The sequence below is a fragment of the Lissotriton helveticus genome, chromosome 5_1 (genome assembly GCF_964261635.1).
Source record: "Lissotriton helveticus chromosome 5_1, aLisHel1.1, whole genome shotgun sequence".
In the NCBI taxonomy this organism is placed as follows: domain Eukaryota; kingdom Metazoa; phylum Chordata; class Amphibia; order Caudata; family Salamandridae; genus Lissotriton; species Lissotriton helveticus.
Window position 1 is genome coordinate 1,378,766,659 of NC_136065.1, and position 288,358 is coordinate 1,379,055,016.

The window sequence follows — 288,358 nt, forward strand, 5'->3', positions numbered from 1 at the left end:
AACAGCTGAGCGCCAGAGGAAAACCCGCTCTGCACTCTGTACCGAAAAGCATCCGTCCGCGCCCTATACCACCACCCTCAGCCTCCGCCCTATAGAGGAAGCGGGGTCACGTTTAGGTCTCTCTCCTCGCCGCTGCGCCCTATAGACAGCGACGCATCAAGCTTCTCCGTGTGGAGAATGAAGGGTTGCTGGCCTGCCCCCCCCCCCCCCCCCCCCACTGAAAGAAGTCACCCCTGGAGATCACTGTTAATGCCTCCAGTCCGACCGCCGAAAGCAGGGTTAGCTATAGGTTCCCGGCCATGCCTCGAGGCCTGCGACTCCCCCTCCCGCCTGCAGTCTCCATGCAAGAAATCAGGGTCACTTCTGGCCTCAGTGACCTGCTGAGGCATGGCTAGATATAGGGTGTCAAAGGAGTTCTGCAGTCAGGGAAGAACACGTTAAGTGTCAGGGGCAAATCTAAATTATGCACAAATTACTTGGTAAGGAAAGAAAAATATCTGACTAAAAGGCACATGATGCACACATTCTGTGTCATTACGAGGGAAGGAGACATTGGTATCAGGCATTTTTAACTGGCAAAAAACGTCCACCTTAGCCACTGGAGTATCAGTATCTCTGCACACACAGGCAGCCATCTTGAAAGCGTAGGTGATCAACTTGGAATGAGTTTTCACCTAAGTAAAAAGCGTTCCAAATGGACATGTGAAGCCATTTTTAAATATATTTGTGTTTCCTGCTTATTAATTTAAATAAATACATTGCCAGTATTTGAAGCACAAAAATTACCAGAGGGTGTCAAGGCGCTGGGGGCTTTCGGGAAGATTTAGCTAGCTATTGCCCAGAGGCACAAGGTGCTGGGCTAACCTGCAGCCAGCGTTCGAACCGTGAGCCCCAGTGTTCCAGAGTCAGCCTCCCTGGCCTCTGCGCCACACCTCTTCCCAATGCCAATTTACAATGCCAGCATGGGTACTAACCATTTTTGAGCAACAAATTATTAAATAAATTATGCAGGGTATGCTGTTTAAATTTATTGAAGCAAGTGGCCTGGTAGCAGTGTACAATAATCAATAAAGAACAAGAATTGGGGCCAGGGAACCATCAGATGAGCAGAATGGAAGGCAGGAAGAGAGACAGCAAAGGCAAGAAAGGCAGAGAGCGCATGGCAAGCTCTCTCAGGAAAGTCAGTAGACAAAGTAGTCCTTCGTACACTAGATTGCAAGAAGACTACACAAAGTATAAGTACGCAGAATCAATCAATCAATCAGTAGTTTGTTAAAGCGTGACTACTCACCCGTAAGGGTCTCAAGGCGCTAGGGGTAGGGGGGGTTGGGGGGTGCAGGTTCCATTCCATCAAGGAGGGGGTCTGTCGAAGAGCCAGGTTTTGAGGTTTCTTGCGAAGATGGGGAGCAATGTTGTCTGTCTGAGGTGGAGCGGAAGGGCGTTCCATGCTTTAGCCGCGAGGAAGGAGAAGGAGCGGCCTCCCGATCTGGTCTTTCTGGTGCGGGGGACCACAGCGTAGGAAAGCTGGGCTGATCGTAGGGTCCTTTGGGGTGCGTGGAATTTGAGTCGGCTGTTCAGGTATGCTGGTCCGGTGCCGTGGAGGGCCTTGTGTGCGTGGGTGAGCATCTTAAAGGTGATTCTCGCCTCGACGGGGAGCCAGTGGAGTGTGCGCAGGTGCTGGGAGATGTGGCAGTGTTTTGGCAGGTTGAGGACCAGTCTTGCGGCGGCGTTCTGGATGTTCTGTAGCTTGCGGATGAGGTTTTTGTTTATTCCGGCGTAGAGTGCGTTGCTGTAGTCGAGTCTGCTGGTGACCAGGGCGTGAGTGACTGTCTTTCGGTGTTCGAGGGGGATCCATTTGAAGGTCTTACGAAGGAGGCGGAGGGTGTGGAAGCAGGAAGATGAGACAGAGTTGATCTGGCGGTCCATTTTGAGCTCGGAGTCCAGGATGATTCCCAGGTTGCGTGCGTGGTCTGTGGGGGTTGGCGGGTTTCCGAGGGCGGTGGGCCACCAGGTGTCACTCCAGGCGTCGGGGTTTGGGCCCATGATGAGTACTTCTGTTTTGTTGGTGTTTAGTTGTAGGCAGCTGTTTTTCATCCATTTGGCGACGGCTTCCATGCCTTCTCGAAAGTTGCGTCTGGCGGTGTTGGGCTCGTTGGATAGGGAGAGGATGAGCTGGGTGTCGTCTGCATATGACACGATGTTGAGTCCATAGGTTCTGACGATGGGGGCAAGTGGAGCCATGTAGACGTTGAAGAGCGTCGGGCTGAGGGAGGAGCCCTGGGGGACTCCGCAGGTGATAGGTGTGGGGTCCGAGAGGAAAGGGGGGAGTCTGACCCGCTGCGTCCTGCTGGAGAGGAAGGAGCAGATCCAGTCGAGGGCCTTGACCTGGATTCCTGCATCGTAGAGTCTGCGTATTAGGGTGCGGTGGGAGACTGTGTCGAACGCCGCTGATAGGTCGAGGAGGATGAGGGCTACTGTTTCTCCTTTGTCCAGTAAGGTGCGGATGTCGTCTGTTGCGGCGAGGAGGGCGGTTTCCGTACTGTGTTTTTTTCTGAAGCCGGATTGGGAGGAGTCGAGGATGTTGTGTTCTTCAATGAATGTGGCGAGTTGGCTGTTGATGGCTTTCTCGATGACTTTCACTGGGAACGGGAGCAGGGAGATGGGTCTGTAGTTTTTGAGGTCGGTGGGGTCCGCTGAGGGTTTCTTTAGGAGGGGGTTGACCTCGGCGTGTTTCCAGTCGTCTGGGAATGAGGCGGTCGCCAGGGAGCGGTTGATGGTTTGGCGGAGCATGGGTGCGATGGTGTTGGCGGTTCTGTTGAAGATGTGGTGGGGGCAGGGGTCCGTGGGGGCCCCTGAGTGGATTGACTTCATAGTCTTCAGTGTGTCTTCGGTGGTGAGGGCTGTCCAGTCATCAATCGCTGGTTTCCGGGTGTCGGGGGTGGTTGGTGAGGGTTCAGTGTGTTGGTTGTCTTCGTCGAAGTTGTCGTAGATGCTTTTGATTTTGTGGTGGAAAAAGATGCTGAGTTTGTCGCAGAGGTCTTGTGAGGGAGGGATGTCGGTAGACTCGCTGGTGGGTTGGGCGAACTCCTTGATGATGCTGAGGAGTTCCTTGCTGTTGTGTGCGTGGGTGGAGATTCTGTCTTCAATCGCTTTTTTCCTCGTTTCTCTGATGAGTTGATGGTGGGTATTGGTGGCGGCTCTGAAGTTGTTGTGGGCTTCTGTGGATTTGGTGTTTCTCCAGGCCTTTTCGAGGCGGCGGCATGTGCGCCTGGACTCTCGAAGTTCGGTGGTAAACCATCTGGCTTTCTTGGCACGGGTATTGTTGTTTTTCTTGAGGGGGGCTATGGTGTTGGTGCTGTCCGAGATCCATCTATGCAGGGTTCGGGCTGCGGTGTTGGGGTCGTCGTTTTCCGCGATGGTTGGGGTGGAGTTGTTGAGTGAGGAGGTGAGCTGGTCATCGGTGATTTTGGTCCAGTTTCTTTGTGGAAGCAGGTGCTGGTGTCTGTGGATGGTGGGTGTTCTGAAGGTGAAGTGGACGCAACGATGGTCGGTCCATGGGAGTTCGGTGGTGTGGCTGAAGGTGATGGAGTTTCCTGTAGTGAAGAGGGGGTCGAGGGTGTGTCCTGCTGAGTGCGTGGGCTCGGTCACGATCTGGCGGAGTCCAATGTTGTGGAGGTTGTCCAGGAGGGATGTGGTGTTGGGGTCCAGTTGATTGTCGAGGTGGAAGTTGAGGTCTCCCAGCAGGGTGTAGTTGGTGGATGCAATGGCCTGCGGGGAGATAATGTCCGTGATGGAGTTGGCGAAGGGTCCGCGGAGTCCAGGGGGTCGGTAGATGAGGGTTCCTCGAAGGGCGGCGGTGGGGCTGGCCAGTATCTTGAAGTGAAGGTGTTCCATCAGTTCTGTGGACTCGTCAGGGAGTGTGCTCAGGCGGAGGCTGGATTTGTGGACGATGGCGATTCCTCCTCCTGGGTGGATGGGGCGGTCCTTCCTGGAGATCTTGTATCCTTGGGGGATGGCGATGGCGATGTCCGGTCCCGAGGTGGTGTTGGTCCAGGTTTCGGTGAAGAATGCTACGTCTGGGGTTGTGCTGTCGAGGAGGTCCCAGATTTCTGTGGCGTGTTTGTGGAGGGATCGGACGTTGAGGAGGATGCATTGCAGGGTCTTCAGTTCGGTTGTGTTCTTGTGGGCGGGCTGTGCTGGATCCGTGTTCTTTCTATAAATAGAGGGGTTTTGTCCTACGGGTCCTGGCTGGACAACATACGTTAATAAAGAAGAAAAAGTGCCAGGGCTCGAGTTTTACCCACCAGAGCTTATTTATTCAGCTGGTGTGTACCTTCCTTTCATTATTTCCAGAAGGTGTGCATTTGTCATTATTTCATCATTTCAAAACATATTTACATTTTTAAACAGAGGATGAGGCATTCCTTTTACTGTAGAAACAACATTTCATACATTAAAAATGCTTGCGGTATATTCAAACAAAAAACAAATCAGAAGGAATTCATGAATGGTTACACTACCATTTAGTTATATTTTGTTGAAATGGGTTGTTGTGGTAGATGAAGCGCTCCTCATACAGGGCCATGAAGAGCACCGCCATTTCCGGGGCATAAGGACACCCCATGGCGGTGCCCTTCACCTGCACGTAGAACGCGTCCAAGAACCGGAAGTAGTTCCTTTTGAGTGCTATTCTCGCTAAGTCAATAATGAAATCCGTGGGGACTCTGTGTGGTCGGGGTCGTGTATCAAGATAGTATTCCATTGCTTCAAGTCCCTCCTGTTGGGGGATTTGGGTGTATAGAGAGGTGACATCAAAGGATACCATCAGTTCTTGGGTTCCGTCAAATGGGGTCCCTTCAATCTTATTAATGAAGTCCCTTGTGTCTTTAAGGTATGATGTTACTTGAGGCAAAAAAGGTTTTAGAAATACATCCACATACTTTGCTAGTGGTTCTAATACTGAATCACACCCGGAGACTATAGGCCTTCCGGGTGGTTCAGTCAAGCTCTTATGAATCTTCGGTAGAAAATAAATCACTGGAATACGTGGACTTTTTTTGTCTAAATATTGGAACTCCTTCATTCCGAGTATCCCCTTTTACCGACCCTCTGTCAGTTTTATCTGAATCTCGGCTTTTATTTGTGAAGTTGGATCTTCTTTAACTTCTCGATACCAGTCGGTATTTTTGATTTGGCTGTTGGCCTCAGCAATGTATTTGTCTCTATCCCAAACCACCAGTGCACCCCCTTTGTCGGCGGGTTTTAGCACTATGGAATCATCATCGCGTAAATTGTTCAAAGCCATTTCTTGGTCTCTACTGATGTTCCTCTTGAGGAACACTTTTTGTTTACCCAATTGTGTGATAGAGGATAGAACGATCTGTTCAAAGGCTATTATTTCCTTTGGAATAGTGTACGTTGGGGGAACAAATGTGGATTTGTTGGATAGATTAGAGGGTTCAGTAACTCTAGTATCTTCTCTATTATGGAAAAATGCCTTTAATCTCAATTTACGACAAAATTCTAATGCTTCGATTTTTAGATGCGTCAGATCAGTGTTAGCTGTTGGCACAAATTTGAGTCCTAATTCCAAAACAGATTTTTCGTGTGTAGTTAAATCTTTATTTGAGATGTTCACAATGGAGGTCAGATTTATGTTTTGTATTGGGTTCTTCGTGTTCGCATTTCCCATGGTTGGGGCTGCGGTTTGAATCTGACTCTTCCTCTGCCTTCGCCTTTCTCTAAAAAAGGATTTCTTTTAGAGGATCCCTCCCTAGGGTCTGAATCGTTAGCCGATTCTGAGGATGAACTCTCTGAAAAAGTTAGAAATCTATTTTTCGACCTCCCTTGGTATTGTGATAACACTCGTCGGGATTCTGTTTGGGTATAATAATCCTCCTTGAGGTATGGGTAAACTGATTCTATTTTGAAAGCCTTGACGTCTTTGTCAAATTTGTTATACCTGAAGTTAATGGTGTTGTCCCTAAATGTGGCAATTTCCTTGTTGATCTTTTCGAGTAGAGCTTTAGCTTCATCAACAGTATGATTATCCTCGATAGCTTTAATCAATACCTCTATCTCTTCCTGTTCTTTCTCACAAATTCTCTTCGCTGTTTCAACAGTGTGGACCATGAGGTCTCTGCTGCACTTCGTCGCTATATAACTGAAACCCTTTTTGTATAGTGGGTCCTCTGTGAACACCACCGGTACGTTCTTTACTTGAAGTCCCCAAGGGATAGTACCTGCCTTGAGGTGTTCAAACAAAAAATGCCCGTGCAATTCTGTGCGTGTGTGTTTCTTATGTAGTCGTAATAATTTGTCACTTTCGTTTTGTTGTTGTGCATTTGTACTGAGTTTTATTGAGGAGAACGGAGAAGGTCCCGAAATCAAATTCTTTATGTGTGCCTCACAAAAGGAAAGGGTTTCGTCCTCTGACATGTTCCAACAGGTTATTTTCTATAACCCGTTGTAGTATTTACTTGACAGATATTAGGCTTTTGTGCCTGAAGACCCACGCAGGCTGGTGCCTGCTCTTATTACATCTATAAATAGAGGGGTTTTGTCCTACGGGTCCTGGCTGGACAACATACTTCTGGCGGTGCTGCAGGTGTGCCGGCAGCGGTTCCAGCTGAAGGGTCCATGGGTGTCGGCTGGTGATGCTAGCTTGCAGTTGTTGTTGCAGCCTGGGTTGAGTGCGTGGAGTGCTGCTGGGTCGTAGCGTTGGCGGGGCGGAGGTCCAGGGTTCCTGGTGCTGGTCGCAGACGGGCGCAGACGTGCTTGCCTTTGATGCACCTTCGGTGCACCAGCGGCGCGCCCGCAGCCCACGGCCGCTGCGCGGCCGCGTAGTGGCCGCCATTAAGTAGGGGTCGGGGAGGGCTGGACAGCTGGGAGGCGGGAGCGGGGAGGGGAGCTGGATTGGGCCGGTCGTGCTGGGGGGGGAGGGGCCGCGGGGGCAGCAGCGGCGGGGAAAGATAAAGGGAGGAAAGAAGGGATAAAGAAAAAAGGGAAAATAGGCAGAAATAAGGCACAAAAGAGCAGAGATGCAGAAAAGAGCAGAAAGATGGAAAGGGTAAAAAAACGAGTGAAAACGAGAGAAGGAGCAGAGGGAGAGAAAGGGAAAATGGGCAAAAATAAGGCACAAAAGAACAGAGGTGCAGAAAGGTGAAAGATATAAAGGGGAAAAAAACGAGTGAAGGAGCAGAGGGAGAGAAAGGGAAATGGGCAGAAATAAGGCGCAAAAGAACAGAGGTGCAGAAAGGTGAAAGATAGAAAGGGGAGAAAAACGAGTGAAGGAGCAGAAAGAAAGAAAGGAGACAGAGGTCCACTGGACCACCAGGGATGAGGCGCAGGGAAACCTGCGGGTGGAGGAGGGCCTCGATCACCAACACTCAAGAGTGCAGGGGCAGGGGCACCTCACTTAATGGTGGAGCTGCGAGGGTGGGAGAGCAATTTCACTGACAATGAGTCAGTGGTCTTGCTCGCCTGTCCCCGCAGTGGCCGCCATTAAGTAGGGGTCGGGGAGGGCTGGACAGCTGGGAGGCGGGAGCGGGGAGGGGAGCTGGATTGGGCCGGTCGTGCTGGGGGGGGAGGGGCCGCGGGGGCAGCAGCGGCGGGGAAAGGTAAAGGGAGGAAAGAAGGGATAAAGAAAAAAGGGAAAATAGGCAGAAATAAGGCACAAAAGAGCAGAGATGCAGAAAAGAGCAGAAAGATAGAAAGGGTAAAAAAACGAGTGAAAACGAGAGAAGGAGCAGAGGGAGAGAAAGGGAAAATGGGCAAAAATAAGGCACAAAAGAGCAGAGGTGCAGAAAGGTGAAAGATAGAAAGGGGAAAAAAACGAGTGAAAACGAGTGAAGGAGCAGAGGGAGAGAAAGGGAAATGGGCAGAAATAAGGCGCAAAAGAACAGAGGTGCAGAAAGGTGAAAGATAGAAAGGGGAGAAAAACGAGTGAAGGAGCAGAAAGAAAGAAAGGAGACAGAGGTCCACTGGACCACCAGGGATGAGGCGCAGGGAAACCTGCGGGTGGAGGAGGGCCTCGATCACCAACACTCAAGAGTGCAGGGGCAGGGGCACCTCACTTAATGGTGGAGCTGCGAGGGTGGGAGAGCAATTTCACTGACAATGAGTCAGTGGTCTTGCTCCCAATCAAATCAAATGAGATGAGAGCCAATTGCCTGTGGGTTGGTACAAAATGTGATTGACAATGTCTAAAGCCAAAAGCTGGAAGAAGAACAAACAAAGCCAATGGTATGAAGTGGGCTGGCCAAAATCCCACTCCCCTCTCTAAGTATATGTTAAAGTATTAGATACACTAGGTCTGTGGACCACAGACCAGCGGAAGCTGTCTGTAGGCGAGACCTACAAAAGATGAGTCTCTAGAGCCATACAAAGGTTTCATGATTTAGAATTGGTGAATTGCAAAGGGGAAGCTGATTTCAGTTTTGAAAATGGCTTGCTGCTGAGCACCCGTAAAGAAAAGAATAGCCAACTGCAAGAGCGCACCAAAGTGAGCAAGGCCAAAGGGTGACAGTAACAGAGATAAGGCTTAGCCCAAATACACTTTGATCTAAGCATGGGCGCAAAATCCGTTCCGCTCGCGGATTTTTCGGATTTTCGGCAAATCCGCAATCCGCGAACTCTCGCGGATGTGGCGAAAATACGCAAATCCGTGCGAAGCAGATTTTTTGCTTGTGTTCGCACTGCTCGCGGTCCTCGGCGCGGGCAGCAACAATCTCGCACTCGCGAAAGTACAAAAATTACAATTGGGGAGGGGTGAAGGAAGTGGCCCAGTCTCCAACTTCCTGTTCCTGTCCAGCAAGCTCCTCCCATAGGGGTGGGGTGAAGGAAGTGCCCCAGTCTCCAACTTCCTGTTCCTGTCCAGCAAGCTCCTCCCATTGCTTAGTCCATTTCCTGGCCACTTTGATTTCGATCTTGACTGGGAAGGATTACTTTTTGTGGATGCTGCTGGATATTTGGATTTGAGGCCTTTTGGATTACTTTTGGATTCGAAATTTTATTTCACAAGGAAGTAAGTTGATGTTGTTTGTTTGTGGTGATTTTTGTGTGTGTTGCTTGTTTTTCGACTTTTTGGGGGGGAAAATCTGCAAGTTCGCGAGCTGAGGATTTTTTTGCTTGTGTTCGCACTGCTCGCGTCCCGCGCAGCAACAATCTCGCACTCGCGAAATTGTAAAAATTACAATTCTGCACATGAATTGAAAACCACCAGGCTTAGTTATGGGTGCATGCATGATACAACTGTTTTGTTGAAATTTATTTTTAACATGATTCTGGCCAGGGCATGGATGGCATTGGATTGTGGTGATTTTTGTGTGTTTTTTTTACGACTTTTTGGGGTGGTGTTGGGGGCTTGTTATGTGGGTGGGGGCCATTTTATTGCCTGGTCCCGTGTGGGTGGGGGTCTATGGGCCATTTTTAAGCCAGTTTGTGTGCTTTGTGCCATAGGCCTGCACCCAGTGTGCTCTGATTTCATCCATTATGGCCAGGGGGCCCAGAATCGGTCTGTTCCTGGATTTTGCTGGTTTTTCGGCACGTTCGCGCCGTGAAGCAACAATCTCGCACTCGCGAAATTGTAAAAATTGCAATTTTGCACCAGAAAACCACCAGCAGGCAGCATAAGCCTTCTGAAACTTCATGGATGGCATTGGATTGTGGTGATTTGATTTGTGTTGTGTTTTTTGACTTTTTGGAGTAGGGGTTGGGGGCTGGCTATGTTGGTGGTGGCCATTTTGAGGCATGGTCCTGGCCATGTGGATGGGGGTCAAGCGGCCATTTTGAAGGCAGGCAGTGAGCTTTGTGCCATAGGCCTGCACCCATTTTGCCTTGCTTTCACCCATTGTGCCCAGGGGGAGTCAGTGGTACATGAAACTATAACCCTCTCTGTGTGTGCTCTCTTGGATCAATGTTAAATTCCTGTTTCCCCAAAATTTAGCAATTCTTAATTTTGAAATTTCCATATTGTGTGGTGTGCACGAGTGTATTCATAAATGCCTACTTGCAAACTATTTATTGAAGTGCTACATATGCAACATATATTTACTGATGTTCCTCTGTCTTCGTTTGCTTGTAGGTGCATAAAGTCAATAAATCCGCATCATCGTTGAGCATCAGTGCCAGGAAGAAGTCCTGCTGCGGCCTGTTGTTCTGACATCTGAAGAAGATGGCTCCAAAAAGAGGTGCCCGTAGGTCCTCTAGCAAGAAAGATGTCTCTACTAAGGAGAAGAAGAAGCAAGTGGCACCACTTACCAAGGAGACTGGTGGCACCACCACTAAATTTTTGTGGGGAAAACAAAGGCCCACCATGAGTGCTGGACAGGTAGCCTGTTTAGTGGTTACATCACCAACGACCAGTGATGTTGGCTCATCGCAAGAAAGTAGCAGCACACCATCAACACAGGTTGTAACTCATCTCACAAATACTATTCAACAACCAAAGCCGCAACAACAACTGTATGGGTTACTAGTACAAGCACAAGTACATGCGCAAGGAGCTGTCCGAGAAGGAGCTGTCCGAGAAGGAGCTGTCCCAGAAGGAGCTGTCCGAGAAGGAGCTGTCCGAGAAGGAGCTGGCCGAGAAGGAGCTGGCCGAGAAGGAGAAGGCCGAGAAGGAGAGGTCCATGGAGAGTTGCAAGTAGCGATCAGTGAAGAGGCCCATGTAGCGGCGCATGGAGCGGTGCAAGTGCCCACAATGGTTGTTCTTCCAGAAGTAGGGGCACAGGAGGAAATTGACTTTGGAGCCGGGGTATCATGTCAGGAAGACGAAGGCACTCCTCCTGATGATTCATTTTCTCCCAGCTCCCCACCAAAGAAAAGATCAAGGAGTGTGTGTAGAAGTTCCTCTTCAAGCCCCGCTCCATCAGATGATGATCTGGATCTAGATTGGCACCCATCTCCAACGTCTGAGAGGGAGGCACACCATGAGCTGCGAAAGGTATCAAATGTTAAAAGGAAGGGCCCCGGAAAGCTCATACTTATGGATCCGAACGTCGGACTTGATGAAGTGGTTCATTCTGATGTTGATGAACAGGATGACAGCAATGACCTAGTCATCACACACGTCATTCCAGCCACACCGGCCATGCAGCAGACAGACATTTATACCCTATCCCGACGTCAGGCTGAGCGTGACCCTGGCGACGTGCCACTGGTAGCACCACCAATGCAGTCAAGTAGTACAAGTTCAACAAAACCTACAGCTCCCATATTTTCTCCCCAGAGGGGGACTCCATCCAGCTCGACTCCCTCAAGTAGGGTTGCTGAAATAATTGCACAACCCAGTAGATGTCTGCAAGGCTCATCCACCACTGCTTCATCTGGCATTGGCAGTATCATCTCGTGCGCCAAAACCAGAGGTTTCAAGTCCCCAGTTTGGAACTTTTTTAGTGTCCATGCAAAGTATGATAACATAGCCGTTTGTTGCATTTGTAAGACTAGCGTTATCCGTGGTAAGACTGGTACCAACTATGGAACCGGAGGCCAGATAGGTCATCTTGAAAGAAGGCACGCTGTCGAATGGTTTGCGCACCTAGCAAACATCAAGGAAAAGCAATCCCAAAGGGCAAGTGGCCAAAATATACCCATACTAGGTGTTTCATCTGAAGATGACGGGGAGGTAGAAGAAGCGTCAGACATGTGTCCGGTTGCACCCAGTACCCCTGGCAGCACCACACCCTCCGGAACACATAGGAGGCACACTGAGAGTCTGGGAGACACACCAATGCGGAAAATGTCAACACTGATCAGAAGTGGGTCGAAGAAGGCATCAGCATCATCCCGTAAATTTGTCCAGCACACCATTTCAGCCATGTTCTCCTCAGATGTGCAATTTCAACGCAACCACCCAATTGTACGCCTGTATAACACTAAGCTGGCTAAAATGCTAGCGGTGGACCTTCTCCCTTTTTCGTTTGTCGAAGGTGTGGGTTTCCTTGAACTCGTGGCAACACTGGCCCCTAAATGGAAGGTTCCTAGCCGGTTCTATTTTGCCAGGGTTGCTGTTCCAGCACTATATAAAGAGGTGCTTGAGTTGGTTGGGGCTGCTTTGCAGAAGAGTGCTGTTCACACTATACACCTGACAACCGACATGTGGACCAGTTGCCAAGCCCTTGATTACATGTGCATCACTGCACACTGGGTCTCTTTTTCAGGGGTTACAAAACAGATAAATGCAGGTGGTGACTTGGTCGAGATTTTTAAGGGTGCTCGTAAACATGCAACATTAGCCATGTTTGGCATGGAGAAAAGTCATACTGCAGCCAACATTTTGGATGACTTTAACAAAAAGGTCTCGCAATGGCTGCCCCCAAGAAAATGCAAGGTTGGTTATGTTTCTACTGATAATGGCAGCAATGTAGTTAGGGCCATGGAGGACGGTTTCTATTTCAGAATGCCGTGTTTGGCGCACTGTATGAACCTTGTCGTGCAAAAGTTCTTGAAAAAAGAACTTGCAGTCGACAAAATACTGACCATCTGCAGAAGAATATGCACACATTTTAACCATTCGTTTAAGGCCCGGAAGGAGCTGAGGCGCAAGCAAAATGAACGTAGTATGCCAGTGAAAGCACTTATCCAGGAGGTGGCAACACGTTGGAACTCAACCTTCTACATGCTTGAGCGTCTGCATGAGCTGTTTCCAGTACTCAATGAGTATTTCTACAACCTGGGTGGTGATACGACAGAAATGATGCTAGCGGTGGAGCAATGGCAGCTAGTTAAAAGCCTGACAGACATGCTTCGTCCTTTTGAGGTCTTCACGTGTGACGTCAGCAGGGAGGACTGTTCTTTGAGCAAAGCTATCCCATTGTTGCTGAAGCTCGAGCACCAAGTCAAGGTGGTGTCTTCACAATTAAAAGATGCTGGAAAGAATGAAGCATATGAGTTGGCGCAGAGATTATTACAACGCCTAGTTAGCAATAAACGGCTTGTAAATATCAAGAAACAACGGCACTACATTTGTGCTACTATTCTGGATCCACGTTACAAAAAGCCATTGTTTGGCAAAGTAATAATTCCTTTTGAAACATCAGATGTTACAGAGTACAAAGGTTGGCTAGCTCAGTCAGACATTCGTTTTGAAAGAGAGCGGAAGGAAACTGTACGAGAAGACAGTACTACTAGTGAATCAGCAGGCCATCAGGCGTCCCAAAAAAGCACTTCTGCATCTGTGCCTCTGGCAGAAGTGAGTGACTTTTCCACTAAGCCGTTAACCACACCAGCAACCGTATCATCTGCACCAGGCCCAGGCGATATGTCTGAAGCGGATTGGCTAAGTGAGCTAGGGTTTCCTTGTCCCAGAAAGGACACAGAAGTGCAAAGTACAGGAATGCGGGAGGACATTCTTTCAATGGTGCAGGCCTATCTGGATGACTCCACAGCGGTCAATATTACTGAGGACCCATTGGCGTATTGGCATGGGAAAAGAAAAATATGGCGAGAGCTCACCAACCTGGCTATCAATTACTTGTCTTGCCCACTCGCAAGCGTGTCTTCAGAACGTGTTTTTAGTTCTGCTGGTGGCATTGTGACTTGCAAAAGGTCCCGCCTCTTGCCCGCAAATGTGGAGCGGCTCACCGTGATAAAGATGAACCAGCACTTCATACCACCAGATTACAAAGTACGAGAATGCACGCAGGAAGAAGAGGACACCGACCTACCTGAGGAAAGTTCTCCTCAGTTACCAGAAGTACAACCGAGTGATGAATTAGCAGAGTATGAGGACGAGTTCTGCTTCCCTGACAGCGAGTTCTGAAAATGAGTCAATGACTCAATAACTGTAAATTTAGTCCTCCTTATTCACTTTTATTCCTGTGTGTCTGTCTTTCTTTGTTTAGCAAGTGCTTCATCACATTCACAACAAAACTGTAATCACCCCATCACAAGCAACAACAAGCCCATCAGCAGAACTGTCTTGATTTTGATGCCGCAGCATTCCTCATGTTCACAACAGTTAGTTGACAAGAACTCAGTCCTGGTCGTCTATCCTCCTCCTCCACTCATCCTATCCATTTCCCGTAATGCTGATGCCTGGATTCTGCACAATGGAGAAACTTACATTGAGTCCCCTAAAGAGGGACTGGAAGTAGTGAGTCCTCATTTAAATACATTTTGCTAAGTGTGACTTTTTTTCCCCGATTTGCATTTTTGGCTGTTTGGGGGTGTCAACTGTCAAACTTGTTTGCGCTTGGGTTTACGGGTCTTGGCTGGGCCATTGCTGGCAAGGTCTATTAAGGGATGAAATTGGCCAGTTGTGGCCCTGCTGCAGAACGCTTTAGGACTCTGTGAATTCCAGGTGGAGCCAGCCCTTAAACACAAATTACAGGTAAGATAAGCGTTTGGATGGGAGGTAGTATAATGGAGTGTTCGGAGAGGCGAGAGAGTGACAGTGGTACTAGTAGTAAAGTCCTAGGGCTCTTGAATTAACAAACTCTGTGACAGGCATTTACTTTGGAAAACATTTGGCCTATTGCACGTGAACGTTTAGGCGTTATTATTGCTCGCTTGCCTGTCTTAGGGGTGCTGTCTGTGGGGCTTCTAGGTTTTTGTGGTGTGTGAGCACCGCTGCCACATTTCTAATGTTGATTGCTTTTGTTTTGCAGAAAATCCACGCCGGGAAACTCCAGTTGTGGCCCTGCTGCAGAACGCTTTAGGACTCTGTGAATTCCAGGTGGAGCCAGCCCTCAAACACAAATTACAGGTAAGATAAGCGTTTGGATGGGAGGTAGTATAATGGAGTGTTCGGAGAGGCGAGAGAGTGACAGTGGTAATAGTAGTAAAGTCCTAGGGCTCTTGAATTAACAAACTCTGTGACAGGCATTTACTTTGGAAAACATTTGGCCTATTGCACGTGAACCAACACGATGACAGTGTTCAGTTAAATGAACTTACTGCAAAACCACCACCCACCAAGCTCAAAAGTAGTAAAAAAAAGGTATGCTCAGATAAAGTTTGAAAAAGTATATTTATATCCCTAACAAAATAATCTCCCGCAAGACCCTCCCTAACCCCAACAAATAAATAGTCCTTCAAAAGTCCCCAAAAAACCCAACTCCCAATTCCCACCCCCCAAAAGTCTCTAAAAAAGGGGCAAGGGACACTCTAGGGATGCAAGGTGTTGAGTTTGGCCTCCAGGGCATCATGCCTTAGGGCCAGGGCATCATACTTCTCCTGGAGGGTGGCGTGATCTAAGCGGAGGCCCTCCACCACATTCTGATACTCGTTCCATTTCTGGACCTCCGCCTCTAGGTCGGACACTCTGCGGAGTGCACGGCGCAAGCGAGCCTTAACAGTACTGTGAGGTGCAGCCTTTGCTGCTCGGCGGTGGCGTCTTCCAGCACGGCTCCGGTTCGCTGGAGCACTGCGCTTACCGGCAGAACATGGGGTCACGGAGGAGGATGTAGATGTTAGATTTGATGCACTGGAGTGCGTGTCGTCCCCCTCCAGTTCCACCAGCCGCCGATATTCGGCAACAGTTGCTTCCAGCCTCCGTTGCCGGGCCAGTACAGCCAGCATACTCCTCGTCGGTTTTGAGGTTTTAGTATTGCCAACTATATGAAGAAAGAAAGACATAATATGTAACCAATGCTCTTTAAGAATATGATTAACACAAAATAATTCAGAAGGAAGTTGTGTCACAGTACAACTAGCAACTAGCCAGCGCAGTACAAAACTATTCAGGCCAGTATCATGGGCGTCCGCAGGGAGGGGCAAGGGGGGGCGCTTGAATCACCATTTCCCTTCCCACAACTCACTTGTATCCTTGGTTTGATGCTCTTTCATATGAAAGAGATCTGGCAGAAGCCCAGGCGATATGTCTGTTTCCCTCTCTCTCTCTCTCTCTGTCTCCCTCTTTATGTCTCCCTGTGTCTCCCTCTACCTCGCTGTCTCTCTCTCTCTGTCTCCCTCCCTCACCCTCCCTCTGGCTCCCTCCCTCTCTCTCTCTCCTTCTGTCTTCCTCTCTCTCTGTCTCTGCCTCTATCTGTCTGTCGGTCCCAGCCTGCTGTAATTACCATATTGTAATTTGTCACTGGGCCACCACTGGATACACATCATATCCTATCTAAGAGTCAGATAGTACCATGATCCAGCTTACCTGTACTCGCCACCGCCACTGTCTCCTTCCTCACAGTCTGTACTTCTTGGTCCGACTCCTCTAGCGCCGCCTCCTCCCCAGATTGATCCTCGGACTTAGAGTCAATGATCACCACCACATCCGAGCTGGCCCCGCCACCAGATGTTCCACCTACAAAGTAGATTTAAGAATGTTAGATTACACCACTCACTAGTATTTGGTCTATGAATGAAAAAATGTGAAAACAACAGAAAAATTAATTGACTGTCTACTCTAGTCTAAAGTAAAAATGTCCCTCCTTCCAGGGAAGGCTGTTGTCTTGCTTCACTTTTTTGTCACAATTGTTGAATGCTTGCTTAATTTTAACACACACCATTTTTCTCTGAACAGACAGAAACTGGACTTCTAAGGACAAGAGCAACATCAACTTCAAACCAGGTGAAAGCTCGGCTCGACCACAAGAAATGTGTTCCATTACTCATCAACTCAGCACCAAGCACTTTTCCATTTCCAACTAACTTTATTTTAATATATGTGTTTACTTAAACTTTTAATAAAGCTTTTAAACTTGAATAGACTCTGTGGTTTTTGGTCCTCCAGACTAGAATGACTGAGCGAAACGTTTTGCAATTTTTGCAAGGAGGAGTCCGTGCCGCTGACAAAACCAGGTTTATACAGTGTGCCAAACACGCCACTCTGAAATATTATTACTCTGGTCTTTGGTGTCCATAGTTCGGTTTGTGGAGAATTGTCCCTGCAACAGTAGGATTATTGATTTTGCTCCTATCTAAACACTATTTCGAAACAATTAAATTAGGAACGCTTGGACAACAATAGGTCCTCTATATTTAAATGAAAACTTACTGGGGCCAGCAAAGGAGCACTCGCCGCCCTGGCCTGCATCCTCCTCCTTTGGAGCCACTGCATCTGATTTTTCGGTCCGCTTGCCCCTGGGCGGACCTGACGTACAACATGAAAGAATGAACAGAAAACATTGATGATTGCTGCTTGCCGATGTCCTTGTCAACCAAATCAAACATTTAGAAAGAACAAGAACCAACTATTTCATCCAAAATGAGGGCTACAAAGGAAGGACTGCACCTGAGCCTCTACTCTAGGGGCAGATTTACAAGCCCCTTGCAGCTCTTTTGCTCCATTCTTGCGTCAATTTTGTGACGCAGCGCCAAAACAAGAGAGGCGCCATGGTGTGGCGTATATTAACAACGTTACGCATATGGGAGATGCATCCCATTCTAAAGCCCTGCGCCATTAGGGAGCGTTCCAGCGCAAGGGAGGGCGTTCCTGCGCAGGAACGCATGCTAAAAGTGGCTATGGGGAATATATAAAATTTCAATCAGTCATTTAGGACAATGATGCGTCACTGAAACCCTGCGCCTGCATGAAGCAGACTTACGGCTTGACGCAGCATTGCTGGAGCTGCGCCATCGTTGCAACGCAACTCCATCAATGAGCCGCCTTTACGGCACCGATGCGTAACGCTTCGGTGACGTTTTGGGACCATGGTGTGCCACATTGTAAATACGGCGCACCATGGGTGGTGCTGGCGTGCCTCACACTTTGCAGGGATGCGCAGGTAATTGCTAATCTGACACTTAGGGGCATACTTACGAGTTCTGAGCTGGACACCTCCAGATGTGCACCAGAACAAATGCGTAACGCAAAACTAACCTTGCGTCACGGCAGATGCGCCGCTATTACAATGCGGCAAACCCTGGCACAAGGGTAGGCAGATGCGTGACGCATCTCGTGACAAAAGAGGGGCGCATCTCTAAAGTCGCGTCGCGGGCGCGATGCAACTATAGCAATGCTCAGGGCTGCCCAATACTCAACATACCGCATCAGTCCTTACGCCTGCTTCAAGCAAGCAGGCATAAAGAATTGACATAGCAGCGTCGCGGAAGTGCCTGCGTTAAATCTTGTAGATTTCACGCAGGCACTTTTGCGAGGCGCACAGCTGCCTGACCGCCCCCCCCCCCCCTTGCGTGGGAACGCACCCATTGTGGCGCAGGCCCAGGCCTTAACGTGGCGCATCTCCTTAGATGGATCACGTTGTACATGACTCGCAGGGATGCGCCACGTTTACGTCGCTGTGCGTCAGGTAAGGCAGCGTAAACGTGGAACAAGGGGCTTGTAAATCTGCCCCTTTGTGTCTAGCATTATGCAGTTCTGTAAAATACACTCATACATTACTCAGCCCAATTAAATGAACACAAAATAGAAAACAAATAAGCAGTGGCACCGCCACAGAGAAGGAGAACAGTGCACCTGAAATGCACAGAAGATTTTGAAATATTAATTTACCTCTCTTATCAATGTAATCAGCAGCATTATTGCTCTTTGTAAAAAAATTAAAGCAAACATTTGCAATATAACACAGTCACACAGAGCAGGAGAAAAAACAGAGTAGTGAGTGATGAAAAAATTGCTACTACTACTCACCAAGCCCGGGGACCTCCACTCCCAGCACGTCTAGCAGGTCACGCTCTCGGTCCAGGAAATCGGTCCAGCGGTGGGTGACTTGATTGTAGGTGCGCTGGACCCCCGTGATCTTAAAAAGGGCCCTGCACACCTGCCCCCACCGCTTCCGTAGCTCCTGGCTGTTGGTATAACCAGCAGCGATCCTGCCGCCTGCCGCGATGGTCCTGGGGAGACGGCGCTGCACATAAAAAACAAGTGCGCCCACCTCCTCAGGGCTGAAGATCTCCCGGGGCACCACCATTTCCGCCCTCAAGCGACCACACGGGAGCCGGGCACGGGCTGCGGTGCCCGACTTGGGCAGCTTGACAGCTGTCTTGACCATGTTCTGGGCAGGTGTTAGCATGAAAGAAGAGACAAAATGAAAAAGAATAAGAGTAGGGAAGAAGGAAATAAAAGTTTTAAAAAGTAGTTGAAAAGTAAACAAAAGTAGCCTAAAACACAAAAATATAGATCTAGAAAAATAGAGGGATAGAAAAAAAGTTAAATAGATCAAAAAAATATTAAAACAAGCAAAGGATGGCAGAGATATACAGAGGATAGAAACACCATGCCCAGACACATGAATGAAAAACAAGATGGCGGCCCGAACACGTGCGTGTAAGTAAGTTCGCACGCGATTTCTCTCGCGAACTCGTGCGAACTTGCATTCGCAAGGCGCTCATTGCGCGAGATTACACATAGCGGGCGGAAACGGAAATACGTCACGCAAACAAAATGGCGGCGCCCATACTCAACCTTGGGGTAACTCGCACGAGTTCGCGGCTTCCACGGTCGAGTTCGCACGACGCCGCGCCTCGCGAATAGGGCGAAATTACCGAAAAACGAGTTTTGCAAAAGCAAAACCAACGAGCAGGTGCAAAAGTTCGAGCTCATCATTTGTAACCATTTACCTGTAGTGCTTCCTGAAGGGGCCCTCCAGAATCCGGTTGCCTACTTGCAACTATTGTGTGACCCTGCTCTGACAGTCACAGAATAGCTACAAGTATGCCATTGCATCCTGTTATTGCAACAAAAAGGAAAGGGAGCAGACAAGCAGGTGCCAGCCTTCATTAATGTCAGTTGGGGCAGGGCAGGTGTTGTTGTTTGCAAAACTTAGTGCAGGTGTGCTTGGCTTTGCCACAATAATGTACACTCACTAGTCAATCAGAGGGTGCTGTGATGACACCGAGGGTGGCATGGGTGTGCCAGCCAGAGGGTGGCATGGGTGAACCAGAGTGCCAGTGTTGACAGAGGATGGCAGTGCTTTGCTTTGCCCCAATAATGTACACTGGTGAACCAGAGGGTGCTGTGATGACACAGAGGGTGACATGGGTGAGCCAGAGGGTGGCATGGGTGACCAAAGAGAGTGCCAGTGGTGACAGAGGGTGGCAGTGATGAAGAAAGCCTTGCAAACAGGCTGGGCACGTAGAAACAAAAAGTTTGCAAAACTGGCGACCCGACAAGTAAGTCCGCAATTTGCAAAATTGTACAAAACCCTCGCGAACTAGCAGAAACCCGTGCGAACACACACCCCCCAAAAAAATACGCAAATCCGCGAGAATTCGCGGATTTTGCGGATTTTCGCAATCCGCAAATACGCAAATCCGCAAATTCGCGGATTGCGAATCCGCAAAATCCGCCCATGCTTACTTTGATCCTTCTATGGTCTCAGACTTGACAAAGCCCTTTGTGCAGGAACCCCTAAACGAAATCCACTGTGCCACATGGAAGCTGTGTAACCCACAGACAGCTTCAGAGACTCAACTATTTAGCTATTATAGCATTGTAAACTGAATATTTATTGAAATACAATGGATCTTCTAAATATGGAAAATATATAGCTTCTTAAGAAAGAAAACTATACAGATGCAGGAGCTTGCATCCAAACATCTGCACCTTCCTCCCCCTTAGGCACCCCCCACTTTTAGAATCACAGTCAAGTATCTGGACTCCCATATATGTATAAGAGTGACAGAAAACTCATAAAGATACCGTTCCAATAATATATATTTTTTGCTAAACAAATAAAGGTGTCTTGACCTCTCCGTGTGTGTGGGTGCATGCATGCGTGTGTGTCAAATAGCATCTAGAAGAAATCTATGAGTTATGACAACTATGAACAGGATATACCCATAGCATAATATATTGTTTTGTCAACTAGTAAAGATGGATTGATACGGAGTGTTTGTGCAGACAAACAGTGACATTAAACAAAGACCTTGATTTTCGTTCAGCCTGTTCCTTATTTTAACACCTCGGGACAATATGTAGTCTTTTTTATTACTCTGAATGATGCTTGTTGATCCCATGGTCAGGAAGTGCTAGTTTTAATGGAATTTACACAAATAATTGATATTCTCGTGAAAACACCTGATTTCCAGACTTAAGCAACAGTCGTATAACAGTCTAAGTGATCTCTGGGGTTCCATAGACTTCATGCTAAATAGGTGAACCTTACTCCAAGTGAAAAAGACTTGTATTGTTTACGAGTCTAGCCGAACGCGACTTGAGGGCTGCGTCACCTAATGAGACTAGAGGTGCCTGCCACACTCAAAAAACGCTGCCAAAGGAGTGTCTCATCCAATGATAGAGACTCAGTGTGCCTTGATGTGTGAGACTAAGGTGTCGGCATTGCCAGCGAGAATTGAGGTGCCTGATTTATCCAGTTAGACTTCTGGTACCTGTTCCACCCAGTGAAGGCTGAGGTGGCTGTGGGTAAATGAGATGGAATTCACAAGAGTTCTGCAACTATTCTTGGGATACCAGATTCCCTGAAGGAGTTGTGAAATCATTTGCTAATTTTATTGGAGTCAGGAATTTACTGCAAATCATAGGGGAAAACCTACCAGAGTAAATTGCTATTTTTTGTGAATATGGCCCCACTCACTAATTGTTTCCTAACTTATGCTGACATATTCAAAGCCCGAAATCCTTCTTTTCTTGCTACAGAATCTGTGATATGCACCAGTGATGAGCATGGGGACTGTGTTTCCAATTGCACCACCCACTGTGGTGACATGTTCTTTGATCTGCTCATGATGAAACAGCATGAAGAACGAATGCCATTACCTTCGCATCTGTCTTCCTCGTCCCAGTCCTTACTAGTGAGGCTCACGCCTCTAACATAAACTGTCCACAATAATAATAAACAAGCATTGACATAGCCAATAGGTCTCACCCTTTGGACCTTAAGAGTATTTAGCCATGCAGCACATAATCCTGGGTTCTACAACATCTACTGTTACTTCAGGTGCCACTGGCGAACGGCCACATACTGCAAGGGATGGGCTTTTAATGAAAATATGATAAAGCCTCTTCAAAATTTCAAAAACATGTATTTCTTTAACAAAGAAGCTTTGACACTAATAGGCATATTGTAGCACCGCATTGAGATGTACTTATTAACCCCTTCCGTGCTCCGGTCGGCCGTTGGCCGACGGAAGCACTCCCTCCCCATTGCTGCCGAAGCCCAGCCCACCCTTTAGAACGCCCGCACCGCGGCGGAAAAACCGCCCCGGTTAAGGCGTTAAAGTGGTTTTATATCTCAAAGATCTTTCATAAGTGATAATGAAGAAAAAAAGAGTTTGAGTGAAATAAGATATAAGAGAGTCAAGTTAAACAATGACATATTAAATACCCAAAACCTAAAGCATTAAAAACCAAACAATCACATTGATTAAGCTCTTTAAATTTAAAATGCACAAAAAGGAGTAAAGTCTATATAAACGGTTTGCCCATCAAATTTCAGAGCAGTGGTGGCTTCAAACCACAAAACAGGCCTGTAGTCACAACTTTCAAGTACTGTTGTGTACTGGGTGCTGAAGTACCCAAATGCTCATGGTTCCAGCTCTGCTGCTTGCAGCTGGCCTAAACAAACCGGACTTCTGGAAAGTGTGCACAGCAGCTGGGAACCCCAACCTTTGGTGATCAAAGGTCATTGGGCCACAAAGGGCTAGAATATGCTTTGCAGTTGCGCAAAATAACTAAGCCACTGCCTACGTTGAGGAAATGGTTAAATGGCAGTTCATAGTAATTCAAAAGGTTAAAAGGCTTTGGTCCTCTGGCTTGGAGGCAGAAACCAAACACCCACTCTAGGGATCCAGAGAGAGCACACATGCTGGAAAGCAGCTCTCCTCTCTGAGAATGGGGACATATGATAGTGTGAGGGCGGGCAGGTGCAGTGAGGGACAGAGGAACACAGGAAAATGCCAAGAGGGCAGAAAAATTCATATTAGAACAGCAAAGAAAGCTGGATATTAGAAGCAGGCGGGGCATGTGGGATGTTTCCCAAGATACTAGTGCTTCAAAAAGCCAGTAGGGATGGGAATGCATCAGTCACATAATCTGGCATTAGACTGCCATGTGACTGGCATTGCCGTAGGCCTATTGACTTTCTAAGATGAAAGCATGAAAGGTGACCTACTTTAACACAGCTCTAATAGCCTTTATGTGGTGGGAAGTGGGAATGTGGAATAACACTGGCCTTCCCTAGCCTTACAGGCTTTCCCAAAGTTTAACAACTGACATCTCTGCCCCGGCCCTCCCAGTCTTTTGGGGGTCTAAGCCTGACGTGATCCACGACCCCCTACTTTTTCATAGGCATTGTTCAACACATGACTCTCTCCCATTTCAACTAGTTTTCCAAAAGCACAAGCCTGATGTGAGTAACTCTACTACAGCCCCCCCGACATCTTAAAAAGGTGTTAACCTGCTTGACTGACTTCCCCAGGCTGTCGCACACACGCTTTAAAGCCCTGACGATTTCAATTAAAATCTCAGAATGATTTTATTCCAAAGACAGAGCTCCTATAATTGTCATTTTACCAAACAAAATAGATATTTCTCGACCTTAGGATTCACCTCTGGGATGAGTAGAAATTCAGTGAGAAATCCCGCCCGAGTTGTGAGTAATATCAGACTCATGTAGGTAAGAAAAACTGTTGAGAAAGAATTCTGTGAAATCATGACCGATGCATGGCACTGCGCTGACTGCCTAAGCAATACATCAATGATGGTGCGCTGTGCGCACCGCTGTGCTGAGCTCTTAACTGATTGTTGCACCCCCGCCGGGGCCCTGGCCTGACTCTGAGGCTAGTTATAATGGTGCGCGGGCCCGGCCAGGGCCCCGTGACGTGAGGCTCTTAAGAAATTGCAAGGCCCCGGCCGGGGCCCCTGAGGCTCTTGGATCTTGCAAATGGTGTGGGCGGGGCCCCGGCCGGGAGGCTAGTTAAACGGTGCATGCGCCCGGCAGGGGCCCAGTGAGGCTCTTGCAACTGGTAATGGTGCGGGGCCCCTTGCCTGAGGCTGAGAGCGAGGCTCTTTATTCATGGTGCAGTCAGGGCGAGGCTCAGTGAAGCAGGACTGCAGTGAAGTCACTTTATATTTAATAAATTACGGGATGGGTGCGCTGGTTGTTTCACTTTCCCCCTTCCGGCCCCGGGACAGTATGCGCTCGTTAGGTTGTGGGGGGGGGGGGGGGGGGGGGCAGGGCTGGTGACTAATGCCCGGCCCCTGATTATATTTGTCATGACTCATGACATGCGCAATGCGTGTGGACGAGTAAGGTGTGTCATCGAACAAGAGAAGACCAAGTCCACTGCGTCACCAACCGGGCATGCCCTGTAGCCATCATTTAAAGTATACCCTGGTCCCCTGCCTGGCTAGCTAGCCTTGCGCTGGTCACAGCCTCTCTGCTCGTCCCGCTTGCGCCCTTGAACACCAGCTAACAGAACTGTGGGCCAGGCCCCGCCGATAGAGCTCAGCTCAGGTGTCAGGTGAGTGATTTACTGCTGCCCTAACGCTGGGATAATAAACTAGGTTTTGTGTTAAGATTTAAAGTGGTCCAGGTCACACATTATCCCCAGCATTGAGATCGGAGGGCGGCGGGAGACTGGCTGGCAGAGTGAGACTTTAAAGAAATCCCTTCTTTCTGATGCCACGCACGCACAGTAATACCCTGTTTGAACTTTGAAGTAGGTAGTGTAAACACCCCGTGTGCTGTTGTACATATCCGGTAAAATGATCAGACTTCTTCCAACAGGGACGCTGACTGACGTTATGGAAAAGATGCCACTGGTAACAACAGCGCTACAAGTCCATACCAGTAGAAGAAATGCGCGGCGCTATACAAATGCCGATAACGTAATGTATGCAAACCATGTCTGACTTTGCATAGTGTTCAAGCTGCTTGCCTTTTGTGATAGGCAAATTGCAATTGTAAGTGGTACGGTCGTGTTATTACCAGGTGGGAAAGTTGCTTGTTGTTGGAATTTAAGAAGGCAAAATGCCTGGCGTTTATTTTTTATTAACCATTCCAGTCTGTTATATTCTCCTGGTAGTAGAACATCCAACTGATAACAGCAAAGGGTCCAGGGTAAGGCTGTTCTATTGTTTGGGCCCTGTCGCCTTTGCTGTGCCAGGCAGTACCAGCACCTATAAAGGGGGCAGATGCGAGGTGGAAAAAGTCTGTTCCAAAGAGCTTCAAAATCTGACCACAAGCTCTGAAATGGGGAGCACTTTTTCATTTGAAATGTTTAAAGGACATAAACTATACGTTTTATTGATATTGCCAGATCAAGTACAGTTTGAAGTAATTGCTCATGGAGCTGTGGTGCGGTGCTGCAAAGGTCACAGTCCGGTTCTAAGGTAGGGTGACCAACTGGCATTGGTGCAAATTCAGGTCGGTGAATGTAAAAATTCAGGACAAAGGGACAAAATTCAGGACTAAAATTCAGCACAAAGGGTCAAAATTCAGGACAAAACTTCGGGACAAAAGTTACGTTTTACAGACACGTCAGAGGTGGTCGCGCAAGAGTATATAAGTAAGTAAATAGACAACCACCTAAGTACCAGTCAAAATAAGTTTATATTAGGTTGAGACAATCATGCGCGTCACGTTTTTTCAGTATGGCCGCAGCTCGCTACCTTAGACGATTCAAAATTAGCATCTCGCTCCAGCAGGTACATTAGTCACCAGACAATGGTGAACCACACCTGAATATAAGTGTGGCCGCTTTTATTGTTGATTGAAAACTACTGGACATACAAGGAGCTTTGCAGTGCCAGCCCCCATTAACAAAACCGCTCTCCCCCCCTTTCCACCTCCCAGTGAAACACCCAATGCCCGGTCTGACCAGTCCGGCCTTGCTACCACCCTCCATTGGTGCCCCTCATCTTCACTTAGACCTTCTCTCATGTGTATTTAATTTCTTTTATAGTGTTACTCATCCCAAGTATGTAGGGCAGGGTGTCGGAGTATGTTACATCACGCACACATTATATAGAGACAATGACTCATATTAACGTGAAAGTCATTGTATAGGAAATGTTACTTAATATAATGGGTGCTACAAGGTGTAATCATTCTTTCATCCATCGTTCCATTCTGTCCTTCCATCTGTGTGCCCATCTATATCAACCATTTGCAAACCTATCCACCATATGTCCTTCCATCAATCATTTCACTCATCCATCCCTTCACCCACCCTTTCTCTCATCCATCATTCATCTACCCACCCTTTCACCCCATCCATCCGTACAGTCATCCATCCATTCTTCCGCCCATCCATCTATTCACTCACCCATCCAGCCATTTACCTTTTCACCCATCCATTCACTTACTCATCCATACACCCATTCACTTTCCTATCATCTACCCTTCCACCCACCCATCCATCTATTTACCTTTTCGCTCATCCATACTTCCACTCATTCACTCATCCATCGATCCTTTCCTTTATTATCTATCCATTCACACTTTCATTCATCCATACATCCTTTCCTTTCAGTAATCCATCCATCCATTCACACATTCCTTTACTTATTTACTTTCCCACCTTTTCACATTATGAGCTGAGCCTTTGTCTGCAGAGTCACAGACAGAAGAGGCCCATCAAGAACTTCACCCCTGCTGTAGTTCCTAAAGCAAGGGTTGGGAGAGGGTTCACTATGCCACTGTACATATGCAATCTGAAAACGTAGAAGTCATGAGTTACGCATGATGCACAGTGCCAGGATGCGAGGTGACTGTGACATGGTGTTGTTTCCAGGGCGTTAAGTGGTGTAAAAAAACTTGGGGGTCTCTTCAAAGGGCGTGGTTTAAAACACCTAGGCAAAAAATCTGCGCTTAGCATAGTCTTCCGCCAGACTGGTATTATGTTGTTTCTGTCATTGCATCCAGATGTATACACAAACAAGAAGCCAGGACTGTTGGCTTTGTCAATAGGTGTTAGTTGCTTAAAATGAAAAAGCAGTAACCAGGGCTTTGTTGAATATAATATTGAAAATAAAAAAACAACCGCAAAGGTGCACCACAACAAATAAGATAATAAGTGCAAAAAGTATTTAAGCACAATAAAGAAATATAACATGAAGAAATGTTGTTAGTCTTCTTTTAATCTTTAATTTTCAATTTGCAGTGAAATATAAACAGCCGACGCGTTTCGTTCCAAGCCGGGACTTCTTCAGGGCTTTGAGTCTATAATACGTCGCTTTTGAAGGCAGGATAATGTAAAGGGAACCGGAGTCCAAGGATTGCCTTCCCAGCAACTTTACTCCTGTAGGAACACAACGTCGCTGGGGGTGTTTCGCTGGAACGAGGGATGTGGATGGACGCCGGCCGTTTTATCAGGAACGACCTGCTGGAATACAGTGCCCATACCCCACTCCCATGGACTAATAGGACCTCCAGTCCTCTACTAGATCTATAGATCACTCAGTAGTTGACCAAAGACAGGTATACAATTAAGGTGGCAAGACCGTGCTCACCACTCAGGAACATTTGATAAACATTGCCATTTTCGCCTATTAGCATGTTTACAGTCCAAACCTCTTAAATTCGACATTGCTACGAAATAACACACATCAGGAGTAAAGTTGCTGGGAAGGCAATCCTTGGACTCCGGTTCCCTTTACATTATCCTGCCTTCAAAAGCGACGTATTATAGACTCAAAGCCCTGAAGAAGTCCCGGCTTGGGACGAAACGCGTCGGCTGTTTATATTTCACTGCAAATTGAAAATTAAAGATTAAAAGAAGACTAACAACATTTCTTCATGTTATATTTCTTTATTGTGCTTAAATACTTTTTGCACTTATTATCTTATTTGTTGTGGTGCACCTTTGCGGTTGTTTTTTTATTGTACTAAAATTCCTTGGGGAATCGGCACAGTGATGATGGGTGCCATTCAGTGTGCACACAATCCCCTTCATTAATTTAAGGGATATCGAATATTTTTGGGAGAAAGTTAGTCAGGTGCTGACTCTAGGAAGGGTCCATCATTTCAGTTTGTTGCATAATATTGAAAATACCTCACTCTAAAATGATGTGACAGTAAAAGAACGATAATGCCTTCTTTTTTACTTGTTTTTCAGGCTTCTTTAAATAAACAGTTTTTTTCACGTTGCAGCATGGGCGTTTTACCTTTTTTTTAACAGAATGCCCTGCTGTACACTAAGGTAGGAGGAGGCTGCCACATGCTTTAACACCCCCAGACTGCCACATTGTCATTCTGTATGTGGCAATCAGCTCCATACAGAATTTCAAAGGGCGGGTGAGGCTGCTCTTGTGCTCCAGGAGGAGCGCGATGCGCCAGCATCAAGGGGCTGAGGCTTCTCACAGGGGAGCAGTGCTGCTCCCCGTGATGGCCAAAATTTCGGACAAACGGCGTCCGTAAAAGGGATCCTCACGGACAACGGACGTGAGGTCCCAATTACGGATGGTCAGTGAAATTTATGGACGGTTGGTCACCCTATTCTAAGGAGCCTGTCCGGCTGTATGGAAGCCTGCCTGCCTGCTGAGGTTGAGGATGAGGTGGCCGGCTACCAGGTACACTCGGGACGCCTGGGATCACCCGGAAGCCATCTCGGAGGAGCAGAGTCAGAGAGGAGTGGAGCAAGGAGAGAGCAGAGAACGAAAGGCGAAAAGAACAGTGGCAAGGGGTGAGTGGAGCGCATGACTGAGTGTGGCAGCTGTAGCAGCTTGCCGCAGAGAGTGAGCCCAGGCCCTGCGGAAATGGCCTGGTTGCTGTTTGCGGGGGGCCTGGCGAGATCCGGCTCAGCGTACAGATCCTCACCACCGGCTTCCCTGCCTCACCAAATACCACCCTCGCTGCCTCTCCACAGACCTGTGCTTACCGATCCAGGGCTACTGTGAAGTTGCTGTGAAGTCACACCGGTGAGCAGTTGTGAGCAATGGTGATATGGCAAAACCCTGACACTTGGACACCAGCATTTCAGCTCTTCAGGCCAGCTCTGGCTGCCGAGTACATACTGTGACAAACAACAAACAGAGGAACCACCTGCCTGCGCGCTCGGTGCTGCGAGCCACTGGAACAGGAACATGCCACAACTTCAACAGATAATGGCCCCGCTGGGCTTTTACAGACTATAGCTCAGCGCAGACGTCATTATCAACAGTTTCCCCACTCGCCAAACCAACCTAAGTTCCTGTCCCAGGACAGGCTGAAGCGTCATTACAATTACCGTCTGAGGTGCTATCGTGCGTGCTGCCCGGAAATGGAAATCTTTCAAGGGGTAGGGCAGCGTGAGGGCGGGCGTATGACTTCAGGTTTATTAACTGTTGCACTGCAACGCACTCCTCCGTGCCCCTTACCTCCACAATCCTTTTTGTTGTCACCGTGTCACCCCATATGATGGTGTCACCCGGTGCGGTCCGCACCCCCGCACCCCTCTAGTGGCGCCACTGCCTCAGGGCTACTTGGGTCTGTCCGATGGAAAGGACCACCATCATTCACGCTGTGTAAAGGCGCCAACAGAGAGCACCAGAACGCGCTCCTTTTGATTAAGGATGTTCTCACACTGCCATGCCAACAAAATCCCTCTGTGTGCATACCAAATATGGAAAGCCGAATGCTACACTATGTTTCCATACCCTCCACAGGCTTCAGACACAAGGCTCACCACCAAACCTTGCTTCTGCGGTCTATTAAAAGGTCCCGAGAGTGTAGGTTCTTCAGTGACCAGAGAACAATGTAGATGGCAGTGTCTAGCGTGGAGGGTTAAATACTGTCATACATCCTTCCACAGAGGTCTCCATGAAGCGCCATTGTTCATTTATTGGGAAAGTTTGATATATTTAGTTTGGAGACGACTTCTAGGGGCCAGCAGATACAAAGGTGCTCTTTCACCGCCCCAATACTTTCCACCTGTTAGAGCGGTGACCGAACACTTCATATGCCATCCATTACTGAGGACGTGTTGGTTAGTAGCATGCCTGGGGTATCACTTCTGGAATGTGTCTGTCTATGCTGCCCGGGAAACATCCCCAGGCCTGCGGTCCATTGGGGAAATGCCCTTTTAGTAGTATGGTCAATCTGGACCTGGTGTCAGTTATCAGTAAATTTCCTTCAAAGTTCTGAAACACATTATTTCTAGCCATTATATTATACCCGCAGTACATTGGCAAGAAAAAAGAGCATGTGATTGGTATAAATCCACATTAAACACCGTGAGGTGTCCACTTAGTGAATGGTCCCCTTCGGGCTGGGGAGGGGTGGGGGCGAACATATTTCTTCTTCTGTGCCAATTCTACTGAAGAGCCATTCTCGCAGAAATGCCGCTTATCAACCAATAACCTCCTCAAAGGAGTCCAGAAAATAACTTGACTGCAGTCTTTCACCACAATGAAGCCAAATCTATCTTTCCTCAGAAGACGCTGTCCAGAGAGGGATTGTCCATTAATAGGGGAAGAGCCATCCATGAACAGGGTGGTGACGTAGTTATTCGTCTCAATAGGGGCACCACAGCCAGAAGAGAAATAAGGAAAAATCGTTGTTCAGAAGTTATAGAACCTGATAATTGTACTGAAATTAACTTTTTTTTAAAGTTTGCGCCTTCTTCGTCTTCTTTTACGGTGAAATAACATTTAACAAGAGACAAACACACAGCTACCCAATATAATGTGCCTGCTGTTAATGCTGCATGCTATTAAGCTACGTGCTGCTAACGGGACGGACGTTCACTTCCACACATTATTCTACAGGTGATATAATGCCCCGACTCTGAGACTGTTACCAATCCACACCCTTCTATCAAAACATCACTTGTATGTCTCTCCCCTTTCTGTTTCTTTTCATCAATAGTGTAATCATTAGTCTGATATTCTTACACTCTCGAAGATCGCTACATTGGAGAGAAAGTGTTCACTACAGCAATAACCAACAACCCTCAACTCTCAAAGTTCCTGACACTCCTGTTCTCCTGCCACTGGGAGCTCTCCGTCTTGTTGCTAGACACATGACACGTCTTTCCCTTATGCTTTTTGTCCATCTGGCATAGTAGCCCCTCCCCTCCTCTGCTCTCCTACCCTAATGGTGTAATACCTCCACCATTCCCATCTCCTCTCCTGTAGCAGTGAATTCTTTTTTTTACAGAGGATTCAATTTTTTTAACTTTATTGTGTACGTGCTATTTCCGACACCCCAAGAATGTGAAGCTGAGTTTGAAAATGTGGGCAAACAGAATAATTATCCATCTTTGCATGATAGTGTCATATCCATAGCACTTTGCAAGTTCATCTTGTATTCTTAGGGATGAAGAAAAAAATATCGGAACTCCACATGGACAGTGAGCTAATTTCACTTGTCTGTTGAAAGTAGAAATGCAAAGACAGTTGGGGCCAGATGTAGGAGCCTTTGGCCGTTTCCGACCGGTATTAGGGTTTTCAGATGTAGGGGGCTGAAAATTACAGAATCGGTATATTTACCGATTCGATAAAATTACCGATTCGGTAAATTACCGAATCGATAAATATACAGATTCTGTAATTCCAAATGTAGGTGGCACAGTTTACAGTGCCACAGGCCCTTAAGAGTCGGTATTTTACCACACAATCCTATTGTGTGGTAAAATACCGAATTCAGGTGTGCATGTACATCTGTGCATGCACACCTGTGCAATGTGACACACAGACATGCCCTTAGGGCATGTATGTGTGCCACATGTCACACAAGCCTGTACTTGTGGTGCTAGAGGGTGTCAAAGTGACACCCCCTGCACCCTTGCAGGATTCGGTATTTACCGATTCTGTAAATAGTAAATACCGAATTTTACAGATTCGGTAATTCAGATTTTAAAATTACCTAAATCTGCCCCCTTCCCATTTACAGACTCTTAAATACCAAATCGGTAAAATTCGGTATTTAAGAGTCTGTAAATGGGAATTACCTACATCTAGCCCTAGGCCTTCCTTTAATGTTCTTTTGCATGGAAGGATCTTTATGCATGCTTAAATTCTCATCAAACTCAAAAGATAATGGGACGAATGCTTACAATTTGTTTTACCACTGGCAATTGCTCAGAGTAGCATTTCACACCATCATTCTTCTGAACTACATTTCGCCTTAGTTTGGACTCAGCCATATGCAAATCAGTCTTGACTCTGCTCCAATAGGAACAATCCAGCCAGGACTACAAGGCGGGGTCCTCCCTGAACCAGAACACAAGCAACCCAAGACTGGTTTCATGCTGATTCTGGCTCCTCAGTCGGGTGTAGTATGGTTTGGTTCCAGTGGCACAGTGAGGGACCCGAGCCATGATGAGATCTGATTGGCTTCCACCACTACACCCTACAGAAATGATACATTAATACAAACATCTGCATCAGTGTTCTGAAGCATCCAAACAGTTTTTTTCCTCAGCCTTGTTTGCCTACCTGTTTTGCAGTGCTTACTAATGAAGACCTTATGATTGAAATTGCTTCCTCAGTTCACGTTATTATCATGCACAACCCTTGACCGTCGCTAGTCTGTAGAATGCAGATAATTCAACAGTCTATTTCTCTTGACTTTCGCAGGATACTGAGTTATAGCTTGTGTACTTCTCATGTATATTGTCAGACGAGTATTTATGGAATTGCAGGTTTGGGTTTCTCTTTCAAAGTTTCAAGGTATTGTCAATTCTATATCAGACCCTTCATAGTTGTTCTTTGTTCTTCAGCCATAGTCAGTTCCTGAGACAATAGGATCACTCCTTGGCATTGTTCTGATTGCTGCCTCAGTTAAATAATCTGCTTTTGACAGTATTGTTGCAAATGGCATAGCGTGTATGTTGAGAGTGTTTCCCACTTTCTCACTAGAACTTACAGAAACACAATATAAAGGCATTTCAATTAAATGTTGGAGGTTTCAAATTAAAATATGCTAGATTTCTGGGTGGTAGGGCAAAGTGGTACATGGTGGGCCGCGCCGGGGGGGGGGCCTCCATGTGCTTTGCAGGGGGGCCCCCTCAAGTTTCGTTACGCCACTGTGCAGGGAAAAGGTCCCCCTATTCTTAACAACCTTTTCAAACCTCATAAAGCAACCAGGAGTCTTCGATCGAATGACCTACATTTAGCCGAGGTCCCCAGAATCAGGAAGTCCCGCACCGGAGGGCGCCTTTTCTCCTACAAAGCATCCAGGCTTTGGAAATCTTTGCCTCTTCCTATTCGTCAGGAAACCAACCACCTCTCATTCCGCAGACAACTGAAGACATGGCTTTTCCCATAAAATTCCACCTGCTCCTTACCGCACCTCCGCAGCGCTGGGATGCCTCCGGGTAGCCATGCGCTATATAAGAGCATATTCTATTCTATTCTATTCTATTGTCGCCTGAAAAGGCAGTTTTTAAGTTGGTTGTTTCCTAAGATTCGTACAATTGGCTTTGGGTTCACCCCCCTGCAACTACTGGCTTTTTCAACCATCCTCTTTCAACCATTGGCTCAGATCTTCATCAGACACATCATGGTGCAGCCAAGAGGAATATTTCACTCTCATCTAAGGTGATAAGCTGATTGGGTGTAACCTTCTACCTCCCATGCAGTGTATGTGCATTGCTATGAATGAGGTAATATGAACTGGCGTACCCTGCCCATAGCAGAGGGATGCCATTAGTCGTGCCATGGGCACGAGCCTATCAGGGGGTCTGTTTCTCATCTTGCGACCGGTATGACGTGATTCGGGGCGCCGAAGCAAGAAGTAGGCCTTAAGAAGGAAGCGGCCCTAGAGTGCTTCCTCTTTGTCCCATGGCCACACGGCAGTCAACATCTCTGGAAGCTCTGGACCTGCCGCGGGAGCCACATCGTAAGCAAACATGCACCCACCCACACCAGGAGCATAAGGCAGAAATTTGAGCAGAAGAGAACAGGTCTACCCTAGACATTGGACTGATTGTCTGGCCTTTACCCCTTGATGGGGTAGTGATCTTGTTGGGCACGGGGCTAGCTGGAGGAGGGTCTAACCTGATGGTGGTCTGGTGGTCCTGGACCTTTAAGCCCTACCCTGGCTTGCCTGGAGCGGTTTATGAATGGGGGCTTCGTTTTTGAGGCGTGTCAGGCCCTAGGTACCCCAGCAGGGACAGTGCGTTATGTGGTGCTGTGGAGTTGTATGCTATGGCTATGTATGCGATGTAGCTCATTCTGTGTACGTTAATACTTCGCCTAGTCAGAGGCAAAAGCTTGTATAAAGGAATGTTGATGACATTATTTTACCAAGAACCATTGCTGAGGAATGAGAATTGTGGGCGCCTGATGCCTGCCCCTGCAGGGAAGGCATGTGAAAAGAAGCTGCTAGCTACAATATATGGGTGAACTGTTTATCACTGGACTGAGGAATCGTAGATAAAAGTATTTTAGTTTATTTATCTCAAGTCAATTTCTGTACCATCTGTATGCGGTCTTCCTGTTTTCCTTGTGTTTATATCTAACACTTTATGACTGCCACTTCTTTAGCCAATGTTGCTTTCCTTGATTATGCAGCTACGTCATAGCAATACCAGACAATTGGACTTTGTCTGTCATCCTCTTGGGATGGGATGGTTCTTTGGGCGGTGAAGCTGTGCGACTTGCACGTGGTGCGCGCACTATTACATCTTGCCGCCTCTGTCAACATATCGCTGCTAATGAATGCAAAAGCACAACCTCGTGCATACCTATTCTTTACTGGCGTTAGCACATTAAACCCAGACCTATTGGCTTTGCTAGTGCTTGCTTACCATATGTAGTGGCACTGCGTCAGGTCGATGACGCTAGCTGCTGGACTTTTGAGGCCAACAGTACTTCGGGTATACATTGTCCGAATTAAAAAGGGTTTGCCGGAAAAGTTACAGTTTTTTTCTTCTGGCCCTACAGATAGATGCCCATGTAAACCTGATGAAAACGATTTTCCATCCGGCTCTAGCGGAGGCATTGGGCGGTGTTTACCAGGTGAATTCCCACTGCCATTCTTGTTATGAGCTCTAAACGCTTCCCTTCCAGGAGGATGGAATGCTACAAATATCTGCACGGTTCTTAAATATGTAGTTAAATCTTTGTCCAGAATGTAAAAATATATTTGAAAATATCTACTTGAAACCCTTAAAGAGCGGAACTAACAATGATTTTGAGGCCCCGGTATTATGAAAAACTAAGCTGCACTGTTTGATGACTGGGCTACACATATGCTCTCACCATGCCTTGCATAGTAAGGGAAGTACAAGGGTCTTTTTCTCAAATATGTGTATTCTTTGCTGCGGTAATGGAAGCTATGCGAGCAAGGCTACACGTTAGCCGAAACGCGTCATCCTGCCCGACATCTCGCACCATTTATAATTAAACAAAGTCACTGCATCCAGCAGTGTATGCTGATTTTGGAGTCCGTGTCTTTCTCCGTTGGTGGTTACATGCGCCGGAGCGGTAATTGGTGATATATATATATATATATATATATATATATATATATATATATATATATATATATATATATATATATATATATATTCACTGAAAAAACCATAGGTTATAGACCATATATAGTTAGGAATTAGCATTTAAAAAACCTTATTTTACTCACACAAAACCATTGAAATTCCATATATAGTTAGTTGCACTAACTATATATCGCGCACCCGCAATCCACTGCTGATCATGTCACATATTACATCATTCATGACATGGTCAGTGACATCACTGATGACATCACTGATGACATCTCAAATGACATCACTGATGACATCACTGATGACAACATCCAGTGACTGTATGTTTCTGTAAAGTTAAAATATGTCTTACATATTGAAGAATGAGTGGATGTATAAGTGTCTGGATGAAGGATTTAGTAGGTGCGTGACTGACTGTATGAGTGAGTGATTAAATGTGTCTCACTGAATGCATGGGTTAGTGACTAAACTGTCTTAATTTGTGCATCATTATGTCTGTTGTTCTGTAAACTGCTGCATGTGTTGATCATTAGCTTTACGAGAGGCTATATGTGTTATTAATTGGTTGCCCAAGTATTTCTATGGGAGATTGAGTTTGTGTGGGGGTGGCTGGAAGGTGTGTGACTCTATGCATAGATGTGTGAGCAGTTTATTCACTAGGTGTATGAGGTCAAGAGTGCATGTGGAAACAGCTACATGGGCAGTTGACTGTGTGCATGAGTGTATTGATGAGTGAATGGATATCTCAATGCTACATGTCATAGTAAGTACATATGTAAAACACAGTACATGTGAGAGTTGGCATATATAAATAACTGTGCATGAGAGCCACTGAATGAGTGAGTGGTTGTATCGATCATTGTGAACTTGTATCAGGGATTGTATAAGAGAGTAAATATGTGTTAGTATATGTTTCAATAAGTAAGGTGTGTTTAACTGTATAGTTGAAGAAATGGAGGTGAGATTGTTTCTTTGCATGACTGACTGGGTGTGTGAGTAACTCCATGGATGAGTGGCAGTGTGTGAGTGTCTGTATACACTGAGTGTATCTAAGGTTATATTAGAGTCTGAAGAGGTTTATCGTATTAGCACAAGAATGATGTCAAATGAGATGTCATCAGTGATGTCATCAGTGATGTCATTTGAGATGGCATCAGTGATGTCATCAGTGATGTCACTGACCATGTCATGAATGATGTAATATGTGACATGATCAGCAGTGGATTGCGGGTGCGCGATATATAGTTAGTGTAACTAACTATATATGGAATTTCAATGGTTTTGTGTGAGTAAAATAAGGTTTTTTAAATGCTAATTCCTAACTATATATGGTCTATAACCTATGGTTTTTTCAGTGAATTTTCAAGGTTTTGTAAATGCTAATTCCTAACTATATATGGTCTATAACCTATGGTTTTTTCAGTGAATTTCAATGGTTTTTTAATAGCAAATATCATAAGCTGTCGAATGTCAAGTACGTGGTAAGTGAAAACATTTTCGTGTTTATGCACACTGATCTGCTTTGAATGGTGCCCCCCCCCCCCTCATTTCTATTAGGAGTACTCTCTCTTTGCAGATAGTGAAAGGTAGTTAACGCAGGCGTTTGCCCCCGTTGTAATCCGTCGTGCCTGCTTCTCTCTCCATTTGATTGATTGTTATCCAAGTATTTACTGTTTTAGAATTAGTTCTCTTTGGTTCATTCTCTATTTACAAACAAACACAGAGTCGCAATACTCTGTTTAGTCTTTGCAGATAACGAAAAATCGTGTAAAAAAAAAGAAAAGGAATCAAGCAAAATCAGTAGGCCACTAATGGGATCTCTTTTTGACCTCGCTAAAATAGAAACATTAGGAACAACCCCTCATGACAAATACAAAACTAGTGAGATGAACTGAACTCCACACAATGATGGCTGCAAAACAGCTCGGCTCCGCCACCCACCCCGCCCAAAATAACGATAAAGAACGGCTGCCATGATTGGTTGCGGAATGGCCACGACGGAGCTACGAAATGGTGCTGCTCTCATGCTAACCCCAGCTTCAGTCTGAAACATCCAGAAACACTGTAGACTACCAATTCGATCAGTTCCGGTAGCGCCCCAATGTAACCCGGTAGAGAAGAACTAGCCCTCCCCTCTTTGACTGATGGTTCTTGTTGCCTGTCCCTTCTGTTGCCATTTAACAGAACTATTTAGCCTGCTGAAAGGGGTTGTGTTCCGACCGCTGGTTGGTGGAGACATTTTGACTATATTCTGTACCTGCGTTGTCGCGTAATGCGCCATATGACGCGCCGCGTTAGCGCATCCGGAAGTCTTCCGGGGCGCGCAGCGCGTAACGTAAGCATAACAAGTCATGTGACTTGTTAATAAAACTTTTCATTGGTTCATTTTACTTTTCTTATTGTAATGATGAAAGGCTTGGTCATATGACCTAAAAATTACGCTTTTCATTACTTCCGAACATTATTTTTTCTTAAATATATGTTATAATGTTCCAGGCTAATGTACTTTCCCGGAAATTTTACAACTGTCCTGCAAGTAAAATATATTCTTTTTTCGAGAAAAAGAGCGTTTCTTCGTCCCATGACGGAGCCGTTGAGCAAAAGAGGGTCGACCTGCTGTCTTAGTCGCCGATACGCCTGAATATGAGATTCTTATCGATCACTTTATGTTGCAGGAATAGAAAACACAACAGCCCTTGACCATTTATCTTTACTGCGTTCCTTCGTATTATACCTTTTACCCTTCATGTAATTGGTCTGCTTTATTTCACTTGCCTTTTAATGATTCTAAAACAGTCACTATTATTAAAAACTTTACCAATGTATATACTACTACCATGTTTTCTTTTAAAAACCTTTATTGTGAAAATGTCATTATACAAATACGAGCCTATAACCACGTGGGCCTGCCACAGAGCAAACTGTAATCGTATATGATGAATAGACATTTACACTGTAGAGGAACGTAACGGGCGGGCCATTAGGTTGCAAGAACTAAGGTGTCTAACAGTTACGGAATCGGTGGACGTACATTTTATAATTAAAATACGACAGGGCCAGTTACAATAAAATTATCTAGATATACATTTGCGGGCAAGTACCATGGGTGACGTTAATTCGAACTTTCAACAGTACAGTAATCAATAACACATCAGAACTTAATATCAATAGGGATGTCGAAATAGTCAATCAATTCTCGTCCCCGCCCGCCATGTGCTTCAAAACTGCATACGTATCTCGTGATTTCAAGGTTCTGCAACCAGTACACAACAAGGAGTTACAAGTCCCATTTATTCCGGCGCCATTTTGGGCGAGGACGGGCAGGTCCAGGATATAGTCAAAATGTCTCTACCAACCATCGACTATGATGATGTTCATATGCTGTATTTATTAGAGTAACACTCATCTGTCCACATGAAATTAATTTGCCACAATCTAAACATGTCATTTTAATCTTTCCAAAGTTCTTCTAAATATTTGGGACCGTTTCCCTTGCCTCTGAAGCTCTCAGTGCCACTTCTTTGATGAATGTACTAGCAGGTCAGGGGTTCTCCTCCAAATCTCTCTTTTATGCAGCACTATAATTAATTGGTGCCACCTCTCCATATGACGATGCATGGTATAGTTACCACAACTATATTTTTTTTCGGTTCCTCTGGAGAGTTCATCGTGGCAGATGAAGCGTGTAACGTACCGGGCATTTACCTTTTTTTGCATGTACAGGAAAGGAAAAAAAATCGAGCGTCCGAGTTCTAAGGTGTCCCAGGGCCATTTTAGTGGACCAGGCCCAAATCCAAAGAACAGGCCGCCATTTTGAGAGTCCTCTTGCAGCCGCCTGTCGCTGTAGCATCAAGAGCAGCCGAAACTCAGCTGAATGGCAACTGAAACGGTAAAGGGGCGCCCCACTACAGCAGACGAGCCTCCACCTAGGAAGGCCCATTCACGCCGGCTCCCCCCCCCTTCGGGCACCCCACGCCGTTATTCGGAGCAGTATTGTAGGATGGCGACACCAGTGCCGCAACTTGCTAGACATCACCTCGGTGGTAACCGAATCTCAACGCCTTGTGGTGTCTTCTATTCAAAAAACATTGTTATGCTGCCTTCGACCTATTCGCCGCAAGTGCGCACACAACTCAACTGCATAGCTTGCTAGACACCACCTCGGTGCCATCCGGATCTTGGAATGTCAGCACCTTTTGGTGTCTTCTCTTCAGAAAATATTGTTGCGCTGCCTTTGGCCCCATTCGCACATCAGTCCGCTACTGACGCCATCTCACAGGCTAATGGGGCGCCCCACGCCGACTTTCAGCATTGTAGAATGACCACACCAGTACAGCAACTTGCTAGACATCACCTCGGTGCCATCCGGATCTCGGCGCCCCACTGCAGATGAAGTGCCTCTCAACTATGAAACCACCACAGTGACATCCGGATCTTGGCGCGTTGTGCTGCCTTCGGCCTATTCGCACATCGGTCCGCTACTGACGCCATCTCACAGGCTAATGGGGCGACCCACGCCGAGTTTCAGCATTGTAGGATGACCACACCAGTACAGCAACTTGCTAGACATCACCTCGGTGCCATCCGAATCTTGGCATCTCAACGCCTAGTGGTATCTTCCATACAAAAAATATTGTTACGCTGCCTTTGGCCCCATTCGCACATCAGTCCGCAACTTAGACATCACCTCGGTGCCATCCGGATCTTGGCATCTCAGCGCCTTGTGGTGTCAGTCAGAAAATATTGTTGCGCTGCCTTTGGCCCCATTCGCACATCGGTCCGCTACTGACGCCATCTCACAGGCCAACGGGGCGCCCCACGCCGACTTTCAACATTGTAGGATGGCCACAGAAGTGCGACAACTTACTAGACACCACCTCGGTGCCATCCGGATCTTGGCGCGTTGTGCTGCCTTCGGCCTATTCGCACATCGGTCCGCTACTGACGCCATCTCACAGGCCAACGGGGCGCCCCACGCCGACTTTCAGCATTGTTGGATGGCCACACCAGTGCGGCAACTTACTAGACACCACCTCGGTGCCATCCGGATCTTGGCGCGTTGTGCTGCCTTCGGCCTATTCGCACATCGGTCCGCTACTGACGCAAACTCACAGGCCAACGGGGCGCCCCACGCCGACTTTCAGCATTGTAGGATGGCCACACCAGTGCTGCAACTTGCTGGACACCACCTCGGTGCCATCCGGATCTTGGCGCGTTGTATTGCCTTCGGCCTATTCGCACATCGGTCCGCTACTGACGCCGCCTCACGTGCCAACGTATTTTCTACGCATTTTATACCCTATGTCATACCACAGGTCATGTGACTTGTTTATAAAACTTTTCATTGGTTCATTTTACTTTTGGTTTCCTAATGATGGAAGGCTTGATCATATGACCTAAAAACAACACTTTTCATTGGATGAAAACTTTTTTTTTTTTCCCAAACGATGAAAGCCCCACCTTGTTTCTGGATGTTTCAGACTAAACTGGCGTCAGCATGAGAGCACCACCATCTCGTAGCTCCGTCGTGGTCATTCCGCGAGCAATCATGGCAGCCGCTCCCCACCAGAAGCCTGCAGGAGTCGGGGCCCCCAAAACCTTTGATGAATTCTCAAGGCGGAGGGGACGCTTTCGAGAATGGGGTCCAAGACCTAGCAGACAAGCGTCCGATTTCCAAGGTGTCCCAGGGCCATTTCAGTGGACCAGGCCCAAAAAGGAAAGAGCCTGCCGCCATTTTGAGAGTCCTGTGACAGCCGCCTATCGCTGCACCGCAAGAGTGGGCGCAACTCAGCTGAATTGCGGCTTTTGACACAGTGGACCAAAAACGGACGGAATGGCAACTGAAACGGTAAAGGGGCGCCCCACTACAACAGATGACACTCCACCTGGAGAGGCCCGTTCACGCCGCCTCCCCCGGGGCGCCCCACGCCGTTATTCGGAGCTGCATTGTAGGATACCAAAACCAGTGCGGCAACTTACTGGACATCACCTTGGTGCCATCGTTCTGCTGCCTTGGAACTATTCGCACAACAGTTTGCTACTGATGACCCACCCCCCGCGACGCCCCACGCCGTTATTTGCTGGGTGGCAACTTACTAGACATCACTTTCGTGTCATCTAGATTTCGGCGCGTTCTGCTGCCTTGGAACTATTCGCACAACAGTTTGCTACTGATGACCCACCCCCCGCGACGCCCCACGCCGGAAATCTGGACGTTGTGCTGCGTTGGGACTATTCGCACAGCCGACCGCTACTTCGTTGTTTTTCCCTAAAAATGTTTATATGTTATTACTATTTTTGTTTTCTTGTATATATTTATAAATTATTAAAGTTTTATAATCTTACTACTTTGTCGGAGTGCTATATATTTTTAATGTGACACATAATTGTAAAAACTTTGATGTACAAAGAGTCATCCCTGGAATCTTCCGCTTCACGCTCGGTCCCCTCCCCAATCACAATACAGGATGGTTTTCAGATAATAGCAACGCTTCTGCTGTGACGGATCTCATCGAGTGTGGGCCTTGATCTACTATAACTCCTTTGAAGAGGGGTGATTCTTTACAGCTGTGGCCATAAACTACATCTGCAGGGCTAGCTGATAGCCTAGGACCGGCCTGGACAATCGGACACAGAGGAAAAGAAGTGTAAGAGGGTGCGGTAGTGAATAGGGCGAAAGGGAGGTGTCGGGCGGGCACAGGGTGTGATTCTCAGGGAAGAGCAGCGCAGATGGGGGGAGGTTTATTACCCATGCATAAGACAGAGAGCGGGGGTGACCACTGCCTGGGTGAGATGCTTGCGAGGGTGGGGAGCCATGCTAAGGATCGACAGCGTGCACAGAGTGGGTCTGGTCAAGGCATCTAAAATGGCTGCCGTGCACGACAAAAGTGTGGCATTTGAAAAAAGACAAGATGGCGCAGACAATGTTTTTCAACACTTCCTGATTTCCTTCGAATCGAACGTTAACAGACGTTGGGGCATATTACCAAAGTTAAGCGATATTTATCCCTAACGATGCATTGCAAAGATTTTTTTACCGTCAGAAATTATCGCAGATAAACCTTGCTATTATCAAGGTTTATCGCAAATACGATAAAAAACGACCGCAATGCATTAATATCGCTGAAAACTCAGCGATATTCATGCATTACCGAGCTAATGCTCTTAGCCATGTTATCCACCTCCCATTGGATAACATGGCTAAGAACTGCTCAGGGCAGCTGTTACTTTTTGGAGATATTCGCGCTTATCTCGAATATTTCCAAAAGTTGATAATAGGAGATAGCGATGTTAGCGACTGTTTCCAGTCGCTAACATCTTGGCATGCCCACTTTGCATGTCATTAGTGATAAATATCACTCACATGCAAAGTGGGGCCCAAGATGGTCGCTATCTCCTACTAGCCGTCGCTAACTGGTGTTAGCAACAGCTAGGTAATACAGATATAATTTTATCTCCGCGAAGCGGAGCGCTGTTACAGATATATATCTTGTTTTTGAACGTTAATTTCTCAAAATGCACTGAAGCACATATATTGAGACCTAGCAAAGGCACATCGGGCTACCAGTCCCTAATATTTTACCAAGTTTCATGCAAATCCATTCAGCCGTTCGATTATTATTATTATTTTTGTTTTTTGCCCCGCGGGGCCCTTTTAAAACCTCCACATCAAACCTAGGGGGTCAGCGAGGATCTACTATGCCCCCTTATGGTCATTTGCCCCTTCGCTTTGGCCTCCTCTTGTCTCTCGATCCTACCGAGAGACAAGATGGCGGCCGCTACGTACTGTTTGGAATGTTTACAGACACCGGAGAGCCAATCAGCTTCGCTTCGCAAAGCTCCGTAACGCGAAAAGTACGCGAAGCGGTGCGCTGTTACAGATATATATCTTTTTTTGAACGTTAATTTCTCAAAATCCACTGAAGCACATATATTGAGACCTAGCAAAGGCACATCGGGCTACCAGTCCCTACAATTTTGCCAAGTTTCGTGCAAATCCATTCAGCCGTTCGATTATTATTATTATTTATTTTTTTTGCCCCGCGGGGCCCTTTTAAAACCTCCACATCAAACCTAGGGTTCAGCGAGGATCTACTATTCCCCCTTATGGTCATTTGCCCCTTCGCTTTGGCCTCCTCTTGTCTCTCGATCCTACCGAGAGACAAGATGGCGGCCGCTACGGACTGTTTGGAATGTTGACAGACGCCGGAGAACCAATCAGCTTCGCTTCACAAAGCTCCGTTGCGCGAAAAGTACGCGTCCTGGAGCGCTGCCCGGTCCGCTGTTACAGATATATATCTTTTTTTAAACGTTAATTTCTCAAAATCCACTGTAGCACATATATTGAGACCTACAAAAGGCACATCGGGCTACCAGTCCCTACAATTTTGCCAAGTTTCGTGCAAATCCATTCAGCCGTTCGGGCTAAAAGTGAGGCCAACCGCCCTATGGAAAACTCAATGTTAAAAACACGTTTTGGGACCCCCCTTTTTTCTCGACCCCCCCTGGACGAACCCCCCCCCCCAATTTTCAGGGGCTGCTCAGAAACAAAATGTGCCATTTTCCTGAAAATTTCAGCCAATTCCGTCCACAAACGCCAAAGTTATTAGACATAGAATTTTCAAAAAACCCATAGAGAAAAAATCCTAACTATATATACCTACTGGCGACCGCCAGTAGGTAATATATATATATATATATATATATATATATATATATATATATATATATATATATATATATATATATATATATATATATATATATATATATATATATATATATATATATATATATAAATAATGTATGCATATATAAATAATGTATGCACATATATATGTGACATATGTGAGGCATTTGGGGCAAACCTGACTGTAAAGTAATATATAAGGCTTTCAATAAACACTTTCTGGAGTGAAACAAAAATCACTCTTTATGTATTTCCTTCTAAACCACGCAGTAGTGAAGATAAATTGAGTTCTTGTGATGCACTGCCAAAATGCTATCTTAGGCTTCGGGTGAAATTAACCGCTTGACATGTGGTTTGAAGTCACCGGATCCACTCCACAGCATCATTTGCTTTTAATTCACAAAAACATATCAACTAGTGACAGACTATGTGTATCTCTGGGTGAGTGTTGTGTCTGATATGTATGTTTGTGCGCATGTTTGTGTTGTAAGGGTGTGCCTGTGTGGTGTGTATGTGTTGTGTGTGGTATAAGTTTTGTGTGTGTGTATGTGATGCGTGTGGTGTTTGTGTCACATGTGTTGTGTGTTTATGTGAGCTTGTGTGTGTTATGTATGTGTGTATGTGGGTGTATGTGCGAGTGTGGGTGTGGGGAGTGTTTACTTGTGTGTGTTATATGTATGTTGTGTATGGGTGACGATATGTGTGTTGCGTGTGTGGTGTGTGTATTTCGAGTGTGAGTGCACATGTTTATATGTGAGTATGCATGAGCGTGTTTATGTTGTGGTGTGTGTATGTAATGTCTGTATGTGTGAGCTAGGGAGTTTGTGTGTTTGTGATTTGTATGTGACTCATGTGTGTTGTATGTGTGGTGTGTATAGTGCACTGTATTTCAACATTTATATAGAGCTTTCTACTCCTCTGTGAAGCCCTTTCTTCACTATGATGGGTGTGTGGATGGAAGTTTGCTGTCTTTGTATTGTTCATATATGGAAAGTGATTAAATGTTGTGAGTGATGATCACCGAGGTGTGGGTATCTTGCTAAGTGGCGTCTAAGTGGCGTAGCACTTACCAATATGGTGGATGAATAAGTGTGGGCGAGAGGTGCCCAGCCTATGGTTTTCAGTTGGTTCACAGCTTTGAACAGCACTGCAAGGTCCTTTTCCTATTTCTAATGATCATAGTCCACTTAGCTGGTTAAAGCACTGGATTGCACCTTCTGAGATATTTTGTTTAAAGGTTATGATCCTGAGCAGGCATAGGTTGGAGGGATACATGATAGAGAGATCTGCTGGTATGAACTTTGATAATATCATCCCTTTTCTGATTGTTTCAGCGAGACGTCAGGAAGTGGTCATATGGGCTTATTTACAAGCTCATTGCGCCACCTGTGCATCACTTTTTTGTCGCAGCGCCAAGGGTTTGTCCCTATTTACAGGGGCCACGTAAAGCCACCCTGCATGACTTTTCGTGGCCTTGTAAATAGGGCCGCTTTTTACGCATTACTCTGCGTTAAAGGGGAGTTTGATGGGTGTTGCTGTGGGTGTTCCCAAGCATCATTCATGGAACTTCATGCATTCCCAGATTTACACAATTTTGAGAAACTGGGAATGTGTCAGAATCCTACGCCTCCCCAGGGGAGTCGTAGGAATGGTGCAATAAGGAGAAATACTTGTAGTTGCCTTCGTTTTTTCCTCTTTTTATGCGTGATACATTCTGCATCGCTCATAAAAAGAGGAAAATGCCATTAAGGATTGTTTTTGTGCAGGAAGGTGTCCATTCCTGCACAAAAAGAATCCCCGCAGCGCAGGCACCCTTTCAAAATGACGCAAGGGTGCCTGCACTGGTGCATGGCAGCCTATTGTGAGCCAGTGGAGGACAAAGCACAATGATGCATCATATTGTTGTTAATACGACACATCCCTGTGCTTTGAAAATTGCGCAGCACAGCGCAGCTAAAGGGCTTGTGGCGCCGAGCTGTGCATTTTCTTGTAGATGAGGCCCTTAGTATTTAGCTTGTTTGGACTTTCAGTAGTGGACTAAATCAAAGACCTTCACTGGCCGCTGGCATGAGGTAGATCTCTTCAGTAATGCTATACCTCTTCAGTTGGTGATGACTGGTTTATTGCTGTGGACTGGTACAGTACTGGATGATGGACATAACCCATAGCAGTTTTGCCTGATGTTAGTGTGACAGTGTCAAGCAGTATAAGGGAATTATTAAGCAGGCTGTATGAACTACAATCGACTGCCTGATCACTGAATGTTATTGTATTAGTATGGGAGTGGGTCAGGATGGTTATACATTGTATTGCCTTGTAATTGCATTTACATAGCACTTACTACTCCTGATGAGGCATTGAAGAGCATTACCCCAGTCAGCATGCTGTACCGAACCCAAGGTTAGTGGCTTTTGTAGTGGTTATTGTTGTTTATTGGGATTAGTCTTGTGCTCTTAGGGAAGTGGCAAATTAAATTAATAGGAGTTAGGCATGTGGATGCATGGAAATGATTGGCGGTATTAAAATAATGAGCAATGGGAGATTAGATATTGTTAGGTTGTAGGGGCATGACTTTTAAAGGAGAGATTGTGGTCTTTGAAATGAGGTGTGGGCAATTACGAGCTTGTGTGTGTGGTTTATTATGTGGTGTATGGTGTGTATATGCTGAAGGTGTGTTTAGTGTATATGTGACAGGAAGGGGTGGGAGCACACTGCTTCACCTCCCAGCACAGTTCGCCCCTTAGCTTTATGGTAAATGCAGTTCATGGTACATGTTTACTTGAATATTTACTGGAGTGTTCCACCAAAGTGCAAAAAAGAATGTGTTGCTCTCTACTGAAGAAGGACAACTATCCTGAAACACGTGTCAAGAGATACACAGTACTGGCTGCACCAACAAGGGTGAAAAACAAAAGCCTGACACCGAATTAAGTGTTATCATGCACTGCATTTACTATGATGCTTCGGGGTGTGGTATATAAATAGGGCTCCCGGTTTTATGGTATTTATTTTTTTGCCATTTCCGTCTGTATTTATCCATATTTATTTTTCGGGCATTTTTTCTGTATTTATCCACATTTATTTTTGCCACAAGCAAAAGATGACGCTACAGCTAGTATTTTTCCACATTTATTTAAATTGACAATGCAACGCAAGGAGCTTGTAAATAAGCCCCAATCTGTGATCTCTGTTGAAGGCCTGAAGGCAGGCAGGACACAGGTCATGTTGGGTCATTAGATTCCTGCTTGGGGAGAAAGGAAGATTGCTGTTGGGTAGAACTTAACCCCCACTCTTTGTTCCTGTTTAAAAGATTTAAGCCTATTGGCTTGAATTCCCATGATACAAACGTGCAGAGCTGTGTTCAGTGAATAACCACAGCGTCCGTTGAGATTGATGCAGACCCAGCGCGCGTTCATTAGCCCTGGGTCTGTGTGTCACTGGACGGCCATGCTGCGCCTGGGACTACTCACTGGACTGGCCCAAGCCTAGAGGGATCCTATCACTGCTACGCCTTGACAAACCCCTGAATTATGGTAGCCTGCGGTGGCTCGCGGCTGAATTCATGAGCCTGCAGCCACTGCCTTGCAGACAGACGCTGCTTTAGTAATTAATGGAGCCGTCCTCGCCACACTCCAAGTTGGGACTCTGCTTCCGGCCCCGGCCCAAGTAAGTACCAGCTTCTGTAAGCTTCCCTTCCTCCCATTCCCTCACTTCCCTTCCCTCACTCCCCTTCTCTCCCTTCCCTCACTCCCCTTCCCTCACTCCCTCCGTCACTCCCCTTCTCTCACTCCCTCCCTCACCTTGCCTCACTCCTTCCCTTACTCCCTCCCTCACTCCCCTCCCTTCACTCCCCTTCCCTCACACCCTCCCTCACTCACTCCCCTTCTCTCCCTCCCCTCACTCCCCTTCCCTCACTCCCTCCCTCACTCCCCTTCTCCCCCTCACTCCCCTTCTCACTCCCTCCCTCACCTTGCCTCACTCCTTCCCTCATTCCCTCCCGCACGTCCCTTCACTCACTCCCCTCACTCCCTTTCCCTCTGTCTCCCTCCCTCTGCCTCCCTCTGCCTCCCTCTGCCTCCCTATGTCATCTCACCCTGCCTGTGTGTCAGCCCAGGCTGCTTCCCGGGCGCACACACAGCTGGCTCGAGCACTTCACAGGTCTTTAAAAGACCATTTGCATGTTAATGGGGCTTTTGTATTTCACCTCTTCTTAGGCCCCCACAAAGCAGCAGAGTCTCCCAGAGTTGCGCTCCGCTCTGGTTGCAGTCTTTAAAAAAAAATGTTCAGCTCCATCCTGGCATTGTTAGAATCCATTAAAAACCTTTGACAGGGCAAAATGTTCTGTGTGACACCCGATCTTATTTGTAAGGTGTTAGTGTGATTATTGGAGGCGTTTAGAGCTCAATGAGGTTGTGTTATCTTTGCTGCGTTGTGCAGCCAGCCAAGAATGTCACCTGGGTAAAATAACTAAAATGTGTAATATCGGTTCCAAACTCTGCAATACTCATCCCTTTGCCACGCTCTGATCCTGCATTGCTGAAAAGCAGGAAACTTCTCAAAACTAAAATGAAAAAGCAACAAAAAAAAAGTTTTTTGTTACGGCCTGTTCAGCTGCAGCGCCTTTAAGCTTCTGCACACGTGCGATTTATAAATAAAATGTACATCACATCATAATATTTTTAAACCAGAAAGGTAGACATAAGGTTGTCTTATGCACAGGATGATGGTGAATTATTTTAGCGGACAGTGTATGGTTGACTAAACGTTGCAATTCATGAACTGTTTTCACAGTTAGACAGTTCTTGTGGGCTCGTTATGAAACTGCGATGTCGATGTTGATCAATGGGTATGGGGACAGGTTAGAGGTCTCTGCAAAGCAATGTGGAAAATGTATTTGGAAACTTCTGTTCCAGAAATCAACGCATGGCTGTATATAGAACAATCCCTTTTAATCAACCCAAATGCAGTTAACTCCATCTTCATATGTCAGTCTTTACATTTTTTTTCTAAAACACAGGTGCAATCTGAAACCTTGGCAGCTATGAAGTCCGTCCTAATCTGACTCTGGCAGGGGCTCTAAAAGGGGTGAAATAACAAAGCAGCCTCATTAACAAATAAATGGTCTTTCAAAGACCTGTGAAGTACTTGGGTGCGGCTGGCAGCTCTGTGTGCACACGGGAAGCCGGGGAAGCTGTCACCTCTTAACCCTCTAAGGAAGGTGAGGCACCAGACGGCAGCACAGCAAAATATACTAGTATTTTCCCGTTTTTTATATATAAATACAGATAAAGGAAAACTTGTTTTCCGTCTGTATTTATATGTAAAAATCCGTAAAAACGGAAAACTGGGAGCCCTATATATAAATAAATAATACCGGATCTATTTTTTAATGAATAAATGAATAACAGGTAGCTCAATAAAATAAGAGTCAAGATTCGAGGTAGTAGGAGTTTTGCAGGTTTATTACAGCATAAAGGACAGGAGCGGGACAACCTGCATTGGAATAGGATGGCAGGGCCCAGCAGCTGCTGGGGCTGGATCTGGGATGAGCACGCTAGGAAGGAGTAACTTTTTAATAACAATACATGAGCATATATACATAACGCAAACACATAGCATTACATCGCAATAGGCGTAGCAGTGGGAGGAGCAATAGGCGTGACGCGTAGCAGTCGCGAAAGATAAGGGTGAAAAGAGGTGTAACAGGGGCGTATACATAGACATGTGATGCAGACGTAACAGAATATGTCATGAATGGGGCGGAAACATGGAGGGGGCTACCTAAGGAGCCGGGACCTCTGACCTGATGGTGCGCGCAAACTTGGCAATGACGTGTTACTAGGAGAAGCTGGGGGCTTCGAACTCTGTGCTAGGAGCAGAGACTGAAGTCTGGAGAGTCAGGGCGACATGTACCTAAGCAGTATCTAGTATCTGATGTTTAGAGAACATGTTGATATAAACTATAAGTCAGGAGGGGAAAGGCTAACTTGATTCTAAGACTGGAACATGCATTATTCTACATGTAGTGCGTGATGAAGAATATTAAATGATCATTAAATGCAGTATTTCTCTTACATGGAGACGTAAAGGCTAGACAATGACGGAAACTATTGATGCGATTCAGTAGCTTTAGGAATGCAGAGAAGGAGGGCTGGACTGATAGCTAGAATCATAACATACTCTTGGCAGACTCAGAGGCAGAGCCAGGCTGAACCGGGCACTGCGAGGCAGGAAGTAAGTGAAGGGTCGAGGATACAGGTGGGGGCTGTATCGCTCCTCAGCGAGGGCTCAGGAGACAGGAGCTGAATCTGGTGTCCAGGCCCTTTTGAGGCCTAGAAACGGGGACTTTACAATGGAATAACGTGCACACTGAGAAACGTGGCAACGTAGCTTTACATAGGCCTGATATTCGTAGTATTCACGAGAACTGGAAACTGACATACTAAAGGTGGACACAACTGTAATTGCGTCTTTAATTGAACATGGGGAATAACATATGCATATTAATCATGCACAGATAACATATGATGGAGGACTCGTAGGGACACAGAACATGGCAAAATTTACTTTTCCACATTCCCTCCTTGTCACTACGTTTCCATCAGGAAACATCAATATTCATGATATCATCTATCATTTCATACAGTATCATTTGTTCGTCTCGAATTTTCTGGGAACGGGATCTAGAACGGGGCTTGGGACTAGGAATACATGATGTAGCACAAATGCCGCAAATCGCAGGGCCACATTGTATACAGAGGCAGCAGCTGAATATGATCGCTACTGCAATACCTAGAAAAGACAAGACTTTCCATCCCCAGGCGGAAATTATATTCCAGAACCAACCGGACCATGTCTAGGTGCCTGGATCTTGGTGTAACAGATGGGCAATTTTATGGAGTCTGGTTATAGCTGAATAAACAGACGGCGCGTTATTTGGAATGAAAATGCAGCAACTAGATCCGATGACTCTACAGGCCCCGCCCCTATCGGCCAATATGACGTCAAGGACGAGACGATTCTGTAAAACGACAAATCTCATAGCAGATTGCTCTTCGGTTAAGTTACCTAGAGCAGAGGCAGTCTCATTGACTACTACTTCAAGGGTTCTTGTTAACCTACGGATTAACTTACTATTCTGGATAGGTCCTATAAAGAAGAAGAAACCTCTATTGAAATCTGTATACTGTTCTAGAGCAGTTTCAGTATAATCGACAATTGGGGACTCGATCTCCCTTCTATGTCTAATGTGTACTAGATGTGTGTTTCTATGATAATCAGGTGGGGCTAGGAAAACTGGTGGCAGTAGGAAGGCAATGTAACAGGTTCCCTCCCAATCGAGGGGCAGACGAACATATGCGGTCTGACCACAAATAAAATAAGAATGACGTGAAGCTTTGAAAATAGATTTCCCACTGTCACTATACTTGACAATAGTAGTACAATCACTATGTCCTACATGTACGGAACCATTATTTCGGACACATAATTCGCCTTTGACTGGTAGTACTGAAATTGTAGGTAAGTCTGGAGTGGAATCAGACTGAACATTCAGGACCATGAAATTCGAAGAATAATTACCTAAATTATACACTTCATTTTCTAGATCTAACCCGATTCTGTGGGGGAGACCTTGCTTGTCTGGAAAACATGTACTGTTAAGAAAAGACATATCTGTTGAGGATGACGTTAACGTGGACCATGCTCCACACGAACCATTATGTGAAAAAGGATAAGGAAAAAGTGGCAGAACTCCCTTCGGTGTCTGGAAAGGGGGGAGTCGACCACACACCCAACAATTTGTGGCATTGCTGGTCTGGTGTGAATAATGTAACATACGGATGAAAGAATTATTTCGCATAGCGAGGCGGTAAGAGAGTTCATGAGGAGGCAGATCACTAAACGTGTGTTCTACTGTAGCATTAGCAGACTTATTTACATGAGAAACTGAAAAATACAGATAAAATGCATAACTGGTGCAGGAAATCATAATACTGAGAAATAATATGAAACATAGAAAAACGATACATCGGATTGAGTTTTGACTAACTCTCTCACTATGGGGGTCTATTTTATACATGTCAGAAACAGTCTAACCGTTTCACCTAGGGGAGGACTTAGACAATCAAACTGGCTGACTTATTTTACTAGACCGGAGTTTGAGTTTATACTCCTGTTGCGGAGCTTTCTCTAACTGGGAAGGGTTCGTAGCAATGTCTTTTGCGGGACAGTCCTTAAAAATAATACTTTGGCAGTCCTTTGAATCCTGGGAAATGTTCTTTGAGACTGGTTTCAGTCCATAAAACTTCTTTATGTGCGAAAGGTGCACCCAGCCTTTGCGTCCCTCCAACTTCACGGCTGTACGGGTGGTGAGGAGGACCTATCGGGGTTCCTTCCAGCGAGGCTCCAGCGGACTTGAGCGGTCAAAATTGCGGACAAGAACCATGGATCCTGGAACGATTTCATGCGGTGCCACCTCGGTGTTGTCTGGAAATGCGGCGGCAACCTGTGAACGACAAGAGTTGAGGGCAGACATCAAGGAAGCTAGGTAATCTGTCAGCATATTACTTGAAACATCGGTAATACTTCGGGGTCTGGGTGTACCCCACATGTTAGGGGGGCGGCCGAAAACGACCTCATACGGGGACAGACCTGATCTGGAATGTGCGACCATGCGCATATAGAACAAAGCGACTGGCAGAGCTACTAGCCAGTCCACACCTTTCTCTTTACATACTTTGGCGATGCGGATTTTCAGGGTCTGGTTATGTCTCTCTACGAGACCTGCTGCTTCAGGGTGGCGTACACAATGGAACTTCCACTGGTACCCTAACAAAAGGGAAACATGTTTCATTAACTCTGAGGAGAATGGCTGGCCGTTGTCAGAATATACGACTCTAGGGAGTCCATAACGGGGGAAGAACTCACGAACCAACTGCTTGGCAGTGGTCGCGGCTGTGTAATCTGGGACTGGATATGCTTCTGTCCACCTGGACAAAGCGCATACAACTACGAGGACATACTTGAAACCTCGACATCGCTCCATCTGAATATAATCCATCTGGAGGACTTCAAAAGGGTGGTCAGGGGGCTGGAATCCACCTTGTTCCACCGGGACACTTTTACCTGGATTAAACTGACAACATATCATACAGGTACGGACTTTCTGCTTGGCTGCAGCTCGTAAATGCTTGTTGAACCAAAGGTTCTGGATACTGTCTAACATAGCTTTTTCTCCTAAATGTGCTGGACTATGTGCGGTATTAATAATGACTTGAACCATAGAGTCGGGGAGAAACCAAGTGGCTTTTCCTTTCGTTAACCATCCTTGATCTGTCTGGACCCCTCCTTGTTCGGACCATTTCTTGATTTCTTCGGGAGTAGCATGTAACTGGATATCTATGACATCTTGAGTAGGGTCCTTAACTGTCATACATGTAGTTGGATCTGGAGTGTGTGTCATGTTAACTGGAATGTCTGGAGTCTGTGCTGTAAGCTTGGCGGTGCGATCTGCTAGATCATTACCCTGGGAAATAATGTCAGTAACTTTCGTGTGTGCTTTGCATTTCATGATAGCAATGGATGTCGGTAAATGTATGGCATCTAACAGAGCTTGAATAAGGAGACCATGCTGAATCTTGGTTCCATGAGAAGTCATGAAACCTCTCTCCTGCCAGAGCACTCCAAAGTCGTGTACGACTCCAAATGCGTAGCGTGAATCTGTGTAAACATTAACTTTCCGGTTCTTAGCGTGTATGCAGGCTTGTGTCAGAGCAACTAGCTCTGCTGCTTGAGCGGACAGGGTGTCAATACGGTGTGTCTCAATAACTTCAGTGTCAGTAGTCACTGCATACGCGGCGACTAGTTCTCCTGTATTAGTTCTCATACATGAACCATCCACATAAAGTGTCAGGTCGGGATCTGGTAACGGAATATCTGTCAGATCTTGTCTTGGCTTTGTCGTAATATTAACTACTTCCACACAGTCGTGTGTGTCCGGACTTAAAGTAACTGATGGTAACAGTGTAGCAGGGTTCAGGATGTTGCAGCGTCTGATTTCTATGTGTGGCTGAAACAGTGTCAATTCATAACCTGTCAAACGTGCAATTGTCAAGTGCTGAGTTTGTGTTCGGTTTAAAAGAACTTCCACGGAGTGTGGAACTTGTACTGTCAGGGAGTGTCCTAACACTATGGAATCACTTTGCCTGATAGCTAGGGCTGTGGCTGCAACTGACTTGAGGCACGCAGGCAGAGCCTGGGCTACAGGATCTAATGTGCTCGAAAAATAAGCACAAGGCTTGTACTGTCCTGCTTGATCTTGTGTGAGAACAGATAATGCTGTACCTTCACGTTCTGTGACGAAAAGTGTAAAAGGCTTACTGTAGTTCGGTGTAGCTAGAACTGGAGCTTGACATAGGGCTTTCTTTAACTCATTGAAACTAAGTGTATGTTCAGATGACCAAGGGAGGACAGTCGATACGGCTGCCTCCTGTGTCGTTAACTGTATCAGCGGCTTGGCTAGAAATGCATACTGAGGAATCCATTGTCTGCAATAAGAAGTAAGGCCAATAAAAGCACGTACCTCCTTCTGGGTCTTGGGCTGAGGAAGACTCGCTATTAACTGGATACGGTCTGGTGTCAACTGCCTACCCCTCTTGGACAGTAAGTGTCCTAAGTAGACCACTTGCTGGACACAGAATTGAAGCTTAGAAGGGGACACCTTGTGCCCCATCTCGGCAAGGAAATACAAAACTGTAAGGGATGCTTGCTCGCAAGCACGTTCAGAACGGGCTGTGATCAGGAGGTCATCGACATACTGGAGCAGGGCAGTGTCAGTTGGCATGTGAATGTTGTCTAGTTGTCTCTTAAGTGCTTGACTGTAAATACTAGGACTTTCTGTGAAACCTTGAGGAGCTCGTGTGAACATATAGCTCCTTCCATTTAAACAAAATCCGAAAAGGAACTGGTTGTCTGGATGAATGGGGACACTGAAAAATGCGTTCTTGAGGTCTATGACAGTGAAAAATGAAGCTTCGGAATCAATGGCTGTCAATAGGGAAGAGATATCTGGGACAACTGGATACTGGGGAATGATACATTTATTAAGCTCTCGTAGGTCAATCACTAATCGATATACTGGGGGTGCATTTGGATCAGTACGTTTCATGACGGGAATGATCGGAGAATTGCATACATTGGAGTCAGTTTCTACAACTACTCCTTGAGCGATGAGCTCGTCAATAATTTTGGATAAGGCTGCTACAGCCTCAGGTGGCAATCTGTACTGTCTGATTCGTGGTAACACTACACCTGGCTTGAGAGTCACACGATGGGGTGTGATTTGCATATAACCAACATCAGTTGGACCTTGCGCCCATAGATGCTGCGGGACATTGGACAATCTGGGATCAAAATCTCGTAATACATAGTGACCCTTGAAGTCACGTAGGAACAATCGTATTCCCTCTGGGGAACAGCATATAACTGCACCTAATTCTTTCAGTGTTTTAATACCTAATAGATTTTCTGGACATGACTTAGTAAGTAACAGATCAGTAGTGCGGGACAATGGACCTACTTCTAGAGTAACTGGCTTTGATATTTCATTTACAATGGGTTTTCCTGAAAATCCAAGGGAAACATTTCTTGAGCCTGAGAGCGGAGCCCCTGGAACTTCGGCGTGGCTAATGGTGGTCCTACTTGCCCCTGTATCAATCAAAAACTTTCTATCTTTCCCTAGTACTTGACTGTGAACATAGGGACCTTCTTGATCTACAGGTATCTCGATGAGAGGCAAGCCTACCTCCCTCTCTAGGCTGTTTCATGAATATGGCTGATACTCTGGATACTCAGACTGTGCATACTGGTACATCTGCTGTGTAACGTGCTGTGTTGCAGCGATGGGCTGCGGTGCTGTAACTGTCTGTGGTGCATTCTGTGGCTGAGGAATCTGTGAAACTTGTTCTTGTCTAGGCGGACGTGGTCTTTCTTTAGTCTTACCGGTAGCTATGTTGTGTTTCAGAACTGCACACTCGTTTATAAAATGACCTGGCTGTTTACAATAATTGCAGTTCCCTTTAACGGGAGCTGCGGGATGACTGGCTTGATTTGGACCCCTCTTCTGACTGTCTTGAGGAACGGATTGTGCAACTAGTACTTTCATTTTCGTGTCTTTCATACGTTTTCTCTTGTGTTCTTGCTCTTCCCTGATTCTATTCTGGTGGTATTGGAGCATCTGTAACATCTGGGACGGGGTATTAGCTTGCCAGGTACTTTCGACTTTCAAAACTCGATTTTTAATTTGTGGGCTTGAATTCTCGACTAATTTAGTAACAAAAAGATGAGGGTATGACTCACTACTTGTCTTGAGGCCACTGTTGATGCTAAAACATTTCTCAAATCTAGAATAAAAATCACTAATGTCTTCGTCTTGTTTCTGTTTACAGGCTGAGATTGCATCCCAGTCTTCTTTTCTAGTTGTCAATAATCTGGGTAAAACTTGAATCAATAATTCAGGTAATTCTTTACATTTCGCTCCAAGACCGGTACCTGGTACTCGTGCCTTATCTTCAGCTTCTAGAACTGCCCAATCGATCTTTTTCTCTCCCACCTCCCATTCTTTTTCCTTGAGCTTTTCATACACCCCTGCGGGCAGCAGGACCTTTAACATTTTAATTATATCTGGATACGTGTATTCTCCCATACGGAGCATGTCTTTTAATTCTCGATGGAACCCTGCTGGATCTTTATCATGACAGGGGATTAATTTTTTCATCTCTAAGAGTTCCATCTTGGTAATCGGAGTGTAAACAAACACTCGTTCTAGTTCGCCACCCGTTCCTCTAACTGGGTGGACTTCTCGTAACGGATTCTGTCTGTCCATGTAAAATGGTTTACTTTCTGGGGGTGAGACATGAACAAAATGCGGGTTCAAAAACGTTCTATATTTGTGACGCTGTTCTAGAATGACACTAATTAAATCGGTACCTAAACCTTTCCATCTATACTGGAGTAACTCGTTCAGGATATCATGTAAAGGGCCTGGATCAGAGTGTTGACCCTCATACAATGTAATGAGGTGCTGAATCATATACATACCCGCCAGTCGTTGCTCGGCTGGGGGCATTTTCAGAAACATTTGTGCCACTATTTCGTCTGGAAAAGTGGTAGAATCAGTAGTCCATCGGACTGCTGATCGGACTAGTTCTTGTTCGTGCATGGTACTTAACTCACTATAACCGATTCGTGATTTCAGAATGTGATCGGTAGCTTGAAATATTTGTTCTAGAGAACCTTGTTCTGGTGCTGGATGATGGAAAGTTGACTTGTGTTCTAGGCGTAAATGGCGATCTGGAAATCTAGATTTTCCTACATACGCTATTCTGTCGGGATTCTCGTCGTCTACCTCTTCAGTATCAGAGTTACTTTCTTTCTCGCTTACTTGTGCTGCTTTACGTTGATCGTGTAACCTTATTATTTCTTTACGGATTTTCTTGTACATACTTTCCATAGCACTGATGGTCCTGTGCTTACCCTCGGCTATATTATCACTCCACTTTGTCAGGGTTCTCATTTCGGCTTGATCTTTGGACGGGTAATCTTGTTCTCGTATTAGACAATTAATCAAAAACTTTAGTATCATGAGCTGGATCTCGGCTTTTCTTTGAGACATGACTTCGCCAATGCTTTCTGGATCATCCCCTGTACGGATGAAACGATATATTCTGTCTAGATCTTCTTTCATATTCGGTAGGGTGACTAGATACTCGGTCACCTTTCTTACACGTAATGAATATAAAACCATATTATCCTCGCCTGGGACTGGATCATAGCCGCATTCATTAAGGGCTTTTCTTATTTCTGCTACAGACTGATGTCTGGGCGTACGCTGTGACGCTTGTGCATGTAATTCGGCTGTCGTTAAACGCTTGTGTGGCGGCGGGGTTTGAGGAGGACCTCCTCCTGCGGCCCCTAAACTAGAATCGTCGACTGATCCTCTTCGTACTAGTGTGGCAGGAAATTGAAATGCGGGCTGAACTGGTATGGCGGGCTGGACCAGGGGGACCGTAGCAGGTACTGCAAGGGGTACCCCGGTGTCTGGAGGAACGGGAAGTGCCTGATTTACAGGGGCTGGCGGAGCGCGAACAGGATTTGCATATTCTGGGACTGTGTCGTCCAAATAGGACGAGATGAAAATATCAGCTGCAGTCGGTTTGTGACGTAGCTTGGTCGGAACTAATGGTGGCGGGAAGTTACTGGATGCCTCCGGGGTCGCTTTTGGCAAGCCCTCGGCAAGAAGAGGATACATACCCTTGATAAGGGCATGCCTCTGTCTGTCTGACTGTTCGGTTTTAACTCGTTCACCAATCTCGATTAATTCCCTTTCTTGGGCTCGTTCTAAGGATTCTCTACTTAATTCTGACTTTCTGATTTCTTTTTCGGTTCTTTTATGAGATTCTTTGCGCCATAACTCGATGGCATCTTTCTGTGACTGTCTGGCTTTCTTTTTCCATAATGCTTCTTCTACTCGCATGATGCACTCGGCATCCCATGTGCCTGATACAGGCCATCTATACTTTTCCTCTAACTGTTTGGTATACTCGACCCATAAATCTAGATACAATATGGCGCTTATGCCATGCTTCTGATACATAAAATGACCTGGACTGTCCCTAGGCGGGACAGGAACTGCTGCTTCCAGCAGACCCTTTCTAGTTTTTAACTGACGTAACTTAGAAAACAAGGGCATGACTGAACTATAATCTGGACACAATACGATACACAATAAACACGATAACTACTTCACACTCATTCCACGACATCAAGATACATGAAGAACATTCAAAATAACAGTTCGAACAGAATACTACCTGGAATACGGAAAACAGAATACATGACTTTTCTCGAGAACAGAACTGACTAGAACAGAAACTAGATGCACTGGTGAAACAGTACGAAACTTACCGGTCTCATACAGAGACACGTCAGGACCCGTATCCACCGAAGTGGACACTTCGTTTGTGGGACTGTGTACCACCAACCCACGGACCAGAGTCAATTAAATTGACCCTGTCTAGATACTACCCCAGTAACGGTACTCACCGGGCAGCAAGAACGGAAGGCCTCGGACTGGACTGGACTGCTTCGACGCCGGACGACGAACTTCGGACTTCAGTTACGGGTGGACCTCCGGATACCTCGGACCTTGAACTCTCGGCTTGGGCTCTGGTCGGGACTCGCCGCGTTCCTCCACCGCCTCGTCTGGATGCTGGACCGCCTCCTCCGTCTCCTCCGTGGGCCTGAGGGATACTTGAAGCAGAAATATCTGCACGTGCACGGTATGGTTCCGTCACGGCTGCAGAGGGTCAGGGGGCCGGCGTGGCTTCACCGGCGCGTGGGGAAAGGGCAATTCCCTATTCGGGCGCCATTATGTGGTATATAAATAAATAATACCGGATCTATTTTTTAATGAATAAATGAATAACAGGTAGCTCAATAAAATAAGAGTCAAGATTCGAGGTAGTAGGAGTTTTGCAGGTTTATTACAGCATAAAGGACAGGAGCGGGACAACCTGCATTGGAATAGGATGGCAGGGCCCAGCAGCTGCTGGGGCTGGATCTGGGATGAGCACGCTAGGAAGGAGTAACTTTTTAATAACAATACATGAGCATATATACATAACGCAAACACATAGCATTACATCGCAATAGGCGTAGCAGTGGGAGGAGCAATAGGCGTGACGCGTAGCAGTCGCGAAAGATAAGGGTGAAAAGAGGTGTAACAGGGGCGTATACATAGACATGTGATGCAGACGTAACAGAATATGTCATGAATGGGGCGGAAACATGGAGGGGGCTACCTAAGGAGCCGGGACCTCTGACCTGATGGTGCGCGCAAACTTGGCAATGACGTGTTACTAGGAGAAGCTGGGGGCTTCGAACTCTGTGCTAGGAGCAGAGACTGAAGTCTGGAGAGTCAGGGCGACATGTACCTAAGCAGTATCTAGTATCTGATGTTTAGAGAACATGTTGATATAAACTATAAGTCAGGAGGGGAAAGGCTAACTTGATTCTAAGACTGGAACATGCATTATTCTACATGTAGTGCGTGATGAAGAATATTAAATGATCATTAAATGCAGTATTTCTCTTACATGGAGACGTAAAGGCTAGACAATGACGGAAACTATTGATGCGATTCAGTAGCTTTAGGAATGCAGAGAAGGAGGGCTGGACTGATAGCTAGAATCATAACATACTCTTGGCAGACTCAGAGGCAGAGCCAGGCTGAACCGGGCACTGCGAGGCAGGAAGTAAGTGAAGGGTCGAGGATACAGGTGGGGGCTGTATCGCTCCTCAGCGAGGGCTCAGGAGACAGGAGCTGAATCTGGTGTCCAGGCCCTTTTGAGGCCTAGAAACGGGGACTTTACAATGGAATAACGTGCACACTGAGAAACGTGGCAACGTAGCTTTACATAGGCCTGATATTCGTAGTATTCACGAGAACTGGAAACTGACATACTAAAGGTGGACACAACTGTAATTGCGTCTTTAATTGAACATGGGGAATAACATATGCATATTAATCATGCACAGATAACATATGATGGAGGACTCGTAGGGACACAGAACATGGCAAAATTTACTTTTCCACAGGGGCAAACTGAGTGCTGGGATATGAGGCAGTGTGCCCCCACCCTCCTCCTGTTTGAAAAGGCTCCCTTGAGCTAATGAGCTCTGGTGGATGCACCTGCGTCCACCGAGTGGTACAGAGACCTGAGAAGCTTTGGTCAGCATTTACAGCACCCAGAAAAAAGAATGTGTTGCTCTCTACTGAAGAAGGACAACTATCCTGAAACACGTATCTAGAGATACACAGCACTGGCTGCACCAACAAGGGTTAAAAACTAAAGCCTGACACCAGAATTAAGTGTTATCATGCACTGCATTTATATGATTCTTCGGAGCAAACTGAGTGAGGGATGTGAGGCAGTGTGCACCCACCCTCCTCCTGTTAGTGTATATGTGAATATAGGTGTGTCTGTGAGTGTGGGAGAGTGTGATTGTGTTTATATGTAGGTGCAAGTGTGAGTTGTGCACGTTGTGTGTATGTTATGTATGTCTGAGCATGTGTGAGAGTGTTTGTATATGTGTGGTGTGTGTTTGGTTTATGTGGCGTGTATATGTGATATGTGTGATGCATGTGTTATATTCGGTGTGAGCTGCGTGCCTGAACATATATGGTATGTGGGTGTATGTGTGAGCATGTGTGTTTATATGTGAGTGCATGTGTGTGTTGTGTGTATATGTTTTTGTATGCATGTGTGAGTGTGTGTGTGTTGTGTGTATGAGTCATGTCAGTTCTCCAGATCATGGGGACGCAGAGGCAATGGACAAGCGTGTGACAACTATTGCCTTTCGTCTCTGAACCTCAGGGACTGAGCGCCAATTCACAGCTTACTGAATGCCACAACAGGATGTGGGACAGCAAGATCAAGCAGTCAAGATGCTGTCTTAGTATTGCATCGAAAGTAACACACAAAGGACCCATTATAAATTGGAAGCTTCTCTCAGCACTCTTTCTCGTTTAACACAATAGAACAGATAAAATAGAATGTTAGAAATCAGATCACCACTAATATTGTTACAGTTCTATAAAATACGACGTTCTCAGAAGCAATTACTTAGCCTTACTTATAAATATCACCTCTAAACTTTGGTTTTTCCATCTCTTTCCTGGCCAGGAGGACTCTTATTGTACCCTTTGAGGGTGGGTATACTCTGGGTGCGCCCCTTTCTCTGGGAGAGTTTGGCATTTAATAGCTCCCCCTGAGCAGGAAAAGGTATTACAGCATAGCCAACATAAGGACACCAGGAGCTGGACATCACAGGGTTTCTGCACAAGAGGCATGTGATGCTACAGTGTGCCTATACGTGCTGGCATGCCTGCCTATTTCACTAGGAAGAAGGATTTAAAAAATCAATAATTCCCATAAAGTGGTTTGGAGGACCTGTGGAGAAAGCAGACGTTCAAGTGCAGAATGCGATAGAGATGAGCGAATGACCTTGGAGCATGAGACTCTGGTTTCACCTGTGAACAAAGGCAATATGAAGTTGTTTACATTGTGAAATCTCTGACACGTACAATAGGAAGAGGCTTTATAGTGCTTAACAGTGAGAACCCTTACACAGTTTTCTAATGTATTAGGGGTCAGACAGGCCTGGCCTTCATTGTGTGCATTTATAATTGTTTTCTCTTATTTAAATGTGAGTGACATTTTCAAAAGGAAACCCTGTGCCTATATATATTGACTTATTAAGTGCTATTCTGTGCTTAGCGGAGGTCCAGGTTTCTAAACCATGCTACCTCCCTGTGAATAAGCCTTGGACCGCTGCGCCATGCAACCATGAGGAAAAAGGGGTGTCTTTAGTGTTACTTTGGGTACAAAAGTAAGGGAGGGCCTGCTTTAGCTTAAACCCTTTGTTAATCTTCATTTGTACAGGCGTTTGATTGGGCAGCAGTTGTGGTAGCCTGCCTATGAAGTACTTCCATTGTTCATAACTGCTTGACGTTCTTTATGCAGACACCATGTTAAATCCAGTGACTTTTTAATTAAAAAATATAAAAATAAATAGGGTAAAATTGACAAGTGAGAAAATGTATATAATAAATAAATTAACAAGCATTTGCAATGCAATAGGTCTAGCCTTTGGGAGCGTTTGAGCTATTGGCATTGTAAATGGCAATGCCTTTTATTTATTTGTTTTGAAAACCTGCAATCGGTGCCTAAACACACATATTACTTATAGACAGTCCTTGCTTACGAGAAGCAAGGCTGAACATAAAAAAGGCGCAGTTACTGCCAGCTTGTTTTTCGTAAGCAAGGGCAATAAGTACAAAGTGCATGTTTACACCCCCCTTAGTTGCAGAGTCCATCTAGTTCTTGTGCACTGCTGACCTCCCAGACTGAAACATACTGCTTCTTCACTGGCATGCAGTTGGGCTGATACTTGGTTGGTCCTTCTCCTGTACTCAGAAAGGCCCAAAAATCTAAGGCAATGGTTTATCTGTAGTAAATGAGCAGCAAAATCTGTACACATTTACACCTGGAAGACAGAAACAGCAAGGATGCGTTCTTTGCAGCATTTGTAACTGGTGAAGTGGAAGGTTTACGATCGTACACTTTTTGGTAACCCCAACATAATTTGTGACAACTGAGGCTTTACCTCTTGCCCCGACTGGAGAAGCCGTGTAAAATCAGGGATTTGTATCCTATGAGGCTACCGTGCTTGAACAAAACACATTCTAGTCAGCACTTGGCACTGTAGCCTCCTCATGCCATGCAGGAGGGTGACAAAACAAACCAATAGTAAGCTCTGCCTGGCCAAAAAGTGGGTCAGGCCTCCATCTAACAATCACATACTACTCTTTACCATCAAAAATCTATTTTGTGCTTTAGGCTTACAAAGTTAATATGTACATATGACGACACAGGCATTTCACGTTCTTGGCATTTGCAGCTTGGGAAGAACGCAAGATGTTTAACAGTGGACACAAAGCTGCTCGTTTAGAGTTCTTCAGAACCAGTAATAGTAGAGTTGCTTTATTTTTGTCCCCTGACAGATTTGTTGGGACTGCTCTGATATGTTTAGGGCAGACAGACATGCCCTCTCGTTCCCGGTATTGAGCTACTTCGTGAACGTAAAAACCTGCTTAATGAATGCATACTGGTCCTGGTGTACTTGCTACAGAAGGAAGAGGCACTTTGCAGAGTGAGGTGTTTTCCCTACAAATCCCGAGCTGACACTTGCAAAGGGGTGGGTGTAGGGAGCAAGAGTCATTATACTTTGCTATTGTGGAGAGTTTGAAACAAAGCCTCGGTTAAGAAATGCATCTTAAAAAATAATTGTAAGCTTTCTTATTGCAGACTAGAGTTTGGAGCATCAAACATCTGTGGACTCACCTTCTTGTCCAAACTCAGATCTTGTACAATATTGTGGTTTCCCACCATTACCTGCACGATGCCACCTTCCTCCACCTCCTCCTGCGGCGCCCCGCCGCTAAACAGCCGGTAATGTTGCTCCAGCAAGCTCGGCTGTTCCTTGGTGCGCTGTTCTTGCTGCTCCTGGACCCGTTGCTCCCGAGTGCGCTGCTTCTCACGGGCCTGGGCGAGCTGCTCCCAGTGCTTGTGGGCCAGCTGCCGGGCCTGCTGCTCATGCTCCCATGCCAGCTGTGGCAGAGCTGCTGCAGCCTTCCACCCGCATCACCCTCTTGCTTGATGTGCATTCAGCCCCCAGGGGGGCTGTGGCGAGGCGTGGAACTGGGCTCCTTCTTCAGGGTCATCTCATAACAAAGTAGAGCGGATCCCCCCGGGAAGCAGCCAAAGCTGGTGAACGGGGGCAGGTGGCTGAACATAAGCATGCCTGGGGGAAGGCAGGCTCCATAGCCCACGCTACCTTGACCCCCCTCACCTTGCTCTGTCCCCTAGTGCTGAGAAGAGCAGACACAATGGGACACCTGGCGGGAACGAGCATCTGGGCCCTTACGCACCATCCTGCGAACAGGTAACAGTCTGCATGTGCACTTATTCCCCGCGGATGCTCCTTGCCTTCAGAATAAATGTGGGTGTAAAATGTGTTGCTTTCCTAACCAGCACTGTTGCAGAAGCGTGCTTCCGACTCTAGCTGTGTTTTTTCGGCTTTGTCCTTTCTCTGACAAGCCGTTTCCTGCGAGAGTTCAAGGTCTGTCAAAAAAGCCCTCTCGGCAGTGATTTTCAAGAAATCTATGCCTGGCCGTGTATGAATCAAAAACATTTAATAACAAAGACGGGGGCTGGGTAAGCTGCGGAGAACACAATAAAATTAGACTTTAAGCACTAAGAAATAAGTCGCCCGCACATATCACAGCACACTGGGCCTTAATTGAATATATATGAAAATGCCAGTTTTTGCTTTGCAATGCAACAGCACTATGCTTACAGGAGCTATTGAAAGTTCCAGAAAGCATTGTTGATAAAAAAACAAGGATGTTCTTTTGAACTCAGTGCATAAATCATGACACATGTTTCTACCGCATTGTGGTTTTTGGTGCGCCCGGTCAGACACGTCTACAGTAACGTAAACATTTTAATCTTTGTGTTACATTTTCTCAATGCATTCAAAGATTGACGGCTGCTCCATTTTCAAGATCAGCCAGCAGTGGCTACTGCTGTTATCAGTGAGGGGCTTGGATGCCGCTCAAGAACTTGCTGTGAGAAAGAAATACAGTGTTACATAATGGAGCTGTGGTGTCAGTCTGAAGAGGGGGCTATCTCTGTAATCTTTACTTAAACGCGATACTGTTCCCCCAGCAAACTGATAACAAGCACAGTCAGCTTTCACTTCCGTGCGTCGCAAAACTATTTCTTGCCTTTATGGGGCCATGTGTTTGAAACACATAGCCCCATAACGATAAGAAACCTTTTGCGACGCACGGAAGGCAGACGAGCCCGTCCAAGTGGGCCATCTCAAAAAAAGAAAAGTCCACGTCACCAAAAGCTCTTTCCCAATGACTGGCCACCGTTTAGCATAAACGGTGATGCGGGCCAATGGGAAAGAGGGGTGAGGCTTAAAGCCCTTTACTGAAAGCCCTCTAAATCATTAAATCTCGCCAGCGAGACTGCGCATGTGCGCAGCCCACGCCAGCCGAGACCTAAAAATGACAAGCCATCAAATACATACAATAAATAAGTTAAAAATATTAAGTAAGAAAGTACATCTAATAAATAGGTTTAAAATGTTTTGCAAGCAAGTACATACAATAAATACAATCTGAGTGCAAAACATATTGCAACAGCCCATTAGATCCTTAATGCCTCCAACTAGCAATCCACAACAACTTACTATCCCTCCTATATTTAAACCTTGTCGAGCTATTAAATATTTAACGTCGTTATGGCCACCACAGTGGATCCAAATCCCTCTCAAACCTATCCATGCAAGGTCACTTATTCACCTCCTCTAGATCCTCCGGAGATACCAGAGAGCTATTTGGCATATGTGTGTCAGTGCCTGGGGTCAACAAGCAGTCTCAAGGCCCGCACATTTAACCAGTTCTTTTTGCCATCTAGTCATCCGATGGCCACGCAGCGACTTCCAGCTTTGCCAGAATCAACGCAAAATCAGTAAATCTAATACTGACTTCTTCTTTTTGGGGCAAGGATATCCTCCAAGGAGGCAGGTCAAGTGTGTACAAGGGATCACCCATAATGCTATTTTATTTACACAGCCCATTACTGCTTCCCAGAACCCCACTAAGGAGGGCAGTGCCATATCATATGGAATAATTCTGCCCCCAAGTGGCAGGTGTAACATGAGCTCTATGCAGAATGAAAAATGTAATTAATTTGAACCTGACATTTCATGACACAGGGGGTATATGCGCTATAATCCTCTCCCAGTCAATATCTGTAATATGGAGTAGGAAGTGGCTTTGCCTGGTGTATCCTCATGCTATATACCGTAAGAATCAGTTTTACTTTTTGAACTCTCTGACAAATGCCATAGGACAGTTTTTACATTGTGAGCTCTCTGACAAATGCAACAGGGAGGGATTTTATATTGTGAACTATGCAACGTCATCCATATGAAGGAGATTTAATGTTTAACAATGAGAGATCTTCTTACACAGATATCAAATTTAGGAGGGTCTGGATAGGTCTGGTTTGCATTGTGTACATTTGTAACTATATGTTTAGCATCGAGTGTGTGGGACATCAGCCCTTTTTATAAGTTGAGGCACTGAAGGGACACTGAATAACTAAGTGTTATTGTGTGCTTTCATGTGTTCTGAGTTTCTAACCCATACCACTACACTGCGTAAACCTTGCAACCCTGTCTGTTAAGTGCTAGAGGGTGACTTGTGCATTATGTAGATAGCCCCAGGCAGTGGCAGTTGGTAATTTGGGAAGGGAGGTAGGCTGTGGGCCACACACATGCACATACACACTGACTCACTTTAATGCATTCTTACACACCCATTCACAACACTCACTCACAAATATTCATTGAAATACACACACAAGGACGCACCAAACATTACAAACTGCAACACTTACATGCTGCAGCTCTTAGGGAGGGAATCTTCAGAGGTCCAAGGCAGATTGGGACTGTTGCCTCATCTTACTGGCTGACCATAGATCCGCCAGTGAGAGGAGGCGGCAGTCCCTGCCTCGTCACAGAGTGGCATTGGGTCAGTGAGAGCTGCTGACCCCACACTACTCTGTGATAAGATGTCAGTGATAGACACTCAGCCTTGGGCACAGCAGGGCTTAAAACTGAAAGCGTTCAGGTCCGAGGCTATCAGTGACACTCTCCCCCGTCATGAGGGGGATGGACTCACTTTTGCCAGGCTGACTCAGTCACACCCACAGAGCTGCGAAATCTTCAGCCTGGCAAAGTTCATCTCAGGCAGCCAGGAGCCTGCACATCTAGCACAAGTACATCACCTGCCATGCACATTAAGGGCACTTTACTGCACATATGCACGGTGTGTGCATGCATGCACAGACACTGGAGTGGCTTAGAAGTTGGTAAACTAGGATGGCCAGGATGGGCTCAACCATATTCCAGGCAGCACCTTGAATAATTTCGTGCCGGGAACTTTGCAATAAAAATACCTCACAACACCTAAGTATCCCTTTATTTTAGGTGCTCCTGGTATAATTAGAAACCCTAAATGGGTGCTTATGGAGCTAATGGTCCTACACTCTACTTCAAACTTGACATGATTCAGCCCTCAAAAGGCCATAGGGTCCAGGGCTTTCATCAGGATTAAGAGAACTAAATGCCCTGGTGTACTTCTGTCGAGTAGTGTCAGTCAACGTAACGATTATTGGATTACGACAATATGGTACGTACAATATAAGATACATTGCGGAGGGCGAAATCACCCGATCCCACTATGATCTTGTCTTGGGTCTTGTAAAACAAAAACATGTATAGTGGACTTGAGTTTGGTTCAGGATTTCAGTGTGTAGTCACCTCAACCAATGAGCTAATAAGAATTAAAACTAAAGCTGTTTGTGATAGGAACCATGGAACGTCATCGTAAGTGTGACACAAACCAACCAGGGATACAGGCTTAGGTAGGCTTGTTATCTGCAAATGTTTATGGGTAAAAATATGATTTGACATATAGACATCAGTGCATATATACAGACAAAATATACAAACAAACACCAGATATGTTTCTTCTTCTTCCTTAATTTTTTAATAAACACATATGATATAATCAATAGTATTATTATTATTTATTATTTAGACGTTTTCTATAGCGCTAACAAGACCCGAAGGTATCAGAGCGCTTCACAGTAGTGGGCATGAAAAAGAGAACAACATGAAACAAACCCAATAAAAGCAATCGGCGAGAGACAATTTGGAAAGAAGAAAAGTTCGGACAGCAGGGCTTCTCAGTACTGGATTCAACAATACCGCATGGATTCTGAGATGTTTGCAGCTCCAAGTTATCCATAACCAAGGGAGCGGATCAGGCACAAGGATTTAAGTTGGCTCTTGAATTCTGCATAGGACGGTAGAGTTCTGATGTGCGGGGGGATGGCGTTCCATATTTTGGGGGCATTTCCTGAGAAAGAGCAGTCCGCAGTTCTCTTCCTTCTGGTTTTTGGTAGGATGAGCAGCAGGGAATTAGAGCTTCTCAAATTTCTGGCTTGGCCTGCTTTTTTGAGCTTGTTAGCCAGGTATTCCGATTTGCCGGTGTGGAGGGCCTTGTGGGTTAGGCAGGCCGTTCTGAAGGTACTTCGCATTTCCACAGGGAGCCATTCGAGTTCTTTGAGAGCCGGGGAGATGTGATTGCATGTAAATTCACCTACTCTGAACTTTCAGAATGTCATGCTACATTGGAGAAGATGGAGACATGCCCCTGTAATCACATACCTTTGAGTTGTGTGAGGATACCTGGAACTAGAAGGAACAATCAAGAGAAGAACAACATCAAATTACTTCAATTCCATACCTTTGGTCAGCCTATTAGATTGAGGCATGTCAATCTACTTACTTCGTCAAGGGAGTCATGTCACCTGTGGCACCTACTGACTTTGCCATCGTCTTCTGATCTTATTGCATCCAATAAAGATAGAGGCCTCCACGGCTAATACTTACTCCTACAGATTCATTCCTTCCTACAATCTGATAAAGAAGCGCGTGCGATTGTAAAAGCTTAGGTATTGTGAAATTGTCGCATATTGTTTTCATTTAGCCAAATCAAGACCTGGAGCTGTATTACAGAGAGGGGGCACTCTCCCACTCTGCTCTGCTGTGCAGCCCTAAGTATGTCCACTGAGCGAGGATCAGGCAGTGCTCCCATCACAGCAAATGCACTGTTCAGAGTATAGGCACACATTTGCGCAAATACTGAGAACCTGGCTCCTTCTTAGTTTTCTCCTAACAATAAAACAAGTCTATTAGACGAATCAGTGATTATTTTTAATTACCAAGGTATGTCCTCACATAAGGTGCCTTACACATGATATTCACTACACAATTGACGAGTGTTTTATTTCTCCTTCATGAAATGCCCTTTGTTCACGCTGTCTAGGGACATTCAGGAAGTAAGTGTTGAGTAAAAGAGTCTACAACTAACAAGGTATATTCTCACATGGGGTTATAGCATTCATTTTAAGTATAGCCGTCACCTTGATCCACACCGTTTAACAACCAGGCATTTGTTTCCCATGTTTGGGAACATCAAGTCCCTGTCCTGAGGAGACCCCATTAGTTAGAGAGGTTGAAACGCATCAACGCCACTTTCCAAGGTACAGGAACACACGGATCGGTTTCCCAAGCCCCCATTGCTCAGCTAAGAGAATTGTGAGGATTGTTTCACCCTACTCTTGGAAACTATTTGAAAATACAGGAACATCCCCAAGTGACTTTTGCAACAAGCATTACCCAGACTTGTGTTTATAATCTTTCAATGTATTATAAAATGACTATTAAGTCGAAACAACAGTAAAAAAACATTAAATATCAATTGAACAAATCTATGTGATGCGCACATGATGCACTGATAACAGTTTCTTTTATTTTCCAATCGATCTTATAAAGGAAATATAACTTGCTGAACTCAGAAGATTTTGTATGTGAACTGAGCTGTATAATTTAGCAAGAGAGGCAATCTTTTGTAGCATAACGAGTCCAGCCTCCCCTAGTTACAGTTCTGTGTGGTGCACAGCTAGTGCACCTCATAACCACCTTTTTACCGCGGTGCCCATGTCTATAATATGGCGCAGGTGCAAAAGCAAAGAATTCCCTCAGTTTTAAGGAGCTACAGCCCCTCACTAATGAGCCAGCACGCATTTAGCACAAGCCTGACCCATATTACACATCCATGTTCTGTAGTTCCAAAGTACCCTGGGGAAGCAAAAAAGGAGGCACACACTCCCATTGCACAGTGGGGCACTTTGTGCGATATCGTTCCTGGAGATTTTACATTGTTAGACTTGACTAGTTTTGAAACAAACCTTCCTTTAACCAATATATGACTAATGAAGATGTGATCAGATTAACCCAGCTTTGTAGCTACTCCCTTTCAGCAAAGTACAGAAACAAATGTAGTAATACTCCGCATTATGCACAAAGTATACTGGAAGAAAGGTCAAGCTATCTCCAGAAACTGTGAACTCAAGATATTCACGCCAGGAACATTGTCACACGTGTTCCATTGGAGTCAACTAGGGTCCATAAAAAGATTCAAGCAGAGCTTGGGAGCTAAAGGCCTGAGATAAAGGAACTAATTACCCGCTCCCTAATCAATTATCTTCAAATCAGTAATCTCTCGAAAACTGAACTAATCACATTATTTCTGGAAAGGTAGCTGCCTCATCAAGGGAGAGCAAGGGAAGAATGTCAGAACTAGGGCCAGTTCTCATCTAACTGGTCTTTAGCGCCCTCTCTCCTACATTAAGTCTGTATGTTTTCCTCTAGCACTTTGAAGTGGCAAAGGTGATGTATGGTACTATACAAAACAATAGAATACATTTAAGATACAATACATGTCCACAGCAAGGGGATCTCTGTAGAATCCATACGAAAAGTAGAGGGACAGATAGGTTGAGGAAGTTATTATTATTATTATTATAAACCATTTTATAGCGCGCTCCGCTACTGGGGAGTATCCTGGCGCGGGAAAGAGAAAGGCAGACAGCAGAACATAGGAAGGAATCTTAGGTTACACTTTTAAACAGATGTGTTTTCAAATGTTTTTTGAATGCAGCTACTGTAGGTGTGGAGCGCAGATGAAAAGGAAGAGCATTCCAGGCGCGAGCCACAACCACCGAGATCGACTGGCCGCCAAGTCTGGCACGTTTAAAGCGGGGAAGGGACAGTTTAAACAGAGTGGAGGATCTCAAGGTGCGTGCAGGGACATAGCTAGTAAATCTTTTTCTCAAATACTGGGGGCCTTGATTATGGGTAGCACGAAACGTCAAAACCAGAGATTTAAACAGGATGCGCTGTGCAACCGGGAGCCAGTGGAGTGTGCGCATCTCAGCGCGAACGCTCTTCCATCTAGGAATATTAAATAATAGACGGACAGCCGCGTTCTGGATAATTTGCAGGCGTTTTACCAGGTAAGAAGGGATTCCACTGAACAATGCATTTGCGTAGTCCAACCTGGCCAGTATGAGCGCTCGAGCAACAGACTCCCTGGCCTCTCTTGGGAGCAGGGGAAAAAATTTGCGGAGCATTTTTAAAGTCGCAAAACAGGTGCCAGTAAGTTTTTTAATGTGGTGTTCAAATCTTAAATCCTCTCCGAACCAGATGCCAAGATTTTTGGCAGGTCTCCCCATCTCTTTCGGGCCTGGAATGTCAGGAGGCCATAAAGTGCTCATGAACGAGGGGGGAAAGGAGCCATAAAAAAGAACTTCAGATTTGTCCTCATTGCATTTCAACTGGGCCTTCGTCAGCCAGCGAAATACAGAGGACAGACACAGATGGACTATAGATGTATCAAGGTTATCATCTGGCCAGGTGAACAGCAGTTGGGTATCATCTGCGTACCCTATGATCTTAGCCCCGAACTGTTCCGCTAGATAAACCAGGGGGGTAATGTAAACATTGAACAGTAAGGGGCTAAGAGTGGATCCTTGCGGGACACCTGTAAGCAGAGGTTTGGGCTCGGAGGCGTGGGGAGGCAGCCAGACCTGCTGAGTCCTGTCAGAAAGGAAGGAGGACAGCCAGTCTAACACAACCCCTCCAATGCCTATATCAGCCAGCCGGCCAAGAAGAAGCTCATGAGGGACGGTATCGAACGCGGCAGAGAGGTCCAATAGGATTAGGACCGCTCTGCCACCTCCGTCTAAACAGTCCCGAATGGCCTCGCTCATCTCCAACAGGGCTGTCTCGGTGCTATAAGCAGCCCTAAAGCCCGATTGGGCAGAGTGGAGGGCGTTGGAGGTTTCAACAAAGCTCTCTAATTGTCGAAATGCCACCTTCTCACAGATCTTCGTGAGTGCCGGTAGAAGGGAAATGGGTCGATAATTCCCAGGGGCCGTCCAGTCCAGTCCTGGTTTCTTTAGGAGCGGCAGAAGCTTAGCCTGTTTCCAAACAGGAGGAACCTCGCCCGTAGCCAGAGAGAGGTTCACTATCTGCGTGATCTCAGTGCAGACTATTTCTGCTACCTCCTAGAGCACCCGGGCTGGACACGGATCGGCTGGAGAGCCAGATTTCAGGGACTGGATTAGAGGGAGAGTAGTATCCTCCGCAATTTGCTCAAAGTTCATGAACTGCTGTTCAGAACTAGGGCATAGGGAGGGACACGGGCCCGCTGTTAGGCAGTCGGTGGAAAGAGCTGCTGCGAGGTCTTGCTGGATCCTCGTTATTTTGGTAATAAAAAAGGAGGACAGTTCCTCGCACCATTGCATCGAGGATGGGTGGGAGACGGCCTCAGCGACGGGTGCCACAAAGCTTTTAACAATGGCAAAGATCTCTCTGCTACTGTTGTCTGCCTTGGCGATGCGCCCAGCATAGTAGTTCCCTTTAGCACCCTTGATGGCTGTGTAGTAATTTTTTTGGGCGAGCCGTAAAGTAGATTTAGCCTCAGGGCTATAATCACGCCTCCACGCTCGTTCAAGCTTTTTACACCCCAGTTTTAGTTCCCTCAATTCTGGGGAAAACCAAGGTTGGGAAGGGGAACGTCTGGATCTGGTCAGCGTGGTCTGCTTAGTGGAGGCGGTAGCCGCCTGCTGTAACCACACATTAAATTCACAGACCGCATCGACCAGAGGCAATTTAGATTTTGGGCGAGTATTAGCCAGAGCCTGTCTAAACGCAGGTAGATTGATCTTTTGGGAGTGGCAAATAGATGGCGGGGGACAGAGCTACGCGATCTCCCATTTAAATCTGACCAAATCATGGTCGGACCAGGTCGTTTTTTCAACAGCCACAGACTGAATGGGGAAATTAGAGCATACCAGGTCAAGCAGATGGCCACCCGTGTGCGTCGGGGCAGTCATCCATTGCTTGAGCTGAGCGAGCTCCAGAATTTCACCAAGCCTGTGGGCATCGGGGGAGTCAGGAACATCCATATGAATATTTAGGTCCCCAACCAATAGGAACTTAGGAAAGCCTAGGGCCCGTGGGACCAAATATTCTTCTAGGGAGTCCAAAAAGCGAGTAGCCAGACCCGGGGGTCTGTAGATCAGAGAACCTCCTAAGGTATCGGGGAGAGGTTTTAATGGAGAAGTGGAGAACCTCACCCCCTGCATCCGCAATCGGAGGCTCAGAAGCAAAGCTCCACTCTTCCTTGAAAACAACCGCTAGTCCGCCCCCTCTACCCAGGGGTCGGTCCACCCTAGCGATCTTAAACCCCCTGGGGACAGCAAGTTCTACGCTAGGTGCGGAGGTGCTGGTCATCCATGTCTCCGTAAGGAACAGCACCTCCAGCTGGCCGTCCACCAATAATTCAAAGATCTCGGCGGCATGCCTAACTGCAGATCTGGCATTAATCAGTCCCACCCGAATGTTCATAACAGAGGCGTTATTAACTAAACGGGGGGGGAGGGTTGGGGGAAAAAACCACAGATGGGGCATTTAGACATATCACAGTTCAGATCCGCACGTGTGCAAGGCACACTATTGGCTAAGGGGGCAAGTCTCCAAAGGTCTTGATGAGAGTACCTACGAGTCTCAGATATGGCCATCCCCAAAGGTCGCCGCGCAAAGTGGCTGGCCCTGAGCCCGTCCGCGGCACGGACGGGCACAGACGGGCCCTCCTTTGGCGCTCCTTCGGCGCGCAGACGGCGCGCCCGCTGCGCGCGACCGCTGCGCGCCCTATGGGGGACCATTATTTAACACCCAAGCCCCTCCCGGAGCTGGACCGCTACCTCCCGAGCAGCCAGGGACCGGGCCTCACTCAAGATGGCGCCGCCCGACCTGGCCCTCCACAACAATCGGCACAGAGCAGCCGCGGTGGAACAGGGCACAGGGGAACTGGGAAAACAGTGTGCAATTTAATTAAAAATACATACAACACAATTCGTAAATTCAATTGAGTGTAAAAGAGCAAATTAAAATTTTTAAAATAGCGCTACAGCTATGGTGCAGAAAAGCGAGTGGGCAGAAGAGTCAATCTCGCAGTCTGCCCGTCTTTCTCCAGCAGCGTTTCAGAGTGCTGCCACCACAATGATCAGCCACGAGAGTCAGGAGAACAGAGGGTCTATTTAACACCCAAGCCCCTCCCCGAGCTGGACCGCTACCTCCCGAGCAGCCAGGGACCGGGCCTCACTCAAGATGGCGCCGCCCGACCTGGCCCTCCACAACAATCGGCACAGAGCAGCCGCGGTGGAACAGGGCACAGGGGAACTGGGAAAACAGTGTGCAATTTAATTAAAAATACATACAACACAATTCGTAAATTCAATTGAGTGTAAAAGAGCAAATTAAATTTTTTAAAATAGCGCTACAGCTATGGTGCAGAAAAGCGAGTGGGCAGAAGAGTCAATCTCGCAGTCTGCCCGTCTTTCTCCAGCAGCGTTTCAGAGTGCTGCCACCACAATGATCAGCCAGTGAAGGGGTTTTTGGCTCGTGTACATAGCAAAATGAATAGCTTCTATGTGCCTAGTTGTTTATAGTTTAAAAATGTGGGGCTGGTAAAGACGAATTGAGCCTGGAATTTCTATTACTGTGCATGCATCTCACGTTAAGCATCAGACCTTCTGAGATGGAATACTCTGTGCCCATTCAATCCATAGCCTCTGAGGAGCCATTATCAAAAGGATTGGGGCGAAACAGACTAAGATATGACTATGAAAGAAAAGGAAGAGAGTGGAGCATGGAACTAGGAGTGTAAGGGAAAACCTATTTTATTGTTCTTCTAAGGTGCAGTGCAGAGTGAAATGTTTAGGTATTCGTAACGTATATTCCAAGCCTGCTAAGAACCTTTCATAACATCACTTAAACGAGCTGTAGCAAAGCTAACAGGTCAAGCCTGTATAATAAAAGAGCTGTTGGCTCTGCCAATTACTGTTTGTAAATTATTGTTTAATAAAGCAAAAGACAAAACATTTCCAAATACTGGAAGAAAATCACACATATCTTATGGCATCTCAAAGCTGTACTTTTAATTCAATGTTTTCAATCTATATAAATGGCCTGGTATATTTTTCAAACACATTTCACTCAGGAAAGTCTGAACAGAATTTAAAAAGACTAAGGTAGTGTCAGAATGTAGCAGTAAATGCTAGCGACGGCCTACTTTACTTTCTCCAGGATTCAGCCATTTGGTCTTCTGCAGCAGCCTAGGAAGCAGATTTATGGGACCCCAGTAGAATTGCTATGCTAAGTACACTGTCTACCTCAGAGACCAGCTGCATGAGTGCAGCAGACGGCACTTTTCCGAGCAACAAAACAGCTTGTGCATCAAATCTTGTACTTTGCAACATGTGGAATGCAGAAGATAAAGGAAAAAGACCCCTTTAATTCTGCCTTCAGATATACCCCAGATGAAATATCCATGTTGCTATGTTTTACAAACAAGATGGAAGGGGTGAGGAGCCATACAGTCAAGGAGGTATTTGGGGTAGCAGCACATGAAGGAGAGAGCTAGAACATACACAGAATCTCAAGGACCGCTGAAAGAAAAGAAAAGTTAAAAAGTGCTTTCCTAAAGTTGAGCAGTGGAAATGTACAAGTCAGCCAATCAAAAGAATTTTAAAAAGACTATGCTCAAGAAGAAGGCGGCAATAGGCGGCCTCAGTCTGATAGGCGAGCCCTAAAATACTCACATATTTGTTGTCCCCCACGCCTTTTTATCCAACTCAGCATGATTATATGATTAAAGATAAAAAAGTAATGCATTGTCAGTTTCATTTTAATGTATCAAATGCAAAGTTTTAAACAACACTCTTTTTACCTAAATCTGCATTTGTTGAAATCCTAGATTTAACTTTTTGGCTTCAAATGGTTAAGTATCAAACTTTTTGTCAGTATATCAACTGTTAATGGATTTTAGCCAAATACATATCAAACAAGCGCTGACAAGTCATTAAGTCTCACCTTTTACAATGAGTACATAATTGCATCAATAAAGAAAACTCCCAAATGACCCTGATGAGCCAGAGGCAGATAGGTACAGTACCACCAGAGAAAGCCTAAGAATATTTGCTTGCATAAAACCATCCTAAAGCTTCTTTCCAAGAAGTGGAACAAAGTGGAAAAGCCTAGATTCCAAAGATCCCATGTTTGGATTTAATGAGGAATTTTCACGTCATTTTTAAAGTGGACTCTTTAATGGCGGAATGTTAATTATTTCAGAGGATGCTGTGACTTCAGATGCGGTGGAAAAAAAACTCCAAGTAGCCATCAAAAGTAGCTATGCAGCTTTCAATTTTTCACTACTCTCTAACACTTAATATTCTTACATCATTCAGTCTCTTCTGAGAGATTTTCAGACCTTGTGGACACCTTACAACAGAAAAATGTTGGCACAAGTATCCTTTCTCTAGTTGAGTAGCAAGTCTGTTTTCTAGCTGGCCAGTCTTATGATTCTAGCTGCACCGGCAGCTGCTTCAGGATCAGCAATTCCCACCCACAGACGTCAATGAATGAGATCCTGGAAGGCAGATTCTACTGAAACATCTCTCCTTATGTTCATCTCATTCTGAGGAGAAAAAGCTTATTTGTAACATGATAGGAAGCCAGCAGAACCCTGGAGGCTGATGGTGCCTGATTATCCTTCGTGTACAGGTGGAAGCTTCAACTTTGAAAGAGTCTTTGGTCCTTCTTCTACTTCAAGGAGACACCTGTTGCAGTCAAGTCCCTGTCAGTCCCTCAGTCTTCTTCTGCAACCTCTTCAAGCAAGTCCTAGCTATCCTTCATGGAGTCTTCAGAAGATCTTCTACTTAAATGGCCATTGGATGAACGTTGTAGGGACCTAGTTATATTTGGAGGGACCTAGATATATTTGGTCAACTTTTGTGTATGTCTTTGCAGTCTATGGCAACTTACACTTTTGTTATTAATTTACGATTGTTTGCTATTCACAGAGGTATTTTACGAGTAGCATCTTTACGAATGCAGAGTTTCTGCACATAAAAATATAGGACTGCCCTATCTTTTTATGTGTGGAAATTCTGCGGTCATAAAGATACGACTCATAAAATACTTTTGTGAATAGCAAACAATCATAAACTTACACTTAAGTGTAAGTTGACCTTTGTGGATCAGGCCCATAGAATTTTCAGAACACATTTTCGCAAATCGCAGTGGTTTTCTACCAAAATATTGAGTTTTAAATATTATCCTGACAAAATATTATATAAATATTATATCCAGAATACTGACCATCACAATATTGTGAAGGTAAGTATATAGGCAATTATAGATTTACAATAATTAATGCCACATCCATGTACTTAAATTATATGCATAGCGTCAAGATATTGTATTGTTATAGTATTGTATTTGCATTTATCTAGCGCCTTCTATCCCTGACGAGGCATCTAAGCACTTTTTCAGCGAGTAGCACGCTACTCTGGAACCCAAAAGGATTAGTGTTAAATTAGTATAGTAGAATATAAAAGTAATTTGAGGGGTGGATATTAGTCAGTTATTTGGAATCAGAAGGATAGCGGAGGGATAAAAAGAGGGAATAAAGTTTGCATTTATAAAGTGCTTATTGCCCCTGATGGGGTGTTGAAGTGCTGTTTTGGCAAGTAGCACGCTACTCCGGAACCCATAAAGGATTAGTGTTGAATTAGTATAGTGAAATATGAAGGAAATTTGAGTGATGGATATGTTAGTCAGTCATTTTGATTGAGAAGGTTTGCGGAGGGATAGAAGAGGGGAAAAGGTTTGCATTTATATAGCGCTTTTTTACCCCTGATGGGGTGTTGAAGCACTTTTTTGGTTAGTAGATATATAGATGTGAAGTCAAAAATAGTAAATCTAAACTTGCTATATATACTTACCTTCACAGTATTGTAGTAGCCAATATTATGGAGACAATATTATTACAGAACAATATTGTTTCACTTTGTATTGTAACATACATCCTCTACTATAGATCCAGTTGCAGATTCTACAGTACACTGGCCCCCAACTTTTCACAATCACACCCCCTTCCTTAAATCACTAATGGCCAGATTAGGAGTGGTTTGTTATTTTCCAACACCTGCATAAACCCCTGTTTGTGCATAGGTTGGAATTACGAGATGATTGTTATTTAACTGATGCGGTAATTATCAGATGCGTTAAATAACTCAACCTAGATTAAAGTTCGGCAGGCCAAACCTGCCAAAATGTAACAGGAGAAACGAATACAGTATTTTCCGTGTCATGTGGATTTTGGTGAATCAAGCACCAAAATGTGCATGTTATTCCTCACAAACATGTAATACGTGCTATTTATTACACCTGATAAATAACATACCCCATGATATCATTATTTACCAGGTGTGATAAATAGCATCTATTCTTGTAATCAGTCTCTAAGGCTAAAAAGGACTGGTAAATATTGGATGGATAAAGAAAAACAATTAGCCTCTGTTTTTTTCTCCCCTTGTCTATTCCTTTAGCCTTTTTTGGTTCCTTGGCCATGTCTAGATTACCTCTTGAAAATCTATTTTAGTCTCTTCTTCCTCAAGCCTACTCTTTCTCTTTCTCTTCTTCATTCATTTGTCTTTTTGTTTAGACTACTCATCTCCCTCCAGTTTGTGGTATAGGGTATGGCCACCTGAAGCACTTTTTAAACCATTTATAAAGTTAAAGTAAACAAAAGGAAAACCACCCACTTTTAAACTCTGTCAAAGCATTTCCTTATTGTATGTTTGATTACAATCTTTCCTCAATGGGTCAGTATCTAATATGTCATGCTATTGATGTGGCACACTTCCCATCCTTTCTGTTATTACCCATTTACTTGTCTGACTCATGCCCCTCTTAGGGCTATAGGAAAGGGTAAAGGGGCGTTTCCTGACAGAGCTTCAGATACTACAAATCCTCGTCCTCACACTTCTCCTTCGCTTTGCCCAGGTTTGCCTCCTTCTCAAGGCCTTTCCATGTCCAGACCTCCTGTGGCATTCCTCTTGCTTCCCCACTCCTTGGTGCATCTGCTCCATCTCTTAGAGTTTCCAAAGGCACCTGTCTGTACTGCGCCAGCACTGATCTCCATATATTATTACATTCCCTAGGGCCGTTATGCTTCTTGGCCTCTGTCGTGACTCCAAAGGACTATCCTTCTCATCATTCTGCTCCTGCGGGTCTTCTTCATGTTGTCCAGAGAATCGCCTATCTTTACTTTCTTTCCTTTTTAGTCCTCTCTCCTCACATTCTGCTTCCATTTCTTTCGATCCTCTCCTTGTCGTCTTTCTTTCCTGTCTCTCCCATTAGTATTTTATTTCTATTTATCCTTTCTGTGTCATTCTTTCTGATAGCTGGTGTTCCAGGATTCTTGTCCCTGTAGGTGCACTGTCCTTCTGGTAAGTTTTCCTCTTCCCCATTACTTCCCTTCCGGCTCAGTTTCTTCCATTGGGCAAGACTTTCTAATGGGAATCTTGCCAAAAATCCACTTTGTTCTGAAAGTGTCCAGTTCTATGTATGATTTGAAATGTATATGGTTGCAGGATTAAGAACCATCTCAAAATACCAGAGCTTGTACTGTTTCCTTGTGCTATCCAGCGCGTGGTCAGTAAACAGGGAAAACATTTACCCTCGATTCATATTGTGAAAATCAATAGTCCACTTAATCGCTAAGCATTGTTTCTCAATAATGAAATGCCTAGTTTCCCTGGGATATAGCTTGTGAATAAGCTATAAAACTGGTAATTTTTCCCCTTCTTCATCTTGCTGAGATAAAACAGCCTCTGGTCATCTGTTCCTGAGGTATCGGTTTGGAGGTACAAAGGCTTCTAAAACTCAGGGCATTGCAAAACTGTACAATAACATATAAGAATTATTTAGCACCAATAATATTTTAGTTGATTATCCTCCAATCACCTCAACAATGTTGTAGGTGTTTATTAACTTTCTTCTGTCTTGGAAGATCATGCAGAGGAATGACTAAATGGGAATAAAACACCTGCAATATCCTATTAAACTTAGAAATGCCTAAGATTCTTCTCAGGCAATGGTAAAGGAACTTATCATATGGCAATAACCTTATCTTCTTGTGGATTGAGAGGGATTTGTTAGTATAATTTAATTAAATAGAGTAGACATACATTTGGCTTCCCCAAATTGCTTAGTTATTTCACCAAATCTAGGCTTTGGATATGCATCAAATTGTGCTATCTGGTTCACCTGTGTATGCAGCACTTGATGGGTAATGTGTAAAATACCGCAAATCCATAATTATGTCGAAAATACAATGGATGCAAAATAGTATAATTCCAGTGGCCGTGCTTTTAGTCACAATTACAACTGGCACACGTGACCGTTCCCCTCTGCCCTCTGCAGAGGCCAAGGATTGGTCTGAACACTTCTATGACCCACTAACAGACATTGTGAAAATCTTGCACTGCCTTCTGCCTCAGTTATCGAGCTTCCAATAGTGAACAATCATAAACACCCATCCACAACCTGACCACACCCTGACACCAGGAGTCGATTTAATTCACATTACACTAGAGTAATGTTGTGCATGAAAAAAATAAATACAGCATCCTGGAAACACATTAATACTATTCGGAAGTGCAAGATTAAATAAAATAAGTGACATGTAAACAGGGGCTGCATTGCTGACATGGATTACCTTAACAGTTTTTACAGTTATTGTTTGGGAATCAATCACTGTTTTTGTCTGTTAAGTTAAGGGCATGAAGGTTGAACTTGATAGGGGCCTGTTTCAATGTCAGTGTTTAATTACTGCTGGGTTTGAGACATGGAGGGGATCTAGTGGCGTACCAACAACAGATACTCAACTACCATATACTCACCTGGGCCCATAAACACACTTATAATTGAGTAAACCGCTGGAGTCAAAGTTAATGTTTTCCCACAATTTAAGATTAGTTATTCTTTATTCCTAACTAACCTTTGACTGATCAAAAAGTTCTTTCCTCTGGTCGATGGACTATTAGTTGAACTAGTTGATGGTGAGAAGACATATGCTAACTTGTTCTTTTATTAAAGTGAAATAACCACATACTCAGGAAAGTTTTAAATCTTTATCTAAATTAAATGCATGTGAACCACTTCAAAAACACAGTAGAGTCACCAGCATTCATAGGAGAGAAAATCCAATGAAATCATCAAACAATATAACACAAACTTACTCAATGAACTATGACTAAGGAAAGAAGAGGATAGAAAGAAAAGAACATCTACAAAATAACGTGAAAATGTAATTACCAAGAATGGCATGAACACCAACACCCTGGACAAGCAGCTGGTAAGGGTCCCCTGGTATTGGTCAGGCAACAAAGGCTTCAGGACAGGACTCAGGACAGAATAGTTACCTCTCTAAGGGCCCCATTAGAATGACGGGTGGACTTTGTCCGCCCGCCATCCCGTCGTGAAAATGGACCGCCCGCCATAAAGGTGGGGGTCCCATGGGTGCTATTAGGATGCGCCCGCCACAGTGACGGGCGCATCCTGCATCCCTAACATTGTGGCGGGCGGGCGGTGCACTCAGCACCGCCCGCCACAATGTTAGGGAGGCATGTTGTGCATGGAACTGCAGGGGGATACCATAGGTACCCCCCATGGGCACCCACCAACCCCCCAGAGTCCTTGGGGGCCCGCAACGGGCTCCCCTAGCAGACTCCGCATGCCTTTCCATGGCGGCACATTGTAATACCATGCCATCTACCTAGGTCTTCCCAACTACCTAGCTAAGCGACTCCAGATGGTACAGAACTATGCCGCAAGGTTGATTCTGAACCAACCTAGGCGCCAAGCAGCCACCCCTCTCCTTAGGAAACTACACTGGCTCCCTGTAGTTCAGCGCTGTGCCTTCAAGACGGGCTGCATAATTTTCAAATCCTTATACTGTAAAAGTCCATCATTCATCAACAAACTGATTTCCAAATACACCCCGTCCCGCAACCTACGCTCACTCCATCAGAACCTCCTGCAGTCGCCCTCTTTCAATCTAAAGCGTGCAGGAGGTCGTAGGTTTGCCACCCTCGCTTCCTGCTTGTGGAACTCTCTCCCGGTGGAGACCCGGAACTGTCAGGACCTCCTCTCTTTCCGGAAAGCCTTGAAGACCTGGCTATTCAGACAAGCATTCCCATAATTCTCTCTGCCTCTATGTCCATGTTATTTCTGCTCACAGCGCCAAGCAACCAATCGGTGATAGTGCGCTCTAGAAATATTTTATAACATAACATAACAATATGGCAGGCGGTGTCACCACCACCATATTGCAGCCTTTTCCGCCCGGTCGCAAGCCGACCGGGGCGGAAAGGCGGCGGACGGTCTTTCCGCCTGCCGCGGACCTCCCAGCCATAATAATATGGCGGGGGTCTTTCCAACAGGGATGGTGGGCAGATTGCCCCTGCCATCCTAATGGGGCCCTAAGATACCAACGACTGCGTTGCACCCTTCTCTTCCTCCTCGAGGTTCTTCCACAAGACGGAGGATTTTAGAAAGCTGTGGGGAGAAAAAGGGCATAAGTGTCAGACTGCACAGGAAGAATGGGAGCGATCAGGGGGTTTCAAGTGGGTCAGGTCCTGCTGTGTCTCAGACCCAGCAACAATTAAAACCTGGCCATGACACAGGTCCCTGTCCGCCTCTATATTCATGTCTGTAACTTTTCTGAATACACAATGCACGTTTTCTCAACATTGACTGTAAAAAGCCTAAAGATATTCCAGGTCAGTGATTCAATAAACTCAGATCACATTTCACATTTCCTTCATCTTGCGTTCTCCAACAGTATTTGCTGCTTTCAAGATGTATTTCTGCATGGTTTTCATGCAAAATATGACTAATAAACTAAATGAATCCCTCAAGGTTTCTGTGTGAATTCAGTATGTGGCTGTTTATTCCTGATTGAGCATGACTGAGATCTCTGAAGATGAGGCTGAAGGCAACGTGGTGAGTTTCTCACAGTGTCTGTCAGTGGATCAAAAGATGTGCAGACTATATGCACATCCAATCCTTGGTCTCTCTGCGGAGAGCAAGGAGCGATAGCCACAAATGTGCCAATTGTAATTTTGAGAAAGTGTTTGATGGACGTACCACGCTGTCGAAATATGAACACCATCAAAGGAAACAAAAATGCAGTGCATGTAGGTGAGGGGGTGAATTTTTGGCATGGATGGTGAATCATGAGGTGCAAGAGATGAATGATAGTCCAAGCACTGGTAAAGCCAATGATCCTGGATTGTTTCAGTTATATCTGTTGATTGTTGTGTTATATGTCCGGGTGGAGTACAGGATAACGTTTACGTCTTTTGAGCCACACCTTGTGGATTATTATTACCTTGTATTACAAAGGCCACATCTCTTAACAAGGTTTCCTATGTATGCTTCTTTGCCCACATCCCCTTTTAGAGACTCCCCCCTGTTTTTAATCCACTTCAAACACTGGGAGGGATTGAGACTTTGAAGGACACTGACCCTTCCACAGACTTAATAATGTTAAAGGCTCATATTTTCAGAGCTGAAACCTTCTCTATACAACAAAATCTTTGTCACAGCTATGACGCATTCCTAAAGCCTATGGACCTGGCTTGTTTTAGGCATACGAATTATATGTATGGATACAATTATAGAAAGCTGACACGAGGCACCAAAATATCGCCCGGTGTGGCGCTGCGGGAAGCACAGGACTAAAGTTTATACGGCAGGGCACGAGTCGGGGGTACACGCGGGTGGACAGCGTCCACCCACTATTTTCACAGGGTGTAAGTCGTCCACCCTGCCAAGAATATGGGCTCCACTGAATAATGTACTGAACTCATCTCAGACACTTTCAGTAGCTGCCTGCAGGTTGTCTGCTTTACATCTTCAACAAGAACAAGGTGCAGGGGGGACAGGGCTTTCTTCTTTTAGATTCCTGCTGGGCCCATAACAAAGGCCGAATTTGAGTGGTCATCAGGCCTCCCTTTGTTCAATGAGACAAGCAGAGGGAAACAAAGGCTCACACCTTGTTAGCACTTCACACATACTTAGGAGAGGTAGCTTTTCACTTTGCTCAGGCTCTGTTTATTGGATATGCATGCACTGCAAGAATGTCAGATGTGTTGGTCTTTCCAGTATTTACACAAAATAAATGTAATTTATAGAAGCGCTAATTACACCTGAGGAGGTGTTTAAAGAATTTAGGTAACACTATCTTTTCTTGTATTGTCCTACTCATCCCAATGCAGGGTGTCAGAGCGCTTTACATCAACACGTGCATATTACATGTACAATAAATTATATACATTTGTAAATGAATGAACAGGGTGTGTTACATAAAACTGGGGGACTGCAAGGTCCAGAAGTCACATATCACTTTCCATAGCTCACAGTGCTATTATCCTCACAATGCGCTCAATCGTACACATGATGGGCCTGCTTAACATATATGTGAGGGCTTTAGATCTGATGTCACGTCTTGTGATGCCACTTCCTGTAAAGTCGTTGCTTGTGATCCCCCTCCCCCAGCGCCTTGAGACCCACTGGGTAAGTAGTGCGCTATATAAATGCGATGATTGATTGATTGATTGACTTTCTATGATGTCAATTCCTGTGATGCCATGTGTGATGTCATGCGACGTGGTGTTATGATGATGTCGTACACCATGATGTCGGACTCATGCACCGTGATGTTGAGCGCCGTGGTGTCACTCGCATACTGCCTAACTAGGTTAGTCCCCCACTTCTTTTTTGAGGACTTGTGACCTGTTTACACGTTTAAGCCACCGTCTTAATTACACAGGCCACACCTCTTGAAAAGGATTCACTGTTAATCTTCAGTAGCCACATCCACTTTAATAAACCCCCAATGTGTTCATTCCTCTAAGCCCTGGGTTGAGGAAGAGACGGAGAAGGAAGGCAAATAAGGAAAGGAGAGATGGCCATGAGAGGAAGAGTAGAAAGACTGGGCGGATAGAGAGAGTGAGTAAGAAGGGGAGGCGTTTATAAGAGAAGAGGTGATTTAATGGATAAAAGTGCGTGGGGGTGAAGGACGCGGGAGAGGTGGGGGTGGTTGTGGAACAAGAAGACACACGTGCAGCACTTTACAAACAACACATCGAGCCAAGGGGACGAGAGGTATGCAGGGAGGGGAGGCAGCGAAGAGGAGAGACAGCGACGCGAGCGAGGGACAGACAGGGAGGCTGCTGAGTGCTGAACAGAGCGGCGGAGGGAGGGGGAGGAAGAGGGGGAGAGGGAGGGGCAGGCCCGCTGCGGTGAGAGCAGGAAGTGCGAGAGGACAGAGTGTTCTGTACACAGTGAGAACTACAGCCGGGGGAGGGAGCGAGGTGTACCCTGCGCGGGAGGGGGTTCTATTCCTAGCACCACAACAGACTATCTTTTCGCATTTCTTCTAACTCGTCTTTTACAGAAAATGTACCACGAGCCCCAGCATGTAATGTTCATGCACGGCGGGTGTTTTTTTTTAACATAATTCACTGTTTTTTTTTAACCACGACTTTAACAAGATAAATGGAGTTTTATTCCTCCACAGCCCACATTTAGAAAAAAATGATTTCCCGCAGAATGTGGAATAAGAGAGTGCTTGTCAAGTGCGCATCATTAATTCAGCCCCAGGCGCTCGATAGTAGCATCTGTTTTAGGGGCGTTTTTTTCAGAGCATTTGATTACGTTCTTATACTTGTTTAAGATATATTGCTATGCTATACTGTGTTAACGTATGCTAGGTTGTGCTATCCTATGCAACGATGTTGCCCTATGTTACATTATACTACGGTACGCTATGTTACATTATGCCGTGATACTTTACAATGTGACATCACGCTAAAATATGCTGTGTGGAAAGGGTTCAGTATGTTATGCTATGCTGTGCAATGGTACGCTATGTTATTCTACTTTATGATGATGTATCTTATCACTATGCTATTTTACGTTGTGCTTGATTATGCAGGGATACACTGGTGGCTTTTACCTCGCACAATGTCTGTCAGGGCACAAGTTGAGGGTACACCCGGGTAGATGGCGCCCATCCAGTCTTTTCACAGGGTGAACGCTGTCTTCCCTGCCAAGAGGTTGGGCCCCATAGAAATCTGCTGAGCTTGCCCTGGTGTAGGTTTCAGACACCGGGACACATTCATCAGCGCCTGCACATTATCTGCTTGAAAAGAGGCCCACACCCGAAGGGGGCTGACGGGGCCGGAGTGTTAAACTACGCCAAGGCCCAAGATATGGGTCCTGGAGGGACAATGGCCAGGAAATGCCAACAACAGGACTATAGTAGCAGAAAGGGTCAGCGGTAAAGGAGTTAAAGAAATGAAGCTTAAGGAGGTTTGTGGCGGTCAAGCCCCTCCTCAAGAAACCCTCGGCTGACCCGACGGCCCTGTAAAATTACCGGCCCATCTCCCTCCTTCCCTTCACAGCCAAAGTCACAGAGAAATTCGCCAACGCCCAGCTCCCCGCCTTCATTGAAAAGAACGCCATCTTCGACTCCTCCTAATCTGGATTCCACGGCAACCACAGCACAGAGACCGCCCTCCTCGCCGCCACCAATGGCATTGGCGTACTACTCGACCAGCGCCACACCGCGGCACTCATCCTGCTAGACCTCTCCGTAGCCTTTGACACCATCTCCCACCGCACTCTTGCAGCCAGACTCCATGACGCTGGCATACGGGGAACCGCCCTCGACTTGATCCGCTCCTTTCTCGCCAGCAGAACCCAAAGGATCAGACTCCCACCCTTCCTCTCCCAACCCACAGAGATCAACTGCGGAATCCCAAGGATCATCGCTCAGCCCCACGCTCTTCAACATCTACATGGCCCCCCTCGCCGCCATCATCAGACAGCATGGGCTCAGTATATAATCCTACGCTGACAACACCCAGCTCTTACTCTCCCTCACGAAAACCCAGAAGACACCAGACTCAGCTTAAATGAAAGACGTCACAGCCTGGATGAGCAACAACTGCCTAAACCTCAACTCTGAGAAGACAGAGGTCTGCGTCCTTGGACCCTCCCCCACTGCTTGGGACAACACCTGGTGGCCCTCCGCCCTATGAAACCCAACCACCCCAACAGACCACGCCCGGAACCTCTGCATCATCCTTGACTCCTCCCTCACCATGACCCGTCATACCAACTCCGTCGCCTCCACCTGTTTCAACTCCCTCCGCATCCCTCCCTCAAGGAATAAAGAGACTTCAATTCTATCTATTGACCCGTGTGACTGGTCCGACCATCACGCCATAACCTTTGCGATAACCACAATAAAAAAGGGCAAGACCATACAACCCCGCAAGGCCAAAAAACTGGTCCGAGACACAAAAGAGGCTAACATTGAACTATTGGTGGAAAGGTGTGAGAAAACCCTGAAGCCAACCAACAACAGTCTGAACGTCAGTGAGTTAACTGAGCACTACTTAACCTCAATAGGAAATATCGTCAATGACACCATGCCACAGACACTGAAAAGAGTATCCGAGAAACCTAAAAATCCTTGGTTCAGTGAGTCATTAAATGAGGACAGGCGCAAACTGAGAATGGTCGAAAGGAAATGGAGACAACATCCCTCCTCTCCCGAGCTGATAACCCTCAGGAATACCAGAAGCCAATATAACAAGAAGATTCTAAAAACCAAAAAAGATTTTATAAAAGCCGAACTTGACAATGCCTCGAACAGACCTCGGAAACTCTTTGAGATCTTAAAACAACAGTCGAATAAGTTAGCTAAAACAGTTCACGAGAATCCAAAAACTCCCATAAGTTGTGAGGAATTCTCTACATTCTTCACGGAGAAAACCAAACTGCTGGAAGAGGAACTCGCAACTGCTGCAATGAATATCGCGACCCTTACCTCACCTACAAAAAAGACCAAGGAGCCAAAAGAGAGTTCACAAACAAAAAATAAGGCAAAATGGGACACATTCGAACTTTATGACCAAGATAAGATCACCAAAACGCTAATGGAAATCAGACCGAACAACCACTACCAAGACCCTCTACCGGCAAAGTGCGTAAGAACAATTAGCCATACCCTAGTTCCGATGTGGACTGAGATAATAAATGCCTCACTGACCCAAGGGACTCTACCCGACTGCCTAAAAACAGGGCAGGTTGTGCCCATCATCAAAAAACCTACAGCAGATGCAAATGACCCGAACAACTACCGACCAGTGACCAACATACCTTTATTAGCCAAAATCATTGAGAAATGCGTACAAGGTCAACTGAGCCAACACATCGCTAAGTTCTCACTACTAGATGACTGCCAATCTGGATTCAGAGCTGGGCACAGTACTGAAACTGCGATCCTACATATCGTGGACGACGCCCTATTAGCCCTTGATAGAAATCAAGCATGCCTACTGATTCTCCTAGACCTGTCATCTGCATTTGACACAGTAAATCATGAAATGCTGATGAACAGGCTACAAGAAAGGATGGGCCTGTCGGGTATGGTGCTGAATTGGTTTAGATCCTTCTTGCAGAACAGGACTCAACGTTTCCTGGTCAATCAAAAGACCTCATCGCCTTGTCCTACTGCCGTCGGGGTACCACAAGGTTCAACGTTATCCCCAGATCTATTCAACCTATATGTTGAACCTCTCACGGAGATCCTTCGGAGCTCACAGATACCATATCACATGTACGCAGATGACACGCAGATATACTTAAAGATCGCCTCCCGTGCTGACATTGACCTAATGAACAAGACACTAAAGAGAGCCCTACAATGGTTATCCACGAACCATTTGAAACTAAATGCCCATAAAACAGAATTCCTGCTAATTTCATCGACAAAAAACCGTCCCGAGGTTAAGGAACTGACGAAACTGGTGACAGCACTGAACTGCACCCCTACCCTAGTTAAGTCAGCTAAATCACTTGGAATTACCTTGGATGAGAACCTTGACATGAAAGATCACATAAACTCAATGGCCAAAGGTGCCCGCTTCCATCTGAACTATCTAAGAAAATTGAAACCGTACATCTCAAAGACGGACTTAAAGCTGGCTGTACAATCCCTAGTTATTTCAAGGATTGAATACGGTTGCACTACGTTAGCGGGTCTACCCAAAACATCCATAGCACCGCTAAAAGCCTGTCTCAATGCAGCGGCAAGACTGATCACGGGATCGAGGAAATTCGACCGCATAACCCCTCACCTGAAGACACTAAACTGGCTACCCTATGAAGCCAGAATTCAAATGAAGATTGCTTGTATCACCCACAGAGCAGTTCACTTCAACACGCCGAGATACCTTGCCAAGAAAATTAAGCTATCGGGAAGCAACAGACCAACGAGAAGCGCTGAAGAACTGCTACTGAGGCCAGCCCTCTTCCGTAAGAAAAAGACCTACAACCGAGCATTCTCAGGAGCCGCCCCCAGAGTCTGGAATTCACTACCCCCTAACATCAGGAAGATTAAAAACTTGATATTATTTAAACGCGAATTGAAGAACCACATGATGAGCAAATACCTCTCTTAAGAATGAGTACTGATTACCGTTGAGAATATCTTCATCAAAAAGAGACGGCCTCGACTTGACCTTCTTGAGCATCAATTATCTGTTAACAGACCGATTTCGTGCTTATACATTGGCCACGCATGCCACTACTACCTAAAATCATGGGGACTCAAAACCCATATCTTTCAGCCAATACGATATACCCTCTACCTCACTTTGCTTTGGTGCCTAGGATCCCGGATATGTGGAAATACTTTCTATGACTTAACGTTATCTACACATGATATTTGAAATGTTATGCTATACAACCCTACCTCACTCCCCTCCCCATACTAATGAGATAGGCTGAAGAACTCTTACTTATAATCCCCCTACAGCCTATCGCCTCAAACCTTTTACCCATGTTTATCTTATAATCCCCCTTACCCCACGATATTTGCACTGTTTTTGCTATACAACACTACCTCACTCACCTCCTTACACTAATTGTATAGGCTGATGAACTCCTACTTATAACCCCTTTACAGCTTATTGGCTTAGACCCTTATATTCTTGTATACCTATGTTTGAATTGCCACCGTAATGTATGTAACTTATCCTTCTTGTGAAGCGCTCTGATACCCACGGGTCTTGTTCGCGCTATACAAAACTCTATAAATAAATAAATAAATAAATCCTTCGCAAGACCTTCAAGTGGATACCTCCCAAAGCCAGGAAGATCGTCACACATGCACTCATAACTAGCAGACTGGACTACGGAAACGCCCTCTGCGCTGGAATCAACAAATCCCTGCTACACAAACTCCAGACCATCCAGAACACAGTACCCAGAATCTAATTTCTTAAATATTGTAATGCATGTAAATGGGCTCATGATAGACCTGCTAAACATATTTGTGAGGTATTAAGATCTAATCTAACTTCTTGTGATGTCACTTCCTGTGAGGTCATAGGTTCTGATGCCATTTCCTTTGATGACACACGTGATGTTACGCGCCATGATGTCATACACTGTGCTATTGTGGCCATGATGTTGCATACTGCCTAACTTGATTAGTCCCCCCCCACTTTTTTTATCCCTGCGGTCTGACTCTTCTCTAGCGTGGGTGTTCTTGCAGGATTTGATATGATTATAATATTTACATTGCACTGGTGTTTAGGGGCGAGGTAAGTAGAGAGTTGTAGTAATGTTATATAATTCTGTATTTTCAGGGGGTTTTAGGATCTGCACCAGCAACAGGGGGACTGTCTACCAGTCGTGAAGACTCCGTCGATCGAGTTCATGGAAGCTGAATATATCTTTCTCGATTTCTATCTCGACTAGCACTGCCTTCCTGCTTCAGGTCAACAAACAGGCTCCAGGAGTGCCTACAAGCACCGTATTTGTCCACAGATAATGAACAGGTGACGTGGCACACATACAGCTCAATTCAGTCAAATAAAACTTTGTTTTTTGTCTAGGCTGCCAGGAAACCACACGGCCACCAAAAAGACCACCACTCCCAGTCGCATCTTAAGACAAAAGCTGATGAACCTTTAGATACCCTGAAAAAATATGCAAAAATGAGGACAGTAAAAATATTAAAACCCTCGCAAGGCCGATAGGTCTCTCCCAGCCAGTCTCCCCATCATTTCAGGAGTTCCGCCTGTCAGTAAATTACTCATCTTCATGGTAATTCAGCTGCAGATGAAATGTAGGTGACATAAATGGTGTGGTGATTTTCCTTGTTACAGGAAAAATAGCTTGAACACTTCTAACACACTGAAATAAGCCAATTTTCAAGCCTTTCGAATAGTTTGGGATGGGCTCCACGGGTTCGATTACTGGGTATTGCGGAATTTACATTTTCAGCCAATATCTCTGCATATATCTCCACCTCTTACGAGTTAAAACTCACAGAATGGGCAATAATTGTGCGATTCTGGATTTACCGGACAGAATTCTGTACTGAATTCCTATTTCTGTGAGGTTTCATGCATACATTACTAACCAGTAATTCCTTCAGCCTGAGTCCGATTTTCCCTGTTCCAATTATTACAATATGAGGCATTCACGCCTCCACAGATGCCTTTTCAAGCTCACCCTGTTTTAAAAATCCAAGAAAAAACATGCTTGTCCCACAGCAGCAGCATATATGTTCTGGACTCCCCTCCTTTCAATATGGCACATATCAAACTACTACAAATCAGTCCACATTGCCTAATGTATGTATTCCTTTCAAAGCCATCTAGGGAAAGGGGGGAGGGATGTAATAGTTCGAACAGAGAAGATTGGACTCAGAGTAATGGAATTACAGGTAAGGGATTTATTCATTACCTCTTCGTCCTCTTGCATGTTCCTCAAATTACAGTATGAGGAATACCAAAGCTGTGCGTTCAAATGATTATAAAACACATGAACACTATACACTGAAGTGAATCGAGGGAAAACAGTAAATCTTTATTTATCATTACTATTACTTCATAGCAGATAAAACTTTGACACCAAATACATCCAGCTGATTGGTCATGTTATTAATCTTGTAGTGTCTGACAAAAGTGGAGGGATATACCACGTGGCAGCCCTACAAGTTTCCTTCAGAGATTCTTCTTGAAATTCTCCCCATAAAACTGCCGCACTCCTAGTTGATCTACCCTCAATAGATGATGGAGGAAAAAACTCTTGTATTCGATAAGCCAATGAGATGGTGGATTTAATCCATTGATTTAAAGATTAGAGATAAGGATGGCCACCTTTGTTGACTGTACCAAAATTCACAAAATCCTGTGAATCCTGGAAACTCGTTGAAAATATATAAGAGCCCTTCTTATTTCTAACTTATTCAACTCCACTTCTTCTGGGGAAGGTGGATTGGAACAATATTTTGGAACAATAATGTTCTGCAGTAGATTGGATGGGGGTGGAACATTTAGAAAACAAATAGGACCTCATCTCAAAATATTGGTATTGATGGGGCTGGGCTCCTCTCTTCAAATGAATTCTGGAGCCCTTGGTCAATGAATCGTTATTGCCTGCTGAGAAGTGTAGAGGGGAGAAATAACTCATTATGGCAAGCACAACATCTTTAAAGAACCATGACTCTGAAGAATCCGACTCCGAAATTCCAAGTTAGTGGGTTTATCACAAAGCCAAAAATAACTGGACATACAGACACCTCAACATGAGGTTGTAGAAGTACATTGGAACTAATACAATTCCGAATCTATGGGCAAGATGGAAATGCTGAATCATAAAAAGAATGACAAATCCCAGGACCAAAACACAGGCAATGATTGCTCTCACGTTGAGATCTGTCTTAATTTGAGGTGAATAAGTGAAAAGCATTAGTCTATCCCTACACTACTACTACCGTGACATCCCTACTTAGCATTCCCCAGGCGAAGTCAGGAAAAGGTGTCAGCACTTGAAGACTTCCTAAGAAGTGCACTCACGCTGTATGGGTCAAGTATCCAATGCTACAGAGCTCGTTCTAAGATGCTCCTTCCTTCTCCACCGATCTCCTCTCCTCCTCTACTGACTAAACTTCCGGGGCACTGTCCCTAATGCAACACATCGGTCCTTGGATGTAGTTTCCAGAATCCCGCCTCTCGTCGCCGTACCGTTAGAGTTCTGCACAATATCATTAGGAGGAACCTAAAACAAAGGAACTTCCCCACATCAGGAGGATTTGCCGACACAGACGGTATATTCATAGCCGCTAAGCTAATCATTAATTTATCGGTAGCACGGACGGCGAGATGGCTAAGCCCGCTCCATCCTTTATATCAGACCCGGCTCCACTTTTAACATAAATCCCAGATCTATGTGTAATCCGGTGTAAAAGCCTGACACCGTGCAAGGTTCTGAGACCCGATATGTTGTTCATAATTTGGATATTTGTTATTCAGAAAATGACTATGAAGAAAGAAAGAAATTGAGCCATCTATGCTCTTATCTTAAATACATCATTCTTAGCTAAAACACGTGGCTCCTCCAGAAGAAGGCGCTGGCCGCCGAAACGCGCGTCGAGAATTATTGTGCCACTTTTTATATATCATTTTTTAGTATAAGTTAAAAATTGGTTTGTTGTATCTATTTGCTTTTAATGTACGGTGATTAATTGATTTGTGTATACATTTTCTATGTATATGGAATTGATGTTTCTTTTAATATAAATGTGAATAAATATCAGAATCTGAATTTACTGGTAGCTCTTTTTCCTTTAATATTTCCTTTTAAACAAGTTCAAATCATGATTGCCTAGGTTGTTTTATGTCGATTGCCTAATGCAAACACAAAACACGCCCACTGCTTGCATCTCGATCCCCTCATCCCGCTGGGCACTTCTTCTCATAGGTGATTTTCCATTTAGTTTCAATACTCCCAGTTCCTGGCTCGATGACCTTGATTCCCAGGCCTCCTTCCGTGAGAAAGATCTCCAACTGCCAATTCATAACATTCTTGCATAGAAGTATCTTCTCCTCCCTGAGCGTAACTCCTAAAACAAAAGACATTATTCTAAATAACAAAGATGACTTTCTCCATCTGCAACAGAAATGTGAGAACAGAACAAATCCAGTATACCCATGAAATTAATTTCTTTACCTCACTACGAGAGCCGTCAGGGAGAAAACATTTCTGGCCTACAGAAATCGGTCAACATTAGAATGAAGCACATGGGCCCACCGCAAAATACACAAAATGAACAGTTTTACTTAAGCATTTCTAAATCTGCATGTTACATAAACACATTGAATGCGCAAATCATTATAAGCAGTCTATAACTTCTACACATTAAAACTCGAGTTGCCACATCCGCGTTCAACTTTAATCTGGTGCACGTTTATCTCTATTCATTACATTATAAATGAGCAACTTCGTAAAGGTTACATTATCCAAAACACAACTGCCATGTAGTCTCTTTACATGACACATAATAATTCTAACATTTCACGTTCACATGGTATTACCAAGTACATCCTAATGACCAAATGTTAATACAACAAAAGAATAAATGTGGGTGCAGACTACTCATGATTATAATGCACCCCTACAAATGAAAGAGCACCATCGCACTCCATCAGTCCCCTCCTCTGACAAGTGTCATCACAATCAAGCACAACTCCCTGTAGAAAAAAACAACCTAAACAGAAGTCATAGCAAGTCTTAACTGTCAACTTTTCTAGGCTTTTGAGATTCTCATAATGACTGTCCTGCAGTCTCGCCATCCCTCTCTCACTTTCCCTAAGAGATCTCTCAGCCTGTCCTTCCTTGTGCCACTTGTATGCCTTTACTAGTCCCAACAAGATAATCACACAAACCACCCCTATGATGATGGGCTTTAGGATGTAACCAAGGATTCCTTTTCCAAGGTTGGCAAACCAACTTCCAGTCTTTCCAAACCCTTTCCCACCCTTGTTCCAAACACCCTCTTTGGCCAAATCATGCACCTTATGGTGAATTTCAGTGATGTTACTTATATACGTCCTCGGATCTTTGCTGTTGTCTGGTATATAAGTGCAGCACTGTTGGACCCTCAACATTTTACAGACAATGCCCTTGTTTACTAACAAGACATCTAGAGCAAGACAGTTCTGCGTCACCATAGCTTTTATTGACACCATCTCTCCTTCTACAAGTAGCAAAGACTGAGCTGTATTCACTGAAAACGTATCCACAATGGTAGGCAATCGCCTAATCTTAATATCATTTAGAACTACTCCCAAATTTGGTGTAATTCCAAATACATCTCCAACAATTTCTCCTGCACTTGCACCTCACTTTTCTCTATGATGTAATCCACCTCCTAAAGGCCACAAATCCTCTACAAGATACATCTTGGGGAACACAACAGCCACATAACATGTACCATACCAATTCAGTGGCATGGTCACATAGGCTTTCTTTCCACACACAAAATACACATTTGGCACCACTTGCACTGCATCTTGCAAGAACTTCTTTGCAGTGGCATCAATTGTGAAAGTGTGATCACACATGCTCTGTCCCACAAAGACCATAACATAGTACGTCTGTACCTGTTGAATACAAAGCTTCTCTCGCTGTTCAAAATCTAAAGCTATTGGCCCATAACTCCCCCTTGCCTTGTGTGCCAACTCTTCCTTGGTCCATTCAACTTTCCCTCCTCTACTGTTAATTTTTACTGTTAGTTGTCTATGTCTTTCTTCCACTTGATCTATAAACGCCTTCTCTAAATCTGTTAGTGTGCACGTCAAATTATGACGATGTGCACAAGCTGCATCTAATCTAACAGTAGGTATGAAATACTTCCCCACTCTATCTTCTTACTTGTAGTAATCATACATATTAAGTTGCTTGAACGCTGGGACATCTGAAAGCACCACATCGTAATCGGAGAAATAGTATTCATAATGACCCTTACATGAGCCTTTTAACTCCTACGATACCCTCTATTGTGCTAGAAGTAACAGGTGTAGTTGTCCCTTACACTCCCACCCCTTGCACTTCAGCTTTATGTAAAAGTTTTACAGACACAATGATAACTACTGCTATCACTATTCTCACTCCGAATCTCTGACAGAATATCGAGGCTGAAAATATTGACAGACAAAATATCGACGTTGGAATATCGAAGGCAAGTATATCGACACCCTATCTACAACATGGTAAGTACAAAAATATCGAAACAAAAATAACGATGTTAAAAATATCGTAATAAAAAATAGCGTTTTTTAAAACAAAGGTAAAATTAAGTAAATAGTAATTATATATATTTTAAACGTATGTTAAAATGTGTTATAATGTTTAAAAAGAATAAATAATACATATTTACTATTAAACATTTAACTAAAATTAATAATTAAATATATAATATATACTTAAATAATTATAATATATACATTATTTTTTAAATAATTATAAAATATTAACAAATACTACAATTTAAAAATACATCAACATTCATAAAATAATAACATAAATAATAATAAATAATTATATTTAATAAATAACAACAATTAAATATACTTTCAATATTTTTAAAATTAATTAAATACAACATTATGTAACATCTTAAATACATAAATAAATATAAATAATATTGAATAGCATAAGGGTAAAAATTACTATTCAAACTCCAGAGGGTGCAACAGTAGATAAAGCGTTGGATAGCGTAAGTGTAAAAATTACTATTCCAACTCCAGTGAGTGCAACAGTAGGAAAAGCGTTGGATCGCGGGTATGTAAAAATGACTATTCCCACTCCAATGAGTACAACATTAGTGAAAGCGTTGGATAGCGTAAGAGTAAAAATTACTATTCCCACTCCAGAGAGTGCACCAGTAGGGAAAGCATTGGATAGCGGGTGGGTAAAAATTACTATTCCAACTCCAGTGAGTGGAACAGTAGAGAAAGCATTGGATAGCGGGTATGTAAAAATGACTAATCCCACTCCAATGAGTGCAACATTAGGGAAAGCGTTGGATAGCGTAAGAGTAAAAATTACTATTCCCACTCCAAAGAGTGCAACAGTAGGGAAAACGTTTGATAGCGGGTGGGTAAAAATTACTATTCCAACTCCAGTGAGTGGAACAGTAGGGAAAGCGTTGGATAGCGGGTATGTACAAATGACTATTCCCACTCCAATGAGTGCAACATTAGGGAAAACGTTGGATAGCGTAAGAGTAAAAATTACTATGCCAACTCCAAAGGGTGCAACAGTATGGAAAGCGTTGGATAGCGTAGATTGGCTAATTACTATTCCAACTCCAGAGGGTGCAACAGTAGGGAAAACGTTGGATAGCGTAGGGGGAAAAATGACTATTCCCACTCCAGAGAGTGCAACAGTAGGGAAAGTGTTGGATAGCGTAGGGAGAAAAATTATTATCCCCACTCCAATGAGTGCAACATTAGGGAAAGTGTTGGATAGCGTAAGGGTAAAAATTACTATTCCAACTCCAGTGAGTGGAACAGTGGGGAAAGCATTGGATAGCGTATGGGTAAAAAATAATATTCCAACTCCAAAGGGTGCAACAGTATTGAAAGCGTTGGATAGCGTAGGTTGGAAAATTACTATTCCAACTCCAGAGGGTGCAACAGTAGGGAAAACATTGGATAGCGTAGGGGGAAAAATTACTATTCCCACTCCAGAGAGTGCAACATTAGGGAAAGCGTTGGATAGCGTAAGGGTAAAAATTACTATTCCAACTCCAGTGAGTGGAAAAGTAGGGAAAGCATTGGATAGCGTATGGGTAAAAAATAATATTCCAACTCCAAAGGGTGCAACAGTATTGAAAGCGTTGGATAGCGTAGGTGGGAAAATTACTATTCCAACTCCAGAGGGTCCAACAGTAGGGAAAACATTGGATAGCGTAGAGGGAAAAATTACTATTCCCACTCCAGAGAGTGCAACATTACGGAAAGCGTTGGATAGCGTAAAAGTAAAAATTACTATTCCCACTCCAGAGAGTGCAACAGTAGAGAAAACGTTGGATAGCGGGTGGGTAAAAATTACTATTCCAACTCCAGTGAGTGGAACAGTAGGGAAAGTGTTGGATAGCGGGTATGTAAAAATGACTATTCCCACTCCAATGAGTGCAACATTAGGGAAAACATTGGATAGCGTAAGAGTAACAATTACTATTCCCACTCCAGAGAGTGCAACAGTAGGGAAAACGTTGGATAACGGGTGGGTAAAAATTACTATTCCCACTCCAGTGAGTGGAACAGTAGGGAAAGCGTTGGATAGCGTATGGGTAAAAATTACTATTCCAACTCCAGTGAGTGGAACAGTAGGGAAAGCGTTGGATAGCGTATGGATAAAAATTACTATTCCAACTCCAGAGGGTGCAACAGTAGGGAAAGCGTTGGATAGCGTAGGGAGAAAAATTACTATTCCAACTCCAAAGGGTTCAACAGTAGGGAATGCCAATTAATAAATATTTACAAAATATATTACACATAAAAAATTGTAATTATTTACAATTAAATTACTTCCCACCCTATTCCCCTATAAACCCACAACCCACTCTGGTACTAAAACATAACATTTAATAATAATTAACTACCAATTAAATAAATAATTTATCAATTAAAATAATTAATTGCCAATTAATAATTAAATAAAAAACTTAATTATTTACAATTAAATTACTTCCCACACTATTCCCCTATAAACCCACAACCCGCTCTGGTACTAAAACATAACATTTAATAAAAAATTAACATTAATTGCCAATTAAATAATTAATTTATCAAATAAAATAATTAATTGCCAATTAATAATTACTATTAAATTACTTCCCACCCTATTCCCCTATAAACCCACAACCCACTCTTGTACTAAAACATAACATTTACTATTAATTAACATTAATTACCAATTAAATAATTAATTTATCAATTAAAATAATTAATTGCCAATTAATAATTAAATAAAAAAATGAATTAATTACAATTAAATTACTTCCCACCCTATTCCCCTATAAACCCACAACCCGCTCTGGTACGGAAACATAACATTTAATAAAAATTAACATTAATTACCAATTAAATAATTAATTTATCAAATAAAATAATTAATTGCCAATTAATAATTACAATTAAATTACTTCCCACCCATTTCCCCTATAAACCCACAACCCGCTCTGGTACTAAAACATAACATTTAATAAAAATTAGCATTAATTACCAATTAAATAATTAATTTATCAATTAAAATAATTAATTACCAATTAATTATTACAATTAAATTACTTCCCACCCTATTCCCCTATAAACCCACAACCCGCTCCGGTACTAAAACATATAATTTACTTCAAAATAAATTTATTAATATATAAAAATAATACACATATAATATAAATTAATTTAAATACTTTACAAAAACATATAACACATACATAATAAAAATCTAAAAAATAATACAAATATCGATATTAATAACATCGAAATTAGTTACATCGATATATATGCTATCAATATTACTGACATCAATATAAATGAATTCGATATTACTTACCTCAGGGTCGATATTCTGTCCTACAATATTCTTGACATCGATATTCTGTACCTTCGAAATTTTAAACACGATATTTTGGTAGGTCGAAATTTTCAACTCGATATTTTGACTGTGTACCTATCACTCCTACTATGAGTGTACCTATCATACACTTAGACCTACGGTTCGAATTTCCAGACTCCATTTTAAATTGTCAGTTTAGCGCAGTGAGGATCAAAACAAAGTCTCTTCTCTCTGCCTCAGATTGCTATTGAACCAGATCACATACAGTTTGTTGAAGTTCTGGATATTGATTCACAGTTCATTGCACTCTTATTTACACCAATCAAAAATACTTCCTTAGCCCTCTTTCTTCATCTACGGAAAGTCCCTAAACTTGTTCTTCTTCCACTAGGTCCAAGGTTATCTTCTTGTAAAGCAAGCTTTATTTACAATTCACAGTTCAATCAACAGTCTCTTATAAGCTCAGCACCAATTTTGATAATGATACGTTGTAAAATCTCTAGACAAACAGCCGCAATCTCCTGGGCTGGTGGCTGGTACCCAAATGTTGGAAAGGACAAATTACTCGGAATCAAAACTCGCACTCTGCTCAAGATCGGAGGTCTTGGTACAGGCACTGTCAGCACCCCCTCAATTTTCAGTTCAGGAGCTACAAGCTCAATGTCAATTTTCAGTTCTTCTGACCAATCATGAAGACCTCAGTCTACCGGTCCCCACTGCTCCCGGCATCTGTGATCAGATAGGTCCACACTGGGGCAGCGTACCTCTGGCAGGGCGCTCTTGCTCTTCTCGACCTCCCTGGGCTTTCTTGTGCTTGTTCTGTGTTGAAATGATGGATTGTAGCCATGAGGTATAACATAAGTAGAGATTTATTAGGTAAGTTACAAGATGGTTGTTCATCAGTTCAGCTGTTAAGAGGCCCCACGAGGAGCAGCATCTTTGCTGCTCAGCCCACTCTCTCTAACTGTCATTCCTCCAGTCCACCAGGCACACCAACATTCTACTCAGTCATCATGCACTCCAACATTCCTCACACACACTCATGCATACTGGCTGAGCAGCAGGAAATCTAAGTACAACATTCTGCATCACTCTGCTCCGATCAAGATGTTTCAGACACTGGACCAAGACCTCTTTCAGATGCCAGCCTCAAATTTAGCCTCCTCTGTCTCACAGGCCAGATTCACTTGCAAGCTCTGCTCTTCTTCACTGCACCCAGCCACTTTGCGCACCAGTTCCTTCAGCTGAGTCTGACTCTGTACCACTCACAATGTTACCGTCTCCCTCAGATTCAATACCTGGGCCATGTGTAGCGGGACCCCCTTCAGCTTGCTCTGGTGGGCAACCAGCTTCACAGCTTGGCATGTCCTCTCTGGTGGCCTCGCAACCACAGCTGAATTCTCTTCTTGGAGAGGAGCTGTTTCTTCCGAGGGTCCTGAAACTCTGCTGGTATGGGAGGCGTGAATCCAGTTTGGCAAGCCTCCGCACTTCACAGCTATATTTGTCACCAGGATCACTTGATACAGACCTCTCCAGTGAGCATCAAGGCAGCTTTTCCTCATGTGCTTGTGAACAAACACATGAGGAACAGATCCTTCGAGGTCGGTGCAGTTGCAGCTTCAACCCAGTGAGACGTAGAACAAGCGTTAGGCATTTCTTTGCAATAATCAAGGATCAAATCATCTGTGATATTTATCAAGGCTTTAGATGCCACTGCTTGCAACCGCATCGCCCTACCCATCAGGATCACATGGGGGGTGCGTCCATTGGGGCGTATGGGCGTAGCCCCACTAAGCCTGGTGGACGCACCTGCGGCTGCAGTCACTGAGTCACTGACAAGAGAGAGCACCTAAATAAAATGAAGCGCAGCGCAGCGCTTCAATCGGGGGTTCCGGGACAGACCCGATGGAATAGGGAGTGCGCAGGGGGTGGGGGTGGGTTACAAACAATAACAAACACTGTCTGTCAGTGTCTGTGAGTCGACTCTGCTGTGCGTGAGGAATTTCGGGCAGAAACTAGCCCGTGCATGCGCGTTAGCGTCAAGTTGACTGAGACGGACCGAAGGGGCCAGGGGGTGCGTCTTTAGCAGGGCCCCGTCGTTTGAGAAGGCGCCAGGGCGAGTAGTCTGTGTGCCCCCCTAGCCAATCCTGGTGCTTATGCAGCGCCAGGATTGGCTGGTCCACCACGCCGAAGGACAGGCAATCCATTATTGGATCCCGTGTGTGGGTGGTGGCACACTGGCCCAGGCAGCTCAGCACTATATCAATCATGGGCAATCACTGTGACTTCAGCATGTGAAGCCATTCAGTGATTAGCCATTCGAGGAATTATTGGGGACGTGCGTGTGGTGCGCGCCGTGACGTTTGGTTGCTTGCTACTTGCTGTACTTAAGTTGCAAGTAGGGGGCTGGGGCTCTCTCTGTCTCGAGTCATCGCCACGTGAGATTCATTAGAGAGAGAGAGACAGACATTGTGTGATTATTATTGAGCAATGAGTCTGAGAGTCTAAGAGAGAATCGTCAATCCATCGAGTCGCCGACTGAAGAATCGATTCTTCGAATATATTACAAAGTAGGTGAGGTCACGGTGCAGTTCGCGCTTGGGGGCAGGCAGGGTTCTAGATTAAGGCTGTGCGGTAACCGCGGCAGTGCCTGCCTCTCTTCCCCCTTTCCTGGCCAGTTTCCCTCATTAGACGGCAGCCCTGGTAATTAACATAAATGATCATTCTATTCGTGTGCGACTGACAGGCACCCCGACTGAGAGGCGGCCCCCTCTGAGACCAAGGCCACATGCGGATACCACCTGCACCAGTGCAGTGCAACACCACGGCATAGAGCCTGGGCCAGCAGGGACCAGGACACGCATGGAGCGCGCCTTCAAATTATGCTTCCGTGACACGTGGTGGGCAGGAACTTCAAAGGGAGAATTAGGCCTGTGCTGTGAGCCAGCCCGGGCGGCCATGCATGCCCGCTGCTGTGTGCGCGGGTGTGCCACCCCTTCGGCGCCGAATATATGTACCGGGGGGCGGGGCGACCAGGCAAGATAAAGAGTTTTATGACTTTCATTATACAGTAACAAAAAATACATCTAATTTAAATGAAAAAGTGATGAGGCGCCACCGCCCCTCCAAGGGAGCCATGTGTGTGTGTGTGTAGTGTGTGTTCAAAGTCCTTTGTGGAAGTCTCGGTCAATCTGTTCCCAGCACCAGCAGTAAAAAGTGAAACAAAAAGCGGAACACACGGATTACAGAAAATAATAAATATGTGTTTTTTTAATTCCTCAGAGTCAGAGATGCAGTCAATGTGTGCCCTTCTCTGCGGTTAGCTAGAGTCTGGGCTAGTGTTGGGAAGTTTAACATTTTGTGTGTAGTGGCTGCAACCATATTTGGAGTGTGTCTGCGGCTGTATTTAGAGTGTGGCGAGGTGACGCTTGTGCATCAAATTGCCTGGCCGTATTCAGTGTGTGGGAGTACTCACTCAGTGCAATCTCTTACCTCTGCATTCTTTCATCTGGTATCGAGCGTGCGTCATTGTGCAGTTGAAGTTCTGTGAGCATGATGTTGCATATTGTCGGTGGCCATTTTCATTTTATACTGGGTTGTTTCCCTGACGTTGGCCACAACTTAGGATATTCTGTGATTTTCTGCATATTGCTGCCATTTTGCTTTTGGAAATCATTCAATGCATGTTAAATTACATGTCTTCAAATATTGGCCATAGTTAAGAAAGATATTAAATCTGAGCAGCATTCAGTAGAGGTGAGAAGACAATGATAACTACATTATTTGTTTTTCCTTTCATCCTTGGACAACGGTGATTACTATATTATTTTTTTGATTTTCTCCTATGTATAATCAACAGTGCACCCATAGAACACGGCAACTACTTTATTATTCTTTTGTCCGTGTTTATAGAAGAACAGTGCATTCATAGACAAAGGTGTCTACATTTATTTTGTAATTAATTTATTTATTAATAATTCTTTTATTTAGGAGTATGTCAAGCATAGTACCACTACCCGCTGTAAGAAGGGACGGTACGCCAGGTGGAGGTAGCGTCTAGCTTGTAGCCAGGTCTGAGGGCGGTGCAGGTCGCGCTTGGGGGCAGGTTTTCTGCTGTGTCCGTACATGCAGTTGTCTGGAAGCGATTGCGACAAAACTTTTTAACAAATGATTTCAAATGAGTAACAAAAGACATTTTAGTCGTCCAACAAACAAGTTGGGATAAAAAAAATACCACAAACATTTGAACAAGCACACGTCTGTGCTGTATGCAGGGAAATGTCTATCATCAAAATGTGAGATTGAAATAGATATCTGTGTGTGATGGAAGGGAGGGAGGGAGGCGACTCGAAGCGCTTTGCCCTACATGGGCAATTGGGGAAGCAGTGGCGAGGTCAGGGATCGAGGGTCGCCCATAGGGTGTTCACACTCAGCAGGGCAGATTGGAACTCAATAAGTAGATCATCCCAGCTGGCAGAGATAGGGTTTTGCATCTTTTCTGAGCGAGACCCTGCTCTTAGCTCGAGCCCAGGTTTTCATTGACTGTTCTCAGGCAGAGTTCACAAGGGGGAGCCAATGCCCTCCACCTACGACTCATCAGATGTTTGGCTAGTAGAAGACCGAAGTCAATAAAGAGAGTAGTGACCTTATTTTTCATGGTCCAGCGGAGCATACTCCATAAGACACCTCCCATGCCATGTGTGCGCTCAGTAAGGTGCGCCCTGTGCAGTTCGTAATGCGAGCAGTGATGTCCTGTAGTACTGGTTAAGCGATGGGCAAGTCCAAAGCATGAGCAATAGGAAGAAGCTGAAGACCTGGCTGTTCGAGCAGTAGCGGCACCCCCCCCCCCCCAGCGCCTTGAGACCCTTCGGGTATGTAGCGCGCTTTATAAGTGTCACTGATTGATTGATTGATAGGGAAGAAATCGTACAGGGTGGGTGTCATCTGGGGGTGGCAGCTTTTTTTGGGCTGAGGGGATTTTCACTGTGGTTAGTATTCACTTTTTTAGGTTTCGTAAAATATAATTGAAGGTCAGCAGATAGTGATCATTTCCCTGAATCATCATGGTTGTAGAAGTAGATAGTGACATTTCTGTACCTACCATGTTTGTGTATGGGACCATCATGATTGCTTCGTGGATTTGAGCCAGAGGTGAGTGTCTGCACTAACCTGGGCTAAAAATGTAGTGCTTTTGAACAAAGTTAGTCTGCTTGTGCACTAGTGTTTCTTTATGGGGTAGTCATGGTGGCCTGGGTGACTTGCACTGTAGTGTGTCACAAGTGAGAGTTGACACTAATCTTCTTTAATATTGCATTGCTGCTTAGCAGAGTTGTTTTTTTGTGCAGGTTGGACGCACAGAGGTTGTCAAGCAAAGCAGACATGTTTGTGGATGTTGGAAGAGATTATGTATTCTTTTTTTTTACATCTATGGCAACGTATGGCTTTATATATTTCCTAATTCATAGTGTGATTTGATTGTCAGTGTAATGGAAATGTTGAAGGGATGGTATTGATATATCTCAGGGAATTTTCCGAGATTAGTTGTGAGCAGCAACCAGCAATGAATCAGCAAGCCCTCACCTAGAGTCATGGGAGAGCTATGCATTCCATGTGCTTCTGTGTTACAGACTTAAGTTCTGATGTTTACAAGTGAAGAAAGACTGCTGCCAGTAAAGGGCCCATGGCTTGAATTTTTGTCCGCATGCCTATCAAAGTTCAGAACCGCAGACTCAAGGTTCGAGGGGGCCACACTTGATATGGTGGCAGTAGTGAATTGCAGAGATGGGTGCATCAACGTTAGAGATTCCACTTGAGGTGTGGTTCACTTACAGTGGGGTTAACTGACAACCCACTGGAATTATGTGACTGTGCGGCTGCAGCAATTTTAGCATATTTATAGATTTGCTCCATTTGCCTCATAATCCATCATATGTTACATAATCAGCAGAGTTTGACCCAAAAATATTTGTTTCTAGCTAAAACAGTTCCAAAGTTACTAAAAACGCATCTGCACGTGATTCCTCGCAGTGGTAGGACTTTTGCGCGGTCACCTTTCTGTTGCTTATTGCTATATTTGGGTATTGAACAGTACTACTGTGGTGCACTCAATGCCCAGACAGTGTTAAGAAGTGTAAAAAGTACAAAATAACGAAGTAAATCCATTAAAAATTGTGCAGCAAACCCACAAACTATCCTTTTCTTCTGCATAATTTACTCAACCCTGTCGCACCCACAGTCTTTGTTTGATTACCCTACTGTTTCAAAAATATATTGTTATCTTTTCATTTTCAGCACCTGACAACCTGAAACATCACTGCATTTCTGGGCCATTTCTCAGCAAACAACAAGAGGACCCCAACCTCCTTTGCTGCTCTTTCACCCCAGCTACCACCCAACAAACACCAGTGTTAAAGGTAAGTAAACTGATGCTATATTTTTTTGCATGGGAGTTAGGGCTATGTATGTGGTCACTCTCCAGGCCCTCAAGCAGAGTCTATTTCAGTGCCTCCAGCAACCACTGTGGCACAGAGAGGCAGGAGGCAGTAAGGCTGTATTTTTAGCAGTCATTTTGTGGAAAGGGGAGCTGTTGGAGATGTATTACGATAATGCACAAGATATATGTATTTATACTGAAATTTGAGATTATTGCACTGCACCTTATACGTTGTACTTTGGTTATTGACAGGTTTCTTTAATATATATATAGGTAAGGCCAGCAACACACCATCATGAATACAGTACAAGAGCTGATTGCAAGGTCATTCCAGGCACGGCCACTTGAACAAAAACTACAGATAAAGCAATTAGGACCTCATCAGCCTGAAATAAACCTACGGCAAACTACCCAGGACAGAGGAAAAATGTCAAAACGTACATTCTCAAATGCCTGGTACACAAAAGCTGATTGGCTTACAGGGTGCCCTATAAAAAATTCTCTGTTCTGCTTCCCCTGCTTGCTGTTTGGTGGTGACTTTTCTTGGATACGTCAAGGAATGATTGACTTGAAGCATATATCTGAAAAAATAAAGAAGCATGCGCTCACAAGAAATCATATGGAAAACCTGACAAGACTGGGAATGTTGGGGGAAGACGCACCAATTGAGCAGCAGATAAATGATGCATATCTCAAATCCATTCAAAAGCACAATGAAGCCATTGATAAGAACAGACAAAATCTATCCAAGATCATTGATTGCATTCGTTTCTGTGGTGCTTTCGAACTGGCATTGCGAGGCCATGATGAATCAGAAACTTCCTCAAAACCTGGGATCTTCCGAGGCCTAGTGGATTTAATGGCAACCATAGACAAGGATTTGGAAACACATTTAGCACGTGCTACAGTCTTTAAGGGCACCACTAATACAATACAAAATGAACTCCTTGACTGTATGCTCGAAATTATAAGAAGCCATATTGTGCAAGAGTTGCGAAACACAGACTTTGTGGCTATTCAGGCTGATGACACCACTGATGTGGCCACTAAAACACAGTCCGTGTTAGTGTTTCGGTACCTTGACAGTGACAGAAACGTTGTGGAGAGGTTCTATGGTTTCACACATTTAAGAGACTCTAGTGCAGCAACCATCACTGAAGCTATACTGTGTCAACTGAACTTAATTTTCCCGGACCTGCCTCAAAAACAAAAACTTATTGCACAAAGCTATGATGGTGCGTCCGTAATGAGTGGAAGCCTTGGTGGAGTACAGAAACGAATTCGAGATGTGTACCCTAATGCTCATTTTGTGCACTGTTACGCCCACCAACTCAATCTTATTATGCAACAGGCGGTATCAAAGATCAGAGAGACACAAGTTTTCTTTCAGGATATCGGAGGCATAGCAGCATTCTTCACACGTTCCCCCAAAAGAACAGAAGCCCTTCATGAGATTGTGGACAAAAGCGTACCAAGGGGATCCTCAGCTCGTTGGAACTTTCACATTCGTACAGTCAACTTAATCTTTGAACATAGGGAGGGCCTTGAGAAATGTTTTGTCGCCATAGGATCCAGAGAAGACTTTGATCACACAAGTCAGAATGAAGCCCATGGCTTTATTAGAACACTAAAAGACAAAGAGTTTCAGTTCTTCCTGTTTTCTTTTCATGAAATAATGCGTGATGTTGATGCGTTATACGATCAGTTACAACGAAAGGACATAGATACTGTCTCTGTGAAAGCCGCTACATCTACATTTGTACAAAAGATAAAGAAAGTGAGAGATGGGGTTGACGATTTAGAGAGCAAACTGCTGGAGCATTCTACTTTTGCAAACCGCAGGCAAAACATCACCTCTCTGGTTCGAATTGGAAAAGAGATATGTGACATTGTAATTGTGCAGGCACAAGAACGTTTTTCATTCACAAAACATTTGGTGAGTGCCACTTTATTGCAAAGTAAAGAGTTTGCACAATATGATGAATCCTTCCCTGAGCGTGCTCTGAATCAGGCTGTGGAAGCATATCCTATGCTCAAAAAAGAGCAGCTGAGAACTGCGTTGACTGTACTCTACGGAATGCCGGTGTACCGGAAGGCCACAAGCGCCTTGACTTTGCTGAGTTTAATACATAAACTGCATATGGAAAACTCACTTACAGAGACAGGGACTTTACTAAAATTTGTGATTACGACTCCAATGACAACAGTAGAAGCTGAATGATGTTTTTCAGCCTTAAAGCGCATAAAGACATTCCTCAGGAACACCATGCTAGAGGAAAGACTCAATGCTTTGGCGATGCTCTCTGTAGAGAGCAAGCTAGTCCAAAAAATACTGGACTTCAACATGAAAGTAATTGACAAGTTTGCTACACTGAAAGACAGACGTGCTGATTTAGTTTACAAAAAGTGAATGCTGCTACTTGTTTGTTGAATAAAAAAATACTGATTGAGGTACTCAGAAATGCATTGTTATCTCTGTTTTTAAAAGTTTTGTAGTGTTTGTTCTATTTGGAGACTACACAGATTTTACTGATCAAATGGCATATTAAGTACATTTTGTTTCACCTTAACACTATCATCTGTGTGGACAGACATGCGTGATAGTCGCATGCGTTCTAATGGTAAAGGTAAGGCGTGGTTCCCAATGCTTTGTGAAGGCTGTTTCCCAACTGCTGTGCAACTTCTTCTACTCTTAGAGCTGAGATTTTCATGAAAGTCTTATAGTCTGAATTCAGCACCTGAGCATAATAGGACGGAATCTATGAAGCTCTGTGGTTATGCTGAATAAGCAGCTACCTATGTTATGCCATCTATTAATGTAATAACTGCACTTTCACAATTGCTTTATTAACCTTCCTGCTTTCTCAAATTTGCTTGTAAATGCACGATTTTTCTTCTTTTTTTTCATACCCCGTTTGGGGTTCGGGCTCGCTCGCTGCGCTCACTCGCTACAATGCTGTATGCAAATCACTTTGCGCCCCACCACTTTCAAATGTCACCCACCGCCCCTGGCGAGAGACCTGTCCTCCTATCGTGGATACTGCGAATACTCATCAGCAACAAGGGCAATGCATCAGGCCATTTCAGAGATGTGGGTGAACGTACCTTTTGCCATTTGGATCTTGAGAGTTCCATTAATCTGCTCCACTATGCCAGATGCTTCGGGTCTGTAGCTACAATGTAGCCTCTGATCAACTTGTAATGCAGCACAAAGCAGCTTCATACTCTTACTATGGGAGTGTGTTTCTCTATCCACTCCAATAAGGTTGCTCCAATAAGCTCTCTAAGCAACAACTTTGCTACTGTGAGACTATCACACCTCCTTGTTGGATAAGCTTCCACCCACCGTGGGAAAACACACACCACAACCAAAATTTACTCCAATCCATTACACCTGGGCATCTCGATGAAATTGAGCTGGATCCTGTTGAAGGGTCCCCCAGATCTCTCAATGTGACTTAATAAAACCACAGCTTTCTTTCCGGCATTCATTTCTTGACAAGTAACACATCTGTGACACACTGCTTCAGCAAATGTACGGTACTGTAAGTTAAACCACATCTGCCTGAACACTCGCACCATGGCGTCCCTTCCAAGGTGAACTGCTCCATGAATCTGCCTCTCCATAGGGCTTAGTAACACTGCTTGACCATCAGCTGAAATCCAAATACCATACTCTCTTTTCTCACCACCTGCTTTGATCCAACCAGCTTCTTCCTGTCCTGACACTTCTCCCTGCAGATGCTTGATCTCATCCCAAGTGTCTGCTATGGCTAACATCATGCTGAGGTCGGTTCTTTCTGTGCTCTTCCCCATGAAAATGCTTCCTTGTTCAGCACAGAAACATGGAACCTCATCGGTGTACCTGTTGCAGAGGGTCACAAAATCATTTCCCTTTCCATGAGCACCACCCTTCACCACAGCTATATGCTTTGGACGTTGCAAAGCCTCCAACAGTTCTCTTACACATTCCCCATTCCTGATGGGAGATCCTGATGATGTTCAGAGCCCCCTCTGTGACCATAGCTGTCCAAAGTCATAAATCACACCGAATCCGTACTGGCTATCGGTGTAGATGGTGACTCTGATTTGATCAGCAACCAGGCATGCACGTTTCAAGGCATTGATCTGAGCCACTAGTGCGGAGTATACTCCCTGTAAACCAGCAGCTTACAAAACTCCAGAAATGGTACATACAGCAAATGCTGCTCTCAGATGACCCACATTGTCTCTTAGGAACCATCTACAAAGAAGATTTAATCAGATTCAGGCAGAGGTTTATCGACAAAGTCAGGTCTCGGTTTGGTGCAAAGTTCAGTCACATCTAGGCCTGGGCGGTGAACTTCGCTCCATTTGTGGAGTTTGCAGAGTTTTCTGCACTTCGCACTCCGTGGAGCTCGCAGAGTGCAAAAAACTCCACTTCGCAATGTGCAGCGGAGTTTTTCCCCAGCTCGCGATCATAAACGGTAGGTTTGCGATCGCACATGGTAAGTTCGCGAGCGCGATCTGCTGCTTGGGTAGGATTTCTACCCGAGTAGCAGAAATCCCAGCACAAACTGCAGTTCGCACTACACTCTGCCACTCGCGGAACTTCGCAGAGTTTTTTTGTAACTTCGCGTAGTTCCGCGTAGCAGAAATCTACGAACTACGCCCAGGACTGGTCATATCGAGACAGTCATGGTCATCACAATCTTCACCATCAACAATTGGAAGGGACATCAAAGTAGCAGGATTCAACTCAAAGCATCTTTTCAGAGTCACATTCTCTGAGGCAAGTATGACCTGCTCATAGCGTGTGAGCCTGTTATTTGTCAAATGTTGTGTCTTGATTCTCCTCATCAGAAGCTCAATTGAGTGTGGAACATATTTAGTAAGAGGATGACCCATAACAATACTTTCACACCTTTCAATGCTGACACCTGTTGCAGCAACGGACTTAAGACATCCGGGCATCGCTTAAACTACTGAATCTAAGGCAGCTGAGAAGTAGGCAACTGGTCTACGGACACCACCATGAGTCTGTGTGAGCACTGATAGTGCGCAACCCTCCCGCTCACAACAAAATAGTGAAAAGGATTTGTTGTAATCAGTCATTCCTAGAGCCGGAGAGCGACACAGGCTTTCTCGCATGCTGCATGAACACAATCAAACAGTCATTATCCTATGGTACCGGATCACTTACATCCTTGTCTGTTAATCTCTGCAGAGGTTTTGCTTTCAATGAGAAGTTGGGAATCCACTGACGACAGTACCCAACCATTCCCAAAAACATCATGACTTCTTTTTGTGTGGTAGGCGCAATCATGTTCATGATCGCCTCAATACGGTCTGGTGACACTTTCCTCTTGCCTTTCTCAATACGATGGCCCAAATACTGTGCATCAGTCAAACAGTACTGTAACTTACTCCGGTGACACCTTGTGTCCATTCTCTGCCAGGTGATTTAACAACTAGTCCCAGGATGCTTGTTTTCGGTCCAGGGAAGACATGGCTTTGGCAGTTCGGGCTGGACTGTTCCCATGAGGCACAGGGTCAGACTGATTTGCATATGGCCATGTCTGAACTGGGGTGGCGGAGTGAGCTAAAGAATGATGATGGATTAAACCCAGATCAGTTGACTGGGGGTGAGTGTTTGATTTGCTCAAACGCTCCGTCCATCATCCCCTTTTGTATCGCTTTGTTTGCCCTAAGTTGGCAGGGTATGCTCCGATGTGAGTCCCTTGCTCACTTTGCCACTGGATTCAAGCTAGCCTGGCTGATGACGGCTGAAATACCAGAAACCGGACCCAGGATGCATGTTTCCGGTCCAGGGAAGACATGGCTTTGGCAGTTTGGGCTGGACTGTTCCCATGAGGCACAGGGTCAGACTGATTTGCATATGGCCATGTCTGAACTGGGGTGGCGGAGTGAGCTAAAGAATGGTGATGGATTAAACCCAGATCAGTTGACTGGGGGTGAGTGTTTGATTTGTTCAAACGCTCCATCCATCATCCTCTTTTGTATCAAGGTGATTTAACAAAGCAACAGTATCAATTCTGCAAGTGTCTTCTGTATCGGACGCAATCAAAAGGTCATCTATGTACTGCATGAGGACTCAATTCTGTGGCAGTACCAAACTATCAAGGTTCTTTTTCAGAATCTGATTTAAAATCGATGGACTCTCTGGATACCCTTGTGGGATACGACACCACGTTAACATATGATTTTCCGGACCGAAAGCGAATAAAAATTGGCTTCCCTCGAGAAAGGGTATCGAAAAGAAAGCCTAACAAAATCAAACATGGTAAACCAGTCAGCTTTGTATGGAATTTGAAATAAAATCACCGATGGATTCGGTACCACATGACAACATGGAACTACAATCGTGTTGACATTTTGCAGGTCTTGCACAATTCTGAACTTCCCATTTGGTTTCTACAGTCCCATTATAGCGGAATTGCATGGGCTCCCCATTATCTCCTTCAGAATTCACTGTTCGATCATAGACTAAGCCTAGGCGGAGTTACGCTATGCAGAATGCCCAAAAATGTGCAAAAAAATCTCCGCGAGTGATGGAGTGTGTTAGATAAAATGCTGTTTGCAGTGATTTTCAGTTCCAGGTGTGCACTGTGCAATCATTGCAAACGGCACCATGCACAGCACAAGAGACCCCTGCTTCCTTTTTTGCAGCTCGAGTAGATTTTTTCGGCAGCTTTCTCACAGTGAACGTACAGTTTCTCAATGCGAGTGGTCACGAGCATACATGACCACTCGCAATGAGAAATCTGCCCGCCCGCATTGAGAAATCTCTCCGGGAGGTTGATTTTTCACACACGCGCTCACCAATTTGAAGTTGATTATCCCGAATGAGGAAAAATCTCGCCGGAAGCTGGATTTTCCTCGCTCGTGCTCGGCAACTTGCAACTCCGGTAGCTCTGTGTAACGTGGAGTGTGAAAAACTCTGCAAACTCCGCGAGCAAAGCAAGTTCACTGCCCAGGGTTATCATAGACTCAATTACGGGCTTGATTCCTGCCACTGTTGCCGGCATCAGATTGCACCGTGACGTTCTTGGGAACTCAGCATTTGGCTTGATCTGAATCTTAACTGGCTTAACCCCTCTGATCAATCCTATCTCTTCCTCTATGAAATCCCATACATCCATAGAAACAGAGTCTCTCAAGTCAAGTGGTAGTTCTTCAACTGTCAATACGGGGTACATCACTAGGCAGAGATTTTGATCACCATCTTGAATGCAATGTCATCATCATTAGTCTGCAACTCCACTCCCTTGGGCATGCAATAGATAGTACAATTCAATTTACACAAAAGATCACGACCCAACAAACAGACTAGAATCGAATCGCACACCACAAATTGGTGTCGATCGTGGATAGTTCGACAGGTATTTCATCTGTCAATGGATTGGTCATTCTCTTATTTGCAACTCCTACAACTTGGATCGATTGTCCCAAGAGGGGTGGGTTTGGGAATACTGCAGGTCTTACAGTAGAACGGGTAGCACAATTAGCAATCAGAAAGGTGATGGGAAGACCATCAACATCCGCCGCCACGTACGGTCCTCTATGGTCTACCTCCAAGTCTGCTCCAAGGGTACAGTCTTCCTCCCCCCTCAGGCACCATCATTGCAAAGGGTCTGAATCGAATTTATCGAATGTCTTGATGAATGGCATCTGCTGGTACATCTGATTTCGTCAAGGGATTCTCGAAGGTTGGGGAACTTGCACTTGTGGACTCAAACTCCTTCTGTTCATAGATCTGGGCCTTGCTACTATATTTACAACCTCAGGTGCCTGTACCACTTCTTGATCTGGGATCTAATTAGCTAAATGTGACCTGCACTCACACTTCCAATGCCCAACCTTGGGACAATGACATGCAGTGGTTCTCTTTAGGGTACCATTGTCTACCCCCAGTTTGGAGTCTCTGGGTTTCTCGCTTCCCTGACCTTACGCATTCTGGGCTCCTGCCTGCCTTCATCCATGCGTTGCTCCATTCGGCTGTGGTTGCGACCCTTTCTGCTTTCCTCATCTGGACCAGCATCAGTTTATCTTTGCGCTTCCTTTGCTTCGAGTCTACTTCATCACTGCAATACCTGGCATAGCACAGAATCTCATCCACAGATTTGTTCTGCCAATGGATCAAATGCTTTTGGATCATAAAGCTAATCTCTGGCCTTTGTCCTAAAACTAATTTGGAAACAAACTGTCCCATGTCCTTTGATTCTAGTGTGTCCAATCCACTGTACTGCTTAAAGTCTTGCAAGAGCCTTTCGTACTAAGCATGAACGGATTCCTTGAGCTCTTGGGTAGTACGATCTATTTGAACCCAATCAATATCTTATGGTGAGATCTTGGACAGTAACCATGTGATTACCTGCTCGAACATTTTTAAAACTATGGGTGAAGAACCATGTGTTATGGGGTCTCGTTGAGGTTCTGAAGTTGGCCATTCAACAGCAATTTTATAAGCAGACCACAAATCACTTGGTGCCACAATGTCAAACAAGATATTCAAATCAATCCACAATATATTTTAAATCTTGACAAAGCGATCGACTTGCTTGTAACACTCAATAGGCTTTTCCCGTAGCCAAGGAAAATTGTAAACGCTGCTTAATCACCCCGGCTCCAAGGCACATGCACATACCGTCCACTCAGTACCATCTCACAATGAGTAAAGAGTAAACCTCTATTCCTGCTGTCCCTCCTGGAGGTGGCATATCTCCTATGCCCTTTTTGACACTCTTTTTCTTGGACCTCCTTTCCTACCACTTGTCAAGCATGCTCCATGCATGTATCCCTACAAATAATTCTCAAATTGTGGATCTTCAATCCTATGAGTCTTTTCTCTTCCAATTCTTGATCACTATAATTTAGCCTATGGCCTCCCTGTAACATTTTCATTTTGGACAAATCCACATCATAACTCTGTGCTAATTCCATCAACTTCTCATGAACTTTTCTTGCCTTTGGGGTCACATCCTTTGCCACAAATAACACCTCATCTTGTTCATAAAGTTCCATCCTTTGCAGAGGCAAGTTTCCACTAATCATCGCATCTGCTCCTGCCTTTAACCTCACTACGTCTAGCACCTTTGCCCTTACAGCAGCTTTAATCGTTCCCTGACTCAATGTACTACTCAGCTCTCTACTTCCACTTCTCTGATTTCCGCGGTGTCTCCCTTCAGCCATATTTGGTGGGACATTTTGACTCCCAGACACTCCTTTATCACCTCCTCCTCTCATCCTCCCCATGGGACCTCTAACCGGGGCTTCCCTCATTCTCAAGTCAGAACGTGAATCTGCTAGCGACAATGATCTTATTGCTCTAGGTTCAATGTGCCCTCTAGAAGAGTCAGCAGTGACTGGCAATGGAGTTCTAGCCTCTACAGGTCTCAAAAAGGGACTACCTCTGCTCCCCACAGCATTTCCTCTAGAACTGGTACCCTCTCCTACTGCTGACTGTATTTGATTACTATTTTCTGCCTGACATGGGTCATACACTGACACTATGAGACCAATGATGACCGGCACCGTAAGGGCATCCGGTAACCGTATAGTAGTGTGAATTCCATTCATCTCTGCACTCCTCGATGCTTGCATCCCTTTTCCTTTCATTCCTGTTGAAAACTTTCCCAATACTCTTGCATTAGGACTCGCCTGTGGTTCTTATATTCCCTCCATAACTGCCCACCTTCCCTATACTGAACTTGGATTGTATGGCGATGGACGCTCTGCTAGCAACCTATCTAACAAACTGTCATTGGTGTCACTGTCGTCTTCTTCCTTCCTCTTCTGAGCGTCTCCTGTTGTGGGAATAGTCTCTTCCCTTCAATAGAGTCTACTCTCCACTTCTTTAATTGTGCAGCCCAAAGCACATCCTGATATGACTTCATCGGCATTTTCATCCTTCATTGACTTTGTTCCCACTTCTTTGCCTGTGCTGCTCTCATCCATGCATCTAATGCCTCAAACTGTGTTGGTGTAGGTGTAGGTTGCAATGAAGCCATAACTGCCCTTAACTGATACAGCACCTCTAATCTAAATGAACCATAACGTGGAAAAGCCAAATCTCCCTCCTTTTTGGTGATCTTCTGCCAATTTTGGAGCCAACTTTGGTATGAAGTCCTACATTTGTGGCCATGTAATGTGCTGGAGTATCCTCTAGTGGTGCCTCCTCACCCACTTGAGTTACTACTCCTCTATCTCCCCATAAAAGATCTCACAACACCCTAAAGCATCGCATGATTGAATCAAATTCTTTTGCCCTCAAGATATTTTTGTTTCTACTTCCTGATGACAATCTACCAATCCCAGCACGGCTTTACACCAATCGACCGATCACAGCACACTCCGGCTTCACTTCTTTCTCCTTACACAGCCGTTCACCATCCTTCACAATCTCTTCCTTACACATTCACGCACCTCATTCATAGAAACTTGTAACTTTCCATCAAAACGGATCAAAACATATCCGACTGTCTGTCCACGAAACTACCAGACAGTCTCACAAGTAATTGTCTGTCTCACCACTGGCAACTGTCTGTCCGCGAAACAACCGGACAGTCACCTCAGACCATCTGCCCACGAAACGGCCAGACTGTCGTATAAACAAATAGATAGTATCCAATCACTCAATATCATTCACACACAGTGACCCACGACCTGCGTCAGCCCCTCGAATTGCTGTGACCGCTCTTGTGCACTAGCTTTCCGCACAACTCTATCAAGCTCTCTCACACATGTTTCGCTATCACAAGTGGGTTGTCGATAGCGCTCACGACTCCCACAAACAGTGGTCAGACAATTACAGCCCTGGTGTCATCTACACCACAAACCTATCCTGGGATCTTAGGTTAGTCGTCGAGCCTGACACAAAACCCAAAATAAATCACATTGAACACACGCATTTCGGCCCGAAACCACAATCACTCAACTCTCATCCTAACTCCGCCAGACATCACACAATCATACCATCACCACAATCTAACGCACACATCCCTATTCATACTCGCTCCACTGTTCCCGCTTTCCCTGCCGCAGTGTCACTCTCCGTCGGTCTCCCCCAAACTCCGTCGTCCTCCGCTCTCGATCATCTGGGCTTTCATCCTTTAGGCTCTTTGGGTTCTATGGCTAACTTTCCCTAACTTCCTTCCCTCACTGCAGAGGCAACCATCCTCTTGCTACCAACTGATGGGGCCAGGCTCCTCTCTACAAGTGAAGTCTGGAGCCCTTGATCAATGAATCGTTGTTGCCTGCTGAGAAGTGTAGAGGGGAGAAATAACTCATTATGGCAAGCACAACATCTTTAAAGAACCATGACTGAAGAATCTGACTCCGAATTCCAAGTTAGTGGGTTTATCACAAAGCCAAAAATAACTGGACATACAGACACCTCAAGATGAGGTTGTAGAAGTACATTGGAACTAAGACAATTCCGAATCTATGGGCAAGATGGAAATGCTGGATCATAAAAAGAATGACAAAAATAACTGGACATACAAACACCTCAAGATGAGGTTGTAGAAGTACATTGGAACTAATACAATTCCGAATCAATGGGCAAGATGGAAATGCTGAATCATAAAAAGAATGACAAATACCAGGACCAAAACACAGGCAATGATTGCTCTGACGTTGAGATCTGTCTTCATTTGAGGTGAATAAGTGAAAAGCATTAGTCTATCCCTACGCTACTACTACGGTGACATCCCTACTTAGCATTCCCCAGGCGAAGTCAGGAAAAGGTGTCAGCACTTGAAGACTTCCTAAGAAGTGCACTCACATTGTATGGGTCAAGTATCCAATGCTACAGAGCTCGTTCTAAGATGCTCCTTCCTTCTCCACCGATCTCCTCTCCTCCTCTCCTGACTCAACCTCCGGGGCATTGTCCCTAATGCAAACACAAAACACGCCCACTACTTGCATCTCGATCACCTCATCCCCGCTGGGCACTTCATCTCATAGGTGATTTTCTCATAGCTCATTATGGCAAACACAACATCTTTAAAGAACCATGACTGAAGAATCACAGACTCCGCATTCCAAGTTAGGGGGTTTATTACCAAGCCAAAAATAACTGGACATACAGACACCTCAAGATGAGATTGTAGAAGTACATTGGAACTAATACAAATCTGAATCTACGGGCAAGATAGAAACGCTGGATCATAAAAAGAATGACAAATCTGAGGACCAAAACACAAGCAATGATTGCCCCCACATCGAGATCTGTCTTCATTTGAGGTGAATACGTGAAAAGCATTAGTCTATCCCTACGCTACTACTACTGTGACATCCCTACTTAGCATTGCCCATGCGAAGTCAGGTAAAGGTGTCAGTACGTGAAGACTTCCTAAGAAGTGCACTCACGTTGTATGGGTCAAGTACCCAATGCTACAGAGCTCATTCTAAGATGCTCCTTCTCTCTCCACCGACCTCCTCTTCTCCTCTCCTGACACAACCCCTGGGGCACTTTCCCTAATTCAAACACAATACACCCCCACTGCTTGCATCTCGATCACCTCATCCTGCTGGGCACTTCTCATAGTTGATTTTCCATTTAGTTTCGATACTCCCAACTCCTGGCTTGATGACCTTGATTCCCAGGTCTCCTTCAGTGAGAAAGAACGCCAACCCCCAATTATCAGCATTCTTGCAGAAAAGCAGTTTCTCCTCCCTGAATCTAACTCCTAAAACAAGAGACGTTATTCTAACTAACGAAGACGACTTTCTCCACCAACAACAGAAACGTGAGAACAGAACAAATCCAACATACACATGAAATTAATTTTTTTACCCTACTACAAGAACCGTCAGGGAAAATACATTTCAGGCCTACAGAAATCAACCAACATAAGAATGAAGCACATGGGCCCTATGCAAAATACACAAAATTAACAGTTTTACTTAAGTATTTCCAAATCTGCGGTTTACATAAACACATTGAATGTGCAAATCATTATATGCAGTCCATAACTTCTAAACACTTATACTCGATTTGCCACGTCCGCGTACAACTTTAATCCGGTGCATGTTTATCTCTATTCATTACATTATAAATGAGCAACTTTGTAAAGGTTACATTACCCAAAGCACAACTGCCACATTATTTCTATACATGACAAATGATAATTCTAACATTTCACGTTGACATGTTATTACCAAGTACATCCTAATGACCAAATGTTAATACAACAAAAGAATAAACGTAGGTGCAGACTACTCGTGATTATGATGCACCCCTACAATTGAAAGAGCACCATTGTGCTTCATCAGTATCAGTAAAAATCCTCAAATATGGAGGCTTAAGCTAGAAGAATCCCAGTTCATCTATTCGTTTCATAATGGTGATAGCCAAAAAAAAGAAAACTTTCCAGGTTAAGAATTTCAAATCAACTGAATCCAAAGGTTCATGGGAGGAACTTTTAAAACATCCAGAATCAAAATCAGATCTCAGGAAGGCAAAGGACTTTCTATGTTAGGTCCGATAATCAAAAACCTTTCAAAGAGTCTAGATGTCAATATTTTATGTTCTGAATCATCAATTCAGTTTTATCTGAACAACTTGACGATTGCCCAATGTGCTTTTAGGGTGGACATTTTTAGATCCATATTAAAACCATCTTGTGCCCTCAGGCACCACCATCCATATTAGCAACATGCTGGCGGCATGCGGTCTTCAACTTACGGGCCCCCTGGGATTCTGGGGGTGCACATGGGGGGTACCTATGGTACCTCCCTGCATTTCAATGTACAACGTGGCAGGCACCGCATGGTGCCTGTCACGTTCTGCATTGAAACGCACAACTTGCATTTGTGGCATTGCGGCAGGCGGTGCTTTTAGCACTGCCTGTTGCGATGTTACAAATGCGGGATGTGCCCGCCAGTGTGGCGGGTGCATCCTAATTTTGGTGCGGCACCGCAGGACGCATTGCGAGCGGTCCTGTTTCCTGGGGCCATGGCGGGCGGACAAAGTCCACCCGCGATACTAATGAGCCCCTGACTGTCCACCCAGCCTCACCAGCCTGCGCTGGCTTCCATGGTTATTATTGTCAGGTTTTGAAGGGTCTGACTCCTGAAATGGCAAGGATTCTTGTTCATCTTCTGTTGTCTTCTTAGAGGGAGATTCACAATACCTCTATATGTCTGAAATCTTGCACCCACCAATGAACTCTAAATCTTGGGAAAGATGTAACAGAGACTTTTCCCAGTTTATTAAGAAGTCATGACTCTGAAGTACCTCCAAGACAATATCTCTTCCTCTGATAAGTTGGTCTTTTGATTTTGCATGGACTAACCAGTCTTCTAGGTAAGGATGTAACCTGATCCCTTCTTTATGAAGAATACCCACTAAAGGATCAAGGACCTTTGTGAAAACTATGGGGGCTGCTTTGACTGGAAATGAGTATCTTCTACCAAGAGCCTTAAGTACTTTTGTGGTCGGGGAAAATCGCAAAATGAAGACATGCATCCCGAAGGTCTAAGACCTGCAATATTCCTGAGGAAGAACCATATGAATTTTCTTCTGCAGACAGTCTATTTTTAAATGAATTATATTTATCCATCTGTTGGCTGTCTTCGAATCCAGTACTGACCTGAAGGCGCCAGATATCTTTTTGTACTAAGAAGAAAATCAAAAAGAACATCAACACTCCTCTCGAGCCGGAACCTGAACAAGTGCTCCTTTATGTAGCAACGTTTGAACACCTTCCCACGAAACCTCTGCTTCCAGCTTGCGCTATATAATTGGCATAGGGATGCTTCCCGAGATTGGAGGTCTGGATTAACATTTTATGACATTACCACTCTGCATAATATTAAAGACCCACTGATCGAAAATGTCCGCTCTCCACTCTGCAAGGAAGAACCTCAAACATACTCCCACAGGAAGCATCTCTCTTCTTCTTCGATAGTCAGGATTTCTGTCGTGGTTTTGTGGAAATGTGCCTTTTAATGGGTTCATCAGTGGAGGGGTCTACTCTCTGTCCACGGGTCCGTAAACCAAGAAAATAGAGATTGGCAATAAAGCTGGAATTCAAATAACAAGTTTATTAATCACTCATGAGTTGGACTACGTCCATACAACACCCTCAAGTGTTCCAGGAGGTAGTACATTGAATGCACAGACCATGGTGCTTATATACAGACTTTGTTGCAGAGTAAGCATGTAGTTACAAATAGAAGGTACAGGTCTACATAGGAATAGTTACCGATAAACATGGGCAGAGGAGAGATCACTTAGTCAGCAAAGTGGTAGGGGGAACAGAACTGCTTACAGCAGCCAGAAATAGTTGACAGTTACATCTAGGACCAGGTGCAATTCAGCAGCTACAGGCCTTTTCTCAGCACATATATTGCTTTGGCCCAGTACAGAAGGAGTTAACTAAAGCTGATGACTCAAGCAGAATAGAAGGGCAAGCAACAGTGAAGACAGAAGAATTACATAGCTGACAAAAAGGATGCCACAAACAAAATGGCTTCAGCTTATGCTAACAGAAATTATTTTCAATTTCCACAGACGGCCCTTTTAGTATATGCTGAAGACATGTTCTTATACTTTCGAAGGAATACGAATAATATCATTTATGTCAATCTGCATCATTTCATTGATTTCTTAATCACTTGCTAATCGGGCATTTACATTCTTAGCATTTTGCTTAGTCGGTATACACGAGGTGCAAGTAGAAACACAAAGGGAACCATGCATGGGGCCGCATTGGATACATAGGCAACAAGTGAAAAGAATAGCAACAAATATACATAGAGTTGACAGTAATTTCCAGCCCCATACAGTAAACATGTTCCATAGCCATCCAGTCAAAGTCCATGTCCCTGAATACTGCATTAAAAACAGAAGGGGCGTGGTCAGGGAGGTTAATGCAACAGCTACTCCCGATGATGTGACATGCTCCACCATGGTCAGCCAGGATAACGTCGAGGACCATTCTATTTTGGAGCGTCACAATTCTTGCAATTTGTAGTTCTTCTGTGATATTTCCAAGCGCCATTGCTGTCTGATTGGTTACAGCCTCTACAACACGTGTCAAACTATTGTTCATTCCAGTAATATTCAACAATAAAGTAGTCATTTTTTTCCCACAGGTATACTTCCAATACTGCTGACACAGAGACCCGCTCGAGCTCTAGTGACAGAAATAACAGGAGGCCCATTTCCCTTGGTTGTTCGAGTGTTAGGGAAAACATAGCGCACAGAGGAATTTCCTTGACGACACTCCTCCATTTCCCATACAGTTCCGTTAGCTTGTGGATCTCCTTCCTCATCAGGGTAACAAACCCTATTCAATTGAGCGTTTAGTCCTCCTACATCAGCATAAGTAATGGTAGCAACTTCAAAAGCCCACAACAATGCAAACCAGGCTCTGCAGGAGCCATTATGTGAAAACGGCAAGGGAATAAAAGGCGTTCCTCCCTTTTTCTGATGAGCTGGCATCATTCCACATTCCCAGCAGTTGGTAACATTTGTAGCATTGTGTGTATGGTGCAACATCTGAATGAAAATGTTATTGAGGTAGGACATTCTGTGCTTCTGGTCATGATAAGGAAGAGTGAAATAATGGTGTTCAATGGGGACAGGAGTAGTAGCAGTCAGTAGATTTCGGACAGGGGCTACTTCCTCTACAATCCATGTTATTGCATGGTTGACTGCCAGAGTGTTTGAGCGGGTTTGTGACTGCCTTCATAAGTCTGTGACTCAGTCTATGAATGAGTGCATGACTGCCTGAGTGAGTCTCTATGTGGGTGCATGAGTTTCTTTGTTAGTGTGAGACCGTGTCTGATAGTAAGTGCATGAGTGTCTCTATGGGTCTATGAGTGAGTGCATTAGAATATGAGTGTGGCAGTATTAAAGAGAGTTTGTATGTGCATGCATGAGTCTCTGAGTTGGTCTGTGAGTGGGTGCATGGATGTTCCAGTGGTATGTGAGGGGGTGTGTAACTGAGTGGATGTGTGAATAGATGCATGAGTCTCTGAGTGGGTCTATGAGTGGATGCATGAGTCTTTGAGTCCATCTGTGAGTGGCTACATGAGTGTCTCACTAGGGCTTTGACTGGTTGCATGAATCTCTCAGTTTGACTGTGAGTCAGTGTGCAAGTATCTGAGTGAATGTGTGAGTTGGTACATTAGTCTCTGAGTCTGTCTTTCAGAGGATGCAAGTGGGCCCGAGTGGGTCTGTGAGTGGGTGTATGAGTATTTAAGTATGTGTTTGAGAGAGTGGGTCTGCGACTGATGCTGTTAGTGTATACATGAGTGTCTGGGTGGGTCTATACATCGAGGCATGACTCTCTCTCTGCCTCTATGAGTGTGTGCCTGACTGTCTGAATATATGTTTGAAAGGGTTCATGAGTCTCTGAGTGAATCTCTGTGTTGGTGCATCAGAGTCTGAGTGGGTATGTGACCGGGTGCATGAATGTTTGAGTGACTATTTAAATGGGTACATAAGTGTCTGACTGCATTAGTCTGTGAGTGGGTCTGTGAGTGGGTAAATGAGTGTCTTAGTGGCTGTGTAAGTGGGTGCATGAGTCTCTGAGCAAGTCTGTGAGTGGGTGTGTGAGCCTGAGTGGGTACATGAGTCAGCCTGTGAGAGAGTGCATGAGTATCTGAGTGGGTCCGTAAGTGGGTGCATGAGTCTCTGAGTAAGTCAGTGAGTGGGTTTATGAGTCTGTGAGTGGGTCTGCGAGTGAGTACATGAGTCTCTGAGTGGGTCTTTGAGACACATGTCTCAGTGGATGTGTGAATGAGTTTACGCGTCACACAGTATGTCCATGAGTGCATGCATTCGTGTCTGAATAAGTCTCTAAATGTTTTTTTAATTTGTTTCCATATTTGCAAAGTTGTTCCAATGCTACACATGGGTGGCCATGATGTCATCGCAGATATCGCGCATGGGAAAACATTGATTTTCAACATATTATCAACATCAGGGGTCCCTTAAAAACCCTTATATCTCAATCCTAGGGCCAGAGTACTACTACCCTGACCCCTTATACCACTATTCATGTCCCTGTTTTCAGCCCAGAGAACCATTCTCTGATACATAAAATGGCGGCTGCAACTTTCTCCTCAGGTTGTGGCCAGCCAATCACAGCATTCCTGTTGGCACATGCATTCGCAAATTCACTGTGTTAATTGCTAAATTGTCATGAAGGACCTTCAGCCACAGATATCACTATCCTGATTATCTTTCATTTCTCAAAAAACACTGATCTGATTTACATCAAATAAGATAAAGCAGAATCTGTGCAACCAAATCTACCTTTCAGCAAATTTTGGTGTAATTAAGTAATTTTAACACGCAGCATGTGGCGTTTCCAAGTAGGATTGTTGCATATGGAGTATTAAGCGGCAGGCTCTGGTTGGGGACCAAGCAGTCCACGGCATCGATGAGGGAAGTGGTGCCAAGGGAGCAGCATGTTCAGTTGGTGGAGGCACAGGAGGCAGAATACATACATGGTATGGTGTTCGGTAACCCACTGTGGTAAAGAAAACTTTGTGAGGAGTATGAAGGGTGGCTTCCACTATGACTTAAAGTTTGTGACTCTAACAACAAGAATGCACTTACCAAACACGCCCACTGAGGCAGGACTTAAAGTCACGCTGCGAGTGCAGCTCTACTCATTGCCCACCTGGTCTCCTCCTTCAGCTCAGCAAGTGAACAAGGGATGTTTGTCCAGAAACGTGTATGGCACTTTGAAACAGATTGATTGCTGAAACTGCTGTGCATGTAAATCTGCAGTCTGCCAATAAAGGAACCTTAACCTGCAGCGTGTGACGTTTCCAAGTAGTGTTTATATTTTCTGTGCTATCTAGATTATAAACACGCTACCCAGGTGATGGGTCTCCTGATACCCTGAAACAGAGATCATCCTATTTGCCTTCCCAGGGATGCCCATCCCTCCCCTTCTTTCTGTTGTGAGGAAGGAGCCTTGCACTTACTGTGGAAAAGGACCCATGTGTACTATATCTGGTAGGTCTCTTCATACCCCTATTTTCGGTATGGGTTGTAGTTATTGTATTTAGGATGTGTCTATCATCGTGGCGCTGTCTGGATGTAGTTTCAGTACATGCTCTTTTTTATTCACCTTGTTGTGAACGTATCTAGGACCCTATTTAAATATTCCTGATTCATGCCCTTATGTGGTTATAACAAATCATGTCCTTATAAAGGCATAAGAATCATATCCATATTTAGTCATAGCCAATGCAGTCCAAATACGGCAAGGCTACTCCCATATAGACTCCTAGAAAGTACAACGCATTCTTTAAACAAACCAAGCCTCCAGCAGCCCGGGAATTCCCCCTGCTTTTGTTTTGATTTGTGCAAGAACTCCTGGAGTCCAGAAAGAACTGTAAGTTCTTAGTGACGTCTTATGTCCAACCTTACGTCAAACTCGGCACCTTCCAGGTATAAATATACCAGTGTTTGCCTTAAGCAAACACTCGGTGGTTTTGGAGCAGATCGGCTATCTACTTACACGAAGCCCAGCTGTAACGAGAGCCGAAGGAAGCCGACCCTCCCCTTGACGCACTGAGAGAGACGCTGTCTTTTCTCCTGCTGAGAAATCCAGCCCCAGTGTTTCCAGTCACCCTTGCGGGTTGCTGGGAGATCGATTCCTGAGAAAGAGATACAAGACCTCCTTCATTCTATAACCAAGGTACGGAGCTGATTAGATCGTTAGCGAATTCTTGATTCAGATTCTTGGCAAAAACGAACTTAACTTAAACTGCAGCTCACTTACTCCTTCCCACGTACTAGGCTTAGGTTAGGTACACCGGGGTAGGCGTATCTTAGAAGCACCAGTTGAGTACGTTTAGTCAATGATTTTATGTATGTATATATTTTATCCGTTTTAAGTATCTTATGGCTTAGAAACCATATAAATGCTTTTACAGTATTATTTCATAATACTCCTTTTACTGTACGCACTTTACTTCATGACAAGTATTGCAATTGTGGCAATTCACTTCTCTTGCACGAGAAAGAGGACTGCTCAATAAATAACAACTTATATTGAAAACGCCCGTCTCTCTATTTCTCTGCACTCCTGGTGAAACTAAGCATGCACGATTGACTGAGTGAAATAGTTATCTATTGTTTTCCGCGACTCTGGAGATATACTCCTTATTCTGGGGGGAGCAAAGTTGTCATGTTTATGCGGTTGTCAGAAACTAATCCCTTCTTATCTATTCAGGAAAGTTAACTCCTTCCTGTTCACTCAAGAACGTTTCTAGTGACCTCTGAGCTAGCTGGCATTCATAATTACGTCTAACATATTCAGTAGAGACCTAGATGACCTCAGCCCTACGTCTAAACTATCGTTTATGTTATTCCAATGCGCAGAGCCTATTGGGAATATAGGAACTACACTACATGGAGCCCAACGTTTGGTAAGGCGATAATCTAACGCTAGATACTAGAGTAACTCAGTCGTGCTTTTCACACAGACACCTTTCTCCCGTAAGTACTCCAATAGACGTCTGGAGTGGGTAAAAGGTTAATATCCGCCGAAACTTAGTAGGAAGAGATTCCTATGTATTAGTTTTTGGTTTAGTCAACGTTGAAGGATACAGTGTTCCAAAATATTGTGCACCTAATCTTTGTTTCCTTGAAACTTGCTCTGCAACAAAAAACTTTCTGTCAGTAAAATGGTGGAAAGTGACAATGAAAGGGAGGGAGCTAGAATAGCAGCTCAACTTCTAGCGGATGACACAAGTCTCCAAAATGAAGACCCGAATGTTATAATCATTCCGGTAAATGTAAGAAAAACTATAACTATTAAACTTATAGAAAATGGACTATCATCAAGAGGTGTACAGTCATATTTGTGGTAGAGGCCCATGAATATCGGCAGACAGAGGTATTCTATTCATGGATACATGTTCCTGAAGCAAATCCAATAACACACGATTTCCACTATTACAAAATAGAGGAATCTCCAACGGAATACGCCCCTTTCGAGGACGTTGAAATTCCACTAACATACCAAGAGCACCTGCTCTGGTTTAATGGCGGCCGAAAACATCAAAATCACATTACCAGGCTCGGTCCACTAGGTAGACCAGGAGCCACATGGCTGGTCTAGCCAGCTACACACCACATCCCGACATTGAAAAAATGTCAGATCGAGAACTTTTAGTTCAGCTAAAACTACTAATTAAAATACATAGACAATTGGTCCAATATGTTATGCGGACTTCAACAGTCTAACCAGCAATAAGAATTCCACAACACACCCCTCACCAAGGGAATACAAATAAAATCACACCACAAACTATACAATCAGTCATTGGCAAAATACCTGCAAAACGGGAACAAATTCCATTCTGGTTAGCACAAAAAATCACTCAAATAGAGGCAGTATTTCCTGATACTACTCCTAATGAGAAACACAGAATTCTGACTATCTGTCTTCCAATGGGGATTGCACCACATGTGGAGGACTGTGACAATTGGGGCACAGTCTTTGTTTCGATTTACACAAAAACACATGGTGTTCCGTCCATGGCGGTTATACCAGACGTACTAAGACAGATTCAAAATGAATACTGTCCAGAACCTGCTTTAACTCTAGGTATGAAATTACTGAAAGACTTTAAGCAGGTCTCGGCTATATTACTAGCCAACATAAAAGGAGAAGCAGCATCTGTGGCGAGCCGCCAGAAATTGAAAGAAACAGATATAGCAGAACAACCATTTGAACTTGCCAGAATCATAGAAAAATCCTATGAAGAACTAGGTAGAGATAGTTTGGGTGGGAAACCACTAAAACCACAACTAACTGAAAATCCTGAAAAAACCTTCATCTAGAATAATCTCAACACTCCAAAAAAGAAGTGGGAGGGTAATAAACAAACTACTCCCAGAGAAAAACAGTTCCAGTCCAGAGGAAGGTCTCCCCAACGGAGAAATAGATCTCCAGAACGAGGAGGCACGTCTCCCCACAGAGAGCCCTCTGAGAAAAGATACAACCTTAGAGATAGGGATAAATTGAGAAAACCTGACAGATACCAAGATATTGATACACGTCCCTCTCGATCTTTTCAGACTCTCACAGAAATCGGAAAAAAGAGGACGGTCAGAACACAAGGAAGAGCACGTCAAGTCCAAAGACAAGGAACCTGCTCATCAAAGTAAAAAATTACAATTTCCAAAAAAGAAGGTAGCCAGTATTAAAATAAAACATGCCGAGGATTCTGAAGACACAACTGAAAAACGGAGAATGGGCCCAGACAATGCTAGACAGCGCAGCAGAAGTGACCATAGCTCACAAGATCCTGATGAATCTTCCAGGGGCGGTGGGTGACATTTGAAAGTGGTGGGGCGCGAGGTGATTTGCATACAGCACCGTAGCGAGCGAGCGCAGCGAGCGCGCCCGAACCCCTTAAGGGGGGTTTGGGGGGATAACCCCCCCAAGAAAATTTTGAAAAAAGAGAAGAAAAATCGTGCTTTTTCCAAGAAAAATTGAGAAAGCAGGAAGGTTAATAAAGCAATTGTGAAAGTGCAGGTATTACATAAATAGATGGCATAACATAGGTAGCTGCTTATACAGTATAACCACAGAGCTTCATATATTCCGTCCTATTACGCTGCTGAATTCAGACTATAAGACTTGCATGAAAATCTCAGCTCTAAGAGTAGAAGAAGTTGCACAGCAGTTGGGAGACAGCCTTTACAAAGCCCTCTGTCCTACTCGTTTTTTGCACCTTTCTGCCCCCTGTTCCACTCGTTTTTGTTCCCTTCTGCCCTCTGTCCCACTCGTTTTTGTGCCTTTCTGCCCATAAGGGGGGGGTTCGGAAAATTTTGAAAAAAGAGAAGAAAATCGTGCATTTTCAAGCAAATTTGAGAAAGCAGGAAGGTTAATAAAGCAATTGTGAAAGTGCAGTTATTACATTACAAACACACGCCCACACACAGAGACACGCTTTCACATACAGACTCACCCACACATCAATCCACACACACACTCAGACAGACACCCCCCCCACACACACACACATATCTAGATAGATTCCACTCTCCACAGTCACTACATGAGGTGCCAGCTCACTACCACACATGCCTATTCTTTCGAAAAGGCAAATAAAGGATCTAGCATACACACACAGACACACACACTCACACACACACACACACACACACACAAACACACACACTCATGCAGATTGTGTTCCTGCAGGGAGCTTGCTGTCAGGCTGTTTGAGGCCTAAGTACTTGCAGCCAGTTTTTACAGTCCGTCTTTGTTTACATCTTAGATGTACCCCAAAAGTGAGCACATCCCACCAGCAAAACCGAAAAACCATAAATATTGTAGCAAGGCCAACTCTGAAGCAGTGTAGTCTTACAGGCTAAGGGAAAGATGGAAGCAGCGGGCTCACAAAAATATGGTGGCACTGTGGCAGCCATTGTGTGCTCTTTAGTCAGATTAAAGTGCTTTAACATTAACATAATAGTGTTTAAGTGTATTTAGGTTCCGACAGGACAGGATGTGAGGCTGATGCCAGGCTTCCAGGAACAGGGTGCGTGTAACACAGTAACCCAGAAGACGGCAAGGCGTAGAAAATTGCTGACATGAAAATTAAAATTAAGCTACTGCTTTTCCCTAGCCCACGCCATCTCAACCCCTTCATGGAATTCACACCGACTTCACCTCTATACTGTATAACAGGAAACAGCCCACAAACTTTCCATTTGAATCCCTGAGGTAGCCATAGTGATTTCTTAATGTTAGCTACTCAAACGCCATTGCCTAAAACTAAATCAGTAACCCCGAATGTCCAGACGGCCTGTTCCTGGCTCATTCATACCAGTTGTGATATACCCCCAAAATTCCTGTATGTGATCATTGAACAGGACACTTGATTTACACAACACGACAGTCTGTGACAATATGTGTCTGCCAAGTCCCACACCCACATCTCCCCTGCCTTATAATGGTTACCTATTGGTTACAAGCTGCATGTATATGGATCATTCTGTCTCTGCAACAGCTTCAGAGCTTCTCCGTGAAGTATGGCAGACGTGGAGAAAACTACCAGGACTGTTGTACATGCTGCTAAAAGTCCCAATGAATTTCGCCTTAACTATTACATTCTAATCAGCAATGGTAAAGACAGCAGGGAATTGTTATAAATGAAGCTGGTCTTTATTTATTGTTTCTGTATGGAGTCTTGGATGCCTGTTTTGTGATTACCAAACCGCTGTAGTACAAATAAAGAAATACAACACAGAAACAAAAAACGATGCTCGAAGATAGCCTCAAATTTCACCTTCATAAACTTTACGAGCTGGATTTCATAACTCACATTATTCCGTTTCTTCAGGGGCCCATTTTCATGCAGGGTTCTTAACTATTAATTTCTGGATTCCCAAAGCACCAGCCCCTTTGCCAGCTCGTTATGCTATAGCCTCAATTGAACCTGACCTGATTATACTGATTTGGCATTGGTTCTGTTTTTCTAACAACTTTCCACCTATGAACTTTTAATAAGCAGTCTCTTTCACTCAGACCCAAAGCACTGCATATTCATAGCACATTCACTGCAGAGTGTGTACAGGTGCATTAAGGCTGGGCCCCATCACCTGAGAAAATTGCAAGTTGGCAGGTATGAGAATGTCATCGGGCTTCCAATGTTTAACAGAATCTACCACCTGCTTCTCTATGAGCACATAGGCATGTTTTTCATATCAATACCATTTAAAATGTACAGTTAATGTACATATTTCCTGTGGTTACAGAGACAATCAACCAAATGCAATGGGATCTTCAACTCAAGATGAAATGGTAGGAAGCAGGCATCTTTACTCCATGTAGAACTGACCACCCATCCACGCGATACCTTAAGCTGCCATTTAATTATTGGAAAAACTGTCACCAGAGACTATCGCTATTTGTCTTTTGGTGCTCAAAAATGGGCGGATTAAAAATCATAGTTTCTGGAACATTGTGAAACTGCTAAATGGGTTCAGTAAATCCTGCATGTAAAAGGTCGCTCCTTGCCAATGAGCTGAAAGTGAACGTCTTAGGGTGTGTGAGAGAGTATGCAATATTTGTAACTATGGCAGGAGACCAGGTTGAGTCTCTCGGCGGTGCAGTAAGGGGGGCCTGGGATTACTGGGGGCCTGGTCATCTTTCTCTGCTGTCATTTTCTATGAACCTTGATAAGCTGATGCTGCCACATGAAGTAATAAGATCTAACGGGAAACCCAATCTACCCTTGGGGGCCTGGGCAAAAATAAAATAAAGGGGTAAAAGTGCCTTCAAGGGATTTATTGTACAGTACTTAGTTATATTGCTTTAGTATATTATTGGATGCAAGAGTTTTTCATACACTTGCCTAGTAATTCCTTTTCAAAACCTTCTGTACAATGGGATTCTAAAATTCTCAATTCCTTATGCAGAATTGGAACCCGAAGTCCAACTCAATTCAATCCCTTGAAGCCACATGAAGTAGGCAGCCAGGATGCTGTCCTATGTGCACCCTTTGTTGCTAATATGTGGAATACCTCGAGCTCAGGCTGAAGAGAGAGGGAGTTTCCTCAGGAGCTGTCAGTCAGTCATAAGAGTATTTGGAATACATCCAATCATTGGGCTCTATGAAGAGATCACAGGGCAATGGTCAAATGGGCCATTTTTAATTGTGATTCTAGGCGAAAGTAGTGTGGAAGGCATAGAACATTAGGGTGAAAGTAAAAGAAAATGTAGTGTTTACAGGTGTGTGTGTGGGTGTGTGAGCACGTGTGTGTACAGTGAAGGAAATAGAAGGACATACACGCAGGAGAGAGTGAACAGAGGGCACTGAAGAGGAAAGAGAGGAGGTTTGACATTTGCAGATGGAGAATTTCTGAAAAATGTCAGGAGAAAAGGAGAGTAAGTGTCTAACTAACACATAGAGACTGCTGAGGAGGGTGGTGTGAATCTTGGAATGGAAGTGATTGAGACTTCGAAGATCATTACCCCTTCTACAGACCTTAGTAATGTTTAATGCACAGTCTCATATCTTCAGAATGGAAACGTTTGCAATTGGAATAAATCACAAAACAATCATTGTTACTCGTTTATCTCCTTCAGCTTCAAGCATTGGCAAACCCAATAGTTCTGAGTTGTTTTAGACCTATGTCTGTTGTGCTGTATATTCTATGTGTGTTATATGCCTGGATACATTTAACAGAAAGCTTATAGAGAGGCACTGAAATGCTGGTTGGGTAGATACCAGGGCCAGCTTTAGCGCTGGTGGAGCCCGGTGCAACAGTCTTTTTTGGCACACCCCCTCCCATAACCTCCTCCATGAATTCCCTCACTACAACTCTCTAACAGCACACCTTATCTGTCCATTGCCCTTCTCTGATATACATTTTATTTTTTCATAGCGCTACTCATAGTTCACTCACACTCAGTTCTTTGATCTGCTTGGTACACGTTCTTTGCAGCAGGCACATTAACCCTCCGCAATAATTTAGGATGAGGCAAAGTTGCCACTAGACAAAATTTCGATTTCTCACCAGTAAGAATATTAAGAGTTACTCTGACATTATTATTGTTGCCTGAAAACTGCTGTACACATAAGAAAGTTCAGGTGCTTTTAAACCAATAGTTTTTTTGCTTTTTCTGGAAGTTTTAGAGCCCAGAATCACAAGATGTTGAGCATCCCTGCCGAGACTGGAACCTAGTTCCCCATCTCCGAAATGGACCCTCTAACCATTAGGCCACATCCTCTTTTTTAAACAAGCCGGCCCCACCCACCAAAGTCAGCTCCAGGTGAGGCTGCACTGGTGGCACCACCCGAAAGTCGGTCTTGGACACTATGGGAGGAAAAGGATTCTAGCACACAGGTTTGAAACCACACCCGTAACTACATGGGCCACACCACTAGGAAAGGATTCCTAGTTAGGCTTCTGAAGCATGCTGCTATAACAACCACCACACACACTTTTTAAATCTCACTTAGCACCCTGCTCAGCTTGTATCTGTGCTCTACAGCTAAGTAGTTCAGATCCATGCCAGATTTTTGGAATGTCCATGTATGGTAGGTTTACATACAGTGAATCCAAAGTAAACTAATCCACGTAGGCATACATTATCCTGAAAATCTGACATGAATCCCTCGGTTCTGGACCTGCGTTGGACACCCCAGCTAGCACATGGCTTGCAGAGGTGCATTACATTATGAGATGAACATGTATGGAAGCCCTGCACCCACTGCTTTTTAAAATAAACAATAACTGAAAAATATATATCCTCTGTGCAGAGCAGGTGGTGCAGATGTCATAAAATGGCAGCGTGCCCTGCGCTCCATAGGGTCAAACAGAACTGCGTAGGAAGCCATGTGCGGGTGTTTATAGGAGAGTTACGGTATAGTCCGATCGGTCTGGTAATGAGTTTATGTTGCCTTTGGACACATTCTTAGGTTGTAATAGTGGCGTGTTTTATGTTTTCACTCATGAGGAAATTGCTCCTCCCCGGGAGTTTATTTTAACCTCAGGTCAGCAGCTGTGTCAGATGGCGCGTCAGAGGGCGCGAATCCTCAGGAGGACAGGGATGACCAGGAGCGGGGAAGGAAAATTGATTTTTGGTCCGGAAACGAAGGAAAAGAAGGATTAACAAGAGCCTGACTAACTTGATTTCTGAAAGTATGACGTCCGGTTTATGAAGCGTACGCTAATTGTTTAAATGGTGTTAAATGTTCCCAATAAAGAGAATGTATTAAACGGAAGGTGGAGGGATACATAAATGTGGACAATTTTCATTCTAAACGATTACCACAACACATTAATTCCCTAGTCACGTGGGGGAGCGTAAGTCAGTGCTGATGTCACTAATCTTGAATTCGGTAATAACATTAGTACCTTTTAGCTGTATTATACTGGACCACTGCTGAACTTTGTAACTCGAAGCTGCCATTGGAAGCCTGCACTGCTGAGCCACGCAGAATAGAAGAGCGTGTTTCCCTCGTGAAGCTCGACCCATGCGAAGGAATTGGAACAATCGGAGCTCGGAGGCACCGGAAGGGAGGTTTTCAATAACGGGGCATCCAATAATGGATTGCCCTGCCCTGCTGCTCGGTGACCGGCCAATCCTGGCTCTGCAAGCAGCGCCAGGATAGGCTAGGGGGGCCCACTGACAGCTCGCCCTGTGTCGCCTCTGTAAAGCCGGGGGCTGAGGCCAGGTTAAACGAGCACCCTCCCTGGTCACTATCTATGGGGGACCTCTCATGCGCATGCTCGGGCAAGTTTCTGCCCGAGCATTACGTGCGCGCTAAATACCTTGGCTGGCCTGGCTGTCTGCTGCTGCAGCTGAGTGATTGCGTCACGTGGACTGTCACTCAAGCTGCGCAGCAGTCCACAGACCAGCCCCCCTGCGCATCGCTCTCCCAGATTACTCGGGTCGGGTGCTTCCCGGATTCCCTGCGGCGCACGCAAGTCTTTTACCTAATTTGTCATCAGTGTTTATAATTTTTGCAGCAGCAGAGCAGCGTCGTCCATGGGCTTGTGGGGCTACGCCCCTACGCCCCAATGGACGCACCGCTGCTGGAATCTTCTGGAGACAGTGGACACGAATGAATACATTCAGGTGGAAACTGCAGACACCAGAGTTAGCATACCCCATAAATTATATGAAATAACATTACGTATAGAGGGGGACAAAACTAGGAAAATAAAGAGTCTCTTTTGGGATAACCTTTCGAAAGGCTATGACATCCTTCTAGCAGAAAAAGACTGGCCACCAGAGTTTGTCAGGGAGTGCCGACATGGTGAAGAAATGATTATGCCTGCCTTCTCAAATCACATTCCAATTCATAATAAATACACAGATGCTAGAAAATGGGCAGTAGCCCAAGCCCCTGCATTATATAAAAATCATGTAGGAGGGGATGAGGATTCTCCTCACCATAAAATTCAGTTAAAAAATCAACCTACTGCACAAAGGCAGTATCGTGTTAAGCAAGAAGCTAAAAAAAAAGTCAGGGAGATCTTAGATCAACTTGAATATCAGGGGGTGATTGAAACATGCACCTCACAAATGAACAATCCTTTTGTCTAGTTTTGGACTACAGACACCTAAACTCCTGCTGCAAAACATTTGCAGTACAAAACTCACACAGTGCAGCACTAATGAATAACATTGTGCGCAAAAAATATAAAACGACATTAGACATCTCAAATGGTTTATTTTGTCAAAACATAGCACCAGAAAGCAGGTATTTGACTGCTTTCTCCTGTATGGGGCCCCAAAAACAATTCTGTCGACTCCCACGGGGATTCAAGAATAGCCCAGAATTATTTTCAGCAAGGGTAACAGAGTTACTATAAATATATGATGATGAGGCATTATCCTATGTCGATGACATCTATCTTACAGACGACGACCTGGAGACACACTTGAAAAGAGTGAACACCATAACACTTGGGTTCGCATCTGAAGGGTACAAATTCAACTTTAAAAAGTCACGAATTGCCCACCTAACTGTCCTGTTTTTAGGATATGAATTATCAGGTGAAGGCAAAAGCCTAGCAGACAACTTCTTAGAGAAGTGTGCAGTACTCCAAGCTCCAAATAACGCGGAAAAACTTACAATCAATTCTAGGTTTCCTGAATTTCGGAAGAACATACATTCTAAATTATGCAGAGAGGGTTAAACCTCTCTACGAATTAATAAAACCTGATTTCAAACCAATCAATTGGACTCAGAAACACACAAAAATGTTGAGATCAGTACAAACAGATATGTTAACTAAAACAAAACTGCAAACACGCGCAAATTAACGCAACCTTGTAATCCGAGTCATCCCAGGAAGATGCGGATTCACATACCTGACCTCTAATGAGGGAGAAACGGTACCAATAGCTTACAAATCACACTTGTACACACAAGCTGAAATGAAATTCAGTTCTACTGAAAAAATTCTAAGAGCGGTTCAAACTGCTGTAGCAAAAGAAAGAGCCCTAGCCCAAGGCAAGAGCATATCTGTTTTAACAGCAGTATCAGCACTTGAGGCAGTAACAAGACCACGCATTCCAAATGCTGTGGCATTAGATCCAAAATGGATACAATGGGAAAATTCTCTTGCTGCAACAGACGTGAAACACGCATTTGATCCAAAAATGAAAAAGCTAGAAGATCTAGACTACGAACATGAATATCCTCTGTCAATCGAAATTCTGCCTCTCGAACAATACACCTGTCTAATCTACACAGACAGATTTGCACAACACTACGTTGTGGAAAAACAAGTTTATCATGCAACGTGCGCGATTGTTAAAGGTCGCTGGCGCTTAGGCAAATTCAGAACGATGGTCACTAAAACTGAATCACTCAGATACTGTACAGCTCAGCGAGCTGAAATAAGATCTTTTAAGATGCCGCTTGAAAATACCGATCGCGAATTCCCCACACTAATAGTGTGCGATTCGCATTATTGCGTCCAGTCTTACAATAATGACATGCAGACATGGATCAAAAACGGTTACAAAGATGAGACTGGTGCCACAATAAAGCATAAAAAACTTTGGGAACAGGTAGTTCTTTTGCAGAAACACATACACTGAGCCATCAACGTGATGGCGTTCACGTTGCAGGGAATTCATTGGCTAACAGAGCCACAGCCGCAGCGGTCAAACCGGCTTCTGTAGATACAAAAAAGCGTACTAAAAAACAAAAAGACGGTGAAACGCTACTAGCAGTAAAAGCCTCAATAAAAGGCAACTATGCGGCTTTACCTCTAAATTATCCACTCGGAAATAAATACATAATTGATGCGAACTCCGTTCCTTTTGCTCAAATCCCTGGAGTGGGGGATAGAGTAATACCAAACACGAACCGGAGAGCTTACTTGATTCAAGAAGCACACATGGGAATGGGTCTGCGGCACCAAGAGATCTTGAAATCTCTAATAGAATTACAATCACAATACTGGTGGCCGGGGATGAGCGTGCAAATATATAACTTTGCAATGGATTGTCAGAACTGCAATAGAAATCGCAGTTGTGAACCGGACCAGACAATTGCCAGGACACCTTTATTAGAAAGCATTAGGCTATCCATACGCAGAAATCCAGACGGAGAAATCCGATCCCATAATTATTAAGACGAGATTCATTTAGATGTGGCCCCAGCGCTCAGCTGACGCCAAAACTGTTATAAAAGATTTGCGAGTCTTTATCGGCACATACGCAATTGGCATGCTACATTCTGACCAGGGTCCTGCGTTTAGCTCTCGAGCTTACAAGGAGGCCATGGCCAGCATGGGCATTGCATTGCGGTACTCTAGTCCATTCCATCCTGAGTGAAATGCGGTAGTTGAGAGAAAAAACCATGACATAAAGCATTCTATAACAGCGAGGGTATTAGGTTCGGGTGACGGGTGGGTCAAACATCTAACAAGTGTCCAACGTAGTCTTAATAATCTGCCAAGAAATTCTCTAGGAGGTATCACTCCGTACGAACTTTTGTTCGGTACTAGAATGATCATCCAGGATCTAAATTGTCAGACTTCAGTGGTGAAACAAAAAACCTTTGATATTAAAGATCGTTTGGCTGTTTTACAGGACTTAAATGAAACAAGAAGAAGTCTAAGTAACATAAAGCTAAAGCCAACGGCCAGTGAAGAAAAACCACCTGTCCCAGCAAGACCTGTCTGGATTCCAAAGATTGGGGATCTAGTCAGAGAAAAGATCGCGGTGAAGAAGGAATTTGGGCCTTCTTACAGAAAAGCAGTACCTGTCTTAGCTGTCAGCGGAACAAGATCTGTAGTACTACCGCCCATTGCTGGTAAAAAGGAGAACAGAGTTGTATCAATCGACCTGGTAAAACCACAATCAGGTGGCCAATAATAAGTAGTAGGCCCAGTGGACTCCCAAGAAGTAGCAGAAGACCAAACCTTGCTACAATCCAAGAGGTTCAAATTGAGATACTAATCACTTTTGATAAACCTGCAGTGAATAAACTAGGACTATGCCACAAAGCCATGGAACGTGTGCCTCTTGAAACCCAAATTGCAACAGTTCATCAAGAAACACCAGTCTACAATGATGTAGCCTCTGAACATACGTATCCAAAGATTAATGAAAATCCGGAAGCAATTCCAACAATTGACAGAACTGCATCTGGCTACTTCATCAATTTCGATGACTTTTCTGATGATCCAAGTGTACATGAAGAAACGCCAGCAACAAAAACATTTATTTTCAAATCTTTTTTTTTATTTCACCCCCGGAACAGGGAGTACGCGTAGGAGTGACTTGTACACAGCGATAAGCCTACAACTCTACAACCCGCGTCAGAGAAAATGCATGAAAAAAACATTGACATTGCACATAAGTAGTAGCATTATACACAGCGTTCTGCCTACAACCCAATAGGGCCGGCCGCGTCTGAAAATACCCAGGGTATACCGGGCAGTCACTGCCAAAAATAGCCTGGCCCCTAGGGCCGAATGGAATCAAAGAACTTAGAACTGGTGAAACTACCGGACCAGAAGGGTCCGAACTGTAACAGAGTGCCTAAAAGAGAGGCATCAGAGCAGAAAAGACAGTAGAAAAGAGTCAGGAGAAAGAATTAGAAAAGAGGAGAAAGAGGGCCTAGAGTACAGTTGAGGAGACAGGGGGGAGAGTATCGCTCCAAACCTTGGGGAGAACAGTAGTGCCCGCTAAGCTCTATACCTCGGTCACTAGGGCTGTTCTAGCAAAAGCCTGTTCGATGTAGGGGGGAGCACAGCATCCTTAACCAAACCTTAGCTTCGGGGGCATGTTTCGTGCATGGTCTACTTTGCACAAATATTTCACCAGGGGTTGCCACACCGCCTTAAAGCGCATGTCGTGAGCCTGCAATCTAGCTGAAAGAAGCTCCATTGTAATGACATGCCAGAGTCTCACAAACCACGCAGCAATGGGAGGTGCTTCCGTCTTCTTCCAGTACAGGGCGATGAGCTGCCTGGCTGCACCCAGCATTTGAAGCGCTAGTGTCCAATCACTCCGGGTCAGCGCCAGCAGACCCGCAGGTTTGACACCCAGTAATATTGTGCTAGCGGCCTCAGGCAGAGGAAACCCCAGGACCCCCCTAATGTGACTCAGGACCTCCTTACAGAAGAAGGCTAGCGAGGGACAGGTCCACCAGACATGCAAAAAATCCCCAGTCGCAGATCGACACCTCCAGCACACAAGAGAAGAAGTTGGGAACATTTTGTGCAATCGTTGCGGTGTGTAGTACCACTGCGTCATCATTTTATATGCGTTCTCTCGTTGCGGTATGCTACGATACACTCTAGGTATGTCACGCCACAGATGGAGCCACTGCGCCGATGTGATGGCGCACCCAAAATAGAGTACCATCGTTGTTGATAGGCATGGGAAGGCGGCGCTTGAGGATGTTGCAGAATCTGATATATTTTTGAGATCAAGCCCTTCGTTTCCGTACAAGAGCAGAATAGCCGCTCGAATGGGGTAAAAGCACGGGTAGCCGCCTGGTACGTCGCATCCGCCAGCACCCAATGCTTCAGCTGAACATATTGCATCTCAGCCTCAGGCGGGAGTCGTAATGAGTCGTAATTCTTCCCGGCAGTGGGCGAAAGTCTTAAGGGCGCCCCCGTCAAAGAGGTCTGTAAGCACCCTACAGTCGCCCTGAGACCACCTATGGAAGGCTCTAGTACGGTGAGCCGGTGGAAACCACGGGTTCCCTTCAATTGGGGTGTGTGGAGAAGGAAAAGTCGTGACGCCCCTACGTACCGCTATCCTGTCCCATATCTCCAACACCGTTTTCGTGGGCACCGCCAAGTAGGCGCTCGGAGAACGCCCCGCCTTATGTTTCCACGCCAAATCCCAGATGGTACGTCCAGTCACAGCTCTATCCATATGGAGCCACCCCTTTTCACTCTCCCTAGTACCCCATTCAATTACGAAGCGGAGATGGGCAACCCAGTAGTACTCCACCAAATTAGGACATGCCAGCCCTCCTCGATCCTGCGGCGCCATAAGGAGTGCCTGGGAGAAACGAGGCCTCTTCCCCCCCAGATAAGGTTGGTTAAATCTCTCTGCAAACTTCTTATATTATGCAGCGGGATGGGGTGGGAAGGCACTGGAATAAGTAAAGAAGTTTGGGTAGGATGGGCATCTTTATCGCATTGATTCTACCAAGCCATGACGGTACCAGCAGTTTCCATCTCCGCAGATCCTCAAGGACCGATCTGCGGCATTCCCTCCAGTTGACATGTGACCAGCCATCCAGCAAAGGGGTCAGCTGCAAGCCGAGATAACGGATATGGTGTTCCGTCCAGCGGTAGGGGCATATCTGCTCTAGAAGGGGGATGTCTGTTTTGGGGATTGTAAAGTTGAGCACCCAGGATTTGCTGTGATTAATTTTCAGGCCTGAGACACGCTCCAAGAGGCAGAGCGTAGAATGTACCGCCGGCAAGGACTCCCGGGGCTTACTAAGGGTAAGGATGGGATCATCAGCGAAGAGCGCCACTTTATGGTCCTGGCCACCTAAGGGGATGCCATGAATGTCCGGAGCCCGACGAATCATGTCCGCCAGTGGCTCAATCGCCAAGGCAAACAATAAAGGCGAGAGCGGGCAGCCCTGCCTGGTTCCTCTCCCTATACTAAACGGCTCCGTGAGCTGCCCGTTCACACGAATACTGGCCTGCGGTGCAATATAAGGTGCCATTATCCTAGTGACCATCTTTGGGTTAATCCCAATCTTGTGGAGGACCGCCCGGAGGAAAGACCAGTAAACCCGGTCAAACGCCTTTTCGGCGTCTAGCGAGAGGAGGCAGGCCGGGATCTGCCAGTGATGGGCCTTCCCTACAAGATGTGCCACCCTACGGGTCTATCAGGCCAGGCATATGGGGGTCTAGCCACCTCGCCAGCAACTTGGTGTATATTTTAAAGTCGGTGTTCAATAGAGCTATCGGGCGGTATGACGAGCACAGTGTGGGGTCTTTCCCAGGCTTCAAGATTAAAGCAATTTCGGCCAATCCCATATCTGGGGAAGGTCCCTGTTCTTCAGTAAAAGAGTTATAAAGCCGGAGAAGGTAAGGCCCCAGTTGTGCCTGGAACATGCGATAGAAGGATAGCGGGAGCCCATTGGGTCCCGGTGTTTTCCCCAGGTGGAGCTCTCGGATAGCTGAGGTTACCTCCTCTTGTGTAATCGAATCCTCCAGGAGCTCCGCAAAGTGGGCATGCAGTGCTGCCCCACCATACTGCCCTAACACCTCCTCCACCAGCTCAGGAGGTGGTTTCTCCGCAGAGTAAAGTGATGTATAGTAATCCCTAAAAGCCTGGCATTTATCGTTTGCCGCCGCGACCCTGGTCCCGTCCGGTAGTTGAACGTTCGCTATGTGAGTTTTAGCGGCTCTGGCCCTCAATCTCCTCGCCAAAAGTCTCTCCACCTTGTCCCCCCCTTCGAAATATTTCTGCTTTAAAGCCAAAAGGGAACTTTCTGCCCTATTCGTGCGCAATATCCTGAGCTGGCCTAGAAGATTTGCTAGGTGGCGCCTCGACCGCTGAGTAGAGCTGCCCTGATCTTGTGCCTCCGCTTTCCTCAGGTCATCCGTCAGCTTATCTTCCACCGCTTGCGCCTCACGCGTCCTCGCGATCGCAAGGGATGTAATATGTCCCCGCATCGTGGCCTTAAAAGCGTCCCAGACCACTGGAAAGGGCGTCTTAGGCAAGTCATTGCTCTCAAAGTAGGAGGTAATGGCCCTCCGTATGTCCTCAACATCCGCTGCATCCCGGAGGATACTTGGCGGCAAGCACCATTTCCGTTCCCGGGGAAGACAAGCGTCCGGGTCTTGCAGGAGCAATTCCACATGAGCGTGGTCAGAAATCGAGATATCGGACATTTCCACTCCTAAGACCTCCCGGGAGAGATCATGGGACATAAACAAATAATCGATGCGAGAGTAGGATCGATGAGCATTCGAGTAGAATGAGTACTCCCTCTTGTCCTGGGAGAAATAGCGCCACGCGTCGAACAGCCCTAAGTCTGCAATCTGCTTGCGTAGCGCTGAGGACATTGCCCCAGCACCACTGAAGGAACCCTCACTCCGATCAATCTGCGGGCACCAGACCATGTTTAGATCCCCCCCCATAATAAGCGAGGGCCCGCCCTGCGGCACATGATCTCACAGGAGGTCCCTGAGGTAGCGATCCTGCGCTTGGTTGGGGGCGTATATGTTGCACAGTGTGAAACGGCGACGTCCCACCTCTGAGAAAGCGTCCATCACCACCCCGGAAAGGTCTGTCTTCCCCCTGCCTGATGCCAGCCCTGCACAATATCGCCACTCCCGCTGTCTTCGTGTGTCTGCCGCAGCCCAGAACTGAAGAGGGTACCTAGGGTGTGCCATGCGCGCAGTGTCAACCTGTAAAAGGTGGGTCTCCTGCAAGAATATGATGTCCGGATTCTGACGGAGAAGATAGTGCCAAACCTGTTTGCGCTTGTTGGGCGAGTTAAGGCCCTTCACGTTGAGGGTCAGGACCTTCAGAGGACTAGGCGCGTTCACAGCCATGCTGGGGTGTCTCAGAAGCTATCATAACCCCGACAACAACCATTCCGCTCTCAGCACACTCACCAACGGCCTGAGGCCACACCCCTCCACACCCCACCCACAGCCAGCTCCCCCTCCCCGGGCCCCATAAGAGGAAAGGAAAAAGGAAAGAAAGAGCAGCAAGAAACAAAGGGAAGAATAGAGAGGTAAAGAGATAACTAGTGGTCGCAAGAGCCACCCATCAAGACAGAACAATCGCGGCCAACAGGGCAGCGGGACACTGACCCCATTACAGGGCATACTGCACCCGCAGGTTCGAACGCTCTCCGGGATGTCACTCCCTAAGGGGCAGACCAAGAAAAAGGGGGGGGTGACGGTCTCAAAAGGCATACAGCTAAGGAGCTCCCGCTGTCCCTACAACCCACACAGTTGGAGTCAGGGTAGTAAGTAAGGAGCCCCCACGCGCCGCCGCGCACAGAGCCAAGTGGGCTCAGGGGTAGCACCCCCGGAACAGGAACAGAGAAATAAACAGCCCATATTTCAAGGTGTTAGGGGGTTCTCGTCTAACTCTGCCTTATCCCCCTCAAGAGACCGGATGTGGGCTATGATGTCTTGTTTGGCCTGAGTGGGTGAGACCCCCACCGCTGGGGAGGCACGACGATGCCGATGCTCTGTGGTCCAATCTGGTCCAGCCGGCGTCCACTTCTGTCTATGGGGCTGTGACGGGCTCGGCGGAGGGGTCGTTGACAGGCGGAGGAACTGCGCCGCCTCCGTGTAGGTTCTTGCAATTCTGCGCTTCGACTCCTACTGAAATAAAAGCGCGAACGGGTGGCCCCACTTGTACGCAATGCCCATATTGCGCAGCTTCTCAGTCACAGGGAGGAATGCGCGCCTCCGCTTTAGGGTGTTGGGCGCCAAGTCCTGAAAGATTTGGATCTTGTGACCGTTATATCTCAGGTCCGGGTTGTCGCGTTCATTCTTCCAGATTGCCTCCTTTTCAGTGAAAAAATTGACCCTGGTCAGGATGTCCACAGGGCCAGCCACCCGGTGCGCCCGATCCAAAGTCGGGGGTGAGGCGTTCTCGTCCCCCCAGACCTCGTGCGGAAGCTGCGCCACGTAGCCCATGATGTCTTCCCTTCTTCTCCCAATGGAATGCCCCGGAGGCAGAGATTATTGCGTCAGCTTCTATTCTCCAAGTCCTCCTGCTTCACTTGGAGCTCGATGTTCTACTCCTCCAGGGCCACCAGGCGCTGCCATAGGTGCTCCTGATCCTCCGTGCGTGTATCCATTTTTTGTTCTAGCCCATCTACTCGGTCTCCAAGGTCCGTCACCTCCTTCCGGAGCTCTTTCACGCAGCTGTGCACCTCGGACCTCAGGGAACCTATCTCTGCTTTCAGCTCAACCATGAAGGAGGACATGAATGCCTGGGTGACCGGCAGGGAGTCTCCGGCAACCCTGGATGGGCCCTCACCAGCCGCAGGCGCCCCCGCTTTACCCCACATGGCCATGACCGTATTGTCCTTGGGGGCCGCGGCCGGGTCGGCCTTGCTTCCTTTATTGGAACGCGTCATCACTGAGTTCTCCTCAGAGCAGGCAACACAGACAAATCCCGCACTGAGTTGGGGAGGAGGCCAGCCCACTGTGGGCAAGTCCGGGAAGGGGGCAAGGGCACCTACCCACTGCCAAAGATCTTGACCCTACGCCCAAGCAGGACCCCCCCCACCCGCAAGGCAAAGGTCAGGTTAGCGAGGAGTCCACCCTCCAGCAGCCGGGCCTAAGGAGATGATCAGCCGGCCGCCTCACAGTCCAGAGCCTCACCAACACCGACTCACTCCTACAGTTCCAGGAAAGAAAGATTGCGTCAAGCGCCCGGAGTAGGGTCCACGCCACTCAGGCGCAGGGCGTCACGTCAGGCGTCTCTAGAGAGGGGCGAAACCATACCCCCGCAGTCTGCCCCCACCACACTCCAAACACTCCACTGTCTTGGGTTTGCAACAACCAGGGACCCGATGAAGGGTGGGAGGCAGTTCACACCCACTTCGCCCACAAATCCACTGTTCAGGGCGCCAGGCCTCCCCAGATATACCCCAAAGTCAGACTGAAGATGGCGGACTGCGCCGTCCTCCTCTGCCACACTCGCCGGAACAACATCGCTCACCTGAATGCCCCAGAGCCTCGCCCGTCGTCAGGAAGTCCCCTGGAGGCCAATCCTCGCCCACAGTAGCCAGCAATGTCAGGCCAGCACAGGCCCAGCGGGAGGTTCGTCCCCGTTCACACCGGCTAGGCACCACCTTGCAGCACGTCGAGGGCCGTCTTCAGCCGGGGCCCGGTCCATCACAGTCCGCCAGTGGTCCGCGCTGCTACTCTCAAGTGGCACCACGCACCTGCCCTGTAACGACCCGGGGGCTCCAGAGTCCAGCATCGCACTCGCACCGCTCCCGTGGCCCTCAAGATGGCGGGTCGCGGCGGTTCAGAGGTCTCTCGGCACCACACCTTCGCCTCCGCTGCTCAGGGGATCTACCTGCAGGGCTCTCTCACTCCACGCCACAGTGCTGAGGCAAATTCAGCACCCGCAGCAACCAGGTCCAGGCACCCGGACCTCCGTCCCAGCCCTCCAGGCACGACAAAATGGCGGGTCCTCTTCCCCCGATCCGCGTCGGGGTTCCACCCCCGTCGCCCGTCAGCTGCTCACCGGGGTCAGATGTGTGCTCACAGGTGCCCACCAAGCAAGGTCTGCCAGCAAGGATATCCCAGGAGCCCACAGACAGCGCTCACCCCCTAGCGTTCCCCTTCCGATCGCCAGGAGCGGGATCCGCTGCGGCCAGGGCCTCCAAAATGGCGGGTCACCGCTCCCAGACCTCCAGCCGGTGCAGCCAAACACCACACTCTAGCCGTCTCCCGTCAGGACCGCTGGACAGGTCTCTGCTCGCAATCCTGCGGCGCCCTCAAAAAGCTCCGGGGGTGAGTTCAAGGCCCGCCGACTCCGCTTTAATGGCTTATACAGGCCGTCGACAGCGGGAGCCCCGTCAAAGCGCGTCTGCTCACATCGCCATGCAAGCCACGCCCCCCAACAAAAACTTTTAAACAAAAAATGACTGAACTCTTTCATCAACTCAAAGAAACATATCTGATTTCACCATGGATTGAATTATGGATTGTGTTAGGTGTACTTTTCCTCCTTCTGTGGCTCATCTCGATTTTAAGTTTGGGTAGATTTATTGATGGAGAACATAGTACAATGGACACAGCAAGTCAGAACATCAACTTGGTCCTAAAGCCTCACAGATCTTCTCACATTGAAAAAAGAGAACTGTCATCAGTAAACATCACAGCTAATCCTATACTGGGTGGTGTAGCATGGGACACAACGGATTACGAAATCTATGGCCTGATTGAGCTCTTGAAATATCCACACCAGTTCAAGGTTTCCTTAAGTGACTTTGTGACACCAAGTACTTTCTCTGATGATTGGGACTTTGAAAATATTAATAATATGATGTCAGATTTACAAATGTCAGCAAAATTCACAGAACATGATTATTTGCAGGGTTCATCAAACTATGAAGAAATGTACTGTTTTAATAATTATGGTCATCACTATTTGCATAAATCTGCTAATCCTAGAAATGTTTTTACTTATAACCAATGGGAACTTTGTCCTACACCACCAAAAGGCAGTTTGAAAACATTTTATGAGACATTTCCATACTTCTCAGGGTTTAACAACACTGATCCAGAAACGTTTTATTTCAAAATGTTAAATAAGACAGGAATGAAAAACATGTTGACAAATACTAAATTGATTTATTCTGAAACATTTTATGAAAAAATGTCTACATTTGGTTTTGAATTTTGGAAAAAACGCATTGAGACAAAAACCATCTGGGGTACAAAAGACTGGCAGGTACAAGGTCTAGAATCATTATTTAGAGCCTGCATGATCCCAGAACAGATAATATTCCTGAATGACACCATTCAACAAACAACCTGTCTTGGCTTAGCCAAGATAAAAGACTTAAACAAACCGTCTATTCCAAAGCCCATACCTGATAGTAATAGCACTACAGATGTGGAGATAGACGTATCCCATATTTTACACCAAAACAGAACAAATCCTGATTGGAAAAAATGGTTGATCTGGCCCACAGACACTAATAACTGTCAAGATAGATTCCTGAACAAAACACAGGGGTTCAAACAGACCAGGCCAGACCCAAGATATTCCCAGAGACAACATCCAGGGATAGTTACAACATACAGTGTAAAACTATGCCTCAAATGGCTACAGAAAACTACACTGCAAGAAATTAAGCAACACTTAACTTTACTTAAAGAAGGTGCTGACTTGTGAGATTTCATATTGGGACCTCGCAAACAGCGTCAAAAACGTTTCATATACGCCGGAATATATGCAGCTTACAACGAGGCTTGGAAAGTAATGCAAATTGAAACTGCTGAAAAAATACGAGAAATTGATCGTATAAATTTGGAAAAATCACTGTCTGTAGTGGACAATGGGTTAACGACTCTGTCCTCCAGAATTTATTCACTGGACAGCATTGTATCATCTGCTATTGATATCAAAAAGACTTTATTTGGTTATATTTCATGAATAACCATAAAAGTACATCAAATCACATCAGAATATTACATTAAATGTTTAAAAAACAGTATACATGATATTAACATAGGCCAAAGTTTGGAATAATAGGATTCATATAATCATTGTCTTACGTAACTGAAAAAATATCCTCCAGGAGTTGTATAGCTAAAAATGCTGGACGACACTGTCTCATATTCATATATTTTAAAATAGGCATAATCCATCTCTTCCTAGGTATAACATAAAATCTACAAAATAATAAAATATGGGTATCCGATTGGGTGGAGACATTATCACACGGACAATTACAGATTACCTTGGACTAATCATTTATAACGGGAAAGCTCAGCAGTCTAAACAGATTCCCAAACCGAAATCTGGTCAACAAGAACCTTTCTTGTTCTTTCATTTGGAGGTTTAGATAAGGCTGGGTAATCCTTGGTTTAATTATCATCTGGTGGGCAATTACTGTCTTTTTTAACAATTCTATTTGTTCTCTTTGATTCTCGAGAAAGTTTAGGCTTAACTGTTTCAATGCTTTCCTGGTGATGACAAGCATTGACGTAGGGTCAGTAAAAAATTCCGGGTGCTTGATGCTGTCGCAGAAGGCTTTTATATAGCACAACCATTTTATCCTTTTTCCCCCGTCTAGTTTCAAAGCATCCCCCAGAATGAGGCGATTTAAGTGGCATTTCTCTGTGGTCCATACCCGATACCATAAAAGAATCGGTTGCACCTTGATTAGATCTTCCAGATAGGAAATGCCCAATTCTGTATGGCAGTTGTAACTGGACATACTCTTTGGGAGTGCTAAGAGATATCGCAGGAAGCCATTTTCGGTAACTTGTAGGCAGCTAACATTTGAATCGCCCCAAATTCCTGCCCCATATAATGCCACCGAAACGCAGCTAGCTTTATATATGTATAAAAGCTCTTTAACTGGCTTTTTGCCCATCTTCTTGCTAAAAGACCTAAGGGCCATTATGGATTTAGAAAACAATAAGTTCCTGGCTTTAATCGCACAGCTCCATTTACCAGTGCGATCATACAAGATCCCCAAATAAGGGAATGTTGGAGTATGTTGTAGAGGGGTTGATCCTATGTACATGTTTTTTTTCTTTTGGTTCACGTTACCACCACAATTCATAGCAAAAGTCTTAGTACAGTTAACTTTTAGTTCTAGTTTGGCCATGAACGAACTAAAAGAAGTAATCATGGTCTGCATGGCTATGGGAGTTCTTGCCATAAGAACGGCATCATCTGCATAGATGAGAGCAGGTATACGGCGGGCTGAGGCAGTTGGCATATCAGTGCAGTCCTGTAGCAAAGTATCCTCCAAGTTGTTTATATAAATAGAAAATAAAAATGGAGCAAGGATGCACCCTTGCCTCACGCCCCTCGCAACACTGAACTCCCTTGTACACTCCCCATTTTTGCCGTATCTAACCATTGCACTAGCCCCATTATACAATGCTCGCAAAAATTTGATAATATTTACTTCTACTCCCAATCTGGTTAAAATTATCCATAATTTCCCATGATTAACAAAATCAAAAGCAGATGTCAGGTCTAAAAAAGTTAAAAAGAGTCTTCCTCCCTTGGCCGTAGTATATTTCTCTATCAGTATAGATAGATTGAGTGCTTGTTCAATGGTACCGACTCCTTCGCGAAAACCATATTGGAGGTCGCTAATAATGTGGTATTCCTCTGCCCATTTATGCAGTCTATCTAAAATGACTCTACCAATAATTTTGATGGTGGAGTCAAGCAAAGATATGGGCCGATAGCACGCACTGCTTGCTCTATCGCCCTTTTTAGGTCTCGGCTAGCCGCGCGGAAGCGCGTCTCCGCCGAGAACCTTTTGTCGGCGTGTGTGCTTCCCAGGAGACAATCCTGGCCACGTGCATGGCGATTTGAAACTGCCACGCGCACGAGAACGCGCGCTGTGGCCAGGCGCTGTCTCCTGGGAAGCTCGAAACACCACACACGCATGCGCATACACATACACAAGCGCCCACGCACGCACATACATACAGAGACACCCCCCCCCCACATACACACACACACACACAAGTGCACCAAGGCCCCCCTCCCCTCCCCCCTCCCCGCCACCGTCACCGTCGCACACATACATACACACACGAGCATACACACACACACACACACGAGTGCACCAAGCCCCCCCAGCCCTTTTGAACTTACCTGGCCAATCTCGGGGGACTCTCAGCACGCGGCGCGCAACCTCCTGCTGGCGCGGCCCCGGGGCTCTCCACCGCTCACAGGAGCCCCGGGCCGCGAGACGCATTGACTCCGCCTGCCTCCTCTTCCGGTATGGACGTGGCCCCGCCCCCGTCACAGGCGACCTTGCCTGACTTCCGGTGCGGCCGCGGCGGAATTCCGGGGGCAGTAAGAGTTATTTGTTTTTCAATGCTGTTTTATTTCCGTCGCACGTATTTATATATTTATTAACATGCCGGTTCTTAGTAAAGTACATGTCAAAGGCTAAGAAAAGTAGGTTATTGCAGTGAACTATATTAATAATGGCAAACCCTTGTTTTTCAATGCTGCTGTGAGTGTGCAGTGAGTGCAAAGTAGTGAGTGCAGAGTAGTGAGTGCAGAGTGAGTGTGCAGAGTAGTGAGTGCAGAGTGAGTGTTCAGAGTGCAGAGTAGTGAGTGCAGAGTGAGTGTTCAGAGTGTAGAGTAGTGAGTGCAGAGTGAGTGTGCAGAGTAGTGAGTGCAGAGTGAGTGTGCAGAGTAGAGAGTGCAGAGTGAGTGTGCAGAGTAGTGAGTGCAGAGTGAGTGTGCAGAGTAGTGAGTAGTGAGTGCAGAGTAGTGAGTGCAGAGTAGTGAGTAGCGAGTGCAGAGTGCACAGTAGTGAGTGCAGAGTGAGTGTGCAGAGTAGTGAGTGCAGAGTGAGTGTTCACAATGCAGAGTAGTGAGTGCAGAGTAGTGAGTGCAAAGTGAGTTTGCAGAGTAGTGAGGGCAGAGTGAGTGTTCAGAGTGCAGAATAGTGAGTGCAGAGTGAGTGTGCAGAGTAGTGAGTGCAGAGTGAGTGTGCAGAGTAGTGAGTACAGAGTAGTGAGTAGTGAGTGCAGAGTAGTGAGTAGTGAGTGCAGAGTAGTGAGTGCATAGTAGTGAGTAGTGAGTGCAGAGTGAGTGTGCAGAGTAGTGAGTGCAGAGTAGTGAGTGCAGAGTAGTGAGTGCAGAGTAGTGAGTGCAGAGTGCAGAGTAGTGAGTGCAGAGTGCAGAGTAGTGAGTGCAGAGTGAGTGTGCAGAGTAGTGAGTAGTGAGTGCAGAGTGAGTGTGCAGAGTAGTGAGTGCCGAGTAGTGAGTAGTGAGTGCAGAGTAGTGAGTGCCGAGTAGTGAGTAGTGAGTGCAGAGTAGTGAGCAGTGAGTGCAGAGCAGTGAGTGCAGAGTAGTAAGTGCAGAGTAGTGAGTGCAAAGTAGTGAGTGCAGAGTAGTGAGTAGTGAGTGCAGAGTAGTGAGTGCAGAGTAGTGAGTGCAGAGTGAGTGTGCAGAGTAGTGAGTAGTGAGTGCAGAGTAGTGAGTAGTGAGTGCAGAGTAGTGAGTAGTGAGTGCATAGTAGTGAGTAGTGAGTGCAGAGTGAGTGTGCAGAGTAGTGAGTAGTGAGTGCAGAGTAGTGAGTGCAGAGTAGTGAGTACAGAGTAGTGAGTGCAGAGTAGTGAGTGCAGAGTAGTGAGTAGTGAGTGCAGAGTAGTGAGTAGTGAGTGCAGAGTAGTGAGTGCAGAGTACAGAGTAGTGAGTGTGCAGAGTAGTGAGTAGTGAGTGCAGAGTGAGTGTGCAGAGTAGTGAGTACCGAGTAGTGAGTAGTGAGTGCAGAGTAGTGAGTGCCGAGTAGTGAGTAGTGAGTGCAGAGTAGTGAGTAGTGAGTGCAGAGTAGTGAGTGCAGAGTAGTGAGTGCAGAGTAGTGAGTGCAGAGTAGTGAGTGCAAAGTAGTGAGTGCAAAGTAGTGAGTGCAGAGTAGTGAGTGCAAAGTAGTGAGTGCAAAGTTGTGAGTGCAAAGTAGTGAGTGCAGAGAAGTGAGTGCAGAGTAGTGAGTAGTGGGTGCAGAGTAGACAGTAGTGAGTGCAGAGTAGTGAGTAGTGAGTGCAGAGTAGTGAGTAGTGAGTGCAGAGTGCAGAGTAGTGAGTGCAGAGTAGTGGGTGCAGAGTAGTGAGTGCAGAGTAGTGAGTAGAGTAGTGAGTAGAGTAGTGAGTAGAGTAGTGAGTAGTGAGTAGTGAGTAGAGTAGTGTAGTGAGTAGAGTAGTGAGTAGTGAGTAGAGTAGTGAGTAGTGAGTGCAGAGTAGTGAGTAGTGAGTGCAGAGTAGTGAGTAGTGAGTAGTGAGTAGAGTAGTGAGTGCAGAGTAGTGAGTAGTGAGTGCAGAGTAGTGAGTAGTGAGTAGTGAGTAGAGAGTAGTGAGTAGAGAGTAGTGAGTAGAGAGTAGTGAGCAGAGTAGTGAGCAGAGTAGTGAGTAGTGAGTAGTGAGTAGCGAGTGCAGAGTGCAGAGTAGTGAGTGCAGAGTGAGTGTGCAGAGTAGTGTGTGCAGAGTAGTGAGTGCAGAGTAGTGAGTGCAGAGTAGTGAGTGCAGAGTAGTGAGTGCAGAGTAGTGAGTGCAGAGTGCAGAGTAGTGAGTGCAGAGCGAGTGTGCAGAGTAGTGAGTAGTGAGTGCAGAGTGAGTGTGCAGAGTAGTGAGTGCCAAGTAGTGAGTAGTGAGTGCAGAGTAGTGAATGCCGAGTAGTGAGTAGTGAGTGCAGAGTAGTGAGTAGTGAGTGCACAGTAGTGAGTGCAGAGTAGTAAGTGCGAAGTAGTGAGTGCAAAGTAGTGAGTGCAGATTAGTGAGTAGTGAGTGCAGAGTAGTGAGTAGTGAGTGCAGAGTAGTGAGTGCAGAGTAAGTGTGCAGTGAGTGCAGAGTAGTGAGTAGTGAGTGCAGAGTAGTGAGTGCATAGTAGTGAGTAGTGAGTGCAGAGTGAGTGTGCAGAGTAGTGAGTAGTGAGTGCAGAGTAGTGAGTGCAGAGTAGTGAGTGCAGAGTAGTGAGTGCAGAGTAGTGAGTGCAGAGTAGTGAGTGCAGAGTAGGGAGTGCAGAGTAGTGAGTGGAGATTAGTGAGTGCAGAGTGCAGAGTAGTGAGTGCAGAGTGCAGAGTAGTGAGTGTGCAGAGTAGTGAGTAGTGAGTGCAGAGTGAGTGTGCAGAGTAGTGGGTGCCGAGTAGTGAGTAGTGAGTGCAGAGTAGTGAGTGTCGAGTAGTGAGTAGTGAGTGCAGAGTAGTGAGTAGTGAGTGCAGAGTAGTGAGTGCAGAGTAGTGAGTGTGCAGAGTAGTGAGTGCAGATTGAGTGTGCAGAGTAGTGAGTGCCGAGTAGTGAGTAGTGAGTGCAGAGTAGTGAGTGCCGAGTAGTGAGTAGTGAGTGCAGAGTAGTGAGTAGTGAGTGCAGAGTAGTGAGTGCAGAGTAGTGAGTGCAGAGTAGTGAGTGCAGAGTAGTGAGTGCAAAGTAGTGAGTGTAAAGTAGTGAGTGCAGAGAAGTGAGTGCAGAGTAGTGAGTGCAGAGTAGTGAGTAGTGGGTGCAGAGTAGTGAGTAGTGAGTGCAGAGTAGTGAGTAGTGAGTGCAGAGTAGTGAGTAGTGAGTGCAGAGTGCAGAGTAGTGAGTGCAGAGTAGTGAGTGCAGAGTAGTGAGTGCAGAGTAGTGAGTGCAGAGTAGTGAGTAGAGTAGTGAGTAGAGTAGTGAGTAGTGAGTAGAGTAGTGAGTAGAGTAGTGAGTAGTGAGTAGAGTAGTGAGTAGTGAGTGCAGAGTAGTGAGTAGTGAGTGCAGAGTAGTGAGTGCAGAGTAGTCGGTGCAGAGTAGTGAGTGCAGAGTAGTGAGAAGAGTAGTGAGTAGAGTAGTGAGTAGTGAGTAGAGTAGTGAGTAGTGAGTAGTGAGTAGTGTAGTGAGTAGTGAGTGCAGAGTAGTGAGTAGTGAGTAGTGAGTGCAGAGTAGTGAGTAGTGAGTGCAGAGTAGTGAGTAGTGAGTGCAGAGTAGTGAGTAGTGAGTAGAGAGTACTGAGTAGAGAGTAGAGAGCAGTGAGTAGAGAGCAGTGAGTAGAGTAGTGAGTAGAGTAGTGAGTAGAGTAGTGAATAGTGAGTAGTGAGTAGAGTAGTGAGTAGAGTAGTGAGTAGTGAGTAGAGTAGTGAGTAGTGAGTGCAGACTAGTGAGTAGTGAGTAGTGAGTAGAGTAGTGAGTAGAGTAGTGAGTAGAGTAGTGAGTAGATTAGTGAGTAGTGAGTAGTGAGTAGAGTAGTGAGTAGTGAGTGCAGAGTAGTGAGTAGAGTAGTGAGTAGTGAGTAGAGTAGTGAGTAGTGAGTTGAGTAGTGAGTAGAGTAGTGAGTAGTGAGTAGAGTAGTGAGTAGTGAGTAGAGTAGAGTAGTGAGTAGTGTAGTGAGTAGTGAGTAGAGTAGTAAGTAGAGTAGTGAGTAGTGAGTAGAGTAGTGAGTAGTGAGTGCAGAGTAGTGAGTAGAGTAGTGAGTAGTGAGTAGAGTAGTGAGTAGAGTAGTGAGTAGTGAGTAGAGTAGTGAGTAGTGAGTGCAGAGTAGTGAGTAGTGAGTGCAGAGTAGTGAGTAGTGAGTAGAGTAGTGAGTAGTGAGTAGAGTAGTGAGTAGAGTAGTGAGTAGTGAGTAGAATAGTGAGTAGAGTAGTGAGTAGTGAGTAGAGTAGTGAGTAGTGAGTAGAATAGTGAGTAGTGAGTGCAGACTAGTGAGTAGTGAGTAGAGTAGTGAGTAGAGTAGTGAGTAGTGAGTAGTGAGTAGAGTAGTGAGTAGTGAGTGCAGCGTGGTGAGTAGTGAGTAAAGTAGTGAGTAGTGTGTAGAGTAGTGAGTAGTGAGTAGAGTAGTGAGTAGTGAGTAGTGAGTAGAGTAGTGAGTAGTGAGTGCAGAGTAGTGAGTAGAGTAGTGAGTAGTGAGTAGAGTAGTGAGTAGAGTAGTGAGTAGAGTAGTGAGTAGTGAGTGCAGAGTAGTGAGTAGTGAGTGCAGAGTAGTGAGTAGTGAGTAGAGTAGTGAGTAGAGTAGTGAGTAGTGAGTAGTGAGTAGAGTAGTGAGTAGTGAGTAGAATAATGAGTAGTGAGTGCAGAGTAGTGAGTAGTGAGTAGAGTAGTGAGTAGAGTAGTGAGTAGTGAGTAGTGAGTAGAGTAGTGAGTGCAGCGTGGTGAGTAGTGAGTAGAGTAGTGAGTAGTGTGTAGAGTAGTGAGTAGTGAGTAGAATAGTGAGTAGAGTAGTGAGTAGTGAGTAGAATAGTGAGTAGAGTAGTGAGTAGTGAGTAGAGTAGTGAGTAGTGAGTAGAGTAGTGAGTAGTGAGTAGAATAGTGAGTAGTGAGTGCAGAGTAGTGAGGAGTGAGTAGAGTAGTGAGTAGAGTAGTGAGTAGTGAGTAGTGAGTAGAGTAGTGAGTAGTGAGTGCAGCGTGGTGAGTAGAGTAGTGAGTAGTGTGTAGAGTAGTGAGTAGTGAGTAGAGTAGTGAGTGCAGAGTAGTGAGTAGTGAGTAGTGAGTAGAGTAGTGAGTAGTGAGTAGAGTTGTGAGTAGTGAGTAGAGTTGTGAGTAGTGAGTAGAGTAGTGAGTAGTGAGTGCAGAGTAGTGACTAGAGTAGTGAGTAGTGAGTAGAGTAGTGAGTAGTGAGTAGAGTAGTGAGTAGAGTAGTGAGTGCAGAGAAGTGAGTAGTGAGTAGAGTAGTGAGTAGAGTAGTGAGTAGAGTAGTGAGTAGTGAGTGCAGCGTGGTGAGTAGTGAGTAGAGTAGTGAGTAGTGTGTAGAGTAGTGAGTAGTGAGTAGAATAGTGAGTAGAGTAGTGAGTAGTGAGTAGTGAGTAGAGTAGTGAGTAGTGAGTGCAGCGTGGTGAGTAGTGAGTAGAGTAGTGAGTAGTGTGTAGAGTAGTGAGTAGTGAGTAGAATAGTGAGTAGTGAGTGCAGAGTAGTGAGTAGTGAGTAGAGTAGTGAGTAGAGTAGTGAGTAGTGAGTAGTGAGTACAGTAGTGAGTAGTGAGTGCAGCGTGGTGAGTAGTGAGTAGAGTAGTGAGTAGTGTGTAGAGTAGTGAGTAGTGAGTAGAGTAGTGAGTAGTGAGTGCAGAGTAGTGAGTAGTGAGTTGAGTAGTGAGTAGTGTAGTGAGTAGTGAGTAGAGTAGTGAGTAGTGAGTGCAGAGTAGTGAGTAGTGAGTAGAGTAGTGAGTAGTGAGTGCTGAGTAGTGAGTAGTGAGTAATGAGTAGAGTAGTGAGTAGTGAGTAGAGTAGTGAGTAGAGTAGTGAGTAGTGAGTAGAGTAGTGAGTAGTAAGTAGTGAGTAGAGTAGTGAGTAGTGAGTAGAGTAGTAAGTAGTGAGTAGAGTAGTGAGTAGTGAGTAGAGTAGTGAGTGCAGAGTAGTGAGTAGTGAGTAGTGAGTAGAGTAGAGTAGTGAGTAGTGAGTAGAGTAGTGAGTGAGTAGTGAGTGCAGAGTAGTGAGTAGAGTAGTGAGTAGAGTAGTGAGTGCAGCGTAGTGAGTAGAGTAGTGAGTAGTGAGTAGAGTAGTGAGTAGTGAGTGCAGAGTAGTGAGTAGTGAGTAGAGTAGTGAGTGCAGCGTAGTGAGTAGAGTAGTGAGTAGTGAGTAGAGTAGTGAGTAGTGAGTGCAGAGTAGTGAGTAGTGAGTAGAGTAGTGAGTAGAGTAGTGAGTGCAGCGTAGTGAGTAGAGTAGTGAGTAGAGTAGTGAGTAGTGTGTAGAGTAGTGAGTAGTGAGTAGAGTAGTGAGTGCAGAGTAGTGAGTAGTGAAGTAGTGAGTTGAGTAGTGAGTAGAGTAGTGAGTAGTGAGTGCAGAGTAGTGAGTAGAGTAGTGAGTGCAGAGTAGTGAGTGCAGAGTAATGAGTAGTGAGTAGAGTAGTGAGTAGTGAGTGCAGAGTAGTGAGTAGTGTGTGCAGAGTAGTGAGTAGAGTAGAGTAGTGAGTAGTGAGTAGAGTAGTGAGTAGAGTAGTGAGTAGTGAGTAGAGTAGTGAGTGCAGAGTAGTGAGTAGTGAATAGAGTAGTGAGTAGAGTAGTGAGTAGTGAGTGCTGAGTAGTGAGTAGTGAGTAGAGTAGTGAGTGCAGAGTAGTGAGTAGTGAGTGCAGAGTAGTGAGTGCAGAGTAGTGAGTGGTGAGTGCAGAGTAGTGAGTGGCTGGCCCTGTTTCTAGCTCAAGCGGCACCGGCACCTTTAGTCTAAAGATAATACCTCTGCCTCAAGTGAAGTACTCTGGTACCCAAGGATGACTAGCAAACAATATTATTCACAATGTTGCTTACTATTCAGCAACATTTGACAGTTTGCAAATCATCTTTATAAAACAATTCAGAGTTTGATAACAAATTAATGCAACACATTGTAATATACAATGCCAATAGCTCGAACTTTAATGCTGCGAGACCTATTGCATTGTAAATGCTTGTTAAAAATAGGGATTATGATCGACTTATACCAGGTACCAATCAGTCCTATTGTGCAAGCGGCATTAAAAGTTCTAGTCAGCAAGGGTGCCCAGAGCAATATATTATTCTTAAAAATGTCCACTGGAACTCCATCGGGCCGGGTGCCTTTCCCCCTCTACTGGAGTTAATGCCCTTAATTATCTCCTCCAGTGAAAAGTTAAGTTGCAGCCCTTCAATGCCCTTCCCCTTGCACGTGGGTTCTCTCACTATGTCAGTGATACTTGCTACTGGATTATAAAGTGTTTCAAAGTGCTCAACCCATTCATCCTCGGTGATAGCTATCTCAATACGAGCCTTTGCACTGTCTTTAAAAAAGGGAGCATTCACCGCTTTCCAGAAGGCCATCATGTCCTTTGATTCTGAGGCCTCCATAATAGCTGTCCATGCCTCCCTCCTCATCATCTGTCTTTGAACTTTTAATGCATTTTTATACTCCTTGCGTTAAGCCCTTATCAAGGTCTGGTTTCTATCTTGCTTATGCAAGGCCAATTTTAATTGTTTGTGTGCCTTACTTCAAGCTGACTTAAACCAGCCTCCAGCTTTCCTTTGAATCTTCTGTTCCTTGACATTTACCCATAGATTCCTCTTTATACAGACAGTTATTTCTTTAAAATTATCTATGATGTCTGAATCATTAGATGCCAAGTCTAAGCAAACACCAAAATTTGTGCTGCAAGCGTTAACTAGGTTACTAAGAAAATCTTCGGGGACCACCCTAGTCCATTTTAGAGCACATCCATTTTGCCTGGTTATTTCTAAGTTTTCAGAGGAAACCACAGCTCTATTGTGCACTATTAATTGTGGGTCCAATAGTTCGATCCTAATAGGGAAGTGATTGCTCAGAGGAGATTTTAAGACTTTATAGCTATCAATACATTCCCTATAACACGAAGAGATAAGAATAAAATCAATTGTAGACAATAAACCTCTACCATTAAAAGTTGGAGAGAAAGGGATCTCAGAGTTACATAATTCATTTGAAAACCCTAGATCGTTGTTAAACATGATCTCATTTAAAGCATTCCCCGTTGATGTGTGCTCAAAATGTGTAGGGGTGGTATCCCTATCTATTGTTAGCCCACAGTTTCCTGTTTCTGATCTTTCGCATAGGGAACAATTAAAATCACCACCCCATATAACAATAAACTGTTTATGGGAGCTATTGTTTATGCTATTAAGTTTCATGTTCAGGGTTTTAAGAACCACTGGTATATCTTGTACAGGGATATTGTTATAAAAATGTACAATTAGTATGCAAACAGTGTTATTAAAATGTAGTCCAACAATATGATAAAAGCAGTTATAAAAATACAACTCGATTTTTTTACAAGTAAGACAATTGGAAATGAACATACATAATCCTCCCTTCGCTCGGCCATGTGCAGAGCCTACGGCAGGGATAAAAACGGTTTTAAAACCACACATATGATATTCCTTCTCGGCCCATGTTTCTTGTAAACATATAACATCACATTTGTCAATGAAGTTTCCCCAATTTGGATTATCTAATTTCGCCTTGAGGCCGGCTATATTCCAGAATGTAATGGACCATTTTTCTCGAGACCTTCTATTTACCCCTTGATTGGGACGCACCACACTAACTTTAGAGGTTTCAGCGGGGGCCCCCCCGCATTTGCCTTACTAGCAGTAATTTCATTGGGCTTTTTAGGCAGACCAGGCTCAGTTAGTGGCCTACCAGGTTTGACTCGCCCATTATCAGAACTTTTGGTACCATTGCTCCCAGTAACGTTTGCATCTCTTGTCATTTCACTTATCATTTCAACACCCATATTTACTGGATAAACGATCCCGGGTATAGGATTAACTGCCTCGACTAAAGTGTGGTGAGTTAACGAGTTCTCACAGGCAGTTCCCTCATAGGGAATAGATGAAAAAAGTCATTTGTTTGCATCTAGACCACAGAGGGGATGAAATAAATTGTGTAGAGGGATGTTCCAGTACTCGTTTGGATTTGTGGGGTGATAATTATTATCAAACGGGATAAAGTACCTGTTTGAGCGTTTGGGTGGGAAAAAAGGGGTAACATTTTTATTGTGTTATCTAGGGACGATGAAGTTCGGAATTTGTTTTGGTCGTTGGGGAGCATCGAAGTTACACAGAGTTGGAGGGTTATTTGGGGGCATCATCAGGGCTTCCGGATAAAAGTAGCTCAAATTTCTTGATGATACTCCCCCCTCACTTCTCCCTGGAAACCAGTCACTAATATATGTAACTACTCTATGGTCCCTAAAATTTACTATTACCTCATCCCCTTCAGTATCTTTAGGACGTAGGCCCACCCAATTACACCGTCTCACTGTTACTATATCTCCGTTTAGATGTGATGGGAGCGGTCTATTATTACACAGCCAGTGGATAACTTTATTTTATTTTTATTTATTTTTTTAAGTATTTTTATTAACTTTTCCCCCCATTTTTTTGGTACAGGGCACACAAATACATACAGGATAATAATTAAACAAACAAAACCAAAATTTGCCATTCCAAATAATATAGGGTCTACATTATATAATCCATAAACAATTCTCCAACTTATACATTTCATAAGAGCTTAATCAGTAACTTTACAATCTTAAATTCTCCTAATTTTTTTTCTCCAAAGATAACTATTACATGTAGTCTCTTAGATCCAGCAAAATATTCAAATTAATAACTCCTTCCTTTTTACGACTCCTATCCGGGATCTATATCTCTCCATCTTTGAATAGGTTCCCATATTTCCTTACCTATTTTCTTACTGGTTACGCCTCTCCTAGTATAAACTGCATTTTCGAGATTATATATATTCAATAACTTAGTTAACCATTGGTGAAATGTGGGTGGTATGCGGTCCAGCCAGGCTGTAGTGATACATAATCTCAGAACTGCCATAGCCATAGCCAAAAATATAAAATATACATAAGGTGCCTGGCTTGCATTCTGATTAATTCCGAGCATTACCACTGTTGGAGTGAGTATAATTTCTATCCTCAAAGCATTTTTCAAAAATAATTCTATCCTGGTTCGTATAGCCAAAGTACGCCCCACAGATTCATTAAACTCGTAGCATCTCTCTCTGTTTGCTAAGTATATTTTGGCAGCTTTATTAGCTACGTTCTCCTGTGCCTCCATCTTCGCTTTAGCTATTTTTATTAATACTTGATCTAGAGGAGCCCCCCTTACGACGCTGTTAGTTAATTCGTCCTCCGCCTCTATCACCGCCTTAATAAGATCTTCCTCCTTTTGTCTATCCCTCCTCCTACTTGCTACACTATAACTTATTGTCTCCCCCCGTATAGCAGCCTTGAATGCATCCCAAACATTCCCGGCTTCTGTACTGCCTCTATTAATATTTAGAAAATCAGTAATCCAGCCTTTCATATGAGCTATATATGCCTCATCCTTTAATAGGCCCCTCTCAAATGTCCAACATCGATCCGGCCTCTTACTGCTAAGACTTAATGTTAAAACTAAAGGATTATGGTCAGAAAATATGCGTGGTAGCTTTTCAATTCTTACTTTTGATTGAAGTGAATTCGACACAAAGAAATAATCAAGTCTCGCACATACCCTATGTGGAGCTGAAAAATAAGTAAATCCATATTTATCAGGATATATTGTACCCCACACATCGATAAGTGCATTATTCCTTACAAGATTACCTAATGAATAACAAACTCTCCTTTTTCTACCCTGATAAGCCGTATTAGGAGCTAATCCAAGCCCACCTGCCCCATTAATATTAAGATCTCCAGCTAAAATTATAGTTGGTGACCATGTAGATAATTCCAAGTCCAAAAAGTCAAATATGTCCGGGTCGTCTTCCGTTGAGCCATATACACACACTAGGGTTACCCACTCCTGATTCATTTTATGTTCTATAATGACCCATCTCCCCCAACTTTATTTTTGAGACTGATGTTAGTTTCTACATTTCCCGCTGGCACAACCGGAACACCTGTTAAAATAATGACATAATTGGTTGAATCCAGGGGCAAGTCTACTATATTTCTTAAGTTAGATTTTAATCTGGGCATGTGACTTATCTTCATTGGAGGGTCTTTTCTGATAGGGGCAACTTTCGAAGCACCTGTTTGAGTCTTGTCTTTGCCTATTACTTTCATGCCTGGTGATTTGGTGGAATTTATGTCAGCAGGCATGTTTTTGGATATAGAGGGATCAATTTGTTGCCTAGATGGATTATGAGAATGATGTTTGTTTTTGGGGCGAACTTCGCTTTGTTTAATTGGGTTGGGGTTTTTAATCGAATTGGGGTCTGTCAAGATGAGATCCAATTTTTCCCCAAGCCTTTTAACTCTCTCGGTGAGCGGAAGTATGAGAGATTTTAAAAGGCGTTCAAATGCCTCCAAAAGCCCTTTATTAGTCAAAGATTTGGGACTTGCAGTTGGTAGCCCCATTAGAACTTCCTTCCCTACTGCCTTAGATGTTGGGTCTATATCATGTGATGCCGCACGTGGAGTTATATTCCCTTTACTAACCCCACCCTTTCTCCTTCTCTTTTTAGGTGGGGAGCGCGATACTCCTGTATTCTCCTTAGTAGTTAATTTATTGTGTACTACACTGACTTCTATGGGCGGTTGAGAGTCTAACGTCACAACTGCCGCAGCTACGGGTTTAATAGAACAGGATATGCTAATGTTACACCATGGCCAGTCCCAATTACGTTCCATTGTACAGTTAGGTTGGACGTTACAAAATCTGCGTTCAGGTCACGTGCCATGGCGTCTAATCAACATAACGTCATTATTTTCTATCTTTAACCTTACTGATAAATAAATTAGTTTGGCACAAAAAGGAGCAGATTATACGATTCTGAGCATTGAAAAACTTGAGAGATTACCATTGACAATGTCAGAGAGACCTGTCATTGAATGGATAATACATGGTACAATTACAATTCCGATAACAACTTTTCAGTTTCAATATTGCCAAAAGTATATACCAGCAGGCCTGTATGAAAGGTTGGGTAAAGGATACATCAAGTCAACCTGGAATATACCTTATACACATAAATGTTATAGTGAAGGGAAAAAAGAAGTATTTCTTAGTGACAACAACTGTAAAGAATCACTAAGCGGTACACTTCTGTGTCAAGGTATTAACTTGCATGGAGCCTGCGAAGGTTCATCAAATAACCTTTCGTGTCACCTGAACGGCACCCCTGCAACACAGATAGAGCTTTTTTCAGACAGCATTCCAACAGCAGCTATGTTATAATAAGTGACCACAGCTGTTGTGGCATGGTGCCAGGAAAAGCCTATCTCATGAGCGTTACTTTCAGGGTCATTTGCTGTATGCAAGTATTGTATCCGAAGAGCAAACCAGACAAAGAGGCAGCAATATGGCCTTCCCTAAATATATCTTCTATTCGAATTGATACTTTAAGCAGAATAAAATCCATTCTTTTACAAACAACTGTGCCTTTAACCTCGTCCAAAGAGACGTATGATTTGCAAGTTGCAAGGACAGCGGCAGAGATACATACCCTATTATCGACAAATTGCCCCGTGCATTTCGTAGAAATGTTACGCCAAATCTTAAACATGTCAGATACCAGTGGCATCGTACATGTATTTAAGACAATTTTTTCGGGACTGTTAGCACCATTTGAAACAGTTCTTGGCATCTTCCCGAATTTTGTGCATTCTGTATTCAGCGGCCTCCCTCTTCTTTTGGGACTCGAAGCAAGAATTTTATTTTTGTTCCTTCTGCTCCGATATGGCAAGTCAAGCCACAGACAAAACTCAGGCTACAATGGAAGAAACGATCGTGGCTATACGATACCGAGAACGGATCACTAATGATCACTAATGTCCTCGGCTTTGATAAGAGATCTGAGTACTACCTGGTTTCTTTCATTCAGACCAATCTGGCAAGATTGCATCTAACCTGTGCTTCGATGTTTGCTATGCAGAGAAGAATGCGTGTTGGACGTCTGTCTTACACTACCATCAGCACTATCTATGGATATCGATACTTTGCTTGGTTCGGTAACGGCTCATGCAACGTGTTGTCCCCAGCGGCTACCTATTCTGATGACGGCGTTCGTTGAGACTTCAGCATTACGATTAGGTGGCGGTGAAGTACGAGATGAAAGCAGCACCACACAGGTACAACCTTCTGTGAGCATTGCTGATCCAGACATCGATGATGGCAATGATTCTCACATATGCACTATTTCAGCTTTTTCAAACTTAGTCGAACTTTCACCTACTGTTGTAGACCGATTTTTCGCCAGCCTGTCTGATTTGATGTTCTCTCCTAACAACGAGAATAACTTTTGAAACGAGCCCACAGCGTTCCCTGAACTCTGAATTCGGCCTTCAGTTTTTGATAAACACCACTACTGAAAACAATTGGAACTATTTTTTCCCCTGAAAGCAAAATTATTTTTCCATTTCCAAAATATTTACCTTTTTTCTGGCACATGGTACTCTGCTTAAAGTAGAACTATTCTTAGAGAACAGAACTTCTATTTTTAGAAACTCTAGAGACAATACTTTAATATGTTTAGTATTGCTTAGTATTTAGTAATGAGGGACATTATACGTGGAGTGGGTGTTGTGAACGTATCTAGGACCCTATTTAAATATTCCCGTTTCATGCCCTTATGTGGTTATAACAAATCATGTCCTTATAAAGGCATAAGAATCATATCCATATTTAGTCATAGCCAATGCAGTCCAAATACGGCAAGGCTACTCCCATAGACTCCTAGAAGGTACAACGCGTTCTTTAAACAAACCAAGCCTCCAGCAGCCCGGTAATTCCCCCTGCTTTTGTTTTGATTTGTCCAAGAATTCCTGGAGTCCATAAAGAACTGTAAGTTCTTAGTGACGTCTTATGTCCAACCTTACGTCAAACTCGGCACCTTCCAGGTATAAATATACCAGCGTTTGCCTTAAGCAAACACACAGTGGTTTTGGAGCAGATTGGCTACCTACTTACCCGAAGCCCAGCTGTGACGAGAGCCGAAGGAAGCCGACCCTCCCCTTGATGCACTGAGAGAGACACTGTCTTTTCTCCTGCCGAGAAATCCAGCCCCAGTGTTTCCAGTCACCCTTGCGGGATGCTGGGAGATCGAGTCCTGAGAAAGAGATACAAGACCTCCTTCATTCTATAACCAAGGTAAGGAGCTGATTAGATCCTTAGAGAATTCTTGATTCAGATTCTTGGCTAAAACTAACTTAACTTAAACTGCAGCTCACTTACTCCTTCCCACGTACTACGCTTAGGTTAGGTACAACGGGGTAGGCGTATCTTAGAAGCACCAGTTGAGTACGTTTAGTCAATGAATATATGTATGTATATATTTTATGCGTTTTAAGTATCTTATGGCTTAGAAACCATATAAATGCTTTTACAGTATTATTTCATAATACTCCTTTTACTGTACGCACTTTACTTCATGACAAGTATTGCAATTGTGGCAATTCACTTCTCTTGCACGAGAAAGAGGACTGCTCAATAAATAACAACTTTTATTGAAAACGCCCGTCTCTCTATTTCTCTGCACTCCTGGTGAAACTAAGCATGCACGATTGACTGAGTGAAATAGTTATCTATAGTTTTCCGCGACTCTGGAGATATACTCCTTTTTCTGGGGGGAGCAAAGTTGTCATGTTTATGCGGTTGTCAGAAACTAATCCCTTCTTGTCTATTCAGGAAAGTTAACTCCTTCTTGTTCACTCGAGAAAGTTTCTAGTGACCTCAGAGCTAGCTGGCATTCATAATTAAGTCTAACATATTCAGTAGAGACCTAGATGACCTCAGTCCCACGTCTAAACTATCGTTTATGTTATTCCAATGTGCAGAGCCTATTGGGAATATAGGAACTACACTACAACCTTAGAGCCATGCTGCGAAGCTTCGTTCATTGGGGCTTTAGTTGCCTCTTGTTTTTCGAAAAAACAGCCGCGCTTTGTGCCTTTCCAATTATGGGTATGTGACCTATTAATACATATGAACCCCTATTTCAAATGTGGGAGTGGCACAGATCTTTAAGTCATTGCCTTCCCTCTGTTTTCATTGTTCCTTTCTCCTCTTGACACTGGTACCTATATAGCACGTCTATTTTCAACGCTTGCCCTTTTCTTAGGCTTTTCCATTTGGTGGCTGGGTCTTTTTGAAACGTGATTCCTACTCTTTTCTTTACGAGTCTTGGGTATCGTTTATTCTGATTATTCTGTTGTTTCTTATGTGTTGCCATGATTCCAGTTTTATCTTATATGTGTAGATCATCTGTAAATAATAAAATTGTTGTCTCCCCGGAGCATATCAAGGAGCATTTCTGATTTGATCTAATTAAGAATCAGCAGCCTGTGAGCTTTAATAATTATCCTGACATGTGTGTTCCTTCTTTTATGTTTGCAGGTGTATTGTCCCACACTTTGTTGTCCATCTCTGCCCTGATGAAGGTGTAGCCCCAGCTGGGGCGACCCACCGAAACGTGTGTTGGCGGTGTTCGTGTGGGGGCAGCTGGATTGTATCTACCCCTACCCCCCTGATGATTTGTTCAATTCTGTCATCTACTCATCATGTGGCAGTTATATATACCCTGATAACATTTTTGATGTGAATTGTGTGAGTGACTGTTGAGTTGGCATGATGAATTTTGGAATGTATGATGGTATGATTGCAATGTATGAATTTGATGGGTGGGACTTGATTTTTTGATTTATGTTTTATCAAATTATGGTGTGGTTTTGTATTTATATGTTTGTCCACAAATTGATGAAATGTTTCTTATATATTGGATAAAGAAAAAATAAAATTACCATATATTTTGTACAATTTGATGTGATCATCTATCCTAGCCCTTGAACTGCTCCAGTGATAGTGGATTAGTATAAGGACCCTTTTCTAGGGCCTTGTTTGAAAGTGTTGGGCAGGTATTTCTTTTGTTTTTGGGGTCCTCCTTTAGCTCAGCCAGTGAACAAGGGATGTTTGTCCAGAAACTCGTATGGCACTTTGGAGCGGATTGACTGCTGAAACTGCTGTGTATGTAAATCTACAGTCTGCCAATAAAGGAATCTTAACACGCAGCGTGTGGCATTTCCAAGTAGGAGTGCTGGACATGGAATATATATATTTATATATATATATATATATATATATATATATATATATTACCTACTGGCGGTTGCCAGTAGGTAGTTATAGTTAGGACCTATTTTCCATAGGAAATCCGCAACATTCTATTCCCATTATCTTTGGCGCCGATTGACGAATCTTCACGAATTTTTCAAAACTCGTGGGGCGCTCCGTTCCGCTCCTGAAAGTTTGGGGGTGATTCGTCAAGCGGGGCCTAAAAAAAAGTGGGGTCCCAAAATGTGTTTTCCCCATGTTATCTCCCATAGGAAATTTTAGACACGGCTACAGCCTGAACTGCTGAACGGAATTACACCAAATTTAGCAAAAAGGTAGCCCTTGGTTCATAAAGCGCCCTTTGTTTAAAATGGTGTAAATCTGTTCAGTAGTTCCTGAGAAATTAAAAAAAATAGTGGTGAAAAAATAATGTTCCCATGGGAAACTTTAGACACTGTTATAGCAAAAACTGCTGAATGGAATTACACTAAATTTGGCAAAAATGTACTGCTTGGGTCAGAATGCGACCTTTTTAAAAATGGTCTACATCCGTTAAGTAGTTTTTGAGAAATTAAGGAATAAAGATAGTGATGTCTATTGCCGCGGTGGATCCGCGCACCGCGAGCACACCCTCCCGATCACGACCTTTATGCTAATTGGCTGTCAACACTCCAAACCAGGAACTGTTGGCAGCCATCTTGTGCCTCGGTAGAACCGAGGCACAAGAAATCAGTCAAACTAAGGCACAAAACGCAAAAAGGGGGCAGGGTAGAAATACCCTGACCCCCTAGGCCTGATTAGGGGGTCCGACAAAGACCCCCAGGGCCAAAACATTTTTTTAAAAATCGGCAGGATCTGCGCAGGGTGCGCGGATCCTGCTGAGAAAAAAAAACGAGCCCGTGCTTCGTTGCTATTTAGCCCCCGGGGGGCCAAGTCCCGGGGGCAATATTGTTATGTAAGGGGGGGCCCAAAGGGGCCCCCAGCCCCGGGGCTTTATAAAATTATGTGGGGGGCTCACAGCCCCCCCAGCCCCGGGGAACGCTACCCCCCGGGGCTTTGAAAATAAATGGGTGGGGGGCTCAAAGGCTCCCCCAAGCCCCGGGGACCGCCAGCCCTGGGGCTTTATGACAATACATACGGGGGCTCACGGCCCCCTGCAGCCCTGGGGACCGCCACCCCCTGCGTTTGTGTTGTTTTTAAAATAAAAAAACCATGTGTGGGGGGCTTGAGCCCCCCCACATGCCCCAGGGACCGCCACCTCCCGGGGCTCTAAATATTATATTTGGGGGGGTCCATGATGGACCCCCAGCCCTGGGGACCTCCACCTCCCTGGGGCTTTTGTAATGTTAGGAAGGGGGCCGCGCAGCCCCCCTCCTGGAGCCCTTGAAGGCCCTGGAGACCACCACCCCCAGAGCCGGCTCCTGCAGTGTCTCGGGGTGCCCACCCCCAGGACCCTGTAGTGTGCTATGGAAGGGCGGGAGCCTCGTGGCTCCTGCCCTGCCATAGCAAACTTGGTTTGGATTTTGAGAGAGAGAGCAGGGAAACCTGCTCTCGCTTTCAAAATGCAAACCAAATTGCTTTTCCACACGGGGAGCTGCATCTTAGCAGCTCCTCATGTGGAAAAGCAATGCCGGCTCCCAAGGGACTTGGGGAGCTGGCGGGACCGTGGGGGGATTGGGGACACCCCACAGTCCCCAACGGAGAGGGCCAGCCCCTCGGAGCTGCGTTGCAGAGTGTTGTAAAAAGGGGCATGGCCTCTGAACACCTCTCTGCAACGCAGCTCTCTGGCACATACTGGAGGTACCTGGTGGGCTAGTTGGCCCCCAGGGACCCTCAGGATTGAGGAGGAATTAATTCTCCAACTTAAAACGTAACACAATGTTAATTTCATGTTTATAAAACCTATATTTTTTCTATTATATCTTTAAATATTTTGGAACTCTATTATACTTCTTTTTTTAAACTTTAAAAATAATGTAATGTTTTATATCTTCCCCAAAAATATGTATCTCTTTTTTTTTTGTTGAGAAAACTGCACTCCCATACTGGTAGCGTACCAAGATCCATCACCACGCGAATCCGATCCACCATATTGCTAAACTCGTAAATGATGCGCATTTCGTATCCGACGGGGTCTTGACACTGCGTCCCGCAGAACATCATATATGCATGAAGTCGCCCCAGCTGCTCCTTTGGTATCCGACAGGTACGCAGTACCAAGCCACGCGTTACGTCACGTACGTATGGGGTCGCGCCCGCTGCACGTTGCGTATGCTACGAGTGCACGCCGCCAGGCCCTGTGTTACGTCACAGACGTATGGTGTCACGCTGTGTACGCCATTCCCTCTTTTTTTGTCTCAAAAGTATATCTAAATAACTTTAAACAGTATGTGCCAGCAAGTGATAATCTAAACTATTTTAAACATGTATATATTTCTAACTGTAATAAACTTATATTATGATAAATATATTTTCTCAAAGTCACGTCTGGTGCGGTCTCCTTGCACGCTCAGTGCACGATTGCCATGTGACCTTAAAAAAAGCATTTGGTTGCTTCATAACATTTCCCTTTGTAACAGTTGGACAACCTCACCCATTTTAGTCATTTTCTCTATAGTGTTTGATGCGAGACACCACTTTACCTTAAACAGCTTTTTTGAAAAGTTTTTTTCATCTGTGTACACATATCTTATACTACACACAACATGCAACAATCAGCTTGATCAATATTCATGGTCTGTACATTAAGCCTTCCATGTGTGATGGCCATGCATCTGAAACGTTACATCTAAAAACAAATGTGTGTTGCACGATGCCCCTGGTGTGTGTGTGTACACAATATTGTGCTTCCTTTCGGCCTGGGTATTGGTGGCTCTGAGGAGTATCATCAGCCAAGGGCAGAGTGCACATCCTAGATCACATGTGACAAACAGTAAACAGTAATGTGTAGATGTGTATTGCTGTACGCTCTGTTGTCAGGCTTTACCAATATAGTAGTGTGTTATATGTGAGACTTTCAGATTCACGTATGACATACATTGCTTGACAGTAATGAGCGTTATCACTGTGTATGATGTAGCCTCACTGCTGATCCTCCCTCCATCCGAGCACATTCACATGTGTACACTTCGCGATGGCAACACTTTCAATAATAGCGCACACCATTGACATGCATGTCTGCGCATATCCACAACCTTGACAACCACATGTGATGTTCGCCATTCAATCTTTTCAAACAGCATCTCATTAGCGATAATTGCCGCCCTCCCGATACATGCTATATTAATATAAATTGCGCATTGTGCGAAGTCAAAACTGCAGAAGAAACACAAATACCTACACTTCCTGGCCAGACAGGAACTGAACAACGTACAGATCCCCGGAACAATTATTCACACCCCTACGTTGGCCAGGCGTACGCAAGCCCAGCCCACTTTGCATACGTATAAATAGGATAACGACGCCGCCACATGTCCCAGTTCTTCCACACTGCCTCAGGTGATATAGCTGCATCCACATCGCATATCACAATCTATATTAATAAAAATGTAACTGTTCGTTTGTTCAAAATCTCAAATCTCCAAAAGTTCTTCGCCGATTGCTTTGAAATTTGAACAGAATGTTGCATTCGAATATGCGCATGTTTTTATGTACTCAACGTAGGATTCGAACACGCGTGTGTCGAATACGCGCGTGTTTTTAATCGAAGCACAAACAGACGCATAAAAATGTCAAAGTGCGTTTGATAAAAATCTTAAATCTACGAAAGTTATTCACCGATCGATTTGAAATTTTGACACAACGTTGAATTAGAATAAGCGTGTGTTTATATATACACAATGTTGGATTCGAATACGCGCGTGTCAAATACGCGTATGTTTTTAATCTAAAGGACGAACAAACCCTATTGATTGGGTTGCGGCGCAACAACAACAATAGAAGCAAATAGACAATAGTCTACATATATTAGGATGGACAGTTGGTGTCAGGATGGCAGACCGGGAAGTGGGTGGAGGGAGTGGGGAGGAGTTGGTTCACTTGCCAACATTAAAAAAGGACACATAAAGACAATAGTCTACATATATTAGGATGGACAGTTGGTGTCAGGATGGCAGACCAGGAAGTGGGCGGAGGGAGGGGAGAGGAGTTAGTTCACTTTCCAACATTAGCGCGTGTTTATATATATATGCACAACCTTGGTTTCAAATAACTGCGTGTCCAATACGCGCGTGTTTTTAATCGAAAGGCCGAACAGACCATATCGTTTTGGCTGCTGCGCAAAAAATACAAGGGACACATATAGATTATAGTCTATATATATTAGGATGGACAGTTCAGTTGGTGTCAGGATGGCAGAACGGGAAGTGGGTGGAGGGAGAGGGGAGGAGTTGGTTAACTTTGCAACCCGAACAGAACCTATCGATTTGGTTGCTGCACAACAAATACAAGGGACGGCTATAGACAATAGTCTATATATATTAGGATGGACAGTTGGTGTCAGGATGTCAGACCGGGAAGTAGGTGGAGGGAGGGGGGAGGAGTTGGTTCACTTTGCAACATTGGGAAAAGACACATAGAGACAATAGTCTAAATAGATTAGGATGGACAGTTGGTGTCAGGATGGCAGACCGGGAAGTGGGTGTAGGGAGGGGGGAGGAGTTGGCTCACTTTCCAACATTAGCGCGTCAGACCGGGAAGTGGGTGGAGGGAGGGGGGAGGTGTTGGTTCACTTTGCAACATTAGCGCGTGTTTATATATACACAACGTTGGATTTGAATAAGCGCGTGTCCAATACGTGCGTGTTTTTAATCGAAAGGCCGTACAGACCCTATCGATTTGGTTGCTGCAAAACAAATACAAAGGACGCATATAGACAATAGTCTACATATATTAGGATGGACAGTTGGTGTCAGGATGGCAGACCGGGAAGTGGGTGAAGGGAGGGGGGAGGAGTTGGTTCACTTTGCAACCAGAACAGACCCTATTGATTTGGTTGCTGCACAACAAATACAAGGGACGCATATAGACAATAGTCTACATATATTAGGATGGACAAAAACATATTGTATACCCACAAGCATTGTGAAATTAAACATATTAGAACTGTGTGCTTACTCTTTCTTTCTCTTTCATTTAACCACCCTGAGCCACAGCAATGCATGGCCAGGTACAGCTATTACGTAATATAAAACAGGGATCCATGAGGTGTACACCCCTGGCAATCAACACTGGTTCTAAATTGTGAACCCGACTGCCCGTTGGGTTTCCAAAGGGATCCATGAGGTGTACACCTTCCTGCAATCAATGCTACAACTGAATTGTGAACACTGCTGCCCGTAGTGTTTGCACACACAACAATGACAGCAGGTGAGCAGTGGGGCCTGGGTGCACGCGGCTCCAATTGAGCGCGGTGCTGCGGGAGAGGTGGGCAGCATCAGCCTGAGAAGGCAGGTGCGAACAAGCAAAGTTCACTGCGTAATGATGTGATCTCTGACCTCATTCAGTCACAACTCTCTCATTTTAAAGACCTGCTGGTCCGTACTGTAGGTCTGAGCAAGCAGGCAGCGCTGCTCTACAGACGTGTTGAGCACAGTGCTGCGCAAGGGATGGGCTGCATCAGCCTGGGTGCGCAGGTGCGAAAAAGTGATCTTGCCGTGTGTAATGATGTGATCTCTAACCTCATTCAGTCACATGTCTGTCTCATTTTAAGGACCTGCTGGACCGTACTGTAGACCTGAGCCAGCGGGCAGCGCTGCCATACAGACACGTGGCGCTGGCTTTTAGGACACTGTAGTGAGCTCATTACTAAGTGTACATGCACAAAGGCTTCCACCACTGCATTAAACGCGCACTTTATGCTTCTAGCATGCACTTTGTTCCTTTGTATGTGAATCCTTGGTATAACATATTATTATTTAACCTTGTGTATTGTCGTGCACTCCAACTCCTCTTTGAACCACGATTACCACTAACAGTTGGTAGATCGTACTTCAAAAACGAAGGATGCACTCAACTGGTGTTTTCTATTAAGCTTGAAATAAACCTTCATTTACCTCCAGACGTTTCCACCATTAAATGATTTCTCCCTTTGAAGACACTGAATTGACCGAAAATGGGCGGAGCGGGTGCTCACCCCATGGTGATACCCTCAGCATTCTGACGCCTTCTATCGTGGTATCAAGACACCGTGCCTGACCAGAGACCTGCTCTCCCACCCTACAAAGGTACCCCGGACTCCGAGCTTGCAACGGCAAGTCGTTGAGCACACCGATGGTGGCAGGTGAGCAGTGAAACCTTGGTGCACAGGACCTACAATTGAGCACAGTGTGGAGGAAGAGGCTGGGGTGCATCAGACTGGGTGCGCAGGTGCGAACAAGCGATGTGGCCGTCTGTAATGATGTGATCTCTGACCTCATTCAGTCACATCTCTGTCTCATTTTAAGGACCTGCTGGACCGTACTATAGGCCTGAGCCAGCGGCCAGCGCTGCCCTACAGACACGTGTTGAGCACAGTGCTGCGGGAGGGATGGGGTGCATCAGCCTGGGTGCGCAGGTGTGAACAAGCGATGTTGCCCTGTGTAATGATGTGATCTCTGACCTCATTCAGTTACATGTCTGCCTCATTTTAAGGACCTGCTGGACCGTACTGTAGGCCTGAGCTAGCGGGCAGTGCTGCCATACAGACATGTGGCGTTGGCTTTTAGAGCACTGTAGTGAGCTCATTACTAATTGTACATGCACACAGGCTTCCGCCACAGCATTACACGTGCACAATATGCTTCTGTTCCTTTGTATGTGAAACTTGGTATAACATATTGGGCCAGATGTAGGTAAATGAGAAGTACCGATTTCTTAATAGTGAATTTTACTGATTCGCTATTAAGAAATCGGTATTTCCTATGTAGGTAACGATTCGGTAAAAAATACTGAATCCTTAATATTCCTTATTACTAAATTGGTAATTGAGATTCGGTAATAAGGAATACCTACCCATTCATTTCAACGGGCTTGGAGGCCCGTAGGAATGAATGTGAAGACATTCAGTATTAGCGATTCGGTATTACCGAATCGGTAATACCGGGAGATATTTCAAGGGTGCCAGGGTGTCCATAGGACACCCTGTTGCACCCTTGAAATGTGCATGTGTGCACATGTGGCACACATCCATGCCCTAAGGGCATGGATGTGTGCCATATGGCACTTTAAAAAAAGCAAAAACTTTTTTTAAGGGAAATCGGTAATTACTACCAACTTGAAGTTCGGTATTACCGATTCTTTAAATGCAAGAGCAATAAGGAATCGGTATTAAGGAATCGGTATTTACCAATTCCTTATTGAACGATTCCTCACCTACATTAGGAATGGCTAAATACTGGTCGGTAACGCTGAAATTTACAGAATTACGGCATTACCGACCGGTATTTAGCTACCTACATCTGGCCCAATATTATTTAACCTTATGTATTGTCGTGCACTCCAACTCCTCTTTGAACCACGATTACCACTAACAGTTGGTAAATCGTACTTCAAAAACGAAGGATGCACTCAACTGGTGTTTTCTATTAAGCTTGAAATAAACCTTCATTTACCTCCAGACGTTTCCACCATTAAATTATTTCTCCCTTTTCAGACACTGAATTGTTTGAGCCAAAATGGGCGGAGCGGGTGCTCAACCCGTGATGATGCCCTCGGCATTCTGACGCCTTCCATCGTAGTATCAAGAAACCGTCCCCGACTAGAGACCTGCTCTCTCACCCTACACCGGTGGTGTCAGGTGAGCAGTAAAGCCTCGGTTCGCAGGACCAACAATTGAGCACAGTGCGGATGAAGGTGCTGGGGTGCAGCACCCTGGGTGCACAGGTGCAGGCAAGCGATGTTCCGGTAGCTAATAATGTAATCTCTGGCCTCATTCATATGTTTCATTTTAAGGACTTGCTCAAACACACTCTTTCTCGCGGACCCCAGCGTTTTAGACAAACAGGTGACGGGATGTAAACACTGAGGGCTGGATGCAGTAGACCAACACTCTGTCTCCTTGTCCCTCTGTTCTTTTGACTCTCCCGCCCCTTCTCCCTTCCACCCACTCCCTCTCCCTCCCATTCTCACTATCTTCCTTTCATTCGGACTACCTTTCTTTTCCTCTTCCATATGGCACACATACTTATGTTTCATTTTTGCCTTTCAGGTTTTGTATGCTGCTTCCGCAGGAGTCCCACCCACGTATTTCATGTTTTACTGTTTTTTGTTCTAATAAACTTGCGTTTGCATTTATTTGTGTTGTTTTAATAACGTTTTTTTTCCAATAAATGAGTGAGTGTATAGGTCTTCTTTTTCTGACAACACTTGTCTGTAGTTTATTGTGAAAATCGTCTGTTTATAGGAGGTTATGATGGAAAACATTTGTAATTTTTCCGTGAACCTACCAAATATAAACCAATAGACTATTACATAAATGAAGCCTGCGTAATTCTACAACTGCAAGGATTCTAAGCGTATATCACTTTATAACACCATGAGTACTGCCAGTATGATTACAGAACCAATAAGGCACTGCCTAGGACCACTGCAACTTCAGGAACTGGCGAGGCCCACGCTGCATATTTAAGTAAAGCCCCAGAGGGTGGCGATCCCCGGACTTCAGTCAGCCTCGAAGCCCCCCCCGAACAATTAGTAAATAATACCCGAGAAGGTGGCAATCCCCTAGGCTGCAAAATGTCTCTGTGCCCTTCAGCGCCTAATTTATATGCAACATTAAGATCCCCAGTCCTACAGAGACCCCGCAATATAATAATAGGATTAGCCACAGAACATTACCCACCAGGAGCCTAATTTAAATCAAAGAGTGAGAATCCGCTTTTTTTTCCCTCCACTTTTACCATCCGGATCTGCTCTATTAAAGCGATACAAGGTTTTCCTCCTCTCGCTTCAACTAGTCAAACAAGGATGGGGGCGTGGCGAAGCCGGCAACCGAAAGGGCCGTGCTACGCTGAAGCTCTCCAGAGTAATGTGACCCATTCGATGCTGACGGACACGCTGGTGGCCCCAATTTGATCCCTCGAAGTGTCGGAACACCACAGCATGTGGAAGAGCCCCTTGCTTCTAGGATTCCCCCCGCCTGCGCTGAGAAAGCTCCTGAAATAGCCGGTGAGCGGAGCGCCCGGAGGATCCAAGAAAGCGGCCCGGCGATGACTCCCGGCGTCCGCCACTGAACACTGACTCCCCCGAGGATAGGAGGGGTCGGGCGGCGCCCGCTGGGACTGGGCTGCCCCGCAGCCTGCTGCGGCCGGGAGCGGCGGGCAGTTGTGCAGACGCCCCCTCGGCTTCCCCGGGTGCTTTCCCGGTGGGGCATCGCGGCCGGAATGAGGAGGCGGGCGGGCCCGCGACGGCCTCTGCGGCATTACCGCTGCAGCCTGATGCGGTGAGTGCCAGGCACTCCCACTGGTGTCCCTGACCACGCTGCACGCGGCAACGACGGAGGATGGCTTTCCCAACCTCACCATCCTGCATGATCCTGCCAGGCCTCTTTGTGCCCCCCCCAGATCCAACGACGTTGCGGGCAGACGGGGGTGACCGGGGGTGTGGTCCCACACCAAAGATCCGGCTGCCGCCCCTGGACCCCCCCCTTGGCTGCGAGCACGGTGTGTGTGAGGATGGGGCTGGTACACTGGCCCCTACATTGGCGGGCTGAGCTTTCCCTTGACGGCCGAAAGAGAACAGTCACGCGGGTCACATCGCGCCCTAGCGCTACTACCGCTGGAGGGATGAGGAGATGGAAGACACCTTATAAACATTACTAAGGGATATCACCGCACTATACGGGACTGTGAATCATCATCCCTGGCCTCCCAATCACCATCTTTTTCTGTACTGTGGTGCGCTGGCCCCACCGCACCATATTTACCTCAGCTGTCCTCTCTGTATACACTGCATGGTCCCCATCTTTCAAGGACGGTGGATCGAGGCGGCCTTTTTCTACCTGATGGCGCATTGAGGTACTGGCATATAACTGGCCCATGTCGAAACTAACCGGGGAGGGCCCTGCTCAAACCTCCGATGGACACTAACTAGAACTCTCACACGTGGAGCGCCTCACTGGCTGAGTGGGCGCCTCGATTTGTGACTCCGGGGCAGCGTCTGGCTGGAGTTTGTACATCTATAGCTTGAACTTCCTGCCTTATTTGGCAGGCTATTGCGGCATGGGCCGCAGAGATTTAAAGCAAAGTCAGCTCTCCTTTGACAAACCAACCGACACGAGCAAGGGCCCACCCAACACTACGGCGACAGGCGGCCAACACCAATCCACCTCCGCGGAAGAAACGGGACAGTTGGAGCCCCTACTGCTGGAAATGCGGGCAGGATTTAAAGCACTGGATGTCCGATTCGATGCTCTGGACAAACATATCGCTGATCTAGGGGCCAAGATCTACGTTCATGACCGCCGCCTGGACGTGGTAGAATCGCAAACATCGGACCTGGAAGACGGCATGGCGCAATCCCTAAAGAGGATAGACAGAATGGAAAAGATCCTAAAAGAGGTGGCAATAAAGAACGAGGATTTAGAAGCCAGGAGCCGCCGCAATAACATCCCCCTTGTGGGCGTACCGGAATCTACAGCGTCTGGCCGCATGGACAACTTGGTAGAGGCCATCCTGGTGGATCTCTTTGGCAAGGAGGCGTTCACCCCAGGTTTTGTGGTGGAACGCGCCCACAGGACACTGGGCCCGAGACCTAACCCTGGCCTTCCCCCAGACCCATCATTGCCAGGATAATGAACTTCCGGGACAGAGACACCACGCTGCGGATGGCCAGAGAGAAAGGTGAGCTTAACTGGCAAGGCTCTAAACTATCCATATACCCGGATTTCACCACTATGGTGCAGGATGCCCGGAGAAAGTTCCAGGGTGTCAAGGCCACTCTACAAAACCTGGGACTGAAATATGGGATGCTGTACCCCACCAGATTGCGTGTAGACATTAATGGACGCTCCCGAATATTTGAAAACCCAGCGGAGGTGCAGGACTTCTGTCACACCTACAAGCAAAACAACAAGGGCTCTCCGGGCGATGTCTCCTCCTCTTCCCTACTGAGCGGATCTGAAGCTAGTGTGGACTTATTTTCCACGTCTGGCCCCGGCTGAAATAATATCCTTTTTGATTTGGTCACCGAATGTGTCCTCGATAGCACCTCTTAATATGTTGTCATTAGTTGCTCTTTGGTTACTGCACTCTGGTTGGCAAACATCCCCCTAACTGGTGTACACCGTTGAACTATGATTATTTTATGTTTCGTACCCCTAACGTTTAGATTTGATGTAACAATGGTATGTTATTGGGTACTGTGGGCTATTTTGAGCAATAGGATAGGCGGGAAGGCTGGGGGTGGGTGGTGGGATGGGAACTGTTTAAATTGCATTGCACAAGGTTCAGAATTGTTATTATTATTGGTTTGTTAGCAGAGTACGAGCCTAGGCGGTACTTCATTATTGAGTTTACCCCGCAGCTATGGCACACGTAGGGCACACGACTGGTCCATCCCCTCTTACCCTGGCCACATGGAATGTCAGAGGTTTAAACAACACTCGGAAGAGGAGGCAGGTTCTGCATTATTTAAATCGACATGCCGTAGACATTGCACTGTTGCAAGAAACCCACCTCCCACTAGAAGACCGCTCTCGGTTTGCGCTGCCTGGGGCCAAAACTGCTATTTTACTAACTATAGTAATTACGCCAGAGGCACAGCTATTTTAATTCACAAGCGACTACCCTTCAAATGCCACTCAGTCCTACACGACGACTCTGGTAGATTTGTTATTGTGGTGGGCACCCTTTTTTACTACAAGATTGCATTAGGATGTCTCTATGGCCCCAACACTGACTCCCCAGATTTCTTCCACGACTTGTACGCAAAACTATTGCTATTGGGCCCCATCCCCCTGTTGATTGGAGGGGATTTCAATGTTACCTTTGACCCACACCTCGACAGCACCTCCACGGCTCCTGACCCAAAGCCTATAGCACACAAAGCCTTACACTCCCTGTGTGACCGCCTCTCATTACTGGACATGGGGCGCACGCGAGACCCAAACCACGTTGCACATACACACTACACAGGCGCTAGTAACACTTGGACCCGACTTGATTACTGGCTGGCCACTCCTGAATTCTCCAGTTGGTTTCACAACATACACACGTTGCCCAGGTCTTATTCCGACCATTCCCCTGTGCTGTTAAGGTTGCGCAACCCCCGCCCTGAAGGGTATGAGAGACAGTGGAGATTTCTGTCACGAGCACTAGCAGACAAGCACTTTAGGGAAGCACTACATGTCGCCATTGAAACTTATTTTGATATCAACACGGGGTCGGTAGACTTGTAGGCAGTGCAGTGGGAGGGCTTCAAAGCATACTTGAGAGGCATATGCATTTCACAGAGCGCTGGGACACTTAGGGATCTACGGAACTCTTTGTCCCGATTGAAGTCAGACCTGACCGTATTGGACACTGCGCATCAGGCAACTCCTGACTCTGGGTATGAAACCAAGAGAGCAGCCCTCCTCCTGCAAAACAGGGAGACGGCCGATAGGGAAATGTTGTATATAGGTAAATACCATAAAGCCAGAGTATATGGGGAGGGGGAGCGACCTGGCAGAGTCTTAGCTCAGATGCTTCGACCACCATATGCGAAGGTATATGTCACAGAGCTGCGTTCGGAAACAGGACATACACTTACAGATCCCGTGCTGATACAGGGAGAATTCCTATCATATTTTAAACTGTTATACACTACTAAGCTAGGATCTGACCAATCTGATCAGGAAGAATATCTTTCGGAGATAGCACTGGTTTATTTGGAAAAGTTCATGCAAGACTTTTTGGCAGAACCCATCACCGCTGACAGCATACATGAGGCAATTGACGCATTAAACACATCCACTGCCCCGGGACTAGATGGTTAAACTCCTGAATTTTATAAAGCATATAAGGAACTATTATCCCCACACTTACTGGATATGTACGCGGAGGCTCTAGAATCTCAGCAGCTTCCTCCCACTCTAAGAGAAGCCGTGATAATATTACTCCCGAAGCCCAGCAAGGATCCCCTCCACTGTAGTTCCTATAGACTGCTGTCATTGCGGAATTTAGATTTTAAAATCCTAGCGAAAGCGTTGGCGTGCCGATTATCCCTCCTCATGGAGTCCATAATTTCCTCTGCCCAATCGGGATTCGTGCCACATCGGTCCACTGCCTTCAACCTTCGTACCCTGTTTAATATTCTACACAGAATACCCCCAGAAACACCCAAGCGGCAATTTTATTAGACACCGAGAAAGCATTCGATTCCTTAGAGTGGCCCTTTTTCCTCTCCGTAATGCAGCGTATGGGTATGCCCCAGGGATTTATCGCAACCACAGCATTGCTCTACACACGACCCACAGCCAGACTGCGGTTAAATGGGACCCTATCTGCTCCCTTTGCTCTATCACACGGACGCGCCAGGGCTGCCCCCTCTCCCCTTTATCATTCATCTTGGCAATTGACCAGTTGATTAGACACTTCCAAGAAAAATACCTCCAAAGAGGATTGGTGCTCCAGACGGGCCCTTTATTAGTTTCCCTGTATGCAGATGACACAATTTTGTATGTCTATGACCCCCAGACTAACCTTGATCCACTACTCAAGGAGATCCTAAGATTTGGCACTTTTTCTGGCCAGAAAATTAATTGGGGTAAATCAATTATCTTCCCGCTCACTGAGAGAATGAATCAGTGGACCATGGAGTTCCCATTGGACTGGTGTACTGATTCAGTGAAATATTTGGGAATCCAGGTTCTTCGCGATGTTGAGCAGACTGTGTGCCGAAATTACGGGGTGGCGATCTCCCAAATGGAGGCGCGCATTGCGTCCTGGCTTAAAATTGCGCTTTCTATAGCAGGCTGCGTTGCCCTGATAAAAATGATAGTCGTCCCTAGATTTTTTTATTTATTTCAGAATATCTCAATCCCCCTAACTACTAAATTCTTCTGCACATTACGGTCCTTGCTGATTAAATTAGTTTGGGGTGACAGGATGCCCAGAGTGCGGTGGCAGGTCATGACTCTTACCTACGAGAGGGGCGGGTATGCTGTACCTGATTTCCGTCTGTTAGACCTGGCACCTTGGTGTGAGTTTCCCTTCCACTTTTTGCTGATGTGCCTCAGATATTTTTGCTGGTGTCCACTGCTCAGGGCACTGCGCCACGGCCAATCCGTGCCGCAGTGCAAGTGCTTCCTATGTAAAGTGTAACTGTGATTGATATTCCTGATTGGTTCATTAGAATTACTGTCAGTCCCCAGTAAAGTGCACCAGGAGTGCCAGGGCTTGTAAATGCCAATACTGCTAGTGGGCCTGCAGCGCGGGTTGCGCCACCCACAGAAGCAGCCTTTTAAAATGTGTCTAGGGTCTGCCATTACAGAACCTGCGTGCAGTCTGGTACTGCCATGCTGGCTGGGCAAGTGCACACACTTGCCAGCCACTAAACCTTCCCTTAACTTCATAATAGTCACCCCTATGGTAGGCCCAAGGGCAGGGTGGATTGTAAGAGTAAGGTAGGACATGCTCTGATGTGTGGGGCATGTCCTAATAGTGAATTACAGCCAAATTCGTTTTTCACTATTGTAAGGCTACCTGTTCTCTTTAGGCTAGATGGGCTGCTGGAATTATGACACTCTATAATCCCAGCAGGCTCAGGGAACATGGTAGAAAATAAAGTTTAGTATGCCTGAACTCAGAATAATAAAATACCTCTTTTAGTAAAGTTTATTTTAATATCCTGTGTTTGCAAATGCTACTTTTAGAAAGTTAGCATTTGCTTGCCTAACCATTTCAGCCCACCTCTGCTAGTATGTGTATCTGACTGTCTGGGATGTGTGAGTGACAGGGCTGGGGGATGACAGGTGGTGAATGCAAGGATTACACCTTAGTGGGAGGTAGGAGTGCCCCTGGATTCTTAATAGGGCTGTGCTCTGCCACCACAATGCTGGCTCCGCCCCCTGGGGAGCGACTGATGACTCAGCCGGCACCTGGCCCAGGAAGGGCGAAGCACTGTCATCAAAGTACTCCTGACTGCCCCTGTCCACACAATGCTGGCTCCACCTCCTGTGGAGCGTCTGATGTGCCTGCCCCTCGCACTGAAAGCAGAAGCCAGAAGTACACCCAACAAGTGCTCAGAGACTGAATGAAGTTATGCAAAGGCCCCCCTGGCCTGAAAAGACAAAAGAAATGCTGTATAAAAGTAGGAGCCCTGCTCCTTGTAAATCAGAATCCTGTTTCCCACAAAGAACCTCTGCCCAACTAGAAGGAGAAGAAGACGCTGGAAGGACTGGCCTGCTGCTTGCCTTGCTGAGGAAGGAGAGGAAAAGACTTGCTGAAAAGACTTTGCTGATTTGTGCTTGAAACTTTCTCCAAGGGCTTGTCTGAGGTTGCCCCCTGACCTGAGCCACAGGACCATCTGGCTCAACCTGCTTTCTGCCCGTCTGCCGGTATTTAAGAGGATTTCTGCAACCACCGGAGCCGTGACCCTGGTGCCCCCAGCCCCTCCCTGAGGCTGTGACCGACCGTGTCTCCTCGTCCCCGCCGAGGAAGAGCCCCGCTCCGCCGAGCCGCTCTTCCCCCGCTGAGGGAGATCGCTGAGTCACCCCGCCTTGGGAGGCTCGCTGCCGTGGTGCCCCCCCAGCCCCTCCTCGAGGCCGTGATCACCTGAGTTTCCCCGTCCCTACCGAGGGAGAGCCCCGCTCCGCCGAGCCGCTCTCCCCCCACTGAGGGAAACCGCCAAATCACCTCGCTGACGGAGGCACGCTGTTGTGCCCCCACGCTCCCGCCTGAGTACCTTCACCGGACCCAACAGACCCAGAGAACAGACCCCGTAAAGTCCGGGCGCCTCGAGTGTCAGCCTCGCTCTGCCTAGAGCTGCCGAGCACCCCGTACCCGCTTTCGTTGGGACTCTCCAAAAGCCGCCGCTCACCAACGCACATGCTCACCAAGGGCTAGGGGCCCGCAACGTTCTTCTTTCCCCTTCCGCACTGTGCACGGTGAGTACCTGTGATCGCCGGCCTCCCAGCCGGAGCCGCCCCTCCACCCGCAGCGCACACCGTGCGAGACGGCCCCCGTGCGCCGCGAGAGGCGTACCATCCGACCGCACAGCTCCGTACGTCTCGCAGGTGGGAGCGGTACGAGTCGAACCCGTGCTCACGCCAGATGCGTGAGTCGCGGTAGGGTTCGCCCGTTTTTCATCCGGCAAAGCGCCTAGAAGCGGCTAGTAAGCCCCAAAAAGAAATCCAGGGGCTAAGAACTGTTTGTGAAGTAAAAGAAGCTCAGAAGAACCAGTTTTGAACTATAACCAAGAGAACTTGCCTATTTACAATCTTGTGGCTACCTAAGAAAAGTGTTACTTAAGGTCTTGTGATAAATACTTGCCTGCATATATATTTTTACATAAAGAGAACGTATTTTTATATAACCACAGCCTGGTGTCCATTTGTGGGGGGATTGGTGTATTTACTGTGTGTGTGATTACAAATGCTTAACTCAGAAACGCCTGAAGAATAGCCTTGGCTGCTCACGCCACGCACCTAGAGGGTGAGCAAGGGTAATTCTAAGGGGTCATCCTTCGCCCTGACTTAGAGGAGAGGGTCCCTGCTTGTCACAAGTGAATACTTGCGCCAACCAGAGACCCCCAATTCTAACACCGTCTATACTATTTGGCCGCGCAAGCCAGCTTCGCACACTCTTGGTACCACCCAGATGCTAGAATTACTTATCTCCGCCCCGAATCAGACATTGTTTTCCCCGGCACGTTAGCCTCAGTGATCCCCTCGGGAATCCCCCGTGATCCAAAAATCATACAACCTGGTTATACTACCAGTTGGGCATGGCAGAAACTAAATAAACTCGCACAGAGGAGCGCTCTGTACTCCTCCTCACTTCCCATATTGAATCCCCCCTACATACCCATTACTTCTGAGAGAATTGTTCAACAGACCTGTGCTAAATTCATTTTCCATACAATAGGATACCTCTTCCCTGATGGTCATATCTTTGACCCGGAAGAAACACCCGCAATTTCGGAGGCCTCATTCATGGACAAGTTTATATTGGCCAGGTTACGCGCAGCACTCCTTGCCAAGTTCCCTGACTACCCGTTGGAGCCACCCTCCTTCCCTCCACTAACATTGGTAATAACCAGCGACAAAGGGCTACACCTTACATCACAACTTTACAAGGCCTGCTCTGAGGAGATACCATTAGACAACTCGAAAATACGCTCCGCGTGGGAGTCTGTTTTAGACATATCAATCACAGATGAACAGTGGGTGGCATGCTGCAGGGTCACAGGAACGGTGTCATTAAACAGTAAACATAGACTCCTACATTTTAAATTTCTCCATAGGCTATACCCTACACCCGCCAGAACGCATAGGATAGACCCCTTCAGACCACACACATGCCATCGTTGCCAAGCACCACAGGCAGGCTTTGCACATTTGGCATGGAGCTGTCCACGAGTCCACGAGTACTGGGAAGAAGTATATCGGCTCCTCAGTGTAATGATCCAAATTCCATTGCAGCCGATCCCAGATATTGCGTTGTTGGGGTATACAGTGCAAATCCCATTGAAAGTCCGCAGATTCGCTGCTATTGCTTTGCTTCCAGCCAAACGAGACGTTGCGATATGCTGGGGTTGTAGGAAAGTGCCTACGACGATGAAGGGATGGGTACGAAGTATGACAACTTGTACAACGCACAGCGATATGTATGCTAGCACATGTCCTACATCCTCCAGACCTAAGGATATTTGGGGGCCTCTCCGTAATCATCTGGCCTCGCTGCAGCAACCTCCCGCTACACAACAAAGCCAGGGTATGGAACCAGAGGGGATAGGCTGTGTAGAATAGTACATTTGTACTCATATTTTTGCATGCTTGGAACAATTTAATACAGACAATTATGCATATGCTGGATAATCCAAAGTGTTCTGGACACTTTAAGGGGATGACCCTTACTTACAAACTGCTTCTGATTATCGCCATGCATTGTGTTATGCCCGGGATGAACTGTTATATAATTTTATTTGGAAAACCTCAGACATAGCACTTCAGACAATACAGACGTGGGCCTACAACCTTCAGGCCGGCCGAGATAGATCAAAACCATTACATAGCAAAATAACACAGTTTCGAGTCTCCCGGTCTAGGGCCACACTAAAGCAATAAAATCGAATTAGTCCAGAAGCGCGTGCATTCAATATCAGGATAGAAGAGGGTTCCATTTTATAATAGGGAAGAAGGATCTGAGCATGCGATTACACAGGATACGGTTAGAGCCATTCGCGGAGCGGGATAGTCGCTGACAATACTAACAGGAAAGCAAGGTCGCCACCAAAACGTGCTACTCAGAAGGTATCAGCATACAATCAATACACGCCAGGCTCGATGTCTACCCACGTGGTAAAGGAACATTATAATGGAATGTACTATACCTAATAAAATCCCAGCCCCAGAAAAGAACAAGACCAGATCCCCCCATGCAAGAAGAAGTGAGAAAAAAGAGAAGAAAGAGCAAAAATCAAGAAAGAATAAGGGCCATAGAACAAAAGAGAAAGAAAACAAACCCCATCCCCCAACCCCCACCCCGCATACCAGCAGAAGGCTACGGCCAACCCCCCCCCTATAGGCATGCCTGTCGTCCCACCCAAGAAACCCCAGTTACAAAAAGAAAGTGGGGAGGAGGACCTTGCACCCGACCCCGACCACCCCTCCCCCCACCCCTCCGCATCCCAAGAGAAAATGGAGGCTCCCCGAAAAAGGAGGCAACTATCATCGTATGTCCATCACCCACCCCCACCACCACAATAATAAGCAAAGTCTTGCGTCATCACCAGAGTCAACAGGTCCAAAAAACAATTATTCGGTGTTCACCCCTGGCCAGTCCGAGCAAAAAGAGGCAAACAATCTAGTCCAGCGAGTCCACAGGCAGGCAACTCCAGCGACCAAGACCTCTTCTCAGGAACAACCCAGTCCAATAGTGAAAGGGTGCGGCCATGTCCTTCGGTTGCTAGCACATCTGTCAGGGACCCAACGTGAGTGTCGGTAACGCAAATCCGGTCGGTGGGCTCACCATCCTCGAATAACAACCCTATATGCCAGGGGGGTCCGGGGTAATAGACAACCGAGCCTCGACGAGTGATCGATCCTCCACATTATCGCCCGTGCCCCCAAGCCCAATATTGGGAACAATTGAAAGTAGCGAATCGGGGAGGGGCAACAGCATACAATCCAGGGAGGAATGAAGATCCCGGAGAGCCAAAAGGATATCCCCCAGTGTGTACGCCCCGTCGGCAACTTCGTCGGCTACAGTGTTTCTGGCCCCCGGGGACTCTCCAGGCGAATCGACAAACATAGTATCAGGCAGCCGGAGTACAGTATCACCAGGTAGTCTGTGTTGGGGTCGGGGTGGAGTTATTGAGACTCAACAAAAACGTAGCAGCACCAACCTCAACCCCGCCATACCTGGGGTGACCCACAACCCAATATCAGCCGCCGCCGGTGGATTTTCTCACCGAATGTCAGGTTACTCCGGGACCCCACAGCAGAAGATCAATGCGGGCAGTACAATTATCGTCTGGACTCGGAGTCTTGGGCATGGAGAAAAGCGGCCAGATGTGTGCAGCGAGGGATCGAGCACTCGCACCGCACTCTAGTAGCGTCAGCCAGCAAAATCACTCGAGTCGCGATCCCCGGGGGGGAAGAGGAGGGGCCACCGGTCATCACCACTCGACCGCGGCCGCTGTTGTTCAGCTCAACCCCAGCCACGTCACAACTCAAGGTCCCGGCTCACAGCCCTCACAGGCCCGGATCTTCGCGGCGGTGTTTCTCGGTCATCCGAGGGGATAGCAAGCCCGGAGTTGCACGACCGGGCACCGCACCACTTCAGACGCGTGTGGCTACCGCCATTATTGAGATGTACCTGCTATATATATTTACTGATATCTGTGCACTGCTTTGTTTTTCTGAAAATCTGCAAAATAAACTATAAAAAAAAAAAAACTCGGCAGGCAGCCCATCTGGGCCACAGGCCTTACCATTCGGAAGGTCTTTCACCACCAACTCTATTACTTCCATAGAGAATGGACTCGACATTGTCATTTGTTCTGTTTGGGTGAGCGTAGGCAATACGTATTTTCCTAAAAAATTAGTTAACTTTTGATGGTCTACATTGTGTTGCAGACTGTAAATATTATTGTAATGGGAAACAACTATAAATGGAAGGTTGGATTGTGAAAAAAAAACAACAAAAAAAAATTGTCAAACAAGGATTTGCAATCACAGGGGGGAAGCCATGCACCCGCCCTCTAATAGCAAACATAAATGTCCTGCAGATGCACACCCCGGGACATTCTGCGCCTGGGAGGTTGCGCTCCCTAGGACCATGATGCATTGGTTAGTATAAACGCATACTAACACTACTTACCCACGTGTAGTACAGCGACCAGAGTGTAGTGAAGAGACAGAGGAAGCGCAAAATCTAAAAATATAAATTCTACAAGAGGTCGGATGACATAGTTCAATGAGCCGACAACCCTGGGATGAGTAGAAACAGCTACACGAAGAAAACGGGTCTTCAGCACAACGCAAGCAACTTTGAAGTATTGGTGAGTGCTGCCTTTTTTTTACCTCCTCCTCCTGCTTATCGGCAAATTTATGTAGTGAAGAGGCAGACAGCAGTGGATCCGATAAGTAGATTTATTGCAGGAAAACAAGACACCTTAAACACCCACCAACAGGAGCAGACAGCAAGGCAACCATCTTCTCCAGCACCATGTACAAACTCCCCAAGGTTCCCATCATGACAGTCCTACATTCTAACATTACATACTTACATTCTAGAAGAATTACATACTAACATTCTACTATGTCTTACATTGGAATACTACACAGAGCACATGACTTTCCAGCAATGAGCTCATGGTTTCATAGAGGACTCTTAAGACCGGTAGGGGTGAGTAGTTCGCTTCCCACTCCCTGTATTATATAAACGCAAACTAACACTACTTCCACAGGCATACTACAGCGCCCAGAGCACATCACTAAACAGCAATGAGCTCCCGATTTAGGCTCACGGTTTAATCCCCGAGTCTTCAGACCAGTAGGAGAAAGTAGTCCGCTACCCACTCCCTATATACTATAAACGCATACTAACACTACTTACACAGTTACTACAGCGGCTAGTATCCTACAGCCCCAGAGCCCATCACTTTACAGCAATCAGCTTGGTTTGATCCCCGAGTCTTCACACTGGTAGGCGTGAGTACTTTGCTTCCGGTATAGCATGAACGCACAGTAGCGGTCAGTAATTCGCTTCCCACTCCCTGTATAGTATAAACGCCTATTAACACTACTTGCACATGTATACTACAGCGCTCAGAGCCCATCCCTTTACAGCAATCACCTCGGTTTGATACCCAAGTCTTCACACCGGTAGGTGTGAGTACTTCACTTCCCGCTTCCGGTACAGTATAAATCTACGATAGTGGTCAGTAGTTCGCTTCCCACACCCTGTATGGTTGAAATGCGTACTAACACTACTTGCACACGTATGCTACAAAGACCAGAGCACATGACTTTACAGCAATGAGCTCACGGTTTAGGCTCTCGGTTTAATACCTGAGTGTAGCAGCATATCATCTCAGCACCATGTCACTCTGAGCAACACCGCACTTTGAGACCGGTAGGAGTGACTACTTCGCTTTGCACTCGCCCACAGAGCTTACAGTGTTCCTACCCTCCTTTCCTACTTTGTTTGCCCTTTTTTCCCCTTACTTGCTTCACCGGAATTACAAAATGGCAGCCAACACTTCCTAGTTGCAACCTCTCGCAGCGCTCACAACCAATAAGCAGCAAGCTCGTGCTCGTAACGCTTCAGCCAATCAGTTGGCAGAATTCCCAAATATCGATACCTGTAAATTTTGATATTTCTCAAAAACTACTGAATGGATTTACACCAAATAAACAAAAGCATGCTTTCTAGACCAAGACCCTTCTCCTTGCCAAATTTGGGGTAATTCCGTTCACGTGTTCGACCTGTAGCCTTGTCTAAAGTTCCCAAGTAAATTAACATGGAAAAAACACGTTTTGGGACCCCTCCTTTTTTCTCAGCACCCCTTGATGAATCACCCCCAGACTTTCAACATAGAAGCTGTTATGAACAAAGAATTAGTATGGAAAATGTCATGAATATTCATCTAACGACGCCAAAGTTATAAGCAAAACAAAAAATGTTCTTCCTAAGGAAACTGTGTCCTAACTATAACTACCTACTGGCGATCGCCAGTAGGATATATCTATATATATATCTATCTATATATATATATATATAGATATATATATATATATATAGATATAGATATAGATATATATAGATAGATATATATAGATATATATATATATATGAAACCAATCCTGTATTGCCACCGTTTCAGAAAGCAGGCACCGACTCAGTGGGATTCGTAATCAAGGGTCTTTAATGTCAAGAAAGACGACCAGACGCGTTTCGGCAGACAAGTCCGCCTTGCTCACTACATATATGTATATATCCCAACACATTCAGCATTATTCCTACGCTGAAAACAGAGAGCACACTGGTATCCTCACAAGAGAACGTATTTTACAATATTTACGAGACTCTCCAGCGCAGATCATAGTCATCCAAGAATCACATCTTTTAAAAAGTGAGGCCAACATAATACTAAAAAAGCAGAGATGGATAGACACATTTATTAGTACTGATCACAATGCTAATATAAGAGGAATTCTCCTAATTTGCAAAAAATCAGCAAAGGTTCAGATTCTCCATTACAACGAAGACCAAAGTGGAAGATGGCTCTTGGTGAATATGTCTATCAATGGTTGGGTGTGTAACTTAGTTGGATAGTACGGTCCAAACATAGATGATTCGTCCTTTTTAGAAATAATAAGGAACCATTTAACGACCTCTTCGGATCCAATAATATGGACAGGGGACTTTAATGTTATATTAAATCCAAAACTAGACAAATCCACCCATCACAGAGGACATAGAGGTCATGCTCCTTCTAAATCTAGACAGTCCCTTAAGGGGATAATGGAACAAATAGGCTTGGCAGAATTATGGAGAGAAAAAGCGGGTAATAAACAAGGGATATCCTATAGAAACTTAAAATATAAACACACCTCAAGAATTGATTTTGCGTTATTTAGCTATTGCCTCCAAAACTCTATAACTAGTATTAGTTATATCCCCTCTCATCTATCGGATCATTCGGCTCTCTTATTTATTTTAAAACTTCCAGCTCAAACCAAACATCCTTCCTGGCCATTTGACCGCACTATCTTATTAGATCCAGAGGAAGTGACATATTTGAAGAGTGAAACAAGTACATTCTTGGACATAAATTTGGGCTCAGCTTCCCTTGATACGGTCTGGGAGGCTCTAAAAGCATTCTTGAGAGGATGTATAACAAACAGATCCTCCCACCGGCATAAAATGTATAGATTGAAGATCAAAACTCTTGAACAAGAACTAGGAAAGATTGAGCTGAGGCTTGGTGCCTCAATTGGTTCACCTCAAGACCTAAAAAAAAAATGTCTGACCTGAAAAACCAACTAGACAATATTCTACAAGAGAGAGTAACGAGGAGATGGGAGGCGAGCAAAATTTCTAATTTTGAATTTGGAGAAGCAGCAGGCAAGATTTTGTCTTGGAAGGTCAAGGCCGATCAAGCCAAAAATCATATAAGGGCAATCAATGTTGAGGGCGAGAGTGCCGCTAGGACATCTAATCAAGAGATAAGTACTGCCTTTAGGGAGTTCTTCGAGGAAATATACAGGGAAGATACCCCAGACGATCAGCATACAAGGGACCTATGGTTAAATCAGATATCCTTACCGTCCCTCTCATCCGCACAGCGCGAAGGGATTGAGATGGATATTTCTGAGGCAGAAGTGAGGAAGGCCATTAGGTCACTAAAGCATGGTAAGGCCGCAGGTCCTGATGGGCTTCCAGGCGAATTATATCGGGCCCTGACAGATGTAACCGTTCCTACTCTTTCGGCCCTCTTCAACGGAATCTTGAGGGGGGGACATGACCCCCCTAGATCTTGGGGTGAGGCCACTATAGTATTGATCCCCAAACCAGGCAAAGACCCAACATTATGTGGGTCATACCGCCCGATATCACTACTGAACAGCGATTACAAGATCTTTGCTTCCATTATGTCATCTAGATTGGGTTCAGTAGTGGGGGAAATCATTCATCAGGACCAGAAAGGATTTATCAAAGGTCGTCAGCTATCCGATTGAACGTATGATCTTGTGGGGGCAATAGATATCGCCTCATCCTTTTCCCTTCCGTTGGCAACACTCACCTTAGATGCGACCAAAGCCTTTGATAGGGTTAATTGGCCCTATCTGGGTGCTGTCTTGAAGAAGTTTAACTTCGGTGAAAAGTTCTGTCGCACTGTAGCACTTATGTACAACTCACCATCTGCACTGCTCTTAATTAATGGTACACTGTCTGACCCATTTAAAATCTTGAGAGGTACTAGACAAGGCTGCCCGCTCTCCCCTCTCCTCTTCAATTTGTAGATTGAACCATTCGTAGAAGTTTTAAGGGGTGATGTACTTATTCCATCATTCAGATTTGGGTAGTGGGAAAGGCGGGTAGCCCTTTATGCAGACGGCATTTTAATTTTCACCTCAGATCCGGAGACCTCATTCCCTAGAGGTTATTAAGAGAGCCGAAGAGTTTGGTCGCATCTCGGGGTATGAGATCAACGCAAGTAAAACCGACATTATGGCATGGAACATCCCCGATCTACAGCTGGATGTGACCAACTCAATGCGATATTTGGGTATTCGAGTAGTACAAGATGTCGGTATAATTGCCCAAGTCAACCTTGAGAGAGTGTTCAATGAGAGCAGGAAATTGTTAAAATCTTGGTCCAATCTTCCATTGACTATCCTCGGCAGAATAAGTCTGATAAAGATGTCTATTCTCCCTAAATTTACCTTTATTTTTAATACCATCCCCCTCGCATTCGACAATAAAATCTTGGAGAAGTGTCAGAGAGAGCTTAACTCCTTTGTCTGGAACTATAAATCGGCAAGAGTGGCATGGAAAAAACTGAGGAGGAGGAGGGAAAAGGGGGGACTGTCCTTGCCTGATTTGCAGTATTATGCCTGGGCCTTTCAGTTGTCCCATTCCAGAACGCTTTTAAAAGTTCCATCTAATACATCTATTGGTGTAATGCTTAAAGCCATGTTGACTGGTGCTGCTATATCAACCAATGGTTTCATGTTTAAATACGGGGATCAGAAGTGCTTTAAAAAAGTGAAGTTAAAAACACTTATGTCCCAGGCGAAGGTTTGGTCACAAATAAGGAAAGAACTAGGTTTGCCGTATTTTTCAAATTTTGCACCTATTTGGGAATCTCCCGGGCTACCGCTCTGTCTGAAAGATAGGCTGGCAATTCCGGTGAGAGATGGAGGAATATCAACATGGGGTGATTTGCTTGTAGGCGATTCACTGAGGTCCTGGGAGGAGTTACGGGAACAACTGGGCTCAGAGTTCTCGAGGTTCAAGTTTTTACAACTAGATAGTTGGGTGAAAGCACTGGCCAGGTCAGGGGTAATACTTGGGAAGAGCAGCACTATAGAACAAAACTTGGTAGAACGACTAGGAGGGAGTAAAGAAGTTTCGCAGTGGTACTGGAATCTGCTAGAGGAGATTGACGGAGAATTCACCCTCCCGGAACAACTATGGGGAACAGAGCTTGGGGCCCAAAGTATCGATATCTGGCAGAAATCTTGAACCCTGTTATATAAAAGTGTTAAACCTGCATGGCTAAGGCGTAACCATTTTTTTACGATACACCGAGCCTATTTCTCCCCCTTAAAACTGTCTAAATTCATTCCAGGAAAGAAATGCAATAAATGTAACTATATTGCGGCCTCGGACATCCATATGTTTAAAGATTGTCCTAGCATAACACAGTTCCGGAATGATGTGAAAGAGACTCTGGACTCCATTCTTAATATCTCGGTGTCCATTACATTACCCCTTATTATATTTGGATGGGACAACAGTATAAAGGGTCATGCAAGGACATTCCTGTTCTACGCAATACTACCTGCAAGAAGAGAGATATGTAAGGTTTAGATAGAAAATTCGGCACCAACACACGCAAACTGGTTGTCATCCCTGTATGAAACATCTAAGACAGACATGTTGAGATCATGCAGCTCACGTAACCTGGCCTTTTGGAACTTTTTGGTTCAGTGGAGACAATAGCTGGGTTTTTTTTTTATGCCACAATACTCCAAGAACTAGGCCCCTCCTCTCGGTTTTATGGCTGGTTCAACAGGTTTTTCCAAGTTTGGAGTCATCCCCTCTACCTCTTCGGGTCATCTCCTGCCGATCTTCACTAATCGCGTTTTCTGGTGCAGTTACAACTACGCACTCTGATTTAAGACGCGCATGGCAGTTGGAGGCTAATTAAGAGGAGGGCAAGGCAAATGAGGATAAAAAATAAATAAAAAAAACAACACAATTACAAATCAGGGGATAAAAGAACATAAATGTTATAAAGTTCCAAAACACAAGGCTTTCTATTGTAATCACAGAATTACTTGCGTAGATATTGCATTAATACTGTTTGGACCAATTGATTTCGGTAAAATCCAATGCACTCTTGCTCAATAGATTACACCTTGTGTTTCTCCCCTGTGTATCTATCTAGCCCTGAATGGGCTGGCGTCTCAGTATCTGTTTGGAACAGTGGGATATATCTATTATAGATTCTAATCCCTGCGTCTCTGTATGAGCTCCATACCAGTGACAGTATTCACAATAAGTCTTTAAATAACTACCCAACTGCCATTCATTGACTCAGTGTTCTCGATGGTTGCTATATAGAGATTATTGATGTCACACATTTCATTTTCTTTATATATAAAAAGTACACACATTTCTTCATCATTATTCAACCCTATAGGGGCCTTGGTTTGGCGGTCAATGATGTATTTTGACTCTAGAATTCTTAATGCTTTGACTCTATCCCCTCCTCTTTCCCTCCGATCCACCTGATCTAGGCAGTAAAAGCTCAGTAGGTCCCTATTACTTTGATGTTGTTGTTCAAAGTGGCGTGCTACAGGATATGTGTTATCCTTATTTGTTATTGCACCCATGTGTTCGAGTATTCGCTTCTTTGTAGGGTGAATAGTGCAGCCGATATATCGCTTCACACATGGGCATTCCAAACAATATACTGTGTACTCCGAGTTACAATTTAGGAGTGTTTTGATTTCTCTTGTAGGTTTTACATCATCTGGCCTTCCTCGATAAGTCAGTACTTTTTTACTGTTTTTGCAGGCCTTGCAGCGAAGGCACGGGTAAAAGCCCTTTACATTAGATGTCTTGCGAGACTGTGGCATAGTGGAGAAATGGCTATGGACTAGATGGTCCCCAAGGGATTGGCAGCGTCTATATGTGATTGATGGAAGTTCTGGGAGGTGTTTTCTTAGGACATTGTCTGTTTTCAAGATGTGCCAGTTTTTATTAAAAATGTGTACTACCTTTCCTGATTTTATATTAAAATCTGTTATCATTCTAGCTGGTTCCTCTCTTTTTGCTGTATGTTTAACCACCAGTAGATCTTTTCTATCAACCTACGCTACCTTTTCAGCATCCTCCCTCAGGATATTATCTGAATATCCTCTGATCTTAAACTTAGTGCTTGCTTCATCTTTAGCCCTCTGGTAATCTTCCATGTCGCAGCAGTTACGCTTCAGGCGGAGGAATTCACCAAAAGGAATATTTCACACCAGGCTTCTGAGATGGTGGCTAGCTGCATGTAACACGGCGTTACCCACCGTGGGCTTCCTATACAGCCTAGTCTGTAAGATGTAATTCTCCACAAAGACTTCCAAGTCGAGAAAATTAACGGAAGTTGCACTGATGGTGCTGGTAAACCTTAGGTTCCACTCATTGTCGTTCAGAGCGGCGACGTACTCCTCAGCCGAAAACCGGTCACCGCGCCAAATGACAAAGAAGTCATCTATATACCTAGTCCATAGCATGATCTTGTCTGTCCAGTGATCATGGGCATCGCCCCAGGCCATGTGCTTCTACCACCAGCCATGAATACATTTGCTTAGCTGGGGGCAAAGCACGTGCCCATCGCGGTTCCCCTTATCTGTTTGTAAAAAAACATTATATATATATATATATATATATATATATATATATATATATATATATATATATATATATATATTACCTACTGGCGGTAGCCAGTAGGTATATATAGTTAGGATTGTTTTCCATAGGGAAATCGCAACATTCAATTGGGAATAACTTTGGCGCCGGTTGAGGAATCTTCCTGAAATTTTCCTTAACTTTGCCTCGCGGCGCTCCGCTCCTTCCCTAAAAGTTTGGGGGGGATTCGTCAAGCGGGGGCCGAGATAAAAGGGGGGTCCCAGAACGTGTTTTCCCCATGTTAATTTCCATAGGGCGGTTGGACTCACTTTTAGCCAGAACGGCTGAATGGTTTTCCACCAAACTTGGCAAAATTGTAGGGACTGGTAGCCCGATGTGCCTTTGCTATGTCTCAAGATATGTACTCCAGTGGTTTTTACAAAAATTAACTTTGAAAAAATATATATTGGGCTACATTGGGCTATATATATGTTAGAGTCCAAATGTAGCCCAATGTAGCCCAATGTAGCCCAAAGATGGCCACCAGAGACAAAAAAAAACAAATGTAGCCCAAATATCAGCCAGATGTAGCCCAACTATAGCCCAATGACAGAATGTCCCAGAGTGTTCTAAAGAACAACTAGAGCGCTAACAGTCTTACTTATGACAAAAGTATGAACACAAAAACACTGGGTCTGGGCTCCCACGGGCATTGCTTGCCACACTTGTGTAAAGAACAAAACAGTTGCAAATGCCGCTAATTTGTCAAACTAAACATTTGTTGAATAAACATACAATCGAAACAATATGTTTAATGAAATCAATTCTGTTTGTTTTAATTATTTTGCATTTTCATTTAAACACTTCTATTTGAAATTAATTTTTCAATATATTCTACAAAAATTAAAAACCTGGGGTGCACAGCAAATATCATATACAGTGATAACAAACTTCTTGAATATTTACAGTGGAATACAACTTGCTCACCATTCAATCTTCATTCATACGCCACTCAATACATTACAAACCAAACAGACTGACGACAAAACATAAATGATTCGAAAAATTGCTGGATAAATTCTCCAGCAACAAAAGCCAAATGTTTTTTAAACAATCTATACAAATATTTCCTCCTTAATAATTCAATTCACAGTTTTTTAGGCTGTTAAAGGGGTCTACGCGTTTCGAACTACCATTCTTGCGTAGTTCTCTTCAGGACCAATCTGTAATGAAAAGATAAGATCTATTGTGGGATGGAAAATTTTGACAGTGCCCTGCCCTACCCCAAAACTCCAATGCCCTCACCTACCTTGCGCTCGACAACACAAGCTTGATGGGCTGTGATCCCAATCTACAAAACATCAGTAAATGCCAAAGTCAGAGATGCATTCAAAAAATCTAGCATGCTGGCAGGCAACCTTGCTTTCATACACCTCACTTACTTGGGGATTGAGGGTGCACTCGCGGACTCGCCTGGCTCGCCTGTCTGTTAGGAGACAAAAACGTATGCCCAGTTGGTCACCATCCTGCGTGTAGATTAATGGAGGAAAACGGGGAAATGCACGCACTGTATACCTAGTTTGGGTGAGTCAGGCGTGTTCTATGCAGAAGCGGTTCTGTCGCCTTTGTTTGCTTACAGTTTAACCTTGTTGGCCGTGCTGTGGAAACAAAGCAAGGGAGGCGCGTTGGTAAAATCGTTCCGTTTATACAATAATCGCGGTGGTAGTTAGAGGCAGACTGCCATAGTTGCGACTTACTCAACAGTTCGAGGCTCGATCAAATCTGTGGCTCCCGGCGTACGGACACTGCTCTAGTTCGAAAGCACTTCCTGGTTCCCTTTGGATTGTGGGTAATGTAGTCTAAGTTGATCTGGCAAAGCCCAGGACCGAACTTTATTGTCCAAGGATTGTGTTTCCCGTGAACACCTTCCCGCGTTGGTAAAATCGTTCCATTTTTTCAATAATCGCGGTGGTAGTTAGAGGCATACTGCCATAGTTGCGACTTACTCAACAGTTCGAGGCTTGATCAAATCTGTGGCTGCCGGCGTGCGGACACTGCTCTAATTCGAAAGCGCTTCCTGGTTGCCCTAGGATTGTGGGTAATGTAGTCTAAGTTGATCCGGCGAAGCCGAGCTTATTTTGTCCAAGAATTGTGTTTCACGTGAACACCTTGCCGGTGCGCTCTTGGATGGTTTGATTTTCTGGCCTTTCATGGCACAAAAGAGTAGACAGATTGTGATATGAGAGCAAATGCCAGATTGCAGCCCAAGTCTTACAGCTAAACTATGGACCGCAATTGGAATGCTCCGACGTTTCCCTTCGTGCAAATAATGTCCAAGGTCCTTGGAATTGTTTGGGAATTTCGTTTTTGGGGGGCCATGAAGGGTGCGACGACCTTTGGTTTCTATAACTAATACAGTACATGTTATGCCCTGAACAGAGGTTGAGGGGTGGAGGACACCTTGCCCCGGTTTCTGTTATGCCTTGACTCCAATCATTGCCAGTTGGCCTAGCTTATAATTTAAAGATTTCCGACAATTCGTTCAATCCCGAGAACACAGTATTGAATTTCAAAATAAGCATGGCCTCTCTTTTTATCAGTTTGGCATCCAAATCTCCTCCTCTGGTGTCATTTTCCACTTTGGAGATGACTGTCCAGGTTAATTCATTTTCGTGATGGTTCTTTTCTTTCCAGTGGTTGACCAAGGGGGCATTTGCAACGTTGTTCTTGATTCTAGATTTGTGCTGTTGAATCCTTACGCGAACCTCTTGATTGGTTTTGCCAATATACAAGAGGTCGCATGGGCATAAAATGCCATATACAACATACCTCGTTTTACAATTGGAGAATGTTTCATGTTTCCAATTAATTGAACTGTGGGTGAATACTTTGCCTTCTTTCGTCGACTCACAACATGAACAATTGCCGCACTTGTGGTGGCCTTGGATGGGAGGCAGGCGTAGCATGTTTCTCAAATCTGGATTTTTTGTCGTCGGTAGTGCTGCTCTTACCAAGTGGTTGGAAATGCTGTGATTTTTCCTGAATGCAAACAAGGGTTCCTTTTGCAACATTTGGTCTAGATCTTTGACCAGATGCCAATTCTGTTTTACTACTTTCTTTAGACTGTTTGAATTCGGGCAGAAGGTTGATACAAATACCATCCTATCCGTATTCTTTTTTGGTCTTCTTTCTAGTAAACAGTCTCTTGGTGTCCACCATGCTCTCTTACAAGATTTCTTGAGAAGTTTCTTGGGATACCCGCGTTGTTTTAGATTATTGGTCAACGTCTCCGCATGCCTTAAATATTCTTCTTTTTCCGTGCAATTACGGCGAATGCGGAGATACTGCCCATAGGGCAAATTCTCTTTCAGGCTGCGCGGGTGGTTGCTCCCAAAGTGTAATGCTTTGTTGCGATCTGTAGGCTTTTTGTATAGCGTTGTTACTAGCCCGCCCATGGAGGGATATACTTCCACATCCAGAAATGGCATCTTGTCACATGAGTAGTCTAAACTGAAATGGATCGTTGGCACTCTGTTGTTGAGCCATTGGTGGAAGTTTTTTAAATTGTCTTCTGACCCAGTCCATACGAAGAACACATCATCAATAAAGCGATGCCAATTGGTTATCCATTGGTGGAACGGATTATTTGTATAGACAAATGTTTCCTCGTATTTTGCCATAAACAGAATTGCTAATTCTGGAGCAAAGGGGCATCCCATCGCCACCCCTCCTGTTTGAAAGAAAAATTGCCCATTAAAGTTGAAATAGTTTTTTTTTAGAGCAAAATCTGCAAGTTTTTTGATGAACGATGTCGGCACTTTGTGTGGTCTTTCGCGTTCCTCTAAGTATACTTCCAGGACATTGAGCCCTTCTTCCTGCGGTATTCTGGTATACAAGGACGTTATGTCCATTGTTACCATTAAATCGCTGTTTTTATCAAACTGGATGGTGGTTAGTTTGTTCAAAAAATCGGTAGTATCTTGTAGATAAGATTTCACATGGTGGACAAATGGTTTTAAAAAGAAGTCCACAAATTTGGAAATCGGTTCTAATAGGGATCCACATCCCGAAACTATTGGGCGGCCAGGAGGTGCTGAGGCATCCTTGTGTATTTTTGGTAATACATATAGAATGGGTATCCTTGGATGTTTTGTTCTCAAGAAATCCAGTTCTTTTTTACCTAAGAATCCCTGTGCCGCACTTTCGTCCAAAAACGTGAACAATTCGTTTTTAAGTTCAGATGTGGGGTCTTTAGGGATTTTCCGATAACATGTTTTGTCCTCCAATTGTCTGGTCACCTCCTTAATGTATAAATCTTTATCCCAAAGGACTATTGATCCGCCTTTGTCTGCCTGTTTGATAATGACAGACGTATCTGCTTTCAGATTGGTAAGGGCGACACGTTCGGCTTTTGAAATGTTGTATTTAATCCATTTTTTATTGTTTTCCATTTGGGTTATGGCTGATAACATGGTGCGTTCAAATGTTATCAATTCCTTGGGGACTTTGTTGGTTGGAGGGCAAAAGGTGGATTTCTGTCGTAGACCAGTTGTTTCCATTGTTGTTTGATACGTATTTTCAGCAAAAAACAATTTCAACCTTAATTTCCTGCAAAATTCAATGGTCTCAGTTTTCAATTTGATGAAATCTGTGTGTTTGGACGGAACAAATGTAAGTCCTTTACTTAAGATGGATTCTTCATCCTTTGTTAGAATTTTGTTAGATAAATTAAATATGGGGGACGGCATTAGTTTTTGTAATTTTGCCGCCTCGTTGACATTTCCCATGGTTGAGGGGTGTTCCTTGTCTTGCCTCGTTGTTTGGTTTGGCCTCTGCCTAAAAAAGATGGACCCTGATGTTGTTGCTGGAATCCTTGGTGTTGTTGTTGGTGGCCACCCCTTCTGTTGTAGTTGTTTTGATGGGTGGAATTATCCCCTTCGTTTGAACTTCCTGATGACGAGGTGTCCGAGAAAGTTATGAATTTGTTATAGGATCTGCCTTGGTATTGAGTCAAATGTCTTTTTGAATCAGGTCTTGAATAAAAGTCGGCTTGAAGAAAAGGATAAACTTTTTCCAAATTGAAATTGAGTTTGTCTTTTTCGAATTGTGCTGTCTTTTGGTTCACGGTGTAGTCCTTAAATTCACCAATATCTTTCTGGACTTTTTCAAGTAAAGTTTTTGCATCCGTGATCAATTGGTTGGTTGAAATTGCAGTTTCCAATGCTTGAATTTCCTCCAATTGTGTTTTAGACAATCTTTGTGCCGTTTCTATAGTCAATACCATGAGATCCCTGCTACATTTGGTCTCAATGTAACTGTAGCCTTTTTTGTATATGGGGTCCTCGGTGAAAATTACTGGGATGTTCTTAACTTGTAGTCCACCTGGAATAGTGCCACCTTTCAAATGCTGCAAAAGAAAATGGCCGTGTAGGTCCGTCCGGATTTGCTTCTTCTTGAGTCTTGTGAGTTTGTCTATCTCATTTTGGTTCTGGGCCGAGACACTAAGTGATGCGGACACGAATAACGGGGGGGCAGCTAATAGATTTCTTATGTGCTCTTCGCTATAAGCAAAGGCTTCATTCTCAGACATACTATAGCAACCTTGACTCAATTTTCACCACCAGGTCACACTCACGCAAAACTAATGAAACCACAGTGTAGTACCTCTAAGTCTACTCACTAGTGGATCACCGAGCTCACTGGCTCACAATCCTAACTCAGCTAGTTAAACTGGGAAAAGGACCACACAGACTGGTGTCTGCAATTAGCAATGAACACAAAAACACTGGGTCTGGGCTCCCACGGGCATTGCTTGCCACACTTGTGTAAAGAACAAAACAGTTGCAAATGCCGCTAATTTGTCAAACTAAACATTTGTTGAATAAACATACAATCGAAACAATATGTTTAATGAAATCAATTCTGTTTGTTTTAATTATTTTGCATTTTCATTTAAACACTTCTATTTGAAATTAATTTTTCAATATATTCTACAAAAATTAAAAACCTGGGGTGCACAGCAAATATCATATACAGTGATAACAAACTTCTTGAATATTTACAGTGGAATACAACTTGCTCACCATTCAATCTTCATTCATACGCCACTCAATACATTACAAACCAAACAGACTGACGACAAAACATAAATGATTCGAAAAATTGCTGGATAAATTCTCCAGCAACAAAAGCCAAATGTTTTTTAAACAATCTATACAAATATTTCCTCCTTAATAATTCAATTCACAGTTTTTTAGGCTGTTAAAGGGGTCTACGCGTTTCGAACTACCATTCTTGCGTAGTTCTCTTCAGGACCAATCTGTAATGAAAAGATAAGATCTATTGTGGGATGGAAAATTTTGACAGTGCCCTGCCCTACCCCAAAACTCCAATGCCCTCACCTACCTTGCGCTCGACAACACAAGCTTGATGGGCTGTGATCCCAATCTACAAAACATCAGTAAATGCCAAAGTCAGAGATGCATTCAAAAAATCTAGCATGCTGGCAGGCAACCTTGCTTTCATACACCTCACTTACTTGGGGATTGAGGGTGCACTCGCGGACTCGCCTGGCTCGCCTGTCTGTTAGGAGACAAAAACGTATGCCCAGTTGGTCACCATCCTGCGTGTAGATTAATGGAGGAAAACGGGGAAATGCACGCACTGTATACCTAGTTTGGGTGAGTCAGGCGTGTTCTATGCAGAAGCGGTTCTGTCGCCTTTGTTTGCTTACAGTTTAACCTTGTTGGCCGTGCTGTGGAAACAAAGCAAGGGAGGCGCGTTGGTAAAATCGTTCCGTTTATACAATAATCGCGGTGGTAGTTAGAGGCAGACTGCCATAGTTGCGACTTACTCAACAGTTCGAGGCTCGATCAAATCTGTGGCTCCCGGCGTACGGACACTGCTCTAGTTCGAAAGCACTTCCTGGTTCCCTTTGGATTGTGGGTAATGTAGTCTAAGTTGAAAAAATGGAACGATTTTACCAACGCGGGAAGGTGTTCACGGGAAACACAATCCTTGGACAATAAAGTTCGGTCCTGGGCTTTGCCACAGATTTGATCGAGCCTCGAACTGTTGAGTAAGTCGCAACTATGGCAGTCTGCCTCTAACTACCACCGCGATTATTGTATAAACGGAACGATTTTACCAACGCGCCTCCCTTGCTTTGTTTCCACAGCACGGCCAACAAGGTTAAACTGTAAGCAAACAAAGGCGACAGAACCGCTTCTGCATAGAACACGCCTGACTCACCCAAACTAGGTATACAGTGCGTGCATTTCCCCGTTTTCCTCCATTAATCTACACGCAGGATGGTGACCAACTGGGCATACGTTTTTGTCTCCTAACAGACAGGCGAGCCAGGCGAGTCCGCGAGTGCACCCTCAATCCCCAAGTAAGTGAGGTGTATGAAAGCAAGGTTGCCTGCCAGCATGCTAGATTTTTTGAATGCATCTCTGACTTTGGCATTTACTGATGTTTTGTAGATTGGGATCACAGCCCATCAAGCTTGTGTTGTCGAGCGCAAGGTAGGTGAGGGCATTGGAGTTTTGGGGTAGGGCAGGGCACTGTCAAAATTTTCCATCCCACAATAGATCTTATCTTTTCATTACAGATTGGTCCTGAAGAGAACTACGCAAGAATGGTAGTTCGAAACGCGTAGACCCCTTTAACAGCCTAAAAAACTGTGAATTGAATTATTAAGGAGGCAATATTTGTATAGATTGTTTAAAAAACATTTGGCTTTTGTTGCTGGAGAATTTATCCAGCAATTTTTCGAATCATTTATGTTTTGTCGTCAGTCTGTTTGGTTTGTAATGTATTGAGTGGCGTATGAATGAAGATTGAATGGTGAGCAAGTTGTATTCCACTGTAAATATTCAAGAAGTTTGTTATCACTGTATATGATATTTGCTGTGCACCCCAGGTTTTTAATTTTTGTAGAATATATTGAAAAATTTATTTCAAATAGAAGTGTTTAAATGAAAATGCAAAATAATTAAAACAAACAGAATTGATTTCATTAAACATATTGTTTCGATTGTATGTTTATTCAACAAATGTTTAGTTTGACAAATTAGCGGCATTTGCAACTGTTTTGTTCTTTACACAAGTGTGGCAAGCAATGCCCGTGGGAGCCCAGACCCAGTGTTTTTGTGTTCATTGCTAATTGCAGACACCAGTCTGTGTGGTCCTTTTCCCAGTTTAACTAGCTGAGTTAGGATTGTGAGCCAGTGAGCTCGGTGATCCACTAGTGAGTAGACTTAGAGGTACTACACTGTGGTTTCATTAGTTTTGCGTGAGTGTGACCTGGTGGTGAAAATTGAGTCAAGGTTGCTATAGTATGTCTGAGAATGAAGCCTTTGCTTATAGCGAAGAGCACATAAGAAATCTATTAGCTGCCCCCCCGTTATTCGTGTCCGCATCACTTAGTGTCTCGGCCCAGAACCAAAATGAGATAGACAAACTCACAAGACTCAAGAAGAAGCAAATCCGGACGGACCTACACGGCCATTTTCTTTTGCAGCATTTGAAAGGTGGCACTATTCCAGGTGGACTACAAGTTAAGAACATCCCAGTAATTTTCACCGAGGACCCCATATACAAAAAAGGCTACAGTTACATTGAGACCAAATGTAGCAGGGATCTCATGGTATTGACTATAGAAACGGCACAAAGATTGTCTAAAACACAATTGGAGGAAATTCAAGCATTGGAAACTGCAATTTCAACCAACCAATTGATCACGGATGCAAAAACTTTACTTGAAAAAGTCCAGAAAGATATTGGTGAATTTAAGGACTACACCGTGAACCAAAAGACAGCACAATTCGAAAAAGACAAACTCAATTTCAATTTGGAAAAAGTTTATCCTTTTCTTCAAGCCGACTTTTATTCAAGACCTGATTCAAAAAGACATTTGACTCAATACCAAGGCAGATCCTATAACAAATTCATAACTTTCTCGGACACCTCGTCATCAGGAAGTTCAAACGAAGGGGATAATTCCACCCATCAAAACAACTACAACAGAAGGGGTGGCCACCAACAACAACACCAAGGATTCCAGCAACAACATCAGGGTCCATCTTTTTTAGGCAGAGTGTGGTATATAAATAAATAATACCGGATCTATTTTTGAATGTATGAATGAATAACAGATAGCTCAATAAATAAGAGTCAAGATTCGAGGTAGTAGGAGTTTCTGCAGGTTTATTACAGCATAAGGACGGGATCGGGACAACCTGCATAGGATGACCCAGCAGCTGCTGGGGCCGGGTCTGGGATGAGCGCGCTAACTTTTAATAACAATACATTGACTTATATACATAGCGCAAACACATAGCATTACATTGCAGTAGGCGTAACAGTGGGTGGAGCAGAAGGCGTGACACGTAGCAGTCGCGAGAGATAACAGTAAAGGTAGGTGTAACTGGGCGTGTACATAGACATGTGGTGCAAACGTAACAGAATATGTCATGAATGGGCGGAAACATAGGAGGGGGCTACCTAAGGAGCCGGGACCTCTAACCTAATGGTGCGCGAAAACTGGCAATGACGTATTACTAGGAGAAGCTGGGGGCTACGAACTCTGTGCTAGGAGCAGAGACTAAAGTCTGGAGGGTCGGAGCGACATGTACCTAAACCCTATCTGGTATCTGATGTTTAGGGAACATGTTGATATAAACTAGAAATCATGAGGGGAAAAGCTAACTTGACTCTAAGACTGGACCATGCATTATTCTACATGTAGTGCGTGATGAAGAATATTAAATGACCATTAATACAGTATTTCTCTAACGTGGAGCCGAATAGGCTAGACAATGACGGAAACTATTGATGCAGTTCAGTAGCTTAGGAATGCAGAAGAGGAGGACTGAACTGATAGCTGGAACTATAACATACTTTTGGCAGACTCAGAGGCAGAACCAAGCTGCACCGGGCACTGCGAGGCAGGAAGTAAGTGAAGGGTCGAGGATACAGGTGGGGGCTGTATCGCTCCTCAGCGAGGCTTTCAGGAGACAGGAGCTGAATCTAATGTCCGGGCCCTGTTGAGGCCTGGAAACGGGGACTTTATAATGGAATAACGTGCACACTGAGAAACGTGGCAACGTAACTTTACATAGGCCTGATATTCGTAGTATTCACGAGGAGGTGGACACAACTGGAATTGCGTCATTAATCGGACATGGGGAATAACATATGCATATTAGTCATGCACACATAACATATGATGGATGAGGCGTAGGGACACGGAACATGGCAAAATTTACTTTTCCACATTCCCTCCTTGTCACTACGTTTCCATCAGGAAACATCAATTTTCATGATACCATCTATCATTTCATACAGTACCATTTGCTCGTCTCGAATTGTCTTGGAACGGGATTTAGAACGGGGCTTGGGACTAGGAATACAAGAGGTAGTACACATGCTGGAAATCGCAGGGCCACATTGTATACAGAGGCAGCAGCTAAATATGATCGTTACTGCAATACCTAAAAAGGACAGGACTTTCCATCCCCATGCGGAAATTATATTCCAGAACCAACCGGACCATGTCCAGGTGCCTGGATCTTGGTGTAACAGATGGGCAATTTTATGAAGTCTGGTTATAGCTGAATAAACAGACGGCGCGTTATTTGGAATGAAAATGCAGCAACTAGATCCGATGACTCTACAGGCCCCGCCCCTATCGGCCAGTATGACGTCAAGGACGAGACGATTTTGCAAAACGACAAATCTCATAGCAGATTGTTCTTCGGTTAGGTTACCTAGAGCAGAGGCAGTCTCATTTACTACAGCTTCAAGGGTTCTTGTTAACCTACGGATCAGTTTACTATTCTGGACAGGTCCTACAAAGAAGAAGAAACCTTTATTGAAATCTGTATACTGTTCTAGAGTAGTTTCAGTATAATCGACAATTGGGGACTCCCTTCTATGTCTAATGTGTACTAGATGTGTGTTTCGGTGATAATCAGATGGGGCTAGGAAAACAGGTGGCAGTAGAAAAGCAATGTAACAGGTTCCCTCCCAATCGAGGGGCAGACGGACATATGCAGTTTGACCACAAATAAAATAAGAATGACGTGAAGCTTTGAAAACAGATTTCCCACTGTCACTATACTGGATAACAGTAGTACATTCACTATGACCTACATGTATGGAACCATAACTACGGACACATAATTCACCTTTAACTGGTAATACTGAAATAGCAGGTAAGTCTGGAGTAGTATCAGACTGAACATTCAGGACCATAAAATTCGACGAATAATTACCTAAATTATATACTTCATTTTCTAGATCTAAACCTGTTCTGTGGGGGAGACCTTGCTTGTCTGGGAAACATGTACTGTTAAGAAAAGACATATCTGTTGAGGATGACGTTAACGTGGACCATGCTCCACACGAACCATTATGTGAGAATGGATAAGGAAAGAGTGGCAGAACTCCCTTCGGTGTCTGAAAAGGGGGGAGTCGACCACACACCCAACAATTAGTGGCATTGCTGGTCTGGTGTGAGTAATGTAACATACGGATAAATGTGTTATTGCGCATAGCAAGGCGGTATGAATATTCGTGAGGAGGCAGATCACTAAACGTGTGCTCTACTGTAGCATTAGCAGACATATTTACATGAGGAACTGGAAAATACAGATAGACCGCATAACTGGTGCAGGAAATCAAGATGCTGATGAATAATACGAAACTCAGAAAAACGATACATTGAATTGAACTTCGACTAACTCTCTCACTATGGGGGTCTATTTTATACATGTCAGAAACAGTCTAACCGTTTCACCTAGGGGAGGACTTATACAATCAAACTGACTGACTTATTTTACTAGACCTGAGCTTTAACTTATAGTCCTGTTGCGGAGTTTTCTCTAACAAGGGAGGGAATGTAGTAATGTCTTTTGCGGGACAGTCCTTTAAAACAATGTTTTGACCGTTTTTAAAATCCTGGGAATCCTGGGAAATGTTCTTGGAGACGGGTTTCAATCCATTGAAAAGTTTTACATGAGAAAGATGGACCCACCCCTTCCTGCCTTCCAACTTGACGGCAGTACGGGTGGTCAAGAGGACCTGACGTGGCTCCTTCCAACGTGGTTCCAGCGGACTTGATCTGTCAAAATTTCTGATCATCACCAAGGAGCCTGGAACGATCTCGTGCGGTGCCACCTCGGTATTGTCTGGAAATGCGGCGGCAACCTGTGAACGACATGAGTTGAGGGCAGACATCAAGGAAGCTAGGTAATCTGTCAGCATATTACATGAAACATCGGTAATACTTCGGGGTCTAGGAGTACCCCACATGTTAGGGGGGCGGCCGAAAACGACCTCATACGGGGACAGACCTGATCTGGAATGTGCGACCATGCGCATATAAAACAGAGCGACTGGCAGAGCTACTAGCCAGTCCACACCTTTTTCTTTACAAACTTTGGCAATACGGATTTTCAGAGTCTGATTATGTCTCTCGACCAGACCGGCTGCTTCAGGATGGCGTACACAATGGAACTTCCACTGGTACCCTAATAACAGGGAAACGTGCTTCATGAGTTCAGATGAGAATGGCTGGCCGTTATCAGAATATACGACTCTAGGGAGTCCGTATCTAGGGAAGAATTCACGAACCAACTGCTTGGCAGTGGTCGCGGCTGTGTAATCTGGAACTGGATATGCTTCTGTCCATCTGGACAAAGCGCATACAACTACAAGGACATACTTGAAACCTCGACATCGCTCCATCTGAATATAATCCATCTGGAGGACCTCAAAAGGGTGGTCAGGGGGCTGGAAACCACCTTGTTCCACCGGGACACTTTTACCTGGATTAAACTGACAACATATCATACAGGTACGGACTTTCTGCTTGGCTGCAGCTCGTAAATGCTTATTGAACCAAATGTTCTGGATACTATCTAACATTGCTTTTTCTCCTAAATGTGCTGGACTATGTGCGGTATTGATAATGACTTGAACCATAGAATCGGGGAGAAACCATGTGGCTCTACCCTTCGTTAACCATCCTTGATCTGTCTGGACCCCTCCTTGTTCAGACCATTTCTTGATTTCATCGGGAGTAGCGTGTAACTGTATATCTATGACGTCTTGTGTAGGGTCCTTAACTGTCATGCATATAGTCGGATCTGGAGTATGTGTCATGTTAACTGGAATGTCTGGAGTCTGTGCTGTAAGCTTGGCTGTGCGGTCTGCTAGATCATTACCTTGGGAAATAATGTCAGTAACTTTCGTATGTGCTTTGCACTTCATGATAGCAATGGATGTCGGTAAATGTATGGCGTCTAACAGAGCTTGAATAAGGAGACCATGCTGAATCTTGGTTCCATGAGAAGTCATGAAACCTCTCTCCTGCCAGAGCACTCCGAAGTCGTGTACAACTCCGAATGCGTAACGTGAATCTGTGTAAACATTAACTTTCAGGTTCTTGGCATGTATACAGGCTTGTGTCAGAGCGACTAGCTCTGCTGCTTGAGCGGACAGGGTATCAATACGGTGTGTTTCAATAACTTCGGTGTCAGTAGTCACTGCATACGCGGCGACTAGTTCTCCTGTACTAGTTCTCATACATGAACCATCCACATAAAGTGTCAGGTCAGGATCTGGTAACGGAATGTCTGTCAGGTCTTGTCTTGGCTTTGTCGTAATGTTAACTACTTCCACACAGTCATGTGTGTCTGGATTTGAATTAACTGATGGTAACAGTGTAGCAGGATTCAGGACGTTGCAGCGTCTAATTTCTATGTGTGGCTGGAACAGTGTCAATTCATAACCTGTTAAACGTGCAATTGTCAAGTGCTGTGTTTGTGTTCTGTTTAAAAGAACTTCTACGGAGTGTGGAACTTGTACTGTCAGGGAGTGTCCTAAAACTATGGAATCACTTTGTCTGATAGCTAGTGCTGTGGCTGCAACTGACTTGAGGCATGCAGGCAACGCCTGGGCGACTGGATCTAATGTGCTCGAAAAATAAGCACAGGGCTTGTATTGTCCTGCTTGATCTTGTGTGAGAACAGATAATGCTGTACCTTCGCGTTCAGTAACGAAAAGTGTAAAAGGCTTACTGTAGTTCGGTGTAGCTAGAACTGGAGCTTGACATAGGGCTTTCTTTAACTCGTTGAAACTAAGTGTATGGTCAGATGTCCAAGGGAGGACAGTCGATACGGCTGCCTCCTGTGTCGTTAACTGTATCAGTGGCTTGGCTAGAAATGCATACTGAGGAATCCATTGTCTACAATAAGAAGTAAGGCCGATAAAGGCACGTACCTCCTTCTGGGTTCTGGGCTGGGGAAGACTCGCTATTAACTGGATACGGTCGGGTGTCAACTGCCTACCCCTCTTGGACAGCAAGTGTCCTAAGTATACCACTTGCTGGACACAGAATTGAAGCTTCGAAGGTGACACCTTGTGCCCCATCTCGGCAAGGAAATACAAAACTGTCAGTGACGCCCGCTCGCAGTCACGTTCAGAACGGGCTGTGATCAGTAGATCATCGACATACTGGAGCAGGGCAGTGTCAGTTGGCATGTGAATATTGTCTAGTTGTCGCTTGAGTGCTTGACTGTAAATACTAGGACTTTCTGTGAAACCTTGAGGAGCGCGTGTAAACATATAGCTCCTTCCATTTAAACAAAATCCGAAAAGAAACTGGCTGTCTGGATGAATTGGAACACTAAAAAATGCATTCTTGAGGTCAATAACAGTGAAGAAAGTGGCTTCGGAATCAATGGCTGTTAACAGGGAAGAAATGTCTGGGACAACTGGGTACTGAGGAATAATACATTTATTAAGCTCTCGTAAGTCAATCACTAATCGATATACTGGGGGTGCATTTGGATCAGTACGTTTCATGACTGGAATGATCGGAGAATTACATACATTGGAGTCAGTTTCTACAACTACTCCCTGAACGATGAGCTCGTCAATAATTTTGGATAAGGCTGCTACAGCCTCAGGTGGCAATCTGTACTGTCTGATTCGGGGTAACACTACACCTGGCTTGAGAGTCACACGATGGGGTGTGATTTGCATGTAACCTACATCAGTTGGACCTTGCGCCCATAAGTGCTGTGGAACATTAGACAATCTTGAATCAAAATCTCGTAATACATAGTGACCCTTAAAGTCACGTAGGAACAGACGTATTCCCTCTGGGGAACAGCAAATAACTGCACCTAATTCTTTCAGTGTCTTAATACCTAATAGATTTTCTGGACATGACTTAGTAAGTAACAGATCAGTAGTACGGGACAATGGACCTACTTCTAGAGTGACTGGCTTTGAAATCTCATTAACTATTGGTTTTCCTGAAAATCCAAGGGAAACATTTCTTGAGCCTGAGAGCGGAGCCCCTGGAACTTCGGCATGACTAATTGTGGTCCTACTTGCCCCTGTATCAATCAAAAACTTTCTGTCTTTCCCTAATACTTGACTGTGAACATAGGGACCTTCTTGATCTACAGGTATCTCGATGAGAGGCAAGCCTACCTCCCTCTCTAGGCTGTTTCATGAATATGGCTGGTACTCTGGATACTCGGACTGTGCATACTGGTACATTTGCGATGTAACGTGCTGTGTTGCAGCAATAGGCTGCGGTGCTGTAACTGTCTGTTGTGCATTCTGTGACTGAGGAATCTGTGAAACTTGTTCTTGTCTAGGCGGACGTGGTCTTTCTTTAGTCTTACCAGTAGCTATATTATGTTTCAGAACTGCACATTCGTTTATAAAATGACCTGGCTGTTTACAATAATTGCAGTTCCCTATAACGGGAGCGGCAGGATGGCTGGCTTGATTCGGACCCCTCTTCTGACTGTCTTGAGGAACAGATTGTGCAACTAGCACTTTCATTTTCGTGTCTTTCATACGTTTTCTTTCGTGTTCTTGCTCTTCCCTGATTCTATTCTGGTGGTACTGGAGCATCTGGAGCATCTGGGACGGAGTATTTGCTTGCCAGGTGCTTTCGACTTTCAAAACTCGATTTTTAATTTGTGGGCTTGAATTCTCGACTAATTTAGTAACGAAAAGGTGAGGGTATGACTCACTACTTGTCTTGAGACCACTATTGATACTGAAACATTTCTCAAATCTAGAATAAAAATCACTAATATCTTCATCTTGTTTCTGTTTACAGGCTGAGATTGCGTCCCAGTCTTCCTTCCTAGTTGTCAATAATCTGGGTAAAACTTGAATCAGTAATTCTGGTAATTCTTTACATTTATCTCCAAGACCGGTACCTGGTACCCGTGCCTTGTCTTCAGCTTCTAGAGCTGCCCAATCGATCTTTTTCTCTCCCACCTCCCATTCTTTTTCTTTTAACTTTTCATATACCCCTGCGGGCAGCAGGACTTTTAACATTTTAATGATATCTGGGTAAGTGTATTCTCCCATACGGAGCATGTCTTTTAATTCTCTATGGAACCCCGCTGGATCTTTGTCATGACAGGGAATTAATTTCTTCATTTCAAGAAGTTCCATCTTTGATATTGGAGTGTATACAAACACTCGTTGCATTACGCCACCCGCCCCTTGGACTGGGTGGACTTCTCGTAACGGATTCTGTCTGTCTATGTAGAATGATTTACTTTCTGGGGGTGAGACATGAACAAAATGCGGGTTCAGGAGCGTTCTATATTTGTGGCGCTGTTCTAGAATGACACTAATTAAATCGGTACCTAGACCTCTCCATCTATACTGGAGTAACTCGTTCAGGATATCGTGTAACGGGCCTGGATCAGAGTGTTGACCCTCATACAGAGTAATGAGGTACTGGATCATATACATACCCACCAGTCGTTGTTCGGCTGGGGGCATTTTCAGGAACATTTGTGCCACTATTTCGTCTGGAAAAGTGGTAGAATCAGTAATCCATCGGACTGCTGATCGGGCTAGTTCTTGTTCATGCATGGTACTTAATTCACTATAACCGATTCGTGATTTCAGAATGTGATCGGTAGCTTGAAATACTTGTTCTAGAGAACCTTGTTCTGGTGCTGGATGGCGGAAAATAGACTTGGGTTCTAGACGTAAATGGCGATCTGGAAATCTAGATTTTCCTACATACGCTATTCTGGCGGAATTCTCGTCTTCCTCTTCAGGATCAGAGATACTTTCTTTCTCGCTTACTTGTGCTGCTTTACGCTGGTCGTGTAACCTTATTATTTCTTTACGAATTTTCTTGTACATACTCTCCATAGCGCCGACGGTCTTGTGCTTACCCTCGGCTATATTATCACTCCACCTTGTCAGGATTCTCATTTCGGCGGAATCTTTAGACGGGTAATCTTGTTCTCTTATTAGACAATTGATCAGGAACTTTAATATCATGAGCTGAATCTCGGCTTTCCTTTGAGACATAATCTCGCCAATACTTTCTGGGTCATCCCCTGTACGGATGAAACGATATATTCTGTCTAGATCTTCTTTCATATTCGGTAAGGTGACTAGATACTCGGTCACTTTTCTTACGCGGAATGAATATAAAACCATATTATCCTCGCCTGGGACTGGATCATAGCAACATTCGGCAAGGGATTTTCTTATTTCTGCAACAGACTGATATCTGGGCGTACGCTGTGATGCTTGTGCATGTAATTCGGCTAACGTTAAACGCTTGTGTGGCGGCGGGGTTTGAGGAGGACCTCCTCCTGCGGCCCCTAGACTAGAATCGTCGACTGACATTCTTCGTGGCGGAGCGGGAAGTTGAAACGCTGGCTGGACCGGGGGTACCGTAGCAGGTACTCCGGTGTCTGGAAGAGCGGGAAGTGCCTGATTTACAGGGACTGGCGGAGCGCGAACAGGATTTGCATATTCTGGGACTGTGTCGTCCAAATAGGACGAAATAAAAATATCAGCTGCGGTCGGTTTGTGACGTAGCTTGGTCGGAACTAATGGTAGCGGGAAATTACTGGATGCCTCTGGGGTCGCTTTTGGCAAGCCCTCGGCAAGAAGAGGATACATACCCTTAATAAGGGCATGCCTCTGTCTGTCTGACTGTTCGGCTTTGACTTGTTCACCTATCTCGATTAATTCTCTTTCTTGGGCTCGTTCCTGGGATTCTCTACTTAACTCCGACTTTCTGACTTCCTTTTCCGTTCTTTTATGAGCTTCTTTACGCCATAACTCGATGGCATCTTTCTGTGACTGTCTGGCTTTCTTTTTCCATAATGCTTCTTCTACTCGCATGATACATTCGGCATCCCATGTACCCGATACGGGCCATCTATACTTTTCTTCTAACTGTTTGGTATACTCTACCCATAAATCTAGATACAATATGGCGCTTATGCCATGTTTCTGATACATAAAATGACCTGGACTGTCCCTCGGCGGGACAGGAACTGCTTCTTCTAATAAACCCTTTCTAGTTTTTAACTGACGTAACTTGGAAAAGAGCGGCATTGTAAACTTGAATCGGAACACAATACAATACACAAAGAACAATAACAATTGGGAAAACAATTCAGGCATACCACGACATTGGAAATACATTGAACAACATTATAAATGACAGTTCGAACAGAATATTACCTGGAATACTGAGAACAGAAACAGAACAGAATTTCTCGAGAACGGAACAGACTAGAGTTACTGGATGCACTGCTATAACAGTACGGAACATACCGGTCCCATAAAGGGACGCATCAAGACCCGTATCCACCTAGGTGAACACTTCGTTTGTGAGTCTGGGCACCACCAACCCACGGACCAGGAGTCAATTTAGATTGGTCCTGTCTAGATACTACCCCAGCAATGGTACTCACCGGGCAGCAAGAACGGAAAGGCCTCGGACTGGACTGGACGACGGACGACGAACTTCGGACTTCAGTTACGGGTGGGCCTCCGGATACCTCGGACCTTGGACTCTTGGCTTGGGCTCTGGTCGGGACTCGCCGCGTTCCTCCACCGTCTCGTTCGGATGCTGGACCGCCTCCTCCGTCTCCTCCGTGGGCCTGAGGGATACTTGAGGCAGAAATATCTGCACGTGGCCGGTATGGTTCCGTCACGGCTGCAGAGGGTCAGGGGGTCGGCGTGGCTTCACCGACGCGTGGGGAAAGGGCAAGTCCCTGTTCGGGCGCCATTATGTGGTATATAAATAAATAATACCGGATCTATTTTTGAATGTATGAATGAATAACAGATAGCTCAATAAATAAGAGTCAAGATTCGAGGTAGTAGGAGTTTCTGCAGGTTTATTACAGCATAAGGACGGGATCGGGACAACCTGCATAGGATGACCCAGCAGCTGCTGGGGCCGGGTCTGGGATGAGCGCGCTAACTTTTAATAACAATACATTGACTTATATACATAGCGCAAACACATAGCATTACATTGCAGTAGGCGTAACAGTGGGTGGAGCAGAAGGCGTGACGCGTAGCAGTCGCGAGAGATAACAGTAAAGGTAGGTGTAACTGGGCGTGTACATAGACATGTGGTGCAAACGTAACAGAATATGTCATGAATGGGCGGAAACATAGGAGGGGGCTACCTAAGGAGCCGGGACCTCTAACCTAATGGTGCGCGAAAACTGGCAATGACGTATTACTAGGAGAAGCTGGGGGCTACGAACTCTGTGCTAGGAGCAGAGACTAAAGTCTGGAGGGTCGGAGCGACATGTACCTAAACCCTATCTGGTATCTGATGTTTAGGGAACATGTTGATATAAACTAGAAATCATGAGGGGAAAAGCTAACTTGACTCTAAGACTGGACCATGCATTATTCTACATGTAGTGCGTGATGAAGAATATTAAATGACCATTAATACAGTATTTCTCTAACGTGGAGCCGAATAGGCTAGACAATGACGGAAACTATTGATGCAGTTCAGTAGCTTAGGAATGCAGAAGAGGAGGACTGAACTGATAGCTGGAACTATAACATACTTTTGGCAGACTCAGAGGCAGAACCAAGCTGCACCGGGCACTGCGAGGCAGGAAGTAAGTGAAGGGTCGAGGATACAGGTGGGGGCTGTATCGCTCCTCAGCGAGGCTTTCAGGAGACAGGAGCTGAATCTAATGTCCGGGCCCTGTTGAGGCCTGGAAACGGGGACTTTATAATGGAATAACGTGCACACTGAGAAACGTGGCAACGTAACTTTACATAGGCCTGATATTCGTAGTATTCACGAGGAGGTGGACACAACTGGAATTGCGTCATTAATCGGACATGGGGAATAACATATGCATATTAGTCATGCACACATAACATATGATGGATGAGGCGTAGGGACACGGAACATGGCAAAATTTACTTTTCCACAAGAGGCCAAACCAAACAACGAGGCAAGACAAGGAACACCCCTCAACCATGGGAAATGTCAACGAGGCGGCAAAATTACAAAAACTAATGCCGTCCCCCATATTTAATTTATCTAACAAAATTCTAACAAAGGATGAAGAATCCATCTTAAGTAAAGGACTTACATTTGTTCCGTCCAAACACACAGATTTCATCAAATTGAAAACTGAGACCATTGAATTTTGCAGGAAATTAAGGTTGAAATTGTTTTTTGCTGAAAATACGTATCAAACAACAATGGAAACAACTGGTCTACGACAGAAATCCACCTTTTGCCCTCCAACCAACAAAGTCCCCAAGGAATTGATAACATTTGAACGCACCATGTTATCAGCCATAACCCAAATGGAAAACAATAAAAAATGGATTAAATACAACATTTCAAAAGCCGAACGTGTCGCCCTTACCAATCTGAAAGCAGATACGTCTGTCATTATCAAACAGGCAGACAAAGGCGGATCAATAGTCCTTTGGGATAAAGATTTATACATTAAGGAGGTGACCAGACAATTGGAGGACAAAACATGTTATCGGAAAATCCCTAAAGACCCCACATCTGAACTTAAAAACGAATTGTTCACGTTTTTGGACGAAAGTGCGGCACAGGGATTCTTAGGTAAAAAAGAACTGGATTTCTTGAGAACAAAACATCCAAGGATACCCATTCTATATGTATTACCAAAAATACACAAGGATGCCTCAGCACCTCCTGGCCGCCCAATAGTTTCGGGATGTGGATCCCTATTAGAACCGATTTCCAAATTTGTGGACTTCTTTTTAAAACCATTTGTCCACCATGTGAAATCTTATCTACAAGATACTACCGATTTTTTGAACAAACTAACCACCATCCAGTTTGATAAAAACAGCGATTTAATGGTAACAATGGACATAACGTCCTTGTATACCAGAATACCGCAGGAAGAAGGGCTCAATGTCCTGGAAGTATACTTAGAGGAACGCGAAAGACCACACAAAGTGCCGACATCGTTCATCAAAAAACTTGCAGATTTTGCTCTCAAAAAAAACTATTTCAACTTCAATGGGCAATTTTTCTTTCAAACAGGAGGGGTGGCGATGGGATGCCCCTTTGCTCCAGAATTAGCAATTCTGTTTATGGCAAAATACGAGGAAACATTTGTCTATACAAATAATCCGTTCCACCAATGGATAACCAATTGGCATCGCTCTATTGATGATGTGTTCTTCGTATGGACTGGGTCAGAAGACAATTTAAAAAACTTCCACCAATGGCTCAACAACAGAGTGCCAACGATCCATTTCAGTTTAGACTACTCATGTGACAAGATGCCATTTCTGGATGTGGAAGTATATCCCTCCATGGGCGGGCTAGTAACAACGCTATACAAAAAGCCTACAGATCGCAACAAAGCATTACACTTTGGGAGCAACCACCCGCGCAGCCTGAAAGAGAATTTGCCCTATGGGCAGTATCTCCGCATTCGCCGTAATTGCACGGAAAAAGAAGAATATTTAAGGCATGCGGAGACGTTGACCAATAATCTAAAACAACGCGGGTATCCCAAGAAACTTCTCAAGAAATCTTGTAAGAGAGCATGGTGGACACCAAGAGACTGTTTACTAGAAAGAAGACCAAAAAAGAATACGGATAGGATGGTATTTGTATCAACCTTCTGCCCGAATTCAAACAGTCTAAAGAAAGTAGTAAAACAGAATTGGCATCTGGTCAAAGATCTAGACCAAATGTTGCAAAAGGAACCCTTGTTTGCATTCAGGAAAAATCACAGCATTTCCAACCACTTGGTAAGAGCAGCACTACCGACGACAAAAAATCCAGATTTGAGAAACATGCTACGCCTGCCTCCCATCCAAGGCCACCACAAGTGCGGCAATTGTTCATGTTGTGAGTCGACGAAAGAAGGCAAAGTATTCACCCACAGTTCAATTAATTGGAAACATGAAACATTCTCCAATTGTAAAACGAGGTATGTTGTATATGGCATTTTATGCCCATGCGACCTCTTGTATATTGGCAAAACCAATCAAGAGGTTCGCGTAAGGATTCAACAGCACAAATCTAGAATCAAGAACAACGTTGCAAATGCCCCCTTGGTCAACCACTGGAAAGAAAAGAACCATCACGAAAATGAATTAACCTGGACAGTCATCTCCAAAGTGGAAAATGACACCAGAGGAGGAGATTTGGATGCCAAACTGATAAAAAGAGAGGCCATGCTTATTTTGAAATTCAATACTGTGTTCTCGGGATTGAACGAATTGTCGGAAATCTTTAAATTATAAGCTAGGCCAACTGGCAATGATTGGAGTCAAGGCATAACAGAAACCGGGGCAAGGTGTCCTCCACCCCTCAACCTCTGTTCAGGGCATAACATGTACTGTATTAGTTATAGAAACCAAAGGTCGTCGCACCCTTCATGGCCCCCCAAAAACGAAATTCCCAAACAATTCCAAGGACCTTGGACATTATTTGCACGAAGGGAAACGTCGGAGCATTCCAATTGCGGTCCATAGTTTAGCTGTAAGACTTGGGCTGCAATCTGGCATTTGCTCTCATATCACAATCTGTCTACTCTTTTGTGCCATGAAAGGCCAGAAAATCAAACCATCCAAGAGCGCACCGGCAAGGTGTTCACGTGAAACACAATTCTTGGACAAAATAAGCTCGGCTTCGCCGGATCAACTTAGACTACATTACCCACAATCCTAGGGCAACCAGGAAGCGCTTTCGAATTAGAGCAGTGTCCGCACGCCGGCAGCCACAGATTTGATCAAGCCTCGAACTGTTGAGTAAGTCGCAACTATGGCAGTATGCCTCTAACTACCACCGCGATTATTGAAAAAATGGAACGATTTTACCAACGCGGGAAGGTGTTCACGGGAAACACAATCCTTGGACAATAAAGTTCGGTCCTGGGCTTTGCCAGATCAACTTAGACTACATTACCCACAATCCAAAGGGAACCAGGAAGTGCTTTCGAACTAGAGCAGTGTCCGTACGCCGGGAGCCACAGATTTGATCGAGCCTCGAACTGTTGAGTAAGTCGCAACTATGGCAGTCTGCCTCTAACTACCACCGCGATTATTGTATAAACGGAACGATTTTACCAACGCGCCTCCCTTGCTTTGTTTCCACAGCACGGCCAACAAGGTTAAACTGTAAGCAAACAAAGGCGACAGAACCGCTTCTGCATAGAACACGCCTGACTCACCCAAACTAGGTATACAGTGCGTGCATTTCCCCGTTTTCCTCCATTAATCTACACGCAGGATGGTGACCAACTGGGCATACGTTTTTGTCTCCTAACAGACAGGCGAGCCAGGCGAGTCCGCGAGTGCACCCTCAATCCCCAAGTAAGTGAGGTGTATGAAAGCAAGGTTGCCTGCCAGCATGCTAGATTTTTTGAATGCATCTCTGACTTTGGCATTTACTGATGTTTTGTAGATTGGGATCACAGCCCATCAAGCTTGTGTTGTCGAGCGCAAGGTAGGTGAGGGCATTGGAGTTTTGGGGTAGGGCAGGGCACTGTCAAAATTTTCCATCCCACAATAGATCTTATCTTTTCATTACAGATTGGTCCTGAAGAGAACTACGCAAGAATGGTAGTTCGAAACGCGTAGACCCCTTTAACAGCCTAAAAAACTGTGAATTGAATTATTAAGGAGGCAATATTTGTATAGATTGTTTAAAAAACATTTGGCTTTTGTTGCTGGAGAATTTATCCAGCAATTTTTCGAATCATTTATGTTTTGTCGTCAGTCTGTTTGGTTTGTAATGTATTGAGTGGCGTATGAATGAAGATTGAATGGTGAGCAAGTTGTATTCCACTGTAAATATTCAAGAAGTTTGTTATCACTGTATATGATATTTGCTGTGCACCCCAGGTTTTTAATTTTTGTAGAATATATTGAAAAATTAATTTCAAATAGAAGTGTTTAAATGAAAATGCAAAATAATTAAAACAAACAGAATTGATTTCATTAAACATATTGTTTCGATTGTATGTTTATTCAACAAATGTTTAGTTTGACAAATTAGCGGCATTTGCAACTGTTTTGTTCTTTATGACAAAAGTATGGCACACCTGAAGTCATCTTGATTGGAATAAAGTGTTAACACTTAAAACATTTAATTTGCAAAGGAACAAAATGAGGGGGTTCATTTTGCCATAGAAATTATGATTAGTGCTGAAGAAAGAAAAATAAGGGCACATTTTGAGTGACTTCTCAAATCCTCTTATATTTCATTAAAAAAATTCTGATATGCAGTCTCCCAAGATGGCCACCAGAGACAAAAGAGCCCAAATGTAGCCCAAATATCAGCCAGATGTAGCCCAACTATAGCCCAATGACAGAATGTCCCAGAGTGTTCTAAAGAACAACTAGAACGCTAACAGTCTTACTTATGCTAAAAGTATGGCACACCTGAAGTCATCTTGATTGGAATAAAGTGGTAACACTTAATACATTTAATTTGAAAAGGAACAAAATGAGGGGTTTCATTTTGCCATAGAAATGTTATATATATATATATATATATTCACTGAAAAAACCATAGGTTACACACCAGTTATAGTTAGGAATTAGCATTTAAAAAACCTTTGAAATTCACTGAAAAAACCATAGGTTTCACACGTTATAGTTAGCTGGAAATTTTACTCGCATAAAACCATTGAAATTCCCACGTTATAGTTAGTTAGACTCACTATAATTTGCACGTCTGCAATGCACTGCTGATGACATCACATATTACATCACTAATGCATATATTTAAACATTACTCGCTAATATGTGTATTCACTAAGATACACTTAATAAGCCAGTTAACCAATCAAATTTTTTTTTTAAAACACTGAAAAAACCATAGGTTTCAGGCCTTATATAGTTAGGAATTAGCATTTAAAAAACCTTTGAAATTCACTGAAAAAAAGCATAGGTTTCAGGCCTTATATAGTTAGGAATTAGCATTTAAAAACCTTTGAAATTCACTGAAAAAACCATAGGTTTCAGGCCTTATATAGTTAGGAATCAGCATTTAAAAAACCTTTGAAATTCACTGAAAAAACCATTGGTGTCAGGTCTTATATAGTTAGGAATTAGCATTTAAAAAAACCTTTGAAATTCACTGAAAAAACCATAGGTTTCAGGAGTTATATAATTAGGAATTAGTTTATAAAAAACCTTTGAAATTCACTCAAAAAACTTTAGGTTTTAGTGGTGTTATAGTAGCTGGACATTTTACTCATACAAAACCAATGAAATTGCTCCTATATAGTTAGTTGTACTAACTATATTTCGCGCACCCGCAATCCACTGCTGATGATGTCACATATTAGATCATTCATGACATGGTGAGTGACATCACTGATGTTATTTGTATTCAAACAATCAATGAAACAGTTCAAATTTTCTTCAGACCCCCTCCACACAAAAAGACGTTGTCTATATACCGCGTCCACTTTCTCACATTCAAAGCCCACTTCTCCGTGAGGTCGTTCCAGAGCACCTGCTTCTCCCACCAGCCAACCAACAGGTTGGCATAGCTGGGGGCAAAGCAGGTGCCCATGTAAGTACCCTGTTGCTGTCTATAGTAGACTCTGTCAAATAAAAAAAAATTCTCATTCAGGCACAGTCGGACCATTTCTAGTAACATACATGTATGCTTCCAATATTCCATCCTGCGTTGCTTCAGAAAAAAAAATATATATACAGGGTTTGTGGGTAACCTGAGAGCGCGAATGGGACTCCATTCTTTTGCTCATATATATATGGCCAACTATACAGGCAAATGTCGGGAGTGGCCATGGGTTCCTGCTCCGCCCCCAGCTACGCGAACCTTTGCGTTGGCTGGAGGGAGGAGCAGGTAGCCTGGGCTAACACCAATTTGATGTGGAATCAAAAAATCAAAGCGTGGCATCGATACATCGATGATCTCTTTATTATATTTGAGGGATCCATAGAAGAGGCTACTGCTTATATTGATGTGCTTAATAACAATACTGTCAATTTGAGATTCAGTGGAGAGATCAGTAATCTAAGTGTTAATTACCTAGATTTAACGGTATACATTGAGCAAGGACAATTATATACTAAATTGTTCCGCAAAACTACATCTGGCAATTCTACTCTGTATGCCACTAGCAGTCATCCAAAACAACTGATAAAGAGCATCCCTTATGGAGAACTCTTAAGATTAAAGAGAAACATCTCCACTGAAGAAGAATTTCAGAAAGCTGCCAAACTTTGCATAGAACGTTTCAAAGTACGTGGGTACAATGAAGGAGTACTAACGCAGGCATTAACCAGAGTGAACAACCAGCCCAGAATTATTGAAACCTAAACAGAAGGGGAATATAGACAAGGGAACTTTTAGACTAATAACTACTTTGTCTGAGAATGCAGGACAGGTAAAAAAGATACTACGTAAAAATTGGAGTATCTTGCTTACAGATAGCATCATTAAAGATGATTTACCATCCAATCCCATGGTTACCTTTCGAAAAGCTAGGGCCTTAAAAGATCAATTGGTCCACGGTCATCATTCGACCAAACCTAACGCCCCTAGTCAAATACCACTGAATGGCTTCTATCCCTGTGGCCGGTGCAAAGCGTGCAAAATAAGTAAAAGGACCCTTACATATACGATACCGGGTCTAAAAATCCCCCCAAAAATCAATACATTTTTGACATGTACAACTCCATATGTGATATATTGTCTGGTGTGTCCTTGTGGACTACGATATATCGGAAGTACGATTAACCCTGTGAAGCTACGCATATTAGAGCATATGCGTGCGATTAATAACATCGATGAATCTTACCCTGTAGCTAGGCATTTTAACAAAATGCATGGGCACAATAGGGATCTATTGGCCTTTTTTTGTCTAGATAGCGTTCCAGCACACCCCAGAGGGGGAGATCGTCTGCAGAAACTAAGATGGTTAGAGTCACACTATATTATAGACCTACAAAGCAAGAGCCCTACAGGTTTGAATGCACATGAAGAATTGGCAGTTCATTTGGGTTGACAGACCACTGGTATATCGGTAGATATGTAACTAATTGATTGTGAATTATAATGTTCTTGAAAATGTTTAAGTAAACAACTTTTATTTTAAGTGTTTGAACTGAGAAATAGATTTTTCGTTGGAAAGCATGTGTATCTAAGGGAGCATGCCCATCCAGGGGCGGTATTATTCGTGCTTATGGCACAAATGGCCATTCAGGGCTAGATAATATGTTGATTAAATGTAAAATTAACGAGTTGATATCAACGCAATACATTAATTTGATGGAAGACTATCATTTAAAGAATGTATTTTACTTCTTTCGTTGATGTACAGTGCATTGCACCTTACAAAATGGCGATAGTTTAAAAAACTTTGTAGTCTTCTTTCCATTCCTATGAATAACATGCTATGACCAAAATGAAATGTATTTAACAACAATCGCGGCACGTTCTGCCCACAATTGACGAAGGCTAAGTGCCGAAACGCGTCTTGTCTGTGCTGGTTTGCCAATAAAGCTGTATTGGCATTAAAAATACCCCCCTGCGAGTGCTTTGTTGGTTCTTGTTCAAGATTTGGACGGTGAAAGGACTGGGGAGCTGTGATATATATATATATATATATATATATATATATATATAAGAAAACTTAGCTCCTCCTCGGCTCTCACAGCGTTTCAAGCCGCAGCAGCGCACGCTTGCAGACAAGGGAGACGGACCACAAAAGTCAGCAAAGTGCGAATTTTATTTGCAACCTCTACAGAGACTAGCAGCTACGCGTTTCAGGCGGGTTGCCCTTGATCACGCTGCAACAGTGCAATAAACGTAATGCTTTTTTATACATATGCAGTGCTAAGTAAACACCCTCTAGTGGTGACATCATGTATCCTGTGTTAAAACAGAAAGTCAAGAAATACTATCACTAGGCGTGTTATCACTGCAGACTCCTCCAATAAAGAAAAGTATGAAGCCCAGAGGAATCCAGGAAAACTTTTAATGGAAAATTCTGGCTTGATGCATTTCGGCTTTACAGCCTTCTTCGGATGCCACTAAACAACAGGATGCTGCTCCACCCATTCCTTTGAATAGCTTGCTCCACTCCTATTGGTCTGAGTGCACCTTGCCCCAGATCACATGTCCGTGTACACACTGCAGAGCAAAATGAACTACAGTTCCCAGAAGCCATCAAATTAGGGCGAGTACTACGTGTGGGGAAGCAAGCAGAAATCCAGCCCATGTGGTTCAAAGATGTTAATGTCAAAGGTGCAGGGTGGCCGGTTGGTTGCGCCTGGGGTGAATTATAGTCCAAAAGGCTTCCCTGGGTCCCCTATAATGTTCGAGCCCCCCATGCAGGTGTCCGTCGGGCTGTGAGCCGCCGTGCAATGAGAGCGGCTCCACGTGAAGTCACGAGCTGCACCTGGCAGCAGCCACTGGCTTGGCGAGCACTGGAGGCGGGCCGGAGCTGTCCGATACCTCGGAGAAACAAACACGCTGTAAAGAGCAAATGCCAGCAAGCTCCAGCCTCTTGAAGAACGGGGCCTCATTAGCGCCTCTGGCCGGCGTGAAATATCACCGCAGACTCCTCCAATAAAGAAAAGTATGAAGCCCAGGGGAATCCAGGAAAACTTTTAATGGAAAATTCAGGCATGATGCATTTTGGCATTACAGCCTTCTTCGGATGCCACTAAACAACAGGATGCTGCTCCACCCGCTCCTTTGAATAGCTTGCTCCACTCCTATTGGTCTGAGTGCACCTTGCCCCAGATCACATGTCCGTGTACACACTGCAGAGCAAAATGAACTACAGTTCCTAGAAGCTATCAAATTAGGGTGAGTACTACGTGTGGAGAAGCAAGCAGAAATCCAGCCCATGTGGTTAAAAAATATTAATGTCAAAGGTGTAGGGTGGCCAGTTGGTTGTGCCTTGGGTGAATTATAGTCCAAAAGGCTTCCCTTTATATATATATTCAGCAGTGATATTTACTTGAGTTAACTATAACCTACGCCCGCAATGCACTGCTTATGATCTCACATATTACATCATTCATGACATGGTCAGTCAATCAAACAGCATTTGTATAGTGCAGCACTGTCCCCACCAGGGGTATCTGGGTGTTTTTGTCTCCATTAAAGAGCAAGGTCTTGAGTATCTTTCTGAAGTTTGCCAGCAACGGGGCTGTATGGAGCTAGAGGGGAAGGTCATTCCAGGTCTTGGCCACGATGTAGGAGAAGGAGCTGCCACTGCTATGAATGTGGGGTGTATGTGCGAGGGTGAATGAAGAGGAGCGCATGTGTCTAGATGGCTGGTGGAAGTTCAGTCGATGGTTGACGTTGGAAGGGCCTCGGTCGTGTATGGCTTTGTAGAAGTGCATGAGGATCTTGAACTGGCATTTCTTCTGGATGGGGAACCAGTGGAGGAATCTCAGGCGGGGTTGCTGTGAGTTTGTGGGTCAGTGACATCACTGAATACATCTCAAAGGAAATCACTGATGACATCCCAGTGTTTTCTAATCATTTTTGTGTGTTAAAAGTATATACTAAGGTACCACAAAAGTTACATTATTATACTTTGTGTACTACTGAGTTATTCCTTTTTTTAACAGCTTATGTGAGCCGCTTTCTGATTGTGTACATCTGTGTGTGAGTGGGTGTCTGAATGACTGTACAGGTGTGTAAGCGGGTTCCAGAGTAGCTGTGTGGGTGAAGTAGTGGCTGTGTGAATGGCTGTATTGATGAGTGAGTGGGTGTGTTAGTGGCTGTATGGGTGGGTGAGTAAGTGATTATGTGGGTCACTGTAAGGGTGGGTGAGTGAGTGTGTCAGTGATTGTATGAGTAAGTGGGTGCTGAATGGCTGTCTGAGTGTGTAACAGGGTGTGTTAGTGGCTGAATGGGCAAGTGAGTAGTGGTTTGAGTCAGTGGTTGGTTAAGTGAGTTGGTGTGTGAGTGGCTGAATGGAAGAGTGAGTGTCTGTTGGATTGGCTGTATAGCTGAGGAAGTGGCTGTGTGAGTAGTTGTATGAATGTGTGAATGGGTATGTAAGTGGTTGTGAGGGTGTGTGAGTGAGTGTATGAGTGGTTGTATGGGTGAATGAGTGCCCTGTTGTGGGGCTGTATGGATGAGTGGGTGTGTGCATGGTACTGTAAAGGTTAAAAACTGGGCATGTCAGTAGCTGTATGTGCAAGAGTGTGGCTGTGTGAGTGGCTTTATGGGTGAGTGACCAGTTGTATGATCAGGCTCTATGAGTGAGTGAGTGGGTGTGAGAGTGGCTCTATAGATAAGTGAGTGGTTGTGTAAGTACTTGTATGGGTCTGTGTGTTACATTAGTCACCCACCTGCATTCCAGGTTTGTCCTTCCTTGATGCTGCCTTTTCTCAAATCCCACTGGAAGTTACCAGAATGGCAAGGAATACTAACAACATGCCACTCCAATAACTCCCTAGAGACGGGGGATGGGAGAGAGAAACCAGAAACAACAAGAGACTGGATTCCTGCAACTGGAGTCTTCTGGGTGTGTCTCTTAGTAGCGTCTCTCGGATTGGGTGAAAGGTGAAACTCTGTTTTACCTAGGATCTCTAGATCTCTATGACAGATGCTCTTACGTGCAGCGTTCACGCGCAGCGATCGCGCCCCATGCGCGCCGAAGGTGCGCCAAAGGTAAGCCCGTCTGCGCCCGTCCGCGCCTGGACCGCGCCCAGCGCCACACCCCCTAGCCCCCGCAACCACCACTCCTCCCGCTTAACGTATGACGCCTCGACCCTCCTAGCCCTGAACCCTGAACGCTCACTAAAATGCTTCGAAGCCGCCCCAGAACGTACCCACGGTCCTTTTGCCTGCCATTCCTGCAAATTTACCAGCATCAAGGTGCATACCATTTCCACTACCCCCAAACCCAGCTCCGACTCTAACCATCTGAAGTGCATCCTGCTGAACACCGGCTCGATCCACAGACTCGCAACTGAACTTTGGGACCTACTCGACACTGCTTCTCCGGACATCGCCTTCCTTACAGAAACCTGGATGAACGCGTCATCAACACCCGACATCGCCATAGCCATCCCGGACACTTACAAGATCACCCGAAAAGACCGCACCAATCAAACTGGAGGAGGCATCGCCATCGTCCACAAGAACAACATCAAAATCACGACCAGCTCCGACGATAACCTTACAACCGCCGAACACCTCCACTTCCAGATCCACACCGACCCTAGGACCACACTTAGAGGTACCCTCATCTACAGGCCCCCAGGGACCCGTAAACAATTCAGCGAACACATCACTGACTTCATCAGCCCACATGCCCTCGCCTCCGAGAACTACATTCTACTAGGAGATCTCAACTTTCACCTGGAAAAGAAAAACGACAGCAACACCACCACCCTTCTTGACAACATGGCCAATCTCGGACTCAAACAACTTGTTGACACCCCCACCCATGTAGCCGGACATACACTCGACCCTATCTTCACCTCCAGCAAATACATTTCCTTCGATCGCACCACAGCTCTCCATTGGACGGACCACAGTTGTGTTCACTTCAGCTACAAAACCACCTCGACCCACAACCCCCCACTACCTATTCCTCGAAGAAACTGGAACAAAATCACCACCGACCAACTCCTCACATCGCTCAACCAAAACCCACCCGCCCTCTCATCGGACCCAAACCAAGCTGCCACCAAACTCAAACAATGGATCACTCACAGCGCTGATGAACTAGCACCCTTGAAAAACCATCACAACAAACAGGACAGCAAAAAGGCCCCCTGGTTCAACGACGACCTTAAGAAATCCAAGAAGCTATGCCGTACTCTCAAGAAAAAATGGAGAAAAAACCCAACCACCGACAATATGTCCACCTTCAAGGCAGCCTCCCGCAAACACCACCAACTGATTCGATCCACCAAGAAATCAGCATTCAAGGATCGACTCGACAACAACGCCCATAACAGCAAGGAACTATTCAACATCGTCAAAGAATTCACCAACCCCACCACAGCCTCAAACGACATCACCCCCTCCCAAGACCTCTGCGATTCGTTATCCTCCTTCTTCTACAACAAAATTGCCGACATACATAACAGCTTTGAGAACACTTCCAACGATCAACCCTCTCCACCCCCCTCCGAACCTAAACCGCCCTCTAAAAACCTCAGCACCTGGAACCCAATCACCATTGATGACACCATCCGCCTAATGAACTCCATCCACTCTGGCTCGCCAACCGACCCCTATCCCCACCACATCTTCAACAAAGCAGACTCCATCATCGCACCCCATCTCCGTGATGTCATCAACTGCTCCTTCAACTCTGCCACCTTCCCAGAAAGCTGGAAACACGCCAAAGTCAGCGCCCTCCTGAAAAAACACACAGCAGACCCTTCTGAACTTAAAAACTACCGCCCCATATCCCTCCTCCCTTTCCCTGCCAAAGTCATTGAGAAGGCCGTCAATAGCCAGCTCGCCGCCTTCCTTGAATCCAACAACTCCCTCGATCCCTCACAGTCCTGCTTTCGAGCCAAACCGAAACAGCCCTCATCGCAGCTACAGACGATATCCGAACACTACTGGACAACGGAGAAACAGTGGCCCTCATCCTACTCGACCTCTCTGCCGCCTTCGACACAGTCTGTCATAGCACCCTCATACAACGCCTCAGCAACATCGGCATACAAGGGAAAGCCTTGGACTGGATCATCTCGTTCCTAACTGGGAGAACTCAGAGAGTCCGACTTCCCCCATTCAAATCAGAGGCCACCAAAGTCATCTGTGGTGTACCACAAGGATCATCACTCAGTCCCACCCTCTTCAACGTTTACATGAGTCCACTCGCATCCATCGCGCGTCAACACAACCTTAACATCATCTCCTACGCTGACGACACCCAGCTGATCCTTTCCCTCACCAAAGACCCTAACACCGCCAAAACCAATCTTCACGAAGGCATGAAAGAAGTAGCCGAATGGATGAAAAACAGCCGCCTAAAACTTAACTCAGACAAAACGGAGGTGCTCATCCTAGGATCATCCCCCTCTGCCTGGGACGACTCATGGTGGCCTTCGGCGCTGGGCACAGCACCCATACCCACAGACCACGCACGTAACCTTGGCTTCATCCTGGACTCCTCACTCTCGATGACCAGACAAGTCAACGCCGTCTCATCCTCCTGCTTCAACGTACTTCGTATGCTCAAAAAAATATTCCGCTGGATCCCCTCCGAAACAAGAAAGACTGTCACCCACGCACTGGTCACGAGTCGACTAGACTACGGAAACACCCTCTACGCCGGAATCACAGCCAAATTACAGAAAAAACTCCAACGCATCCAAAACGCATCAGCGAGACTCATCTTGGACATCCCTCGCCAAGACCACATTACCGGCCACCTGAAAGACCTCCACTGGCTCCCCGTCAACAAGAGAATAACGTTCCGTCTCCTCACCCACGCACACAAGGCCCTCTACAAACTAGGACCCGAATGCCTCAACACTCGACTGTCCTTCTACACACCCTCCCGCCAACTAAGATCCTCCAATCAAGCCCTCGCCGCAGTGCCGCGTATCCAAAGATCCACCATGGGAGGTAGATCCTTCTCCTACTTGGCGGCCAAGACCTGGAACTCACTTCCCACTCACCTCTGCCTTACACAGAACCATATATCCTTCAGGAAAGAACTTAAAACCTGGCTATTCGATAAATAATTAACCCCCTCCCCAAGCGCCTTGAGACCCTCTGGGTGAGTAGTGCGCTATATAAATTCTTGAACTTGAACTTGAACTAGGTTGTGACTGCCAAATGATATAAACAGAAATAACAAACGTTATAACCTGTACTATGAATTCACATGAAACTACACATATGACACAACTGGAATCTCAGATGAAACATACCCAGTTTCTTTACATGTGAAAACCTTTGAATAAATTATTTGCCAGCAAGGATGTATGTGTTTTAATTTTCTAGTATGCACTCCTTCTAGTGGTATCTACACAAAATACAAATTAATAGGAGATCACAATCATTACATTTCTGCATCAACCGTTATTGTTTATATAATGAATGTTATCTTCATATCTGTTCTATTGCTTGGATACTCCCAAAACGATTCGTGAAGCTAAATGAAATAAATAATAATAACACCAAAAGAAAACAACAGTATACAAATAAGCACAATTGCCTTTACTATTCTTGCACTTTTTTCAGTGTTTATTTAAATTAAACTGCTAAATCAGTTCAAAAGGGTTTATCCAAAGTGTTTCCAGTCTTTAATTATACCTTGTAATTCCAGTACTTCTATTCAGTACTAAAAGTCCGATTACTAATTGTCTTTACATGCTTTCAGTTCTTTAACACGTTCATAAATGCCTCAGGAGAATGTTCTAAGCCATAAAAAACTTACTGCTAAGTTTCCAGACTTTGAATTCACTTTACCATTCTGTTCGGGTTGTTACAAGGCAACCGATTCTTAATCTTTGTTTTCTTCTTTCTAGGGAAACCGGAAGGTGTGCTGCAGCTAAGAATTGGCCGAGCACCAGGAACTGTAATAACTCTTGCGCAATAACTCACTGTCCACAACTTCTTGGTTAGCAAGAAAGGCCACTTTATTAAGACAGGTGCAAAATAAAATCTAATCAAAACATCTTGCCATTCATTTTTAATCAACCAAAATCCCCAACTTATCTTAGCATCCTTATGGAAGAAGAACCCCCACCAAGTTAACCCAAACAAACCCAGAAGAAACTGACTCTTGTTGATACCCCCCTCCTTTCCTTTTACTGCCCTTTGAGGATGGACCAACCCGCTCCAGGCTGCCCACCCCCCAGAAAAACCGCCTACCGACTAAAAATGGGAATCTAAACCTGTTTTAGCGTGGCACCACGAAAGACATCTTTGGTAGTAACCAAAGCAAAGAAAAACAAAAAACTAAACAGGAGCTGAAAAAGAGAAAAAAGAGGGAAGGGTGGGTGGGACAAAAACCAACCTTCGCCACCCGCCTCCCACCGGCACAGTACCTTTCCCACCCTTTCTACTCCTATAAATCCATTTTCCCTTCACGCCTCACTGACTAATCCCCCCGCACCTGTGGCCGCTTCCCTTGCGCGAACAAACCCAGGGGAGAGACCGGCTCACGCATGACTCCCCCTGGGTCCCTCCTTCCAGGAGCCGAAGGGAAAAGGAGGCTGAAAGGATATCCGGAGGCCGGCAGGAGAAAAGCAGGATCGGGGCTGGAGTCAGGTGAGTACCGCAGGTTTCAAAAAGCGAAGCATGAGCCTTGGAGTGGGTGCGGTTTAAATAGAAACAATCGCAATGGACCGCACACCGCTAGCCCCTCCTCCGGATCGCCCCTAGGGACTCTGGTACATGGAGTTCTTGAGTGGTTCACCCCAGTGGGTGCAAGTAGGTACTTGTTGAACTGATGATCTCTAGACCCGATACATGTCCCGGGTTTTTGGGTATCGCCCGAGACATGGCTCGGGTTTCGGGATAACTTCCCTCATCAGTAAAGAAAATAGTTAGGGGTGGAAGAGAAGGCCGCCAAACAACCGTCAAAGGCCTCGATGCCAGTACCGGCACGCCGGTGCGTCGTCCAGGAGCCCGTCGGCTCAAAGCTCAAGGGAGCCAATTTGTAGAAACAATCGCAATGGACCGCACACCGCTAGCCCCTCCTCCGGATCGCCCCTAGGGACTCTGGTACATGGAGTACTTGAGTGGTTCACCCCAGTGGGTGCAAGTAGGTACTTGTTGAACTGATGATCTCTAGACCCGATACATGTCCCGGGTTTTTGGGTATCGCCCGAGACATGGCTCGAGTTTCTGGATAACTTCCCTCATCAGTAGAGAAAATAGTTAGGGGTGGAAGAGAAGGCCGCCAAACAACCGTCAAAGGCCTTGATGCCAGAACCGGCACGCAGGTGCGTCGTCCAGGAGCCCGTCAGCTCAAAGCTCAAGGGAGCCAATTTGTAGAAACAATCGCAATGGACCGCACACTGCTAGCCCCTCCTCCGGATCGCCCCTAGGGACTCTGGTACATGGAGTTCTTGAGTGGTTCACCCCAGTGGGTGCAAGTAGGTACTTATTGAACTGATGATCTCTAGACCCGATACATGTCCCCGGTTTTTGGGTATCGCCCGAGACATGGCTCGGGTTTCGGGATAACTTCCCTCATCAGTAGAGAAAATAGTTAGGGGTGGAAGAGAAGGCCGCCAAACAACCGTCAAAGGCCTCTATGCCAGAACCGGCACGCAGGTGCGTTGTCCAGGAGCCCGTCGGCTCAAAGCTCAAGGGAGCCAATTTGTAGAAACAATCGCAATGGACCGCACACCGCTAGCCCCTCCTCCGGATCGCCCCTAGGGACTCTGGTACATGGAGTTCTTGAGTGGTTCACCCCAGTGGGTGCAAGTAGGTACTTGTTGAACTGATGATCTCTAGACCCGATACATGTCCCGGGTTTTTGGGTATCGCCCGAGACATGGCTCGGGTTTTTGGACCGCACACCGCTAGCCCCTCCTCTGGATAGCCCCTAGGGACTCTGGTACATGGAGTTCTTGAGTGGTTCACCCCAGTGGGTGCAAGTACGTACTTGTTGAACTGATGATCTCTAGACCCGATACATGTCCCGGGTTTTTGGGTATCGCCCGAGACATGGCTCGGGTTTCGGGATAACTTCCCTCATCAGTAGAGAAAATAGTTAGGGGTGGAAGAGAAGGCCGCCAAACAACCGTCAAAGGCCTCGATGCCAGAACAGGCACGCAGGTGCGTCGTCCAGGAGCCCGTCGGCTCAAAGCTCAAGGGAGCCAATTTGTAGAAACAATCGCAATGGACCACACACCGCTAGCCCCTCCTCAGGATCGCCCCTAGGGACTCTGGTACATGGAGTTCTTGAGTGGTTCACCCCAGTGGGTGCAAGTAGGTACTTGTTGAACTGATGATCTCTAGACCCGATACATGTCCCGGGTTTTTGGATATCGCCCGAGACATGGCTCGGGTTTCGGGATAACTTCCCTCATCAGTAGAGAAAATAGTTAGGGGTGGAAGAGAAGGCCGCCAAACAACCGTCAAAGGCATCGATGCCAGAACCGGCACACAGGTGCGTCGTCCAGGAGCCCGTCGGCTCAAAGCTCAAGGGAGCCAATTTGTAGAAACAATCGCAATGGACTGCACACCGCTAGCCCCTCCTCCAGATCGCCCCTAGGGACTCTGGTACATGGAGTTCTTGAGTGGTTCACCCCAGTGGGTGCAAGTAGGTACTTGTTGAACTGATGATCTCTAGCCCCGATACATGTCCCGGGTTTTTGGGTATCGCCCGAGACATGGCTCGGGTTTCGGGATAACTTCCCTCATCAGTAGAGAAAATAGTTAGGGGTGGAAGAGAAGGCCGCCAAACAACCGTCAAAGGCCTCGATGCCAGAACCGGCACGCAGGTGCGTCGTCCAGGAGCCCGTCCGCTCAAAGCTCAAGGGAGCCAATTTGTAGAAACAATCGCAATGGACTGCACACCGCTAGCCCCTCCTCTGGATCGCCCCTAGGGACTCTGGTACATGGAGTTCTTGAGTGGTTCACCCCAGTGGGTGCAAGTAGATACTTGTTGAACTGATGATCTCTAGACCCGATACATGTCCCGGGTTTTTGGGTATCGCCCGAGACATGGCTCGGGTTTCGGGATAACTTCCCTCATCAGTAGAGAAAATAGTTAGAGGTGGAAGAGAAGGCCGCCAAACAACCGTCAAAGGCCTTGATGCCAGAACCGGCACGCAGGTGCGTCGTCCAGGAGCCCATCGGCTCAAAGCTCAAGGGAGCCAATTTGTAGAAACAATCGCAATGGACCGCACACCGCTAGCCCCTCCTCCGGATCGCCCCTAGGGACTCTGGTACATGGAGTTCTTGAGTGGTTCACCCCAGTGGGTGCAAGTAGGTACTTGTTGAACTGATGATCTCTAGACCCGATACATGTCCCGGGTTTTTGGGTATCGCCCGAGACATGGCTCGGGTTTCGGGATAGCGGTGCGGTTTAAATACCCAAATGCTCGGCTCTATCTTCAGAACTCACGTGTTACACGTTACAACGGTTTTCGTGTGTATTGGGAGGAAAGGTTTGACAGCTAATTAACAAGAAGCCCCGCATAATGCTGGAAGAAGGGGAAAACACATGTTTTTGGGGAGACTGTGAACAACGTGTTTAACAGAAGGAAGGAACTAAAATCACTCGTTATGTTTTTGCACAAAAAATCCACAATAATACATGCTTCCTAAAAAACTCATGATGTAAGATAAATGATACATTTGTAAATAATTCACATAATGAAACACTGCTTTCTCATGTTAAGTAATGTCACATATGCAATCTTTAGGAAACCAATATATTTAGGAAACCAATTCAGAGTCCTTTCTGCCCATAACACTGTGAATGGGTAAGTGAACGTTTGTGTGGATGTGTGAGTGTACTTATGAGAGGTTGTATGGGGTGTGAGTAGTTCTGTGGATGATGTCATCAGTGATGTTATTTGGGATGTCATGAGGAATGCCATGAGTGATGTCACTGACCATGTCATGAGTGATGTAATATGTAAGGTCATAAACTGCATTGCGGAGGCATAAGTTATAGTTAGCTTAGGTAACTATACTGCAGAATTTCACTGGTCTTGAAAAAGTGAAATCTGAGCCTAACTACAATGTCCCTGTAAGCTTTCTTTTTTTCTGGGAATTTCCAAGATTTTAAAAAAAAAATCTGTTTCCTAACTATATCATCCTTGTAACCTTTGGTTTTCTAAGTGAATTTCTAAGTTTTTTTGCTCTATTTCCTAAATATAATGTCCCTTTGACCTTTGTTTTTTCCAGTGAATTTCTAATTTTTGTAATTCAATTTCCTAATTATAACTTTCCCTGAAATCTTTGGTTTTTTAAGTGAATTTGTAAGGTTTTTTAAATTGTATTTCCTAGCTGTAACCACCAACCGTTGACACTAATTGTGTGAGTGGGTGTATGAGTGTCTGAGTAGGTTTGTAAGTGGGTATGTAAATCTTTGGATGGGGTGGACAGTAAACGTCTTGCTCTACTTGGGACGCGAAGTTAGGCAAAAAATCTGCCAACTGCTAGTGGAGCAGAGTTTACCGGTGCGTTCACCTTTAGACTTCATCCCCCAAATAGCAGTGCACCAGTATGACCCTTTCAAGAGTGGTTGGGAAAGGGGGCGAGGCCTTTGATGAGGTCTGAGCTATCACACAGAGGGAGACTTACTTGCAACAACAATAGCGGTTCTTGGCCCCCAACGACCCTCAGCATGCTAGGGGTCTTCACCCCCCAACCAGCAGAGTGCCAGGAGGGCTTCTTTACAGAGTGGTGTCCCCACCACCAGACCTGCCCCCTTACGTTTTTCTTGTAACTTACAGACAATCATAACATTGCTGTTGGCATGTAGGTTAGCGGATCCTCAGCAGGATCTACTGTTGCTCAGAATCTCTAGATTTGTGTAAATCATTTTTCTTTAATAGCTCCAAAACTGCTGAACAGATTTACACCAAATTACAAAAAGCACTCTTTCTGGACCAAGATTTAGCTTTCTGCCAAATTTGGTGTAACTCTGTTCAGCAGTCCGGGCTGTAGTTATGTCTAAAATTCCTGCTATGAGCAGCGTCATTATTGGCTAGGGGAGTCTGGAAGCCTAAGCGGGCAAAGAGAACCATTTGGGGTTTTTTCCATTCTCTTCTCCCCTGCGACCTACCCCCACCACGGTTAAGTAGCAGCCTCCACTGTGTATGTGTGTGTAAATATATATATATATATATATATATATATATATATATATATATATATATATATATATATATATATATATATATATATATATATATATATATATATTCGCCACACTTTCAAAACAGAAAAGGTCGATGCCGTGTCTGTGCGCAGAATAATTTTAATGCCAGCTGGAATGCTAGACGCATTTCGCCTGTCCTGCAGGCTTGTTCACTAGCAAGTCAATAAAGTTTTCTTCGCATTTTTAACTGTGAGTGTGAACCTGTCACGTGATGAACTACAACAATAGAGTGAGACAACAGACTGGTAATTTGTTAACACATACATACAGTGCATACAAAATTTACAACAATATGGGTTGTTGCTAGTGTTATTTTCTAAATTCATGAAAACCCAGTGCATAGATACAATATTCAATTACAGCTTCAAGTGCTAATTTGCATACCTAGATACCTAGAGGGCTCCGAATACTGGTGGCCCCCACGTACGAGGAACCTAATCGAAACATGCTGAGAGAGTCGTCTGATAATAGCCAAGAATCCTCCAGTAGAATGCTGACGATTCTTATAAAATACGCAGAAACAATTGTGCAAAGATTCTAGAGGAGATTGATCAGATCTTGGAAATGCTAAATAAAGAGGTGGATCAAGAAGCCATTTTAAAATTTATGACAGAGATGAAAGAGAGCCTGACCAAGCTAGAAACGCCAATTTAGGAAAGAAAGGCGCTGAAATTTTTGCGCAACAAATGCGACTATGACCTTGGACAAATATACACATTCGCCAAGAAATTTGAGAGCATGAGGAAGCTAGGAATGAATGCTGCAAGTGCAATTGGACTACTGCAACACTCTGAGCAGCAGCATTCAGAGTTAGGAACCTGATACTTATCTGGATGATGGAGTTAGCAATCCAAAGGGAACATCAATCCCAACAGTAATCAATGAATTAGATTTTTTAAGGGAAGAAAGATGCTTCAATCTGCGCCCAAGACCCCCCGCAGATATCAGACCACAAAGAGCAAGAGGCAGATGAAAAAGAGGTGCAAAGGCTCTAAACTCTGCAAACAGCGGAGAGAAATCCAAGCCCAGCGTCAACAAGTAGAGGGAATTAGCGAGACAACAATTGTCAACCTTACGGATATCTCGCATTCCGAAAAAGAAAAGAATATATTGAAACTAGGTCTCTTTATTGCCCTAAAATTGATATGGAATATGTTACAACAAGAGTTGATGTATTTAAATTTGTCAGGTCACTAAAGCTAAAGAAGTTCTTTGCATTAGCACCTAAGAAATCAGATATACCAGCACAAGCCACAACGAATGAACAATGCAGGAACTTAAGTGTTGATGACATGAATTTGATGTTAGAATTATATCAACTTGAACACCCAAATGATCAAAGTGAACAATCCAATGCAATCCAAGATGTCCCTAGTATGAGTGATCAGATGGCAATATTGGCTCATGACCAAGGAATTGACACAAACATTGAGACATTGACCAAATTCAAACCACTTTCAAAATGTACTCCTACAACAGCTAAAGACTCTGTGGATGTATTCAATGAGTTAGTGGTTAATGAAGTTAAAAATCTATGTAAAACATTAAATGCAAAGAAAAAGCCATTCACGCAGCAGACTAAGGATTATTACACTTTGGTTGAAAAACTAGGACGTTATGATGACTGTATTGTTCGCTATGCTGACAAAGGGGGAAATGTGGTGCTTTGGCGTAGACAACAATATTTGACTGAGGCATATAAACAACTTAACAACAGATTGAAATATGTAAAGGTAAAAGAAGGTGTCATGCAGTCATGTCATTGAACAAATAATGCGTTACTTGTGGAGTGGAATCATCAAGGCCTAATTGGTAAAGATGAAATGTCCTTTTTAAAAATCTGTAATCCCACAACTCCTGTACTTTACTTAATTCCAAAGATTCATAAAGATATGTTGAATCCTCAGGGCCATCCTATAATCTCAGCCATCAGTAGTGCCGTGGAACACACGTCTAAATATGTTGATTCATTTTTGTGCCCATTAGTCAAGAAGCTCCCTTCGTTTATCCTAGATACAGGGGACTTCGTGCGTAAAGTGTATGATGTTCCTTGAGAGGCAGATTTTCTTCTAATGACCATTGATGCCACTACCCTATATACTTGAAGTGATCGGGAAGCGCACTCTCTGACCTGCAAGGCATTGTCCTACATGGCGGGGTCCGTAATTACCGTGACCCACAGTCATTGTACTGACACGCCTAATACGAATTCAACCGATTTAAGACTCGTCCTTGTAGAATCGTGCTGCCACTACCTTCAGTTATCATACTGACACGCCGGACAACCTCTATTTTCCAAGCAGGCGTACCCCTTGAGCGATCCTCCGAGATTAACATTGATCGGAAGTTCTGCCTTATCTACGGCAGTTATACATTTCAGGCATGTGAAATTCAACTAGTCCTGATGATGATCCCAACAAATGTTTTACGGGATCGAAACGCCGTCGACCTTTTGTATAGTTTCACGCAGTTGACCATTGTGTCTGATAATTTGTGTGAGAACTATTGCTGATAGCCTGTCTATATTCTCAATTCACCTTGCGCTGCCACTCCCATGTTGCCTGAAAATACCTTTTGTCTGTATTTTATATTGTTCTTGTCTCTGTAAACACTTGTGTAGACTTGACACAGGATTGTGCCTCGTCCTATTATTTGTTTTTCCATGTAAATTGGATGCACGATTGTGTCCCATTGTATTGTCTGTCTTCATCACAATTATTTCAAATACTTCTCTTGATTGAATAAATGTGTCCGGCTGGACACTTATGTTTATAGTGCTCATTGAAGACTATAATTTATTTGGATGCTCTTGAAGTTCTTTTTTGTAAGGACCACTGTTGTTGTATAAAATTACTACCCAAGGTCCTTTACTATACATTGGGTTCCCTTGTTCCCCCTTACCAACTACCCTATATACTGGCATACGTCACAAGGATGGCATTAATGCCACTAAACACTTTCTGGGCAGCCGTCCGGCAAAATTCTGGCACCACACACAAATGTTACTCAAGATGATTACCATCTACCTTGAGAATAATTCCTTTCTGTTTAACGGTGAGCTTTATCATCAAGTGTGCAGGACAGCGATGGGCACCTGCTTCGCCCCCAGCTATGCTAATTTACATATGGGCTGGTGGGAGGAGCAGGTGGTCTAGACATTGGGGCATATGGAGTGGCAGAATAATATAGCACATTGGAGTCGGTATATCGACGATCTTTTCGTCGTTTGGAGGGGCACTGCAAAGAGTGCTAAGGAGTTTATTAAAAAAACTCCAAACTAATGATTTGAATTTGAAATTGACTAGTGTCATTATAGCTTATGAAGTAAATTTTTTGGATCTAACAGTGTATATGCATAATGGTAAATTGCAGACTCAGTTGTATTAAAAGTCTACCAATGGGAATACGTTATTACATTCAACAAGCTTCCATTCGGGTAAACTGGTAAAGAGTATCCCCTACAGGGAATGCCTCAGGGCCATGCGTAATTGTAGTAATGGGCAAGATTTAGAGGCGGAACTATCATGCCTCAGATCACGTTTTTTGGCTAGAGGATATTCTGAGACATGTCTTGATGAGGCCATCTGCAAGGCAAAACATAAAACCAGAGAAGAAATACTCTTCAATACTAAGAGCAAGAAAGCGAAAGTATTACAAGATGGGAGCAACCAGTGTAGACTAATTACTACATACAACAAACAGCAAGGTGCGCTTAGAAATATCATTTACAAGCACTGGCACATCATTTGTAACAATCCAATTTTGGGTAAACTTTTCCACAGGATAACTCAGTTCACTTTCAGAAGGGCAGATCCCTTCAACAAGGGTTGGTTAGCAACATGCTACCGAGCAAAATTGTGAAGAAACCAACTACATTGTGGTTGAGTAGAAAGGATGGTTTTATCAGATGCATGAAGTGCAAGCCTTGCACGTTTGGAAGAAATACTGTCAGTTTTCCATTGGGTTTTGCACAAAATACTCAACAAAAAACGGCAGTTCTCATGCAAAACGGATTATGCTGTCTACGTGCTTCAATGCCCTTGCGGGTTGAAGTACTTGGGCAGCACTTTCCTTCCTGTCCATGAAAGGGTGCTACAACACCTACGTGCCATTAAGAATGGGGATAAATCTTACCCCGTGGCGTGGCATTCTGAGCAGTACCACATCAAAAATGCCGAAGGTGTCTTTTATTTTGTATAAGGGGCGGTGATCGTGAAAAAAGATTACGAAAACTTGTATCCAGTTACATCATTAAACTCAATACCAATACCCCAGAAGGTCTCAAGAAGGAAGAAGACCTACATACATGTTTATAGTTTCCTCCTGTATCTCTGTTGTTTTGAACTTTTCAGTATAACACAAGCACTTTTAGATAGATGTCTGAGTATACAAGAAATGTACCGTTAAGGTGGAACATGTTTGCATGCAGGCTTTTAGAATAGTTATGATCCATATGAATTCTGATTAACCCACTTGGGCATAATTGTAGGTATTGCAATATTAGAAAATATTAGAAAGTATATTGATTGATGCCTAATGATTGTTGTCTGTTGCATTAGATATTTAGCTAAATTTCACCACGTGTATAGAACTGAATTAGCACAGTAAATATTGTGCTATGTAAGACTTATTCAGGTTGTAAGTTAGACCTCTAAGGTCTGAACTTCAGTTAAGCGTGGTGCGCGCAAAGTGTATTAGTTATTGTAAATAATACGAGCAATGCAAATTCGCACTTAAAGCTGTAATTGTATATTGTATCTATGCAGTGGGTTTTCATGAATTTAGAAAATAACGCCAGTCTGTCGTCTCACTCTATTGTTGTAGTTCATCACGCGATAGGTTCACACTCACAGTTAAAAATGCAAAGAGAACTTGATTGACTTGCTAGTGAACAAGCCTGCAGGACAGGTGAAATGCGTCTAGCATTACCAGCTGGCATTAAAATAATTCTGTGCACAGACATGGCGTCGACCTTTTCTGTTTTGAAAGTGTGGCAAATTAATTTGGACCATGACTGGGAGGTCTATTTCGTCGATGCACCCTTTGATTTGGAGGCAGCGGGCTATCCCAATCGAGTTTGGAGCTTATATATATATATCAGATGTAGTGAACAAGGCGGACTTGTCCGCTGAAACGCCTCTGATCGTCTATTTTGGTAAATAAAAACCTTTGATCTTCATCCACGGAGTCGGTGCCTGTTCTTTTTCATGCCAAGTCAGGACTGGAAGAATATATATATATATATATATATATATATATATATATATATATATATAACCGGCACTGGCACTGATGACAGCTAAGACACTCGCTAGAAACGCGTCTGCCTGACGTTTCCTGGACTTTGCTGTGATTTTACGCGTAATAAATCCAGGTGGGAGCCAGCATATGTCGGGCTCATTCTTTCTTTTGAGGGTGAGCGTGGTGTTCATATAAAGAGCCAGTATGCTGTTCCCTGGCTCACCGGCATGCCCTCTTGATCTGGTGTGACACGAAAAATCAGCAATTTTGGTATTTGTATAAAACTACAACGTGTCACCCCCCCAAGCGGTCTCACAGTATTTTGGCTGGGACTTACTGCTTTGGGGAAAGAGGCTGCAGTGTGGCTGCAGGGGCCCCACCTGGTACCGCGAAAATTATCCCTGAAGACGAGGTCGGGGGTGTGTGAAACTTCGAGTCAAGCCACTGGGCATTGGTCAGCCATCACTGTATGGGCTGAAACCGTGAACTCAAAGTATCAGCATGCCTCTGGTCTCGACATCGTCACAGGAGGCAATACTACTGAAAGCGGAGGCGGTGGATTTACATCTACAAAAGGAGTGACCAGAGTTATGCTCAGGACCCTGATTATCCCCAGCTGTGAGGCTCTATGAGGAAACGAGAACCGGCACTGATGAAAGCTAAGACACTCGCTAGAAACGCGTCTGCGTGACGTTTCCTGGATTTTGCTGTGATTTTACGCGTAATAAATCCAGGTGGGAGCCAGCATATGTCGGGCTCATTCTTTCTTTTGAGGGTGAGCGTGGTGTTCATACATATATACATATATATATACATACACACATTAATATATTTACATCCCACCTCCAATCCTTTAATGCGTGTACTTCAAAAATAAAAGCAGGCACGGACTCCACCACGTTGAGAAAGTGGATTTATTTGTTGTTACCCATTTGACATAAAGAAGTCACTGCCTCATCCATGACACGTTTCGACCGCCAACATGCGGTCTTGATCACATAAATGTGCTGCATTAACTAATGATCTTTTAAAGCATCATACACCACTTGTGCCCCCTAATGATGGACATAGTCAATAGACTATACTAAATTTTAAATAGATAGTTATCACAATACACCAATTTATAAATATTTTAAATAAAGATAAATATATAAAACACATTCATATTGCTGATTAAATTCATTATCAATAAACATGAGCCTGTTGTGAAAATAAACTTATATTTACCTTGAAAAAATAGCTTATTTGATTATACTATGTTGTGAAATAGTCCACTATTGTGTCACCGTAGTGTTATTTCACATTTGTCATGACTTATAATGACTTTGCGTTTGTTTTCTTACTCTGTAATCACATCCATTTAATGTTGCATATAGTAGTACATCATTATTGTATGATAGAGAACTTGTTAAATAAATAAGGTGCCTAGTGCCATCATATGTCTGAAAACTAAAAGCTTCTTGCTGAATTTGACATATTTCCATTCAGCAGTTTTTGCTATAATCGGTCTTAAAGAAGTCTATAAACAATGCATGGGATTTTGTGTTTGGAACCCCCCCCCCTTTTTTCTCAGCTACCACTTGACAGATCACCATGAAACTTTCCAGTAAGGAGTTGAGGTGGATGAACTTATTTGGAAAGGTTTGTGAAGATTCGTCAAAACAGGACCAAATGTATTAGCAAACCAAAAAATGCTCTGTCTGTGGAAAAGCAGACCTAACTATAACTACCTAGTGGTGACCTACACTAGGTAATATATATATTGGAGGATTTCTGAGGTATTGGAAGACCCCTGGGCTATAATACTGTGCCTGGAGTGGTAACTGGCTTAGGTCATTTTACAGCTCGGCATGGACAGCACCGTGCAACTCCTATGCTTAAAGACTTTGATGTAGAAATGGCAAAAGACTTTGTCCCTTTCTATCTCGGCGTGGATGGCACTGTGCTAATCCTATGCTTAAAGACTTTGACATTTGAGGTGAGCAGATTTAGAGTGTCGCTGGTGTTGAGAGTGCTCTATACAAGAGTAGCTTTCCACCTAACCCAGAGTTCTCTGCTTCTTTTTTGTGTGTATATATATATATATATATATATATATATATATATATATATATATATATATATATGCCGAAATGCGTCATATCGATAACATCGAAACAAATATGAGGACGAAATAGCAATGCTACCCCTTTGTCGGTGTCTGATCTTTATGGCGATTTCACAAATATCGCCATAAAGATCAGACACCGACAAAGGGGTAGCATTGCTATTCCTTCCTCATATTTGTTTCGATGTTATCGATATGACGCATTTCGGCATACCTGCCTTGTTCCCATACCTTTTGATTTTAAGACCTAGCATCCGAAGTGGCCCGATTCAATAAATCAGGTTAAAGTTTCCCTGGTCTTCAAGGGCAGGCTCTTCTTTGATGGAGTGGAAGAGATAACTATGCATAATTTATACAGGCATTTAAACCAAGATGTTTAAACTATGACAATGGTTTTAAAACATTAGCTGACAATATGTTTTTATGTCTACGCTATACCTTGCACACTGGGCACTTGTCACTTTAAGAATGGAAATAGAAAAAAAGCAAAAAATGTGAAACAATGAAAAAAAGTTGTATAAAAACAGACTCTGCACCGTTAAGCGCAGCATATGATCAAGGCTCCTCAGAGCCGAAACGCGTAATGCTGCTAGTGCTTGTTTTGATTAAGTTAAACAAAAATCTGCACTTACTTGTGGTCCGTGCTCCTATTTTTCAAGAGCATCAAAGGCTGGAGTTTTGCGGATGTGAGTAGCTGGTTTTGACTCCTCCAGCTAAACAGGGACCCCCCCTTCACGATGTGGCCAATTGCTGACAAAGTGGCCAATGCTTGGTAGCAAGCGAAAGGAGATGATTCTTGGAGGATTACCAACAGCAGAGCCCCCCAACACCTAACACGACAGCATTGAAATCCTCAAGGCAACAAGAAGGTAGGCGAACATGAGTCGGAAGACGCGTAGGGCACCCAGCCGTGAGTTGTCAATAAGGGGATTTAGCCATTGAGAGATGGTTTGCTGGGTTTAAAGGTGTGCAGTAAACGCAGGTCGAGAAAACATTACAGGGTGAAGGATCCCTCTCGCAGTGCGCCCGTTAACAACTATAAATATAATCAAACAAGCACAATGTGAGCTGAGGCGCTAAAGGAAAGGGAAGCCGCAGCGGCAGATATGTTTAATGACAACAAGGTCTTTAACCAGGACTCAGTTCCCCAGCATGCATCAGTAGGGCCGTGCAATAACAGTATAAAAGAAAAAATTAAGCAGCTGGAAAAGTTAATGAAATCAGAACAAATTAAATGGTGGGAGGCCAAATCCCTCCAACATTACCTAGATGTGGGGCGAGTACCACAGAATTCTGACAGCCCCGAGCTATGAAACTCCGGACAACGACATGATGAAGGAGTGGGCGGAAACAAACCTGGAATAATCCAGGCGCCTAATAGTCATCCTAGTCAAATACGCAGAAAAAGACTGATTAAAGCTACAAGAACAAATTGAAATACTTAATGCTGAGCTAGCAACAATGGGAGGTAATGACGAAATATTAAAACTTAACAAGCATTTGCAATGCAATAGGTCTTGCAATAGGAAAGTGTGAGCTATTGGTATTATAAATGACAACTTTTTAAAATATGTGTTGGCTTTGAAAATATATAAATTAATAGCATTGTTATTTACAAAGCCAATAGCTTACACTTTCCTAATGCGAGTCCTATTGGCTATGGCAATGCCTATTGGTAGCAAGCAAGGACAGTGCTGTTGTGGTGCTGAGTGATGATGTGGTTGGGCTGAGTGATGTGGTGGTGTATTGGAGTGATGTGGTAATGTAATAGAGTGATGTGTTGGTGTATTAGAGTGATGTGATGGTGTCCCAGAGTGATGTGGTGGGGTCCCCGAGTGATGTGGTGGTGTCCCCGAGTGATGTGGTGGTGTCCCTGAGTGATGTGGTGGTGTTCCTGAGTGATGTGGTGGTGTCCCTGAGTTATGTGGTGGTGTCCCTGAGTAATATGGTGGTGCTGCTGAGTGATGTGGTGGTGCCCCTGAGTGATGTGGTGGTGTTCCTGAGTGATGTGGTGGTGTGCCCGAGTGATGTGGTGGTGTCCCTGAGTGATGTGGTGGTGTTCCTGAGTGATGTGGTGGTGTCCCTGAGTTATGTGGTGGTGTCCCTGAGTAATATGGTGGTGCTGCTGAGTGATGTGGTGGTGCCCCTGAGTGATGTGGTGGTGTTCCTGAGTGATGTGGTGGTGTCCCTGAGTGATGTAGTGGTGTTCCTGAGTGATGTGGTGGTGTCCCTGAGTGATGTGGTCGTGTCCCTGAGTTATGTGGTGGTGTCCCTGAGTGATGTGGTGGTGTCCCTGAGTGATGTGGTGGTGTCCCTGAGTGATGTGGTGGTGTCCCTGAGTGATGTGGTGGTGTCCCCCTGTGATGTGGTGGTGTTCCTGAGTGATGTGGTGGTGTCCCCAAGTGATGTGGTGGTGTCCCCAAGTGATGTGGTGGTGCCCCTGAGTGGTGCCCCTGAGTGATGTGGTGGTGTCCCTGAGTGATGTGGTGGTGTTCCTGAGTGATGCAGTGGTGTTTCCGTGTGATGTGGTGGTGTCCCTGAGTGATGTGGTGGTGTCCCTGAGTGATGTGGTGGTGTCCCTGAGTGATGTGGTGGTGCCCGCCTAGTGATGTGGTGGTGTCCCTGAGTGATGTGGTGGTGCCCCTGAGTGATGTGGTGGTGCCCCTGAGTGATGTGGTGGTGCCCCTGAGTGATGTGGTGGTGCCCGCCTAGTGATGTGGTGGTTTCCCGAGTGATATGATTGTGCCCCTGAGTGATGTGGTGGTGCTCGCCTAGTGATGTGGTGGTGTCCCCGAGTGATGTGATGGTGTCCCCGAGTGATGTGGTGGTGTCCCTGAGTGATGTGGTGGTGTCCCTGAGTGATGTGGTGGTGTCCCTGAGTGATGTGGTGGTGTCCCCCTGTGATGTGGTGGTGTTCCTGAGTGATGTGGTGGTGTCCCCAAGTGATGTGGTGGTGTCCCCAAGTGATGTGGTGGTGCCCCTGAGTGGTGCCCCTGAGTGATGTGGTGGTGTCCCTGAGTGATGTGGTGGTGTTCCTGAGTGATGCAGTGGTGTTTCCGTGTGATGTGGTGGTGTCCCTGAGTGATGTGGTGGTGTCCCTGAGTGATGTGGTGGTGTCCCTGAGTGATGTGGTGGTGCCCGCCTAGTGATGTGGTGGTGTCCCTGAGTGATGTGGTGGTGCCCCTGAGTGATGTGGTGGTGCCCCTGAGTGATGTGGTGGTGCCCCTGAGTGATGTGGTGGTGCCCGCCTAGTGATGTGGTGGTTTCCCGAGTGATATGATTGTGCCCCTGAGTGATGTGGTGGTGCTCGCCTAGTGATGTGGTGGTGTCCCCGAGTGATGTGATGGTGTCCCCGAGTGATGTGGTGGTGTCCCTGAGTTATGTGGTGGTGTCCCCTAGTGATGTGGTGGTGTCCCCTAGTGATGTGGTGGTGTCCCTGAGTGATGTGGTGGTGCCCCTGAGTGATGTGGTGGTGCCCCCGAGTGATGTGGTGGGGCCCCCGAGTGATGTGGTGGTGTTCCCGAGTGATGTGGTGGTGTCCCCGAGTGATGTGGTTGTGTTCCCGAGTGATGTGGTGGTGTCCCTGAGTGATGCGGTGGTGTCCCTGAGTGATGTGGTGGTGTCCCTGAGTGATGTGGTGGTGCCCCTGAGTGATGTGGTGGTGTCCCCGAGTGATGTGGTGGTGTCCCCGAGTGATGTGGTGGCGTCCCTGAGTGATGTGGTGGTGTTCCTGAGTGATGTGGTGGTGCCCGTGCGTGGTGCCACTGAGTGATGTGGTGGTGCCCCTGAGTGATGTGGTGGTGTCCCTGAGTGATGTGGCGGTGCCCCTGAGGGATGTGGTGGTGTCCCTGAGTGATGTGGTGGTGCTCCTGAGTGATGTGGTGGTGTCCCTGAGTGATGTGGTGTTGTCCCTGAGTGATGTGGAGGTGTCTGTGAGTGAGGTGGTGGTGTCCCTGAGTGATGTGTTGATGCCCCTGAGTGATGTGGTGGTGTTACTGAGTGATGTGGTGGTGTCCCTGAGTCATGTGGTGGTGCCCATGAGTGGTGCCCTTGAGTGATGTGGTGGTGCCCCTGAGTGATGTGGGGGTGACCATGAGTGATGTGGTGGTGTCCCTGAGTGATGTGGTGGTGTCCATGAGTGATGTGGTGCAGCAGCACAGAGACTGAAGCTAAGAACACGCAGGGTTGAGTGCTACAAAGCGCGTTCAGTGAAAAAATGAAAAAAAGTTGTATAAAAACAGACTCTGCACCGTTAAGCGCGCCATGTGATCAAGGCTCCTCGGAACCGAAACGCGTAATGCTGCTAGTGCTTGTTTTGATTAAATAAAACAAATATCTGTACTTACTTGTGGTCCGTGCTCCTGTTTTTCGAGAGGATCGAAGGTTGGAGTTTTGTGTATATATGTATATATATATATATATATATATATATATATATATATATATATATATATATATATATTATATCTCTGCTTGAGCCCAGGATCTCCCGCGCTCCAGCCAAAAGAAGCCGCAACTCCAGTCCAAGTTTTTTAAAGAAACTGATAGATTTATTGGTTAAATCAATACAGCATACTTCACAGCATGAAACCAACGCGTTTCGTGAGCTCCCTACTCACTTGATCACGGTTGTTACAAACACTGTTTGCTGAAAACAATTTAAAATGGGAGACCCTCCTACCATCGGTCACATGATTCCAGCCTTAGGTTTTCTTTCACACTATGGCCTTCTGGGACTTGTAGTATTTACATTAAATAAGTCGTTTCGTGTTATTCTCACAAAAGAACAAATTGTGCATTACTTTTTTCACTATTGGTTGTCAATTCTAAAACATTAACTTTATGACATATACCAACAGGATTTCTCATGTACTGGAAAAACTTAAATGTAAATTGAGGCAATAGAAACTAGAAACAATTTTTCAAAAACTTCTGAAGGCCCTCTAGTGGGCTGACTTAAATATGTAATATCTTTAAGACGCACATATTGTTAATTATTCCTTGCAATTTGAAACATGGTTGGTGTCTCCAGTACTTTATAATAAAGAATTATTATTTCAACATATAATTTCTCATGGTATTTAAACAATCACTTATTTTTTTGGTCTAAATACATTTGACCTGTTTGAGGCCCTCAAGTGGGCTGATTTATGTGAGAGTTTTAGATAGTAACACAAAATTATGTACATTCAGAATTTGGCCCAGAATTCGGTTTACATGTATATTATGCCGTGGTTATAAGGAGGGGAAAAATCCATTATGGAGCATGTCAAGAGAGGCTTTCATTATTCTTAAATGTGTACATAAAGTTCTTCGGACTGGTTCAGACCATACGGGGTCATCGTTCGAAAGTTCAAGATGTGGCGTGATTCTTTTTGGCGTAGCAATTTTTCTCGATGTCCACCCCTTTCTGTTGGGGCCAATGTTTCCAATCCCAGAAATTTTAGAAGTCGCCAATTGCTATTATGATTTGTCTCCATATGTTTGGCCACAGCATTGCCTCTGTCCTTGTTGGTTGTGGCTCTAGTATGTTCCAAGATGCGCTTCTTTAGCTCACAAATTGTACTTCCTATATAGCGCAGCTTGCACGGACATTCAATCAGGTAGACTGTATACTGGGTTTTACAAGTGATTAGTTCTTTAATTTTCCAAATTTTTCCATTAGTCATCTCAATTTGTTTCGTTGGTTTTGCTATCTCACAAACTTTACAGTTATAGCATTTGTTGAATCCAACAGTTTTGAGCCAAATTGTTTTTTCCGGTTTCATAAAGTGACTATGAATCAGTTGGTCCTTCAGATTTTTTGTTCTGCGGTATGTAACCACTGGGTGGTCTCCCATTTTCTGACCAATTGTTGGATCTAATTTCAACAACTTCCAATTTTTTCTGAGAATCTGGACAACTTCTTTTGCTTCTTTGCTATAATCCAGTATCAGTCTTATGGGTTCTTCTGTTTCTTTTGCTTTGATTTGTGGTTTCAAACATTCTGTTCTTGATTTTTCGTTAGCTCTTTCCCAACATTTTTTTGTCAGATTCTTTCCATATTTTCTCTTTCGGAATCTCTCCATTGTAATTGCACTGTGCTTCTCCCATTCTGATTTTTCGCTACAGATGCGTTTCACACGGAGAAATTCACCATATGGTATGCTTGATATTAAAGCAGGCTGATGGAAGCTGGTGGCTTCCAATGTTGAGTTTGTGGCTGTTTTCTTCCTGTGTAAGGTAGTCTCTAGTTTGTTATTTTGGATATATACCTCTGTATCCAGGAAGGTTATCGATTGCCTGCTTTTTGTGTATGTGAATTTTAAACCTCTTGTACTGTTGTTCAGAAGCTCAAAGTATTCTTCAAATTCACTCTCACTTCCCCCCCACACTATAAACAGATCGTCAATAAATCTCTTCCATTGTACGATGTGTTGGGTGTGTTTCACATTTTGCTGATTCCAGGCTATCTCCTCCTCCCACCAACCCATTGCTATGCAGGCATAGCTTGGGCTGAATGAGAAACCCATCGCCGCGCCATTTCGCTGACGATAGAGTTGTTCTCCAAAGAAGAAGATGTTGTTTGAGAGTAGCAGTTTGATCATATCATACAACATGTCGTTATGTTCCTTATAGTGTATGTTTCGTTTTTCCAGAAAATATTTGCAAGCCATCAATCCTAAGTTGTTGTCAATATTTGTATATAATCCGATGACATCCATGGATATTAGCCAATAATTATCACGCCAAACCAACTCAGATATGGTACACAAGAAGTCTGTCGTGTCTTTCAGGTAAGATTTTAAGTTTTCCACATAAGGTCTTAAAAAGAAATCAACAAAATTCCCCATTGGTTCCATCAATGAACCATTTGCAGACACAATCGGTCTCCCTGGTGGTTTCGTGGGGTTTTTGTGGACTTTAGGCAGAAAGTACATAGTTGCCATCCGTGGAAAGTCAACTGTTAGATATTTTCTTTCTTCATAATCAATTAAGTTACTATTTTCCCATGTCAATAGTTTTTGATCTAACTCTCTCTTTAGTTGATCTGTTGGATTCTTCCTTAATTGTTCATAATACTCCGGGTTTGACAATTGATTTAATGCTTCCTCCGTGTATAAATCTTTATCCCAGATTACGACATTTCCCCCCTTATCTGCCATTTTTATTTCCACATGTTTGTCATTGATGAGGGTTGTCAGTGCCAATCGTTCTTCTGGAGTCAGGTTGTCTTTGAATTGCATTTTCGGCATATTATATAGTTCCTGTATGACCGTCTCCTGGAAGATGTCAATTTTATTACCCGGGGAGAGTTGCGGGTAGAATTTTGACTTAGCTTTCATTTTGCTTGTCCCCGCTCCCATTTGTGGTATTGCTGTTGCCAAATTTATTTCATTTTCCTCTTCAGCATTCAAATTCAGAAGGTTTAGATATCCATCAGCGTCTTTTACAGTTAGGTCTGAGAATGGTTTCATGAGGATTCTGTTGATTTGTGGTTTGTTTTGTCTCTCTAGAAAATGTTTAGCTAGTTTAATCTTTCGAATATATAGATACAAATCTATCCTAGTTTGTGCTAAATCCATTTTTCTTGTGGGACAAAAATTGATGCCCCTTTTAAGTAGAGTCGTTTCCGCTGGTGTCATTACCCTTTTGGATAAATTGACCACTTGCAGTTCTTCCATTATTTGCCCCTCTTCTGTTTCATGCCCCTTGTTTCCGGGCCACTTTGTGGATTTTGTACATTTTCTCCTCTTGCCTCTTCTGGTTTTTTTTGATATTGTTGTTGTGGTTGGTTTTTTTGTCTTGATTGCCAAAATCTGCCGCGGCCTCTTCCTCTTCCTTGCATTTGTCTGGGCGCCCCCTGCTCCTGTTCCCACTGCCGCTGTTGGAGTACGAGGCGCATATCCCCTAAAAAACGTTTCTGTTCTTCATCCAAATTAGAATCTTCATCTATCAATTCCGTTGATGTAATTGAAGATAGACTAGAGGATGAGACGATTTTGGTTTGTAATGGCTTCTTGTAAAGATCAAATTTTCGGGCAAATGTGAAGATTCTCCCTTCTGCGTAATCATTGGCATCACGTACAAATTTATTGTGTTTTCTCAGTCTTACAGTTTCCTCATGTTTCTCTATTTGTTGTTCTAAATCTTCTTTAAATTTGGTCATTTCTTGGTTTAATTTTAATGCCTCCAATTCTTTTTCTACTTCCTTTAGTTGTTCCTTTATTTTCTCCAGGGCAATTTCAATATGCTTAACCAAAATCTTTATTAGGCCCAGTGATGAATTTAGAATATATGCCCCCCATTCCTGTAGCAGCTCGTTAGTTACATCCTGCTGGCTGGGCATCAACATTATTCTTAGGCCTCTTGGGACCCTTTCTGCTTCCAGATATTTACGTAATGCAATGGCCTCCCAGGATTTATTGATTTCTTTTCTGGTTAGCTTTTCCCAGGCTCTGATTTTACCTTTTACATCATCCTTCGGTGTATCACTCTGTTTAGCTTGAACCCTCTCCATGTTCCCCTTGTCGAACATACTGGTAACAAGTTCCTTTCTTTTGGCCTCTCTTTTCTCCATCTCTATAGTGCTGTGAATTGCTGTTTTTGTTTGATTACTGTGTTTGTTCTTTCGTTCTGTTTCTTTTAAGGACTGCCGGCTTTTCTAAAACAGTTAGGCTAGTTCTGATTTCCACATTGGATATAAATGTTGTTGGAAGAATGCGCGTGTTCCACAATGTGTCAAGCGCTCTTTCCAAATGTTTATGAGCGTTACAGAAACAAATGCCCTTTGTTAAGCCGTTGCGTAATCGCTAGAATGCTTTCAGGTTGTTTACCGCTAGGAAAAGTTCAGACTACACGTTTGTTTATCCGTTTATATGGAGAAGGAGAGAGGGGGATCCCTTCTTACCTCGGATGTATTCTCCGGGCAGCGTGGGTTCCCGTCCTCCACAGGCACTTCCCAAGTCTGTTTCCTTTTAGCTCTGAATTTCGATGCGATGAGCACCGCGAGAGGAATTCCAAATATATCCCAGATGGTTCCGTTCTCCTCTCACTTTAGGCGCTGCTGGCAAGTGCGTTGCTTCGCGCGGTATATATATATATATTACCTACTGGCGATAGCCAGTAGGTATATATAGTTAGGATTTTTTTCCTATGGGATTTCTGAAAATTCTATGTCTAATAACTTTGGCGTTTGTAGACGGAATTGGCTGAAATTTTCAGGAAAATGGCACATTTTCTTTCTGAGCAGCCCCTAAAAATTTGGGGGGGTTTCGTCAAGGGGGGGCCGAGAAAAAAGGGGGTCCCAAAACGCGTTTTTCCCATGTTAATTTCCATAGGGCGGTTGGACTCACTTTTAGCTCGAACGGCTGAATGGATTTACATGAAACTTGGCAAAATTGTAGATATGGTTTGCCCGACGTGCCTTTGCTATGTCTCAATATATGTGCTCCAGTGGATTTTGAGAAATTAACGTTTAAAAAAATATATATATCTGTGACAGCGGTCCGGTTAGCGCCCCGGTTCGCGTACCGGACGCGTCACGGAACTTCGCGAAGCGAAGCTGATTGTCTCTCCGGTGTCTGTCAACATTCTAAACAGTCCGGAGCGGCCGCCATCTTGTCTCTTGGTAAGATCGAGAGACAAGATGTGGTGAAAAACGAAGGGGGGCAAGGTAGACTCCTCCTGACCCCCTAGGATTGATGAGGGGGATATTAAAGTGCCCCGTGGGGCAAAAAATAAAAAAATAAAAATTTTGCGATTTTTCGCCGTAGAGGCGCGTCCCGGTACGCGAACCGGGCAGCTAACCGGGCAGCTAACCGGCAGCGTAACGGGAGTCTGAGGAGAAGCTGATTGGCTGTCAACATTGTAAACAGTCCAGAGCGGCCGCCATCTTGTCTCTCGGTAGGATCGAGAGACAAGATGTGGTGAAAAACGAAGGGGGAAATGAAGGAAAGGGGGCAAGGTAGACCCCTCCTGACCCCCTAGGATTGATGAGGGGGATATTAAAGTGCCCCGCGGGGCAAAAAATAAAAAAAATAAACTTTTGCAAAAGAGGCGCTTCCCGGTACGCGAACCGGGCAGCTAACCGGCAGCGCAACGGGAGTCCCCCCATCTTGTGTTTTTGGAGCGTCCGGTTCGCGTACCGGGTACTGTCCCGGTAAGCGTAACAAGGGGAAAACCAAGAGAAACAGTAAAAAAAAAATTAAGGGAATAGATTTCCACCAAACTTGGCAAAATTGTAGGGACTGTTTGTTTGATGTGCCTTTGCAAGGCCTCAAGATATGTGCACGTGTGGATTTTGTCTAATTAAGGTTAAAAAAATATACATATCTGGAAGCGTTCTCCGGCGCGCTTACGTTACGGGTTTTGTTTGCGCTGCAGAGCCGATACGTCACGGTTATGAGACGCGTCATGAGGCGTCTCACGTGGCTACGTGAAACGTCATGTAATAAAGAATATATTTTACAGCTATAGATATTAGCTTTTAAAAAACCAATGAAATTCACTGAAAAAACCATAGGTTATAGACCTGTTCGTCCCAGAATACAAGTCCAAAGGCAGAAGGGACATCATAAATCGTGGTAACGTCCTCCAAATTCTAAAAGCAATCAGAAGCTTGGCCGGGATTAAAACCCACGACCTGCTGTCCGTAGAATTTGAAACCTTCAAGCATCTCTCGGACCAAGAGGCTACCAAGACCGAATGGGCAAGCTCGGAGCTAGCAGAAAGAATACTCAGTGAAGACGCACAACTAGAAGCATGGGGGATCCGAGTGTATCAGCATCGACCAGTCGGGTACCCGACCCCGCTGCTCCAATACCAACTTGACTCCAATAAGAGACCATTAAGTAGTTCGACCAAACAAAATCAAAGCAATACATTTTTCAAGGGGGCCCGCAGCACCTCGGTCACAGGCCCCGATGGTCCAAGTCTCACAGCTAGGAGGGGTAGGAAGCTTGAGGAAACCCATCCCCCAACCGACTGGTCTTGGATATCCAAAACAATAAATTTAAGAACTGATAATCCATGACCGAACCTTGAACAGGGAAACAAGGAAAGAAACCTAAAACTCTGCTCATGGAACATCAACGGACTCGGGACGAAAATCAACGACCCCTCACTACTGTTATACTTTCAAAATTTTGATCTAGTTCTCCTACAGGAAACCTGGCTGGAGGACCCCTCACATCTCCTAGGCTACAAGACCTACCACCTCCCTGCAGCTCGACAATCGAACTATGGCCACCGCAAAGGCGGACTAACCGTCTACGCCTCGATTGCAGCCATAACCACAGGGAAAGAATACACGACCAAAAACATTACATCCCTTGAAATAATGGCAATCCAATTCGAAATGTGGGGCCAAAGTACCCAACAACACATTACTCTGGTAAACACTTATATCCACCCCCAGGGCAAGAGGACTGGTGCAAAGCAGTTGATACTTGAACTTACCAGGTTAATAACGGAGGACGAAAGCTTAAACTATATCCTAACAGGAGACTTCAACATGTTCCTAGGGGAGGTAACAGGAGACTGCAACCTTGACGACGATAAACATCGAGCATGGGGGATTATCTCCCAGGACAACTATAAGTGGGGCAAACCAACAAAAATCTCAAAAGATCTGCACAGAGAACTGGAAAGTCTCTCAATGGTAGCACTAAATGGCCGCATGCCAGGCGACAGACCTCAAGCCCCAACTTTCCACAGAAACGCGGTCAACACCGCAATCGACTATACCTTCGTCGCCCTTCCACTTCTTGGCTTAGTAAAAGATTTCAGGATTGGGGTGTCCGACTACAGTGACCATCAGCCCCAAGAACTCACTCTAGGTATCCAGGGCACTGCCACAACATACGCAACTTCAGAACCCTGTCAGACCACAAGATACCAACATAGGAGAATCCGTTGTAAAATACGCGACCCAGAAAAGCTATCAGCTGCTGCAAAAACAACGTGGGAAGAAATCAAACTTACCGAAGGAAGCACCGTCCACGCTTGGGAAATTTTTACCAAAGCTATGGGCCAACCCGCCCCACCTGCTGTCACCCAACCAGTATTAAAAGTGCCTCAGCCAGAACAAAGCATCTGGGCAGGAACAAGCCAGTGCACCCACTTGTCATCAAGTGAGCATGCCGAATTAAGACAACTAAGGGGCGACATAAATAGAGCAATTCGCTCTATTCGCCAAAACAGCGCAACTGCCGGCACCATAGATGCACTAAGAAAACTTCGAACAAGAAAAAAGAAAATCATTTGGCACGCAAAAAAGGAACACAAAGAATCACTCTGGGCTAAACTACTCAATGATGCCAAAACGAATAACAGCGCCAGATTCTGGCAAACAGTCAAGAGCATCGAAAATCCATCGGCACCCAGGATTAACTCCTACATAACGGAGGACGTTTGGACAGCCTATCTGCAACACTACTTTAACGCAGGCCCCCAAAGCAACTCTCAAAAACCAGCTGAGTTCTACGCTGATCCATCTCGGCCCACCCTTTATAGGAATAATCTACCACCTAGTTCCTCCCTAAAAACGATCGAGGACAGAATACAGCATAGTCACCAAGAGGGTGCCCCCGGGCCAAACGGCTTGCCTCCATTGCTATACAAACGAGATCGAAAGTATTGGTCTGGATCATTACTAAAGCTCTTTGGCAACATTACTACAACAGGAACAATCCCAGAATCCTGGAAAGGCTCAATCCTCTCGCCTATCTATAAAAAAGGCTGTAAAAGTGATCCAAAAAACTACAGGCTCATCGCCCTCATTGACATCGAGGCCAAGTACTATGCAGGACTTATTCTAGCCGACCTCCGGGAATGGGCAAGGGAAAAGGCCCTAATTCCAATTAACCAAACAGGATTCCAGGAAAACCTGGGAACCACCACAAACATCCTGGCTTTTTCCCTGTTAGCCGATTCCACAAAGGCAGCAAGAAAACCATTGTTTGTCTGTTTCATCGATTACAAAGCTGCCTTTGACAGCATAGATCGAGGGAAACTATGGTCAAAGCTAGTACAATGGGAAATACCTCCCGCCCTTCTGAATCAACTCATCCTACTACATTCCGATACATGGGTCCAAATAAAACTGGGGAGTGGTACAATCGTATCCAGGCGGATCCCAACCTCCAGAGGCTTAAAGCAGGGCTGCGTTTTGGCTCCTACTCTATTTAACCTCTTCGTGGCTGATCTTTCAACTGAACTAGATAATTGTAACCATCATGCACCAAACCTGGGAGGCCTCCCTCTCTCAAATTTACTGTATGCCGACGACCTGATTTTAATCAGCCAAACCCCAGTCGGCTTACAACACCTGCTCCATACTACGAACAACCACGCCTCAAAAAATGGGTTAGAAATCAACTTAGAAAAGTCAAAAATAATGGTGCTAAACCAGCGCAACCGAAAAAAGCGACTGAAATGGCAGCTGGGCGAGAGAGAACTTGAAGTCGTCCACGACTACAAATATCTAGGAATTATCTTTGATAAGAATGGGACATATGACCAACAAAAAGAGGTGATTCAGAGACGAGGAACCATCTTAGCAATCACCCTGAAAAATCTTAAAAGCAAAATAGCAGGACCAAACCTGCTCCCGCTGCTTGGAGTGCTTCGCGCAAAGTTGCTGCCCACGCTCACATACGGCAGCGAGGCCTTGCGAGGGTCGGACGAAGAAACCCTCAACAAAACGGTTGCTAAAGCTTTAAGAATAATCTTCAAGCTTCCTAAATACACCTCCCCAGCCCAACTACGCCTCGAATTTGGAATAGTAAACCAGAGAATAAGCAGGAAGGCCGCATATGTAAAAAGCTGGTATAAAATAAAGAGTGCAGAGGCGGGCTCGCTGAACTCATTCCTATAGAAGGAAATATCAAGGAAATATGCCTCACCGGCCAAAGACTACCTCCAATCAGGGATCAGTTTGCTAGCTCTGGAGAATATTTGGGAGTCAGGACTCCCATTCAAGAACGTAAAAGACCTGGTGAATAAGTCAACAAAGCTCGTCTCCACCGCGAATGATAAAAAATGTCTAAATAAGAGGACCCATAGCTGGTTCGTGATACAAAGCTATCCGAAATGCTCACCACAACCGTACCTCGGTACCAGCTTTTCCGGGCCATTAAAGGAAGGCTTCTTGGCACTGAGGATGGGGATCCTTCCTGTCAAACCACATTTGCCCCCCTGGAAACGTATATTCACATCTATACAATGCAGACTATGCGGCGAAACTAAAGAAGATATGCTGCATCTCCTATGCATATGTAAGTTCCTAGACCGGGAGAGGAGAGAACTGTTAAAACCGCATATAATTGAAATGCATATCCGGTCGTGCAGACAGGCAGTGAAGGTGTGCTTCAGCGGGGCCAACGTTAAACTAACCTGCAGCTTCGTCCGATACATGAAAACTACCCAAATAAAGATTCTCGCCGCAGCCTGAGCACAGTTGCGCGCACCCAAGCTCTTTTATCCGGCAACTCTCTTTGACTCCCACTACGCTCTGACCCTGAGGCAGTCGTCCACGACCACACAATAGACTATTAGATCTACGGACACTGGCATCACCCCCAGACGGGGACCCACCCTTATTTCTTCCTTAAATTTTATATCTCCATCGCAAACAAACTGTATGTAATTTTAACCAGAAAATTGGTTGATTTTAATGCATATCCATCACGTTGTTTTTTAAGACAATATGAAATGATGTCACATATATGTACTCTTTTATAAATTTTATATTGATGTGTGTACTGCTAAGATTTTAATTAATCAAGCAATAAAATTACTTACCTACTTACTTACTTACTACATAGGTTATAGACCATATATAGCTAGGAATTTGCATTTACAAAACCTTGACAATTCACTGAAAAAACCATAGGTTAGAGACCATATATAGTTAGCTGGACTTTTTATTGATATAAAACCAATGAAATTCCATATATAGTTAGTTGCACTAACTATATATTTAGCGCATCCGCAATCCAATGCTGATGATGTCACATATTACATCATTCATGACATGGTCAGTGACATCACTGATGACATCACTGATGACATCTCAAATGACATCACTGATGACATCTCATTTGACATCAATGATCACATCACTAATGATATCATTCATGTGATAATACAATGCATCTCCTCACACTCTAATATAACCTCTGTTACACCCAGTGTTAAATACAGAGTATAATTTTTGAAACCATTGACACACCAATACTAGTTACTACATACGCACTCACTGATTCCTACGTCTACACACACATTCACTCATTCACCCATACAATCATTCATACATACAATCACTCAACTTTACAACACTATCATATGCACTCATACACCTATACAGACACTCACACTCTGTCACTCATCCATGGAGTTACTCACACACCTAGTCAGTCCTGTAAAGAATCAATCACACTTCCATTTTCTCATCTATACAGTTAAACATAGAACACCTTACATTTTCAAACATATACTAACACATACTTACTCTCTTATACAATCACTGATACAAGTACACGTTGATATGCACAGAGTCACACACCTCCCAGCCAGCCACACACACACTCAGTCTCCCATACAAATACTTGGGCAACCAATCAATAACCCATATAGCCACTCATATAGCTACTGATCAACACATGCAGCAGCTTGCACAACAACAGACATACTGATGCACACTTTCAGACAGTTTAGTCAATAACCCATGCATTCAGTAAGACGCATTTAATCACTCACTCATAGTCAATCACGCACCTACTAAAACCTTCATTCAGACACTTATACATCCACTCATTCTTCGATATGTAAAACATATTTAAACTTTACAGAAACACACAGTCACTGGATGATGTCATCAGTGATGTCATCAGTAATGTCATTTGAGATGTCATCAGTGATGTCATCAGTGATGTCACTGACCATGTCATGAATGATGTAATATGTGACATCATCAGCATTGGATTGCGGATGCGCGAAATATATAGTTAGTGCAACTAACTATATATGGAATTTCATTGGTTTTATATCAATAAAATGTCCAGCTAACTATATATGGTCTCTAACCTATGGTTTTTTCAGTGAATTTTCAAGGTTTTGTAAATGCAAATTCCTAACTATATATGGTCTATAACCTATAGTTTTTCAGTGAATATATATATATATATATTATAGTTAGGATTGTTTTCCATAGGGAAATCGCAACATTCTATTGGGAATAACTTTGGCGCCGGTTGAGGAATCTTCCTGAAAGTTTCCTTAACTTTGCCTCGCGGCGCTCCGCTACTTCCATGAAAGTTTGGGGGGGATTCGTCAAGCCGGGGCAGAGATAAAAGGGGGGTACCAAAACGTGTTTTCCCCATGTTAATTTCCATAGGGCGGTTGGACTCATTTTTAGTCCGAACGGCTGAATGGTTTTCCACCAAACTTGGCAAAATTGTAGGGACTGGTTGCCCGATGTGCCTTTGCTATGTCTCAAGATATGTGCTCCAGTAGTTTTTACGAAAATTAACTTTGAAAAAATATATATTGGGCTACATTGGGCTATATATATGTTAGAGCCCAAATGTAGCCCAATGTAGCCCAAAGATGGCCACCAGAGACAAAAAAAACAAATGTAGCCCAAATATCAGCCAGATGTAGCCCAACTATAGCCCAATGACAGAATGTCCCAGAGTGTTCTAAAGAACAACTAGAGCGCTAACAGTCTTACTTATGACAAAAGTATGGCACACCTGAAGTCATCTTGATTGGAATAAAGTGTTAACACTTAAAACATTTAATTTGCAAAGGAACAAAATGAGGGGGTTCATTTTGCCATAGAAATTATGATTAGTGCTGAAGAAAGAAAAATTAGGGCACATTTTGAGTGACTTCTCAAATCCTCTTATATTTCATTAAAAGAAATCTGATCTGCAGTCTCCCAAGATGGCCACCAGAGACAAAAGAGCCCAAATGTAGCCCAAATATCAGCCAGATGTAGCCCAACTATAGCCCAGTGACAGAATGTCCCAGAGTGTTCTAAAGAACAACTAGAACGCTAACAGTCTTACTTATGACATAGAAATTTTATATATATATATATATTCACTGAAAAAACCATAGGTTACACACCAGTTATAGTTAGGAATTAGCATTTAAAAAACCTTTGAAATTCACTGAAAAAACCATAGGTTTCACACCAGTTATAGTTAGCTGGAAATTTTACTTGCATAAAACCATTGAAATTCCCACGTTATAGTTAGTTGAACTCACTATAACTTGCACGTCTGCAATGCACTGCTGATGACGTCACATATTACATCACTCATGCATATATTTAAATATTTAAACATTACTCGCTAATATATGTATTCACTAGGATACACTTAATAAGCCAGTTAACCAATCAATTTTTTTTTTAAAAACACTGAAAAAACCATAGGTTTCAGGCCTTATATAGTTAGGAGTTAGCATTTAAAAAACCTTTGAAATTCACTGAAAAAACCATAGGTTTCAGGCCTTATATAGTTAGGAATTAGCATTTAAAAAAACCTTTGAAATTCACTGAAAAAACCATAGGTTTCAGGCCTTATATAGTTAGGAATCAGCATTTAAAAAACCTTTGAAATTCACTGAAAAAACCATAGGTTTCAGGCCTTATATAGTTAAGAATTAGCATTTGAAGAAACCTTTGAAATTCACTGAAGAAAACATAGGTTTCAGGAGTTATATAGTTAGGAATTAGTTTTTAAAAAACCTTTGAAATTCACTCAAAAAACTATAAGTTTTAGTGGTGTTATAGTTAGCTGGACATTTTACTCATACAAAACCAATGAAATTGCTCCTATATAGTTAGTTGTACTAACTATATTTCGTGTACCCGCAATCCACTGCTGATGATGTCACATATTAGATCATTCATGACATGGTCAGTGACATCACTGATGACATCTCAAATGACATCACAGATGACATCATCCACGTGACAATCACATACACCTTTTCATACACTATTACAATTTTTCATCACTGTTTGTAAAATACAGAGTATCATATTTAAATCCATTGTCACAGCAATACAAGTATCTAAAAATCCACTCAGTGATTCATAGATGTATACACACATCTAATCACTTACCTATGGATTCACTCATACATGCTATCAATGAACAATAGAACACTATCAAAAATACTTATACATCTATATCGACATTAAACAACAGCACGCATCCTATTCACATATGACGTCATCCTACTCACTTATGCAAACAATGGATCATGCTTACATATTTACTTAGCAAAACACTTATACAAACACCACTTCTTCTATTCATTTAGATAGTAAGTCATACTTAGTGAATTATAAAATCATTATTACAAGTATACAGTTATCCATACAGTCACTCACACAATCATTGTGTCTTATGTATACTTATTTATATACAACAACTGACACATACACTGCCTTTTATTTTTCTAGTTTGTTGGACCTGTACCTTTGAGAAATATATTTGCTCATCACCACACCCATAAAGAGATTCCCTCACCCAAACTGTTAGAACATGTAGTTTTAACTTCATATATCTACCGAATCAACTATTCACACATCTTTGGACAGTCACACACCCCCCACCGAACCACACACACTTTCACACTCCCATACAAATACTCAGTTAACTAATCAATAACTAATATAGACTTTCACATAGCTAGTAACCAACTGTAGAATCAGTTTACACAACTACTGACAAAGTGATACAGATATTCACACAGTTTAGTCACTATCCACTATATTTAGTGAGACATTATAAATTGGTCAAGTAAACAGTCAATTACACTGCTACTAAATCCTCCATCCAAATATTTATTTATATATATCCACTCATTCTTCAATGTAAATTGCTATGTATATAATGCATATTTAAATAACGAAGCAAACCACATTCACTGGATGATGTCATCAGTGATGTCATCAGTGATGTCATTTGAGATGTCATCAGTGATGTCACTGACCATGTCATGAATGATCTAATATGTGACATCATCAGCAGTGGATTGCGGGTGCGCGAAATATAGTTAGTACAACTAACTATATAGGAGCAATTTCATTGGTTTTGTATGAGTAAAATGTCCAGCTAACTATAACACCACTAAAACTTATAGTTTTTTGAGTGAATTTCAAAGGTTTTTTAAAAACGAATTCCTAACTATATAACTCCTGAAACCTATGGTTTTTTCAGTGAATATATATATATTTATATATTTATATATATATATCGAAACGTGACCCTCAGACCGTCATGCGCTCAGCTACCGGTGCTTTGCATAGGGGCCGGATCATGGCCCAAAACAACAATTTTAATCCAAGGACTCGGCACTCCAGACTGGGGTTTGTTTTTAAGCTTAGTTTATTCACACTTCAGCTCGACCAACGCATTTCAGCCTACCTCGGCTTTGTTCACGGTAAGTGAGCTGTCATTTTTTTTCACATTATATCTCATTTCTGCCATAAAGGGGCATTATGGGATATGTAGTATTCTTATGTTCATACAATATATTTACAATGTTATCAGACTTTGAGCAGTTTTTAACTTTTAGTCATTGCAATGGCATTGCAGTTATTTTACGCGCCTTTTATGGGGTATAGTACCCATGTCTTTGCAAGTTTGGCAGTTTAAATTGGGAATAATATATACTGCATGCTGGGATACGTAGTGCAGCGTTTAACAACCAATTCCCAAGCCAGTCATTATGTGCATTGTCCTGGTGAAATTGTAACTCCTTGCATTTCAGCGCTATTTCTCATGATGAGGTTAGTACTTCCAATCATGGCGTTGTTCCGTTATATTGTCTCTTTTGATTTTAATAATCTGTACTTCATAGACCAGTCCCAGATACGCTTGTCTTTTGAGGGTATAGTACCTTAAAAAAATAAAAATAAAAATATATATATATATATATATATATACACACACAAAAAGAAGCAGAGAACTCTGGGTAGTTAGTGTTAACTGATTTGCATAAGGAAAACACAGTGACTGAAACGGAGGCTTTATTATCTGCACCTATCATGAGTCCTTTGCCACATGAATCGGTAAGGAAGGAAAATACCCCCTTTAAAAGAAAATCGAAATTTACGCCCATTCCCATCAGAGACGGGATTGACATTTTTAGTGAAAATGTGGTCAGTGAAATAAAAGCATTAAATCAAAGAATTGCCAAAAACAAAAAGCAAATGTCCAATAGGAACAGGCAATATTATCAACTGATCAACAAATTACAAAACAATAAAAATGTTGTTATAAGGAATTCCGACAAAGGTGGGAATGTAGTACTGTGGGAGAAGAAGGACTACATACATGAAGAACTATTACAACAAAATGATCGATCATGCTATCGGCTATGCAGCGCCACAACTCCTAAAGAAATTGCCAATTAATTTTACAGTAAGCTAGTGGCTTGGAAAAGTTTGGGGTTATTGACAATGGATGAGTACCAATATATTAGGAATGACCATCCCATCGTCCCAAACATTTATTTCATCCCTGAGATACATAAAAATGCATCCAAGCCACCAGGGATGCCGATCATTTCTGCCAGAGGGAGCCTTCTGGAAAATGCTTTCAAATATATAGACTTTTTTCTTCAGAATTGCGTACAAAACTTATCTTCATATGTAAGAGATACTAGTGATTTTGTATCTAAGATTGAGAATTTTGAATGGGATATTCAGTATTATCTCTTAACTTTAGACATGTCTTCCCTATACACTTGCATTAATCACAAGGATGGTCTGAGGGCAGTAGAATTCTTTTTTTAGCAGAAATGGGACCTTGTGTCCAGAACATGATGCCATGCTATTGAACATGATTAGTTTTTGCTTAAAAAAACAATGTTTTTTTATTCAATCAAGCCTTTTATCAGCAAATGTGAGGAGTTCCAATGGGGGGCAGCTTCTCTTCCAGCTATGCCTGCTTATTTATGGGCTGGTGGGAGGAGCTGGTACTCAAAGGCACTCATAGCAACTTTTACACTAATCATGAAAAATTATACCTCAGATACATTGACGATTTGTTTTTTGTGTGGGACGGATCATGTGAACAAGCTATGGAATTTGTGAGATGCTTAAATGAAAATGATATTAATCTTAATTTTACATCCTCTATCAGTAACTGTGAAATTGGATGTGAAGATTATTGCAAAAGACAACATTTTGAGAACTAGGTTACATAGAAAAGAAACTGCAGGGAATTCTGTATAACACTTTTCTAGTTTTCACCCGCGCCATTTGGTACAAAGTATTCCCTATGGGGAAATGCTGCGCTTAAAAAGAATTTGCAGCAACCCCATTGACTTAGTAGAAGCTCAGAAACAAAGCAAACAAAGGTTTCTTTCTAGGGGATATCCGGGGTCCATAATCGATGAGGCAATTAATAAAACTCAAGGCCTCAGCAGAAACAAACTCCTCACCAAAAGAGATGAAAGAGAAAATGAAATAAGTCAGAAAGTTGATTCTACCAAAAACGATCTTAGATTCATAACCACCTATAGTTCCCAAGAAAACATCATAAGAAAAATTATACACAAAAATTGGTCTCTAGTCAAAAGTGATCCCATCATAGGCCATAATCTGCCCATTAAACCTGGTTTTGCCTATAAAACAGCCCCTTCGTTGTATAGCAAATTGGTGTCTAGCAGTCCAGAAACATCTAGTCAGGCCAATTGGCTGATGTCACCTAATGGCTTCAGCAAATGTAAATCGTGTAAGGCATGCAAATATGGTGTAAACAAAAAAAGCTATTGCACAGCCTTTAACACGCAGGAAATAAAAATCAGTAAACCATTACATTGCAAAATTGAGTTTGCAATATATGTTCTTGAATGCTCATGCCCCCTTAAATATGTGGGCAGCACAAAATTACCTGTCAGCAAGCGAATTTTGCAACATATGAGAGCCATATTGAACAGTGACCCTACCTATCCTGTTGCTAGACACTTTCGTGAAGTTCACAATAACTATCTGGAACACTTTAAGTACTATTCAATTGATACTATACCCAAAACGAAGAAGGGCGGGGACAGAGAATATCTTCTTCGAAAGCTAGAGACCAGATATATTTTAAACATGGACTGTAAGACCCCCGTGGTTCTTAATAACACCGAAGATTTATACACCTGTTTATAAATTCAATGACTGTATTTTGAAAGCCGCTAGTTTTCTCCCTCTGCGTTCTATAACTGATTTTTGCATTGATAATTGATACTCAATAGGATAAATCTCAAAGATGAAAACTTTGCCCCTACTGTGTTTTTCAGATTTAACAAGTTATACAGAAACAGATTAAAGCCGTTGATTATTTTCTTAACGGATGTAGGCAGCCCAAATCGCCAAACCAATCATTATATTGTTTTTTTACTTCACTTCACGTTTATGCACTTTAGAAACATATGGATTTAATATGGGGTTATCCTTTTATTTGTTTATCTGTTCTGAAATTGAAGAACCAAAATCTTTTAGATAATTTGCGTTTCACTTTTTTGCAACACTTTTTACATGGATGATGTTATTAATTTTTAGGATAGTATAAGGGAACTGATGAAGCAAAGCTTCGCATTTGCGACTTGCTTTTGTCATGAACCTCGTCCATGTATAACCAAGTAATAAATTGTACGTCTTACTAACGTTTATTTCATGTTTGAAACAAAATCAATGAAGCTTGCCTATGTGTATTTCTAATACGATTAATTCGAGTCCTAAAAATGGCCGCTGCTTTGAAATAGCTCCTGCGCATGCGTCAGTCACACTCACGTGTCCTGACGTGTTTGCAGGTTTGGAGGGAAATAGTTGCGCATGCGTAATACATAGCTTTGGCAATAACGTGGTACTGCTCGTGCCATTGCTCTTGTGCCCGTGTATATGTAGCTAACATTTAGACTGCATAAGTATAAATTTTAGTGATAAGTTGAAAGTACAAACCCAATGATGTGTTTTCATATCGTTATTTCTATGTATTAATTTGTTTTCGCTTACTTTTTATGTATCCTCGACTCGGAGGGGTGCTGGGCTGGGGAGACCATCTTGGAGGGTACTTGTGCGCAGACTCGCCAGGAGCCATCATGGCATTGAATTGCTGCCAAAGAAGGTTGATACCAGAAGCCACCCTGGGAAGCTGTACCTTCGCCCCGCAGCATCACGATATTGTTCCATTATGTTGCTAAATGTATTTCTTTCACTGTATTCTGCGCAATTTTCTCATGGGAACCCCAATCTTGCTAGGCGGTGCCCAGAGATGTAAATAAGGCCTCCAAATAGTCTGTTCTGATTGGTGTGTTACCCAAATCCTATCTTAGGACCAATCCAAATTGAGGGATTCTCACACTTTGCAACATTGGGGGGTGGTACACCGTCCCCAAACTGTATATCTACCCTAGGTTCACCTAGGGAAATTGTCCGACTTGTCTGGTTTAGCTGACCCATCGCACTCAATAGGTGACTAAAGATACAGAGAGCTGCGGAGCACTCTGTCCGAAATTGACCATAGACTAAGGTTTTCTGAACCTTAAAGTGCTGACGAAGCACTTTGCTGGGAATTCGCTGACTCAATCGGGGTCTTGATCGATAGCTGCAGAGAGGGTGGAGCGCAGGCGTTGCTTCCAAACTGCGGGTGCGGTCCTGTCCTGAGGGTTTCCTGTCCTGTCCTGAGGTCCTGTCCTGATTCCTAATCTGAGGGTTTCCTGTCCTGTCCTGGGTGTCCATTCTGCACCTGCTGTCCATTGAGGGTTATCCTTCCTTGAGGGTTTCCTGTCCTTAACTGACCCGTGGCCAGGGTTTGGTTTTCACACCAGTCTAGGTAAATATTGCTCTGAAATCTTTCATACTTGCACCTTTCTATTTTCTGTCTTTTGCTTCAATAAAGACACACCTTTGCATATGTTGATTTTTTCCATGCTTTGCCGCAAATTATTGAAACGTAAAGTCATTGCATATTTTCATAACGTTTCCCATGTTACCCTACCTGTTAGAAATCATATTTTGCATTGCAGTTTGTCATTTTCTGATATGGTCTAGAACGGCCTTTCTTAAACTGTCCAAAGAACTTTTGCCCTAAATGCATAGCGTTTCCTGTTGTATCCCATATTAGCATTTCCATGATTACCCTGACTTTATTTCTCTATAGTTATGTACTTTTCATTATCTTGATTATCGATTGTCTTATCCTTGTAAATCTAATGCTTACTGAGAACGAACTTTAGATAAAGACTTTAAAACTTCCAGTTGTCCGTTGTCATTTACAAAGGTATTGAATGTCATTTTGAGTTGCATCTTGCTGCCTTTCTTTTACAGCTAGCTCCCTGATCCATTGTGGTCATAGGTACCCGTGTCGGTGGATGGTAAGTCGGGTACACTGAGTAATTACAGTAGGGCATTCACACAAATTGGTAGCAGCCCGTGAAGTCACCCGGTCAATGTATATGGTGAATTGAAATATATGGGCCCGAAGCCGGAAGCGGCGAAATTATTGGTTGGGTGACCTCGCGCGCTCTATCAGTTTTTCTGGTAGCAGAGGTATGGTTAGGGACTAGTTAAAGGTTAGGTAGGATTAGTTAGTCTAGTTAAGTCGGTAGCTGCTAGTATATTAATGCTGCTACAAGAGCGGCCGTTCCGAGGGACCTGATCATTCTCTTGAGAATACGCTGCTTTGAAATTCATGAATTGTTTTATCATTGTTATTCTTGTTCTTATATTGTTATATGTATTAATCCATGCATTTGTAAACCGTCTCGTTCAGTGTTGTCCGAACTCCCCGGGGAATTGAATGGCAAAGTGGTGAATAGAATCCATTTGCCTTGAGGTCGCAGGCTCAAGGAAAGTTAGGTGCAGGTTAGGTACAACCGGGAAGCACTAACTAGGGTTTTTTTTTTAATACATGTGTGAATAAATGTTAGTAACGAGGTTCATTGGCAAAATTCCCATAGTGGCGTAACCTAGTAAGGGTCACATCGGAAGAGTAGCAGGTTCATCGGAGCTTGGTTGAAAGCAGAGGAGTCCGCTGGGAAACCTTAGACTCGGATATATCCCGGAGAAGTGGATGAGTTTAGGGGAATAACAGGTTCACCGATGCTAGAGTGAAGGGTAGGCGGAAGAGATTTACCCGCAGCGTGTGAAAAGTAAATGGAAGTAGTTTACTTGCAGTAAAATAACTCTTTCTCTGTCTAGACACTTGAGCACTGTGGCGAATGTGTATTCGTTGTAAAATAACCGAGCACTAAGCACTTTAGAAAGAAAGAAAGTTTCCGTTACCTTGTGAAGGGAGGGAGTCAGCCGCGAAGCGTCTCTGACGTCACTCCGTGCCGCGCTGGGATTGGTAGAAACAGCGGGCGGGTAGCGGGGCTGGAATTGTAAAGGAGGGGTGAGCGCCGAAGAGTGAGAACTGTCTCACGAAGGGGCCGCGCACCCATTGGTCGAAACTATTTTGAACGCGTGCACCCATTGGTCGCGCGGATTTGCAAGACGCGTTCTGATTGGAGGTAACTTTGTAAACAAAGTTAAGCGTAGAAATCGTATGTGGCACTCGTATTGTCCAGAGACTAGACCCGATCCAAGAAGCCAAGGGTTTGAAAGGGATCAGTGGAAAGCCAATAGATACGATATTATGTACGGAACTAAGAGAAAAATGTCTCTTGTAAATAAGGTAAAGAATTACTTCAAAACGGACAAACCGATTAAGTCCAGAGAGGGCGTTATTGTCCCACCACCCAATACTCCCGCCTCATTCATGATGTTTGATCGAGGGTACAATACCTGTGTGTGGTTGGAAAATTGGGTAAAGTACACAAAAGATGACGGAATATTGGCTTTTCCGTTAGACGGTACTTTCAATGGTAGGATTTTATTTAATTTGAGGACTCGAATGAATGAATTGCATCCCAGACCGAGACTAACGCAGTATGAGGCATTAGAGGAATGGGAGATTGAGGCTTTCGAAAGGGAGAAACCCCGAATGGACAAAGGTCTGACCAAGTGGTACCCAAGGCTGAAACAAGAGACCAGGGATAAAAAGATGAAACAGTGGAGACAGAGCATGATTGTTGAGGGTCTGTTTCCCATGATGCCAGCATGTACCCCTTCGGGGGAAGAGAAAAAGACAGAAAAGTGTAAGCATTGGGGAGCTCTTGGGGAGTCAGACGATGAATTATTAGATGACATCTTTACGAGAAGTCCGCCCCCTTATAATGAGGGAGCCCGACTTTCCAGTACAGGAGGGAATCCCCAGCGTCCATCTATTAAGGAAGAGGACAGATCCCTAAGTAGGGGGGGAGGTGGTCAGGTACTGCCCTATTTTGAGAATCCCGGACCCGCGGAGGTACGAGAGATATATCCTAGAGTGCCCGTGAGCCCGGAGGAAAAATATTCCTGTGAAAGAGCCTTTTTCCCCGGACCTCTTTAAGAAAACGAAGAGAAACCATTAAGTTCAGGAATGCCCTTTTTACAGCCTCCCTATGGGGAAGAGCGCAGGTCATTTGGCACAGGAACTTTGTTCCCAAAACCAAATTATGGGGGAGGACCAAGTGAAACGCATCCTACTGCCCCGAGTCTTACCCCTCACCTGACCCCACAGATGATACCTGACCGGACATTAGGAAGAGTACTAGATGAAAGGGAGCAAGAGGCCCTAGCTAGACAGAGAACAGAAATAATTCAGAAAATATCCCAGTTAAATAACAGTCCTGAGGCTTTGACTATTCCGGTAACAATCGGACCAGTGGTTCCGTTGTATGGGAATAATCAGGGAAGTCCAAACCCTCCAGTTATTAACCCAATCATGGCCCCACCAAGGCAGGAACCCCTACTGATAGACGATCAGTCCAGTGAGTGCGAGTCCGAGGTTGTATTCTTGGACCTGCCAAACAAACAGACCAGGAAGGGAGTGCAGAAGAGGCAAAATCCTTTTAATGCGAAAGAAATTAAATTAGAATCAACGACAGGTACTAGGAGTGTCTCTCTGGTAACTCCGGAAGAAATTGAAAATTGGAGTCGTGAATTAGAAAAACAGACTCCTCAAACGAAACCTTTAGACCTCTACAAACTGAGGGTAGAATTAGAGGAATTAATGGCAGGAAATGTGGGATTGGACAGATTAAATACCTACTCTGAAGAAGAGTTGCTGTTTATGTGTAAATTACAAAAAGGGGGTGGTGATGGACAGAGTATCTGAGTTAATCAGAACACTCCTACCCAGTCAACAGATCAGGGCTTGATCCATCACCGTTTTTTGGCTCACTGCACCATCCCAGTTCAGAACCTGGCTATATGCAAATTAGTCTGTCCCTGGCCCAGTGCATCATGGGAACAGGGCAGACCAAACTACCAAGCCAATTCTTTACTGGAAAGGAAACAAGCTTCCGGGGACCGGTTTCTGGCATTGTCTGAATCATTTTGTCCACCATAAGCGTGGAAGGGTATACTCAGATGTGAGTCCCTTGCTCATTGCACCATCAGGATTCAAGCAAGCCGGGCCGAAGACGCCTGAAATGGCAGAAACCGGTCCCCGGAAGCTTGTTTCCTTCCCAGTACAAGAATTGGCTTGGTAGTTTGGTTTGCCCTGTTCCCATCATGCACTGGGACAGGAACAGACTAATTTGCATATAGCCAAGTTCTGAGCTGGGATGGTGCAGTGAGCTAAAAAACGGTGATGGATCAAGCCCTGATCTTTGGACTGGGTAAGAGTGGTCTGCTTAATTCAGGCACTCTGTTCATCACCACCCCCTTTTCTGAATCGTTTATGTGTAAAAGCCTTACCAGAAGTACCAGAGTGCTCCACGAAAAGCTGACAGACACTGCAGCTAGTATGGGGGTAGATATTTCAAGATCCAAGCCCTTGCAAAAACCCTACAGAGCTGAATTCTCAGACAAAGATATAGAGAACTGGAATGTGTCAGGTAAAAAGTTGCAGATTAAAGAGTTGCTAGCAATTTTGCAAAAATGGGGAGACGTGGAAAAATGGAAAAGCAGGTGGGCACGAAAGAAAGATGAGGCTCGATCCAGACAAGCGACCCCTGAGTTCGCTTTGAGAGAAGTAGACAAGCCCGAACAGTTATGCCCCATGCGTGAAGTACCAGGTGGGAGGTATGTGCACGTTCCATGGTCCAGACAGGATATTGTGTCCTTTACTAACGATTTCCCAAAATTGCGCGAAAAGCCAGTTGACTGGTACCGGCAGGTGGAAAGGTTCGTAAAGGTGCAAAAATGCCTGTGGAAAGACCTGGATGGATTTTTCGATATTGTGGTCCCGGTAGATCTATGGACCGAGTGTAAAATAGCCATAGCCTGGCCTAGTGAGGAGTACCCGAGGGACTCTAACACAGGGGAGCCGTCGATTGAAGTGATGAAAAAATACGAACAAGTAATTCAGCATTTGAAAAATAAGGTGCCCGCAAAGGAAACTGATTGGACCAGGATAGATAGAACAACGCAGGAAAGAGACGAGACAGTGCACTCCTATTATGAAAGGCTGTTGCAGGTGTTTAAAACATACAGTGGTATAGATAACATCGAGATGAAGGATATGACGCATTTCATTTACAGGTTTGTAAACGGTTTAAGACCCGAAATTTGTCAGTGGATAAAGGATAATAAAATCTGTTGGCATACCAAAAAGGTAGACGAGGTCCTACGGTATGCAAAGTACTGCGAGGACGAGATGGCAGAAAAGAAAAAGGCCTTCAAAGAGAAGGTTATGTGGGCTCAAGTGAAGCTCGCAGAACAGCAGGAAAAACAGTTGAGTAATATGGTCAAAAACACTCAGAACCAAGGTCCTGGGGGTGGGGGAGGAGGTAAGCCCCGGCCCAAAATGAGCAGAGAAGAGGCTATGAAGAAATTTCCCTGTCACCAGTGCGGAGAAATTGGACACTGGCGAAACGAGTGTCCTTATTTGCCTGACGATAACCCCAAAACACCTGATTTAACTCCACAGACGCAGAAAGAAAGACCAAGAAAGACTCAACCACAGGTAAAAATGATTCAGGTGCCCCGAGCTCCAAAGCAAGCACATAAGGGAAGAGTCACAGAGGGTGATGAGATAGAAGTCTGGGAAAGCAATGAGAACAGAAATGCAGCAACTTCGCAGTATTTGTTAAACGATACCTTCCTTTGTGATGACCAGTACTGACGGGGCCTGAGAGGGGAGGACGAGGAGTGCGTACTTGGCGCCTCCTTGCCGGTAGACCAGTCCGGACCATACATTGAAGGAAAGGTTGTCGGAAATGATGTCACTTTTCTGTTGGACACTGGTGCTACCCGTTCTACTGTGAGAACAGTGGACGTTCCAAACCTACCCCTCTCGGGAGAAGCCATCCAAGTAGTAGGTGTATCTAATCAATTGATTAGTACTCCTGTTACCAAGCCCATGGAGATCTCAATTGGAAACTTCAAGGAAATGCATAGATTTGTCGTTTGTGACACCAGTCCAGTGAACTTACTGGGACGTGATTTGCTGTGCAAAATGAACTGTACCATCTTTTGCACACCAAAGGGTGTTGAAATTCAGACCCCAGATGAAGATGGCATCTATAAATTAATGTTAATCAGACCTGACTCAGAAATTAAACGAATGACTATGCAGGATTTGCCCAAAGAACTCCAAGAAGCAGTGAAGCCAGAAGTATGGGACTTTACTGGGAAAGATGTAGGGTTAATGAAAAACGTAGACCCCATACAGATAGCAATAAAGGACAATGCTGTATACCCCAATACTAAACCCTACAGAATGAATGCAGAAGTAAGAGCAGGTGTTACCCTGGAAATACAGAAATTGCTAGAAGGAAACATCATACAGGAAGTAATGAGTAGCCCATGTAACTCCCCGATTATGGGCATCAAGAAGCCTAGTGGCAAGTACAGAGTAGTGCAGGACTTACGAAAAGTAAACAAGATAGTGGTCCCCTGCTGCCCTATTGTCCCGAACCCAGCAGTGATTCTGTATCAGATTCCCTGGGATGCTGAGTGGTTCACTGTGATAGACCTGTGTCATGCATTCTTTTCCATTCCCTTGCATCCAGATAGCAAATTTCTTTTCTCATTTGCCTTCAATGGTCACGTATATGTCTGGAACAGGGTCCCCCAAGGGTACACAGAGAGCCCCTCTATCTTTAATCAGATCTTGAAAAAATTTTTGGAAACTTTGGTCTTACCTGGGAACTCTGTCCTAGTGCAATACATAGACGACCTCTTGGTGGCGTCTAAAAGTCATAGGGATTGTGTGATTGACACCATTGCCCTACTGAATCACCTGAGTGAGAAGGGACATAAAGTGGCCCCAGACAAACTACAGTTCTGTGCAAAATCAGTGAAATATCTGGGGCACCAGATAGAGAAAGGTGTCAGGAAAGTAACATCAGAAAGGGTGAGAATAATTCAAAAGATGCAGTTACCCCGTACTCAGAAAGAGATCAGAATGTTCCTGGGAGTGATAGGATACTGCAGGCAATGGATTCTGGGATTTGCAGTCCTAGCTAGGCCTTTGATAAAAATGACCAAGAGAGGAACACCAGATATTGTAGAATGGGATGATGAAAGCTTAACAGCCTTCACAAAATTGCGAGATTGTCTGTGTACAGCCCCTGCGTTGGGAATGCCAGACTATTCCAAGGAATTTGCCCTATTCTGTGACACTCGCGATAATTGCGCGTTGTCAGTCCTGACACAAGAACATGGCACGACCAGAAGGCCTGTGGCATATTTCTCTGCCACCCTGGATCCAGTGGCTGCTGGATTACCAGGATGTCTGAAAGCAGTAGCTGCTACTTGCGCAAGTTTAGAGCAGAGTGAGTCCATTGTCATGGGACATCCTGTAACTGTGTATGTTCCACATGGAGTGGTAATTTTACTGACCAGAACGAAAACTCAGTACCTCACCCCTAGTCGGCTGACTAAATACGAAAGGATTCTTGTGGGTGCTGCAAATGTAAACATTGTTAGGGGCAGTATTCTGAACCCCGCCACTTTACTCCCCGACCCAATGGATATGGAAGGTGGGGTGGATGATGAGCATGATTGCATTGATTTAACAGAATTCAACACCAAACCACGCCCAGACATTAAAGAAACTCCATTGCCTGAGCATGACAAGGAATTATTTGTGGATGGTTCATGTCTAAGACATGAACAAGGAGGCCTGAGTGCTGCCTATGCGGTAGTCTCCTTAACAAAAATTGAAGAAGCAGGTTATCTATTCGACGTAAAGTCTGCACAAGTAGCCGAATTGATAGCTATGATAAAAGCTTGCAAAATTGGGAAAAACCTACGCATAACAGTGTATACTGACAGTCAGTACTGTTATGGGGTTGTGCATGACTTTGGCCAGTTGTGGCTACAGAGGGAGTTCCTGACTTCATCAGGTACCCCTATTCGAAATGGAAAAGTTGTTCAAGACCTTTTAGAGGCAATCCAGTTACCAAAGGAACTGGCAGTGGTAAAGTGTGTCGCTCATAAAAAAGACATGGACACTGTATCACTGGGAAATGATTTTGCTGATCGAGTGGCCCAATGGTGCGCCAGAGATCGGTATATCATAAATCCAAAACGAGGGGGGCCAGGAACCAGCTGCCAACTTCAGGTGTTTGAAGAAGTGCCTACATGGGATGAAGTGAAAGAGTGGCAGCAGGCGGCACCTTGGCAAGAGAGAGAGAAGTGGAAGGAAGATGGGTGTAGACCAAGACGTGTGGATGGTGTCATCTTGGGCCCAACTGGTATGCCTGTGTTACCTAGACACTTACTTAGCACAATGGCGAGATTGATACATGAAGGATCACACATTGGTAGGGACGCCATGATTCTAGTGTTCCAACAGACTTGGTACAGTAAAAAGTTCAGGAAGGTAGCAGAGTCCCTCTGCCAGAGGTGCCTGCCATGTCAAAGGATGAACGCTGGCAAAAGAACTTCGGTGGAACTGGGGAAAATTGGGAGGTCAGGGGGTCCCTTTGTGAGAATACAAGTTGATTTCATCACCATGCCACGTTGTGAAGGGAAGCGATATGTCCTTGTCATGGTCTGCCTATTTTCAAAGTGAGTGGAAGCTTTCCCTACTCCCCAAAATGACGCAATGACAGTAGCTAAGTGTTTACTAAAAGAACTGATACCTAGGTTCGGGGTTCCAGTCACTATTGAATCAGATAGAGGCCGACATTTTCAGAATGAGGTGATCGACGAACTCTGTAAGGCCTTTAGAATCACACAAAAGCTTCACTGTGCGTACCGTCCAGAAGCTTCTGGAATAGTGGAACAAGTAAACGGAACTATCAAAAACAGATTAGCAAAACTGTGTGATGCATCTGGCATGACTTGGGTGAAGGCCCTGCCCTTGGTCCTGATGGGACTCCGAAGTGTTCCTGACCGCAAGACAGGCCTAAGTCCCCATGAAATCCTGATGGGAAGAGTGATGAGACAAGCATGGGTACCAGGAAGCAAACTGTTGAGTATTACTGATGATTTGGTGCTTGAATACTGCAAGAGATTAGGTGACCAAGTGCGTTCTATCTCTCGCCAGATCGGAGAAGACGCCATCCTCAATCCAACGACTCCTCTCCACAAACTGGTTCCCGGAGACTGGGTAAAAATAAAGAAGCATACTCGGAAGAGCTGCCTGGAGCCAAGGTGGGGAGAGAAGCGTCAGGTGATTCTGGTAACAACCACAGCAGTAAAGTGTGCAGGGGTTCCACATTGGATACACGCCAGCCACACCCAGAAGGTATTACCAGACGGAGAGCCTGAAGAAGAAGGGCGTCCAGCAGAGGACTCTGCAGGAGCCAGACCAGAAGTAGCTGACGACGTACAGCCCAGTACCAGTCAAGCCGTGGGATCAGCAGACGTTGGCCCAGGAATAGTTGATAACAAACTACCAAGAGCCCAGCCTGCTGAAGGGGTCCGAGAAGCTGAGCCAGAAGTAGCTGAAGACGAGCTGCCAAGCATATGGCCAGAGGAGTGGATACCATTGATTGATCTCACCGAAGACCCCATCAGAACAAGCGAACGACTTTGGGAAGGTAGAGAGTGGACTAGAGAGGAAAAGCAAGGCACAGGCGAAGAACCTCAGGATCTTGAGATTCACATCAAAACTGAGGAAGGAGAAGGTCAGACAGGGACAGAACAAGTGATTGATACTCCTCCATTGACTCCTGATGTCGAGAAGGGACAGACTAGACACAGTGTAATAGTTCGAGCAGAAGAAAATCAAGAGATCGAAGTGCTTGAACAGGATCAGATAGGATTAGGAGAAAGTGTTCAGGAAACCGAAACAGAGACATTTGAAAAGCAAAAACAAAATTCTCCTGAACAAGGCCAGATTAGTAACCAGGCAGAAGAAATAGATGCTAGCCCTGGAAACAGTCAGATAGAAGAAGAAGAAACTGAAACAGAATTGCCACAAACTAATGAAAACAAGAGGGCAAGAGAAGAGAACGAGGTCTCAGTACCAACAAAAAGACTTAAGAAAAGAAAGCATATTGAGCCTGGATACATAAAGAAATTGAGACTGAGAATAAAAACAGTAGAAGAAAAACGTGCAGAAGAAAGAAGGAGTGCTCGCATAGCAGAACAACCAGAAGATACCTCCAAAAGAAGGAGTGATCGAATAAAGAGACAAAACAAAAAGTACAAGTCTCCTGAATGGACGCTTGTTTTGGAAGAATTTGAAGATCTTGATATAACTGACGAAAGCGACGGAGAACCCGTCCCTGAGTACTCTGCTGAAGAAGAAGACGAGCCACCGTGAATTTGCACAAAGTAAGCTACTGGTGTAAAGACACAAAGAGTGGTCGAGAAACTTCTTCTGAGCCAAAATGTCTGATTCAAACGTGAATGGTAGACCTAGTTGCAGTCGTTGCAAAACATGCTGCAAGGTATGTGTATGTAGTATAGTTATACTGATATTACTCTGGATAGGATTAACAGTTTTCATCCCTTTTGCGGTGAGCAAAAATACTAATATTGTCCCTACTGAAATTGTAAATACTGACAGTGAGGAGCTGACAACACAGAGTGTAGCAAGACATGAGAGAGCACTTAGACAAACAAATCGAGACTTAGAAGCATCAGATGGATGAGGACTACATTATCATGGAGTAAAGAATAGAACGCATTTAAATGTTTTCGCAAACTTGTTAATACACTATGTAGAGACTATGGAAATTGAAGATTGCTATGTCTGCATGAAGCTACCTACCTCTGTAGCTGAAGGCGTGACATACCATCACTTGCCTCTGACATATGGAATTTCCTGTAGCATTTTAGCTAGTTTATTTTACAAAAGAGGACCGTTACAGTACTATTACTCAAACAGTGACGTGATCTTTTCTGAACTTCCTATACGTGGGAACTTGAATCCTGTACATACCAAAAGTGACGTTACTCGCTATATGGGCGAATACTTTTTGACTATAGGTAATATAGACCTAGGTGACGCACACAGAGATAACTTGACCTGTTCTTTGCGTGAGCAGGAAAAGATGTTCCTGAACATGGCAGAGAAAAGGAGAATGAAAATAAAAAGAAAGGCAGATGACGAAACACAGAAAAGGCCAAAATGGGCTGAGAACATGGAGGGCACCTCAAATGGTGGAGCGGGTCCTGCTCTGTTGCTGGATTTTGAAAAGAAAGGCAAGCTATGTCTTCACCGCGAGAAGACTAGCTATTATAATAACATTTTCATTGGTTCCAGTGAATGCGAACATAATTACAAGGTAATTGGAGGTTGGGGTTTCAAAAATGGGTCAGAGCCTGTGTTTCCTGGAATTTATTATATACGTGGGGACAAGGCTTATTTCAAATTGCCGGATCACTGGTATGGAAGCTGCTATTTTGGCATTGTCTTCCCGAAAATATACCATGTGAACAAAGTTACTGGAAGCAGTGAAAATACTAATGGCTTAGTGCGTAGTAAAAGAGAAAGCATAGGTGAAATAATGGGTAGTATTTTCAGTGCACTGATACCTGGAGTGGGAGTGGTTCTGAACACTCACAGAATTTGCAAATTGTCCACTATAGTGGATGTGTTGTCTACTGACACAGCTCATGGATTTCTGCTGGTCAATACCGAAATGGTTGCGATCAGATCAATGGTTTTGCAGAACAGACTTGCTCTTGATACCTTATTAGCAAAAGAGGGCGGAGTCTGCCGGATGTTGAAGGCGCAACATTGTTGCACTTATATTCCGGACAAAAGTGTGCAACTCAAAAGATATGTGAAAAACATTACTAATTTGAAAAGGGAACTCAAACCACTCGAGGTTGACAGTGCCTGGAAGAGACTGGTAGATGGTCTCTCAAATGTAGGTCATTGGTTTGCTAGCTTAGGTAAAAGCTTATTGTTTAAGATACTGATGACAATTGGAATTATAGGTCTTATCCTATTCTTCATATTTGTCTGTTGCAAATGTCGCAAGCACACCGGAAAGCATCAAGTGAATGCGAGAGGAGTAAAACGAAGTGTGGATGAACTTGAATTAGAGGAAATGAATAATCAGATATACAAAAGGGTGAAGAATTCTCACCCTACCAAAAATGAGAGAGAAAAATTGAACAGCTTGCTGGAAGAGATAGAGCTGTATAAGGTGTGATAAGTTGGCATCTGGTTCCATTTATTTTGTGATGATAGTACATATCATCAAAGAGGGGATTGATGAAGCAAAGCTTCGCATTTGCGACTTGCTTTTGTCATGAACCTCGTCCATGTATAACCAAGTAATAAATTGTACGTCTTACTAACGTTTATTTCATGTTTGAAACAAAATCAATGAAGCTTGCCTATGTGTATTTCTAATACGATTAATTTGAGTCCTAAAAATGGCCGCTGCTTTGAAATAGCTCCTGCGCATGCGTCAGTCACACTCACGTGTCCTGACGTGTTTGCAGGTTTGGAGGGAAATAGTTGCGCATGCGTAATACATAGCTTTGGCAATAACGTGGTACTGCTCGTGCCATTGCTCTTGTGCCCGTGTATATGTAGCTAACATTTAGACTGCATAAGTATAAATTTTAGTGATAAGTTGAAAGTACAAACCCAATGATGTGTTTTCATATCGTTATTTCTATGTATTAATTTGTTTTCGCTTACTTTTTATGTATCCTCGACTCGGAGGGGTGCTGGGCTGGGGAGACCATCTTGGAGGGTACTTGTGCGCAGACTCGCCAGGAGCCATCATGGCATTGAATTGCTGCCAAAGAAGGTTGATACCAGAAGCCACCCTGGGAAGCTGTACCTTCGCCCCGCAGCATCACGATATTGTTCCATTATGTTGCTAAATGTATTTCTTTCACTGTATTCTGCGCAATTTTCTCATGGGAACCCCAATCTTGCTAGGCGGTGCCCAGAGATGTAAATAAGGCCTCCAAATAGTCTGTTCTGATTGGTGTGTTACCCAAATCCTATCTTAGGACCAATCCAAATTGAGGGATTCTGACACTTTGCAACATTGGGGGGTGGTACACCGTCCCCAAACTGTATATCTACCCTAGGTTCACCTAGGGAAATTGTCCGACTTATCTGGTTTAGCTGACCTGTCACTGACCCATCGCACTCAATAGGTGACTAAAGATACAGAGAGCTGCGGAGCACTCTGTCCGAAATTGACCATAGACTAAGGTTTTCTGAACCTTAAAGTGCTGACGAAGCACTTTGCTGGGAATTCGCTGACTCAATCGGGGTCTTGATCGATAGCTGCAGAGAGGGTGGAGCGCAGGCGTTGCTTCCAAACTGCGGGTGCGGTCCTGTCCTGAGGGTTTCCTGTCCTGTCCTGAGGTCCTGTCCTGATTCCTAATCTGAGGGTTTCCTGTCCTGTCCTGGGTGTCCATTCTGCACCTGCTGTCCATTGAGGGTTATCCTTCCTTGAGGGTTTCCTGTCCTTAACTGACCCGTGGCCAGGGTTTGGTTTTCACACCAGTCTAGGTAAATATTGCTCTGAAATCTTTCATACTTGCACCTTTCTATTTTCTGTCTTTTGCTTCAATAAAGACACACCTTTGCATATGTTGATTTTTTCCATGCTTTGCCGCAAATTATTGAAACGTAAAGTCATTGCATATTTTCATAACGTTTCCCATGTTACCCTACCTGTTAGAAATCATATTTTGCATTGCAGTTTGTCATTTTCTGATATGGTCTAGAACGGCCTTTCTTAAACTGTCCAAAGAACTTTTGCCCTAAATGCATAGCGTTTCCTGTTGTATCCCATATTAGCATTTCCATGATTACCCTGACTTTATTTCTCTATAGTTATGTACTTTTCATTATCTTGATTATCGATTGTCTTATCCTTGTAAATCTAATGCTTACTGAGAACGAACTTTAGATAAAGACTTTAAAACTTCCAGTTGTCCGTTGTCATTTACAAAGGTATTGAATGTCATTTTGAGTTGCATCTTGCTGCCTTTCTTTTACAGCTAGCTCCCTGATCCATTGTGGTCATAGGTACCCGTGTCGGTGGATGGTAAGTCGGGTACACTGAGTAATTACAGTAGGGCATTCACACAAATTGGTAGCAGCCCGTGAAGTCACCCGGTCAATGTATATGGTGAATTGAAATATATGGGCCCGAAGCCGGAAGCGGCGAAATTATTGGTTGGGTGACCTCGCGCGCTCTATCAGTTTTTCTGGTAGCAGAGGTATGGTTAGGGACTAGTTAAAGGTTAGGTAGGATTAGTTAGTCTAGTTAAGTCGGTAGCTGCTAGTATATTAATGCTGCTACAAGAGCGGCCGTTCCGAGGGACCTGATCATTCTCTTGAGAATACGCTGCTTTGAAATTCATGAATTGTTTTATCATTGTTATTCTTGTTCTTATATTGTTATATGTATTAATCCATGCATTTGTAAACCGTCTCGTTCAGTGTTGTCCGAACTCCCCGGGGAATTGAATGGCAAAGTGGTGAATAGAATCCATTTGCCTTGAGGTCGCAGGCTCAAGGAAAGTTAGGTGCAGGTTAGGTACAACCGGGAAGCACTAACTAGGGTTTTTTTTTTAATACATGTGTGAATAAATGTTAGTAACGAGGTTCATTGGCAAAATTCCCATAGTGGCGTAACCTAGTAAGGGTCACATCGGAAGAGTAGCAGGTTCATCGGAGCTTGGTTGAAAGCAGAGGAGTCCGCTGGGAAACCTTAGACTCGGATATATCCCGGAGAAGTGGATGAGTTTAGGGGAATAACAGGTTCACCGATGCTAGAGTGAAGGGTAGGCGGAAGAGATTTACCCGCAGCGTGTGAAAAGTAAATGGAAGTAGTTTACTTGCAGTAAAATAACTCTTTCTCTGTCTAGACACTTGAGCACTGTGGCGAATGTGTATTCGTTGTAAAATAACCGAGCACTAAGCACTTTAGAAAGAAAGAAAGTTTCCGTTACCTTGTGAAGGGAGGGAGTCAGCCGCGAAGCGTCTCTGACGTCACTCCGTGCCGCGCTGGGATTGGTAGAAACAGCGGGCGGGTAGCGGGGCTGGAATTGTAAAGGAGGGGTGAGCGCCGAAGAGTGAGAACTGTCTCACGAAGGGGCCGCGCACCCATTGGTCGAAACTATTTTGAACGCGTGCACCCATTGGTCGCGCGGATTTGCAAGACGCGTTCTGATTGGAGGTAACTTTGTAAACAAAGTTAAGCGTAGAAATCGTATGTGGCACTCGTATTGTCCAGAGACTAGACCCGATCCAAGAAGCCAAGGGTTTGAAAGGGATCAGTGGAAAGCCAATAGATACGATATTATGTACGGAACTAAGAGAAAAATGTCTCTTGTAAATAAGGTAAAGAATTACTTCAAAACGGACAAACCGATTAAGTCCAGAGAGGGCGTTATTGTCCCACCACCCAATACTCCCGCCTCATTCATGATGTTTGATCGAGGGTACAATACCTGTGTGTGGTTGGAAAATTGGGTAAAGTACACAAAAGATGACGGAATATTGGCTTTTCCGTTAGACGGTACTTTCAATGGTAGGATTTTATTTAATTTGAGGACTCGAATGAATGAATTGCATCCCAGACCGAGACTAACGCAGTATGAGGCATTAGAGGAATGGGAGATTGAGGCTTTCGAAAGGGAGAAACCCCGAATGGACAAAGGTCTGACCAAGTGGTACCCAAGGCTGAAACAAGAGACCAGGGATAAAAAGATGAAACAGTGGAGACAGAGCATGATTGTTGAGGGTCTGTTTCCCATGATGCCAGCATGTACCCCTTCGGGGGAAGAGAAAAAGACAGAAAAGTGTAAGCATTGGGGAGCTCTTGGGGAGTCAGACGATGAATTATTAGATGACATCTTTACGAGAAGTCCGCCCCCTTATAATGAGGGAGCCCGACTTTCCAGTACAGGAGGGAATCCCCAGCGTCCATCTATTAAGGAAGAGGACAGATCCCTAAGTAGGGGGGGAGGTGGTCAGGTACTGCCCTATTTTGAGAATCCCGGACCCGCGGAGGTACGAGAGATATATCCTAGAGTGCCCGTGAGCCCGGAGGAAAAATATTCCTGTGAAAGAGCCTTTTTCCCCGGACCTCTTTAAGAAAACGAAGAGAAACCATTAAGTTCAGGAATGCCCTTTTTACAGCCTCCCTATGGGGAAGAGCGCAGGTCATTTGGCACAGGAACTTTGTTCCCAAAACCAAATTATGGGGGAGGACCAAGTGAAACGCATCCTACTGCCCCGAGTCTTACCCCTCACCTGACCCCACAGATGATACCTGACCGGACATTAGGAAGAGTACTAGATGAAAGGGAGCAAGAGGCCCTAGCTAGACAGAGAACAGAAATAATTCAGAAAATATCCCAGTTAAATAACAGTCCTGAGGCTTTGACTATTCCGGTAACAATCGGACCAGTGGTTCCGTTGTATGGGAATAATCAGGGAAGTCCAAACCCTCCAGTTATTAACCCAATCATGGCCCCACCAAGGCAGGAACCCCTACTGATAGACGATCAGTCCAGTGAGTGCGAGTCCGAGGTTGTATTCTTGGACCTGCCAAACAAACAGACCAGGAAGGGAGTGCAGAAGAGGCAAAATCCTTTTAATGCGAAAGAAATTAAATTAGAATCAACGACAGGTACTAGGAGTGTCTCTCTGGTAACTCCGGAAGAAATTGAAAATTGGAGTCGTGAATTAGAAAAACAGACTCCTCAAACGAAACCTTTAGACCTCTACAAACTGAGGGTAGAATTAGAGGAATTAATGGCAGGAAATGTGGGATTGGACAGATTAAATACCTACTCTGAAGAAGAGTTGCTGTTTATGTGTAAATTACAAAAAGGGGGTGGTGATGGACAGAGTATCTGAGTTAATCAGAACACTCCTACCCAGTCAACAGATCAGGGCTTGATCCATCACCGTTTTTTGGCTCACTGCACCATCCCAGTTCAGAACCTGGCTATATGCAAATTAGTCTGTCCCTGGCCCAGTGCATCATGGGAACAGGGCAGACCAAACTACCAAGCCAATTCTTTACTGGAAAGGAAACAAGCTTCCGGGGACCGGTTTCTGGCATTGTCTGAATCATTTTGTCCACCATAAGCGTGGAAGGGTATACTCAGATGTGAGTCCCTTGCTCATTGCACCATCAGGATTCAAGCAAGCCGGGCCGAAGACGCCTGAAATGGCAGAAACCGGTCCCCGGAAGCTTGTTTCCTTCCCAGTACAAGAATTGGCTTGGTAGTTTGGTTTGCCCTGTTCCCATCATGCACTGGGACAGGAACAGACTAATTTGCATATAGCCAAGTTCTGAGCTGGGATGGTGCAGTGAGCTAAAAAACGGTGATGGATCAAGCCCTGATCTTTGGACTGGGTAAGAGTGGTCTGCTTAATTCAGGCACTCTGTTCATCACCACCCCCTTTTCTGAATCGTTTATGTGTAAAAGCCTTACCAGAAGTACCAGAGTGCTCCACGAAAAGCTGACAGACACTGCAGCTAGTATGGGGGTAGATATTTCAAGATCCAAGCCCTTGCAAAAACCCTACAGAGCTGAATTCTCAGACAAAGATATAGAGAACTGGAATGTGTCAGGTAAAAAGTTGCAGATTAAAGAGTTGCTAGCAATTTTGCAAAAATGGGGAGACGTGGAAAAATGGAAAAGCAGGTGGGCACGAAAGAAAGATGAGGCTCGATCCAGACAAGCGACCCCTGAGTTCGCTTTGAGAGAAGTAGACAAGCCCGAACAGTTATGCCCCATGCGTGAAGTACCAGGTGGGAGGTATGTGCACGTTCCATGGTCCAGACAGGATATTGTGTCCTTTACTAACGATTTCCCAAAATTGCGCGAAAAGCCAGTTGACTGGTACCGGCAGGTGGAAAGGTTCGTAAAGGTGCAAAAATGCCTGTGGAAAGACCTGGATGGATTTTTCGATATTGTGGTCCCGGTAGATCTATGGACCGAGTGTAAAATAGCCATAGCCTGGCCTAGTGAGGAGTACCCGAGGGACTCTAACACAGGGGAGCCGTCGATTGAAGTGATGAAAAAATACGAACAAGTAATTCAGCATTTGAAAAATAAGGTGCCCGCAAAGGAAACTGATTGGACCAGGATAGATAGAACAACGCAGGAAAGAGACGAGACAGTGCACTCCTATTATGAAAGGCTGTTGCAGGTGTTTAAAACATACAGTGGTATAGATAACATCGAGATGAAGGATATGACGCATTTCATTTACAGGTTTGTAAACGGTTTAAGACCCGAAATTTGTCAGTGGATAAAGGATAATAAAATCTGTTGGCATACCAAAAAGGTAGACGAGGTCCTACGGTATGCAAAGTACTGCGAGGACGAGATGGCAGAAAAGAAAAAGGCCTTCAAAGAGAAGGTTATGTGGGCTCAAGTGAAGCTCGCAGAACAGCAGGAAAAACAGTTGAGTAATATGGTCAAAAACACTCAGAACCAAGGTCCTGGGGGTGGGGGAGGAGGTAAGCCCCGGCCCAAAATGAGCAGAGAAGAGGCTATGAAGAAATTTCCCTGTCACCAGTGCGGAGAAATTGGACACTGGCGAAACGAGTGTCCTTATTTGCCTGACGATAACCCCAAAACACCTGATTTAACTCCACAGACGCAGAAAGAAAGACCAAGAAAGACTCAACCACAGGTAAAAATGATTCAGGTGCCCCGAGCTCCAAAGCAAGCACATAAGGGAAGAGTCACAGAGGGTGATGAGATAGAAGTCTGGGAAAGCAATGAGAACAGAAATGCAGCAACTTCGCAGTATTTGTTAAACGATACCTTCCTTTGTGATGACCAGTACTGACGGGGCCTGAGAGGGGAGGACGAGGAGTGCGTACTTGGCGCCTCCTTGCCGGTAGACCAGTCCGGACCATACATTGAAGGAAAGGTTGTCGGAAATGATGTCACTTTTCTGTTGGACACTGGTGCTACCCGTTCTACTGTGAGAACAGTGGACGTTCCAAACCTACCCCTCTCGGGAGAAGCCATCCAAGTAGTAGGTGTATCTAATCAATTGATTAGTACTCCTGTTACCAAGCCCATGGAGATCTCAATTGGAAACTTCAAGGAAATGCATAGATTTGTCGTTTGTGACACCAGTCCAGTGAACTTACTGGGACGTGATTTGCTGTGCAAAATGAACTGTACCATCTTTTGCACACCAAAGGGTGTTGAAATTCAGACCCCAGATGAAGATGGCATCTATAAATTAATGTTAATCAGACCTGACTCAGAAATTAAACGAATGACTATGCAGGATTTGCCCAAAGAACTCCAAGAAGCAGTGAAGCCAGAAGTATGGGACTTTACTGGGAAAGATGTAGGGTTAATGAAAAACGTAGACCCCATACAGATAGCAATAAAGGACAATGCTGTATACCCCAATACTAAACCCTACAGAATGAATGCAGAAGTAAGAGCAGGTGTTACCCTGGAAATACAGAAATTGCTAGAAGGAAACATCATACAGGAAGTAATGAGTAGCCCATGTAACTCCCCGATTATGGGCATCAAGAAGCCTAGTGGCAAGTACAGAGTAGTGCAGGACTTACGAAAAGTAAACAAGATAGTGGTCCCCTGCTGCCCTATTGTCCCGAACCCAGCAGTGATTCTGTATCAGATTCCCTGGGATGCTGAGTGGTTCACTGTGATAGACCTGTGTCATGCATTCTTTTCCATTCCCTTGCATCCAGATAGCAAATTTCTTTTCTCATTTGCCTTCAATGGTCACGTATATGTCTGGAACAGGGTCCCCCAAGGGTACACAGAGAGCCCCTCTATCTTTAATCAGATCTTGAAAAAATTTTTGGAAACTTTGGTCTTACCTGGGAACTCTGTCCTAGTGCAATACATAGACGACCTCTTGGTGGCGTCTAAAAGTCATAGGGATTGTGTGATTGACACCATTGCCCTACTGAATCACCTGAGTGAGAAGGGACATAAAGTGGCCCCAGACAAACTACAGTTCTGTGCAAAATCAGTGAAATATCTGGGGCACCAGATAGAGAAAGGTGTCAGGAAAGTAACATCAGAAAGGGTGAGAATAATTCAAAAGATGCAGTTACCCCGTACTCAGAAAGAGATCAGAATGTTCCTGGGAGTGATAGGATACTGCAGGCAATGGATTCTGGGATTTGCAGTCCTAGCTAGGCCTTTGATAAAAATGACCAAGAGAGGAACACCAGATATTGTAGAATGGGATGATGAAAGCTTAACAGCCTTCACAAAATTGCGAGATTGTCTGTGTACAGCCCCTGCGTTGGGAATGCCAGACTATTCCAAGGAATTTGCCCTATTCTGTGACACTCGCGATAATTGCGCGTTGTCAGTCCTGACACAAGAACATGGCACGACCAGAAGGCCTGTGGCATATTTCTCTGCCACCCTGGATCCAGTGGCTGCTGGATTACCAGGATGTCTGAAAGCAGTAGCTGCTACTTGCGCAAGTTTAGAGCAGAGTGAGTCCATTGTCATGGGACATCCTGTAACTGTGTATGTTCCACATGGAGTGGTAATTTTACTGACCAGAACGAAAACTCAGTACCTCACCCCTAGTCGGCTGACTAAATACGAAAGGATTCTTGTGGGTGCTGCAAATGTAAACATTGTTAGGGGCAGTATTCTGAACCCCGCCACTTTACTCCCCGACCCAATGGATATGGAAGGTGGGGTGGATGATGAGCATGATTGCATTGATTTAACAGAATTCAACACCAAACCACGCCCAGACATTAAAGAAACTCCATTGCCTGAGCATGACAAGGAATTATTTGTGGATGGTTCATGTCTAAGACATGAACAAGGAGGCCTGAGTGCTGCCTATGCGGTAGTCTCCTTAACAAAAATTGAAGAAGCAGGTTATCTATTCGACGTAAAGTCTGCACAAGTAGCCGAATTGATAGCTATGATAAAAGCTTGCAAAATTGGGAAAAACCTACGCATAACAGTGTATACTGACAGTCAGTACTGTTATGGGGTTGTGCATGACTTTGGCCAGTTGTGGCTACAGAGGGAGTTCCTGACTTCATCAGGTACCCCTATTCGAAATGGAAAAGTTGTTCAAGACCTTTTAGAGGCAATCCAGTTACCAAAGGAACTGGCAGTGGTAAAGTGTGTCGCTCATAAAAAAGACATGGACACTGTATCACTGGGAAATGATTTTGCTGATCGAGTGGCCCAATGGTGCGCCAGAGATCGGTATATCATAAATCCAAAACGAGGGGGGCCAGGAACCAGCTGCCAACTTCAGGTGTTTGAAGAAGTGCCTACATGGGATGAAGTGAAAGAGTGGCAGCAGGCGGCACCTTGGCAAGAGAGAGAGAAGTGGAAGGAAGATGGGTGTAGACCAAGACGTGTGGATGGTGTCATCTTGGGCCCAACTGGTATGCCTGTGTTACCTAGACACTTACTTAGCACAATGGCGAGATTGATACATGAAGGATCACACATTGGTAGGGACGCCATGATTCTAGTGTTCCAACAGACTTGGTACAGTAAAAAGTTCAGGAAGGTAGCAGAGTCCCTCTGCCAGAGGTGCCTGCCATGTCAAAGGATGAACGCTGGCAAAAGAACTTCGGTGGAACTGGGGAAAATTGGGAGGTCAGGGGGTCCCTTTGTGAGAATACAAGTTGATTTCATCACCATGCCACGTTGTGAAGGGAAGCGATATGTCCTTGTCATGGTCTGCCTATTTTCAAAGTGAGTGGAAGCTTTCCCTACTCCCCAAAATGACGCAATGACAGTAGCTAAGTGTTTACTAAAAGAACTGATACCTAGGTTCGGGGTTCCAGTCACTATTGAATCAGATAGAGGCCGACATTTTCAGAATGAGGTGATCGACGAACTCTGTAAGGCCTTTAGAATCACACAAAAGCTTCACTGTGCGTACCGTCCAGAAGCTTCTGGAATAGTGGAACAAGTAAACGGAACTATCAAAAACAGATTAGCAAAACTGTGTGATGCATCTGGCATGACTTGGGTGAAGGCCCTGCCCTTGGTCCTGATGGGACTCCGAAGTGTTCCTGACCGCAAGACAGGCCTAAGTCCCCATGAAATCCTGATGGGAAGAGTGATGAGACAAGCATGGGTACCAGGAAGCAAACTGTTGAGTATTACTGATGATTTGGTGCTTGAATACTGCAAGAGATTAGGTGACCAAGTGCGTTCTATCTCTCGCCAGATCGGAGAAGACGCCATCCTCAATCCAACGACTCCTCTCCACAAACTGGTTCCCGGAGACTGGGTAAAAATAAAGAAGCATACTCGGAAGAGCTGCCTGGAGCCAAGGTGGGGAGAGAAGCGTCAGGTGATTCTGGTAACAACCACAGCAGTAAAGTGTGCAGGGGTTCCACATTGGATACACGCCAGCCACACCCAGAAGGTATTACCAGACGGAGAGCCTGAAGAAGAAGGGCGTCCAGCAGAGGACTCTGCAGGAGCCAGACCAGAAGTAGCTGACGACGTACAGCCCAGTACCAGTCAAGCCGTGGGATCAGCAGACGTTGGCCCAGGAATAGTTGATAACAAACTACCAAGAGCCCAGCCTGCTGAAGGGGTCCGAGAAGCTGAGCCAGAAGTAGCTGAAGACGAGCTGCCAAGCATATGGCCAGAGGAGTGGATACCATTGATTGATCTCACCGAAGACCCCATCAGAACAAGCGAACGACTTTGGGAAGGTAGAGAGTGGACTAGAGAGGAAAAGCAAGGCACAGGCGAAGAACCTCAGGATCTTGAGATTCACATCAAAACTGAGGAAGGAGAAGGTCAGACAGGGACAGAACAAGTGATTGATACTCCTCCATTGACTCCTGATGTCGAGAAGGGACAGACTAGACACAGTGTAATAGTTCGAGCAGAAGAAAATCAAGAGATCGAAGTGCTTGAACAGGATCAGATAGGATTAGGAGAAAGTGTTCAGGAAACCGAAACAGAGACATTTGAAAAGCAAAAACAAAATTCTCCTGAACAAGGCCAGATTAGTAACCAGGCAGAAGAAATAGATGCTAGCCCTGGAAACAGTCAGATAGAAGAAGAAGAAACTGAAACAGAATTGCCACAAACTAATGAAAACAAGAGGGCAAGAGAAGAGAACGAGGTCTCAGTACCAACAAAAAGACTTAAGAAAAGAAAGC

General features: G+C 44.7%; 1 protein-coding gene across 4 annotated transcripts; it reads left to right on the forward strand.

Annotated features, from left to right (window-relative positions):
- The first annotated feature begins 24,311 nt into the window (after positions 1-24,311).
- LOC144753632 (zinc finger MYM-type protein 1-like) lies at positions 24,312-229,245 on the forward strand. 4 transcript variants are annotated; one of them, XR_013594440.1, is made up of 4 exons: positions 24,312-24,333; positions 91,195-91,386; positions 106,256-106,377; positions 229,118-229,245. XR_013594440.1 is itself a non-coding variant. In XM_078641259.1 (4 exons), the coding sequence occupies exon 4, from the start codon at positions 106,693-106,695 to the stop codon at positions 108,616-108,618; it is 1,926 nt and encodes a 641-aa protein (XP_078497385.1). In that variant the 5' UTR covers positions 24,312-24,333; positions 91,195-91,386; positions 106,256-106,377; positions 106,650-106,692; the 3' UTR covers positions 108,619-108,843. The 4 variants fall into 4 exon arrangements, 2 of the variants coding, with proteins under 2 accessions (XP_078497385.1, XP_078497384.1); XR_013594441.1 differs by lacking the exon at positions 229,118-229,245 and adding an exon at positions 172,135-172,195; XM_078641259.1 differs by lacking the exon at positions 229,118-229,245 and adding an exon at positions 106,650-108,843.
- The last annotated feature ends 59,113 nt before the right edge of the window (positions 229,246-288,358 follow it).

Excerpts from the sequence above, each read along its gene's own strand:
- LOC144753632 (XM_078641259.1), top strand. The coding sequence starts at position 106,693 with ATGAATACAGTACAAGAGCTGATTGCAAGGTCATTCCAGGCACGGCCA.